Source organism: Pseudoliparis swirei, chromosome 20, assembly GCF_029220125.1.
Source record: "Pseudoliparis swirei isolate HS2019 ecotype Mariana Trench chromosome 20, NWPU_hadal_v1, whole genome shotgun sequence".
NCBI classification, from domain to species: Eukaryota; Metazoa; Chordata; class Actinopteri; order Perciformes; family Liparidae; genus Pseudoliparis; species Pseudoliparis swirei.
This window is the reverse complement of record NC_079407.1, coordinates 5,085,199-5,360,579: the sequence shown is the minus strand read 5'-3', so window position 1 is coordinate 5,360,579 and position 275,381 is coordinate 5,085,199. Positions and strand designations below refer to the sequence as shown.

Genomic DNA, 275,381 nt, shown 5'->3' with positions numbered 1-275,381 from the left:
CAAAATCACACGCACAAACACACCGAATTATTTCAAGATTTAAAGTTTAAGAGAGTGAGAACTTAATTGAACCACATGTCATTAACAGGGCTCTTAAGTTTTGAAGACAGGCAAGAGTGACATATCTATCCAGGATGCTTTATTTTCATTGGTTGCTGGAATAAATCTTACCCAGATACGTTCTTTTCTGATTGGCTATTGTGTAGCCCATTTCTTTTTTCTGATTGGCTGATAAGTGGCACCTCGCAGCAGAACTCCAGGGGAGCGCTTGATTCCTCCACGGTGAGGGCAGCGCGGCCAGCTCATGTTGGCGCGCTGCGGCACATTAAAACATTAAATAGCCGAGTTTTTTCAGCGTGAGAAATACGATGTGTGGCGGGAGTGCGTGAATGTCACTCACAATGCGTGACACTTGAGAACCCTGCATTAACATACCGTAGTCTGCTCGTTGTGTCTGTTTGAAAATCTTCTTCTGTTGCTAACTCCGGGACTCTTTGGGGTAAATAGGATGTCTATGCAGCGAATAGGTTTATAGATGCGCTCCTTAGCGCCATCTATCGTCGGGGAGTTTGAAAAGAAACCAACGCGCCTCGGCCCAAAATCAGAATAAAATGTTCAACAGGCTAAACTGCTTAACATCAGCATGCTAACAATGCTATTCGGGCATGTTAGCACGCTGGTTAGCATTTAGCTCTGTGCAGCTGCACAGAGGAGCTAGCTTGGCTGTAGACTAAAAACTAGACTTATTTATTCTTTTTAAGTTGTTTTTTATAGAAAAGGTTAGATACAATATCTTCCACCCAATTCCTCACAACTACTGACGTACTGTATCTGACTGTTCCACTTGGTTCTTACTTATTTGTTCTATGTTGGTGGAAGCATTTAAGATATTTATGTTTAAGTGTAACATAACTTTTAATTTGTTTAGCGGTATGAAGGGACGCTGGGGGAGAAGACTGCGGTGAAGCTTTTTACTTTTACCTGGCTGGAGGACGGTTTCTCCTTTTTCTTTGTGCCGGTGTTACACCCCTACTGGTTTTCAAACCTACTGCTACTGGTTTCCCTACGCGTGCGTGTGTTGTGTTCTCTTCACATCTGCAGCGGGGCTCTGTCTCGCTCACCAGATTCGTCACACATTCACAAACATATTGCTGGAGATCTTCAAGCCTCCGTTCATATCCATTTCGGCGATTACGATTGTATAAGTGAGCAGTGCATCACAGCCACGTAGGAATAAATACATTTAATAAAAAATAAAAATAAAAAGATCGCCCGACCTGGTTTCGATCTCTGTCACGCAAAATGAGACTGCACTCTAAGCCGCGCAGTCTGTGCGCTGCGCCACCAGATATTAGTTTCAACTCAAGTAATTGATATATTCAACCATTACGTCACATCTTTTGTTTCATGGGAACAGTTTGGCGGAGGGGATCTGAAACAACTGGTTACCTTGTTCGGATATTTACACTTTGAAACATGTTTAGCGATGCTTGTTCGCAACGCAACAGCCACACAATACCGACAACAACTAATTGACTTTCGTGACGAGTATATAATGACGATGGTACTGTGAACAGAGATTAGAAACATTGCGAACACTGAACAACAGGAAGAATGGAATACTAGTAATGTTCTATCCACAAAACAATGATGAACATATTGCTGGAGCTCTTGAAGCCACATGTCACATCTATTTACGATTGTACAAGTGAGCACTACACATCACACATGAAGAAACACATATTTTTGGTTCTGTTCTGTGTTTGGTCTTCCTCATCTCTAGAGGGACACAAGACATCAGGCACGTGCACAGATAGAGCCCTAGTGGTGCTCAAGCACCAGCCCTTTTGCCCGGATGAGAAAAGTGCCCTTTTTGCTGGAGACACTTTTTTTAATTAATCAGTATTTAAGAATAAAAGTTACTCTTTCTGTCATCAAGTCCTCCCAAATGTGTTTTAATATCCGACGGGGCATTTATCTGAGAACTTCGCCCCGACATGCTCCGCGGCGCTCACGAGCTCACGTGCCTCCCCCCCCCCCGCCCCTCCCTCCTCCTCCTCCTCCTCCTCCTCCTCCTCCTCCACTTCCTCCTCCGCGCAGTCCTCCTCGCGCCACCAAACGGCTGCACCTCCTTCTCCTCTGACCCGCAGCACCAGACAAACAGGTCATGACGGTGTTTCTCTCCTTAAGGATGAATTTTCATCTCTCAATCACACGTTACTAACTCTGCTTTCTCCCCGGAAGTCCTTTTGACTTTACGTCTCATGGGGTCATCGGACCCTATGAGACGGCATAGATCCTATCTGCCTGATGGATCGTCTGGGTCGTGGAATTCCTGCTCATGACTACGCCACTGTCCTGTTGAGACTCCGCCCACTCCTCCTCCCCACCGCCATCTGCCTGATGGATCGTGGAGGTCTCCATCGTGGAATATGCCTACTATGAACTATTCATACACTCTGTCATATTCATTGAATGTATTTTAACTCTAAATCTGTCCTTCTGTACACATTACATCTATTGCATCTGTCCATCCTAGGAGAGGGATCCTCCTCTGTTGCTCTCCTCCAGGTTTCTTCCCTTTTTCCCCCTGAAGGGTTATTTGGGAGTTTTTCCTGGTCCGATGTGAGGTTTTGGGGCAGGGATGTCTATGTGTACAGATTGTAAAGCACTCCGAGACAAATTTGTAATTTGTGAAATTGGGCTATACAAATAAACTGAATTGAATTGAATTGAATTGACGGTGTTTTGTGATAAATCAACCACAACATTAGCACTGCTGAAAACATGACGTCACAACTGGTCTGTCATTTCCTAAAAAAATAAACAAACAAAAACTCACGAAATCCGTGATTTCAAAGCCTTGCAGCTGTTTACTGACATTAGTTATGTTTAGAGAATAGAGAGAGGGAGAGAGAGAGAAGAGAGAAGAAAGAGAAGAGAGAGAAGAGAGAGAGAGTGAATTCTTATTTCGTTCTATTTAACAGAGGCTAGTCTAGGATTTGCGTGGCCAGACTGAAAAAAAAATCATAAGGCCTCTGGTATTGTTCAGAGGGATGTCTGTTGATGTCTATCAATATCGCTCATTTTGAAAATGACGTAAGAGGGCAATACTGATCCGTATCTGACCAGGAGGGCAATACGTGGCTGGCATGACGACCCATTAGCCAATCAGAACGCTTGTAGGCCTACTGTTGTTGCTATATAATAATTCATCTTTATTCATAAAGAAAATGTAAGCAAGCGGTCTGATGCTGCCCAGAGGAAATGCAGGTCGAGGAGGTATCGCATCATCAGTGTATTGCTGCTTATGCTTCAACTCTGTCAGAATTCTTTTTGTGGCATTAGGTGCCCTTTTTTTGGTTTGAGCACCTGCCCCCCAAAATGTCTGTGCACATGCCTGCAAGACATTACAATATATATCATCAAGTTAAACGCTGAACACCAAGAGAGCAAACATATCCCCCAAGAAGTGGTTACTACTATGACTGTGGGAGACTGTGGGTCAGTGGATAGCAGGTCCTTCTTTCAATCAGGGGATTGGATTCTCAATCCCCGCCCTAAGTGTCCTTGAGCAAGACACTTAGCCCTGAATTGCTCCCTGTAGCTGCGTCTACAGTGTATGAATGTACATGTTACATGATTGTAAATTGCTTTGGATAAAAGCTTCAGCTACAGGAAACTGTTTTATTCATGTATTTCAGTAGTCCCCAGGATTAAAGGACATGTTCACTTTTTTAAAAAAGTCTGTCCTAAAGCTATAGTCGGGTAACCTTCTTTTTTTTTTTTGACTTGATATTTTATTTTGGTATTTCTACAGAAATACAACCGTCAAAAGTAAGAATGCATAATAATAATAAAACCGAAAAATAGATTAAAATGAAGTAAAAAATTAACCATGCCAATAAGGGCCATAATACAAATGTTAAAACAGGATAATAATAAGTAAAAAAATAAGTAAGAAAATGCAGTACGAAGTAAGAAAATATATAATGTCTTTAACATCCTGTCATTGCAAGCCTGCGCAACATGATTATGTAATCAATAGTTAGGTAACAGCTTCTTATGTGGAACCCGGCGCGTGTCCGCATGCTTCCTGCTGACAGATGAACGTTTCCATACAGATGAGCGAAACCTATTTATCTCCCATTTACCTTCATTGTGATTGTTGGAGATGTGGAATAACTCTTCCCGGTTCATGGCGGGCTGCCAAACTGCCATATTATAGCCGGGGTTATCTGCCAGGAAGGGAGACGAATCAAAAACATTGAGGATTTAAAATCAAATGGTTGGGAGGGGGGGGGGGGCACACAGACACTGAATGAAATTGTTTTCTGAGTCACAGACAGCCTTGTAGATTATTGGAGGTTTTAATCTACATACAAAACACAATTTATTTCACGAGCTTATTTTTTGTCTTCCTTTAGGTTTATGATGCAGTTGAATTGTATTTCTTGGCCAATATGTTTAGGTACACCTTCATCCAACACGAACCAAACACAAACTGCTTTTCCACTCACCCAGTGTCTCGTTATCCAATGCAGATTTGGATATGTGTGTTCTGAAAGTAAAGTTAACAAAGACATATTTGATTCCGTTGCCTCTAATTGGTGTTTCAGGGGACGTGTTCTCGACCTTTAGTTTGACAGGAAACCACAACGAGAAAATACCGATATGGCGCAGAGGTTTCTTTCTCAGTAAGGCCGGGGGAGTAAAGGTGTGGAGGCGACCGGGGGCTCTTCGGTAGGTGGGGTTTTAATCCGTTTAGTCCAACTAGCCCAAAACTATAATCTGCCTTCTGCTTTCCCAACAGGGCGCGGCTTCTCAAAACATATTCACTACCAATCAAACTCAACAGTTCACAGTGTGTAAAGCTTTTTTAATTGGGTTTTAATGAGCTGCCAACCCTTTATTTTAAGACACATTGCATAAACCAGACCAGATTATCTGACGGTAAGAATGAGAAGAAGCTAGAGCTCGTCCGCTCGGCCGGAGGAAGGATTTACAGTACACTCAAAAAAATAAATTGTTGGTGTTGTAAATTATACTTAATTAATTGGTATATATTCTACATTGTATTAATACGATTCACTGATTACTTGACTTTATTAAGTAAAAGTTACAAATTTTAATCATACAATAAATTAACTCTGCGGGAAGAGTAAATGTTACTCCCCAATTTCTCATACTGTTTACATGTTTTATAATGACTGAACATAAACTGAAAAAGGTAAGTACATTTTAATTAATCTAAACATCTATCGCGTTTGAAACAATCGACGCGCGCAATTCGCATTCAAGGCGGCAACGCGACGAGACGAGACGTTGGAGGAGACGTTGGAGGAGACGTTGGAGGAGCTTCATGCCAGAACAAGTAAGTCGTCTCTACGTTTTTGAAAATATATGGTCCTTGTTACGCGTGTGAGAGAGAAAGACGTTTGCGAGCCGCAATATTCCAACAGCTGCCGGCTTTATGTCAGTAACGCTCGGTACATTGTTTGAACATACTGAAATAAGACTGAAACATGCTAGCTATGACAGCGCTGTGTGAGCTAATGTTTGCTGTCTGGTTCTCTGTCGGTTTCATTCAGTGGCGGCTGGTGACATTCTTTTTGTTGGGCGGAGCGGTTTAAATAGCACTCGACAATGAGAAGAAACAAGGCTTTGAGTAGAATATTGTAAAAAACAAAGCTTTATTTCAAGAAAACACCGTGCTCAACTGACTCCTGCTCGGTCGGAAGTGCAACTGAAGCCTCGCCATCGAGACACAACTCATGGAGTAGATGGTGGTGTTCGCCGTACTCTTTCCTTTCTTTTTTTAAATATCTTGAACCCAAAATCAACGGTTGGTTGCGCACGCAGGTCCGCTCCAGGTACACCGCGCTGTTTGGCCCGGCAGGTTTTTGACAAGGCGTTTTTGGTGCGGCTGTACACGCACACGCACGTTTGGCCAGCGCCCGTAAAAGGGGGCGGGGCTTTCTCTCTGATGATGAGTGGCGATATATTATTTGTAGTCACATTTAACTCAAGTGGTTGTTGACAGGGGCTTACTCCTACTCTGTTGCTTCTATGTTCCTCCACACTCCATGCTTCCACAAATGAGTCTTGCTTTCACTGTTTCTGCAGATGTATGCAGTTCATTTTGCATGAAGGGGTTCAGTATTGACAACATATTTATTTATTCACAGAACCAAAGCATTGGGATGAAACGAGAAACTATTATCCGCAGCCTTATCCTGTACCTTGGTGAGAAAGAGGAGGCGTTATTTGAAGACTGCCTGGTAAGTTTTTAAATTTATTTATTCATTTTATTGTATCAAAGTTTGTGTAATGTTTAATTAGCTGTTAGTTAATTAATATGTTGATACCATTGTCTAAATTCTTATTGTATGTTATATACAGGTGGACAGCCGCAGTGATGCATCTCAACACATCGTGAGGATCGTGGTTGTCCGTGGCACCGATGGAGAAGATCCCGTTGACGTATCGATCCTCCTTGAAGGCAAGGAGATGTTGGCGGGATGCGATTTATTAACTAAAAGACTGGTTTTAAGCATCGTACAAGGGTTATTGGCACGGTGACAATTTTCTCTTGTGAATCTTTTGGAGGGGATTCCCCCCATGACCTCAAAGTCTTATATTTAGGTAGATATAATATATGTAATATAAAGCAGGAGGGTTATATCTGAGAGACAATTGGGAGGTCAAAGGTCAGTCTGCAGAGTATGCGTGCATGTGTATATGTGTGTGTGTCTCTGCCTGTGTGTGTGTGTCTCTGCCTGTGTGTGTATGTATGTGTCAGTGTGTGTCTGTGTGTGTGCGTCTGTCATTCTGTGTGCGTATGAGTGTGTGTCTGTGTGTGAGTATGTGTGTGTCTCTGCCTGTGTGTGTGTGTGTACGTATGTGAGTGTCTATGTGTTTCTGTCAGTGTGTGTGTGTGTGTATGCCTTTTATATTGTATTGTTTGAATAAATATAGACGTTTTATACTACTTCCGCTTAACAGATAAATCTGACATTTATTTTGAAAGGTTCAAAGGAAGCGCACTTTGTTTTAGGTTAAAATGCGAACTTTATGGTGTAGATTACGGACAAATGCGCATTTTATAACAAGTTTAATAGTTGATTTGACCCGTATGGGACTAACTCTGTTAAGGTGGTGATGAGGTGGTGATAGTTTACGAGTTTTAATTAATGTATTGTCACCTAAAGAAAGAAAATAAAGGAGAGTCACCAGCAGTAAATCTTCACGACAATTCATATGATCCGTTACAACGCTTATTGAATATAGAATAGAATAGAATATACACTTTTATTAATCCCCAAGGGGAAATTAGTTCTCTGCATTTAACCCATCCTTAGTTATTAAGGAGCAGTGGGCTGCGGTGAGCGCCCGGAAGCAACTGGGGGTTCAGTGCCTTGCTCAAGGACACGACTTGCAACTAATGGGGAGAGCGGGGATCGAACCCACAACCCTGCGGTTGCAGGACGGCCCTCTTACCCCACTGAGCTAAAGCCGCCCCAGAATGCTGTCAGAATACGCAGGCGAAACATATAAAATAATAATAAATAAGACTAGAGGACGCTTTTTCCAATTCATAACAGAATTGTAGAAAAGAGAGATAACAAACGGCAAAGATACGTTGATCAGAGACGTATTTGTAATACGTCAAATACAAACGTAATCTGGAGAGAAATACATTTCAGTCAAACGTAACTGCAAATTGAATTTTAGGTCTGGGGGAATGTAATTTTTGTGATGCAGGGTTGCATAAATGTACACAGACTGTAAATGTTCAGCAGCTGTTTCAACATTCATGTTGGTGTTGTGTCAAGTTCGGCACCTGTTCTGTCACTTGATTGCAGATTAAAACAAATGTTTATATATTTGTATTTTATTTTTCTTTATTATCCTAAGTGTGAATTTCTTGACACTGAATTTTTATTTAAGAAAAACAAGAGTTTTTATCAAATTGAATCTTATTTGCTGACAAAATAAATATTTTGAATTGAATTGTGGCTGTGATTTGTGATGTATATAGATTATGGTTATTTACTCTAAAATTAAGTATGTTATACTTAACACTGTCTAGTAGGATTTACTTAATCCTTCAACAGTAAAAGTTACTTAGTTAGTGTTAGTGCAAATTGTTACAAGGATTTTATTAAGTAAATCCTACAAGTTATTTCTTTGAGTGTATTAACCCCCAGTGAAAATAAACAGGGAGCTTTTCCAGCCATATTATCACTTTATGGTAATGCTCTTTTTGGTTGCAGAGCAGGTTTTCTCTGCTGTTTGCATGAACATCAAACAAAAGAAACAGAAAGATTACAATGTTTTTAGTACAATCTAATCTAATTTTTTCTTCTTGTGAGCTAAAACCAATGTGATGTAGTGTCACTAATGCCAGGTGTGTGTCCCACTTGTCCAGCTCACCTTCTTTGCTTTTTATTTGAGTTGGTGCCCTGCATCTGAGGCATCTCCTGAAAGAAAACAAAGCATTTTAATATTCAGTCAGATGTTATTTAACCATTTTTTGGGCGGGTTAGTAAACAAAAAAAATCTTTCCATCACATTCCACTCGATTTGAGTAATACATTATTTACATTTAATATAAACGCCAGGCCAGAAACAGTTGTCAGGCTTCAACAGCATGCAGCTGTCGACTGGCTCTGTTCATCATTTCATAATCAGCTTTATTTTGTAGTTGCAATCTGCCTGTTGGAAGTCAAAAAGTCCCAATTGCTCTGAAACGTGACCCAATACAATCGGGCCGTGGTTGTGATCACACGGCCCCACCGTCGGTTCACGAAGCCTGAAGACGTGCACGTGCGCCGCCATGTAGCTCACCATAGAAATAGATCTCCCAGAGCCGCGCCACTTTGTGCCGTCGTCCAGCAGGACCGCTGGACTGCAGGATCGGCTTGCAGAGCGGCTGCATGCGCGGCTGGAGGAGCGGCTGGGGATGGGCGGCGGGTGCCGGTCACTGGAGCTCTGCACCGCCTCATACAGGCTGTCCGTGGACCCCTCCTGATGTGGACAGACAGACACACAGACAGCTGTTAGACAGTTGAACTTTGATGTATGAATGGATGTCAGTCATCCTATTGAATTAAGTCTGATTAGCACGTTGGATGAAGCACATAGTGTGCACATATCAAGCATAATGTACACACGTTATGTCAGTGGGAAGGAAATGTCATGTATAGTTTAAAAAACTAAGAAAACCTGACGACATGTACGAGAAAGCAGAGGCAGAGCATCAGAATTAGAGCTATGAGGATTTTATATGACTGGAAAGATAATGCTGCTCCTAAGCTCTTTTAAATTTGCTTGTGGAAGGATTGAAATTCCTCTGCACAGATTTTCAATGTGGATTATAAATGTGCTCCGCTTGCTTGGATTCCTTCTAGGAACGTGTCCTCTTCATCCACCTCGTCTGTGGGATGACATCTCATCTCTTTACTGGGCTAAGGAGCATGTGTAGTGGGAACAAAGGAAAGTGTATGGGTCGCAAGATCAGACTTTTTAGGTTTGAATTATGTTCTTTGTTTTTTGGACTAAATGTAGAGAAACTTTTTTTCTTCCTTTTTTAATTTTTTAATTATTATAAGACAAAAGACAATACATAACACCTAGAGGACGACGAAACAGTGCGGACGACAAAACAGTGGACACAACATCATAAAGTCAGAGTATTACAACAACAACAAAATGTGTGTGCGTGAGATTTTTAAAATTTATTTTTTATTTAAAGAAACGAAATACATAGATGAATGCAGATGTATATGTATGAGCATATGCATGTAGGCCTACGTGGAATTGAATTGGTTTCCAGGCAAGGGGGAAATAAAAAAATTAATGAATTAAGTAACTAATTAATTTACTAATCAATAAGATGAGTGGTGTCATGTTTGTAAAAATATAGTGAATGATGACCAGATGTAGTGGTGTTCTGTTGTGTTGTAAATGATAGACAAGGTGAGTTTTTCCATTGAAATATATTCTGACATTACATATTTCCAGTGCGATATGTGTTATTGTGCAGAAACTTAAGATCTAATACACAAAAATACTCACATTTGCATTGCATTGTATTTGATCTTCTTCATTGCAGATATTGTAATACTGCCTCCCTTTATTGTATTGTTTGTTGAATTGTGTAATCTTCAATATAATCATGTCATTTTATTTCGGTATGTGTTTTATGTTGTGTATTTTAAACAGCATAATTTACACCAAACCACATGCATTCATAAGGAATGGGTTCGTGCAATAGGTCCTCACACAGGTGAGGTGGAATAACAGCAACAGAGAAAACAATCAATGCAATTACAGTTTAAGCCTGCAGCAAGACTTTGGTAATATTACTGAATATATTGTTCATTATTCCCATCATCAGTCCTTTAACCTCTCCTCGTGCCCACGTGTAGCGTGACAGCTGCAGCAGCCTCTTAAGGGATCATATGTGCAGGTGCATGTGCATCTGCTGCAGACACACACTTGTTTGTACCCCAGTCGCTTGAAAAGAGCCATAAAAGCATCAACTAATACATAAACAAAAGCATTTAACATGCCGATATAGTACTACTGCATATCGTCATGGTGAATCTGATGGAAAAATAATGAAGCAGAGGAGCTTAGAGAAGTATTGTTTTTACATTTTGTTTAGATTGTGCAAAAGGAGAAACTCAATATTAGAATGATATATCTACTGATTAAAAAGTATGTGGATTAATGATATGATAAACAAGAATAAAGAGCCAGAAGGTCAATAACGTGTTGCTCATTTAGAGGCTGAAACACAGTTAAAACAACAATAATTCTTCATTGTAGTGGCACTCCGTCTAGTTCTGGTTCTTCTGTACCACACTTTTGAGATCAGTCTTTGAAAGCTATTAATTGAAACGCGAGTGAGACGAGTAGTTCTTCATACAAAATGATGTTGACTAAAAAACGTAGAGTACATGTTCACACGATCAAAAAACGATGTCGCTTCCAACAACTCTGAGCTCAAACACGACTGGCAGTCCAACACGCAGCTGTTATACTGACGTGACGTCATCTGATTGGAAGCTTACATTCTGACAAATTATTCAGCTTTTAAATTCAATACTAAATTATATATGTTAACATAAACATTCTTTCAAATCATAATAAAAAGATTTATCTCCAGTTACCTTTTTTAATCTTTTTAAACTAAATTATTATAACAAATGAAATCATGCATGTGGCTCTTACATTCATATTTCCCCCCACACTAAATTGCTTACACAGGATACTGTTATTTACAGATCTGTAATGCATTGGCTCTCTTCCCCATCAGCCACACACACGCGCACACACACACACACACACACAGCGTGTTAGGTAGACGCATACATTAGAAGTGTGTCTTACCAGCGAAAAGCAGAAAAGGTTCATGTTGGCTGCTGCTGTCATCCGATGGCTGTGCAACAGCGTGCTGAGTGACGGCCAGAGAGACACAACAGCTCAGCGTGAGCCCGGCCCGGGTCGCCTGCTGTCTTCTCAGATTAAAACCACAGTGAAATCCCTCCACTAATCCAATAGATACACCGCCATTACTCTCCCAGCTGTAGAACTCACTGTTGACAACAGGCCCACCAGCAGTGGATCAACAGAGGCAGTCTTTGTTTTGAATCACTGTTTTATAACAGACGCTTTATTCAGCATCCGTGCTCTGTTTTTTAACCTAAACTCGGAGGTGAAATAAATAGTGTACACTGTATTGTACACTGTATTTATGTTATTCTTTACTTCAGTCAAAGTACCAGAAGAATAATGTTAAAATATCCAATAAAAAGCATTTATTATCTTAATATTTCTGAGGTTTTATCAGAAAAATTAATCAAAATGAAGAAAAGAATACTGTGAAAAGGTTTCCTGGAACTATAGCTGTAATTGTTCAATTGCATACAATATTTGAGTTATTGTTTTAACTTTTCTTTTTACTACACTGGTTGTTGGAAGATTGTTTGATGATTAAATTGGGAAGAAAACAGTGTCTGGATGCACAAACGACAACTAAGCATGGATTACAAGTCCAAAGGAAACAACTAATATATTTGTATCAATTTATGTTACTTATCACATGTTTTTTTTATGTCCAGTAAAACCTTAAACTGAAATTGAATCAGTAACTGTGTTTGTAAAACAGAAAACAATTCCCTCTGCTGTAGTAGAATAGACCTGGGAAGTGTCTTAAAATATAAATATTTATGTAAAATACAATACCTCCTCGGTATGGAGTACATTTACCTTCCACCGCTGCCCATAAGAAGTCTAATTAGTCCCCCTTGTCATCATCTTCATGAAAACATCCTATCAGCTGTGTTTGTCGTGGTTCGAGTACATTTCATGGAGGCATCATTTATATCCAGAGGCATGATTTAGTAACTTTTTAGTAAATAAATAGTACAGTAAGAGCTTTGATAAAGTAAATACCTCCTCCGTGCAGTCGTCACTCACACACCCAGCATGGGCGACGCTAACGCTCACATCCTCCGCCAGCCGCCGCTCTTTTTCCTGTGCGGGCAGCAAATGAGTCACATTTTCCCTCATGCTCCAAATGTGGTTTAGTGCAACATACTGGCTCCTTCAGAAGTCAACATTATTCCTCAGAATTATGGAAAGTTGTTACATCTTTGGGTTTTGGGGCGAGTCCCTCAAAGCTGATGACATTTTATATTGCAGCGATTTTATTTTTCATCTCCGTCTCTCAGAGAAATTCCACGTGCAATCTGTGTGTGTTAACCTGTGACACATTAGGTTTGAAGGGTCGCCTTCCAATCATCCACTGAGCTGCTCTAATGTAAAGGAGGAGCAGCTGGACATAATAAAATGTATGACCTATACGAGGGTATGATTTGCTATCAGTGGAATGACCTGTGATGCTGGAAAGTACCTTGAAAGTACCAGCGTGGTCAGTTCATTGTGGTTTTAGGATTGTGTTTATGAGCAGGTGCCAAAGACTTTGTGTTATTTGAACAGAAAAAAACACTTTTAAAAGGCACATCAATCAATGGAATGAGTGAATGCCAGGCGACCCGTGTGCCACGCCATTGTGTATGCCTCGTGGTTGAAGTGTGTTTTATTGTCTGCATTGAAGAGAAATAATTTCCCTGATCTGACATCCCTTAAGCGGGAAGTCACTTGAGGCCTCGATGGACCCAAACGGCGTTTTTTGTTTCCATGCATTTCCCTGAAGTACCGCTCTCGAAGATCTTGTCGTAGTGAGAGGATGTCGTCCTCCTCACCTCGACAGGCGTAGCGTCTGAGCGCGAGCACTTGGAAGAAGACAGTAGCCAGCGTTTAGGAAGTGTGAATACACCATCACTGACATGAGGTACTTTCCTTCCTCTTGACATCTACAGGTGTAACGCATCAGGGATCAAATGAAACGGTCCCATCATACCTAAATATTCTGTACATCTAACAGGATGCTTCAGTAAAAATGATGCAAAGGATTAGAAACAAAACCAAAGTCTGAACACCTGCAGAGCCGCACAGCAGCGCATAGCACGACCTCCATGTTGTCGGATGTTATGTGGACTTCAGGGTGAGATCATATCCCCAGAGGGATGTTTACTTGGTACCTTCTTCCCTGGAGAACATATTGAACAAAGAACATGTTTTACTTGTTTTAATTTTAAGGGGGGAAAACAAAGTCTTTAGAAAAACCAGTGTGTTGTTTTCAAGATCTTGAGTACTCTTCTGTTATGGAGAATAAAACTCTCAATAATTTTTTTCTATTGTTATTACCAGCCCACTGATGTCCCCTTAAACACAATTAAGCGGGGTCGTGTCAAGAGTTCAGCTCAACACAACTTTGTCATTCATACAGTATTTGAACAAGGACTGTTAAAGTCGCGCTGGAGAAAAGCCAAGAAACAAACTGCAGACAAGGTGTCGCCAGAGGTGTAAATATAGAGCGTGCAGGCAGTGGTGGAGGCCTCTGGAGACAGCGGGTCCCAACGCTGTCTTCTACTAAATGACACTCCCACACTGCCAAACTGCACCCTTAATTATGTTGAAAGAAAACATATTTTCTCCAATTGAAATTAAACTAAACCAAAAAATGCTCCAAAACTAGTTTAGTAATAAATAAAAATCATGGTTTGGCTTCAAATGTCTTCAAAACACACACACACAAAAAACAAAAGTACTTTGTTCACCTCATGAGGTCTATATTAAAATCAGATTCACAACATTACAGCACCCCAAATCAAGCAAAAATCAATGTAGTTATTAAAATGGAAGATTGATTTAAGGTAAAACGTTAACGTGAATTTGCGTGTTGTCCTCGTGTGTGAGTGGGTTTTGTCCAGTATATATATATATATATATATACATGTATATATACTGTATACACCTCAGTGATATGTAGCATAAACACAGAGCCACTATGTGAGGCCTATGTGGTCTAAACAATTATTTGAATTGTTTAAATTACATTTTTAAAGTCCAAATAAAGCTTATAATAACTCGTATATGTGTATATTAGAGTCGCCATATCTGTTTCCTCACATGTTTTCAGACCATGTTACTGAAACATGTTCACTTTTTAAATCCCTGAAAGTAGAGCTCATACTAAAGGCAAGTTTGCATCTTAAAACATATACATATTAAGATAAAACCTATTAAACAAAGAGCTGTGTCTCATTTTCATCATATCGGGTTGTACAATATAACCATCATAGGCGTATTACACATAAAGACTACGACGTCAGGTTGGCCTGCTCCGTGGGTCTTTTTCTGTCCTCCACACTGTTGTCTTCAAATGTTGATTTCCTTTTTCTGTGGAAGAGAGACAGATTAGAATTTATTTTTGCAGACAAGCCATGTGTCACGCCAGCATTAATTACTCTAGCCAAACACAGGTTGAGATCTGGTAAAATTCTGCTAAACTACATATAATCCAGTTTATCATGACATAAATGAAATGAGATATAGAGCTAATGGACCATGTTTGTGTTTTTTCTTGTAATACTCCTATTCAGTCCTGTGTGTTTCATTGAGAAAGAAACCTCGACGTCTGTACTAGTCTTGTGCAGCTTTTCGTACTTGGATCCTTCAAACTTCCTTTCCCGGTAGGAGTCGCCCTTCTTAATGAAGTAGAGGAGGACCATGTCGCAGACGAACGCTCCCTGTGAAATGAAGTGTTATTCAGCGAGCTGAAGCGCAGTTCTTTAAAAAAGCATTTTCTTTAACGAAGTATTTTAAATGATACTTACGGCGCCAATCAAAGCCACCCCTGAAGCAACGTTTATGAGCGTCGGGACGATGCTGAACTTCCCGGCCTTTAAATAACAGCAGAAATACCCCCTCAAAAAAAATGTCTTTATAACGAATCACAAAGTCATCCAAAAAAGCTTACAATTAAATCTAACACCTGTCTTTTCTAAAAATATATATATATATTTAAAGGTGATTTAATTATTATGTTTAGACCAATGATAAGCATTAAGAATTATTTCGATAATTAGATATAGAAATACAACCTAATCATGTTTCTTCCCTTAAATAATGACTTAAATTGTGTCCCATCTTAGAGATAAGGCAGATAAGACATTATTTCATGCATTCACCCTTTTTTAAAATGTAATTACCTTCCCGTGCACCATGATGTTAAATCGGATACCGTAGACTTTGAATAGCGATCGATGGATCCCACCAGTGGCATCTTTAAAATACCGAGTGTGTCTGATGCCAGGAAACATGGAAGAGTGAGAAAACTGTTATACACGACACAATTACAATGTTGGGATCATTTCCCTTGTAAATCATGACTTTGTAACGGAGGCCGAGACGACCTCACCTGAAGTTGAACCCTTGTGCGATGGTGTGCTTGGAGACGCTGATGTCCATGCGGTTGAAGCGGTACTGCGGGTTGCAGCTGGAGGCGCCTTTGTCGAGGTCACAGTACCACTCTATCATGATGCCGATGGAGCCGCCCTGCAACACAACAACCAATACTCATCTCATCATATGTGTCTTTGGAAACCATGTGAATCAATCAAAGTCACACTTCTATTGTTTCTGGAAGCAATGGAACAAGTGTCTGTATGGTTTTTAACCACGAGTGACCTTTTAGCTGCAATGATTGAACCTGTATCCTCGTATTGTATTTTATATATTGTTGTTATATTTGTGTTTGTTGTTTTATGGACCCATGAGTCTGGAATAAAGATATATATATATATACATCTTTAAACTGCATTCCTACGGATCCAATGGACACATTTAAACTCACTCAATAATCAGACATGTAAATATAGAACAGAAAAACTAATGTACTTTATCATTTAAATTTTTGCCAATATTCTGCACCGATTATTAGAATGTTTTTTTGTGACATGTCGACTGAATTGGACTATTGGAATATTATATATACTTTTCCTCTCCCAATGACGGCACAGGAGGCTGCTTAACTCGCTTTTAAGTGTTATTTTTTTTCCAGAAAGAAAACCATGAAATATACTTGTTTTGTATTACATTTGCTTGGAAAATAAATGGACAAAATTGACAATATATATATAATATGTTTTATTAATACAAAATGGTAGCCGCTCTGCCTCCTTCACCCTTACCTCATACCCTTACCTCTCCCCCCTTTTTGCTGTTGCACTTTCTTTCTTTTTTTCACTCACAAATGTGGACATGTCCTCGAAGTTGTATCCAGCACGTCTGATGATGTCACCCAGGCGAAATATGGGGCAGTACGGGTGGAGCTCCTCCTCAAATCGACATGTCCTCAAATAGGAGCTGTTCGTTGTTTCCAAAACGTTTGACCTCCGATTAAAGAAACGTGTATATGAGAGTGCACTGCTCCTTGTTTTTAGTGAACCATGCGATTCACGGAGAGATTATGGAGAGTGTTGAGTTGACATACTTTGAAAAGTTGAATTTGGGAAAATGGATGAAATTCTTGATGTAGATGGTGAAGTTTTCAGCATGTGTGAGCAGCGGGCCTCTGAAATGAAGAAATTATCGTTATTTGCCACACATGCTGTACCTTTTCATAGAAAAAAACGTGGTAGTTAGGTAAAACTAGTTAATAAGGGACATTAATCATGAGGGGTTACTAACTCGTGGCTAAGACTAGTGGAAGCGAATCGCATTCACACGTTACCTCTTAAATGAGATGCAATGTAGATACAAGGTCGGGTCAAGTCGCTGAGTATGTGCCTTTTGGTCACGAGTATTTCACAATACTTTCTTAAACTTAACCAAGCAGTTTCCGATGAAGACCAATGTTTATTTTGAATAGACTATATGCATGTGACAAGCGGAAATTGACATGTGTAGCTGCATAAAAAAAGACTTTTTGTTGTATGAGAATACGTTGCGTAGCCTATTCAGAGGCCGCGTTCAGCTCGACAACAGTGTTGCCTGTGAAAGGGCTCGGTATATATATAATGAAAACATTTAATGAATACTGGTCATCCACTTTGGGTACATTTGACTTCTATAACACAAATGTCACTATTAATTATACAATTGATAAAACTATTAAGTCTTGTTTTATTTTAATTTTTAATTTTTATTATCTACTAATGCTCTAATGTGCACCCGCTGCTGTTGCTCATTAATTCTACTATTAATACAAATATTAAGTCTTGTTTAATTTTTATTTTTATTTTTATTTTCTATTAATGTTCTAATGTGCTGTTGCTTATTAATTCTACTATTAATAAAACTATTAATTCTTGTTTTATTTTAATTTTAATTTTTTAATTTTTATTAATGCCCTAATGTGCACCCGCTGCTGTGATCCTGAAATGTCCCCACTGTGGGACTAATAAAGGAATATCTAATCCAATCTAATCTCGTTACTTAACCCTTGTGTTGCCTTAGGGTCATTTTGACCCGAATCAATATTACACCCTCCCCCCGCCTTAGGATTCATTTGACCCCATTCAATGTTTAATGTCGGTGTTCTTTCGGTAGTCAACAAACAAACATAAAGTGCCTCACACTTAAACTTGGAAAACAATATTAATTCTAATAATTTTCTGGAGGTTTTAATTGCTGGCGTCAAATTGAACCCAAAGGGTAAAATATGTTAGTAAATATAAAGGTAACAGGAGGGTGAAACATTGAATCGGGTCAAAATGACCCAAAGGCGGGGGGAGGGTGTAATATTGATTCGGGTCAAAATGACCCTAAGGCAACACAAGGGGTGATTTTTGGTTTGTAGTGTCATTGGTTTGTTCAACTGATTTTTATTTGCATTTCTTCCCATATATTTTAGGTGTGTCATCCTGTACTGAGACCGCATACGCCATCGTTAGGTGGGAATCTTGCAACAAGGGGTTCGCCTTCAGTCTTTCGTTTAACCGTGGAGAGATTGTAAGTGACTGCGTTGCTCCTTACTGTGGCTTGAAGTGTCTTTCAATGGGACACCAGCCGTAGATTTCACAGGTACTCGTTAAGTTGTCGTCTTTTCTCAAGCACCTGCCACTCATAATTCCTTCAGGAGAAAAGAAAACAGCAGAACAAGTCACACAGCTTACCCCATGTGCAAAGACACTGCATTTGGATTCCAAAATGTCATGTCAGGCAGTGCCTTAGACTTGAACAGACAAGGACAGAATACCACTCAGAGCATTCCTTGTATCTTAACCCCTCATGTTTTCTACAATGTGTGTTGCATTCATTGACATTTGTTTGAAAAACAATAGAGAGAGAGAATAAACTGGTTGAACTAAGTCCCCAATCATATTTCAGAATGGCACTGATTCAACTTAATGGCGATAAAAAAAATCGATGGTGTTTCTTTCTTACCGTTACCAGCCGCCACCATCTTCCCCTCTTCACAGTCATCGTCCCCTCGACAGTGACCATTCAGCACTTTACGGCTCTTACGACCACAGACAGGGCAGAAGTTCAAGAAATATATTTAATTCCCAGGTCACAGACAAACGTCTTTTAGCAGCACGCTTAACTCAAGAAGAACATGATGCGATGTAATCTTAAGACCTGTCGGCACACTTTAGAGAAACAAAAAGTTGAGGGATTTTGACTACGCAGGGACTCTGTAATTAGTTCAGGCCGAACTTTATACAAGAGACGGGTTTCATGGCTGTGTTGTGCTTGCAGAGGCTTGCTATATTCTTCTTGGATGATGCAGGAGACTAAGAGAGACTGAGTTTATATACCAGGATCCCTCTGGAAAGCTTAAGATATAGCGTTGAGAAATTATGATTTGCGCCCACACACAATCATGCCTTTGTTGTTAGATTTTAAAGTATTTTGTTATGATTTTAAGTGTTGTGGACAAAGTGCTCTACTGGCTATAGCACAACGCACCGATAATTACCTTCGCATTGAAAATGCCGGAAGGTTATGTTTTGATCGCCGTGTATTTATTTATGTATTTATTTATTTATTTATTTATTTATTTATTTATTTATTACCTTCGCATTGAAAATGCCGGAAGGTTATGTTTTGATCGCCGTGTATTTATTTATTTATTTATTTGTATGCGTGTTATTTGCAAATCTCAAAAAGTATTGAACCGAATCGCATGAAATTTGGTGGGATGATTGTTTATTATCCGGGGACCAGTTGATTAGATTTTGGGATCGATCGGGTCAAAGGTCAAAGGTCAAAGGTCATGAACAGGTCAAAATCTTTCGCAGAACTCAAAAAGTATTGAACCGAATCGCATGAAATTTGGTGGGATCATTGTTTATTATCCGGGGACCAGTTGATTAGATTTTGGGATCGGTCGGGTCAAAGGTCAAAGGTCATGAACAGGTCAAAATGTTCTTGAATCGCCTGAAATTTGGTGGGATGATTGGTTATTATCCGGGGACCATTTGATTAGATTTTGGGATCAATCGGGTCAAAGGTCAAGGTCATGGAAAGGTCAAACTCTTTTTTTACCATAGCACGATACATTTTTGTCCAATTGGCATGCAACTAATGCCAAAATGTTCATAATTCAATGCCCAATCTTGTGATATGCGAAGGTATGCGCTCTACCGAGTGCCCATTCTAGTTCACAATTGTTTAAAGGGGTTTACAGTAAGTGTATTTTTCATCTGGCTATTTTCTTGAAAGATTGCACCGTTTAGTGCACAGGTGTCAAAGATAAGGCCTGCGGGCCGAATGTGGCCCGCCACGTCATTTAATGTGGCCCCTGACGGCTTGAAAGACACATGATCGCCTTTTCTACAGGAAATGTTTAAAAAAAATCCTGTGCATTTATTTTGAAGGTTTCAAATAAAATGGATTTATATTATAAAATTAGAGACATTTTCTTCTAACTTTTTGTTTCTCAAAAGTGTGCCGACAGGCCTTAAGATTACATCGCATGTACAATATTCCTACACTCGAATAAACTTATCAAATGCAAAGAGAGTCATTTAACAATATGTTCAGGAGTAGTTATTATTATTATTATCTTTATTGAAAAGGGACCATGTACAGTTAAAAATATAAATGTCACCATTTGATGCACTTGACCAGATTGTAGCTACAGTGTAAACAGTGTTTCAGTTACACCGGCCCTTTAAGAGCAGCCATGATGCTGATGTGGCCCAAGGTGAAAATGAGTTTAACACCCCTGGTTTAGTAGTTGTTTCTGGGCGCTGATTGGCTCATTGGGACCATTTATCAAGGAAGATATAACACGCTCTGTGGTTGACTGAAATAAATAAAAAAAGACGTTTAATGGGATTAAAGTGTGGAGAAGTGTCCGTTCATGTGTGTTTTTTTCATTTCTGCCCCAACCTAAGTCCACTAGTGTCTTTGAAACACTGCCAGCCTGAAATAGTTTCCAGATGATCAAGCGTCAAACGGGAGACTAAATAAAGTACCTTAACATAAACACGGTTGCCCACGGACAGCTCGAAACTGAGCGTCTTAAACGCAGTGTCGAAACTGCCCATCATGCCCTCCAGCTAATACTCACAGCTGCTAGTACCCTAAAGGAATAGACATAAACCTGTTTGTCTCCAAATTCAGTGGGCGGCCTAAAACACACACACCATATTTGTTTAAAGTTTCATCTTTAATATACAGCTAACTCCAACTTAATCCAGCCTCAGTGACAAGGTGGAAGATCGAGGGGGTCACATTGTCGTTTGTTGCTTCCAACTATATTTTCGCAAGAAATAGATGATCTCAGATTCCTCACAGTTCATGTGTATCTACAAGTTTCTGTTTAGATTGATTTAGATGCTTTCTTTCAGTGGGGAGAATAACAACGATAGCGCACTGTTACTATGCAAAATGTGTTCAATTCCCAACCACGTTGCATAATAAGCTGATCATTCGGCTTTATGTTATAAAAAATGAAAACAACGATCCAAGACGTGTTTTTTTTTGGAAAGAGCCTGTGCTCTGTCTTCTTACCTCAGCACAGTGTCCCAGCTCCTGGTTTGGCGTCTCCAAGAAATTGGTGACGACAAACAGAACAGCTTCACCCTATAGATGTCGAGAGAAAACTGTGAATCGGAATTACCCTGCAAAGATAATTCCGATGTGTCTGGACTGCTGGTCTAGGCACAGATGGCAAATATAAAACCTTGAACCTTGAACCTTGAATTGGTTTACATGGTGACATCATGACGTCATGACCCCGAATACGTACATACTGCACCTGCAATGTTCACAAAACCTGTTTGCTACCCTGTGTTAGGAGTTATAATGTATCCTGCTCTTCCTCCCCCAAACCTGTTTAATGTTTATTCTAATCGGGTGAGGGTTAGAAGAGCGAGGGAAGATGTTGAACATTTCGTTTATTTCGTAATTCAGCCGCAACTTGCGTGTGTGACTTTCACTCAGTTTGCACACAGTGATGCTGAAGGTTGTCACCTGTGGCGGGATGACGTAATCCTCCGGTCCCCACACCAGCAGACCGGACTCAGTGGTGTTCGTCATTGAGGCTCCCTTCAGTTTCGTTATGGTGGAGCTCTGGATGGCCTCGTCCGTCTCCTGGTAGCCTTTCTTGCTCAGGAAAACCCACCTGTGGGTTAGAGGGGAACGTTGTCACGGCTGAAAGTCGTGTTTACGGCATCCTGTTGATGAGCCATTTTTATTGTCTTATTGTTGCTGTTGAAGATTAAGGAACATACAAATCTCAGTGATGTTCAGGAATAGGAAGGGGCCACATGTCAGTTTGTACTTCACAGTATGTTTTATTTTTTAGTGGGATCACTGTGATCATAATATCCTTAAAATTAGCCTATTGATATTATACTTTGGGGTCTAGGACTAAACTGTATCGCATTGGTATAAAATATATTTGATGTCACTTGTGTTCTTATATATAAACACACATGGCTACATAAGTCAAATGTACTTACTACACTGCAAAAATTAAAATCTAAGTAAGATGAAATATCTCAAATTAAGGCAATCTATGCTTGTTTTTTGACTGACAAGATATTTCTTCTTACAAGGCAGTTTTCATGTTGGAGCATTTCACTTGTTTTAAGTGTTTTAGTCCTTAATTATCTTAATAAGGTATTAAAACTTGTTAATGAGATGTTATTACTTGTTTTGAGCAAGTTAATGCTTGAAACAAGAATTGACATAATCATAAGGCTGTTTGGTCAACACTGACAAGTACAGAACTGCTTTGTTAGTCAGACGTTCTTATTTCAAGCTTCCCATCCTTTCCATCTCTTTACAAATTAAAAACAGATAAAAACTAGGGCTGTGAAACAATTAACATTTGTAATCAGGTTAATCACAGGTTTCTGTGGATTAATCATGGTTAATCACATATATACATTTACAGGGCTCTCAAGACAGGCAAGAGCTCCGAGAAGAGTTGTTGACGGGGGTGGGGGGGTGCAAGTGACTTTTTTTCACACGCCGGCATCCGAGCTCTGCGGCGCGCGAGGCGGAGGTCGGAGTCGTTTTAACGCGACACGTAGAGACAGAATGACACGCTGCTGGTTAGAGACGACCAACAACAGACGGATTGGAAGCTCATTCTGCGCATGCGTTAAATGCGTTAAAAAAAAAAAATGTAACCTGTAATTTAATTAACTGAGTTAACGCGTTATTTTTCACAGCACTAATAAAAACTCAATGGAGTTTATTGTTTTGGTGTCAATATTAAAACACAGCGGAGCAATTATGTATTCCTGGACCAAATACAGAACACAATTGTATATAATAAACATATCTGGGGAAAACACTGAGTCATTTGAACTGTTGTGCAATTCTATTCTATCTCCAAGATGGTATTTTACTTGTACGTTGGAATCAAAAGGAAATATGTTTTTCACCAGTCCAAATTCTGACATATTACCATTCAGTACTTTGGCGCCTATACCTTCGATGACATCAGTGAGCAGATCTGTCATAGGTTCCCTCTTCAATAAAAGATAAATGTGAATTCTCAAGATCAGAGAACAAGTTTACTTTTATTTATTCATAAAATGTACATCAACGACAGCACTGTGTCAAATATTTGTAATCAGAAATGATAATGAATAAATTAAAATAAATTCTGACACTAACATCTTTTTAAACACATGCATACACACACACACACACACACACACACTACTCAGCCAACTGACCCGTAACCTCCTAATTGTCTTTCAAATTAACCTCACATATAATATTTACCTAAATATAATACATTGAGGTCATGGGGTGAAATCGCCTCCAAAACCTTCACAAGAGGAAAATCCTTAAAACCAGTCTTTTAGTTAATTTTTCGTACTTTCAAGCAACTTAGAGATGTGGATCCTCTAGAGGGACATCTGAATATGAATACCCTAAAGTTTGGGACTGATAGCTGCAATTTAAGGGCCCCCAAAAAAGGTCCAAATGGTCAAATTGGGCCTTATTCTCTTATATTCGCATATTTTTTGATAAGTGCAAAAATGGTCATAATCTCCTAAATATTAGTCCTGGATATCCAAAATTGAACACAAACACTCAAGACAGGGCCTACAATGAGGTGAAGGGGTGAAATTTCCCCCAAAACACCCACAAAAGTTAATTGGCTGTCTGAAATCCAGGACTTAAAGAGGGTGTGTGGCTTTGTAAATCTGAGACCCTGTTAAGAGTTTGGGCTGATTTTAGCTTCTTTTTTTCTAAACATGTCAGATCTTAGCTTTCTTTTCCAGGTTGTAGCCACTCCCAAATGGGGCCCAACCATGTAGGCTGGCAATATCTAGCACTTAGCATCCCTGCTTGGTAGCGGTTTAAAAAACGAGAAGAAAACAAATGCACTCCTTTGAAGGTTTTCAAGGAAGTCCTCAAATGTTTGTAATATATGAAAAATCTCAATTATGATGTTCTACGAGTCTGTTGGACCAGTGCTCTGAGATGTTGGTGATGTTCTACCAGGCTGTTGGACCAGTGCTCTGAACTTCTCCGTACTCTGCTGGGGGAGCAGCATTGTAACTGGAGAAAACCAACCGACTCACTAAACTGGTGTGGAAGGCCGGCTCCATCATTGGCTGCAAAGAGGACTATCCGGAACAGGTGGAGAGGAGGACATGAAGAAATGTTTGTCCATATTGGAGAACATGGACCGCACCCTCTCCACCACCTACTGCAGGGACAGCGGAGCACGTTCTTCAACAGACTGCTTCAGCTCCGCTTCACAAGGACAGATACAGGAGAACATTCCTTATAGAGGATAACATTCCTGATACAGGAGAACCTTCATGATACAAGAGAACCTTCCAGATACAGGAGAACCTTCCAGTTACAGGAGAACATTCCTGGCAACTATTAGACTTTACAATAAATCACCTCTGGCCAGATCCTCCTCAAATTGAACAACATCAATGAACATTGCACCGCTTTCACTTAATATACACTTAGATACACTGTATTTACTTTCATTTTTATTATTTTTTAAATGTCCTTTATTATTTAAATTCTTAAATGTAATATGTCCTGTCCTGCGATTTTATTTTATTGTATTGTATTCTTCAAATAATCTAGTTACTAGAGAAGAAAACAGCACAGACAGCCAGAGACAGACAAGAGAACAGAGAGAGAGAGAGAGAGAGAGAGAGAGAGAGAGAGAGTTCAAAGGCGAGGCCAGGTGCAGTGATCAGAAAGCAACGATCACAGATTGAACTGTTGAACCCGGTTTCGCGCCACTTCTCCGCAGTTTGAGCTGCGCGCTGCTCTCCGGCTTCAGTGACTCACGAAACGCCACAGAGGGAACGACAGCCTCCTGACATGACAGCTCTTCTTGAGGTAAGAATGCCAACTTAATTTAATTTCAGAGAGTAACGTTGTATTGAACGGGCAACGTTAGTGACACTTTGAGGTTTCTACTCGGCTCTCTGGTGAGGAGTTGAGCTAGCCTCGTGTGAGCTAGCGGGTAGCTACTTTTGAATTCGAGGCATGGTGTTCTACAGTTCTGTGTCGCCTTGCCATCAAGAGTAAGTTAACTTAGCTATCTGATGGTTAAGTGTCTTCACGTTTCTTTAACATCGTCGATGTAATGTAGGTTGTCGGTTTCTGTGTTGAAGGAGCCAACATTAGCTTACTTTACCACATGTTAGCTCAGGCAATGTGTAGCTAACTTTCATATTATAGGGTCATTACTGTGGCAGGTGGGTTAAGACACCTGAGGGGGTCACGTGCTACACACTTCATCTAATAACGACCATTTTATTGAAGTGCTTTGAAACTGGTTCCAAGCAGACATGTATAGACAAGCTCACATATACCGGAGCGGTCAGTCCGGACAGTCACGTGACCAGACACGTTATTGTACAGGTCTGTTCACGTGAGGTGGGGACTGTTCACGTGACCGCTTTAAACTGCGCTGTAGCATATGCTGTCGGGACTGCTGTTAACTTGATGCTGTTGACGTGACTGTTGTTAACATGACGCTTATAACTGCGCTGTGGCGGACATGACGGCTCACAGCTCCTCAGAAGCTCCGTGCACCGTGAGCTGTCCAGTGAGGGGATGGTTTCATGATCAAATCTTCATTTACCGTCCACATTATCAGATGAGGACGTCACCAAAGAGTGTCCTTTGAGTCGATGTTTACATTTATGTACAGATAATTAAGAACATTTAGTTTATCGTAAAATGCTAATTATTTTCTCCTGCCACCTTTCAGACATTGTCATTCAATTTGGATGGAACAACTTCGTGACCTTAATGACACCCAGCAACACGGTGAGATTATAATCCATTTAAATGCAAGAAGCATGACATTTTTTAAGATGTTTTTTCTTTAATTGTGTTAGAGACGCACACAAGCACCACAGGGGAGGATCTGCAGCAAAGGGCCCACCGGAAATCAAACCTTGGCCGCTATGATGACGACAACATGGGGCACTTGAGTGTGAATCTAGCCTTTTCATTTTGATTTACAACCTTGGCATTGAAAAGAGCAAAAGTTGATGCTTGAGATGATTTTGGTTTTACTGAAGAGGATGTACGTCTTCCCCTTGTCCTTTATCTCCTTACTCTTTCTTTTTAGGTGTGACTACGACTACCAGCATGAACCTCAACACCTTCTTTGCTGTTCCACTAGTGTGACCCATGATCGGAAACAAGTTGTCAAGGATAAACGGTGGTAAGTGGTTTTAAGTTCAGTGTGTTAATTTAACAACAGAATAAATTGTTATTGTTGTAACCACTTTGTCATGTTGTAAATGCTATTTAAAGTTATATTATTGTTAATCTTTTCAATTGTCTTTTTTCTGGCTGTAGAGAGAATCATGTCAGCCCACAGACAACCGATTGACCTGTGAGTCTTCAAGCAGTAATGATGACTACGCCTGCCTTAAGTTCCAGTTTCCTGAACATCATGGCATGTCTGCAGGAGATTCGGTCCCCACCTGTCTTCAGTCTGGACCTAATGACTCAGACACCAGTCTTGTCGAGGCTAAATCGAGGTAAGCGGTGATGTAGTTCAGTATAGCAAATGATAGGTGCAAGCACAACTCAAACCTCCCTCAATTGATCATCCTCAATTAATTTTCTTGTGGTTTGAACTGATATTCAATTCAATTCAATTCAGTTTATTTGTATAGCCCAATTTCACAAATTACAAATTTGTCTCGTCATGTGTACAATCTGTACCAAATCCTGCCCCAAAAGGCAACTCGGAAAACTCCCAAATAACCCTTCAGGGGGAAAAGGAAGAAACCTGGAGGAGAGCAACAGAGGAGGATCCCTCTCCTAGGATGGACAGATGCAATAGATGTAATGTGTACAGAAGGACAGATTTAGAGTTAAAATACATTCAATGAATATGACAGAGTGTATGAATAGTTCATAGTAGGCATATTCCACGATGGAGACCTCCACGATCCATCAGGCAGATGGCGGTGGGGAGGAGGAGTGGGCGGAGTCTCAACAGGACAGTGGCGTAGTCATGAGCAGGAATTCCCCGACCCAGACGATCCATCAGGCAGATAGGATCTATGCCGTCTCATAGGGTCCGATGACCGCATGAGACGTAAAGTCAAAAGGACTTCCGGAGAAAGCAGAGTTAGTAACGTGTGATTGAGAGATGAAAATTCATCTTAAGGAGAGAAAAAAAGATGGAAAACGTCGCAGCTATAAGCCTATAGCAGCATATCAAGGGCTGACTGTAAAACCTGATTCAGCCAACCTATAGCTGTTATAAAGGGGCTCTACCAAGGCAAAGGTTAAGTACTCTTAAAAGCGAGGTGACTGTGTCTGCCTCCCGGACTGTGTTGCCTCCCGGACTGAAAAATTGGAAGCTGGTTCCATAAAGAGGAGCTTGATAACTAAAGGCTCTGGCTCCCATTCTACTTTTTAAGACTCTAGGAACTACAAGTAGTCCCGCATTTAGTGAGCGTAGCTCTCTAGTGGGGCAATATGTGCGACAAGCTCCTTAAGATATGATGGAGCATCACCAATCAAGGCTTTGTAGGTTAAGAGAAGAATTTTAAAAGTGATTCTTGATTTTACTGGGAGCCAGTGCAGAGCAGCTAGTGCAGGAGTGATGTGATCTCTTTTCTTAGTTTTAGTGAGAACACGAGCTGCAGCATTCTGGATCAACTGGAGGGACCTAAGAGATTTATTAGAGCAGCCTGCTAATAAGGAGTTACAGTAATCCAGTCTCAAGTAACGAAGCGTGAACCAATTTTCTGCATCTTTTGAGACAAGATGTGCCTGATTTTGAAATATTACGTAGATGAAAGAATGCAGTCCTTGAGATTTGCTTTACGTGGGAGTTAAAGGACAAGTCCCGATCAAAGATAACGCCAAGATTCTTTACAGTGGTGTTGGATGCCAGGGCAATGCCGTCTACAGAATCCACATCACCAGATAATTGATCTCTGAGGTGCTCAGGGCCGATTAAAATTACTTCGGTTTTGTCTGAGTTTAACATCAAGAGTTGCAGGTCATCCATGTTTTATGTCTTTAAGACATGCTTGAATTTTACAGAGTTGGTTGCTCTCCTCTGGTTTTATCGATAAATATAGTTGAGTGTCATCTGCATAACAATGAAAGTTTATGGAGTGTTTCCTGATAATATTGCCCAAAGGAAGCATGTATAAGGTAAATAAAATTGGTCCAAGCACAGAACCTTGTGGAACTCCGTGATTAACGTTAGTGGTTATCGAGGCGTCATCGTTTACAAATACAAACTGAGATCGATCTGATAAATAGGATTTAAACCAAATTAGTGCCGTGCCTGAAATGCCAATCGACTGCTCCAGTCTCTGTAACAGGATGTCATGGTCAATGGTGTCGAATGCAGCACTAAGGTCTAACAAGACCAGGACAGAGAGGAGTCCTTTATCTGCTGCCATTAAGAGGTCATTTGTAATTTTCACCAGTGCCGTCTCGGTGCTGTGGTGTTTTCTAAATCCTGATTGAAATTTCTCAAATAAACTATTATGATGTAGAAAGTCGCACAACTGATTTGCGACCACTTTCTCAAGGATCTTGGAGAGGAAGGGGAGGTTAGAGATCGGTCTGTAGTTAGCCAATACCTCTGGATCCAGAGTGGGCTTCTTCAGGAGAGGTTTAATAACAGCCACCTTGAAGGAGTGGTACGTGGCCTGTTAGCAGAGACACATTGATAATATCTAATAGAGAGCCGCCAATTAAAGGCAAAACGTCTTTAAGCAGCCTCGTCGGGATGGGGTCCAAGAGACAGGTAGACGTGTTCGAAGTAGAAACCGTTGAAAATAATTGGTCACGGTTGATGGGAGAAAAACCCTCCAAATATACACCAGGGCATACAGCGGTTTCCAAGGCCATTCCACTTAAGGACAGATTGGCACTGGTTATGGGCAAGAGATTATTAATCTTGTCCCTAATAGTTAAAATTTAGTTCCACGTATAGCAGAAACATTTAATTAATTCTATGGCATATCGTCATGTGTACTATCTTTCCCAAATCCACCCTAAATAGGTTTGCAACTCTGTCTTTGCACACAGGTGACATGTACTATAAATGTAATGGTAAATGCAGGAGGGCATTGTTTGCAATTGGACTGGGTCTCATTAAAACAATTTATATGTAAGGCGGAGGAAGATATATCAGCTATTGTACACTGAGTATTTCTGTTATACAAATCCACAACAGGCTCGACTGTAATCTAGTTTATCCTTTTTTTGCAATAATAATTGTGTTATTGCTTATAGGGGTACATCAAAAGGTTTTATGTTAGTGTATCTTAAAAAAATACAAACATGTTTTTAAATGATGGAATTAATTGGATGGGCTGTTACCCTGGTTGGAAACCCGAACCACGTGAAACGTGATGATGGTCTTGATTGCCTGAGTGGACTCATCTGTAGGCTGCAAGATTACAGACATGTAACATATTGTAATGATGCCTTTATGCTAAAATATGTCCTTATTCAACATTGAACCTGACTTATTAATATTGTTTAACTATAAAGGTGACTTTATCATTGGAGCTCAGTTTACCAGAAGGCAGTGAATGTGTATCTGTTTCAGCATCATGCTCAAGCACTGCATCAATCTAACTTTGCCTTTGCTTTGTTTTTTTGGCTGCAGAGAGGATCACCTGATGTCAACATACGAGTTTTCAAGAAGAACTTCCTGAACTTTGTGTCCGTGTGAGACTCTACCATGCTGGGTGCCCTCTTCAGTCAAGTCTGGACACAGCGACTCATTGCTCTTAATCAACTCTGGGCAAGTGGCTAATCTTTTGCTTATTCATGGGATATCCTTCATGTCCACATCCTGTTTCTTCAAGATCTCAACAATGCTTTGTGAGTATACAACACATGTGAGTGGATCAGTTCAACCTGTTTTTCACAGAATGTTAGTTTCTTAAGGTTTTCATCAACGATGGTTTGTATCTTGTTTTCCAAAAGGTGTTATTAAGATATTTCCATTTGTAATTTACAATAATCAAATGTTGACTGTAAAATCTATGCCAACCTATTGTTATACACTGTACCATGTTTTTGCAAAGGAATTCTGGTGACTAGTTGCCAGCAACTTCCTTTGAACTTTGTAATAAAATACCGTAACTGTAATAAAGTTTACAGTATAACTGTTGTTTTTACAAAACTTACTGTCATGTCTTGTATGTTCACCGTTAATTGGAACTTTTCAATAAAGTACCATAATATATTATACAGTTGTACTGTGTTTTTCATTGGGTTTACAGAAGAACTACACATTTCTAGTATGATATACATTGTCAAATTACTGATTTTAAGCATATTATGGTATTTTTCTCTGTAAATTTCATGATATTCCAAGAATATTGCATGAGCATTGGATGCTAAATTTAAGGAAACTTTCCTACATATTGAGAAAACAATTCTTAAATTTGTCATTGTATCAAGACAAATGTACTTGTTTTAGTGTAAAATTACTTATTTTAAGATGTATTGCCTAACATATAGCCTTATTGCAAGATGATGGTACTTTCATTTCCAGATTTTAAGCACATTTGCCTACATATTGAGAAAATAATTCTTACATTTTTCATTGTATCAAGATGAATGTACTTGTTTTTAGTGTAACATTACTTATTTTAAGATATATTGCCTAACATATATCCTTATTGCAAGATGATGGTACTTGTATTTTCTGAATTTAAGCACATTTTCCTACATATTAAGAAAATAATTCTTAAATTGTTTCATTGTATCAAGACAAATTTACTTGTTTTTCATCTGGCTACACTAGTTTTAAGATATTTGTGGGTTCTTCAAGGCTAGATACTTTTACTTGTTTTAAGAAATCTTGGCAAGTCAAATTTTCCTGTTCTGTTGGCAGATAATTTCGCTTATTTCAAGTAATATTCCCTCATTTTATTACTTTTTTTTCTTGTTTTTTGAGGCCGAGTTTTTGCAGTGTAGACTATGCTAACTACAGTTTTTTATTTGTTTTTAACTTTGGGTCACAAGTATTAGTGTATTAAAAAAACTATCATTTTCAGTTTGTCTACTGCAGGCCTCACTACTGAATATTTAGCATCAGGAGCCTAAAGGAATAAATAATAAGATAAAAGCATTTGTGCAAACCCAGAGGTCTTTCACACTCACACACACACACACACACACACATACACACACACACGCTCAGACTGGTGGCAAAACTAAACATAAAAAAATGTGTAAACAATAACCAACACTACCTCAGCTTATCATGTGCAATATGTGAAATATTACTATCTATGAAAATGTGCAACACTCTAATCTGTGCAATATCCCCACATAATCTTCCCCCACCTCTCAAATTGTGCAATATCCCCATTTAACTCTCCCCTTTCCCCTCTTTTCTTTTCACTAGCTATAGGAGCAGCCCTCAGGACTAGCCTCGTTATTCACATGTGCCCTCTCCTTGTTATGTTAAGAAACCTGTTTTTAAAACCGTATTTAATACTGTATATACTACCACCTTATTGTGTTTTTACCTCTGTTGACTGAGCACTGCACAATAATTCTAACGTGCCCGGACTGTTGGCTATATGGCAAATAAAAAACCTTGAACCTTGAATAACTAATCATCATCATCAGCCTGTACATATATATGGTATCAAATAATAAATCAAAAAGCAACTATGTAAGTTGCTGCATTCATTCATCGAGGCTATTTAAAATACACCAGCTACACTCAGTGTGATCAGGTCAAAATAATATCCTCACAAGCATGCATTTCTATATTAATAATATACGAATAATAATTAGGCTAAATACCATTTGAAATAAGGCAGGCTTAAAGCACAGCGAGAGCTGCGGCAGTACTTCACACACTTACCCGATGATGTAACCGATGATGGATAACTGAATAAGTCTGTACAGAACTCCAACTTTCTTATTTTTGGCGACAATGAATTTTTTGGTCTTGTAGTCGAATGCGGAGAGTAAGTGTCCTTTTAAGAAGCTCCCCGCCATCCTGCAGCTGCATAGTTATGAAGAGTGGTCCACTTAAACACACACACACACACACACACAAGCACACACAAGCACACATAGCTTCAGTCTAACCTCTCAACAGGCTGCGGGCGGGGGGGGGGGGGGGGGGGAGGAGCTCCCCAATATTTATTTTAAAAGGCACGACGTTTAAGTGGGATGGATTATAATATCAGCACGCCTGATTACAATGATCACGTGTTCGTGGATCTTCTCTCTCTCTCTCTCTCCTTTCAGGCACAAGAACCACAGCATGCAATGGAGAGAACACCAGCACCCTGAATCTATATTATAATCATTAATCATCCCCAATAGTGTGGTCTTTGTTTGTTAAAAATTGCAAATGTAGCGTTTTGACACAATTACATTACTTTTGTTCCTCTTTTTTTCCGCTTTCACTTTTGAATCGGAAGTCTTGGAAACAATAAATATGTCATTCTTGGACCAGATGAATCGACCCATATAAGCCACACCCATAGGTCGTTTTAATTCTATTTTTAATTATTTGTCATTAGTGTTGTTTTGTTGCTGCTTTTCCTACAGAGTTGGACCAATCGTCCCCACATTTGGTTCAGAACATCCTGGACTTTTTGATTTGAGATGCTTCATTACCTTCGCATTGAAAATGCGGAAGGTTATGTTTTGATCGCCGTGTATTTATTTATTTATTTATTTGTATGCGTGTTATTCGCAAAACTCAAAAAGTATTGAACCGAATCGCATGACATTTGGTGGGATGATTGTTTATTATCCGGGGACCAGTTGATTAGATTTTGGGATCGATCGGGTCAAAGGTCATGAACAGGTCAAAATCTTTCGCAGAACTCAAAAAGTATTGAACCGAATCGCATGAAATTTGGTGGGATGATTGTTTATTATCCGGGGACCAGTTGATTAGATTTTGGGATCGATCGGGTCAAAGGTCAAAGGTCATGAACAGATCAAAATCTTTCGCAGAACTCAAAAAGTATTGAACCGAATCGCATGAAATTTGGTGGGATGATTGTTTATTATCCGGGGACCAGTTGATTAGATTTTGGGATCGATCGGGTCAAAGGTCAAGGTCAAAGGTCATGAACAGGTCAAAATGTTCTTGAATCGCATGAAATTTGGTGGGATGATTGGTTATTATCCGGGGACCATTTGATTAGATTTTGGGATCAATCGGGTCAAAGGTCAAGGTCAAGGTCATGGAAAGGTCAAACTCTTTTTTTACCATAGCACGATACATTTTTGTCCAATTGGCATGCAACTAATGCCAAAATGTTCATAATGCAATGCTCAATCTTGTGATATGCGAAGGTATGCACTCTACCGAGTGCCCATTCTAGTTACCTTCGCATTGAAAATGCCGGAAGGTTATGTTTTGATCGCCGTGTATTTATTTATTTATTTGTATGCGTGTTATTCGCAAAACTCAAAAAGTATTGAACCGAATCGCATGAAATTTGGTGGGATGATTGTTTATTATCCGGGGACCAGTTGATTAGATTTTGGGATCGATCGGGTCAAAGGTCAAAGGTCATGAACAGGTCAAAATCTTTCGCAGAACTCAAAAAGTATTGAACCGAATCGCATGAAATTTGGTGGGATGATTGTTTATTATCCGGGGACCAGTTGACTAGATTTTGGGATCGATCGGGTCAAAGGTCAAGGTCATGGAAAGGTCAAAATGTTCTTGAATCGCATGAAATTTGGTGGGATGATTGGTTATTATCCGGGGACCATTTGATTAGATTTTGGGATCAATCGGGTCAAAGGTCAAGGTCAAGGTCATGGAAAGGTCAAACTCTTTTTTTACCATAGCACGATACATTTTTGTCCAATTGGCATGCAACTAATGCCAAAATGTTCATAATTCAATGCCCAATCTTGTGATATGCGAAGGTATGCGCTCTACCGAGTGCCCATTCTAGTTATTCTTGTAATTTATTTACGAAACAAACAAAAAGAACAAACAACATGTTGACACTGCCGCTCATGTGCTGGTAAAAAAACATAGGCCACCCCGGTGCATGCTGGTCCTGAAGCTACCCACATACAGATAACCACAGGTGCCAAGTGTTACCCAATCAGTGAATCAATCTTAAAACTAAACATATTTAAACAACAATCACAATGAACGAAACTAAAACTATCATAAGAAAAAAGCTCTTCTAACATATCAAAGTATAACCTAAATAATAAATGAATAATGAAAATTAAGGCATTAAGGCATCTAATGAGAGGACCTGTGTAAAAGTTGCATCTGTTAAGTTAAAAGATGTATCAGGACAACAACAATGTACACAATAGAGACACATTATCCAACAATGGACATCTTTTTGTAGATTTGGGAAACTTGTCAATTCGCTTTCTTGCCAAGAAGAACACAAGTTGATTTTAATCTTCTTATCTAACTCGTGGCAAGGAAGCAAACGAGCATGTTTTCCCCAAATGTTCAACTGTTCCTTCAAGTCTCACGGTGTGATGTCCCACAGCCGGCGCCAGGGCTGCACCTGAGGAAACAGGCAGAGTGCCAGTAGAGCAAGAGCAGAGAAGTAACAACACACACACACACACACAGAAGTATAAGTGATGCACGAGTTGATGAAGACAAATGGTATTTCTGACACACAACGTGTTTTCCTTTTCCTACAGGAGAGGGTGACGGCCATCTTGTTACCTTCGCATTGAAAATGCGGAAGGTAATGTTTTGATCACCGTGTATTTATTTATTTATTTGTATGCGTGTTATTCACGTAACAAAAAAAGTTGTAAACCGAATCGCATGAAATTTGGTGGGATGATTGGTTATTATCCGGGGACCATTTGATTAGATTTTGGGATTGATCGGGTCAAATGTCAAGGTCATGAAAAGGTCAACATCTTCTTTTTACCATAGCACGGTCAATTTTTATCCAATTGGCATGCAACTAATGCCAACATGTTCATAATTCAATGCCCAATCTTGTGATATGCGAAGGTATGCGCTCTACCGAGTGCCCGTTCTAGTTTATGGTGCATTCACACTGCTATTTCCATGTCACCTATTGAGTCACCTTCTTAAAATATCTAATGTCTCTGTTATCCCAATTGAAACATCACACTTTTCTCAGTCAGTTTTCTAAAAGAAATGTTTTGGGGAATATTAGAAAATGATGACCAAGACCCATCCGGCCCGCAGAGTGACCTCAGCAGAAATGATTGCAATCCAATAGAAGATCTGCCCGATGCAGAGAGGACTCAACCCACTCGAAGCAGGATTTATCCAAACCTGAACCAGTTTGAGAGCGTGGAAAGTCAGAAAACAAAACAGGGATTTCATAGAGGTGCTTAGTATTCAATAAAAATGACTGCATGTATTATTGGTGACTCTTTTATCTCATTCGTCATGGCAAACTGTAGTAACTCAGTCTCACCTCTCCAGAACTCTTCAGCAGATTACGGCAAGCAAGTCTGAGTCGGCATTATTACGGTAAAATACTCAACCTTTATTGCGTCATTTCAGTGCTGTCAACACTTTCACTTTTATGTATTTTATTACACAGTTAACCAAGTGGAAATGAGCAGGCAACCAGCCGCGTCAACTTCCCCAGATAATCACCACGGAGGTATTTCAAATGTATTCAATCTATCTTGTATCATCTGTCAGAATTATTTATCTGAGCTTTTTCTTACATTATTCACTTTCTTTTTGCAGCAGCAGGTTTTGGGAAGAAGAGGAAAGCCAAGAATAGTGAGTGCTGACTTCCTGTGTGGGCAAATTTTAGATGAAAGAAAACTGTGGCTCAACCGCTGTCCTCTACCTCTCCGTTGTTTCCCTGTCAGATGTCGAACTCCAAAACCCAATTTACAACACGAGCACGGACCAGCTCAACCACCTGTAGACAACGAGGAGAGTTCCAGCAGCTATTTTTTTTCAGTTTCAATGTTGATTTATATGCATTGATTATAAATTGGACATTTTAAACTTGATACGTGTCTAAATGTATTTGTTTGCTGTATAAGTACACTGTGTTTCCTGTACATGAAGCCGTCTGTTGTGTTAAATGAGACACATCTGTAAGACTTTGGCTATTAAATGCATTAAATTCTATTCAGTTTATTTAATACAGCCCAATATCACAAATTACAAATTTGACTCAGAGGGCTTTACAATCTGTACACATACGACATCCTTGACCTTTGACCTCTCACATCGGATCAGGAAAAACTCCCAAGAAATAGAAAAAAAACCTTTCACAGGGACAAAATGGAAGAAAGCTTTAGGAGAGCAACAGAGGAGGATCCCTCTCCAGGATGGAGAGAATAAATGTCGTGTATGAACAGCATTACATATATTACATAAACATATTCAATGAATATGACAGAATATATGAATAGTTCGTAGTAGGCATGGTTCACATTCCAGACCTCCACAATCCACGAAACAGAAGGAGGTAGAGGGGAAGCAATACTTTTTCACCATATAAATTGCTTTCATGCCTTTTTGTTTTGTGTTTTTTTTTAACCAAACTACACTCACTTCTGCAGACAGTTTAGAGTCTCAGGTTCACTAAACCGTGGGAGGAAACAGAGAAACACTGATTTAAAACCCAGGGCCCTCGTACTGTGGGGCAACAGATGTGCTGAGACTTCTTCAGTTGCTTTTACTCTCATGGGGAGAGTCGTACCAATTAAGCCTTAACAAGACGCAGCTGCTGCACCTGTGACCGGCTCTCAGTATCCAGATGATGAAGGCACACAGAGCACACTTCCTTTTGCTGACGTGCATTTCCTTGTCGCTGCTACTTCCTAAACGTGAAGCCAACGCTGCTTCAGAACCGATTCAAGCAACGTTTTCCAACTCTACAAATGGTGACATGTCAATTTGCCACGACGGATTCATGTCTGTTTACATACCGAAGGCGCATTTTGCTGATCTTCCTCTCGCCATTTATGTCCAAGGTAAGTCGGACTCCAAAGATGCATGAAGTCGATGGCGAGGCGTCCATTTGAAGTGTTAACAATGCTATTGTTTGTGTCTAAATGTACACGCAGATGAACACAGCGGATATTACCAAGCCATCGCGGTAGCAGAGCAGTGCCACTACTTCCTTGGAGAAACTGACATCTTTTTTATCTTAACAGTTGCTTCCCATGGGTGTTTTGTGAGAAGACGAGTAAGCTGAGTCTCACAAGCTTGTCTTGTCTTAGTTTTTTTAATGCAAATTTTTACAAATGTTTTCATATTCTAATAATTTTTGTTCAATAGAAAAATGTGACAGATCTGACTGTTGTCATCGTGGCACTTGCAGACGGGGGAAGAGTTGAAATCGTCAAGTCGATACTTCTCATCTGTGAAAGGAAAATGAAGGGTAGTATCTCTACGTGGACGAATGAATATCCTGACATTGTGTTTCAGAATGTATTTGTTTTTAATTCTCGATGTGTTTTTCTCTGCAGAGGTGAACACAAATGATAATCCACAAATCGCAACGCATGAATTCTGCAACCAGGAAGGGTTCAACATTATCATCCCTCGGAATGCCACAGTCCCACCTCTGAGCCTGGATGCAGTCTGGATTCCTTCCAGCCAAAACCATAACTGTAACCCCCCAAAAAGATCCAAGGAAACCGTCATATTCAGCTTTCCATTCACTGATTGTGGCACTCAGTCTGTGGTAAATGCAAATAAATGACCCCCCCTCCTCATCTCTCTTCAAATGGTATTATAATAGGTTTTGTTTTGCAGATAGCAGATGGGATTGTAACCTACTGGGTCAACATTGAGGTGAAGCAACAACAGCAGAAAAGCTTTATATTTCGTGATGCGCCTTTCCGGTAAGAAATTTAAAATGTTCCACTTCACTTACTTTGGTAATGTAAGAACATTCATTTTAAATGTCCTTTATTTATGTTGTTCTAGTCGTACTGTGCATTGTAGCTTTGCACTGGCCCAAATGACTCAGCTGAGCATCAAGGTTCAGGAAGAAAAATCTGAGTACCCGTCAATACTGAAGAGTGAGGGACTACTGAGGACTGAAATGAGGTTTGCCAAAGGTCAAGTTGGTCAAGTCTTAGCTTGATTTTGTACTTTTATTGTCCTTGAAACCTATTTTGGTGAATAAAAAAAGTATAGATATATATATATGTCATATATATTTATGACATACATGTAGAAAAGTTAGAAAGTATACTGTCGTTACTTGGAGTATAGTGAAGCCCTGGTAAGTTATTTCTTATGTTCCCCTAATCTTTCAACTACAGACTCCAATTACAAGTCTTTCTATTCCTCTCGAGACCCTCAAACCTTGACTGAGCTCGGCCAGTCTGTGTACGTTGAGGTGTTTGCTCTCAAACATGAGGACGAGGATTTGGTGCTGCTATTGGAGGACTGCTGGGCCACACCGACTGAAAACCCTCAGGACCCACAGAGATGGAACCTGCTCGTCAAAGGGTGAGTTCACATGCAATAAACCAATGTACAGTATTTGACTATTTCGACATCCGAAAGGGTAAATTGACATCTGTGCCTGTACTTCGATCAACCAAAGTTCATCTTTGTATCCACCTCAGATGTCCTTTCAGTGGCGATACCCACAGAACTGTTGTGTTGCCAGTTGCCCCCACAGAACTGAAATATCCCTCTCTTCATAAGCGGTTTGAGGTCAAGCTGTTCTCATTTGTGAAGCCTCCAACACTTAAAAACCTGGTACGACAAAAAAATGAATGTTCTATGCATTTCAGTTTTTAATTTGCCTTTTTAGTGATTTACTTAGTTTTATGGGATCCTGTCCTCCAGGTATATTTCCACTGTGACATAGAAATCTGTAAAGGACCATATTGCCTCCAGTCTTGCAGCAATCGTAAGTGGAACTGCAGCTTATTGACCCTTTTATCAATTAATCTTAGGTTATTGATTTTATATGTGTGTATGTTACGCTGCGAGTGATTTGCTATGTCTTTCAGAAAGTCGTAAATTAAGGCAAATCCCACCGGGGCCAGAACAGGAGATGCTTTACAGTGTAGTTTCTGGTGGACCTCTTCTGTATCTACTGTGAAGATCAAGAAAAACGGACTATTTCAAGTCGTGCTTGGAAGCACAATTTCACTGTTCAGTCAAGATCTGTCCTTGATTTGTAATGAGAATAAATCTATACCTTTACTATCATGACCTTAAGTTCGCAGATGTTTTTGTTTGGAAAGGCTTGCATTATTTATTTAACAATTTTTTGGTAAGTATATTTATTTCATCACTGCACTGCCACGTGCTTATTGTAGGGTTCTGAAAGCTTGTATGTAAGACGATACATTTTCAGATCACTTGAAGAAAAAGGGGGAAAAAAGTGCGGCCAAATTTGATTTGTGTTGGAGGCGCTTCGGTCACGTGCCCACACCTCGACCAATAGAAACGCCGAATGGGTTAGTTTGCGGAAGTCATCGAGCGAGCGTGTCGTCCTCGAAACGAAAGGGAGAATTATGAGAAGTCACTATTTTATGAAGTTCAAACGCCAACAACACCGTGTTCCGCATGATTAACTTGTCAGTTCAGCTCCTCACACGTATCTACTGGTAAAGAGACTAGTTGTCAGTTATGTCCAAGTCTACGAGGTTGGACTCGAAAGAATACGAGTCCAAACAGCTGCCCATCTATCGGCACAAAGACGAACTGGTTCTGGCCGTCAAAGACAGCACTTTTCTGGCTGTCACCGGTGAGACCGGCTGCGGGAAAACCACGCAACTCCCGAAGTACCTTCATCAAGCAGGTACGCGACAACAACTGTCTCAAGTTGGGACGCGGTTGTGGTCACTGCTCTGTTGTGCCGAACCTCGTTCCTCTTGTTTCTGTGCAGGCTTTTGCAAAAATGGCAAAATTGGCATCACGCAACCCCGCCGGGTGGCTGCCATCACGGTGGCCCAGAGGGTCGCCCAGGAGATGCAGTGCACTCTGGGTAGAGAGGTGGGCTACCAAGTACGCTTCGATGACTGCACGTCACAGGTGAGAGGCGAAGACGACGCCATGCCTTGTAGGAAATGCAATGTATTTAGTTGTTGTTGTTGTTGTGAATAACCGTGAAAATGGCGTCTGCGTCTGGGCCAGAGCACCGTGGTGAAGTACATGACGGACGGCTGTCTGCTCAGAGAGATCCTCGCAGATCCGGTGCTCTCTCAGTACAGCGTTGTGATCTTGGATGAAGTCCATGAACGCAGCCTCAACACAGTGAGTGACAATAACATCGACCCAATATCATTGACATGTATCATTGCTGCACCGTATTCATGCATGCACCTTGTTGGCATGTAAAATGTACTAAATTTTTTTAGCCTTTCAATGCACATTGTACATTTGTATTCCCTTTTTTATTTTTGCAGGATATTCTCCTGGGTCTATTGAAGAAAATGTTCTCTGACTCCGCTAAGGCCATCAAGGGCAGATCTTTCCCTCTGAAGGTGGTGGTGATGTCCGCCACCTTGGAAACGGAGAAACTTTCAGCCTTCCTCAGCGGCTGTCCCGTCTTTACTATTCCTGGGAAGACTTTTCCTGTCACCTGCACATTTGGTTTTGCTGTGGGACCCAAAGACATAGAGAGCGCTGGCTATTTAAAAGAGGTACTGAGTTTCAGCTTTGATTCAGGTGTTTTTCTTAACATTCTTGCATTGAAATAAAATGTTTCTTTTATACATTTATTTGACATGTTTTGCTTCACAGGTGGTCAAAGTGGCCCTCGATGTGCACACCAGTGAGATGGCTGGGGATATTCTTGTGTTTTTGACGGGTAAGTTGTCAAGCTCCCCGTACGTCTTCACCCTCTCAATATGCGTCACATTAATCCTCCGTGTTTGACAGGTCAGGCAGAGATTGAGCGTGCGTGTGACATGTTGTATGAAAAAGCTGAGTCCATAGACTACCGTTATGACGTGGAGGACCAAATGGTGGAGGGCCTTCTTATTTTGCCTTTTTATGGATCCATGCCCACAGGTAAATACTATCACACCTTTTTCATTGATACGTGGATTAAAGTTGTAGTTTTTTTCAGATCAAGTAGATATCGTTCTCTGACGATACTGCTAAATAAAACTCATTAAAACCTCTTATTGGTCTGGTCGTAGATCAGCAGAGGCAGATCTTTCAGCCTCCACCTTCAAGAATACGGAAGTGTGTCGTGGCCACCAACATTGCAGCAACGTCTCTCACCATCAATGGCATAAAGTGAGTGAGGCCGGTGGCTATTGGATGATCGATAGGCTGCATTTATCACATTGACGACAATTACGTGCGTTTGTAATTACTCAAACAGTTAACATGAAGCATATTGTCCCCCCTGCCCCTATCAAGGTACATCATAGACAGCGGGTTTGTGAAGCAACTCAACCACAACTCAAGGGTGGGCATGGATATCTTGGAGGTGGTGCCTATTTCAAAGTGAGTTTTTTTTAAGACTTAACATACCATTTTCAAATCAACTATATAATTTTTGGTTTTCCTGCTTGCATTCATTCAATTTTTAAGAAAGCTTGGCTATAGAGAAGTTGGCTGAACTTTCATGGCGGGGTGGTATTTTCTGTGATTAGGAGCGAGGGAGAGCAGAGAGCAGGCCGAGCGGGAAGAACCTCGGCTGGGAAATGCTTTCGAATCTACACCAAGGAATTCTGGGAGAAGAGCATGCCTGACTATACAGTTCCGGAAATCCAGAGGACAAGTCTGACCTCAGTGATACTCACACTCAAGTGCCTGGGTGTTCATGATGTCATCAGGTACACTGGTTGCTTCCTTATAGTTAATCTTTTTCTTTTTACTGCCTTTTTTATCTTCTCTAAGAAATATTTTGTTTCTTTTAAGGTTCCCTTATATGGACTGTCCAGAGGAAAGGTTTATTCTTGAGGCTTTAAAACAGCTCTACCAGTTTGATGCCATCGACAGGTGAGGCGTATATACATGTTGACCTGTGTGCTTCAAAGCACAGGAGTAGTGGGTTTACTTAATGTCCCCTTGTGGATGAATAAAGTATCCATCTATCTTTAAGAACTTCTCTGTGCTGTCTGCAGGAGAGGAAGAGTGACCCGGCTGGGGAAGCTGATGGTGGAGTTCCCGCTTCACCCGGGCCTTACCAGGGCCGTGCTCAAAGCCGCCTCGCTCGGCTGTGAGGACCTGCTGCTCCCCGTCGCCGCCATGCTGTCTGTAGAGAACATTTTCATCCGGCCAGGTCAGCAGTGAAGCTTTAAAGCGGAACAAATCACGTGTTGACCAAACGACGAGGGTGAAAAAGCGTTCGGCTTACAGACAAATGGAAAAGCATTTGTTGTCCATAATGTTTGGGTTATATTAAGGGGAATGTTTAGTAGCAGATGTACTAAAATGAAGCCAATTCAGTTCTGTATTATTTGTTAGCTTGTTTAGTGTGTCAGGAAATGACAGGTGCAGAGAAGTGTAGTGTAAAAGACTGATCTCTTCCTGCCTGCAGGCCACCCTGAGAATCAGAAAGAGGCGGATACCATACACAGGGCGCTAGCGACCGGCAGCTTGAACGACTTTGCCACTCTCCTCTGTGTGTTTCAGTTATGTAAATCCAGGTAACTAACTTGACTGATTAATGCTGTTGGATTCATCCGTATATATATTTGTATCCGTGACCTCATACTGCATGGTGATTTTATTATCACAACCGTCATAAGTGTGAGCCTCTCTCTTGCCTCCTGCAGCGACAGACCCTCAGCGTGGTGTAAGGATCATTGGATCCACTGGAGGGCGCTGAAGTCGGCCTTTAGTGTGGAGACACAGTTGCGAGAGATCCTCCTCCGCCTCCAACAGGTTCAGCACGGCTCATTTTCGTATCCATGCCCTGTTGACAACTGCATATGGCTGTAAACATTACAGCTGCACAATTCTGCCTATTTCTTATTAGATTGGGCTTTTTCCTTTACAATTATTCAAGTACAACATCCAAAATTCTAAATAAACTCCAGTATATTCAGAACTCTGCTGCTCACCCACTCCCGCTCCCGCGATCACATCACCCCTATTCTCCAGACCCTCCAGTGGCTCCCCGTCCCAGAACGTATCCAGTCCAAAATCCTTCTCACTTACAAAGCCCTCCATAACCAGGCCCCCTGCTACCTGACCGATCTGCTTCACCATCACACTCCATCCCGTCGGCTCCGCTCCTCTGATGCCTCCTCTCCATTCCTCACAGGACCAAGCACCGGACATGGGGTCACAGAGCCTTCTCCATTTCTGCCCCCTCCCTCTGGAACTCTCTCCCCAAAATCATCCGTGACTGCACCGAACTTTCACAGTTTAAATCACTAATCAAAACCCACCTGTTCAAAACTGCTTTTAATGTGTGATTGTGTGCTCTGAACGTTCTTATTTGCTTTTATCGTTTGTTTTTAATGCATAGCTTTTAGGAATTTTTTTATTATGTGTTGTAAAGCGTCTTTGAGTATTATGAAAATCGCTATAGAAATTTGATTTATTATTATTGTAAAGGACCTCTTTGCAGATTGCTGTCGTCAGATGTGCAACTGTCATTTATTCATTCATGATTTTAGTTTTGCTGACGCACCGGTGTGATGATTAATTTGAAAGAGACCCTCTGTCCTGCTTTCAGAAAAGAGATTTCCCCGTCGACACATTTGATGGCGATAAGAGTGAACTCTTCAGACGATGTCTGTGCACAGGATACTTCACCAATGTTGCCAGAAGGTATAACCAAACTTAATTTTAAAATATTTGTATATAACTTTCTTGATTTCTATATTCTCTCTTAGTAATACAGCCTGGTTGAGTGAATCATTGTTCAGTTAATTTTCTTTCTCCCACCTCACTTAGGTCTTTTGGAAAGGTGTTTTGCACAATGGATGGCCATGGATCCATGGTTCACATTCATCCATCCTCATCGGTAAATGCATTTTCAAAAAAAAGCTTTCATAATAAAAACAGTTTTTAAAGAAGAAGCATTACATTTGGAACCAAAACGCTCATGCTCCGTCTAACTCTGATCACAATCCCTTGTTGCTCTCCAAGCTGTTCGACCAGGAAGGTAAGCTGAACTGGGTCATCTTCCACGATGTGCTGGTGACCTCGCGGGTGTATGTCAGGACCGCGTGTCCTATTCGATACGAGTGGGTGAAGGACTTACTACCCAAACTACACGAGGTGGACGTCTATGAGCTGAGCAGTGTGGCAAGAGAAGAAGTGACCGACGAGGAGATGATAAAGTGGGAGAACAAGGAAGCAGCCAAAAGACAACCAGGTTTTCAGAGTTAATTAGATTTATATATATATATATGTAATGTTATATACCTCAATAAATGTTGATGGTGCATACTATTACCATATATAAAATGATCCAACATCAGAGAACGCCTATATGACAGGCTGGATTAAAAGGCCATCTGGGCATGAAGCTCATTGTTTTACAAAGTGAAAGAAGTAATATATAACAAACTAATATTTGTTTCTTTTTTCAGAGGTTTCTACTGAGAATGTCGTAAAAAAGCTGGAGAAGCGTAACAACGAGGCCGCTGTCGGCGATGCTCGCGCCCGCTACATGCAGCGAAAGCAACAAAGACAACTAAACAAAGCGTTTTGACCGAAAGCGCTTTGCTTTTCAAGAACGTAGTTAACGAAATGCATCACAAAGAATCGACTGGAAACTACTTCTGCACAATAAATATTTGTTACATTTATAATGAAAATAATGATTGTCTTGCTCTTTTTAATCCCTCCGCTTTACACACGATGAGGTCGCAGTGGTTAGTTTCATTGATATTTTGACAAGTTTTAAATCCAAAGAAAATGTGCTTTAATTCTTAATTGCGACTAGATGATTTTTTAAATTATTTTTTTTAAAGTCACATTTGGGGACATTTCATATGACTTTAAACAAAAGTGTTATAGCACTGCCTCTTTGTGCACCAGCTCCACGCAGTCGGGGTGAGGTTAAGAGTGTCGTACAGGATGTACTTTCAAACCGACTGTTCAGGTGCAGTGGACCCTCTCTGGCCTCTTACGTCACTTCCTTCTGCGCGGGGCTGCTGTACTGTCTGGCTGGGACGGAGGGCTTCGACGCTAAGCAGGCGACTTTAAAAAAACACATTAAATCCACAAGGAGGCGGTTTTTTTTTTCCATCCGTCGAGGATTTGCAAATTATTTGCACTCGTATTCGAAATAGCCATCCATCAAGCCAGAGCTCGGTGGACTTTATTCTCTCGCGGGTTCGCACACGCTTCAGTGAACCACTGCAGCAGCAACGGACCAAAGCACGCTGTTGTTGTGAGGGAAGAAAACAAGCTCTGGACCGCTAAAGCTGTGTGATCATTGACAGAGTTCAATACACACAAGCGTCAAGCGATAACTGGTGGGAGAGACTTCTGCGGCGCACCTTCCGAGCCTCTTTAAGAAACCGAGCAGCCGGGGGAAAGGGTAAGAAATTGGTTTTATTTGTCCCTGAAGTCGAGGTAAGAAAATGGTAAACGGGGAGAGAACGTGCGCAAATGGCTAGCTAACTGACACGCTACCTAGCCGTTAGCTCGGGAGCTATTTTTGCTAGCTGCCTTGTTTGGTCGTAAAGCGGTCGTGGTCAGCGTCCTCGCTGCTGTCGTTCGAGCCGCTCGTCCCCAAACTGTTTGACCTCGTCGGCCGCAGTTTGAAGTGTCGGTCAAACTTATTTAGAGGACACACGACGATCCGTCTCGTGCTTGAAAAGGTAACGTTAACGTTTGTTGACTTTGCGTCAGTTAGATCGGTTAACGTCACTAACGTTAAACTTGAAGGGAAAGAGGATATGCGAACGTCACGTTCTTGTTTACGGCGGACAGCTTGTGGTTGTGCTGGGTAACGTTGCGGTTTTTTTCCCTCCCTTCTAGACATTGATTAACTGCTCTAATCTGACGTTAACTGGGGAGCTATGTTACGTTAAGAATTGCGATTTGTGTTTTCGTGTGTCATTTCCTCAAGTGGGGCCACATTGTGACGTTGAACCAAGCTCCATAACACATTGTTGTGGCTGCTCCTATTTGTGAGATCATTAAAGGTGTAAGTTGCAAAGTGCAAGGAAAAAGCTGTCCTACGCTATTATTACAGTCATCCGTGAAAAAGCAGTCAGTATTCTCCCCTTTCAAATGAGAAGCTATGAATGGTCATAACAAAGTCTGAAGTCGTGGGAATCCTTATCTGTCTTTATCTTTGTAAACATAGCAGTTTAAACAGTCCTCCTGTTCTGGCGACCGTGTGCACTTGTACTATTCAACCCCATCACTTCCACTGAAATACTGGGAGTTTCTGTGGAAATTCTAGTGGGGAAATTCTAGCATAATCTGTTGATTCAGGGTCGACCCTGGATCACCAGGGCCTCCGCAAACATTCAGCAGGAGCTTTGGGCGACTATTAGATTTAACAATACAAGGCTTTGCAGCCAGTTTTCTAATTGTTGGATCATTGGCATATTTGATTTTGGATTTCTACTTGGCATCACTAGAGTAACATGTTGAGATGTGTTATCAGAATCATCAGAATCAGGTTTTATTGGCCAAGTAAGTTTGCACAAACAAAGAATTTGACTTGGTAAAGTGACTCTGTGTGCTTACACAAAATATAAATGACAAAACAAAACAGTGCAGTACAAAACAAACGGTGTAAAACAGTGCAACGGTCTGAAGAAGTTTAAGAAAGTGACTTAAAGTATATACAAGGCGGAATGGCTATATACCGTAGCTGTGAAACAGTAGTGCAAGAAGAAGTGGAGAGTGCGAGAAGTGCAGGGATAAATATATATGCTCCAATGGGTTAGCTGTTCAGTAGTTATGACACTGGAAACACTGGTGCATTTCAGGGGGAGTTGCATGAGATAATGGAGGTATCTGGAGTCTTTTTAATCTAGCTTGTGATCATGAAAGTCATTACGCTAGTCCCATTTTGGATCTCACCGTCATAAGTGTTAGATGGTCCGATATGAGGTGGTGAGCTGACATGCAGATTTCAGCAGTTTTCTTTGTTGTGGCGTTGTGTTTCAAGGCGACAGAGTGCCAGAGAAGGTGAAGAATGTATTCAAGCGCAGTGTGGTGACAACACTCCGATAGGCATCGAGAGCCGGGCAGAGAAAGTTTCCTTTTGTTTGGAGGAATCGCTTTCTACTTTATGTGTTTGCCAACACCTTCCTGGCTGTAGTTTTACTTCCTTTCGGCCACACTACAGATGCTTTTTATTTTGAGGAAAATTAATTGTAAACAGTGTTTTTGTTCACCAGAGGTTTTAAATATTTAACAAAGACTAATAGCGTCCTCCTATTACGTATCCAAGGATCCTAGGATGTTTCTTTTCTCAAAGCCCCTCTCGTATGAATGAACGTTGATGTTTTTGTTTTATCTGTACATGTTAATGCAACAATTCACATTGCGTTGTATTTCGTAGACAGTGTGTTCTGCAGTAACAGTATTTCTTTCTGTTCTTCTCCTTCAGGTATTACAATATCCAGTTTTTTTTGTTGGGCGAGCCACTGTCAGTTTGCACAATATCCTCAAGCCGGCCTGCAGCCCCCGCCCAGCCCAGACGGTCCTCTGCCCCAGCATGAATGAAGTCAGTGTTGTGAAAGAGGGATGGCTCCAAAAGAGAGGTACGGCGGCCTCTGGTGTTTAACGTCAATCATCGGAGTCTACATTAATACGATAGTCTATGTTAACATCTACATTCTGAGTATCAAATACTCCACCTGTAGGCTTGTCTGTCAAGTTAGTTTCCTCATTAATGGAGAACAGCTGTGCTCAGCTTAGTCCCTTACAATGGATTCCCCTTGTTTATAGTCGTGTGTCACATAGAATCCGTATTCAAGCCGAGTACTCAAACACGACAACTCTGTCGGATCAAAATTCTTCGCCTTTCTGTTTTCCAGGGGAATACATTAAAACATGGCGGCCCCGCTACTTCATCTTGAAGAGCGATGGCTCCTTCATCGGCTATAAAGAGAAGCCCGAGGTGTCCAGTGACCACAGCCTCCCACCACTCAACAACTTCTCTGTCGCAGGTCAGTTTTACCCACCTGCCTGGCAATAGCATGTGCCAGATTAAACTTTGAGAAGTTTTGCTTGTACATGTTTTGTTGTCGGCGCCTTCGGTTTATCCAGAGTTGGCTCACGTTCCTTTGCGTTGTAGAATGCCAGCTCATGAAGACGGAGCGCCCAAGACCCAACACATTTGTTATCCGTTGCCTGCAGTGGACCTCTGTTATCGAGCGCACCTTCCATGTCGACGGCAACGAGGAGAGGTAAAACCCATCAATACCAATGGTTTTATGATATTACAAATTACTGGTCTCTTTGGTTGAGAAATACCTTGTTTAGATTAGAGATTAGATTATACTTTATTCATCCCTGTAAGTGCGGCCTCAAGTGTGCTTTAGGCCAGTACATCTGACAAACAGACATCATCTAACAAAGTCTCCACTGAAGCTCCAGACCAATATGATGATAGCAACATCTCTTCCTCCTCCTCCAATTTAACAACAAATATGTTAATGAGAGGGACAGACAGACTTTTTACTTTGCTGAGTTCCTAGTCAATTTTCTTCTGTTGCCTCATGCTCCCCATTATCATTTACAGAATCGTGTTACAGAATAGCCAAACTCCCTATGAAGACATCTGATTGAGTTTGAATTGGATTAAAAATAACATTTAAAGGTTACATTTAGATATGTCAACTTTGGTAAGGATTTGTGGGCTTGCAAAACACTGGTTTAGTGCGACTAGAAGGTAAACATAGATGAAAAGAATATAAATGCCTTTTGAGATAGAGCCAGAATAGTGTGCACACAGTAGAGTCCTAGCCTTCTGTCTCTTATGGAGATTAGATGGGATATGACTAAAGTATTGACAGGGACTCAAGGGAAACATGTTTTACACAAGATAATCTCATCATATATTGTAAGCAAAGAAAGACAGCCGGAGCAACAGAGAGAGCCTTTGATGGGCCATTGTTCCCGAAAGGCAGTGAAATCCATTTTAGTTGGCAAGAGAAGGAAAGACCATGTGGAAATATAATTTAGTGCCAGATTGACCCTGAATATTTACCCCGAACCTAAGCAATCGTCATTGAATGTTTTCATCAGCCCCGCCAACCATCAAATCCCAGCCTCAACCCTCTAACTTGTGTTTTCCAGCTAGACTACCGCTTCATCCTTCAGGACATATTTTTGGCGCAACATATAAAACCATCTGAATACAAAGATTTTACAAAAATATGTCACTGCTAACTACAACTCAGGGAACACGTCTGCCAGTTCAAATGTTTACAGAATAGATTCAGAGTAATGTAGACACGGGTTAGATTTGATAACGGTAATGTGTGTCTCTTCTGGGTCAGGGAGGAATGGATGCAATCGATCCAGACTGTGGCAAACAGCCTGAAGAGTCACCAGCACGAGGAGGAGCCCATGGAGATTAAATTTGGCTCACCGAGCGACATCAGCGGCACGGAGGAGATGGAGATTGCTGTGTCCAAATCCCGCACAAAAGTGGTCAGTATTTGCACAAGCAGTGCCTGGCAGCTGAGTGTTTGTCCAGCTCAGCTCATCTGTATTGAGCAAGTTGTTTAAACTTTAAGCCTCTTTCTCAAAGCGTATTTGGTGAGGCAACCTCAAATTGAGTGGAGGGCAACATTTCTCTTAAGGGAACTTCAATGGGTTTTTACGGACTTGGTTTTCTGCTGGGTCCGTCATGCAGTGTGTATAACATATCGACATACTTTTAAGTGGACCGATGATCGTTTACTGGTTTGTGGTTCTTCAAATTAATTTTGTGTAATCCCTATTGAAATGATTTCCTGCTTGATAGTGTATGTTATATTATTCAAATTGTGATCACCAGTTGCGATAGGCATGCAAATGTTTTTATTTTTTTAACTGATTATTTGGGTTTTATTCCTGTATTTGATAGTTATAGCTCAGAGACGGGACTTGTTGGGAAAGAGAGTAGGGGGATGATATTTATCAAATGATGCGGGAGGGAATTGAACTCGGGACTGGGAGCACTGGCCCCTGTGCGGTGGGCCCCCTCGCCGCTCTGCTATCGGCTCGCTGGTTCACTCGTGTACATTTTCGGGATTATTTCTGTAATTTGAGTTGAACTGTTTATAACTATTTCAGGATGCCATGTCTTACATGCACAAGAGAAGTATACATTTCAAAGACAGGCCATCATATATTTTTATATCAGATAAATGTTTAACTCATCAAAACTCACAAATATTAGTCATGCCTCCTTGTCACGGCTTTACTTTTTCCTTCAGACCATGAGTGATTTTGACTACCTGAAGCTGCTGGGTAAAGGGACATTTGGTAAAGTGATCCTGGTGAAGGAGAAGGCCACAGGGATGTACTACGCCATGAAAATCCTCCGCAAAGAAGTCATCATTGCGAAAGTTAGTGTTCACCGCATCACAATGTTATCTTGTCTCTAAATTGTTTTTGGAACAGGATTATGATGAATTTATTACGTCGTCTTGCTCTCATTGCGTGCTATGTATGTATTCCTCTAGGATGAGGTGGCACACACGGTTACAGAGAGCAGAGTTCTCCAAAACACGCGACATCCCTTTCTAACGGTGAGTTCCTGTTGCCCCGATTGTTGACACATCGAAGGAATCATATAATCAGTCCAATACAGACACTAATATTGTTTTTACTTCTTTGCAGACACTAAAATATGCATTTCAAACGAATGATCGGCTATGCTTTGTGATGGAGTATGCAAATGGTGGAGAAGTAAGTTTTCCCCTCTTTTTCATCCGGCCTATAATTGTGTGGATAGACCTTGACGACCTTTTTGGAAGATGGCTAATTGCAGTAGCAGGGGTGTAAAAAGGAAACCTAACACCTTGTGATGCATCCGTTTAAGGCAGCTCTCGCACCTCACATGTTCGGTCCGGTTAAAATAGACCCCTCGTGCATTTGTCTGGTTAGTGTGAATTATTTGGGCTGGTGTGAAAGCTGTCAGTCGAACCTCGGAGGGGACCGAACAACTGGACCAGGACACAACAACTCATAATTTCAAAAGCTAAATTACTTTTCAAATGTATCTTATGATCGTGTACAGTTCATGAAGTAATCATATAATTGATCTATAAAAGCCATGTATATATATTTATGTGTGTGTGTGTAAATCCATCGGTAGCCATAGTAACGCAAGTGACTCAGCGACTCCTCTTTTTTTTCCATTTGTCACTATAACTTTGGTTTGTTTTACTAATTATGCTTATAATCAGTTATTTCCTCATGAGCTCTTTCTGACATTAAAAATGACCACAAAGAATATGTCACAAAGTTAACATCACAAAGATTTGATCAAATCGAGTATGTTTAAAAGCAGAAGAATTGTTCTGTCCCTTATTCCCGTCTACTCTTTCTTCTTCACTCCTTTTCAGCTCTTCTTTCACTTATCGCGGGACAGAGTGTTCTCAGAAGACCGAGCGAGATTCTACGGCGCAGAAATAGTGTCCGCGCTGGAGTACCTCCACTCACGCAATGTCGTTTACAGGGATTTAAAGGTAAGCTGCTTGCTCTTGACGGCGTTGGTGTATTTTTTTGTAAATAAGCTGGCAGGAAGTTCCTCGACATGCTTTTAACCCTAGATTCTCTCTCCCCGCACAGCTGGAGAACCTCATGCTAGACAAGGACGGCCACATAAAGATCACAGACTTTGGGCTGTGCAAAGAGGGGATCACAGACGGGGCCACCATGAAAACCTTCTGCGGAACTCCAGAGTACCTGGCACCAGAGGTAACCCCATGATGACATCACTATGTTGTGTGACCAGGATTATGTAAATAAGTACTGACACTAAAGGGCTTTTGATAGGTTTGTAGTTTCACGTCGGCAACATTTTGTAGTACCGTATCGATATTGTGATATGAGACTAAATATCGTCTCGGATGTTGGTGTACGTCCTAATACGGGCCCTCTTTTCATTCAGGTGCTAGAAGACAACGACTACGGCCGAGCGGTGGACTGGTGGGGGCTGGGCGTGGTCATGTACGAGATGATGTGCGGTCGGTTGCCCTTCTACAACCAGGACCACGAGCGTCTCTTTGAACTTATTCTCATGGAGGAGATCCGCTTCCCCAAGAACCTGGCGCCCGAAGCCAAGGCCCTGCTGGCCGGCCTGCTCAAAAAGGATCCCAAACAAAGGTGTGTGGTTCGTAGCCGGGCGGCGGCGGCGTTGTTGTTGTTCTCCCTCGCCATGAATAGCCGAGGCCATCGGCATTGTGTTTTCGGGTTGTTCGTCCTTCCATCTCTCAGGACCGCCTTGAAGGAATGTCTCCAAATTTGGCACAAAGGTCACCGACTCAACTGATTAGAATTAAGAGGTTAACGGTCAAGGTTACTGTGACTTCACACAGGAATTAATAACCTACTTATGACAGTTTAACACAAACGGGATACAAGTGTGACGGGATGGCGTTCTGGACCGACGTGGATGTAAACTGAAACTTCTCTGATTGGTGGAGGCACAAAACCGTGAGGCGACTATTCTAGTTGCGCTATATTGAAAATATGAAATCATCCCCAGCTATACTTTTTATAGATATTTTACCAAATTAATAACATCTGTTTGATGCAAGTTTAAAATAGCGACAAATATATTTCTTTAGCTCTTTTTGTAAGTATAAAAGAACATTTCACATTTATCATTTTAAACAGAAAAATGTTCCTCTTGGGACTTTTCACCACGTCTGTAGCACTTGATTGGTGTCAATGAATCTCCCGCTGCGCTCGAGGGCGCAACATATTCGGCTATAAAATGAGTAACCCCATTATTAAGCCGTTGTTCCCCTTTTTTGATTCGTTTTGGTCCAGGCTATTGGCCATAAACAGGGACATAATTGATTGTTGTTTTGGTCGCTCCCCAGTGTTTCTGAGAACAGTCAAAGAGCTGCTAGTATTAGTACATTGAGCACTGCCTGGCTTACAGCACAACACAAGCACTTGTGTTTACACAATTATCTGCCGAAAGAAAAGGAAGCTTCTGAGGATGATGATGATGATGGCAATTTTGTTTTGTTTTCCAGGCTTGGAGGCGGGTCGGACGATGCCAAAGAAGTGATGAGCCACAAGTTCTTCTCCTCCATCAACTGGCAGGATGTTCTTGAAATAAAGGTGAGGTGCTGGGAGGAATACACGTTGCAGTTCGAATAAGATGTCCACAATGTGAACGCACTAATGTCGTTCTCCTCCTCAGCTTATTCCACCCTTCAAGCCCCAGGTGACATCAGAGACGGACACGCGTTACTTCGACGATGAGTTCACGGCACAAACCATAACAATAACTCCCCCTGACAAGTGTAAGTATGACGACTGCCGCCCTCATTGCGCTTTTTTAAAGTTTGTACTTGCAAGAGTTTTGACACGTTCATGTCTGGATGTCTCATGTCTTGTGTTGTTCTCCTTCCCTTTACTCCAGATGACAGTTTAGATCCAGAAGATTCAGATCAGCGCACGCACTTCCCTCAGTTCTCCTACTCTGCCAGCATCCGGGAATGATCACGGAGACTCGTGAGCAAGCAGGCAGGCGAACACACGATCACAATCCCACATACACACTTGCACTGCTGGGCGACGGCAGAAACGGAAACTGGCACAAGACACATTTTCATTCGGTCTTTAACGCACGTACACACGGACGGACACACACACACACGCACGCACATACATATCCTGGCTATTCAGACAAGGCGGGGATCATTGAGTATGAGGTGAATGACTGAGCTCAGCAGGTTTGTGTGGATTGACTGGCAGCTTTGTCTCTGTGCGTCCTCAGGGTTGGCTTCAGGCTTTCCTGCAGGACCTCTGCTGCACCACACTGGGGTCAAAGCCTTGACCCTTTGAAAACCAGGTTATGCCAGCAAGTACCACCTCTTTACCAGCTGTACCCATTCCACACACACACACACACATACATATACACCAACCCATGCGTAGACTGCATATAAATATATATACACGCAAATGTACTTGATAGAATTTTTAAAAGCATAATCAAAATTAGGAAAATAGAAAAGATTTGGGGGGGACAAGATTGTTACATCGATTGTTACGGTTTTAAATGTCACGCCATATTTCTGCATTTGTATGTGATTTTCTTTTTTTTCTTCTTCTTTTTTTGAACAAGTGCTCTTTCTGGAACTTGCTGTTACAAATCAAGTGTGGGACTGTTCCTACAGTAGGGGGATATCGGGGGAGGGTTGCCATTTCTGTGTTTGCACTGCACGTGTGTGTGTGTGTGGATGTGTGTGTGCATGCGCAGATGAGTGCAGGAGGATGTATGAACAACCATTTTGATTCTCAACCATCCATTCGTGTCTGTTTTCATACATGTTTGTAAACTCTGAACTATTGCTGGAATATCGACGAGAGGACACTACGCAACCCCCTCGATGGCCTTTTTCTTTCTTTTTTTTTTAAAGGGAACAAGACAAGGATGTCATTTATGATTGCTGTGACCAGTTGGCGCTCAAGACTCAGTCAGGAATAGAAACTGGGATCTCTTGCATGGCTAACCTTTGCTTTAAGAGCTGCATTAATTAATTTCAAGTGATGCAGCTGTCGGGTTCGTCGAGTCCAGACTGACTTGGCGACCAACTGGCTGCTGGTTGGAGGTGTAGAACGGTTTCATTAAGGCCAGTCCCTACGTGTTAAAGAGAGGAAGGCAAGAGGAGAATAGAGAGACGCTTTTCCACAGACCAATGTCGACGCACACGGCCATTCGCTGTCCTCGATCCAGTAATTCTCACTCTTTGGCTGAAGAGTTAGGCACCAATCTTCTTGTTCATTTTTCTATTTGTATTATCAGTGTAAGTTTTTAAAGATTCTTTTTTTCGTGTGGAAAGTTCCCATATTTAAAAGAATGATGAGTTCAATCGTTTGTTGAGTCTTTTATAATGAGGCCAAAAATTGACTGACTTGGTGGACGTTTAACACTTCAAATGATTCCACAGCTGATGTTTAGGACCTGTTTTTGTTTGTGTTTTCTGTAATGCTGTGTTGACCCACTTCATGTCAGGAGCGACAGTCTGCAGGTTTGCAGTCCAATTAAATGCTGCACGAGCCGGTCGACCAACATTCGACCTGCAAATGAAAACATCAGCGGATGCGTTGTTAAGTTGAAATGAAAATCTGCTTGCCGGGGAGTCATGGCGGCCCGTGACGCCACAGAGAAGCGCTCACGTCGAGCGCTTCCTGCCCCGGCGGCTCTTTGAGCTTCACGAAAGGAACATCAAGATCGTTTTGTTTGTCATCGTTTTGTTTGTTGATTTTTATCCTTTCTTTGTCCATCTATTTCTCAAATTTTCAAAGACACATTGTCTTTTTTTTAAGTATACATTATATAAAAAATTATATATTAAATGGCTTTCTTTTTGATTACTTTCTTCATTTCAAGGGGTTTCCATCGGCTGAATGCTTATCGAGCTGGGATGGTAACTCGGTAATGGGATTTTGAATGGGCTGATCGTTTTGGGTTTGCAGAGCACATGGAAGGGAAGTTTTATTAAGGAAAATGTACATTATTTGATCATTGTTTTTGAAACTAGAAAGAAAATGTATTGAACCGTATGACATTTTTCAGAATCCAGTTTAAAGTTTTGCTCCTTTTTGACAAAGCTCAACTATTGTCCAGATGATGCTCAAACAAACTAGACAAGACACATCCGTTGATACGTACGGTATGATTAAGAATAATTAAATTGATCCTATTCAAAGGTTTTTAGAGAAACCTCGATGCCCATTCTCTGAGATACCCCTCATGTCTCTCATTCATCTGTTTTTTGTTACATTTGTGTGAGTGACAGACTGTGACAGTGAGAAGTTTGAGTGAAAGTTGGAAGGAGGACACAGACAAAGCAGCAGGTGTTTGACTCGTCGTTGGGCAGCAGGTGGCCCCCAGTTCCTGAGGAGGAGGAGGATGTGATCAAATGGCTTTGATTTACAGTTCACAACTCCAGCACCTCTTCTCACGGGCTCAGGCACAGCCGTCACGCCTAGTGTCCTGCTTTGGGAAAAACGGCAGGAATCGTACATCCGAGCCACTGCACTGATGGACTCCACTGTGGACTTGCCTTCATTGCTATCATGGCCATAAGGGGGTGCTGCTGTACTTTTTAAATATTGGTTGTGAAGCCATACTCTGAACCTCGCTGCTGGCCACGCTTTAAGCAATGCTTTCACAGCTGAACATGCAAGTTAATACTCCTGACCTCTCCTGTAGGCAAACACAGGCACAACAAGTGCCTCCTCACTATTGTGTAAATACCACACACACACACAAATTTAAAAAACAGCTTGATGGTGAATGCAGCATTCGTAGAGGGGGAGGACTGCAGCTTTGTAGTATTTTGATTTGCAGCTTTACAACCTTGCTTCTCTGTGTATTTGAATGTGATCAATAGTCACGAATGTCACACCTGATGCAGATGTAACAAGACTTCTTCTTTTTGTTGTTGCTTGTAGCTGTTAGGCTGTGAGGCTCAGAGGGCAAAGAAAAAAAGCAATCTTTATGGGAAGGTCATTGTCCTGGTAGACAGTTCCAGCCCTCCTTTGCAAGACTTTACAATGTAACGGGCGATACCTGCTACACAATTGTAGCTTATAACATTTGCAACTATAATGTGCCAGTAAAACATTTTGCTGAATAAACTGTGCGTCTGTGTTTTATTACAGTGTACACCTGCAGCAGCGCCCCAATATTGAGTAATGCTTAGCATAGCAGTTTTTAATGTAATATGACCAGGGGGAGTTGAAAGATGTCACGTGTTGTGTCATTGTTGTGCAATAATGCCAAAATGTGCAGCCATAGAGCACCTGAGTATGGAGGACTTAAAATGTCTTAAGTATCAATAAATGCATGAATAAATACAAGAATAAATAAATGTATAAATCAATACAAGAATAAATAAAAGTTTAAATACGTGTGGACACATGAATAGAGACAACTAAATGAAGAAATACAGAAATGTAGAAATAGATTTATTTAATGTCCTGTTTAGGTATAAATTATATTGATTTATTCCTTTTTATTTATACATTTATTTATTCTTGTATTTATTTAATCATTTATTGATTTATTCCTGTATTTATACATTTATTTATTCCTATATTTATTCATGCATTTATTTATTTATACTTAAGACATTTTAAGTCCTCCATACCTGAATGGAAACCGTCCCTTTATTTCTAGCTCTGCCATCAAACGGCTCCAGTTACATTGTGTCCCAGCCTTCATTCAGTAGCCTTGACCAATTAGCCAAACCATTGAGGGTATTGCCTGGATCTGTTGTGTGTAAGGAAATTAGAGGGACAAATCTTACATAAGTTCAGCATGATTGTTTTATTGTAATAAAAGCCGTTTAATGTGTACGTTTTACTCCAAAACCCCACATTAAAATAACAACATTTGGTATTTCTCCAAACAGAATCAAACTCCAGTCATTGTGGGAAGGCTTAATGTATGCAAATTGTTATCTTGGTACAATTTTCAAAAAATATATATATTAGCAATTAAATGAATGTATAAATTGTCGGAGGAAACCTGTTTTTTTGGATCAATAGTCCATTTATTTGTATAAAATTATAAACGCACTCTTCACCCAAACACCTGGGTGCAGCCCTGATCATGACACACTATTTGCAGGGGTTATGGATTATATGAGTACAGATTCAATAACATACCAGAGACCATTATTATTACCCCAGAGGTGGAAGTGTGTTTACTGTACACATCTTGCATGTCCAATTTCTGTATATTCTGATTCACACTTTTGGTCATTTAAACGTAAAAAAATAAATAAAACGTGGTTTCAAAAACGTCAACCGGAAGTCCCGATCTGAACCCATTCGTCTTGACGCAGGTGTGTCCACACCCCAATCAGCGTGGCCCACCTGTCGGTCTTCATTAGCGGCTACCTGCGCGGCGTGGCTGCCCTCTCTGCTCCAGGCCTCCGGCGACCCCCGTGGATAAGTAGCTGCTGCGGCCCGGCTCGGGAACTCTGTCTCCGGCTGTGATCATGGCCAGGACCGGTTGCTGCGACTCCAAGACCGGTCTCTGCGAAGCCAAGACCCTGCTGGACTTACACAAGAAGGTGAGCACATCGGGGGGCCCAACGGACCCAAACGTCATCACGATGTCCTAGAAAGATGAACACGAACATAAAAGGCTTTAGGGTAGTGCTGCTCTCGTCTAATGCTTAATATTGGGCAAGATCTTGAGGGAGATGAGTCACGTTCTCATCAATGAACTCTTTTCCAAGAAAACTTTTTTTAAATCAATATGATTTTCTTACCGCTTCCCCACACCAGGGGCGTTTGTAGGATTTAAAGAAGGGGGGGGGGGGGGTTATGACTAGTTATGTTTTTTTGGGGGCGGGGGGGGGGGGGATATCCATTGTTGTAGACAGAATTTCAGGGTCATGGTGATATTTTATGCTCATTTGGACACTTATCAGTGAGATAAAGGTGAACTAGTTCAGTGTCAAATATAGCATTCAATGGAAACAAATATTCTAAAAATATATATTTATGCATAGATGGATATTTATCGCATTTCAAATCTCGCTCAATGGAGACATGTTAACAACTACCGATCTTCTATAGCTACCTGGACTTACAGGTCACTCCGTGCATCATTTACGTTGAGCTAAGCTCATCTGTACTAACTTTTAAAGCCAATAATGTGAAATTATTTGGGCGGGCTGAACATTTTAGGGGGACTGAACCCCCCTCCTGCCCTACACACAGTCCTACTCCATGTTTACGTTTATATTGCATTCCCCTGTCATGACCCCAGGGGTCACAGAGGAGATGGTTAGAGTAGAAGTGTAGGCCCGTTGATGAGTGAACCCTTTAGTTTTGTGGCGTTCCTGTCCTCTGATGACTATCGTTCTGCAATAAGACTTCCTGTCGTCCCTGCAGGCGGACGAGAGGCGAGCCCCGTTGAGAACGTGGTCCAACACCTGTGGGCCCATCGATCGCCGGCAGCCTGTAGAAGTGGAAGAGTCCAAGATGGCCCCCGTCAAAATGGAGCCGGAGCGCAGATGGGTACGTCATCTTCGTACCCATCTGCGCTCCGGTATCCGGCGCACCCGACGCATCCTCCACCGCGATATTGTCTCAAGTGACTGACCGGTCCCTTTGTTGCAAGAGAAGCTGCTAAATGTAATCCTGTTGCGATCACTAAACATATGTGGTTCCAGTGCATCAGAGAAGAGCGTCAAGTCTCTTCTTCCTCTCTCTCGTGGTCGTAAGAGTCCCACTTCCACCTGTGAGTAAGGCGTTGTCTCTTCGCAGGAAAGGAGGTTATCGGCACAAACGAGCGAGGGCATCATCATGGGCTTCCATGACGACTGTTTAACAGGCTCAGCAGGTAATCCATCCCAAAGATTTTCAAAATCACCTCCCGTCTCATCCGAGTGACGGCAGCTGTTAAATAATATCTGTGACTTCATGTGAGTCAATTTTGCTCCGATTGTTACTTTGAATCACGTTAAAGAATCTACTTTCATGTTGCCTTTCCCCTCCCCTGTCCTCCTCCCCCCCCCCCCCCCTCCTGCGGAGCAGATGGTTGCGTGGAGGAGCCGGTGCTCCTTTACCCTCGCGGGCTGCAGTGCCTCCAGAGCCTCCAGGCGCTGGTGCCCAGCTTGCTGCGCCACGAGGTGGAGACGGCACTGGAGAAGCTGGACCTCATATGGGACCGGGGGTACGCTTGGGACGTGTTCTTGGACATGATGGTGAGCGAGCTCGTGTCATTTGAGGGGCAGGTTGGCAACCAACACGAGTCCCAATGAACGGCTTTTTTTTAACTATTTCTCGCGCGCCTCCTGTTTTCCTGTCTTCCCGCCCTGCAGAGGACTCAGACACGAAACCCTTTTCTCAACGCCGACATTCCGCGGCATTTTACCGATTCCACTCGTTCCGTCTTGGTCGACTGGCTCATCCAAGTACATGTAAGTTCCTTGCTGAAGACGGAGGGCTTCCTCTATTCCATTTAAGGTCATATGCGTGTCGCATATTGTGGCAAAAGGATTGCGCTTTTTTCTTCTTCTCGGTTGTCAAAAGCAATACACTAAGTCAGAGGGGAGGAAAAACAAATTATGAGAATGAAGCTATTTTTAAGTACCTCTTCTTTCGGAAAGTTAAGTATTGAGCCACAGCTGGTTCTTAGCTTACCATAAAGATGGGACATGGCGACCCTGGCTCCGTCCCAAAGTGACAAACCTGCACCTCCTGAAGCTCGACGATTTAAAATGTCTGATTTTGTTTAATCCATACACGGAAAGGTAAATTGTGGATTGTTTTTTGGCTGTCGGTCTCTATTTGCCTGGTTTATTATCCTACCAGGAGATGATGCATTTTCAGGAAGAGACCCTCTATCTGGCCATACACCTCCTCAACCGCGCCGTGCGCGAGATCAAGGTCACCACGGTGAACCTGCAGCTCCTCGGCATGGTCTGCCTCTTCCTCGCCGCGAAGAAGGAGGAGTGCCTCCTGCCCGAGGTGAGCTGGCTCGGCCCATCCCCAACTAGAGACGCGGCTACTTGAATAAATGAGTCACAATCAAACATCTTTTGTTGTTGTGCTTCTTCCGTCAGGTGTCTGGCCTCTGCTACTTGATGGACCACACCTACACGAAGCATCAGCTGCTGCGGATGGAGCGCCGGGTCCTCTTGGGGCTCAAGTTCGATCTGTCCTACTGTCCCCCCCTGCTCTTCCTCCTCCTCCTCGCCTCGGTTGCCCGCTGCAGTCCCAAGGTAGATCTTCGTGTTGTCCTCTTGGTCCGGCCGCTTCTCGGCGGGCGGGCGTGACGTGTCACCTGTGCCACCAGGCGGTGTGGATGGCCCGCTATCTGCTGGAGCTGTCTCTCCTGGAGGGCCAGTGCGTGGCGTTTCTGCCCGTGCAGCTGGCGGGCGCGGCCCTCTGCGTGTCCCGCCAAGTCCTGAAGGAGCCCCCGACACCGGGAGGGGCTGCGGCCTGGTGCCTGGCCTCAGCTGTCAACGTCGGCAGGTGGGTATCGATTCATAAGTGGATCCACCGTACCCCCTTTTTTTTATTTTATTTTTGTAACCCTCCTGTTACCTTTGGGGTTAATTTTTTTTCTTCAAAATGTGTTTATTTGATTTTTCTTTTCTTTTTTTCTTCAAGGAAGAACAAGTTACAAATACAGTAAACATAAGAAACATGCTACCAGACAATAATACAATACAAATAATGATTAAAATAAATTATATAAAATGACACTCAATACTGGATGGCACACTCATTGGTACATTTACCTTTGGGGTTAATTTGACCCCATTCGATGTTTAAAGTCTCAAAATATATGATTGACATCACGTTTTTTGCTTCATATTTCACGACTTTTCCTTATTTAAAGAGGAAAACTGGGTAAACATAAAATCAACAGATGTTTTCAATGTCCTGTCCACAACTAGTGCACACCGGTGTTCTTTGGTGTCAATTTGACCCCAGGCTGAAATATCAACATTTTACAGACTTATTTGATAGTTTTTGGATGATATTGAGATCACTATATCAATAACATGCAATTTTTTGAAATATTTAAAAAGCTTTAGGGCCCAAACATAACCAGAGCAAACCACTGATAGTTCACTCATGATGTGGGGGAGGGGCAAACGTGTACAAGTTTACACAGCAGCCTTCTAAACACTTTTTTATTTACAGGTTATTTAGGTAGTCAACAAACACGCATTAAGTACCTGACACCTAAACATGGGAACGAATTGGAATTAGAATAATTTTCTGGAGGTTTAAGTAGCTGGAGTCTAATTTACCTCAAGGGTAAAAGATGTTGGTAGGCTACAAGGTGACAGGAGGGTTAAAGCATTTCCCCGTTTATCCACGTGTGCAAAAATCACACCGGGTGTTTTGAACGCGTCGGCATTCAGCGGATCTGTCGTTGTTGTTGTTTTTTTCAGCGAGACCTCCATGCTGAGGATCATGCACATTCTGGCCAACGCCGCAGCCAAGGCCCACACCCAAGAGACCTGCGCTACTTTTATCAAATTCTCCTCCCCAGAGACCATGAATGTCAGCAGGCACCCGGGTCTCCTGAAAGACGCAGGTGTGCCGGGTCTGTGCACCTGACGGTCCCGACGCCCAGAAACGTAGTTGGTGTGCCAAAAGCTTCAAAATGGAGACGCTGGACCAGGATCGCTTGAGGACTTGACGCCTGTGCGGTCCAGGCCTCTGACCAAGCCCGGATCCGGAGGAGTTCCCATGGACTTGGGGGTGAGGAAGACCTGTGAAAGACGACGATGCCGAACACCCGTTTGACAAAAAGGACTGTATGCACTTTGCTCGAATGTGATTTAGCTAACCCAGTGGCACTCCTGTTTTATGAATCTTATCCTGCAGCCGATTTAGAAAATATTTGAATTGTATCGATGCGTCCTTGTCGTTTTGTGAAGAGGACGCGGGGGCTGTCTAATGAAGTTATTATGAAAGTTTTAATGTAAAAATAAAGTGTCTGCTGCAAAGTTTAAACGTTTCAGTCGACTATTCTGTGCACGAGCTGCAATGTGTGCAGGTCCACGTGACAACGGCGCCCCCTGCCGGCCGCGCGGCTGCATTGGTTTGGCAAGTTCCTGCTCACATGTGCCATCGCACTGACGCAGCTGACCGGCTCCGAGGAGGCGCTTTTTAGAGAATGCAGGACTGCAGCCGCAGCACAGATCAAGAGTATCCCACGCCGTACATGTTGTGTAACTGCGTGTGTGTGTCACCGCGTCAGTTGCATTGGCTTTCAACTGCCGTGTGTGTGTGTGTATATGCAGGTTCGTTGCAGCAAGCAGAAATGTCGCTGTTGGCGACATGTGCGCAAATCTGTAGTCAGTTGCTGTTTTGGATCAAACCCAGCAACATAACTGGAGCCTGCAACTCGAGTTACTGCGTATGTGTTTTTTTATTTATTGTATTTTTCCATCCTGAAACAAATTGTTTCTCGTCACACTATTTTTTAAATCTTTGTCCCAAATGTGACAATAACTAAATTAAAAGATATATAGAAATAAAATATTGCAGTGAGCTTCTTTTTTTTGTTTTGTTTATTGCACAACTGGGTTTTCCCTCACCGCCACAGTCTCGCTGCTACACGTGCGTTCGTCTCTGATTGGCTGTCGTAGTTGTCTCACGGTTCAATCGGCGTTTAGCTCGCGCAGAGGGATCGTTTTTATTGTGTCTGGTGGGAGGTCCGAGCAGCAGGCGTCTGTGGGTTCAACTGAGGTAACGCTGACAATTACGCACACCTCCACCCCCCCCCCCCCATGTTTAATTACGTCATCTGGCGGACACGTTTTATTCGTCTTTTTAGTCATTCGACAGTTCTTTCGACATTTTGTTTCGTCTTGTCCTTTTTGTTTCCCTCTTTTTTATATTTTTTATGTACATTTCGTAGTCGCGTCAAACGGCGACGTCAAGCTATCTATTATTTAGCCGCCGAAATTTCAAAATAAAAGCCGGGAAGCTGCCACTTGGCGATACACGTGCAGGTAAGTGCTGTTTGACGACCTTAACGTGAAAGAGGAAGTTTAATGACTGAATAATATCGGACAATGTGGCATTCTGTATGAAATCACCCTCGTGCTTGTACGCGCGCGTTTTATTTTGAAAACCAACCACATAGAATTCTCCGAGCCCTGAACCAACTTGACAGACAACCTTATGTCATCCCGACTCAACCTCCCGTTTCACTGGAGTCTTATCTCACCGCATAGGTTATTTAACAAAGAAAGGACATTTAATGTGTGTTATTTTCACTCGAACTGACTGACAACATTGTAAACATGACACTGTAAGTTAACGTTAGCGTTTCTCAGCGCGTGCAAGTGAGGAAAACGACCGTTATTGGAGAAACAATAGTCTCTTTTACGTTTTAAGGTAAGTTTTCCAGCGCATATATGGGAGATAGTCAATGTTTTGGCTTTGTAAAGGACGCAATATTGCCAAATCGCTCTACTTCCTATTCTAGCGCTCACTCTTTTATAACTTTCTCGTCTCACATGTGGCTGCCGGCCTGTTATCGACGCATTGTGTCGGTTTTATTTCGACAAAACTACTTTGATCAGCTCCGTATGTGTGTGTGAGAGCTTTTTTTGGTTTTGTGTGTGTGTGTGTGTTAGCGGCCAGTGTGAGAGGAAGTGGACTATCCAAGTTGAATGTTACATAATGGGAGTGGAAGGAGGAGGCGGAGGGGTGCTGCTGCTGTTTCAGCTGAGAGCGAGATGTGCTGCCTTCAGGGACTCGCTGCCGCTGTGATATTTGACGCACGGGGTGGATCGAACACACAAATGACCGAATAAAAAAAGTGTCGCATACTTCCACCATAGCCGACATTTTTCCATGAAAGGGAGACCTGGTGGAGAACAATGAAGTTGCACAGCTGATCATTCCAGAGTCAAACGGATCACTTGTAGTCCCATTTCTTCCACTGGAGAGTTCACGTGTTGATGCTGTTTTAGGTGTTGGTAGAACATGAAGTGCACGAGCGGTGTCTGGTGCTATCCAGGGTAAACTATGGAGAGGTGGTCCAGCCCCCCATGTTCGACCTGTTCTTCTGTATTTGGATGTGTACTTTGATCTTCAGAGACAGTCATCAAAACACAATCAAATTTTTTTCTCTCAAGCAAAACAATTAAAATCCACTGACTGCTTTACGAATTGTAAAGTTGTCTGTAGTGGAAGTCAGAGCTAAAAGACGTGAACAACACACGACCCGTGCATTCCTTTGTCTCCATGGCACGTGGCCACGCGCGAGCACGCACACAAAAGGTGTTCATACACAGGTGTTTATTTCTCAGGAGCTTGAACAGAATGTGTTTGTGTATAATATATATGTGTATATATATATATGAGTGTATATGTATGTGTATATTTATATGTATATATACATTTAAATATGTATATACGTATATATACATATACATATATATATACATATGTATACCTATATATAAATATGTGTATATAAATGTATACGTATATATATATTTATGTATGTAAATATAGATATACATATATTTATATTTACACATGTAGCATTATTAATGAGTATATTAAGGCTATTCTGTGTGGGTATGCATATGATGTCACTATTACGTGCATGAGTTAATGGTGATGTTTTGCATCTAAATAATAATAAAAAAGAAGATAAATCAAAGTTCCAGTCTGGATCTTATCCCAGAATCCAGTGGGTGTTAGTTATGTTACAACCTGGGCAGGTCCCCAGTCCATCACAGTGCCAACACACACCTCTGACTCAAGAGAGCTACATCAATGTTTTTGTTTTTATGCTGCCTGCCAATTTCTGCTATTCAGAGACTTAATGAATATCGTGTTTTCTCTCGTTAGGGTCCGGCATGCCGAAGGAACACCCTTTCTTGGGCGGGCACAGTTCTTGTGCTACAGCCAGCAAGAATGCCAAAAATAAGAGCAACCGTATGACTCTGCTGGCAATGCGCGATACCAAAGACGCGGACCACTGCAGTGGGAGGGCCTCACGCTGCAGCTCCGAAAAGGACTCTGGCTACTCTGGTGAGTAAATATGGGAAATATGTAACCAAAGCAAGAAAATGTGCCAAATTCTATTCCTTGTATTTCCCAATCTTAACCTGTCAGCTCAGTCATAGAAGCTGAACGGGACAAACGGTGCAGTGCATAATAGATACAACATTGTTTATTTGTAATGAAACTATGAAAACAAACACGTTTATTGTGCTGACTTTCAGGTTTATTGAGATTACGGTTACATCCACATCCGATATAGCGTGAAGGAATTTTTATTCTTAAACTCAGTGGATATAAACTGATGGAAGAACGTTAACGTACACACACACATCCTTTTCTGCCGATGTCTGACTCAGGCAGATGATGCAGCAAGTTAAATACTTTACTCAGAGTACAGCATCTCACTCATCAATAATAAAAGGTCATTTGTTGTTGCTTTGATTGGAAATAAGGATATATATATAAGCATGTCTGGTCCCCCTCTCCTCCTTTTTGTAAAAAATACAGTACATGTGTGCATATTTCGTTAGGTGGAATAATAAAGAGTAGTCTCTTTAAACATGGCGTTGTCAGTCAGCGTGTATTTGTTCCCACAGACGGGCAGCAGACGGATGTGGAGGACCAGCGGAGCTACAAAAGCGAGTGCAGAGGCGGCGGGCGGCCAGAAACCGCACAGTCAGGACAAAATAAAGTTCTTCGGCGCTGGGATCCTGGAAAACTGACCCCGATGCCAGCAGACCGCGAGCTCCCGCCCATCTACATCATCAATAACATTGTGATCAACCAGGTAAGACAGGGGTGAGGTCAGGCTGCGCGGTTAGGAACACACACCCTCCCTCTGTAGATAACTGTGTACGCCAGAGCACCTGCACACCAAGATCAGGGCAATCAGGGAGATGAATGGCGTGAATAATAAATGTTAGACACTAGGTTGCAAAGTGAGTGGTGACATTCATATTTAGGGCTCATGGCTTAAGAGGGGACGTTGTAATTGGGCCACACGTGTGACTACGTCTTGGTTACAAAATAAGGTGTTCACAAAGGGTACGGAAATCAGATTAATTGGATTATATTTTACAAAAAAAAGGATAAAACATGTCCCCTGTGTCCGGTAACGATACCACTCAAGTGAAGCAAATGTCTTTCATTTTTGATTTTGTGTGGCTGGAAAAAAAGAGTGCTAACAATGACTGCTGCATTTGAGTTGAGGGCATCTCTCTGGCTCCATGCAGACACACAATTCAAGCATTTTTACTCTATGACTTTAGAGATATTCCTAAATACAAGTCCCATATGTGTACCTTAAAATAGCGCTGATTTGCTTGAGGTGCTATAGAAGAATTGCTCCATAATCCCTGATACTTTTGACTTCAGGACATCTCTGAAAAAAGAAGAAGTAATGTATCAATTTAAATCTATGTCTCGTACTTGCCTCCTTCTTCCTCTCTGCCCCACCAGCCGGAAAGAGATCAGCTGCCCCAGGGAGGCAGGGAGAACGCCCACATGATTCTTTTCCAGCAGCCGAGCCTGCCGCCGGCCGCTCGTCGGCTCCGCAAGCCCTCGTCCTGGAGCTCCGATGTCCCGGGGGAGAACATCAACAGCACTTACCTGCCCATTCTCAACTCCTACCCACGCATAGCGCCGCACCCCAGCAAGAAGCCGCCGGATAAATCGGCATCCAACGATGAATCGCAGAATCTCCGCAAGAGACCGTGCACGGAACGCGAGGCCGAGAACACACCGGTGACCAGGAGTCAACCGGAGCGGCGACGTCACGAGCGACCCAAGGCGGCGGCCTCGACCGCCGGGCCGCCGCGCTCCTCTCCGACCGCGGATCGCCCGTCCGCCTCCGGTCCCGCGGCCGTCCCCCCATCCGGCTCCGCTCTGCACGCCGCCTCTTCCTCCTCCGTCCTCAAAACCAGAGGTCTTCACAGGAACGGCTCCACCGGAACTCGCCAACACCGTTTCCTCAACACGGTGGAAATCCTGCGACAATCGGGTCTGCTGGACATCACGCTGCGGACGCAGGAGCTGCTGCGGCAGAGCAACGCCACCGAGCGGGACATCGCCCAACTGCGGCGGCACACGGAGCTGCTGTGCCAGGCCGTGAGCGACCCCGGCTGCAGCCGGAGCGATAACGCAGCCTGGGAACACGTATACCGAGCGATGGCCGAGTCCGGCAGCTACCCCGACATTAAAACCCCGCAAAATGTTCCAATTCCACGTCATCCAGATCGTGCCGGTCGCCCGGCGCGCGTCGACGCCAGAGGGCCGCGAGGCGCCGAGAGCTCGGGGGCGCCTTCGCCGTCGTCTCGCCGGCTCACGACAATACCCGACTCGGACTCAGGCGGGGATCTCCAGGCACGAGATCAACTGCCAGAGAAAGACACCTTCATGCCTCCTGACAGTTCTACCGATGAGCACAGTCTGCAGGGCCTTTTTTAAAGGGAGCGCGAGTACTCAGGGCTATTTGGGGGATTTTCCATGTGGCTTTAATGGTTCATCCCTGGTTATTTGAACAATGGTTCATACCTATTGTCCATGTTGCAGTACGTGTTTTTTTCTTCTTCTTTTCCTTCCAGGTTTTCTTAACATTCGACATCAGAATGAAGTGTTTGACGTCCGGAAGCTGATTTAATTCTCTCAAGTGCAATCCAGTGTACCACTGCAGGTTTTATAGAACCACTCAAGATGTGTAGAGGGCCTCTGCTTGTGAGCCACTTAAAGGATTATGTGACAATAATGTGCGTTTCCCCCGGGAGGCGGAACAAATTGGCTTACTTACACACAGCTTGCGATACGGTATATAATATTCCGCCTGTTGATTGTTTTCGCTCTCACGCCAGATCAACTTGAATCAGGGAAAAGAGGAATAAATCCAGCTCTTGGTATAGATGAATGTTGCGAAAATGCTTTCTTGTAAGAGAGAGAGGCCTTCAAAGCGATGCAGGGACTTCTATCCAAATACTAGTCAACCAAGCCTTAATCGCTCTTTTTCACTTGATATATTGTTTTGCATTACCACATCGTTGTCATATCGTGTTCATTTTACAAATACAGCACACATCATGTTATAGTAGAATCATTTTTGCATGCGGCCACGTGTTGAGGCTGAGATGGAGAACGCTTTGGGAATTTGAGTGAGTGTGTTTCAGTCTGAAAGTACGTCGCTTAAGGGGTTATCATCATGTGATGAGTTCGTTATTTGTCATCCATATGTCAGATACCACTGCCCAAGCATTTATGAAAATTTTTCCAGTGTATTTTTCATAATTTCAAGGTATTTAAATAAAGCAATATGAAGAATGTATTTCGTCATTGCTTCATATGAGTCTTTTTACCATGTTATTGTAATATGGTTTCTCGAAGGACTTCCTGTGACCTTGAATTGATCCTTTCCAGTTGTTCTATTTATCTCCATGGCGACAGAATAACCTCTTTTCATCTTTTATAAAGACGTGATCGTGTCAAGAACTTATTCATTCGTACGTTGTTGTCAACTTTATTTATGTCGCACCTTTCAAACAAGGCAATACAAAGAGATTAAAACGGAAAGTTGTTGCATGCATACATGTTGATAAAGAGTTCACAGTCATTTCCTGTTGGATATCAACCGGACGTGAGCCAGTGCAGACCTTCCCCTCGGAGGTGCTCCCTCAGCTCAGCTCCTTCTCTCTTTTGGGTCAGTGAGCAGTCGGCGGCCGGTTGGCACAGATGGTGTAAACGCTGAGAAAATTAAGAGACGTATTCACCAATAACTTGAAGCAAATGAGTAAAACGAGACCTACATTGTTTTGAAAGACTCACGATACCGCCTAATAATCATCATCATGAATCCTAAAAATGACAGCTCCTCGTTTTGGACATTTTATAAGAAGCGTGAGTCATTTTTCTGGCCTTTTTTAAGCATTTAGTACACGTGTATGGGGATATACAGACATGCATTTCTCTTTAGCTTATTGACATACTCAATGTGATCATGTGAGGTACACGAAGCAATTTCTCGAATTAATTATCACAATCAATAACACAGGTGTCCCACCTGCCTGAAGTTCCCAGTCCCAGTTGCCAGTTTATACAGCGTCCATCCCGGCACAAGCAGGATGGAGGAAAGGGCCAGGACCCAGCCCAACACGTAGGCCCAGGCCGGGTACACGTACCAGCGGTTAAAGGTCAGAGGCTGATACTTCACGAAAGAACAAACTAAGCAGCCCTGAGAACAAAACGAGGGATTCAGAAGTTATCCTAGGATTCAGAAGTTATCCTGACTTTTTTTCCGTGAAAGAATATCTCGAGCATGAAAAATCCAACGTTGAAAGTTACTCACCAGTAAGACCAGCGGTGTGAGGTAAAGCCAGCAGATTTTAAAGAAGGGGTTGGCGTGCACACCTGTCATGTCCTTAATGATGGCATACAGCCGCTCGGCCCCTTGGAGGGGAGGTGGCATGATCAGTTATTTATTTTCACATAAAAGACCAGTTTACTTTTAGTTAGAGATGCCTTAAGGCGTTAGCCTGAGAAAATAACCACAATGATGACATCAGGGTTTTGATGCATTATACAAATACTTTTACTTTTTTTTTACTAAAGGGACTAAAAGTCATATCTCAGCCTCAGTTGCTTTGATTTAGCTTTTTCCTTTTATGTCTGTCTTTTGCGAGTCTCCTCACATTTATTTAGGTCCTTTATGAAATTAACCCTTTTCAAAAAAACTGTACACCTACCAAATATCCATCCCAGTGCCAGGCTTTCAAACACGCAGAGAAAGAGGACGCTGACTCCATTACAAGCGAAGTAGTCAAACAACTGGAACACGTACATTCCTGCCTGGAGACAGCGACACGTACTTCACATGGTGCTATTATTTTGACTTCATTTCAGAGTCATGAATGTTGTTATAATGATGAAACAAAATCATCACTTAAAAGTTGTTATAATTGGGAATCAATACACTGCTAATACACACAAAGAAATTAAGGTGCTATCTGGAACCGAAAATGGTTCTTCAGAGTGATGCCATAGAAGAACCATGTTTGGTTCTACAAAGAACCTTTCAAACCAGGGTTCTTTAAAGAACCATTTCCTTAAATAGTTCTTCAAATAACCTATAAAGGTGTCTCAAAGAACCTTAAACAATTGTTCTTTAATGCATCATTTCTGGTTCCATAAATAACCTTTCAAACCAGGGTTCTTTAAATAACCATTTTCTTAAGTAATTCTTTAAATAACATATAAAGATATCTCAAAGAACCTTAAAAATGGTTCTCTAAGGCACCGTTTTTGGTTCCACAAAGAACCTTTCAAACCAGAGTTCTTTAAAGAATCATCTCCTTAAGTAATTCTTTAAATAAGATATAAAGATATCTCAAAGAACCTTAAAAAATGATTCCTTAAGGCACCATTTCTGGTTCCATAAATAACCTTTCAAACCAGGGTTCTCTAAAGAACAATTTTCTTAAGTGATTCTTTAAATAACATATAAAGATATCTTAAAGAACCTTACAAAATTGTTCTTTAGTGCATCATTTCTGGTTGCATAGAGAATAACCTTTCAAACCACGCTTCTTTAAAGAACCATTTTCTTAAAGAGTTCTTCAAAGAACCTATGATGGTGCCTCAAAAGAAAAAATGGATCTTCAGTAGGTGATGGTTCTTCGTAGAACCACAAAGCCTTTTAAAGAACCCTTTAAGAACCATTATTTCTCTGTGTGTACATGTACATACATGACTAAATACTGACCTCGGTGACCATGATCAGCTGAGAGAAGAAGCACGTGAGGCAGAAGAGGAGGAGGAAAAGCTCCCGCCGGCCCGGCCTGCGCATCACCGTGGGAAACATATCGATGATGGACGTCATCACGACCTCCATGGCGACGAACTGTCCAGAGAAAGGGCGAGACACAAGAAGTACATTGACGAATGGGAATTCCTGTCTCCTCACATAGAGTTCATCGAGAGTACATCTTACTTGTGTGTCCAGACCCAAGAGGATGAGCATGACGAAGAAGCAGATGGACCACAGTTGGGGCAGAGGCATCATGGCTACAGCCTGAGGGTATGCAATGAAGGCCAAGCCTGGACCTGGAAAACACCAACGCCCGACCCGGCCCCCGTCTATTATCTGCCTTATGTTGTAGAACCAATTTAGCATTGATAATCCTTTGCATCCAGATGGCGATGCAGTGGACATCTCATCAATCAAGTAACGAATAAACAACCTCTCCTCAGTCTCAAGTTACTGGAAATCACAAAGATACACGAGGAAGAGCAGAAAAGTACAACATAGCACTGAAAAAATTCTCTTTAATCTCACCATCATGTACAATTTGAAACATGAATACATTTTATATTCCAATGCCTGATTATACTAATTGTATTGTGAAAGTGTGTGTGTGTAGATACACGTGTACACACCTAGTATGAGATTTAGCAGCACTGAGTCGCTGTGGATGTGCTTGTCATGTCTACTGTTGTCCACAAGATGGCAGCAACAGCTTCCACTTAAATACTCATAAGTCAAAGTCCTGCAGTCAAATTTCTACTTCAGTAAAAGTACTCACGCTGTGGTGAAAGGCCCCTGTTGATTTACACATTATATTTGACGTAGCATATTCGTAATATTGATGAATCAGTATTGTAGCGAAGGACAGGTGCCCTCCCCCCACAGGAAAAGTGGGTGGAACCTAAAAGTTGATAAATTAGAGCACATGTGAGCAGGAAAAGAAGGGAGAACCAACAAACATTTGGGGGAAAACCAACATGGTGGCCAGAGCGAGGAGCGAGAGTGGGTGAAACCGGAAAAGCAAGACTTGAGAAGCAGATGATCCAAGTAGCTGTCAGGAGCCCCTCCAGACCAGATCCTGCTCGGATGCCCGAGAATCTCCTTCCCTACAGAAATGCCCTACAGATAAGTCCTGTACACCCTCCTCTCCAGGCCCGACCTCTCTGTTTCTACCAACAATCCCACACACACACAAACACTCTCTCACGCACACACACACACACACACACACACACACACACACACACACACACACACACACACACCTTCCCCATCTTCTGAACTGGACTCTACAGGACATTTCCACCCTCCTGCCATTGCACACATCCCACTGCCCCACACACTTATTTCATTGTGGTTTTGGAAATGATATGTTATTTAATTAACGTGATAAGAGAAATATTTCAGTTATCTGCAGGCTCCTTTTGAGTCGGGTTTTCCGTTAAAGGACAATGTTTGTTTCTTTTGACCCGAAGAACTATATAAAACTTGAAAGACACTGAATGAACTGTATTCCGGGTTGTGTTTTTTGTGTCCTGCGTGTTTTTTGTAGTGAAGGAACGGGCTAGCCAGCTGGGCCCTTATTGTTGAGTTAGTAAACTTAAAATACTGGGTAAATGAGATCCTACGCTACAGTATATAAGAGCATCCTTTATTAGTAATATAAGATATGCAGCTGAGCTCCCAGTAGACCATAACACTCTTAAAAACCCTTAAACCACTCAAACACTTCATTAGATTCAAACCTGTGCAGTATTAATACCAATACACTGTGGAAATAGCCATATTTATTCTGCCTGTGTGTACATATTATTGTATATTGCATATATTATTTAGCTGCCGTAGACTTTCCTGTTTTATTTATTGTCGTTATATTTGATCCGACTGTCTTGTGTACACTTTGCCCCTTTGCTGCTGTAATCCTGTAAATGTCCCCACTGCGGGACTAATAAAGGAGTATCTTATCTTATAAACCTTTATTAGTCCCACAGTGGGGAAACATACAGGATGTAAAGTGCAAACAAGAGACATAGCAAAAATAAACGAGATCAAAACAAGTATTATTAAAAAAGCAATAAAAAACAGTAAAATCTTTTTTTTTTTTTTACTGAAATATTATATGTACAGATAGAATAACTGCACGGTGTATTTATACTGCACAGGTTTTGAAGTGTTGTGTCGTATACTGGGAGCAGAGCATGGGGTGGGCACTTCGCAGCTGGAGCAAGTTTCAACTACTTTATCCACAGTTAGGTCGTGTAGTCCCGACCTCGGGGTCAGGCCTCTACAAAGGGTCACAGGATACATTTGAGGGTGTGTGAGGTGAAAAACAAAGTTCTCATGCACAAATCTGCCTTTGTTTTCTTTGGGGGGGGGTTGGGTGAAATATTGGATACTTTGCATCTTTCTGAACAACCTCTCCGATGGCTTGCATTACCTGACTCGGCCACTTCTGCGATGGGAACGCCCTGCTCGTGAGCCATGAATCCCAACACGGAGAAGACTGCAAACCCAGCTACTATACTGGTCCCACTGTTCAGCAAACACAGCCACAGACAGTCTCTGCAAAACACAGAAAATAACTCTATGAATTCATAGCATGTAGAGAAATGGAGAAACGTTTTAACTCTCAGTCCGACCTGGAGGAATACTCACTTATAGCAGTTGTTGTTGTAGGGGTTGTAGCTGCCGAGCACAGTTAAGGAGCCCACGCCCAGACTGTATGAGAAGAGGATCTGAGCCCCGGCCTCCATCCAAACCTGTTTCAACAAAGCAACAGTGAGTACATGTGTCCATGAAGTCCACACCGTTACAGTATATAATGCATCTCCCATACCTGAGGGTCTGTGAGTCTTGAGGGGTCAGGCAGAAGATAGTACACTACTCCTTGTAGAGCTCCAGGAAGAGTGAGTCCACGGATCAAAAGAATAACCAACGTGACATATGGGAAGGTAGCAGTGAAATACACCACCTGGGGGGGGGGGGGGGGAAAGACAATCGTTTAAGGCACAGGTGTCAAACAGAAGGCCCGTGGGCCAAATTCGGCCCGCCACGTCATTTAATGTGGTCCCTGACGGCTTGAAAGACATATGATCACCTTTTCTTCAAGAAACTTAAGAAAAATATGCTGTGCTTTTATTTTGAAGGTTTCAAATGAATTGGATTTATGTGATAATACTAGAGAAATGTTATTACGTACAATATTTCGACACTCAAAGAAACAATAATCAAATGCAAAGAGTTATTTTCCGGGGGGTGGCTGTAGCTCAGTGGGGTAAGGGGGTCGTCCTGCAACCCCAAGGTTGTCGGTTCGATCCCGGCTCTCCCCATTAGTTGTTGCAAGTCGAAGTGTCCTTGAGCAAGGCACTGAACCCTCAGTTGCTTCCTGGGCGCATCACTGCAGCCCACTGCTCCTTAATAACTAAGGATGGGTTAAATGCAGAGAACTAATTTCCCCTTGGGGATTAATAAAAGTATATATCATCATCTATCTTATTTTACAATACGTTCGGGAGTAGTTTACACAGAGTTTCAGTACTGGCCCTTTAAGAGGCAGCCGGGGTGCTGATGTGGCCCACGGTGAAAATGAGTTGGACACCCCTGATTTAAGGCATTGAGAGATAAACGGTGTACACTTTTACCACAGCTTTAGTGCTTATTAAAATACCTTTCCTGTGGACCTGACCCCTTTCCAGACGCAGAAGTAGCAGATGATCCAAACTACAATCAGGCACAACATCACATCCCATCGGATGCTGCCTATCTCCTCAATCCCCCCCGAGATAGAGAGCACTCGTCGTCTAGAAGGAACACAAGACGTGTATTATTGAGAATAATAAGACACATTTTTGGCAGATTTAAATCAACCCAGAGGCTCAGTTTGTCTGTCGGTGTGCGTACTGCCAGAACTCTGTGGCAGCGGAGGTGGTGTTGGTCTGATTGGTCCACGCAACGGTTTTATTCTGTGTGGAAAAGTATACGCAGTGATCTGAAAGAATAGAGAGACAAACTCGGACTCGGGATTTAAATATGCTATCCAGTTGCATTATGGGCAATGTAGGATTCAAGGGTTTTAAAACTTGACCCATATTCGGGGTAAAAGTCTGAATATTTCACCTGATTCCATTTGGACCCTTATTTTTAAATTCTGCTTCTCACAAATCTATTTAATTGACAGCAAAGTCCCTGGCGCGTCGATCGTAACATTAATGTTACGTCTCCGTTGTACCTGTGTTCCAGTCGTTGTTGCAGCTGGCCCAGGGGAGCTCTGAGCTGAAGGAGAACACCAAGTAGAACAGGGCCCAGGCCAGAATAAGGGGGTAGGTCACAGAGTTGTACAAGAGGATCAGCTGCCCTCCGTAGCCGATACCTGCGGGGCCACACAAAGAAATCCTGACCCCTCCATTTATCCATTAAGCCGACCCAATGTGTCACCAAAACTGCTCACTAACTGTGAGAGACTACTTTTCCATAACGATAAATGGATTAAAAGACATCTTGATTTCTCCAGAATGAAAGGTCGCTTCATTTAAGATGTCACCCAGGTTAGTAGCTGATATATATTTATATCAATTAATCAATTTTCCTAATTTCTTCATCGATGTGAGCTCCAAATATTTCTTTGTTGTGAATAAAAAATTCCAATCTGTAAGGTCAATATGTTTTGAATATAAATAATAGCAAGAACTACAGTTTGTTTTAAAAAGCACTGCAGAGATTGAACATCTACAGTAAATGATGAACTAGAACATGTTTTTTTCCATTCTTTCTCCCTCTCTATCAAAAGATGAATAAAAAGTGTGCTGTAAAAATCACGTATTTCTAACTCCACACCCTCACATTTTTTTTTTTTTTCAAGACCTGTAAACTTTGATGTGTAGTTCACCTTTAAAATAAAGAAAAGGGTCACAGAGTTCATGCGGTTGCCAGTTTGTCAATGTTTTCCCGGCTGGCATTCATCCACTGAGCCACAGCCAGCCCCCCTCTCCTCTCTGTGTAACCACCCCTCAATTAAACATTAAACTTATATAATACATAAGCCGACAATAAAGCTGCCAGCTATACTCATTGAGCAAAATCAGTCATTCCGAGATTGTTTCCCGTGAATCGTCAATAAAGACCTTCCACCAGTGGGCACAGCTTCCTCCAGGAGGTGATGCCGCCCTCCTGGGTGTACTGGCCTACAGTGGTCTCCAGCAGGAACAGGGGTACGGCGCAGGTCACCACAAACACCAGGTACGGCACCAGGAACGCACCTGAACTTACAAAATATGCAACAATGCAATACATTAAAAGCGGAATCGAGAAATGGAAGTCCGGAGATTTATAATAACGGTGAAACGACTTCTAAGGTTAAAGTTGATTTATTCTTCTGGTCACAGGTAAAATATCGGCACAGCAATTTCAAAAGCAGGGGAGAAGTCCATTCAAGTCGCAGGTTGAAGAGGAAATCTAACAAAACAGAGAAAATATTGTTTTAACATCACCTGACTCCTTTCAGAATCTGCAATCTAATTGGACCTGGCTGGAATGAGGGAGGACAACCGCATCCTCCCTGGCCTAGACGAGACCGACACATACAACGTTTCCATCTGATCTTCAAAGATGATATCAAATTCAAACTATTATGTGTGTGTTGTTTCTCTCCTGGGCCTCTCGCTCCAACGTCATCTCTCCCTCCCCTGGATAACCCCGAGATGAATCAGCCGTCTGACCCAAAACCAAACTCAGTTTTTGTGTCTGAGAGCTCAGGTATGAGAAGCGTAAGAATAAATAATATCAGAACACGTGAAAATATAACATACAACAACACGTACGAGACATTTTAGGGAACAGGCGAACCTCGGAATTTGCATACCCCCTCCATTTTTGTAGCAGAGGTAAGGAAACCTCCACACGTTGCCGAGGCCGACGACGTTCCCCACCACGGCCAGGAGAAACTCCACCTTACTGCCCCAGTGTCCTCTCTCCTCCACTCGCTTGTCTTTTGTGGCACGTTCCTCATTCATCGTTCCCAAGAGCTCAGTCTGAAGCCGAGCGTCCTCTTAACCCACGCGCCGAGTGTCCAGGTCTTCTCCGGCTTTATAGTCACCACTGGGTCTGTGTCGCCGTGCAATGCCCGACTGGTCTGACCAGTTAATCAGTTCTGAATGGAAACGTCAATTATCGGCCAGGTTGAGGTTGATTCCTTGTCGCTGTATGCTTTGTCTTGTTCAGCTCAAATATTTCTCGTGTTCTTTCAGATCTATCAAAATGAAGCGCAGATGGTTGGTTTCTCAATTCAATTCAATTCAGTTTATTTAGTATGAGACGGACACACACTGTAAACAATAATCTCACTGCGATACTTTTATTCCTAAATTTCTTTAAAATTCTTATCTGCATTTTATCACACACCCAGCCTGATACACTGACCACAGGGCTGAGATCTGATATCTAGAAGGTGTCTACGAATATATAATGACTTTCACTTACTCAGGCGATAAGTTACTTCTTTAACGAAAGTCATTATTTTGTCAGTTAAACATTATTATACCTTTATATCCTATAAACTGAATCACAATGTCAATTTATGTTGGCTTTGTCTTGGTGACTAAAGAATGCGGTGAATGCAAAGTCGACCAGAATTATTATTATTTCCTGAAAAGTGATGTCCAAATGATTCACCTCATGGCTGTAATGTATTCTTTGTAATATCAGATGTCCACAACAGCAAATAATTCAAGAGTGGCAGTAATAATACAATGATTAACTCTTTATTCAGCACCTTTTTTTACAAATTACAGTAGCAAGCACCAGTGTTGGGAGTAACGCGTTACAAAGTAACACATTACTGTAATTCCACTACTTTTAGCGGTAACGAGCATGTAACGAAGTATTTTTTTAAATCAATTAACGCAGTTACAATTACTGAAATTGAAATGAGTTCGTTACTCGCGTTACTCTCTTTTGTGAAAAATGAACACTTGCAGACAAGAAGACAAGATAGGCCTACACAGGCCCGGGGTGGGTAATCGGGAGAATCGGGAGAGTTCCCGGTGGGCCGCTTCACTTCTGGGCCGGTCGAGAATTTGTTGACATTTGTCACGTTAGTCCAGATATGGGCAAACTACGGCCCGCGGGCCACATCCGGCCCGTTAGGCTTTTTAATCCGGCCCGCCGAATTTGTCCAAATCGCGAATTTGTTTACTTCCGGTGTGCGTTGGCGCGGAAAGTACTCGTCACACAAAACCCTTCACCATGATTTGTCAATCCGTTTGTCTGTCAACATTTTGCGAAAAAACAACAACCAATGAACACTCAGTAAATCACAAAGGTCCCGCCCACCACACAGGTGAGACTCATTTAGAAACAGCTGCAGTGATTTTGGAGAGCAGCGCGGAGCCTGAAGGGGCTGCAGAGCCACGAGGAGGAACACGCAGCCAGAAGAGAGCCACTTGGACCGGGTAAGAGTCTTTACTAAACGTTACGTGTCACGGTGTCCGTCCCGGTGTCCGTAACGTGCGCGGTGCTGACTAGTCTTGTATTTTACAGAGAGGATTCACCAGCGCCTGCAGCTCAGCCTGCAGCTCCACCTGCCCGGCCAGCAGAGAGGACTCGTAACACGATGACATGATGTTATTATAGTGAAGCCATATTGTAAAAAGTCAATAGTTGTGTTCTGTTTTCTATTTCACAACATGTATACAATGTAGTTTTTTATTTTTTATGGACAATACATATTTATTAAAAAATAAATATATAATGGTCATTTTTTATTTGCACACACCCCATGAAACTTTATCTGCAATATGAAGTCATTTCTCAGTCCCATCTTTATCATTTTGGTGAATGTGTGACAGACCACATAATTTTTACTAAAAAAATGTTAATACAAAATTTGGTTTTCCGCATTTATTTAATTCAATTCAGTTTATTTGTAGAGCCCAATTTCACAAATTACTAATTTGTCTCGGAGTGCTTTACAATCTGTACACGTAGACATCCCTGACCTTTGACCTCACATCGGATCAGGAACAACTCCCAAATAACCCTTCAGGGGGAAAAAGGGAAGAAACCTTCAGGAGAGCAACAGAGGAGGATCCCTCTCCAGGATGGACAGGTGCAATTACATGTATCTAGCATTGTATTCAGATATTTCACTGCTTTTGTGAACCTATGACCTTTGGTAAACCAATTTCAAACACCAAAACAGTTCGTCCACATGAGTAAAGGTGTGTTTTCAGAAGAGATATGAAGAATTTTTTTAAATCAAACTTCAATTGTCAGCTTTAGGGTCATATTTTCTCGAGTAAAGCGCTGTCTGTTTGTGACGGGTTCATACACATGCTGACCAGATGATGCCGCACATCGCCCTGACTTTAAAGACCCCTTTCTAGTTTCTGCTGCAGGCAGGATATTTAATACAGTCTATCTCTCAGGACAATCCGTCCATTATTTTGCAGGGTTTAAAACAATTAGAAATTATTGAGCTTGAGTATTTCGTTGGGTAATTTGTTTTGAATGTTGAAAGTGTTTCCATTGATCTCTTTCCAGTAAATGTTGATTACTTTAACTTTGCACCTTAAATTGAAATGTATAAAAAACAGACGCAATCTCCAGGTTTAATAAATTACATTGCGTGTCCAAATGCTCCTGGCCCGGCCCCTCTGTTACATTTTAGAACCGATTGTGGCCCGCGAGTCAAAAAGTTTGCCCACCCCTGCGTTAGTCCATCTTCTCTTAAAGTGGGCTACACACGTTCCGCATTCTGACACCGCAGCCTCTGCATGGGTTGTACCATGGGAGGAAGTTCACCCCTCCCAAATAATAGAGTTGGTTCAGTCCATTATGGAACCAACCAACTCAATTTGGGAGAGAACTTCCTCGCATGGTACAACCGGTGTCCCATGCGAGGAAGTTCACCCCTCCAAATTAGAGTTGGTTCGATCCTTAGCGGTCTTTTCCAAAATGTTTTCTCAGCTACGGATAGCTGGGCCGGCCCGACTGCAGCGACACGCGTCAGGGAGGATGGACGGGAGGAAGAGGGCAGGAGGGGCTGAAAAAGCCAGGTTGAAAAAAAGAAAGGCATTGGAGGAGGATGCTGCCAAATGTGCCATGCTTACAGATTTATTTTCAAGAGGACAAACACAAGTGGCAACTGGTAAAGAGAGACAAAGGCCTAATGATTAGCAACATAATGTTGTAGCCTTGATTAATATCATTGTAGCGTTGTCAACCTATTCCCAAGCAAAATATTAAATTGAATTAAAATATTAGCCTTTTTATGTCACCCAAAATATGGCGATCCATAGACTTTGCAAATATTATGAAAATATTGATATATAATATTGATATTGATATTGAATAGGCTCTCAGATCAAAAGTTTGAGAAGCTTCTCTTGAGGTACAATAACTGGTTTGAGAGCTAGCAATGTTGTGGCTACTGGTCAGGTGAGAGATGAGACTTGTTAGCCCATTTTAACGTTTGTTGAGAATCTCATCTCTTATCTATATTTAGTAGGGCTGGGCACGTTAACGCGTTAACGCTAATCGTTTAATAACGCTTAATTAACGCTGACAATTATTTTATCGCGCATTAACGCATGTTTTTTTTTTTTTTTTATTTATTTATTTATTTATTTATTTTTTTAATAATAATTTTTTTAGACAAAAGACAATACATAGACATAACACCTAGAGGACTATAAACAATGCAGACGACAAAACAATGGACATAACATCATAAAGTCAGAGTATTTGTGGGGGAAAAAGAATCTCAACAAATGACGGCAGGTGTATGAAAAGGAGAGGACTGCAAAAGCGACAGCTTCACAACGTGTTGCTCTCACTGGGGACGACTGACATCGGGTGACCAGGACGAGCCAAATGCTTTTGAGCTCCAAAACGTCCGGATTTTGCGGATATTTGTTTTCCTGGATTTTCATAAACTATTTACCCTGACAAGTTTTGGAAATGGTATCTCCCTCTTACGTGAGCTCTGACGGTTTACAGGACAGTCATTGGTCGATCGATCTCAGGGTTGCCAGATACACGATAATTATCCTCCAAATACAACCATTTTGAGCATTTTTCACCACAATCTGGCAACACGAGCACCCTCCACTAGTTCATTGTTGTCAGGGCATGCTGTACACTACAACCAGCGTCGGCTCCCATAGCGCACTACGGCCAGCGAGGGTACAAAGTCCTGAGGGGGCAACAAAAAATCCAAAGTTATAATAATTATAGTTATAATAATTATAATGCCGATATTATTTCATAGAAATATGAGGCACCTTTAGGCATGTATACAAAACAGGCAGAACAAGAGAGATGTTTCTCAGCCCCCAGATGTCCTCTTTTCACAAACTCAAATCTGGTCACCCTACTGGACATCACCGCAAACCACAATGACCTCGGAGTTACTGAGCATTATATTGATGAGAAGTGGGCATTCACATGCCATGACTGATGAAAACAGAGGAGACACATGATGCTGAAACATGCTGGACACTTTACTGAAGTTGCACAGCAGTGGAATGTTTCAGATAAAGTCACCACACTGAGCAGATAGAGCACCAGAGATGATCGCTGCTGCGACGACTGCCTCATGTCATGTCCCTGCTTCAGTCTCCAGTGTTCTGTCACAGTGTCTCTGCATACATTTGACAATGTCCTGACAGATTTTATGGCACTTTAGTTCATATGGCAGAACATTTAAAATAAGTGTCAAGTTCTAGGAATTGACAAACTGCACTGAAAGTGTTTTCTGGTGTCTCACTCTAACAGGGACAACACATGTTATGGCACTTTCATTCATATGGCAGAACATTTCAAATAGAAGTGCGCTATACACTACTTTTGAATTATATTTTATTTATAAATGATTAATCGCGATTAATCAGGGAAATCATGCGATTAATCGCGATTAAAAATTTTAATCGTTGCCCAGCCCTAATATTTAGCTTTGCCTTATGAGGCATGTTTGTTAAAACATTTTGTTAACGTTTTGTTAAATCACATATTCAATTATATGCAGCACCTCAAGGCACCTTTGTTTTCTCTTAATTAGTGTTAATACTGTAGGCCAATCACTTATTTCATTGGGCCTAATGTGGTAAAAAAAAACACTGTTAAATGACAGACAGTTATTTTGTATTAAGTTAAGTATTAAAAGGGACTTTTGTACTACTGCTTGATTTGAAGGCCTGTTGCCCTGTTGATTGCAATAAATAGGTCTAAAAAATATGTTTATTGTGTTTGACTGTTCAGTACTGTTAATTACATTAAAAAAGCAGACAAAAGTAACTTAAGTTACTTTCCCTAGTAACTAATTACTTTTGATATACAGTAACTGGTAAAGTAATTAAATTACTTTTAAAAGAAGTAACTGTAACTAATTACTAATTTTCAGTAACTTGCCCAACACTGGCAAGCACACAATAGAAATGAAGACATTCATGTTTCTTTCCATATCAGATGACATTTGTTCTGTATCTGTCTTGTGTGCAGCTGTGTGTGTGTGTGTGTGTGTGTGTGTGCTGCTGGTATCCAATTCAATTCAATTCAGTTTCAATTCAGTTTATTTGTATAGCCCAATTTCACAAATTACAAATTTGTCTCGGAGTGCTTTACAATCTGTACACATAGACATCCCTGCCCCAAAACCTCACATCGGACCAGTAAAAACTCCCAAATAACCCTTCAGGGGGAAAAAAAGGGAAGAAACCTGGAGGAGAGCAACAGAGGAGGATCCCTCTCCTAGGATGGACAGATGCAATAGATGTAATGTGTACAGAAGGACAGATTTAGAGTTAAATACATTCAATGAATATGACAGAGTGTATGAATAGTTCATAGTAGGCATATTCCACGATGGAGACCTCCACGATCCATCAGGCAGATGGCGGTGGGGAGGAGGAGGGCGGAGTCTCAACAGGACAGTGGCGTAGTCATGAGCAGGAATTCCACGACCCAGACGATCCATCAGGCAGATAGGATCTATGCCGTCTCATAGGGTCCGATGACCCCATGAGACGAAAGTCAAAAGGACTTCCGGGAGAAAGCAGAGTTAGTAACGTGTGATTGAGAGATGAAAATTCATCCTTAAGGAGAGAAAAAGAGGAGATAGGTACTCAGTGCATCCTAAACGTCCCCGGCAGCTATAAGCCTATAGCAGCATATCAAGGGGCTGGACCAGGGCAAACCTGATTCAGCCCTAACTATAAGCTCTGTCAAAGAGGAAGGTCTTAAGTCTACTCTAAACGAGGTGACTGTGTCTGCCTCCCGGACTGAAATTGGAAGCTGGTTCCATAAAAGAGGAGCTTGATAACTAAAGGCTCTGGCTCCCATTCTACTTTTTAAGACTCTAGGAACTACAAGTAGTCCCGCATTTAGTGAGCGTAGCTCTCTAGTGGGGCAATATGGTACGACAAGCTCCTTAAGATATGATGGAGCATCACCAATCAAGGCTTTGTAGGTTAAGAGAAGAATTTTAAAAGTGATTCTTGATTTTACTGGGAGCCAGTGCAGAGCAGCTAGTGCAGGAGTGACGTGATCTCTTTTCTTAGTTTTATTGAGAACACGAGCTGCAGCATTCTGGATCAACTGGAGGGACCTAAGAGATTTATTAGAGCAGCCTGCTAATAAGGAGTTGCAGTAATCCAGTCTCAAGTAACGAACGCTGAACCAATTTTTCTGCATCTTTTGAGACAAGATGTGCCTGATTTTGAAATATTACGTAGATGAAAGAATGCAGTCCTTGAGATTTGCTTTACGTGGGAGTTAAAGGACAAGTCGATCAAAGATAACGCCAAGATTCTTTACAGTGGTGTTGGATGCCAGGGCAATGCCGTCTACAGAATCCACATCACCAGATAATTGATCTCTGAGGTGCTCAGGGCCGATTAAAATTACTTGGTTTTGTCTGAGTTAAACACCAAGAAGTTGCAGGCCACCCATGTTTTTATGTCTTTAAGACATGCTTGAATTTTACAGAGTTGGTTGCTCCTCTGGTTTTATCGATAAATATAGTTGAGTGTCATCTGCATAACAATGAAAGTTTATGGAGTGTTTCCTGATAATATTGCCCAAAGGAAGCATGTATAAGGTAAATAAAATTGGTCCAAGCACAGAACCTTGTGGAACTCCGTGATTAACGTTGGTGGTTATCGAGGCGTCATCGTTTACAAATACAAACTGAGATCGATCTGATAAATAGGATTTAAACCAAATTAGTGCCGTGCCTGAAATGCCAATCGACTGCTCCAGTCTCTGTAACAGGATGTCATGGTCAATGGTGTCGAATGCAGCACTAAGGTCTAACAAGACCAGGACAGAGAGGAGTCCTTTATCTGCTGCCATTAAGAGGTCATTTGTAATTTTCACCAGTGCCGTCTCGGTGCTGTGGTGTTTTCTAAATCCTGATTGAAATTTCTCAAATAAACTATTATGATGTAGAAAGTCGCACAACTGATTTGCGACCACTTTCTCAAGGATCTTGGAGAGGAAGGGGAGGTTAGAGATCGGTCTGTAGTTAGCCAATACCTCTGGATCCAGAGTGGGCTTCTTCAGGATCAATTATATCCAGTGATCAACACGTAGATTTCACCTGCAACACATTTGTCTTCCCGTCGACCTTAAAGCAGAAAAGACCGCAGCGACAACGAGAAATACATCCCCGTGAGCGTGATCCGCCCAGCGCCGCTGGTTTCTCTGCTCCCGTCTCTCATCCGCCGCTGCTGGCCAGATGTGAGATGGCAGCGCTTCATGTTTCCAGCCGTGTCCCACACCAGCAGCTCCGCCTGAGCGGAGCAGCAGCTGGACGTGTACTCCGCCCACAGCGGCTGAGATGAACCACCGGGTGCCCATCCAGAAACATTCAGGGGTGGGTCTCCATTCTCTAATCTGGCCTTGTGGTGGTGGTGGTGTTGATGGTGGTGGTGGTGGTGGCCTCCGCTGGTTGCTTTGTCCCTGTGGGTCTGTTGCTGGTCCTCCGCCAGGCTGTCCTCTGCAGGTCGGGGGGGGCTGTGGAATAAAGTCAGGACGCCTTCGCCGCGCTGCAGCTGCAGGGCGGCGAGGCCGGAGCGGCCCCTGTCCGACACGACCAGAGGGACGCTCCAGCTGGACTCGCCGCAAACGAAAGGACACGTGGACGGGGCTCGCGTCGCGGCGCAGGACGGCGGGGACGTGTCACGATCCTGCGAGAGAAAAAGATGACGTGAGAGTCAGACGCAGAACATTCAATGAGCAGAGTCAGATCTTTACGGACACAAACAAACAAACAAACAAACAAACAAGGAAACCTCTGTATGAAGCAAGCGTATCGCTTAATGCTCACCGGAGGGATCACAGTCAAGTAGGCCACGGCGTAATTTGAGTCCGGAGAGTCGAGAGCACGCACAGCGAGTGTCAGGGTGACGGCGGCTCCTGCCCGAGCCGTGGCCGCGGTGAGGAGGTCCACCTGACCGCGGAAAGACCCGTGTTCTGCGACGTGGAACCTGAGGGTCAGAAACTCAAACTTAAAGAACAAACGTTTCCTCCGTAGAGGCCAGAAAAGGACGTGACAAGTCATTCTCTAACATCACATTCTTAGGATCCATAGAGCGAAATGAAATCTTCTCGTTAAACAAATTAGTGTTGAATTTGTCTGCGCCACCTGTGAGGTCCTCTCTTCTGAAGATATCCACGGTCGTCATCGGCGGTCAGGCTGAAGAGTCGGGCCGGGCCGTGGTTCAGGATGTCGAAGGCCACCGTTGTGCTGTGACCAGGCACCAGGCGGGGGACGGACAACACCTGAAGAGAAGGGGACGCATAAACGATGAAACATCAGCACAACAACACACGGTTGATTTCAGGTACGCCGATGTGAAACTGCATGAACCAGAAAAATCCATCACCACGGAAAGTCATATTCTGAGATGTGAGATATTTAAAAATGGAGAACAACACACGGTTTTAGTGCTGCATCGTTTTCCTTTTCTATGAAGCAGCAATGATCGAGTTTTAACCACAACACTGAGAATCAGTATTAATGTAGCAAAATGTTCTCCACTATCTCCTGATGGAAATATATAGCTGCTATTGAAAGTCTCCCTCCCTCCTCCTGGTTCTCAGGCTTGAAGGAAAAACAATCCCATTCCCACGGCCGACCGCCTGGCCTCCTCCCGTGGTCCTGGATTACCACGTTAGACATTAGCTGTTCCCTAAACTGCCCGTTGCATCAGAAAAGGGCTTCACCAAAACGAAGAGCAACTAGAACAGGCACTCGGTAGAGCGCATACCTTCGCATATCACAAGATTGGGCATTGAATTATGAACATGTTCCCAAAATCTAATCAAATGGTCCCCGGATAATAACCAATCATCCCACCAAATTTCATGCGATTCGGTTTAATACTTTTTGAGTTATGCGAATAACACGCATACAAATAAATAAATAAATACACGGCGATCAAAACATAACCTTCCGCCTTTTCAATGCGAAGGTAATCACTACCTGTATCTGAACCCGAGTGGGCTGAACCATCTCTGCGGAAACCCTCTCCAGCTTGTTTCCTCTGCGGTCTCGGCCTGTCAGCCGGACACAGAACGGCCCGCTGGGCACAGAGTCCACCCGTCCCACCAGCTCCTCCACAGAGTAGGAGGATGAAGATGATGAGGAGGAGGAGGAGTTCAGCTGCACCTGCTGGAGGCTTTCCCCGTCTGCTCCCAGCAGCGTCACGTGACTGAACGCCGCCTCCTCGTCTGGAGCCCGGCCCGTCACAGCCAGCACCAGAAAGGCAGGAGCTCCTAAATCATCACATTAGAGGCACGGCGAGGCAGCGGTGATTAAATTGTCGACACATTCCTGCTGGCAAAACTTAATTATATTATAAAAAGGAAAAAATAACTCTCACCTGCTACTGGACTACCCTCCACTCTGGCCAGACCTGGGTGTGTCTCATTGGTTACCGTGGCAAAGTAATACAGGAAATCTACACTGCTGTCACCTGGGGGTGCACATCAACATACACATACCCTTTCTCAGCACAAGGAGGATTTAAATAAGACGAATGAATCGACTGCTCGAGGATTCTCTCGATGCCTGACGTGTTTTTGTTCGTTCTTCTTTTACCTATCACGTGGAACGCGAGGCGTCCGTCGCTCTCGGCTCGCAGCGTCCACTCGCCCGGCTGGACGGGAGGCAGCAGGCGGATGCGGTACAGACCCTCGAAGCGCTGCAGCTCTGCCAGAGGGCCTTGCTGGCTCAACAGAGACTGGCTGTGGTCTAACGGGAAGAGAACAATCAACCAGTGGTATTGTTGTTTATTATGTAATGCAAAGATGATACCTAAGGGCAACGCAGACACTGGACTCTTTTAAGACTGGCCTAAAAACCTTTTTATTCAGAAAGGCATTTATCACTTTTAGTTGACTTGTTTCAAATATTCCTTTTTTATTATAGTTGTAACTATGTACTGGCTCTGGCACTCTGAGATTCTTGGATGAAGAGTGCCTTACAAATGGAATCTATTATTACCTTTGCATTGAAAATGCGGAAAGGTAATGTTTTGATTGCCGTGTATTTATTTATTTATTTGTATGCGTGTTATTCGCTTAAGTCAAAAAGTATTAAACCGAATCGCATGAAATTTGGTGGGATGATTGGTTATTATCCGGGGACCATTTGCTTAGATTTTGGGATCGATCGGGTCAAAAGTCAAGGTCATGAAAAGGTCAACATCTTCTTTTTACCATAGCACGGTCAATTTATATCCAATTGGCATGCAACTAATGCCAAAATGTTCATAACTCAATGCCCAATCTTGTGATATGCGAAGGTATGCACTCTACCGAGTGCCCGTTCGTTATTATTATTATTAGAGAAGAGTGGTGGTATTCTAGGACTTTATGAGCAAGCACAAAGTGACGTTCACAGACGATAGTTCTCAGGATAAAAAGATAGGGCTTGCACTTTACACACACACACACACACATATACACACACACACACCTGACGGGCTGGTGAGGACACACTCGGTCAGGATGCCAGTGACGTGCAGCGTGACGTTTTTCACTGAGCTGTCAACTCTGAAGGAATGGGCGGACATCGACTCTTCGTCACTTTCCACATGGAGGAGGGTCACCTGGGGAGGGAGGAGGACACAGACGGGCTCGGAATCTGAACAGTGGGAGGAAGGCCACAATATTTCTGTAAAACAAAAATGTATCACATGAGAATTTTTAGGTAAAAGGGGTCTTTGGTAGTGTATAAAAATGTTTTTCCAAATCTTGCCGCTTCCCACTTGCTTTTTTGTGTGTTTTTCATCTCATTGTTTTGGATTTAAAGCCCACAACCTTATTGTTTTATCTTTATCTCTCTCTCTTTGCTCTCGTCCACCTTTTTTAAACTGCTGAAAGCTAAAAGCCTCACTATATAAATTGCTCTTCTCACAATTGACATACGTGAGCACGCATTGACAAGAACTTGCAAGCATTGTCTATTTGCAGGAAGGCCACGAGAGAAAAACCTGATTCACTGAGTTTCCTTCTTCGTCTTAGGAACACATCGGATTTGGTTCATCGGAGGAAGTTCCTGCCGTACCTTGTCGACGGCGGTGTTATCCTCCACAATGGCAGAGACACTGCGGATGTCAGAGTTGGTGGTGAATATGGTCAGTCCTCCTGACAGGGAGGACAGGGACGAGTACAGAGAGAAACGATCAGGGGACAAAAGTTCCCTTCTCCTCCTCTTCCTCCTCTTCCTCCCTCTGCTCTCCGATGTATAGTTGGGGTCTTCAGTGAGGAGAAAGGTCACCTGTGGGGAAAATCAGGCCACGTAACATGACAGATGGTTGAGCGGAGAGAATATGTGACGACTTGCTTGTTTCTCTCCACAATAAATGAACAGTATAAGAATCAATACTTAATAACAGGAACACCGTCATCCTAAAATGCTATATACTGTATATGTAATGCCACTTCACTAGTTTGAAGCAGTGTGACCAGTAACTGCCAACTTGGATAAGTTCTTCAATTTCTAAATTAGTTTTACATTCATGAATTTGTCAAATGTGTTTAATCAGATGTAGGATTTAAAGGTGAGAGTCTGAAAATGTCCCCTTGAATTGCAATCTCTTTCAAATGAAGTGCTACCTTGCTCTGTTTCTCCAGTGCCAGGGCCTTTACCACGTCGAACAAGTGGCCGTCTTTCGGGGACGCATCGGTGAATACAAAGATCTCCGACAGGGGTGGACTGTGAATGAGTGCCAGCTTAAAAAACACACACAGCAAGATGGGGAAATTAGCTACTTCACATGTGTCGAGTCGACACACGCGTGTACACACGTCTTAATGTACCTGGATGGCAGAGAAACACATCTCTGGTTCGTCTCCTCCTCCCAGCGCCATCAGGTTCTCCAAGTGCTGCATGAATTGATTTGGGTCGTCGGTCTCGTAGACCGGCCCGATCTCTGCAGAGCACAGGAGAGACACGCGTCAGGGCACCTGTGGCTCAGCGGTCAGCAGGGTCGTCCTTCAGTCGGAGGATCGGCGGTTCGATCCCCGGCTCAGCTATAGCTCGTGTCGACGTGACCTTGGGCAAGACACTTAACCCCAAAATTGCTCCCTAGAGTCTGTGAATGTGTGTGTATGTTAGTTACGGCTGATGCACAGTTGGAACCTTAGCCCCTCCCATCAGTGTATGAATGGGTGAATGATATATTTAAAATTAGCATCCATTAAAAAAATAATTTTAGAATATAAGTGTAAGTTCATAAACAGAATTATATATATTCTATATTAAATCAGACACTGATGACACAGCGCTGTGTATTTAACCAAAAATGGCGAGTTAGGAGGTACTTAGCTGAACAAATATTTAACAGGGGGTACATCACAGGTTGAGACCCACTGTCTTTGTGCATATTTTTTCAGTTTTCCGGTGATCTTTATAAGGCACCAGTTCTTTAACCCTCCTGTTACCTTTCGGGTAAATTTGACCCCATTCAATGTTTAACGTCGGTGTTCTTTGGGGTCAATTTGACCCCAGGCTGTTTTTCACTGTCAAACACAAGAAATATCAACTTTTTTATATATTTAAAGGGCTATTTAGGTAATCAACAAACAAACATAAAGTACCTCACACTTAAACGTGGGAAACGATATAAATTCTAATAATTTTCTGGAGGTTTTAATTGCTGGGGTCAAATTGACCCCGAGGGTAAAATATGTTAGTAAATGTAAAGGTAACAGGAGGGTTAAACCAGATCTTAGTATCACAGGAGCTCTTGCATTATACCTGAACCTAGGCTTAACATGCAAGACGATTAGTGATGCTCTCACCTGGGTCATGGAAGGGCACAAGTAGAAAGGTGCCCGGCTGCCCCGGTCTGTTGGCTCGGCTCTGGATGATGGAGTGGGCCCGGTAGCGAGCGGCAGTGATCTCCTCGAACATGCTGCCCGTCGTGTCGATGACAAACACCAACGCGGGGACCTGCTTCACGCTGAAGAGCCTGTCGGAAGGACGCGTGGAAACAAATCGAGAAATGCGCTCGAGAAGCTGAACTAAACAAGGATGACTTGTGTAACGGTTGTCGAGCACCTACCTGAGGAAGGCTTTCCGGCCCACAGTGTCTCTGATGTCTCTCAGGACACTCACGGTGGCCTCCAGAGCTAAACTTGAGGCCTCCGCGTGGAGATAATGGTGAGGGGAGAAGAGAGGTGAGGTGCTGTCCTTGTTGATGCCCCCTTTGGCTCCCAGGTAGCGGCTCCGGTCCAGAATACCTCCGTGACTACATTTGCCTGAAATGGAAACGGTCCGTCTATCTTAAAGCTTCATCTGGAGTGTCTTTAAAAAGGAACAGCATTCACACACTGTTCCATATGGAGATGCATCCCTTTGCTTTTATCTGGTGGCTGAAGCTTCACTGACATACCGTGAGGTTTTGAAGGGGAAGTGCTGAAGTATCCGGTGGTGAGCAGCTGGGCGTCTCGCTGGGTGTTTGCCATTCTTGGCAGGAGGTTGTCTCGACAGGTGGCACTGAAGCACTCCATACAGGTGGGAGTTTCTTCTGCGGACAGACAGGACGGGGATGGGGACGGGGGGGTTAGTGGATTGTTAATTAGGTCCTGTTAAAGCTCAAATACTTTGCTATTGTCTGTGTATGGGTTTGGGTTGAAGGCTGTATATTTTGTATAATGTTCTCTGTGAGGTTATGGTATGATATGACATGTAAGATGCACATAGAACTTTATATAGTCATGGTAGTCATCATAGTCATCATACATCTTGGATATACTTCAGATTAGTGCTGCAACTGATAATAATCTTCTTCTTTTTTTAAATCAAAGTCTATATTAAATTATTTTCTCAAGATTTTAATATGAGAGATGGTGAACATGACATTTACAAATGGTCACGTCACGTTTGAGTAGGATCCAGAGAACGTGTGCGTGAAAAAACTAATTAACTAAATAGATGCTGATGAATTTTCTGCTCAGATGAATCAGTTTATTGTTGCAGCTCCAACTCAGATTGTTGGGTTTTATTTTGAACTTTTCTCCCATATTTTGTATAATACTGTTTTTATTCTCACCGCCATTTCTCTGCAGTGATGACAATTATCTCAATCTGAAAGTTATGTATCTTTATTTATTTCGGAACGTACTGTTTGTCTAATTTACACAAGAGAATATTGTTACTTTGTTGAACTTGTTAGACCTGCCTCACTTTATCCATTTGTTGTTTTAAGTGTTTTCCGCCCATCAGCTGATCATCCACTTGCCTGCCCACCTACTTTACACTCTCAACATCCATAGTATGTATCACCGTAGTCAGAATTTCTGCTATTTAGTGGCCACAATCAAATCATCACAATATTAATCATACTACACAATCGGGTGTGTGCTAGTGTGCGCACAGATGTGAAGAATTACCGGCGGCCACGGGGACGGCCGGCTCCTCTGGCTGCAGCAGGTGGAGGTAAATGAAGCGATGGCCCATCTCCACCCAGTTACTGTGGCTGTAGAAGTCCTGACGTCACACACATTTGAAAGGGAAAGCATTATTTATGTTTTTTGTCAGCACATTTTAACCATTGCATCATACAAGTTTGAAATAGTGTGGCACAGTATATTCAAAGTAAAATCCTCATTAGGGCTCCATCTTTCTCTGTTAATATACTTCAAAGATGGGGTTGCAAATGGTTTAACCATTTAGGGTCAATTTCTGGAAGAATTTCCATGGGAGGTTAGCTTGGGAATTTTGAACAAATTCAACATAAAAACTACCTATTTTTCTTATTTGGGCAGGAAAAGAAACATGAAATTATTTAAATATTTCCTAAAAATTCCTGTTAATTCCCATGGAAGGTTTCCACCGAGAATAATCATGGTGTTAAGCGTTAAACATCACATAACATTACAAACTGTTTCCCTTCTGCTTTAACAACAACACAAAAACACTATTGTATTTACGAGTGCCTATTGTTCTAAAAATTATAAACATTTTAGGGTGAGGAAGTAATGCAGCTTTTATTATCATTCAAGGTTCCTGTGCTTCCTATTTTGAACAATTAATTTGTTTTATGGCAATTACTATAATCATAGTATTTACTTCTACTGTGGACTCTTTCTTTTTTTTATTCTTCTTTTTTTTTTTTACACTGCTGTGTACCTGCAGGGAGTGAAATAGCTGGCCCAAGCTGTGCCGAGCACTCTGGTACTCTTTGGCTCGTACTGAGAGCAGAGTCTGAGCCCAGAACTGCCGCAACAGCCCCATGGCGCTGTCCACGCGCTCTGAATCAAAGTGGTACACCGGGTCGGACCTGGTGGAGTTCAAGAAGTCCATGGCCGCATTGGACTTCACCACCTCTCCCACAGCTCTCCAGAAGCCTCGGCCCATTCTGGTCTGGAAGAGATTCAGGCAGATATTTAAAAAATATATATATATATATATACAGTATATATGTCTATATATAAATATATGTCTATATATATATTTCTATATATATATATGCAGATATATATATATGTCTATATATACATATATAGATGTATATATATGTCTATATATACATATATAGACATATATATGTTTACATATATACACATATATATATATATAATTTTCATGAAATGTGCTCAAAAAACATAATTAAAACTATTTAGTAGTAATGCAATAAAGCTCTCATGCAATAGTAGATATCAACTCACCTGTTCCTCTGCATTCCCCTGGTATTTTGTGATGCCCATCAGAGTCTCCATGGTGACGTTGAGAATGGCCTGCTCAGTGATGTGCTGGTGTGTGTGCGAGTTCCAAGACAGCGTTAACACTTGTGACCAAAAGTTGGGGAGGAAGCCCATGCTCGGTAAACACAGGAGGAGAAGATAAGCCAGAATCGACACCGGCTTTCCGCTCCCGTCCCAGAATCTTCCTCCGTGCTGCGATGTCATGTCCTAAAGATGAGGTGAGCAAGTCACACCTACCTGCATGAAATGAAATAAATCGGAGGCGTTTGCCATCGCCTTCAAAACAAAATACCCTGAATCAAATTTGATGCCACTGAACAGTGACGCCATACGAGTCACGACAAAACTAAATGTTTTGATATGGCGACTGTCACATGGACGTTTCTCCCCCCCCCCCAAGCACCAAAGGATGAACACACCAGGATGATATTTGGTAATATCATTTATTTAACTGCAGACTGTGCCTCTGTCCCTACTGCTCCTTTATGGGGATACACACACAGATTAGCCTCAGCTGGGGCTGATTAACAATTAACCACCAGCTGAGGCCGATTAGACCTCATCCCGACACCGTTCCCTGAACCACCCACTCTGCAGCTGAGCCTAAACACCCCGCTGCCACAGCAACAAACAACTGCCATTTACAGTTCAGTGGAGTTGTCTGGATAAGTTCAATATTAACTCTCCTTTTAGCTCTCTTTTAGCGTCCCCCAACTTCTCGTTCCATAAATTCTAACTTCTGTTAAATTAGGTCCTTTTAAAGCTCAAATACTATTGTCTGTGTACGGGTTGGGATTGAAGACTGTATATTTTGTATAATGTTCACTATGTGAGGTTATGGTATTATATGACATGTAAGATGACGTACATAGAATGTTATATAGTCATCATAGTCATCATACATTTTGGATATACTTCAGATTAGTACTGTAACTGATAAAAATGATTTTTCTTTTTTTAAATCAAAGAGTATATTAAATTATTTCCCCAACATTTTAATATGAGAGATGGTGAAAATGACATTTACAAATGGTCACGTTTTAGCAGGATCCAGAGAATGAGCTCAAATGCTCTGTGAAGAGAAGCTGCAGGTTTAAGTAATAATCATCTCTGGGTTCATCATTACAAACAACACCTGTCACATGACAGATAGTCCCTCCATCCATCATTCATTGACAAGGGCAGCTTGAATCAATCCTATTTTAGTTTATGAGTAAATGCTTTATTTAAAAGAAATGTAAGTACTTGTGGCCTTCACCATCACCAAATTAGTTCTTTAACGAGATGTGAATGGATGGATATGAAATGACCCGACCCCTATGGTTCACTCGTGTTTTCTACTTATTTGATCATTTTGAAGCCAGTCATCCATGTTGTCCTCGAGTCATCACCCACTCCTTAACTCCCCCCACCCAGAAAAAACCTCCCCACACATTTCTCAGCATTGTCTATACAGAGGCTGCTTTTGTTCTCTGTCATCTTTATTCAGACACTCTGGTTTTGTTCTCCTAGTCTGTGCTTTCACAAAGCACGAGGCCTATAAACAACCCTCTGCTCTGCCAACCTGCATCCAGCAGAGAAGCTGAAATTTATTGGAAAAGACTCTCATCCTCCAGGAGTGATGCATTATCAGTATCAGTACATTGATTATTAATTTACATATATATAATTATATAATTGTATATTGCTGTTATTATATTGTTATTAATATATACTTGTTTTAAGGTACTGTGGTCTGTTTGTTATTTACCATGTGTTTCTATTATTGCACTGTTTATTGTTTTTATTATATTTGTATAGTTCTTGTTTACTATCTTTATTGCTATGCACCTTTCCCAGAGGCCAATTGCTCGTATAATCCACATATTTGGCAATTTAACACTTCGGATTCGGATTCTAATAAAAATAAGGCCGCGTATTATCTTGTACAACTTCCTCCTTTATGCAATAATGTCATCTCTGAAAGTACAGACCATTTTTTAAGTACAGCATTTGTGCAAAATTAGTTTAAATACGGTTTGCATATTCGCAGGCAAGTGCAAACTTTTGCTTAAAGCTGTAGATTTCTCCACAAAATGAAATGATGTGCTCACCTCAGTTCATCATGGCAGACTATTTTTTTTGGTGTTAAGCGTTAAACATCACATAACATTACAAACTGTTTCCCTTCTGCTTTAACAACAACAAAAACACTATTGCTGAAAAAACTTTTGCTTAAAGCTGTAGATTTCTCCACAAAATGAAATGATGTGCTCACCTCAGTTCATCATGGCAGACTATCTTTTTTTTTTGGTTGCTTTTTGAGTTTGTTCAGACACCACAGCACTAAGCCGAGACATCACCGTCCTGTGTGTGCAGAGATACACGCCACACGTGTACGTTCATATGGCAACGTAGACTTCCACCGCAACCTGTCTGCAGATGAAAAAGTGCAAAGAATCCTGTCTGTGGAGCAGAACTGAGTCTTCCCATTTGTCTGTCCCTGGGCTCTTGTCTCTGGTCAGCTCCCTGGTTAGAAAAATAAGGGAAGAAGCACTGTTTAACTGGGATAAGCGACTGGTTGACACTGAGTGGGCTCTGGTGCATTGGGGGGCACGCCATGAGGCAGAAGAAGTGTCGTCAGTCCCCTACAGCCTTGTACCCCCTCCTTACCCCCCATTATAGCACGCTGCATTGATTCACCACAATAGGGCCGCATACATTACTAGGCCAGGGTGTTTCACTTGCGCTTTCCCCCACCCCCCCCCCCCCCACACCTCCCTGCCCTCCACCCATCACTCTCTCTTTTCTTCACAAAACCCCAAAACTGCAAACACTACCATCCCCTTCCCGTCTCCCATAGTTCCCCACGTTTCTAATGGCGATGCAAAGAAGGCCATCGGTTGCTACAGTCAACGCTGCGGGACGGTGCTAAACTTCAGTCGGTTGGATCGACTGTTGTGAACGAGAAGAGTTGAATGATTTAATATATTTTATAATGTTGGGTCAGGGGGTTAATTTCTGGTTGTAGGCCTACCTAATAAAATAAATAAATACAATTAAATATAAACCGTAAAGTGTTTCATCCTGTTTTCGTTGAGAAGAAAGTTTTGATGCACAACGTGTTGTGCGCATGGTATGTTGTGTTGCAACTCCTTTTGCTAATCACAAAAAAGGGTTTTCGTGTTCATTCAGGAAGTGAAAGTAGATCAGTGGGAGTATTGAAACAAAGCTTTATTGACTCGTGGGTACAAAAATGTTAAGACAGTGTACAAAGCATGTCACTCCATGGGTGAGGTACAATCCTGTAGGGCACAGGTGTCAAACACAAATCATTTTATGTGGCCCCTGACAACTTGAAAGACATATCCATCACCTTTTCTTAAAGAAATGTAAGAAACATATCCTGTGCTTTTATTTTGAAGGTTTCAAATTAAATTGATTTATGTTATATAATATTATTAAAGAACATTTCTTATGTACACTATTTATACACTCAAATAAACAATAATCAAATGCAAAGTGGGTTATTTAACACGATGTTGGGGAGAAGTTTATACGTGTATATGTTTCAGTCATAACCCTATGAGGGCGGCCGTAATTACAGTGAAGCCATATAATTTACTGGATGTTATCGAGGTTATCTCATGTTTCCTGTTCACCTGCGGTTCAGGTAACTGAGTTTGTTTGAGTGCTGATACTTCCTGTAACCTGGTTAAGCCTCAGACAGTATCTTTTTATTATTTGGAGAGCACAGCTTCTGATATATACCAAGAGTTACTTACAAGCTAGTTAACATCTATAATCTCTGGGCAGGAAATGAAGAATAGTGTCTTTAAGACAATTCATAGATCCACATCTAACTTGCTACTCGAACATATTCTCATCCAGAAGAGGATACCTTTAAGATCTGACTGATGATGAAGATCATTCACCTTTTCGGACATTTTCTTCTTCAACTTCATTAAAGTTCAGTAAAGTTAGAAAGATATTCACAGATTCGGACTTCCCGGCTCAATAACTCTCTGACGAAACGGAGTTAAAGCACAAAAAACACCTCTCTGTGATCGTAGTGATGTCGACAACAAGCTACAACCTTAATTTTACCAAAAAAAGCCGGTCTCCGAGATCGATAAATAACGTTGGTCTCAATGTGCGATCAGATGTGAGACCTAAGCCCAGGGACTGTCTGCAAAAAGCAATCCAGGAAAAACATATTCCAAAAATATTCAATATATCCACTGAAAGATTGTGAAGGCTGACATAACTTATACCATACGTCAAATGGCCACCCTGTGTTGTACTACAGCTGTTTTTTTAAAAAGAAACTCATCTTAAATAATTATTATGAATTATATTTAATATTTTATGGGGAAAAACTTCAATAGCTTCACTGTTATCAAGTGTTGGATGAAACCATTCATTTCCTACATCAATGGGCTCCACATAGGTGGACTACACCTCTTACTTTGGAGAAATGTGTTTTTTTAAAATTATTATGAATATTTTTTCAGATTTTATGGGAACAAATCTTCAATAGCTTCATTATTATCAAGTGTAGAGTAAAATCATTCTGTATCTACATCAATGGGCTCCACATGAGTGGACTACACCTATGATTTTGAAGAAAAAAGATTTAGAATAATTATTATGAATATTTTGTCATAATTTATGGAAACAATCTTCAATAGCGTCACTGTTATCAAGTGTAGAGTGAAATCATTCAATATCTACATCAATGGGCTCCACATGAATGGACTACACCTCTTACTTTGGAGAAATGTGTTTTTGAATAATTATTATGAATATTTTGTCATAATTTATGGAAACAATTTTCAATAGCTTCACTGTTATCAAGTGTAGAGTGAAATCATTCAATATCTACATCAATGGGCTCCACATCAGTGGACTACACCTTTTATTTTGAAGAAAAAAGATTTGGAATAATTATTATGAATATTTTGTCATAATTTATGGAAACAATCTTCAATAGCTTCACTATTATCAAGTGTAGAGTGAAATCATTCATTTCCTACATCAATGGGCTCCACATCAGTGGACTACACCTGGCAGGCTATACCTCATGAATCATTATACCATGGGTTTAATCTTGTACGGCACGAGAGAGCAAATGGCCAGGTAAGGGTTAAAAAAGGTGAGTAATTATATTATTATTATAAATCTTAACATCAAGTTGTTTTGAAACAATCCATTTGAAAAAGCAGCTTTAGTTTTTTGGTTGTTCCGTTGGAGGAAAAATACATAATGCATACTGGATACATTCTACTTGAGTTTTGCAGCAAAATACAATTATTTTTCCATTTTTACGCATGTTGTCAGGTCACATTTGATGACTATGATGGAGCCATTGGATTCGTCAACATAAGTAATGTGCACTGGAAGCTTGTGGTGAGTATGCAGCTGGTCATGTGGTACAATGTGCCTTTACAGCATTCATGTATGGCTCATTGTTGTGAGTGTATTTTAAGGTTATCAATCTTAAAATTGCTTTCAATATTTATAACAACATACAATCAAGTCAATATAACTAAATCTAATTTAATGTTAAATACAAGTTTTATTACAAGTTAATGTAATTTTTCATAAATTGTCATTAATAAATGAAGAGACAATAAGATTGTATATTTGTATCTAATGTAGCTGCATTGTGTACATGCACATCTGTAGCATGTGGATTGATTTTCAGACTGTTCTTTTAGTTTTAAATGTCTTCATGGTAGTCATCCCTACCTTAATGAAAAATATATATATGATTATTGTCCAATCAAAGCACTTGAATCATCTAACAGGATCCCGTTGGTAGTCCCCACTGCTACTCTAACAATTTGAGTTTTCTTTGATTGAGTATGACCCCATATTGTGGAACTTATTTTCAGACTAATATTCAGTACTTTCAAGTAAAATGTTAAAATATGCCTATTTAGCGTGGTTTGTTTCTTTATTTACTCACAGTTGTGATTATCTTGTGTACAATAAATATACTTCCAATGTTGCTCATTCATTTAGGTTTTACATAAATAAAATGTATTATGTTATTATTGTTGCTGTTGTTGGTACGTTTAAAATATGGCATGCTTTAACACTATATTACTTTTTAAAACAGTATCTCCATGCCCTTTTAAACCGCATATTTGTGGTTGATCCTCTGCAAGGGTTAAATGAAGTTGACGACTCCAGAAAGGCTGGCCAAAGATGTGGGTAATATTAATTAGATTATGGGAAATATATAATGTTATTCACATCTTTAGTAAGGCCATAGAGTAAGTGCAAATGTAAACCAAAATTATTTTCCTTTCATCCTGCAGACAGTATTTCAAAATGCGCCGGAACAGACTTGGAAAGGAGGACTGGGTGAACATCAAGTGGCAGCCGGGCCAGATAACCCACAGCTGCCAGAAAGATGGCAGCAGTTGTGGGATCTTTGTCATGCAGGTTATTTAATGCAACCTTTTGTCTTTCTGATAGATTAAACAATATGCTGTTTTACTATGTAAATTCAGACAAGGTGTGTTGTTTTGCCATTTGACAGATGGCCGAGATGACGGTGATGGAACTTCCAAAGATTCCTCAGCATTTTCGCATCAACTCATCTAAACAATCTATTGAAAAGCTAAGAAGAGACGAGGCTGAAGACATTCTAAAACAATCAGGTTTAAAAAAAAATAGGTAATCAATATTTGTTTGACTTAATACATAATTGACACTAATATACATGTATTACTTTACATACACTGTCACTTTCAAATCACTGCTTGTACCTACACTTACATACTGTCTATTGCACTACCTGCTACTCCCATTTGTCTGTAGTTTAGTTTATTATATGTCACCATATGTGTAGTATATGTTATATGTATATATGTTAGTATTATATGTATAGGTTGGTATATTTAGTAAGGTCATTATATGTTATTACATGTAAATTATGTTCAGAGTACTTGTACAGAGTGTATGTCATGTTATGTTATATTATGTTTGCTATGTTATGCTATGGTAGTTGTTGTGTGGTGCCTTGTCCTAAGAATTTCAGTGCCCAGTCTGACCCTGTGTCATTCTGTGCATCTGACAATAAAAGACTTGTAACTTGTAACTTGTAACTTTATTTCTAGTTTCAAAGGATGAGCTCTGTTCCTTCTGTGGAATTGAGGACCTGCCCAAAACTGATGTTGATGCTGTTTGGGTGAGACTTGTTTTTAGACAATCTGAGTTGTGGATAATCTGTAGATAACCTGGAGTGAGTTTCAAGGAATAACATTAGTAATCAAGTATTGTTAACTTGTATGCAAAACATGTTTCCTAAAGTTTCCATTTTTAAAATATGTTTAATTTATTTATCCCCATGTAGATTCAGTGTGGAACTTGCTCAAGATGGTTTCACACGCAGTGCTTTGGGATGACAGCAGCACAAATACCAAACAACATTGGTATTGTGTGTTGTGTAACTGAACACTTAGGAATATGTATGTCTGACTTTGTCGGATAAACTTGTTGACTTCAAGTTTATCCAGTTAAATGTTGTTCAAGCCGAACCAGTCATGTATACATTGGTATCTGATCGTTCATAAAGATTAAATGGGGGAACTACTTGACTACTATGATGGCTCTTATTATAATGTGTGTGGTACTATTTTTTAATTCAAGACGTATAAAGTACGAAGAATAGGTTACAATTGCACTAATTTGACCAAATCACTGATATTAACAGACTTTAAGTAATGACCACTGGGTTACATGTTTTCTCAGAAGAAGCAATTAGTGAATATAAGATATATTTTTTGTTTGAGTATGTATTACAAATCATGAAAGTGCTCCTTAACCAATATGCTGGTTTCTGGAAAGCAAATAGGACACCGTTTTACATTGTATCGATGCTAAACACATTTCGGTTCAAAATAATCCAAATTGAACAAACAATCTTAAATACACATTGGTTTTTCATAATCAATAGATATCCTGGTGACTGACGAGAAAATGGTGCCACTACACTTTGTCCTAAAAACAAAACAGATGATTAAAAGAGATCTTCTGAAGAAAGTATTGTAGTTTTACCAACACAGGATTGGTGGTTAAATATAATTTTATTTAAAATTATGCAAAAGCACATCATCAATATAGCTGATCTAGTTTAACAAAAGAGAAGCAATTGATGTAGGAAATGTTGACAGCCTACACTTTACTACAGTGGATATATTGAATATTGTCTCCATAAAATATTTTAAATAATTCATAATTATTCATAATCATATTTCTTCAAAATAACAGGTGTAGTACACTCATGTGGAGCCCATTGATGTAGATGTTGAATGAATATACCCTACACTTGATAACAGTGAAGCTATTGAAGATTGTTTCCATAAATAATATCAAAATATTCATAAAAATTATTCAAAATCTTCTTTCTTCAAAGTATGAGGTGTAGTCCACTCATGTGGAGCCCATTGATGTAGATGTTGAATGATTTCACTCTACACTTGATAATAGTGAAGCTATTGAAAATTGTTTCCATAAATTATGACAAAATATTCATAATAATTATTCCAAATCTTTTTTCTTCAAAATAAAAGGTGTAGTCCACTGATGTGGAGCCCATTGATGTAGATATTGAATGATTTCACTCTACACTTGATAATAGTGAAGCTATTGAAAATTGTTTCCATAAATTATGACAAAATATTCATAAAAATTATTCCAAATCTTTTTTCTTCAAAGTACGAGGTGTAGTCCACTCATGTGGAGCCAATTGACGTAGATATTGAATGATTTCACTCTACACTTGATAACAGTGACGCTATTGAAGATTGTTTCCATAAATTATGAAATATAATTCATAATAATTATTTAAGATGAGTTTTTTTTCCAAAATAACAGCTGTAGTACAACACAGGGTGGCCATTTGACATACGGTATCAGTGGTGTCAGCCTAGACAATCTTTCAGTGGAGCTATTGAATATTTTTGGAATATGTTTTTCCTGGATTGCTTTTAGCAGACGGTCCCTGGGCTTAGGTCTCACAGCTGATCGCACATTGAGACCAACGTTATTTATCGATCTCGAAGACCGGCTTTTTTTGGTAAAATGAAGGTTGTAGCTTGTTGTCGACATCACTCCGGTCACAGAGAGGTGTTTTTTGTGTTTTAACTCCGTGTCGTTTGAGAGCTATTGAGCCGGGAAGTCCGAATCTGTGAATATCTTTCTAACTTTACTGAACTCTTCATTAAATTGTACTTAACTTCTTGATAGACTTTACAATCGTAGTATTTTTTTAATCTGCATGCTCCCACAATGTGAATAAGTGCAGGCTGCAGATCAGACTGCGTACGCACGCAGTCTGTTTTGTTGGTTTCTATTGCTCGTTTAGAGACAAACACATCCGTAACCGACTATGGAGGACTCAAAATGACTTATGTATAAATAAATAAATGCATGAATAAATATAGGAATAAATAAATAAATGCATGAATAAATGTATAAATAAATAAATGCATGAATAAATATAGGAATAAATAAATAAATGCATGAATAAATGTATAAATAAAGAAATGCTTAAATAAATGTATAAATAAATGCTTAAATAAATGTATTAATAAATAAATAAATATAGGAATCAATAAATATACGTTATAAATCAACAGGACATCATTAAATAAATATATCTCTACATTTCTGTATTTCTTCATTTATTTATTTCTCTATTTACGTGTCCACAGGTATTTCTTCTTTATTTATGTGTGACATTTACGTGTCCGTATATTCAAATGAGCTGGGCGGTCCGAACCTCTGTCTAAAGCATGATTGGTCACAGGAGTGTGATGCACCTGGTGTGTTGTGCTCTACTACTTCTGCCTGGCACATGAAGCTGAAGTTGGCTCGCTCAGCTAACCGTTAGCAGAAGTTAGCCTAGACAGCTTTTTGACTTCAGCCGTTTATCATTTCAGTACACTGAATACAGACTCGTGTTTTCTTGGAGTCTGGTCTTGTGAGTCTGGTCTTGGGAGTCCGGACTCTCGAGGACGCAGGACGGTCTTTCTGGTCTTGTGACGTCACCACATCAACTGTTCTTGCTCATGAATTTACTCCAATTATTCACTGTCAAATACTTTACAGTGGAGTAGAATGTGTTGCGGTGTTCACTGTTGTTTGGCGTAGGCTACGAATAAACGGTAATAACTACAACGTCACGTAGCTTTCCTGACCCAGGGTCTCTACAATATGAAGTTGTGAATCGTAACCCTCAGTCAAATTGACGTAACGTTATCTTTTAATAAATAATAAACTCTTTGTGCTCTTTAGATCCTCCAAAACCTAATTATATCTCATGTTTAGCCGCTACGGAGACGTCAGAGCCAGCGGAGCATTTCAAAAAGTCCTGCCGAGATCAGGCTTCTCTCGGCGGCCACACAGCGCGCTGAGCGCCCGGAGCTCAGAGGTCCCGCGAGCAGGACCTCAAATCTCCGTCACATATCCTTATTAGGCTGAATCTCGATAAACCGACCACAGATTTGATGCTTAAACTACTAACTTCTCGGCTGAAAACATCCTTAAATTAAATTCCGTGACTCAACAACAGTAGTATTTAGAATGTACAGACAAGAATGCATTATAAACACTGTTGGTCTACAGGTCCAAGTGCTAGGGATCGATTGCTTCTGTCTTGCTCCCCGACTTGACCAATCCTGTTCAACAATGAGGTTCGGACCGCCCAGCTCATTTGAATATACGGACACATAAATGTCACACATAAATAAATGAAGAAATACGTGTGGACACGTAAATAGATAAATAAATAAATGAAGAAATACAGAAATATAGAGATATATTTATTTAATGATGTCCTGTTGAGTTACAACTTATATTTATTCATTCCTGTATTTATTTATGTATTTATACATTTATTCTTGTATTTATTTATTTATTTATACATTTATTTAAGCATTTATTTATTTATTATTGTATTTATTCATGCATTCATTTATTTATTTATTTATACATAAGTCATTTTAAGTCCGTGCGCGTGACTTCATGCGGAGCAGCATTCCTTCCTGAGTATGTTTGGGTGTTGGCAAGTAATGTGGAAACTCCAGCTGCTTGAAGTGGAGGCGTGGCTTAGGTTTGACTGCACAACCCCAACCAGAAGCATATTTCACTACTCTCCGGAAGCGTACTGCAGCAGAGGACACTTATGGTGTGTTCACACCGGACGCGTCAAAATTTTGACGCGCGTCGAGATTACATGTTAAGTCAATGCAAAGCTGCGTCGAAGCTGCGTAGCTGCGTATTTTCCAGCGAGCAGCGCGTCAGACGCGTTTGAAGCAGCACGAACAGAGGGTTTGTCGCGGGGCGAACTCAGCGAACAGCGCGAACAGACGCAGCTCGTTGACGCGCGAGTTCAAATTTCCCAACTTTGGCAGCAAAGACGCGTGAGTCATAGTTGCGTCAGCCAATCAGCGTTGAGCAGCTCCGCTCGTCATCGTCCTGCCGGTCGAAAAAAATGGAGGAAAAGATTATTGTCGCTGTCTGTGGGCACCCCGAACTTTACGATACAACTCTTTATGCTTACCGAAACCGGAGCTATAAAGATAAAGCGTGGAACAAGGTCGGAGAAGCCGTGGGACTACCTGGTACGTTTTGAATGTATGTATTTGCTTTTATTATCGCTATTTGTTGTACTTTACTATCAACCAACCGCCGGCATATGTGTTTCATGGCAGAGGAGATCTGCCGCTGTAGGTGGAAAAGTCTCAGAGACACGTATCAAAGAGAGAAGAGAGAGAGAGCAGCGAGAAGCGCAGTGGGAGTGCAGCTCAGTCCACTAAAAAGTGGAAGTACGCTGCGGTCCTGTCGTTCCTCGACTCATTTATGACTCCGCCCCCGACGCGTCCGACGCGTCTGGTGTGAACACCCTTTTTTCGACGCGCGTCAAGACTGCTGCGTCAGACGCGTAGAGAATTTTTTCGACGCGTCCGGTGTGAACGCACCATTACTTCTGAGGTAAGCAAGTATTATTTTCATGATTGGATTACATATTTGTTATTTTTGACCAATCGTATTATACATCAGGACAACATTTTGCTTTTATACACATTTTTGGTTCCGGTACTCCTGTTGTCTCCTTTTTTGTTTTATGCTAAATGTCCATCGACAGTTATGATCCATTATTTCTGGCAAGAAATACAACAAATAAAAAAATGGGTTAAACTTTTTTTTTTAATGATGAATAGACTAATAATGTATTCAAACTTTAATAAATGAAAAGAGAGTTTCAGGAAATTGGACTGAACATTCATGGTGCAGTGCTTATGAGCATAACAGAGTTTAATGTACCAGTCAGATGTGTGAGCATGAATTGTGACTCCCTCCTCAGTGATTGTGTAAATAATTATTGTTTTTATGTCTGTTTTTTTAAAGGATTTTTTATTATGTTACTGTGTTAACCTCTTTCTCCTTTAGTGAAGGCTGTAACATCTGGCCACAGGGACCAAAGCTGAAATTTAGTCTTAGCTAACATTAACACATTTACCCATGGGTTGATTATTGTGTATACGGTCCCTGTACAAATAAATAAATAAATGAAATGAAATGAAAATGTCCTTTTCCCATTTTAATTTTGGTTCTGATTTTTACAGCTCTAGCTTCCTGAAAGGTGTAACCTGAAAAACAGGCATGATGGTGAGGTGCTGTGGACTGCTCAATGCCAATAAGGAACCAGGTACAGAGCTGTTGAAAACCTGTTATACATCATGAATACATTAGCTTGTGTATGTTTTGTCCAGGTACAGGTTTGTGTGTGAGCCTCATGGCAGGAAGGGGCTTTTACAAACATCTTATAAAATGTAATAAACAAGGTACACATTCATGCAAGAGGTGAATGAGAACATAGCCGTTCGGGGACTTTAATTACATATTACAAACCATTTGCAAAAAAATGGTCACCCCCACAAAACACAAAGTCTTCAAACGGTCTGTGTTCACTGGGTTTCCTTGTGTTTCTCAGTTCCTCTGAAGAGCGTGGAGGTGGAGCTGGAGGTGAGGGACCATGTGGCTACAGTGGTCTCCACTCTGAACTATGAGAACAAGGAGGACAAACCACTAGAGGCGGTGTTTGTCTTCCCTCTGCCCGGAGATGCTGCTGTCTGTCATTTCAGTGCTACGATTGGACAGACGCAGATTGTAGCCGAGGTGAAGGAGAAGCAGGAGGTGAGCTGGACGGCGAAGACTTACTCACAGAGGAGCTTTAGATCACAGTGAATGTTAGATAGATAGATAGATAGATATATACTTTATTAATCCCCAAGGGGAAATTTGTCGTCACAGTCGCAGCACCAATAAACTAAACATACGAGAATAAATATAATAAAATATTAAATATTTTGTTTAAACAGGTATGAAAGATATAGATGTTTTCAAGTAAAATATAAAATACAAAATGAAGTATATATGTATATAAAATGAAACATATATGTATATATATATATATATATATATACACACACACACAAACAAATATAATACAATGACTGTGCAAAGTATACAAAGTAAAATATAAAATACAAATAAAATATATATGTATATATATATACACAACATATATGCATACACAAATATAATAATACAATATGTACATATGTACATACAGAATGTGGCTCACATGTGACCTCTGTGATTCAGGCCCGTGAGGAGTATGACGATGCTCTGAGCTCCGGTCAGCAGGCCTTCCTGTTGGAGGAGAGTGAGCAGAGTCCGGATATATTCTCCCTGAGTGTGGGCAGTCTGCCTCCAGGAGAGAGCGCCTCCATCAGGCTGGAGTACGTCACTGAGCTGGCTGTGCAGGCTGATGAAGGGCTGAGGTTTTGTCTGCCTGCTGTGCTCAACCCTCGCTACCAACCTCAGGGTAGGAAAACCCGCCAACAGCTTCATCAGGAGCCCCGAAGCTTCAACCTCGAGCTCACCTGTTCATACAGAGGGGGCTATTGCATCTACTTGTGACCCTTTACACCTTTTGGGCTTTCTGGTGAAATGCTATCACGTGGACCCCTTAGTGTTGTTTAAGTTTCACGAGAAACTATTATTCAGGCTGGGTATGTCCATCATTCGACTCCCTCGCTGCTGCACAAATGTATTTGACATCTTACATTACATTAGTGGACAGTTTGACAGGAAACAGGAACAGAGAGAAGGTTTGATGTGCAACAAAGGCTACGATGGTGCTGCATATTTTAACATGTTTACCTTGTTAACAGGGAGTGGAGATAGTGAAGGTGGCAACGTTCAGGTGACCCCTGTTCAGGTGACCTCTGTTCCAGCCTCTCTGGTGCCCTACAGTCTGTCTTTCTCCGCCCGAGTGTCCTCTCCTCGTCCCGTCGTTAAAGTAGAGTCCAACTGTCCCCTGGACCCTCTTCAGTACCTCAACACAGAGCAAACCCAGACCACGGTACGGAGAGTTCTCGTGATGATTGTGAGAGGATGCATCACGATGTATACATCATGATAGTTATGAGTGTTTTGTGAACTGCAGGTCAAGATGGCTGCAGGACACAAGTTTGACAGAGATGTTGAACTGCTGATTTATTACAAAGATGCCCACCAGCCCACTGCTGTGGTGGAGGCGGGGCGGGCCTCTTCCGAGCCTGGTGAGTGACCATTAGTGACGTATTGCAAATCAAAAAAGGCCATTACTTTGACACTGATGTAATGAGTTAAATGTAATTATTTTTTAAATAGCTTATTGCAGATTCATTCATGTGATTCTGTCTCTCCTCATGCTTCAGGCTCTCTGATGGGGGATCCAGTGGCGATGCTGAGCCTGTACCCTGAGTTCCCGAAGGCTGTGATGTCTTCAGTCGCTTCATGTGGAGAGTTTGTCTTCTTATTGGATCGATCTAGCAGTATGCAGGGGGCGCGTATGAAGAGTGCCACGGTATTAATAATGTGTTATTTCTACCATATCATTTATATAGTTGTGTCTCTCTCTCACAGTGACCTTCACCATCTTCTCTCCTCCCTTCAGGATACTTTGCTGCTCCTGTTGAAGAGCTTACCGATGGGCTGCCACTTCAACATCCACAGCTTTGGGTCCAGTTATGAACACATCTTCCCGTAAGTCACTCCCTCGGTTTATTATGGCCTGTATTGTCACTTTTTCTATGTGTATGTGACGTGTTCATTGCTCCATGAGTTCACATGTTTGTTTCTGGGGTCAGTGAGAGTGTAGAGTACAACCAGAAGACCATGGAAGAGGCTCTGAAAAATGTTGAGGAGATGAAAGCTAACCTGGGAGGAACCAAGATTCTGGAGCCACTGAAACATATTTACAGCCAGCCCTGCATTCCCAGTCAACCTCGACAAGTAAAACACACACACACACATAGACACACACACATATACAAACACACACGCATACGGTTCATTCTTACCGCACCTTGTTCTTTTGACTTTACCAGTAAAACCAATAGTTGGACTAAAACAGCAAACACACACAGCTTTTATAGAATGGTTTGGATGACTCAACACATGTATATTCATGGATGTGATGTTATGTAACTTAGTGATATGTAAACTCTCCTCCCTAGCTATTTGTCTTTACTGACGGAGAGGTGGGGAACACCAAAGAAGTCATAAATCTGGTGAAGCAGAATTCAGGTTCCCACAGGTGAAAGCAAAAGAAGACGCCCACACAAATGCCAAAATATGCCCATTGTTCAAATGTGTGTGTGACAACCAAACTACTGTACTGTAGGTGTTTCTCTTTTGGGATTGGGGAAGGGGCCAGTTCTGCTCTTATCAACGGGTTGGCCAAGAAAGGAGGAGGTCACGCTCAGTTCATCACAGGGACGGACCGGATGCAACCCAAAGTAAGACTTCTCATTTCATAAAACGTGCAATGAGGACAGATGACAAAGTAATGAATGTAAATTAATATATTTATGATGTTTTTGCTCCTCAGGTGATGCAGTCGCTGCGATTTGCTCTGCAGCCAGCTGTGCAGGACATCTCAGTCAAGTGGGATTTGCCAAAGGGAGTTTCTGTCATTGCTCTCTCTCCACCAATCACAGCCCTCTTCCAGGGTCAAAGGTCACTGGTTTATGCCCAGCTCACTGGACAGGTAGGAGCAGCACTATCTCACAGTGAAATTACTTTCTGTTTTGATGTATTTCAGGTTAATTATTACAAGTGGTTTCTAACTCTGATGCTTTCTCAGAGTTCAGAGGCATCAGAGGGCTGTGTGACGGTGAAGTACAGCCTGGCAGGTCATCCCTCTCAGAACCAGCTTCACTTCAGTCTCAAACCTGCAGAGGACACTGGGTGAAGCAGCACTGTTATGCATTTAGTCCTGTCCTTACAAATGTGGAGGTTCATTTAATTATGTGGATAAATACACTGATGCATCAATGGTCTTCTCAGTGGCTGACACGGAATGTGCAGACAGCTTTAAATGAAATGATTTATTCAAAAAATGAGCGTCACGTAAAAGTGCTTTATATCATTTTTACTCCACTACATAAAACCCTAAAATACATAATTCGTATGTTCGTCATCATTTGGTACATCTCTGTGTTGATGTGTTAACATCTCTCTCCTCTCTGCAGATTAACGGTCCACAGGTTGGCTGCTCGCACTCTGATTCGCTCCCTGGAGATGGAGGAGAGAGAGCGCAGAGGACAGGAAGATGGAGGAGGGAAGAAGAAGGTGGTGGAGCTCAGCGTCCAATCAGGAGTGAGCAGTGCCTTCACTGCCTTCATCGCTGTCAACAAAGGCAACAGTGAAGTTATTCAAGGGCCTCTGGTGCGCAGAAATGTTCCAACACCCAGTGAGTGTTTCCAAGATCAATACAAACTACAGTTACCCTCTACTTACTAGATACTAGCTGACTGTGAAGGATACTGCAGAGAAGCATGGTGATGAACTGCTTTAACATTAAATGATGGATCACGTACAAATCACTGTATTCATTAGTTTAGGAGTTGAGAGCGAGCGTTTGTTTGGTGCTCATTTGTTTCTCCGTAAAAAGTTCAACTTTTGAGCTATTTCTGTTCTCCTTTTTTACTGTTCTGCTTTTTTAATTGTGTCCATCAATTGAACTGTTTTTAATGTGTTGTACCTTGAGTGCCTTGAAAGGCGCCTTATAAAATAAATGTATGATTATTATTATTATTATTTTAACTGCTTGCTGTTAGTCATTGTAATAAGGTCAGATCCAATAGTTTTGTTGATTTTGTTTTAGTTATTGTCTTCTCTCATATCTTGACCGTACACTTTTTTTTTCTTCTCAAAGTGTTGATGTCCTGTGGTATGATGAGGAGCCATTGTGTTCCGATGTCATGTGATGCCCCTGTGATGATGTGTAAGTGAAGATCTCCAAAGCTAAATACAAGTGGAACACACATTTGTGTATTTCTAAATTTGACTAAATATCTGTAAATAAACAAAACACAGTTCTCAGGCAGAATTGATCTGCTTGCTTATTGGTTGATTTAGTGATCAACTGAATGTAAAGTACGAGTGGTTTGGCTCCATTTTGCTTTGGTAGTCATTGACAGAGGAAACATGTGATTGCATCGTGCAGCAAGTTAGGGAAGTTCAAGTGTCATGTTTCAAAAAAATTTTTTATTTAACACTGTACACAGTTCTATTCTTAATAAGAAGGTATTGTTATATAGTCACATTGACACCGTGGGTTTGTGGTTTACGCAGCCAAAAGAAAGCATTGTCCATTCAGCATTCCGTTTAAATGATCATTTACTTAACTAAATAAAACAAACAAAAGAACTCCTCATGCTGCCCCTCTCCTGCGCTGGTAAAAACCCAAAGGCCTACCCAGGTGCATGCTGGTCCTGTACCTGCCTACTCCTACATATAACCACACGTTACCCAATTATTAAACAAGTGAACAACCAACAGACTAAATATATCAACAATACTACTTGTGAATAAAATAACTAGATACTAATATCAAATAAGTAGTTCTGGCAAATAATAATAGTTCAGTAATATACATTTTAATGTTAATTTAATAATAATATTAAGAATTATAATTATAAGGAGATAATGGATAATGATGTATTAGGATTGTGCTCTCTCAACAGCTCGTAAGGAGAAATCTAAGGAAGGCAAAGCCCGAAAGTTTTTCTCTAATAGAAGGAATATGTCAGTTACCTCGATGAAGCAACAGGAGAAGTCTCTGCAGCATGAAGGTGCTGATGAGGATGATGGTGCTGATGGTGCTGATCTCTACCTGCCTCCACAATACCAGTGTCGCTGTTCAATTGTTTCTTTTCTTTGCACTTCACCACTGTTTCTGGTGCAGTGGTTTATACAGTGAGACTCTATGAGTTTTACAGTTTAAGTTCCTTCCTTGTATTTACGGTTGTTACCTTTGTTTAATGTTCCTCATCTCTTCTTCTCTTTCAGCGAAGCTACAGGAGATGACTCTGCAGCATGAAGATTTGGATGATGATGATGGTGCTGATCTCTACCTGCCTCCACAATACCAGTGTCGCTGTTCAATTGTTTCTTTTCTTTGCACTTCACCTCTGTTTCTGGTGCGGTTTATACAGTGAGACTCTATGAGTTTTACAGTTTAAGTTCCTTCCTTGTATTTACGGTTGTTACCTTTGTTTAATGTTCCTCATCTCTTCTTCTCTTTCAGAGATTCGCATTAGACCTACTCCATGCAGCTTGATAAGTAAGTACGGTTATTGAACATACACCTGATGACCACTGTTGGGTTATTACCATGTCATTTGGTACACCCACTCATTCTATGAGTTTTACAGTTTAAGTTCCTTCCTTGTATTTCCGGTTGTTACCTTTGTTTAATGTTCCTCATCTCTTCTTCTCTTTCAGCGATGTACGATGGATCTGTTGACTGCAGCTTGGAAGGTAAGTACGGTTATTGAACATACACCTGATGACCACTGTTGGGTTATTACCATGTCATTTGGTACACCCACTCATTCTATGAGTTTTACAGTTTAAGTTCCTTCCTTGTATTTACGGTTGTTACCTTTGTTTAATGTTCCTCATCTCTTCTTCTCTTTCAGAGATTCCCATTAGACCTACTTCACGCAGCTTGATAAGTAAGTACGGTTATTGAACATACACCTGATGACCACTGTTGGGTTATTACCATGTCATTTGGTACACCCATTCATCTCCATAATGATACATTTGAACACATTTGATTTTCTTATTTAAACACAATGTGTTCATCAGGTCAAACTTTGTATTTATCCAATATTCATACTTCATTAACAAATACTTACTAAAATAATGACATCTGCTTTACTTTGTAAAAAGCTAAAGAGCAGTTGATAACGGTGAAGACATATTCCAAATAAGAAGCAACACTATTATTTGGAGAGAGAAATGGGAGTTGCTGTTTTCTAGTTTTGCATGTCACTTATACTTTCATAATTCATTCATATTCATGTCCTGTAATTTACTGTTATCAGTAACATGGGAAAACCTGGAGGGAAAAAAACTAAAAAGATTGCTCTAGTCTAAATACATACTAGTACAATAAGACACATAGATTATTTGTATCTTGATTTCCTCCACAGAAAAGTCTTTGCCCACTCAGCCACCCAGAGACCCGTTGCTGCAGCTGGTCTCCCTCCAGAAGGCGTCTGGCTGCTGGGTGCTGGATCCAGATCTGGCTGCTGCACTGGGAAAGACCGGCGAGGAGCTGGAAAAGCCCAAGCCTGCATCGGTGGGTTAGAATATAATAACATAGATTCATAAAGGGAATATTTGTATACATTTTAACTTCACTTCAATTTCCTATTGTTATTATGTTGTTAGGAAGTCAGATTTTTCCTTTTGTGCAAAATTGTATTTATTCTTCTTGATTTATTTTTGTATTTTTTGATTTGATGAATTAGGTGAACCAGGAAGTGTGGGCCACCATTCTGGCTCTGGTCTGGCTTCATGGTTTCAAGATGGATGCTCAGGAAGAGTGGGAGCTTCTGGCTATGAAGGCTGTGTCATGGCTGCGAGCTCAGAAAGGTAAACAACATCATATTTATTTGTAATCTGTTGTTTTTACACAGTAGTTGTTAGTGCTGGTTAAAACCCTCTGTTTGTTTGCCTGCATTCCGTCTGCTGATGTCTTGTTTTGTGGTTTTTTCCAGCCTCCTGTGTGACGGAGTGTGTGGATGCAGGAAACGCTCTGTTGGGTTGCACCGTGCAGAAAGACGCCCTGGGGCTCTGAGGGATTCATTAAAGTACACTTCTCCTTCAGGAGTGGTACACAGATGCAGATCACATTTTTTTTCCTTTCTTCTTTAACATGAAACTGAACTCTTTGCATTATTTTCATTTGATCATACACATGGACACTGAATTGTAAAATTATGTTAATACAAATGTATCTACATGACATAAATTGCAACCCTTGTGGTTGAATTAATTGAGTAACATTTTATAGATGGGAAATACGGTGATGATTATAAATAAAAAGATGAAACAAGTGTTATATTATAAACTATTGTAGCAATATTGACACAGCGTCGCTCTCTTAAAAGCCCAACCATGTTCCTCTGCTTTTCTGTTCATATTTTATGCCATGTACTCCACACAGAAATATCCTACGCCGATAACTGCATACATACAAATATATATATTCAATCAGTCTCACATTTTGGTGTCATTAAAATGGTTACACTATCATATTTGATCTGTGCTTTATGTAATGGCATATAATGGACGTGCACTGACTGCACTCCTGTCAATGAGTGTATTCTCCTTTTAGTGGAAGACCTTGTCGTGACGTCACCATATTGTGGTCCAGTGTTGCCAGGTCCGCGGTTTTCCCGCGGAATTGGGCTACTTTTGAAGTGTTGCCGCGGGTTGAATTTTTTGTCCGCTGGTTCGGGTAGACCTATTTTGCATGCAAATTAAATGAATATCTTCAAATAAAAATCCATATTTTAAATGAAATAATTTATTTATACCCAAATCCTACCAAACTGACTCCAGATCAGCACGTACACACATGGACATGGACTTTAAAAGCAGTGTATATGGTTTGGCACGGGCATATTTTGAGTTCTGATATTGGGCTGGGTTTTATTGGCCATTAGGCTTGTTTCGGGCTGGTTTTGATTGGCCATTGGGCTGGTTTTGTCACACAGACCTGGCAACCCTGGTGGTGACCATGGTTTGGGAGCCTCGAGTTCAGCAGTCCGGCCGTCGCCGTCTTGCTTAATGTTGATTATTTGTTTTGCACCCAGAGCTAACGCGACAGGATGAATTCAAGTACAACCTGACGCCGAGTAAGATGCTTTTATTCGATTTAAAATACCATAATGAACTTCTGCAAACTACTCCGGAACCGGACAAAGCCGCGGCAGCCACCTGTCAAGGTGACGGCAGTCACTCCCTGAAGTAGCTAGCTAGGCTAACCTAGCTACAGCTATGAGTTACCCTGCTTCATCGCCAATGTTACTCGAGGGGCCGGAGTTTGCTAAATCCACATAATGCTGTCTAGAAAACTACTTAAAATGTAATTTGTTAGCATACACGTGGGTTAATTAGGTAATATATCAAATGAGAAGTAGAGGCAGACTACTCGGGAGCTACTTAGCTAGTTTAGCCTAGCGTTAGCTAACGTTAAGTGTTTCATTCAATTAACCTACATATCTTTCAAATCATTTGCTTTACTTTTGGTATAAACAAGACCAGTCAGTACATTATGTGCTGCTATTAACCTGCCGTACGGTTCATTCCCTTATATCTCTTCAACACAATTTAGAAGTTCAGAGTTGTTGGCATAAGCTCTCTTTTGTTTCTCTATTCAAGACACCCAGTGCTTAATTGAGCTCCGTTTTATTGTGTGTATCTTTGTATTGTATATATAATATGTGCATGGTTGTCTATGCATGCCTGTGATCGGGCCACAGGGAGGCAGCAAAGGAGCATTACTATCATACAATTGCATTGGTTATGGAAGGAAGGATACCTATGTATCATTTACCATTCATAGATTTGAAAGATTTCCTTGTTTTTCTCGGTCAGTTCCTCTGAAAGCGAAGAGCTGGAGGTGAGGGACCATGTGGCATGTGGGACCTTCTACATTACCTTGTTTTAAGGTCTTTCTAGAGTTGTCATTGGCCCAAATTTACACAGACATTCCATCGGGGGAAACTTTGCTTCATAGTGAATATCATACGAATAAAGGAATATTTTACCAAAATGCCCAACGTGGCTCATTTTTGCTTTTGCAAAGGGGTCACACTAGGGCTGCAACAACGAATCGATAAAATCGATAAAAATCGATTATTAAAATAGTTGGCAACGAATTTCATTATCGATTCGTGGCGCTCAATAAGTCACGGAGTGTAAACAAAGTTGAGTTGAGCGCAGAGCGGCGCAGGAGAAACAAGAGCCGAGCGAGAGGGAGAGCAGAGACGAAACGCTGCGTTGTGAGAGCCAATCAGCGCTGAGCTGCTCCTCTGTTGATGAATCTAATTGGCTGCTGCTGCTCACGTGGCGCTGGATGCGGAAGTCATTCACGTAGTCGGAGACATTCACGGAGCTGAGTGCGCCTACGGGTGACGTTATGACCCCAGACACCAGGGCGCTAGTCTGTGGCATTTCCACAAGAGTATAACGTAGAAAACGTGGTTATTTATTCCGTGGCGGATAGCGGAAAATATTTTTCCACGGAGAAAGGCAACGGAGATAAACCACGCCGCCACTCGTTGTGTGCGCTGCGCGTGCAGACAGCATTTAACGGAGCAGAAGATGTAGAAGATCAAGCTAACCTAACTTCCCAAACGCTGTGGACATCTGAACGCTGATTGGCCGAGACGCGACACATTACATTACATTACATGTCATTTAGCAGACGCTTTTATCCAAAGCGACTTACAATAAGTGCATTTCAACCTAGAGTACAAACTAAGATGTTTTATTGCGAAGAGCACCACTTCACATTTTGTCCGCGTCTCACTGTAATCTCAACGGCAGCGGGCCAGGTGAAAAAAATAATAAATCGGAACGCGTCTCTGATATTGTTCAGGGGGCGGGGCCACATGGGGACCACTGCTCAGGAGAGGAAAGCTGTCAGTCTGTTTGTGACGGTTCATCACCATGGTGACCAGTGAACAGGTTCATCCACATGCTGACAAGTGGGTCTCCAGGACTTTTCCATGACTTTACCAAATGTCCATGATTAAACATTTTGTGAAAACTCTGTCTATACGTGACAAAGTGAGAAGATGTAGTATTTAAACTAACAATGCGAATTCCAAAGCATATCGTATATATACCGTGTAAATTAACATTTAAATAAAACAAATTTGCATTACTTTTCCAAATATTTTGGGATTTTATTTTTTAAATTACTTTTCTAGGCCTGCTAATAGCCATTTAAAAATTCCATGACTTTTCCAGGTTTTCCATGACCGTACGGACCCTGTTTTGAATAAAGGGTTGAAAATTAAAGTTTTTGTTTTTTTATCCGATTAATGGATTAATCGATAAAATAATCAACCGATTAATCGATTATCAAAATAATCGTTAGTTGCAGCCCTAGGTCACACCATCAACATCACCTGCCCCTTTACTTCCTGCGCCGCCACTTTAAACCAAATCCATCTTAGAACTCTGCCTTTTTGTCTTTGAGGGATGCTCAGGATACCCTTTCTATGTTGCTTGAAAACTAAATAAAGTAATTGAAGTTACACTGTTGGGTTATTACCATGTCATGTGGTACACCCATTCATCTCCCTAATGATACATTGTTATACAATTGGTGATTTTCTGATTTAAACACAATGTGTTCATCAGGTCAAACTTTGTATTTGTCCAATACTTAGATTAATGACCAAATACTTACTAAATTAATGACATCAGCTCTACTTTGTTAATACAGCTAAAAAGCAGTTTATGATAAAGGTGAAGACATATTCAGAATAAGAAGCAACACTATTATTTGGAGAGAGAAATGTGAGTTTTTGTTTTCTTGTTTAGCATGTAACATTACTTTCGTAATTCACTCATATTTATTTCCTGTAATTTAATGGTATCTATACATGAGTAACAAATGGGAAAAACTGAAGATCAAAAAACAAACTAAAACGATTGTTCAAATACATACTCGTACAATAAGTCACATAGATTATTTGTATCTTCTCACTTTGATTTCCTCCACAGAAAAGTCTTTGCCCACTCAGAGGCCCGTTGCTGCAGCTGGTCTCCCTCCAGAAGGCGTCTGGCTGCTGGGTGCTGGATCCAGATCTGGCTGCTGCACTGGGAAAGACCGGCGAGGAGGTGGAAAAGCCCAAGCCTGCATTGGTGGGTTAGGATATAATAACATAGATGTCTTGTTTTGTGTGTTTTCTTTCCGCATCCAGTGTGACGGAGTCTGTGGATGCAGGAAACGCTCTGTTGGGTTTCACCGTGCAGAAAGACACACTTGGGTTTCATAAAAGTGGCTTCTCCTTCAGGAATGGTACAAATTTACTCCATACTGCCACTTTTACTTCATAAACAAACAATGCACTTTTACTCTTTTTCACTTTTAGTTCGTTGTTCAAGCCCTTGGAACATCCTTGGAAAATTCAATTTCTGGTTAAAATAATTATTTTCTGATGTGTAGTGCCAGATGTTTGACAAAGTTCATTCATTGAATGAAGAAATAAGAGCCCTTCAGCCTCCTGCGTGAAGTGTGCATAGTCTAAAGGAGCCTTACCCATTATCTGGAGAACCTTGTGATGCTGTACACAAACCAAGTAAACCTATAGTCCCGTCCTATGTACTATATGAACCTTTTACGGATTGAATATTTACAAATAGCATTTTATTGGCTCAACCTTGTCTCTTCATGTCAATAAGACCTGTATGATAAGACCATCTCTAGGTGCTTCACTGCCCCCTAGTGGGTTGTATCGGTATTCTTTCCAGCACGGCATACGGCATTTTCCAAAAGTTTGTGTGGGCCTTTGCGATACATAATTCCAACTGAGCTCTGTCTGAATGTTTTCTATCTGTTTTAAAGTATTTGTGCATTAATATCTTTAAAAAAAAAGTCTTTTAATACATAACTTTGTGATGCCCAGGCGTGAGAATAGTTTTAGATCAAAAGGGATATGTTAACACACGACAGGTAATTTCAGTAAAATATGTTTCTGTATGATATACCTGTAGAAATACTCAGATACTTAAAAGTACTACAGTGTAGAAACACAAGTATTGCAATGTAGGTACTTGTATCACAAGTCAAAGTGCTCTAACTCTAGCTTGTAACCCCCCCCCCCATCATATCATAATGTATTCATAATTAAACTATACTTAATGTAGGGGAGTAAAATGCTTAATATTTTCCTCAGTTACCACCAATGGATACAGAGCCTTACACACACACACACACACATATATTATATATATATATGATATATACACACACACACACACACACACACAACAATAATACAATGCTTCTGCGAGCAATGATGAGATAGATCATAGCATCTATGTCGTCTGAACCCTCTTGCACCAAGTCCTGTTCATACCGTGGGTCGAACACACAGGTTAGCTAACGTACGCCACATGGAGTATTTCTTTCAAAAAGATGGAACCGGCGCTGCGTTTAGTTTGTGTCCAGCGAGCGCTCGAGGACAGAGTCTCTCTCCGCAGTATCACAGCCTGTCACAGCTTGGAAGAGGCAGTGCTCAGTCTGCTGGAGCATGTTCCTGCCAACACAAGGTCAGCGCCACAGAATCTAGGGCAGCAAGTAGCACTCTCAGTTTCACGACAGCATTCTGTAAAATGATTTCATGGATACGTTTGTGCACTTCTGTTGATTTAACAGCTGGTGTGATTAGATCAGGGTGTGCTTCTTAAGGTGTGTGTGTGTAAAACACTTCTTATAATCATGATGGTGTGTCACATCAAGTCATGCATGTAAAAACAAAGAAATTAATATTGTCACGTGTCTGAGAAAATAACCCTGATGATGTCACAGTGATCGTTTGTGAACGAGAGCTTTTAAAAAGGAAAACGAGGAGTTTGAAAGATGTGGGCGGTTACCGCAGGCACTGAAAATAAATATGAGTATTTGGACACTGCCGTCACTATTTTGGCTCATGCTGCTTTCTTTCATTCTTTAAAAAAAATGGTATATGTCTCTAACAAGTACAACTTTTTCTCTTTAATCACTTTACTGGGTACAGACGGTTCTTTCAGCACAAGCATTTACGAAGATGCTGCTTTTGGATAGATAATTAAATTCACTGTTTTTGAAAAGGCTCCTGAGCTTCTTTTTGAGGAAGGTTGGTTTTAATTCCGACAACTATCACAGTAAAGCTGTGACCTGTTTGAGCATAAGGCATGTGCCATCGGCTCCCACCCTGACGAAGGCTCAGACTCGTCGCTCGTTACTGAAGCTCACAGAGACAGATTTAAGCCTTTGGGGGACTTGTGACTTTAGCAGAAACAGCATGCGACAGTGATGCCCGCTGTCAACCCAGGCCCTCTCCCATCTCCATCATATAAATCCTCCTCTTGAATATTCAAGTTATGAATTATTTGGATGCTGGTCGTCCTCAAAGTGCGGTTTCCCGCTCCGTAAAGTTCAATTCATCTGAGCTGCTTTAGGAAGTTTCTGAAGAGGGCGTGTTTCTGACGTCTGCAGACGCCTATAAATAGCAAACGCGTCACTTTTTCTAGTGTTGTCGCGTCTATACTTAACACAGCATGTGTGTGTGTGTACGGTAGCCTGTACAGCCAATCTCATGAGAACCTTTGGCAGATCTCCAACCAGCAGGACCAATTAGAATTGACAAAGGATCCAGAGCAATACACTGCTTGGAGATTAGAGGAAAAGAAGAGACATCTTTAAAACAAACACAGCACATGAAAGTAGGGTATGTTTGTGTGGTTCGGGGCAGTAAGAGTGCCATGTGTCCATGTGTGTTAAAACAACAGGAAACTAGAACGGGCACTCGGTAGAGCGCATACCTTCACATATCACAAGATTGGCTATTGAATTATGAACATTTTGGTATTAGTTGCATGCCATTTGGATAAATTGACCGCGCTATGGTAAAAAGAAGATTTTGACCTTTATGACCTTGAGCTTTGACCCGATCGATCCCACAATGTAATCAAATGGTCCCCGGATAATAACCAATCATCCCACCAAATTTCATGCGATTCGGTTTAATACTTTTTGACTTATGCGAATAGCACGCACGCACGCATACAAATACACGGCGATCAAAACATTACCTTCTGCATTTTCAATGCGAAGGTAACCAGATCAATAACAAATAGTTTAGAGGGGCTTTTCTTCTTCTCAGGCTGCTATTGGAGGAGCTCCGTGGCCTATGAGCCACACATCGATCAAATGCTGCGTGCGATTGATCTGATAGCCTTTGTACTTCAATGGGGAACTACTTCATTGAAAAACGGGCACTCATGATCCCATGGTGTTTGTTGGTGATTGTGTGCGTGAGTGTTTCTCTGGGAGTTGAAATATGTGTCACATATAAAAATCAGTGACCTTTACCGGGAAAACCTTTCAGCACACGTTCACTCCTGTGAGGCGAGAGCAGGGGTTTATCTTCTCATCGCTCCACGGTCACACTGCTCTCCAAAGCCAAAAGAAACCCGTGTGTTTGGTCAAACGTGAGACCAGAATCTGGTTCGGTAAAATCAGGGACATCAAGGTGGTACAGCGCTCTGGCCTTGCCTGTCTAGTTAGCTGTCGACATAAAAGTCTTAAAAAATAGTGCACGTCAGCCGCCAAGTCGTAATTCATAGTTGGAGATTTCAGGACTTTCTGGTAGCGACAACATCTCCCATTTGGTGAAAAAAACAAAAACATTTTGACACTAAAAGCTGATGGCAGTTGCATCTAAATATCGTGTAATATAGCTACACACAGTTTGTTTGTATCTGCTTTCACTTGATAAACAAAAGCACGCGATATCCTTGAGTCACAGCTATCTTTAGCTACATTTAACACGGAAATGACATCTTGGTAATTCATTTAGTTAATATGCACGATAACTATACGAGCAGATAGTGGCCATCTCTCAGTATTTTGTTTTTAGGGCGTTGTGTAGGTTTAATGGTGATTTATTTAGGTATGATATTCACCTTTAAATGAAAGCATTGCAACTTCATTGCAGCTGCTTCCGTTGCTGATTTACTCTCATGTCGAGACCTTTAATTAGATTTTAAAATGTTGTTTTTGTTTCTGTTTGCAGCTCACGATGTGCCTGACCTCCCGACGAGGCCACCGCGACGCTGCTGTCGGCACCAATGACGAGTCGAGAGCTCACCGTGTCCCCGGGTCGCGGTCTTTGAACTTTTCCGTGGCCTCATCCCCTCCCTCTACCTCCTTATTTATAATCCTTTTCTACTGAATAGCTTCTTTGATCTTTTAGACTGCCTTTTCTGTCTTTGGTCAAATAATAAATAATAATCAGGTAATACTCTCTTGGTCTGAAAGGGCTTTAAAGGAGTTAAGGCGTAGCCCTCTCCATGGTAACACCATCTCCCATTCTTACACACAGACGTTTTATTGCTGCCTCTCTTCCAACGCGACGCTTCATCGCTGTACCCTCCCCCTATAGCCGGTGCACTCTCTCTCTCTCCACCTCCCCTCACTCTCTCTCTCTCTCTCTCACTCTCACACACAGCACTCCAGCTCCACTGCTCTGGCAGCTGGTTCTCCGGCTGATGCTGCACCGTCCACTGCCTGAGAGATGTTCACCCCGGCTTGTAAAGGAACTGCAGGGGAGCCGAGGTGAGTCTCTCCCACCCGTTCTGCTGCCGTTTGTTCTGCCGCTGACAACAAACAGCCAACTGGAAGCCAAATGAATGATGGGAAAAGCTTGTGTGTGTGTGTGTGTGTGTGTGTGTGTGTGTGTGTGTGTGTGTGTGTGTGTGTGTGTGTGTGTGTGTGTGTGTGTGTGTGTGTGTGTGTGTGTGTGTGTGTGTGTGTGTGTGTGTGTGTGTGTGTGTGTGTGTGTGTGTGTGTGTGTGTGTGTGTGTGTGTGTGTGTGTGTGTGTGTGTGTGTGTGTGTGTGTGTGTGCTGATTTGTGTGAGAGCTCTCCAGCTGGAGCAGTAGCTGGTTAGGTATAACACTTGTGAGCTGCACACACACACACACACAATTCACACAAGTGAAGTGTGAATCTGTTTCACAGGTTCTTTGTCCTTTCTGTGTTTATTTTTTTTTCAACTTGAGGAAAATATTGCGGTGTATTTATTTGTGTTGTGTGTTGATTGGACATGCGTTTGCATAATGTGTGTGTGTGTGTGTGTGCCAGTGGAAGCTGCAATGTTGTTTTCGTGTGGCTGCAATGCTGCGTCTGGTGCTGCAACTGCTGGTTTCTCCTATGCTGTCTTGTTGTGATCATGCGTGTTGGTGTGCGTCTGCGTGTGTGCATTTGGTTGAGGGGCGGGCGCGGGGCATGCAGTTGGTTGAGGGGGTGGTTATGGAGGGTGGATAAGATTATTGCTTGATTATTTTCATGATCGTGTGTTCACGCCACAGGAGGAAATTCGAGGGAAGCAACAGATATAATAGCATTCTAGGATATGAAACCAATTATATTTCATATTATTTTTCGTAATAGTCTAAGTATGAGAAGAAGAAGAAGAAGAAGAAGAATAAGAAGAATATGTGGCTGACATGTGACAGTGTTCTTAACTGCATGTGAGGATGTGATGTGCATGTGTACTGTGGTCTGTGTGTGTTGTGTGTGTGTGTGTGTGTGTGTGTGTGTGTGTGTGTGTGTGTGTGTGTGTGTGTGTGTGTGTGTGTGTGTGTGTGTGTGTGTGTGTGTGTGTGTGTGTGTGTGTGTGTGTGTGTGTGTGTGTGTGTGTGTGTGTGTGAGCAAAAGCCCCCCTGCGGAAACATGGTCCCTACTGTCTGCAGCACGGAGGGAGATGTTCTTTAATTTCCGAGTTTCTCCAGAGGAAGTGCTGCATGTGTGATTAAAGTAGACATCAGACATCTTAAATGCATGATGAAGGTTTTCAGTCCTTGAAAGCAAAGGAAGGCAAAGATCTCCCAGCATCACCTGGAGAAAAAAAACCTGACGTACTTCAATCACTCCTGCAGAGAAGTATTCTGTCTCTCACAGACTTTAAAGTGAGACGGTCATTTCGAATCTTGCCGACGAGAACAAAATACAATGAGCGTTCACTTCAAATGATTTCCCTTTTCTTTTTTTTGCACATAAAGCAAATGTTGTGCCCGCCTCTAAAGTTAAGAAGCTCCAGAGTCGCCGTTTGTACTCTTTTCTACCACTTTATTCACACGGCACCTTTCAACAACGAGGCTTTATTAAAAGTGCTTTCATAGACATGAAGGCATATACAGAATGGATTTAGAAGCAACAAAACAATATAAAGGACATGCATGAATAGGACTGTTTGAAAAAACGAAAATAAAATACACCATACGAATTAAGATAAAATAGAATGATCCAGAATAATTGTATGCAACTGTGCAATGCACTATATTAATGTATAGACCCAATATGAACGCACAATTTCGACAAATCCCAGTTCTGCAGCGTCAAGTGGATGGTGGCTAATCTGTGCCTCTCAGGTGTGGCGAGTCTGGGATTAGCATGTACACACACGTGCGTGTGCACCTACTGCTTGCGAAGTTGCGACGCTCACACTTTTGCAGAGGCCGCGAAAATGAAAAGGGATTTTTATGACCCTTTTAATGTGAACGTCCTGGTTCCCTAAATCCTTTTCCTCCCTCTGAGTGAATAGTTATCTCGCGCCCACTCTCTGACTCATCTCTCTGCCTCCCATTACGACTTGAGTAGTCCACGTGAGAGCTGATAGAAGTCAAATACCACTCGGCGAAAAAAAGGCGACGCACTCCCTCTGGTCTCCTCTCCTCCTTCCTCCGCTCGTCGTCAGCCATCGTTTTCATTAAACCCCTCGGCCGACACTTCTCACTTCCCGTGTTTCTTCCCTCTCGCACCTCTACGCCCTCCCTCCATCCCTCTGCTCCTCGTGCGGCCGTGAAGTCTCATCCCCGATTGTACCTCCTTCCCCCGCCCCCTCCCCCTCCCTCGTAGATCACCTCTCCGAGCCTTTCTGTTGCTCCTCACCAGCGCAATTGGTTTCCTTTATTCTTTCTGCGCTCATTGTTTCCCAACCAAAATCGGCCTCTCCGTCCACCCACCCGCCTCTTCTTACCTCACCGACTTTGGTGATGAGATCAATGAGAACTTTGATGCGGCGGCACATGAGTCACAGCAGCTGCAGAGGGGAAGTGCTTTAAACTCCCACAGCTTGTGTTTCCACGTGTGTGTGTGTGTTCCCATTAAGCGGGTCGTAAAAACGGCGCGAGGAAATTGCCGTGTTCTCATGAGCGCACCTGATTGAATTGTTTTGGCGTGGGCCGACGTCTGCAGTTGCTCCGGTTGTTGCCTCTGATTGTGTCGGCGGGGTCTCGGGTTCATAGCCCGCCGGAGCTGCAGCGAAGGGAGAGTACACGTGAATTATATGGATGTTTTTTTTTTGTCTGATCAATGTCGTCTGGAAGAGTGAGCAATGGGGGAGAGGAGGGATGAAGGCACCGCAGAGGCCGTGGGCGGAGGATGTGCAGCGCGTGTGCCCGTGTATAGTGTGTGTGTGTGTGTGTGTGTGTGTGTGTGGATTTGTCTGCATGAATGTGCACACGAGCCAAGTGTGTGTGCATGAGTTCAGGCAGCGCTGTAGTTCACGTAGCTATCTGGTCGTCTGTGATTATGTGTACGTGTGTGTGTGTGTGTGTGTGTGGGTGTGGGTGTGAGTGTGTGCGCGCGTGCATGTGCGTGTGTGTGAGATCCGGAAGAGTGGGTGTATGGGTGGGCTTGCTGTCACTTTGACTAAAATCCACCAGCGGAGAGGAAAACTAAAGAGAAAGTGGGAAAATGAAAATAGAATGCATAAAAAAGAAGGAGGTTTATCGAAGAGTGAAAGATGGGAAAAGTGAAGACATAAAAGAGATACAGAAAGAATAATGAGAGCTAGGAACACTCTAGAGAGGATGAATCCCAAAAATATACAGAGTACAAAATAAAATAAAACGTATTTATTGTTGTGCACATTCCGGTCCCCAAGGAAGCCAAACAGCTACCTTCGCATATCACAAGATTGGGCATTGAATTATGAACATTTTGGCATTAGTTGCATGCCAATTGGATATAAATTGACCAACAAAATCTAATCAAATGGTCCCCGGATAATAACCAATCATCCCACTAAATTTCATGCGATTCAAGAAGATTTTGACCTTTTTCATGAACTTGACCTTTGACCCGATCGATCCCAAAATCTAATCAAATGGTCCCCGGATAATAACCAATCATCCCACCAAATTTCATGCAATTCGGTTTAATACTTTTTGAGTTATGCGAATAACACGCATGCATACACGGCGATCAAAACATAACCATCCGCATTTTCAATGCGACGGTAACAATAATCCAATATCATGATTCATAATAATGCAAACTCCAGTTTTTAAAGCCAAGTATTTGAGAATTGTACAACCTCAGTTGTTTACCCTCGTGTTTACTCGCCTGCAGTCTGGTTCATTTCTGTGTTTCTCTGTGAGAATATTTTGAAACAAATGCTCATGCATAAGAGAAATCCCCACACCAAAGCCAGTAACAACAACAATGCTGCACTCTTCCACCAATAAAATCCGGCGAGTGGTTCATCCATAATTCTGCTCCATAAATAGCTCAAGATATCATGTGCTCTCATGTATTCGCAATTTGATTATCTCGCGATCGTCACGATTGGTCGTAAAAGGGATCATGCGACGTCCGCTTGCGTCACAACTTCACATATGATCCATGAATCTGTCACATGACCACTGGTCACTGGTTATCTAATGATCACGAAATACTGATCTCAATTTAAATGTCATGCATCCGGAGTGATCATGTATGATGACTTTGAAATCAAGAGTTTGCAGCTTGAGTCATTTCCCTCATCAGAAAAACAGTTGCGCTTTGTGCGTGTGTGTGTGTGTGTGTGTGTGTGTATAATTGATGGTGATGGATGTGGTTGCGACAGGAGCCATTAAATCAAAGCACCGTTTCTAAATCAGCAGCCCTCCTGAAAAACCTCACATGACTGAGTAACCTATTAGAGACACAGAAGGGAGGGAGGAATGGATAGATGGATGGATGGAGAGAGAAAGGTCTCTCACGTCCATCTGGGCGTATATCACCCTCCTGGGAATCCATCGAATGACTAAATACATTGTTGCATGGCGGGGATCGAGATGGACGAGGGGACGGGCGGCGTGGAAGGAACAAAAGTAATAAAGATGGAACCGTCACGTCTCCGGCGGCGTCTCGCTGCCAATGGGTGACGAGGAGAATGAGATCAGGGAGTGATTTAAAAGAAACAAAAACTGAATCGATGGGGGGGAGACAAACTTGAGATGGAAGAAAAGTAAAAATAGAATTAATGAAGTTTCAAAAATGTTCTGTGAGACCTAAAGTGAGTCATCAGTGCCTCCGTTTCACACACTCTGCATCATCATGCGTCTGCCAGCACACGCTGAGTGCTCATGTTTACCGCTTGCATAAAACATGAATACAAATCTTCTGTTGCAGAATGTTCAAACATCAAGAGGAACTTTTATCATTTCTATAATTTATAATATAAAATGCAATGCTCCAGATGAAACTGTCCCAACAGGAGATATATGGAGCTCCGCCTCTATTCGAGATAACATGCTTCTTACACATCAATTCATCAGTACCAAGAATCCTATAACGTAATTCATAATGACGCCAAACTCCTGTGACAGTTTTTAAAGCCAAGTATTTCTCGGATAGCAGACAGTTTGGGTTTTTATCCGCAACGGTTTTGAGCAGGACATAATCCATGCCCATGTTTCTTGGTGATTCAACATACCCAAAAGGAGTGAAGTCACTGAATTATCCTGCGCAACTAAGAGAAGGATGCGTTTTTGTTGTTGTTTTTTTGTCTTACGAATGGGAAAAAACATGTGTTATTATGATTTGAGTGAACTGAGCCTTGTTGATTTTATAATCTAATACAACGCTACATGGGTGCAATATAACGCAATCTTGTGGAAGAGCGCCGTCGGAAATTCTGCCTCTGCAAAAACCTCAAGCAGAAGTTTGACGTTCTATTTACTCGTCTGGCTGAGAGTTTCACGGCAACATCGACGTCACTCCCTCCAGCTGCAGCCAATTAGCTTAGCTTAGCACAAAGAGCGGGAAACGGCGAACCAGGCATGTCTGCACCCGTTGCATGCAGTCGTGCAGCTGTTTGCAAACAAGTCTGCAGCATCAGCATCTGCACATCATGCTGACGATGAGCGTTCACAACTTGTGTCTGCTGCTCCCCGGTGCTCAGAAAATGTACTGCAGGATAAAAGACTGAGTCGATATACTGAACGTTGAGCGAAAGTTGAATTATCTCTGTCTCTGTCTTTCTCACTTCTCTAAACCACCTACACACACACACACACACACACACACACGCCCCTGTGTTACTGCAAGGGAGCCGCATGTGGTGACCTGGTGACGGCTGTCGGGTGATGTCACCCAACCCACTTACCAACATTTTTAGTGGGAACAGAAAATGTGGTGGCGGTGTGAAAGCAATTTCACATTTTCGAAGGGATGTCGACGTGTTTTTGCAACTTTTTGCAGACTCTGAAAGCGGCGAATATTATCAACTGATATCGGTCTTACATCACCGTTCTATACTCGACACATTACATAAGCAGCCGGGTTCAGTAAATACACGACGGCACACGAGTGACATGAAGCCAGACGAACATGATGGCACATCATCACGGCGAGGAGCAAATTACTGCTGTCGTCAGTGTGTCGCTATAGCAACACAATGCTATATTTAAGCACAATAGATAATCCTTATCCTGTGTATAGAGCATGTGCCTGACACACACCGACTGCATTGTCATAATAGCAAACGTATAGTAAGGGATGTTCCTACGCGTCAGGCTCGATGCTGCCCAGCGAGGACGAACCGTTTCACGCAAACAAGCCTGAGACATTTATAATTGGTGATCAATAAAGCAATCATGAGGTAAATCATGTTATCTAATCTCGGAGTGTCCCGGGGGGCTTTTCTGTTTCACTGATACGGAGGTTACAGGGGCTCAATGTGGCAAAAGATTGAGCACGAAAGAGTCAAATGGAAGCCGCGAAGCATCTGTTCAGCTTTTCATTGTGCTTTAATACAGTTGTCTTACTTATTATTACCTTCGCATTAAAAACGCGGAAGGTTATGTTTTGATCGCTGTGTATTTATTTATTTATTTGTATGTGTGTTACTTGCATAACTCAAAAAGTATTAAACCGAATCACATGATATTTGGTGGGATAATTGGTTATTATCCGGGGACCATTTGATTAGATTTTTGGATCGATCGGGTCAAAGGTCAAGGTCAAGGTCATGAAAAGGTCAAAATCTTCTTTTTACCAATTACTATCCAATTGGCATGCAACTAATGCCAAAATGTTCATAATTCAATGCCCAATCTTGTGACATGCGAAGGTATGCGCTCTACCGAGTGCTCGTTCTAGTTACAACTGTTTTGCATATTGATAATGTGGATTTCATGATGGGTGAGATGACCCATGAGCCCATTGCTTGCCTCTTGTAGTGTCGCAGGACAAGAGATGTTTCAGTGGACAAGATGAGCCTGTTTCATTCCCGTGCGTTTTTGTCCGCGTGAAGAGAATAAACACACGTGAGGTTTTTCCACGTTTTATTAAACGAAAGCTAATTTCTCTTCTATTCTCTTCTTTATCTCTCGATCAGATATTAGGATATTGGGCTACTAAAAAGCCAGACTGACCCGCGGACCACAATTATGCCAGTGGGGCGTTTTAATATGTCCCACCATGATGGACATGTGGACTGACAGCTCTTCCTGTCGTGGTTTCTCTAGTTTTATGTTGTAGTCCCTGCCTCATGTGGCCCGTGTTTGCTTGACTTCCTACCCTTTGTGATTTTGTTCCCTTCCCCAGGTTCTGTGTGTCAGCTGTGTTGCATGAGTCTTGCCAGCTTTGCTCTGGTCCAATTGTTTTCGAGTCGACCACCAGTCATCTTTTGGGGCGTGGCCGCGCGACTTCCTCCTCTTAAAGTTCTTTGTATTCGCTCTTCACACCTGCGCTGCTCTCTGCATCGTGACACATCGCCCCCCGCTCATCAGCCTCAAACAGAGAGTGAGCCCGGGGGCACTGATGACCTTTAAATGGGAACGCTTTGTGACCATGATGATTCTCAACGGGCTTCGGAAGTGCTCCTCTGGTTTCTGTGACTCAGCGACTATTTCCTGTGAAGTGATTGTATAACAAATCACGCTGCTATTCGGAGAATAAAGGACATTCGACTTGAAATGTAAAAAAAGGAACCCTATAATCTCCTGGCTACATTATCAGCTTTATTGATTCTATTGTGTCCCAAGAGCTATTATTTGCCAAATTACACTGCGTGTGCAAATGGCACAAAAATGTCACTTGAATTTTCACCGGTAGTGTATGTGTATATATATATATATATATATATAATTATTTTTATATATATATATACATTTTCTCCAGTTTTTATTGAAATGTACACAGTTTAATTTCTCAATGTACTCTGTACATTAATTGGAGATAATGAATAAATCATGGAACCGTTTCGTTTAAGAAAATGTAATCTACATTTTTGACTCAAAGTATCGCCACCTTTTGCAGATAAACCAGCTAAACTCACTCGTGGCATCCTTTCTCCAATGGAAATCAAAATATTGTTCAGAAACACTGATGCAGAAGTTCCCACATATATGTTGCACTTGTAGAATACTTTAAAATGTTCCCTGAAAAAGGCCTTTTGTATCACTCTAAAATGTACATTATTTCTCAGTTTTTGGTCACCCAAACTTTTTTCTTTAACCTCTGGCAGTTTGCCGCTGACCTTTGTACCATTTCAGGTTTTTCACTGGACTTGAACTGCTTACATTTCAATAAAAACTGGAGGAACGGGGGTGTTCTAAAATAGCGTTTCTATCAGAGGGGTGTTGACCTCTTCGGGAGATCTTTGCGGTCATGGTGCCGGGCTGGTTTCAAGACTGGATCTTCAATCAAGTGGATAACTCTTCAAAATGCCAGTTTTCATTGCATGTCCCGTTGTTTTTCTTCATTTGATGTGTTGACCCAATAATGCACATTTCAACAGATGCAGCTCCTGCATCATTAAATGCGTCTCACCCTTTTGCGTCTTGTACAGTCGGAAGACCTCGTTACCAAGAAAGGTTTCAAGACCTTTATCTTTTAGTTCGGTGCTCTCGTGTAGTGTTTTTTAAAAAAAAGATTCAATTTCACTTGTGCTAAGAAATCCCTTCATGCGTCCTTGGTGTGTGCATTCATTTTAAAGATATTATTAGAGCAAATTCTTAGAGTTTTTTGTTTGTTTTTGCACTCCGTCGTAAAGTATACCATGAGGGTTCTTTCAGCGTGGGAACGTGAATGCTGACAGCGAGACCTGTCAACTCTGCATCGAGGAGGAAGGGCGTCAGGAAGGTCACTCCCTTCACTCTCAACATGGGAGTGTGCGCGCCGCACGCCGACTTCACTGACTTCCTCTAATATTGCACTCTGTGTTTCTAAACCAATCCAGTTTCACTTCAGAAGTTCTTCTCAACACAGAATCCTGCAGTGAGGTTTTATTTATTATGGAGTTTATTTCAGTACTTTTGAAGCTACACACATATTGTGTTACACATCAGACTGTGTCAGGTGTGTGTGTGTGTGTTTGTAATTTCAGTACACGTTGCTTTATCTTTGCCCATTCAGGAAGTTTTTACAGTTCACTGTAAGAAGCCACTCGTTTGCCGGTGGTGGGCATGTGGGAACAGCACAGATGTTGAGCCCGGCTGCGTGATGATTCAAGGGTCAAAAGGCTAGTGTGTGCGTGTGGGCGGGTGGGTGGGTGTGTGATACAAACGCAGAGGGTCGGACAGGAGCTTGTGGCCCCTCCTCACCTCGCTCCTCCCCCTGCTGAAGTGTGTGTGACAGTGCACCTGTATATGTGTCAGATTGAGTGTGTGTGTGTGTGTGTGTGTGTGTTTTACAGTCTGTGAAAGCCAAAGAGCGAGAAGAGTTCGAGGACAGAAGCTGACTGGTCAAGTAGAAAAAGGACAACTGAGGGACGGCGGGTTTTTGCAAAGAAGAAGAGAACAAAGGAGGAAAAACACGAGCGTAGACGGACGAGAGAGAGAGAGAGAGAGAGGGAGGGAGGCTGTGTTAGAGAGAGACACAAAGTGCAAGGAGAGAGAGAGAGAGAGAGACTGTCAGCAGATAGTACACTTCCCAGAGGAGAGAGCCTGAGAGCGAGAGAGACTGCTGAAAAGTTCAGTCTGACAAAATGCTGAGGAGGAGGAGAAGCGTGTCATTCGGTGGATTTGGATGGTATGTTGCTTTTTCATTAGATGCTAATGAGTGTGTGCGTGTCTGTGTGTGTGTGTGTGTGTGTGTGTGCCTGCTGTATGTATGCATGCACATTCTCATTGTCCTGAATATGGTGGTACAGTGAGTGTAAATGGTGCCGATCATGATGCTGAAATGTGTATCCGCTGCATTTTGTGTGAGTGTGTGTGTGTGTTTTGCAGAAATGGCATGTTTTTTTCTAAAAGGGAAGGATGGGTGGAGGGCCGCCGCTACTCCTCTTTGTTACTACACCTCTGACACTTTGTTGTGTGTGTGGTGTGTGTGTGTGTGTGTGAATGCACAGTTTCACTCTGTGCTGTCTCCGTTCAGGGGAGGGGTCACAGTCAACAGGCTGCTTTGTCTGTGGCTGCTGCTTCTGTCCTGTTATGGGACTCTATGGACGCTTCACAGTTTGCCCCCCCCCCCCCCCCCCCTGCTCCATTGGCCCGTTAAGAGTTCCCATGATGCAGCACGGGAGAAGATGCCAGGGAGCCCATTTAGCCCTGGAACACACAGATGGAGTGTTTTTGTCCTCCCATGCTCGTTGTTTGTTTCTTCCCAGCTGGGCTGAGGCAACGCGACCCGCCAGACGGGGATGGAATAACCTGCAACAAAGCTTTATTCGTCATTTTTCATACAAACAAAAAAGAGTCTGATATGCTTCAGGGAAACTGGTGTACATCCCACCAATTTGACAGTCTCTCTCTGTGGAAACAGCTGTGTATTGAGATTCCAAGGGCATGTTTGGGAATTGTAAAATCCAGTGTTTTTGGAGATTTACGGGATGAAAAGTATATCTCGGATGCATCGCTTTGATTCTTCGTTCAATCTGACTCTCTCTTGTCCTCCAACTTAATGGAAGCGCAATACTAAAAAACAGTCTGAGCTCGGCATCCCACTCTAATGTCGTGTGATTTGGTTCACGGCGTATTAAACATTAAATAATTCCCCATTATGGAATACACTGTCCTGCTTCGGGAAACGACCAAGAAGTTTATTTTTGAATTAAAAAAAAAAAATGTGCCTATAACTTATGCCGGGATACTTTTTTATTTCAAAAACTACAAGTGTTGGATTAGAGAAAATTCTGTAAAATAAATATATATATATATATATATATATAAAGGGAAGCTGCACTCAAAATGTGAAATTGTCTTAACTCATAGGCAGAAATGTAGCTTGTGGAATTGTCTTGAAGGCTAAAGGTCGCCCGAAAGTGAGTTTACTCGCTGATCATTCACCATGTTCCAGCATACGGGTCGTGTCGGTCCGCGAGGGGCGGGGCTTAACCCCGTGGCTTGCCTCCGTAAAGACCGTTATCATTTCCTTCATCCACCACGGAATAATGAGCCACTATTTCTGCTTTATACTTGTTGTGGACCTCCCACAAACGTCGGAACATCTAACGCCCTCGTGTTTGGGTTCATAACATTATATCATACACTACCGTTCAAAAGTTTGGGTCCTCACTCTTACATGAGAAAATAACTTCAGCGTCGTTACAATATGAAAGATCAGAGTAAAACAGTGTGTAAGATATCCACCGGGAATGTTTGTGTTTATTGTTTTAATTAACTGTATTTCCGTTGACCGAGGAGCGTCTTTAATAATGCATCATGCAGACTGTTGTATTGACTACAGGAGTTTCCCCAGCCCCACTAATTCACAAGCTCTTGCTTCATATGGACCTTTTATAATCTTTACGTTTGAATATCTAGGTAATAACATGGTCAGTAAAACATAACACGGCTCTCTCTGTGCGTTTTTGCCTCTGTTGATGCTGCCATTAAGCATATTATTATTGATACCATTCATAAACCCTGAGAGAAAACCCAAAATATGTATAAAAACATCCAGGTCAGTGGATGGTACAGTAACAAGTGTGTGCACCGTGTGTGTGTGTGTGTGTGTGTGTTTGTTTGCATGAACTGGATCAGGCACCGTTTTGCGTGGATTAATCTGAATAATACACACACATGCAAACACACATAAGCAAATGAGGTGAGACACCTCAATATATATTTGAATGCGCTCTGTTTCCCTCAAACAAAAGCCCCACACAGATCCGGCTCTATTTTCGTCAGCGAAACAGCGGCTGTGAAGTGAGCGGTTGTTAGTTTGACGTCTTCTGACTCTCTCTGTGTGTTTTTAGTGCACACAGTATGTCGTGAAGCCGGATGAAGGTCCCTGATAAACACGGAGGCTTCTCATAACCGGTCTGGGCAGCTTGGAGTGAACCTTGTTAAATCAAGTGAGCCTCCATAACGTGTGCTCTGTGCTCTGCACCGGTCCACACGATCTGTCCTCAGGCTCCAGTAGGAATTCAACATCGTTTATGGAAATAACACCACCTATATCTGACCTTCTTCATGAAGCCTCACGCCGCAACATTGTAAATATTTGAAAAAGAAATGATGAAAAAATGAAATATTTGAAAAAGAAAAAGCACTTGGAGCAAATAATTTTATACGGCGTTTGAGCAGTTTGTACCGTGATCAATAATATATCTCTCTCTCTCTCTCTCTCTCTCTCCAGGATTGACAAGTCCACTTTGTCCGCACTAAAAGCACGGTAAGTTTCCTTTTTTTAAAATCTAACTTTAGAATATAGTCACAGGTAATATTCTGACCTCGGTTAGCGAGGCAAAAGCCATAACAAATTCCCGGGATGCGCTGGCGTGTGACCGTCCACAAATGAACACTGAGACTGTGGCGTAGGCTCAAAAGCTACTTTCAAAACTCAACAACTGATTCACTCGAGAGTAATGCCTCATCACTTCCTCGTTTCCTCCTCTCTCGCCGTGTGAGGAATGTGGTTCAAATCCTCTTCCTTGCTGCTACAGTCAGTTAAACTCTGCGTTCCTATTGTGGCTCCCAAGTGTTGATGAGGTTTCATGTGGTAGGATAGTTTAAACTATAATACAAGACGTGTTTTAAAACACTTCATTGTTCTGCATCAATTAATGGTGTGAAATGTCTTTTTTTTATGTAACTAAAAAACTAAATTCACTCGGAAAGTGTTCATATATATATATATACAAACTAAATATAATGCACTCTCTCTGGCTTTCTGTTTTGCTTTCAAATATTTATTCTCGCTGAGTAAACACACGTGGAGGCGTGATCCCCCCTCACGCCTCTGCTCTTGTGTGTTTTGATTGGGGAAGTAACCTTTTTAAATGTGCATGTGGTCCCTATTTGTTAATGCATAACCCTAACCCTGGGGTTTAAGATCGTTGCTCGTGTTAAAAAAAAACGTTCTGCACATTGGAGACGTATCTGCTCTCTGCACACATTATCTCTCCAGTCTTCTCATCAGCACCGGCAGATGTGTTATCGATCAGTCAGCTTCAGGCGGTTCATTCCCATGCAGCGAGACAGACAGCGGGCTCTTTGGTGACCTCGTAGCTGGCACAAGGTCACGGCAACAGAAGCACATTTCTCCGCTGATAAAGCAAAACTGTAGATAATGCTTAAATATTGGAAGGGGCCATTCTGACCCCACCGTCCATATGCATATCTCAACCCATGGGTCATGTCATCGCCACAGGGTGTTTAAGAGCTGCAGTTATCTGCACCGTGTTGCCCCCCCCCCCCCCGCTTATGTTGTTGTTGCTTTCCATTGGACAGATGCCATTGTTCTCGCTGGCTGGTCTGTGTTTAGAAGACAATGGGCCATTGTTCAACAGATAATTGTGAGTTTCCTTTACAATTCGTTGCCATAAAAGCAGAAGCAACAGTGAGAGGTTTGTGACGTGCGACTGGATTGAGCGAGTTGTAAAATCCAATACGTTCAAGTGAAAAAGTAGAGAGCTGATGTGAACATCATGCGCTGCGCTGCGAGTCTGCGTCACGTGACGTCCGATGACGATGCGTCGGGAGCTTCTCTCTCAAAACCACCGGCTAAACCCTGCTGATGGAGGTTGCCGTGGTGATGGGAGGTGAAGGGCTTCTTTGTGTGTATTTAGATCGTGTCTCCCTCACTTTGGAGTCCGTTCCGCTGACATTTAACCTCTGAACAGACACGTTGAGAGCGTTTGTGTCGCCCCGTGTTCCTGCTGCCGTCGCCTCAGGTCGTCCACATCGTGGTGACACCTGGCGAAAGTCGACCGGTGACTTTACGTGAGAGGATTTTAGAGCCTGTAGTCAGATGTAATCTTTTTAAATGGACATCAGTCAACATCGGAACAAGATTTGGGTCTTTGAATCCATTTGTTGTCTGAGTGGTATTGACCAATCCCCTGCAGGCTTCGGTTGCATGCAGGTAAACAGACCACGTGCAGAGCAAAAGAGGCCAACCGCATTGCCTTAAAATGCATTCTCAGCTGTTCTCTGAGGATCATTTAGCTTTTTTTAATAGCCTAAAAGTAACGGTCTGATTGTAGTTGTGTCTTAACTCCATTTTCACATCACTAAGAAATACTAGCCGTTGCCCTCAGGGGCTAAATTGTCTTCAGCGAGCCGATGTGATCTCCATGGATGCCGGCCAATCGTCACGAGACTGATAACGGGGTCTTAAAAAGTAACATAAAAGAGGATATTGTCCATCTGTTTCTAGACTTTTCCTGAAATGAGTATCTGTGTCTGCCACAACAACAAAGCACTTCAATCAAGCTTAATTAGACTCAATAATAGGGACAACATTTTACTTAATCAGTCGAGGGAGAGCAACCGGTCCCAGAACAGCATTCTCCCTCCCGTGGCGCTTCAGGTCTCAGCACCCACAGGAACAACAACCAGTCATCCGTGCAGCAGCTGGTTCACCCCCCTCCACCTGTTGCCCCCCTCCCTCTCTTTCCCTCGTCCCCTCTTCAATTTGTAGGATCTCTTCATCTTTACACTCTGTAAATATGGGCAGCCGTCGACTTCAAAGACGTCAAATTCGCCTCGAGAGGTTCCCACAATGTTCGCCAGATACTTATAATACGAGAAACCCATGTGAGAAAAAATAAGATCAGAGGTTGAAAAATAAAAAAGCAGGAGCTATATTTAATGACTCAAATGATGTATACATACAATAACTAATAGTATATGGAGACTATGGACACGTTTCAAACGTATTTTGAGGCTGTAAAAGGTCTGTTATCAACAGTGTTCTCAGATGCACACACACACACACACACACTCACATACACACTCACTCACACATCCATTGTCTCCCTCGGTCCCTGGCCAGGTGTCATTATACCGTCTGCTCTGGAGTGGCTCTGAATATGAATCAGTGAGTCGTGACTCCCGCTTGAGCCGCCGCTCTGCCTAGACACTGAATAGCACCAATTTGTGTGTGTGTGTGTGTGTGTGTTTGATCCAGGTGTTAGATGTAAGAAAACAGTGCGCTGACAAGCACCTTTGAGTTAAAGAAAGCGAGGAACAGAGATTTGCACTGCAGAATTGAAAGTATTAATAGGATAGATGGTTATAGCTGGATTTTTGTTGACAGACGTCTACCTAATTCATCAGAATGGCAGAGATGCTTTATGCTTTAAAAGCAACTATTTGTGTTTCAAAATACCATTTTAAATTAAAAAACATGTCCTGGCCGACCATTCATGTTTGCGGACTTCCTGAAAAAAATCTTTGTTTTAATCACAGCAAAAAGAGAATCACTATTTTTTTCAGCCCAGAGACCAACATGAATATATCGGCGTATGAATACACAGCACAACTACATGAAAAGACATTTATAGTTTGTCTACCAGAAATTATAATGGCTCCCACATAACATCCGAATTGAATCGGGATGCTGGAAAGATCGAGAAGTGAGCTTATCGTCTGTTGTGTGGAAGCTTGACATACAACAGGAGATTTCTAAAATAGTTTTGAACAGAGCGGAAAAGAACAATAAAAACGATGCCATGTCGAGTGACAGCAGGCATGACTCACAGCTTGTCGTGCTTCTATTCTACGGCTATAAGCTTACTCGATTGACTCTGTAGCCGGGAGCTGGACTCCCATGATGAAATTGTAAAAAGAGAGATGTACAGGACTGTCTCAGAAAATTAGAATATTGTGATAAAGTTCTTTATTTTCTGTAATGCAATTAAAAAAACAAAAATGTCATGCATTCTGGATTCATTACAAATCAACTGAAATATTGCAAGCCTTTTATTCTTTTAATATTGCTGATTATGGCTTACAGCTTAAGAAAACTCTAAAATCCTATCTCATAAAATTTGAATATTTCCTCAGACCAAGTAAAAAAAAAAGATTTATAACAGCAAAACAAAATCAAACATTTGAAAATGTGTTTCCAGGTGTTTCGAGTTAATTAGACGATTCAAGTGATTTGTTTAATACCCTACTAGTATACTTTTTCATGATATTCTAATATTTAGAGATAGGATATTTGAGTTTTCTTAAGCTGTAAGCCATAATCAGCAATATTAAAAGAATAAAAGGCTTGCAATATTTCAGTTGATTTGTAATGAATCCAGAATGCATGACATTTTTGTTTTTTTAATTGCATTACAGAAAATAAAGAACTTTATCACAATATTCTAATTTTCTGAGACAGTCCTGTATAGGAGAATAAAGCCGGGGAAAAAGGCCAAGATGGCAAACACATCTCAAAGTTTGTGGCTGCAGGTGTGAAGACTTTTTTTACATTTTTTTAATAATGGTATATTTAATAAGGGACAGTGCACATTGATAAAAACATTTCAGTAAATGTGCCAGTTAGCCAAGAGGCTATTTTTCATCTGTAGTCCCAATGATGCTGATGTTTAAGAACAAACCTAAAAACATAAGATTACAAATACAATCTACAGACAAAGCAAATAAAATAAGGGAGAACAATGTTAAAATGGACAGAATAAAAACATCACGTCAGAGACACAATGTAAAAGCATACAGACTAAGGCTTTACGTTGTTGTCCTCCCCCTTTTCCGTCCCACTTTCTCCCCTCTCCTCCCTCCCCTGTGTCATTACTCCCCAGTGTTCCTCTTCCCCTGCTCGCTACAAAGAGGTGTCCATACACACAGCACCTCATTAATATCCGCATAATCAAACCTGTGTGTGTGTGTCTGTTTGTTTAAACAAACACATGCATCTGTTTATGGGTTTTGTCTTGGAAGAGGTGGTGAGGGTGGATGAATATTACAAGTGGACCAACAGGGATAATAGAGGAGAGACCGGATGAAACACAGAGAGAGAGCGAGAGAGAGAGAGAGAGAGAGAGAGAGAGAGAGAGAGAGAGGCTTCTTATCAGAGCGACGATGCCACGCAAACTGTGGTGAGTAACGGCCGTCTGTCTCCTGTGTATTTTTACACAGTCCGCATACTTATAAATTTGCTTGATGACAGTATTTTTATATGTATTATTTGTTGTTTTAATCTTCTACCACTTCCTGAGTTGTTACACACCTGCAGTTTATCATTTAAGGACCGCTGGCTGAACAAGTTCCTGTTTAAAGGACGGCTCATTCAAGCACACGTGAAAAGGCGTTTCGCGTCTTTAGCTTTTGAGGTGTTGCAGTGCACGTTTGAGTAAAATGCTCAGGTGTTATTTCATTATGTGAATGATTTGCTCTCATAAGAGGTGAAAGTCATGGGGAAAAGCGATCCACCCCAATTCATTTGAGATCAAGGATTGCTTTATTGCTTTATCACAATTCTCCTAAAAGGTGGTGATGTGATGCAGAGCGATCTTTTTGTTATCGTGCGTTGTAACATATTTGAAATGCGCGTGTGTGGAACCTGAGCACTGTTGATGCTACTGTGGACAATTGAGATCTCGAGAAACGCATAAACACAGAGGGAAGGAAACGTGGAGACTGGATTTAGTAAGAATAACTTACTAAAGCCAAATAGAATAAGGCAGCATGCTAAGAGCAGAGCGGGGTGGGATGGTGTTCGCGTTGTGTGTTTTTCTCCAGGATATTTGACGGCTCCAATCATAAAACTGTATTAGCTCTGTGACTTAATTGGCATCGGTCTGAACTCTGAAGGAACCCGTGTGTCTCTGGTTCCCAGTGCAGCCGTGGAAGAGCTGCTGGCGTCCCGCAGAGCGCAAAGTCCTTCTGTCTTGTTTCATTTACACGCTGTCGGGCGGCTTTAGCTCGATTTCCACGACGCAAGTACCAAAACAAATCCCGTAAGTATTTTGTTCTCAGGCTCAAACCACAGATGGCTCGATATTACAATCTGTCCAACTGTCTGTGAGCGCAGAGACGGAGAGCTCGTTCTGCAGCCGGCTGCTTCTAATTTCGACGACGCCGCTCGCCACGAATGATTCCCGTCCTCCTCAAACCCTCCTCGTTGGTCTTCCTCTCTGCTCCCCGGCCACGGCCAGCCTCGGACAGAGCAGCCGCTGGCGCCTGAGAGCGGCACGCGGCGGCTCTCGCCGGGCTGCGGCGTTCTCCTAGATGGAGTCGCAGCCTCCACCGGCTCCTCGCTCGGTGGTGCTGGTCTGTGTGGTGTCATGTAGCACTCGGCTTAAGATCCTTTTTTTGTCTTATTTCCTTACTGTGTCATCTTACATCTGACTTGATGCCATTAATGCATGATACTATGGTCCACCTGAGCTGGATTGCTGTGTGGCTCGACAGGCAGGAGGAGTGACTGGAATGAGGAATAGATTGAACAAGGGGGGGCCCTGGAGGAAATAGACTATATATATATATATACAGGACTGTCTCAGAAAATTAGAATATTGTGATAAAGTTCTTTATTTTCTGTAATGCAATTCAAAAAAAAAAAATCATGCATTCTGGATTCATTACAAATCAACTGAAATATTGCAAGCCTTTTATTCTTTTAATATTGCTGATTATGACTTACAGCTTAAGAAAACTCTAAAATCCTATCTCATAAAATTTTAATATTTCCTCAGACCAAGTAAAAAAAAAGATTTATAACAGCTGAGTGTTTGTCAAGGCTCAGGAAACCCTTGCAGGTGTTTCGAGTTAATTAGACAATTCAAGTGATTTGTTTAATACCCTACTAGTATACTTTTTCATGATATTCTAATATTTAGAGATAGGATATTTGAGTTTTCTTAAGCTGTAAGCCATAATCAGCAATATTAAAAGAATAAAAGGCTTGCAATATTTCAGTTGATTTGTAATGAATCCAGAATGCATGACATTTTTGTTTATTTAATTGCATTACAGAAAATAAAGAACTTCATCACAATATTCTAATTTTCTGAGACAGTCCTGTATATAAAAAGAGTAGAAGAGCCATATAAGAGGAGGTGCATTCTTCCGGCAGACGTCCCCTCCCCTTATCGGTGTCTAGTCATAGGTTTTCGTGGCCAGGTGTGAAATGTTATCTGTCTGCATCACGGAAAAGAGCGAAAGGGCTGCTGCTATTTCTGGAGCCTGGCATTTACTTTTATCTTCTGGCACACCTTTTTAAAATAAATTTTTTATATTGCTGGGGCCTGATGGACAAACACGGGAATAAAATGTCTGCTGCTATCATATTTACTTTAGGTGATGGCTTATTAAAGCTCACGGCTTTGCGCCGTGGAGCAGAAGAAGGAGCGGCGGCGGCGGCGGCAATGATCTGTCACAAGGAGGTCGCATGCGGCTGTAATGAGCTGTCAGCTTTATTGTGTTTTGCTTATTGGAAGCAGTTGTTGATGTAGTGGATTCAATTCAATTCAGTTTATTTGTATAGCCCAATTTCACAAATTACAAATTTGTCTCGGAGTGCTTTACAATCTGTACACATAGACATCCCTGCCCCAAAACCTCACATCGGACCAGGAAAAACTCCCAAATAACCCTTCAGGGGGGAAAAAAAGGGAAGAAACCTGCAGGAGAGCAACAGAGGAGGATCCCTCTCCTAGGATGGACAGATGCAATAGATGTAATGTGTACAGAAGGACAGATTTAGAGTTAAAATACATTCAATGAATATGACAGAGTGTATGAATAGTTCATAGTAGGCATATTCCACGATGGAGACCTCCACGATCCATCAGGCAGATGGCGGTGGGGAGGAGGAGTGGGCGGAGTCTCAACAGGACAGTGGCGTAGTCATGAGCAGGAATTCCACGACCCAGACGATCCATCAGGCAGATAGGATCTATGCCGTCTCATAGGGTCCGATGACCCCATGAGACGAAAGTCAAAAGGACTTCCGGGAGAAAGCAGAGTTAGTAACGTGTGATTGAGAGATGAAAATTCATCCTTAAGGAGAGAAAAAGAGGAGATAGGTACTCAGTGCATCCTAAAACGTCCCCGGCAGCTATAAGCCTATAGCAGCATATCAAGGGGCTGGACCAGGGCAAACCTGATTCAGCCCTAACTATAAGCTCTGTCAAAGAGGAAGGTCTTAAGTCTACTCTTAAACGAGGTGACTGTGTCTGCCTCCCGGACTGAAATTGGAAGCTGGTTCCATAAAAGAGGAGCTTGATAACTAAAGGCTCTGGCTCCCATTCTACTTTTTAAGACTCTAGGAACTACAAGTAGTCCCGCATTTAGTGAGCGTAGCTCTCTAGTGGGGCAATATGGTACGACAAGCTCCTTAAGATATGATGGAGCATCACCAATCAAGGCTTTGTAGGTTAAGAGAAGAATTTTAAAAGTGATTCTTGATTTTACTGGGAGCCAGTGCAGAGCAGCTAGTGCAGGAGTGATGTGATCTCTTTTCTTAGTTTTAGTGAGAACACGAGCTGCAGCATTCTGGATCAACTGGAGGGACCTAAGAGATTTATTAGAGCAGCCTGCTAATAAGGAGTTGCAGTAATCCAGTCTCGAAGTAACGAACGTGAACCAATTTTTCTGCCTCTTCTTGAGACAAGATGTGCCTGATTTTTGAAATATTACGTAGATGAAAGAATGCAGTCCTTGAGATTTGCTTTACGTGGGAGTTAAAGGACAAGTCCCGATCAAAGATAACGCCAAGATTCTTTACAGTGGTGTTGGATGCCAGGGCAATGCCGTCTACAGAATCCACATCACCAGATAATTGATCTCTGAGGTGCTCAGGGCCGATTAAAATTACTTCGGTTTTGTCTGAGTTTAACATCAAGAAGTTGCAGGTCATCCATGTTTTTATGTCTTTAAGACATGCTTGAATTTTACAGAGTTGGTTGCTCTCCTCTGGTTTTATCGATAAATATAGTTGAGTTATCCTATTATAAGCCGAGAGCGGGGGGGGGGGGGGGGAGCACAGGACAGAATTATACTCAGCTTGGGTTGAATGTGGGAACCTGGATTCAATTTAACCACAAAGGCTGGTTGAATTAACAAGGTTTCAGTTCACTATTTTTTAAAAATTTTTAAACAATACAACTGTAACCGTAGGATTGTTTGAGTTTTATTTCCCTCCGCGGCTGAGTGTGAGAAATAGGTAGTGAAACCCAAACCATAAGGTTGCGGTGATATTTGTTGCAGTACGATGGGGGAAGTGGTGGAACTCCACCCGTCCTCGAGAGCTCAGGAGAGGATGTTGCACTTCCTCTAACCCTCCAACACGGCCACAGAGCATCATTCGATAGATGAAATAGTTCAATACTTGATATTTTATATTTCTTTGGCACTTATGTTTAAAATAAATGGAAACGACGACACACTTTAAGATTACAGCTGAGTATAGCACTGCAGCAACATCAGCTTTCAGAACATGCCTAAACAAAAAAGCTTTCAAGTTACCTTTTTTTCTGTGTTAATTGAGTTTAAACATTTTGTTATCATCTACTTCTTGTACTTTTCTCGTGCACAACATACCTGTCCGAATCAGTCCGTGTGTGTCGGACACATTCTCACCTGTTCCCGCTGCGACCACAAGAGGGAGCACACGGCACGTCTCAAATCCCGTGATGAAGGCAGCCGGAAGTGAAGAGAAACGAACACTAGGGGGAGCAATTTCTCTATTTCCATGCGTGCTAAATCAGTGTGGAGCTCTGGGCCACCTGTTAGCTCCACCTGTTGGAGCTGCACTGGGGAACAGCTCGACACCACTGGTCAGCCAATCCACTCAGCATGGACTAGTGGAACTATTGGAAGATATCTTTTTCTCATGGTTTATTTAACTTCTTCTTGTGTCTTGACCGTTTACAAAATGTATTATAATACACATGAAAACAGTGGGGTAAAAGCAAGCTGCATTTTTGCACCACCCACGTCCTCCACCAGTATTTCAAACCCAGGAGGTGTTTTATTTTTTAAGTTGCCACTGCACGACAAGGGCACCGTGGCTTTTCAGCCATATACTGTGTATTGCGGCCTATAGGGAGCCAAGGCTGTTGCCGTGACAACGAGAACTGATGCACACCGAAGGGATGGTGGAATATGGTTCATTACCATGGTGATGGGCTCCGGTTGTCTTGTGGCCATGCCATGGGGGAGAAATACTCTGACTTGCTGGTGGTTGCCTATAGCAACCACGGTGTCTCTCCCCTGTCCCCCCATCCCCCCCTCACCATGAATGGAGAGATTGTGTGTGTTTCATAAGGAACATGTGGGGATGAGACACCTTTAGTACTTTGAGCTCTTTGTAATGACCCGGAACTCTCCACTGTGAGTCTGTCAGAAGGTTTTATTTCATGCATCAACATTATTTTGAAATTAAAGGAACAAGATGCCTTAATAAAGGTGCACGGATATGAAGAGGAGCAACAGCTTCATTAAAGGGCGATCAGGAGGAGGCTGTTGCTGGACGCTCCTGCTTAGAACAAGGTCCAATCTGATGTAACTGGTACTGGGCTCAGGTTTTAAAGAGAAGTGCTTTCTTTTTTTGTTTTGACTTGAGTCAACAATTAGAAATAATTGAATCTCATTTTTCTTCCTTTTTGTTATTTGCTACGCTCCGGCTAAATGAGCTCTCCGTCGTGTGCGTCTCGTGTCCCACCCGAAGCTGTCGATGTTATCTCTTTGTACACATGTGGAGAGATGGAGGCGGCCGCTCGCCAGCAAACAGTTTGTTAATTACACTGAGAGCAGATACATAGCAACAGTAGCATTCGTTTAGAGTCGTGTTTCTGGCCACCTGCCGATCCAATTCAAATATTCACTCTTCCTCGCACTCTGTTCTGATCTCCACCAAACAAACATTTTGCTCGTAAGCGGCTAAATGTTGAGCGGCTCGTCGCTGACGGTGAGCAGGTGGCGTATACGTGCTCTATTGATCGGATAGAGACCGCACTATGAGAGTAGGGGGGGGGGGGGGGGGGGGTTATGAACCAGAACCACAAAGATGGAGGTCGTAAAAGCTAAACAATGATCTGAGAGAAGCTGTAAAACTGCAGTCAGGAGACATTATCTGTGCCTCGGTCATTTGAAGCGTCCTCCTTCACATAAAGTCCATTCATCTTCTGATCAAGAATGCAACCCACTTCAGAGTCAGCCCGGTGGGTCATTCCTCGATCGATGAAACGCATGAAACGCATCCGATCTGATCATATTTCTCCACAGTGTGCAGAAAGATAAAACCGGCAAACAAAGCCAGTTCCCCAAAATGTGTGCCTGTCCCTTTAACGGGGTCGACAGCACCACGGAGCCGACGTCTCCCCATCTGACATGTGGTGTTTGTTGCTTTTATGTCCCCGTGTAGCCTCCGTTTCTTATTCCCCTTTTGGCCTCGTTAAATCTGGAGACTTTATTCACAGCTTGTCTGTTGATCAGCGGCCAAGTAGAAGTGTAAAAAAGCTAACTCCAATAGAACAAGATCTCTACTTTTCACTTTGTGTTGACACCAGTGTCACTGTGCATGTGCGCGAGTGTGTGTGTGTGTGTGTGTGTGTGTGTGTGTGCTCTGCTTGTTAAGAGAGAGTCTTGTTACTCTAAAGTCCCCCAGACAACCAGCTGCCTCTTTGCTTTTGACAAATATTTACTTCTTGCCTTCTGGCTGATGCGACACACACACACACACACACACATGTACACATGCACGCGGACACACAGAGTAGCTGATAAGCGCACCATCTGGCCTGAGTGCTGGCTGTTAAGGGCTCATAAAACAGACCCTCACCTATTTAGAGGCAGAGGGCTCCCTGAGCGGCGAGCTCAGGAGAACGTGTAAACAGGGCGCACAATGGCGCGCTCGGTCCACCCGCCCGTATCTACGGGGGACGCAGGAGCTGAGAGGAGCAGAGGATGTGTCCGTTCTTCTCGGCCCGTGGACGTCTCCATCTCCACCGCCCTCACCGACTCTCTTTGAGGATGAAGATATGCGGAGATTTGATTCTGCAAACTGGCCCTACAGTGTCAGCTGTGGGCTTGTGATGGGAAACGTTCTCTATCCATCGCAGTGGACGAGCGTTCATGTCTGACCAACACTTCAGAGTTCATTAACCCTCCTGTTACCTTAGGGTCAAATTGACCCCATTCAATGTTTAACCCTCCTGTTACCTTCGGGTCAATTTGACCCCATTCAATGTTTGACCCTCCTGTTACCTTTATATTTACTGACATATTTTACCTGTGGGGTCAATTTGACCCCAGCAATTAAAACCACCAGAAAATTATTAGAATTAATATTGTTTTCCAAGTTTAAGTGTGAGGTACTTTATGTTTGTTTGTTGACTACCTAAATAGCCCTTTAAATATATAAAAAAGTTGATATTTCTTATATGTTTGACACAGTGAAAAACAGCCTGGGGTCAAATTGACCCGAAAGAACACCGACATTAAACATTGAATGGGGTCAAATTGACCCTAAGGTAACAGGAGGGTTAAACTCCTCACATAAAAGCTGACATTGCTCAACATATTATTTATAGGATCCTTAAAATAAAGGCGGTCTTAATTGATCCCACTAACAGTTCAGATTTAGCATTTGTTGCGCTGGGTTACCATGAACACACACACTGTGGTTTATTCTGAGTCAATCGCATATACAAAGTCCTGCAGTCCCTATTACTAACAAAGGCACCTCATCGTTATGCGTTATTATTTATCTGTATTAATCCACTTGTGAAAATAGTCCCCAAAGAAATGCACTTTCAAATGTTCAAGATGTAAATCTCCAATAGAGGGCAGGGAAAGGGAATTCAGTTTGGGTTTATAATTCACAAGTAAAAAAATAAAAAAATAAACACCAGTCCTATGGCACACAGAATAATTTACATTTTGATCCATACATTTCAGTTTTCTGCTCGCAGCAAGAGAAAGTGAACATTTCTGATGTTGCCCAGCTGAGAGAGCGATGGCTATTTAGGAGGACGTCGAATTGGGAAATGATTTATTTTAGCAATCTAATATTTAGGGAGCGGAAGTTTTTATTGGCAACTATATCATCAGTTGCTAATGAAAAAAAAAAGTGCAGGATGATAATAAACCGTCATTGAGGAACGCAATAACACCTCATTTATTTTGTCCCGCTGCTTAACAACTGGTCTCGGGGCTTGTTATGTGCGTCTCGTCTCCGTCTCGTTAATCTCCGCTGTGTCAAACGCGCCGTGGCTTGCCAGTGTTGCCGTGGGAAACCAACTCGGGGGGGATGTTGCAGCGATTGCCGCTGCTGCGTTTTTTTATGTACACAAACACTTGACATAAGTTGGCGGCAAATCACAGCCCGGCTCCCTTCGTGTCCCAAAGAAAAGGAGGGCGACGCGGTGGAGAGAGTGCCGAAAAATAAGAAAGAACGAGCGCCGGGACAGAGGGAGCGAGGGAGATTTTGTATGGTTTAGAGGAGAGAGAGAAGAATGAGGAGTGATGGAGGAGAGAAAGGAGACTATAATAGAGCAGGGGACAGGGATCCTTTTGCTGAGATTAGACAAACAGAAAGGTGAGGAGAAAATCAGACCTCTCTTCCTGGCACTGCTGTCCACCCCGCACAGCAGAGATGCTCTTAACACCTCAAAAGAGGAGGATGCTCATGGGAGAGAAACAAGAAGAAGAAGGAGAAGTAGAGGAAGCGAGGAGGGGGTTCTCTCTTGGGAAACAAATAATGAGCCGAAGGGGGGAGAAGGGACAAGGGGTTATGAAGGACAACCCTTTTTTTCTTCTGTCTGCTGCTCCCTTGTAAAGGTTGACCTCGGTGGATAAAAGTGTGAGGAAGAGAGCGAATGCACGCATGTGTGGCTTCTGTGCGACCCCGTGAGGTCATCTTCAAACATCCGCATGAAAGCAGATGGCGGGCGGCGGAGCTGCGGCGCTGTGGCGCTCTCGTCCCATCCTCGCATTCAGAAGCCGTTGCAGAGCTTTCTGTCAAAGCTAACCATGTTTTATTTTCTTCTTCTCTCACCTCCGAATGCATCTTTTTCTTCCGCCCCGGGAAAAAAAAGAGAAACCCGATGCAGATGTGAAAAGCTTCTCTTGTCGGCTCGTGTTTAAAAGACGTCAGAAATCCATTTGCGGCGATTTCCACAATCGGGAACGACGATGGCAAAAAAACGAAGCACCGATATGAGCGCAGAGCAATTTATTTACACGAGAGACAGAAAGAGACAAGTTATGGCCCGATGCCAATTTGCCTACCCATCACAAGCAGAGATAAACAGTCACTCTCGTCCCGTTTCTCTGCTCCAGCTCTCGCCCGTTGATCTCTCACTTGCATTTTCTCTCCGTCTTCTGCTCGTCACCTCGCTTCCTGGCGTCTTTGCTTCTTTGCCCGCGTCTCGTTTCTTCGCTGAATCTCACTTCTTTACTTATTTGCGTACTTGTTTTCCTCTTCTTTTTGTTGTCATCGTTGTTGTGTCTGCTTGCATCAGCCACGTCTCTTTAGATTTCTTCCACCTCTTTTCCAGGAGCTTCCTCTTGCGAGTTAGATAACACTTCAAGAACAGCACATTTCAGTGTTTATACAGTGTGTTTAATCAATACACAAACAACGAAATAATGCTGCTAATTATTGAGTTTCCATGAGGTCAGAGTCAGGTGAGCTCCTCCTGCTGTGACCAGTCTTTGTGCTAAGCTAAGCTAACCGGCCGCTGGCTCCAGCTGCGTATTGACTGTGAATTCATGAGCGGGACGTATTCATCTTCTTAACTCCTGGCCTTTCGTCGTAGGATTCAAAGTTGTAATTCATAAAAAGGTTTTCTACCAATCAGAAAAAGAGACCTCTGCTCCGTGTCAGACGGGCGAGCCTCTCCCTCGCCGCTCCGGCCCCCACGACGCCGAACAGGACGAGCGGTCGAGAGAATAGACGGACAGAAGAATGGGTAGAAATCTCCTCCCTCCTCCTTAACTTCCCTCCATCTCCTCAATCTCAGATAGTTGTTGTTTTTATAGGCCCAGACAGGTGCAGGCTGGTGCTTCACCGCACAGCTGTTACTGATTCACAGTGAGTCACCAAGAAGAGACGGGTTGCTGCATGATGAGGTTTGTGGTCAATTGGGCATTTTTCCTGCAGGCGTGAAATGATTGTCATCGTTTCCTTTCATTCAATTTCCACTATCGCATTTCGACGTGTTGGCTCAACTCCCATTGGCGCATTGGCACTTTCCAGTTGGAGCCCAGGAAGAAAAGCACAACTGAAAACAGAGAGGCGGACATTTGACCTGGGAAACGAATAAAATAAAACGGTTTTAACTTTCGGCAGCAATGTGTTCATGTCGGACTCCATCGCTCGCAGCGCGGAGCTGATGGAGAACATGACGTCGCTTTTTAGAGCCTTTTTAAAATGACATTGAAGCGATGGTAGATGTTGTAACACGTACGTCAACCATGTTGCCCTCTACGTTACTGCACATCGATTCTGTTATGAATGCCACACAGTCACATTTCTGTGACCGTGACCCTTAGGTGGATTAATTGATAATGACTCTGTGACCTCCCAGCTCTGGTTTGTATAAATTCTGCGTTGGCCGCAGTGTTGCATGCCGGCTGTCTGCGTCACGGCCGATCCAGAGCCCAGACACCGACTCTCCTGTGATGGATCATCCATCAGACACCACTTTGTACGCTCTCGGGCCAAGAGAGCAGTTCGTAATGGCTGTCTGGGCTGTCGCGTGTGTGTGTGTGTGTCTGTCTGTCTGTGTGTGTGTGTGTGTGTTCTCTGCTCATCCGTTCTGCTCTGAATCGCATAGAACTGCTCCCTGATCCAATTGGTACTTTTTTGACACACGCACACACACGTACACACACACACACACACTCCCCAAAGACATTTATATCACTATTTCCTATTTAGTTTATCGCTCTTATTTCCCAGGAAAAGTAGCCGGTGTGTGTGTGTGTGTCTCCTCAGCATTGTGTGCGTTTGTGCGTCCGTGTTTACTGCCATCATCACTCAAGGAAGAGCATCCGAGCTCCGGTGAACAGGCGGTCATCAAACACCCTCTGAGGGTCGTGCAGCCGGTCCCGCCTCTCGCCGGTCCGCCGTGACCGAGACGAGCGGCGCTCACAATGCCCTCCGCGTCGCCGCGGACTCGTCCCTCGCGTTCTGTTTGCTCCCGGAAAAACCTCCCGAGCGCAAATGTTTTTTCCCCTGCACACGTGAATTTTCAGCGGGAGAGGAAATCGAAGTGAATTCGCCGTGAATACGAAGGCGGGCCATCCACCCTCAAGACCGGCGATTTTTAATGAGTCGCAAAACACTTGAGGCGCTCGCGCTCAAATGAACGTAATAACGCAGAAATAATATATTAATTACCTCTGATGCCATCTATTTCCCATTGGACTACAACAGCTGTGATCAATCTTCTGCTCTGTTGATAAAAGCTTTTACAGTGATTGCTTACTACGCCAGGCGGCGGATGCATGTTCTCCCCTTTTTTTCAGCAGAAGCATAAAAAGACAATTAAAGGTGACGGCAGCCACCATAGAAACAAAATAAAACAATGTCAGCCCAATTTCAAGGCAAACATTTTGACTGGAAAAGTGTCACTTATAATATACTCAACATTCAGGTCTCCATCCGACTTCACTTCAAACAAAAGCAGCACAAGACAATGCGAGAAATTGCACATTTCCATGAATATGGCATTCATATGTGCTTTATTTATTAATTTGGGGAAGGTTGCAGTCTCCTCAATGCTCCTCACGGGTCTGATGTATTGTCTCGTCATAGGGAGGAAGTGTGTATATATATATGTATACATACATATACATATTCTTCATTTGTACGCTAATTCTGTTTCCATTGCGCTTCATCGCATTTTATTTCATTCAATCAACTTTTCCACCTTAACTTTTCCACCTTAACTCAAAATGTCAGCGCCACTGTAAGACGTGCAGAGTAACGACCTTTTCACGCTCGAGGGTGAACCGATTCGTGAAGCAATCCTTAAAATGCCATGTCGTCCAATGGCGTCTTAAGACCAACGTGGATCTCTTTTGGAAGGTCAGATGAGCTTCACTTCATGAAGACAGTTCATTCTTTGCTGTTTTAGCTTAGAGTTTGATGACTTCATGTTCCTGACTCAGACGTATGAGGCACAGATGTATCTTTAGCTTCAGTACAGAGTGGAACGGCCATCAACAGCTGAGTTTTAATGAGCTCATATTCTATCTGTCACTAAGTCTCTTAAAATCTGACCCTGTGTGTGCATATGCATATGCATATGCATGTGTGTGTGTGTGTGTGTGTGTGTATTGACCGTCACACACCACACACTCTTTCCCTCTCCGTCTTCTCCATCTGTCGCCTCTTGACAAACACATGGTGTCTTGTTTGGCCGACTCAGCAAGGCCCCCTGGCGCAACATGTACAGTCACACACACACACACACACACACACACACACACACACACACACACACACTCCTCCATCTCTCCTGCGTGGTTGTAGGATGCATGTAGAATAACTGGCTGTGAAGGGGTTTACAATAGTTCCGAGACTGAGGCCGACAAGTGCATCTTTTTTTTTTTTTTTGGGGTCACTAGGGCAGTGGGGCAGAGGCAACACAGGGTTGGGGGTTCGATCTCTCTCCCCATTAGTTCCATTAGTGTTGTCGAAGTGGCACTTGACCCCCAGTTGCTTCCGGGCGCTTTTCACGCCTCACTGCTCCTTAATAACTAAGGATGGGTTAAATGCAGAGAACTAATTTCCCCTTGGGGATTAATAAAAGTGTATATTCATTCATTCATTCATCAAGGGACTCAGAACGAATAAGCGATAGAAGGGCAAAAAGACGAGAAATGAATTGGCGATCGCCCGTGGGGTCCACTGGAAGCTGTGAGCAGGTGTCCTGAAATTCTGAAATTCTGCCAGAGTATGAGTATGGAGGAGGAAAAGACACAGAGAGCGGATGAGAAGGCTGCAGGGTAAAGAAAACAGGCATAAACACTGATGATTGTGGTCAGAGAGAAACGGAGAAGCACAGACTGGACACAGGATTGACCGACAGATGAATTCATAGTTTCATCCTCTTCACGTTCAACATGTGACGAGGTGAGACTCGGCACCAGCTCCTGATGAATGCCTTATTTCTACGGCCCATCCCGGGGAGTCAGGTGACATGGGATTGTTTATTAAAGGGGCGACGCAAAGAAAGCACCATCCACTCTTCGAGCCCGCTGTTGTTCCACCCCTTTAAATAAATAATAGATGTTCTTCTTTCCTCTAAATTTAGAAGATTTTGTGAATGTCTTGTGAAAATCTGTGCTTTTTAGAGCTAAATTGATCGTACAGGAGCATGGAGTCGTGGCTAATTTGGATCACATGTTAGTCTCATCCCATCCAACATAATTTATTCTATAGTCGAGATGTGAGAGTGGAACATTTGTAGTTTTCTCCTTCAACTTGTATCTGCTTTGATCCCAAAGAAAAAGAGGCACGATATGAAACCTCGAAGGGCAAAATATTGGATGTTTAACAGCTTTGTCAAGACCTTGATCAATAGCTAACAGACTTTTTGAAAAAAAGAGATCTCCAGCCTTGATTTCATTGTCTGAGAAGTGTTTTTCGTCATATAGTTCAGCTTCGAGGAGGGTGACGGTGTGACATGGAAGCAGAAACACAAGCAAAGGAAACAGGAGCCTGTTTACATATCTAAAAGATAGAGAGTCCTGTTTCTGGTGACATTACACAGGACAATATTCACTCTCTTTTACCTTTATTTTGGTCTCCACCAACTCCTTCGCGAGGATATCTGCTAAATGCTCCACAGTGTTCTCCAGCCGGTCGCTGACTGTCTGCTCCTGCATATGTACCTGTATACCGTGGGCTGTGGTTTTAAAGATAACGCTTAGATGCTGAGAACCCTCAAGAGAGAGAGAGAGAGAGAGGGACAAAGAAGGACTCTGTCAGGTAAACAAAGGGAAACCTTCTTTTTTTTGCGGTGTCGGAATTTTGGCCCCTTTTTGCTCTTTTTTTAAATACATCTTTTATCTTGCATGTGCCTGGAGGAACATTTTTTCCCAGCCAGCCACAACTCGGGTATATTTGTAACAGTCCAAATATCACGTTAAGCAGGCACGTGCACAGACATTTTGGGGGGCAGGTGCTCAAACCAAAAAAAAGGGCACCCGTTGCCAAAAATGTTTTGTGACAGAGTTGAAGCATTAGCAGCATTACACTGATGATGCTGTCCTCGACCTGCATTTCCTCTGGCAGTATCAGACCGCTACCTTACATTTTCTTTATGAATAAAGACGAATTATTGTATAGCAACAACAGTACAAGCGTTCTGATTGGCTAATGGGTCTTCATGCCAGCCACGTATTGCCCTCCTGGTCTGATACGGATCCGTATTGCCCTCTGACGTCATTTTCAAAATGAGCGATATTGATAGACATCAACAGCTAAGAGCAGTGGTCCTCAAACTAAGGCCAGTGGGCCGAATACGGCCCGCCTCCACATTTGGCCCGGACCTCTGAACAATACCAGAGAGGCCTTATGATTTTTTTTTCAGTCTGGCCACGCAAATCCTAGACTAGCCCTGTTAAATAGAACGGATTAAGAATACTCTCTCCCTCTCTTCTCTCTTCTCTCTCCCTCTCTTCTCTCTTCTCTCCCTCTCTCTATTCTCTAAACATAACTAACGTCAGTAAACAGCTGGACGAGGCTTTGAAATCACGGATTTCGTGAGTTTTTGTTTGTTTATTTGTTTAGGAAACGTCGGACCAGTTGTGACGTCATGTCATGTTTTCAGCAGCGCTAATGTTGTGGTTGATTCATCACAAAACAACGTCAGGGGACAAACACCGTCATGATCTGTTTGTCTGGTGCTGCGCGTCAGAGGAGAAGGAGGGGCGCGGCGGGGGGAAGAGGGGGCGGGGGAGGGGCTCGTGAGCGCCGCGGAGCATGTCGGGTCGAAATTCTCACAAGAACTCAAATAAATGCCCCGTCGGATATTAAAACACATTTGGGGGGACTTGATGACAGAGAGAGTAACTTGTATTCTTGAATGCTGATGAATGAAAAAAGTGGGCTCCAGCAAAAAGGGCACTTTTCTCATTCAGGGCAAAAGGGCTGGTGCTTGAGCACCACTAGGGCTCTATCTGTGCACGTGCCTGACGTTAAGTATGACAGCTCTCTATGAAAACAAGGATAAGATACTTAGAAAATGGAGTAAACCTCAGCAGATGGACATTTAAAGAGAGAGCTCCACCTTCCTGGGATGTGTGCAGCAGCTGTAAAAGCTGTAGGTGGTTAAAAAAAAAAAAAAAAGGCCAAGTCAGGCATCTGGGCCCCCGAATGATAAGACAGCCATAAGCAAACCCTAACCCTAACCCTAACCCTTCCAGCAAGACGACATGTATTTGTAAAAAGCACTTTCAATTACCTGAAAGCATGAAAGATAGAGTCTAGTCCTCTGACAGCGAGAGAGCGAGAGAGCGCTTCATACGCGCTTCAGACGGGGAAACAGTGAAATACATTTAAATGACTGAAAAAAAAAAAGGGGGTTTTATATTGCAGCCAATTGCGGCGGTTTTATTGTTCACCACTGAGCTGAACGCATTGCTTCCTCTGTCACTAAATACCACATACTGTGTGCATTGCTTTTATAAAAGCACTTTCCATGCCTCAGTCCTGTAATAACTCACTTCTGTTACTTTGCCTGAGAGGAACAGGCATGCCACAGTAAAGTTATTTTAAAGTAATAATCCACCAGCCTTCTGTGGTTTGTTTGCTGCTCTGTTGCTGATATGGCGCAACAGTGATTCATGAAGCTTTCATGTTTGAAAGCAGCTGTCAACTCGCTCTGGGAAAGTCCTCTGTCACTCTGTTGATGATTTATTTGCAATCGCAGGCAGAGGAAAAGGGTAGTTAGCATGAGAGGCTACGGCTGCCACGGCTGGACGGAGAAATAAGAGCGCCACTTAGACCTCAGAGGCAGAAAAACGACAGAAAACGACAGCTTAATTGGACAGAGGAAGGCAGGTGTACTTTTCCGTCTGGCGCAGTCGGTACGCACGACGAGTGCCAAGTCAATGACGGGTGGAGGATAGACAGACAGAGACTTCTTCCATTTACAGTTTATAGATTGGCAGATGTCTTCATTAAGTGCTCCGAACTATATATATATATTTATATTTATATACAGTATATATTTATATATATATTTATATTTATATATATATTTATATATATATTTATATATTTGTGAATGCGTTGTGTGCAGATTAGCATTTAAAAAAAACTAGACTGCAACTGAAGGAGAGCAAAATGGGTCATGTTCACTATTATATTTACTTAGTGTCTACAAATTCAACAATGTCTGTTTCTGTCTCTCTAAACTTTACGAACTCCACAGCCAATCAGTGGCACTCGGGCCTGTTTTTTCACCTATTGATGATATAACTGAAAATATCCTGTCCATAAAAGTTGTTTAATAAAACCCAGACGCTACTCGTCAAGAGGATACATTCTTGTTGCTTTTGGTGTTGAACACTCTTCTATGTAAAGTGCAGTGTATATATAATGATAAGGCATTCTACGCTGCCGCTTGACTTCTAATTTTAGCCTAAAGAGCAAACACAAGAGGCCACTGCTCACCTGCCTACACACACACACACACACACACACACTAGAGTGGGAAATGATACTGAATGAGACAGAAAGAGGAACCGTCAATGATTAAATACATGAGTGTTGAGCGTTTTATGAATTTATGTTTCTTGTGAACACCGTTATAAATCACTTCACACAGCCTTCACGTTGGGTCTCCGTGTGCACTGGAGCGGAGCTTGTGAATTCCTGTGTGCATATATATATCTATATATATATATATATCTATATCTATATATATCTGTATGCATAAATGTGTGTCACTGTATTAGTTCCCTGGATTTAAACACTGATTGGGGGAAAGGGTCAGCGCGTTCTATACGAGTGAGAAGAGTACACATAAAAAAGAAGGTATGTTCCAGAGTGTCAGATAGGTGTGGATGAGAGGATTAGACTCTAAATTGATGCATGTAATGAGTTATAGATTAGTGATTATCTAATTCCGATATGATTAGATAACATATTATGTCCCGATAACCAAGCTTAGATTACTTTCCTCCAAAATACAAAATGATTATTGTTATTCTGTTATTTAAAAATGTTCGGTTAAAACCCTCGCCTCCTGCGTAGACAGTACAATTCAGAATGGATTCATCCTTTTCTCCAGAAGTTCTACTCTATGTGCAGGTTTCTCTTTTAAAAACCAATCAGACTTTGAAAAAAAGAAATGCATTTCTTTTGTAATCTCTCTTGGTTGACTTTGTAACACTGCTGATTGGAGGACGGGAGAGGTAGAGCGAGAGGGGAGGACAGTGAAGGAGGGGAACGTTAGGAGGACGAAAAGCTGCAATATAAATGGAAGATGAAGAGAACGCCTCGGCGTGGCTGGAAGAAAATGGAAGAGCCGAGTCTTTATCCCGATAATTGGGAAACAAAATGAAGATTTGGAAGGAAAAAAACCAATCATTTCAGTTATGGAGAAGCTACTGAACCAAACAATATCCGACTGTCTCCCTCTCATCGCTATGATAGAAGAGCAGTTTAATTGAATTACAGTGACGTCACCATTGACAACCGAGAGAGGAATTTCTTTCACCGGCTTGTGCTGATGTGACAAAGAGAGCCTCGGTACACGAGGACAAAAACCTCGTTAGATCCGATATTCAATGGAAGACAAAGGAACAAAAACACTGTACTTTATGTTTCAAAAGCAATCAATCTAGGGACTGTATAATTTTTTTTTTTAAAGGCCCTTAAAGAGAGCGTCGCGAAACACAACCGCATCAAATCGCGATGTCTGAAATAACAGAAAACTAAAGCGTTTATTTGTTTTCTTAATCTAAGTATATACCCCACATTTAAATACACACGCCATGCAGCTTGTGTATGCTCAATGTGAGACGTTCTCATTCCCAAACCATGAGGTAAGGAGAGACGACATTTACCTGTGTTTACTTTCACGGCTCATCATTTGATTTATATGACATGACATTTCAGAGCTAATCTCTTATTTAGGGTATGTTTGCCATTTCCACTTCAACCGTGGTTGTTCCTTGACACTGAAAACACACCCCTCCACGGGCCATAGCAGTCGCTGCATGGTGGAGGAACACATCTGCAGAAACTCCCACACACACACACACATTCAGACACACATGATATGGACAACTATAAAGGGAATTCACATTATGACTAGATTTTCTACGTTATAGATAGAAAGAACATGGAGGATGGGGAAAAGGGGATTGGATTAGATTGGAGTGGAAAGGAAGGGACAAGTGAGTGTTAAAAGGATGGAGTAGTTACTTAGCAGCAGTTGTGACGGTCATTTTCTTTAGCGGGCTAGAAGTTGGGTCAAGCATTTGGTGTGTGTGTGTGTGTGTGTGTGTGCGCGTACAAACAACTGTCCTTGTGCAGAAAAGGTCTGCCACGTTGTATTTTTATGATGGGTATTTCAGAGTTGCATGTAATGTGATGTGTCTGTGTGTGTGTGTGTGTGTGTGTGTGTGTATTTGTGTGCCTTGGAATATAATTAGCTGTGCAGAGAGGTGATGTTGGTAGACTGGCATCTGTTTGTTTGGGAGACACTTGAGAAGCTGTGAAGTGACAGGAAAGGCTGCTTGGCACCATTGAGTGTGTGTGTGTGTGTTTGTGTGTCTCGGTGTGTGTGTGTGTGCAATCAGGAGAAACAGAAGGCCCTTTCACACAACGTGTTCAAGGTGGGAATGTTGCGGCATTATTACACCCTTCCGTGTAAAAAGTACGGGCACAAACCGGGGGGAGAGGAAGAGAGCCTTCAGATGAAAAGAGCGTTTAACGTTCGCTCCCCGCTCACCACGGCGTGGCATGTTGCAGAGAGCAGATATTCAGTGTGGCCGTGTGTCACATATCGCTTCTCTCATTGGTCGCACTTTGAAAGTGAACTTTAGTGTGGCAGCCACGTTTAAAGTTGACCACACGCAGATGCTGTTGTGTCACAGGACACGCCTCTTTTTTGCCTCCACGAGGCCGGGATGCTTTTTTTGGGGCGGCGTTATGCGGGCGTCGTTGGGTTCAGTGTAAAACTCAACTCAATAACACAAAAAGAGAGAACATCTTCTTTTTTCCCGCCATAAAAAACAATTCAGATTTTGTATATGTATATTTAATAAGCTGATTTTGATGTTTTTAAACTCAATCTCCCAAAATATGAGCGCGATCTGGAGAAGGCTTTATAGCAGTAGGTTGACGTTGAAGCTGGGAAAGAGTTATCTTGAATGTTCGTTTGAATAAATAAAATGTGAAAAATCCAAATAATTGAAAGAGGGTGTCTGTTCGGCTTCTTGTCAAACCTATCCGACGGTTGCATCGGGGACTCATGACCTCAGTGAACAGTGTTTCAAATAAAAAAAATTAAACGGATGATTCAAGGAATGAGGACCCGCCTTTGTCAAATAGGTTCACGTATGTAAATCCCTCCACACACACACACACACACACACACACTCAGTTCGAGTGCCTCCGCCCACTGGCACACTGTGGTGAACTTCACCCCATCTCACCTGCATGTTTATTCAAACTCAGAAGAGCACTCGCACACCTTAGTGTGTCGAACGGGAACAATCTCACACCTGAGCGAGTGTGTGAGCGAGTGGGAGAGCGAGGGGACGGGGCTTGAAAGAGAGCGAGCGGTGGGTTCTTTGTGTGTGAAGGTGAATGGATACCGGTGTCTCGTTCCTCCCCTTGATGACGCAGGATAGGGCCCCAGTGAAAAGGCAGAGTCACCGCACGTGTGTGTGTGTGTGTGTGTGTGTGTGTGTGTGTGTGTGTGTGTGTGTGTGTGTGTGTGTGTGTGTGTGTGTGTGTGTGTGTGTGTGTGTGTGTGTGAGTGAGAGTGTGTTGTTGCGAGTGTATATTTGTTTTACAGCTGATCTCTCGGGGACATTTGATGGTCCAGTTGAGTTTGTTTGTTTGCCTCCACGTGGGAGTTTGGACAATCCTCCGGGTGGTTTAGAGCGAGGGAGCCATGACCGCCGATCGCTTAAATCAAAAATCCTAAATTGAAGTTTTTAAAAGCAAAATGTCCAAAAGATATATACAGTATATATATATATATATATACACTACCGTTCAAAAGTTTGGGGTCACCTTGACAATTTCGTGTCTTCCATGAAAACTCACACTTTTATTTATCAAATGAATTGAACATTTCATCGAACATATCGTCAAGACATTGACAAGGTTAGAAATAGTGATTAATATTTGAAGTATTAATTTTGTTCTTCAAACTTCAAGCTCAAAGGAAGGCCAGTTGTATAGCTTATATCACCAGCATAACTGTTTTCAGCTGTGCTAACATAATTGCACAAGGGTTTTCTAATCAGATATTAGTCTTCTAAGGCGATTAGCAAACACAATGTACCATTAGAACACTGGAGTGATAGTTGATGGAAATGGGCCTCTATACACCTCTGGAGATATTTCAATAGAAACCAGACGTTTCCACCTAGAATAGTCATTTACCACATTAACAATGTAGAGAGTGTATTTTTGATTAATGTTATCTTTATTGAAAAAACAGTGCTTTTCTTTAAAAAATAAAGACATTTCTAAGTGACCCCAAACTTTTGAACGGTAGTGTATATATATATAATCTACCGAGGGATTTAGTCGGGTGGGTGTCAAGGCAAACATCCTTGGGGGCTCCGACGGGCCGTTCCTCAGGCAGCCGTCCGGTTGCTATGGCGCTGATCACACACAGGAAGAGAGCAATGATGGGGCCTTCCATAGTATTGTTGTTTTGTTGCCGCCGTTTCTCCGGCTTCATCTATTCCCTGGCTGCCGTTTGAAGCATCTCAGCTACCGAGATGTCTTTGTTTCTTGTCTCGGGTGATGCATTTCACTAATTGACCTCTGGCAGAGAGTCTGAGGCACTCCATCTCAGGCATGCGACAAAATGATCCCCTCTCGCTGTCGTCGCCGCCCGTCACCCAGACGAGCTGCACCAGATGTGCGACGTGATTCACCGCGCTCGTGTTCTTCTGCCGCATCAGGCCCTCACGTCGCCGGCATCGCTTTATGTCGGTGTCCTTGTCCGTCTTCAGAGTTTTATCCCCGCCGCCACGGGAGAGACTCTCGTAATTCACATGGCGGTTTTTTTTCTTCTTCCTTCTCCACTCGACGTGAACGTTTGTTTTGCGACGGGAATATTTCACGCTCCGCGACAGTGCCAGAACCTTTTCAAACACGGAGTCATTATATAAATAGGGGAATCAATAGCGTAAAGCTGTTTATTGAGACAAGCCAGAGATGCATGACTCTGTCAATAGTGCACGAAGTTGATCTGGGTTATGGTAATACTGTAACGAGATGGAAATCCGTATTTACTTTCACAGGAAATAAGGGTGCGTTCAAGACGTCTCGATACCGATACCTGCGCTTTGGGTATCAGCCAATACCCCCAACGTATAATTATTGAGCTGTGTGCCTCACTGTGGAAGTGACTGGTCCTTCTCTACGTGTACGGCAACAACAGGCTTGACTCAAACATTGCTTTCTTTACTTAGAGAAAACAAAACGGGTCAAATAGACACATATATTGAATATAAATGTACTTTTGTATTTATTAAAATAATGACATCCGATCTGTTTCCAATACTAATGCCTTGACGTTAAGGAAATACTGTTATTAACTTTATTGTTGCCAGTTAAAGGAGACGAGACTCTCATGTCAGGCAGTTTAACCCTCCTGTTACCTTCGGGTCAATTTGACCCCATTCAATGTTTAACCCTCCTGTTACCTTTATTTTTACTGACATATTTTACCCTCGGGGTCAATTTTACCCCGAGGGTAAAACCTCCAGAAAATTATTAGAATTAATATTGTTTCCGAAGTTTAAGTGTGAGGTACTTTATGTTTGTTTGTTGACTACCTAAATAGCCCTTTAAATATATAAAAAAGTTGATATTTCTTATATGTTTGACACAGTGAAAAACAGCCTGGGGTCAAATTGTCCCCAAAGAACACCGACATTAAACATTGAATGGGGTCAAATTGACCCTAAAGGGAACAGGAGGGTTAAAATGCAGCCAGAATGCGGTTAGCTGAGCATAAAGACGGGAAAACAAAACACCCAAAACCTTTTTGTTTAATCGTAATATCAATTAATATTCAATAGTACAGACACAAGAGTGGCAATTAGCGTATTTATCAGAATGTCAAACTATTCGGGAAAAGAAGAACAGGTGGCCCAAGATTAAGATCAGCATATTCCTGGAAGATGTCTACTTTATCTCTGATAACGGATCTGTAACCGAGGAGTAAACTGGAGACGGTATATTGGAGAAAATATGTGGCACCATGCAATAATGGCAGGCGGCAAACCAGAAATGCGGCGTGAAAAGAAGAAAAAAAACTGTGTGATGTATTTCCCAGTGTGTCTGTGCACAAGAGACCATGTCAAATTGGTTAAAATTATAATTTTTCCATGTGGTGTCATTTAATCTCCTCGCATTTTGTGAGGTTACAATTCAATTCCAATGTCCTTGGCAACCGCACAGCAGGCAATCGACTGATAAGCTTGTTTAAATTGAGATTTCACACAGTGGGATTGAGTGTGTTAGGGAGAGAGAGGGAGGGAGAGAGAGAGAGAGAGAGAGAGAAAGATGTGTACATGCATGTGTCGAGAAATAAAATCAAGCATGGATAGAACCAGGTCGGGGAGATTAAAATACGATTATTAACACGGTAGAACCAAGGGCAGGGAGAGATGGAGGGAGGCATACAGTAGAAGAGGAGGAGGAAGAGGAGGGTCTTGTACTTTCCAGCCTATCAGCCGGAGGAAGGCGGAGTCTAGCATCAGGAAGGAGGGAGCAGAGCAGCAGCAGAAACAGAGGAGAGAAAAAAAGTCAGCATGTAAGAGAAGCAGGGAGAGGTGGGACGTTCGAGGTCGGCAGACAGAGAGATGCAGTGCCTCGGTGAGCGCGTCTGCGCGGCTGTCAGTCCTCTTCATCCTCCTCGCCGGGGACCATGATGTGTGATGGAGCTGCGGAGCACCGATTTACTGCAGACGCAGCGCATGCAGAGAGAAGTTCACCTTGAGCCGGAGTCCAACAGTGCCACTCTGGACCTCTGGGATTACGAGAAGTGCTCGCCGATCGTCCCGAGACCGAGACGAACGCAGGTTTAATCGGACCGAGAGGGGCTACAGGATCTTTAACTTTGGGATTATTGATCCAGACCTGCGCCACAAGGTCTGCCGGAGAGGCTCTGAACCCGACGGTGCAGGGCCAGATAGCAAACTTGACAGCTGCCTCCGAACCAGACGAGGCACACCGCACCAAGACTGTGACCCCCCCACCCCACCGCTCACACTGGAGCCCCGCAAACCCCCCCCCACCAAGCAGGTCCCGCAGCCCAGGGACCCCGGAGCCGGCCTGACCTTGGACCGCCTGTCACCGGAGCCCCCCGTGGCACCGGCAGAGACGTCCAGCACGTCTCAGACCGGAAGGCGGTTCCACAACAAAAAGGCCGGCATCCGGGCCGCCGTGATCCTGATCGGACTCCTGCACAAGTCTCGCAACAAAGCCAAAGAGAAGGAGAAGGAGAGGGAGAGGGAGCGAGAGAGAGAGGAAAACGAAGAGTGGGTGAAGTTTGTCCCGTATCGAAGATTAATGGCTTAGGGAGCAGCCGAGAGTCTGCCGTTTTAATGTGCACAACTTTATTTGCTTGTCACGTCTGGGTTATCTTCAGGAGCTCGGGGCTCTTTGTGCTCTTTTCAGTTCAATGAATTTCCATGTGCGGTTTTATAATAGGAGCCGCGACTCTTTTCTTTTCTCAAAACGTTATTAGAGCGCGCGTGTCTCGTGCGTCTCTCGGTCAGTGGAAGCGACGGATGGGGAGGAGAGATGTAACGGTGTTGAGGATTGTAGGTGAATAGAGGTTTGTTTGTGAGTGCTTCTGAAGAGCAAACAAGAGGGCCTGAGCGGACAGAAGCAGAGCGGGGCGCATGGGAGAAAAAAGTGTTCAAAAGAGAGAGATCAAAGGAAAAGGTGCAGAGCAAATATCCACTGCTCTATTTGTGTCTTTCTATGTGTGGTTCTGAAATATTTTTCTTTTGCTCTCCACACAAGCCTCAATGGACACTTGTTGATAGCATCTAATGTTCGGTACTGGAGCACCAGGGCAGTGGAGAGAAGAAAGCGGGACACGAGCAGACTTTGAAATGAATTCCTAGAAAGCATGAAAAAGAAGTGTCTTGTCAATCTCTCGAGGACTTCTTGAGAGCCAGGTTTCTATCGTGAGAGGAAGGCCTGATGGTGCCTTCAGGGAGCCCGTTGATGCCGTGCTCCTTCAGAAAGGGCTACTTCAAAAGCACCTGTGAGGGGATTGTCACCACACGCCGTGTTGTGTGTGTGTGTGTGTGTGTGTGTGTAGATCGTCTTACTGCTAATTCTACCTCAGGGCTGCAGGTCAATATGACCCCTGGGAAAATCCCACCTGGTAACAAACGGTGTGTGAGGTTCGCTTCCCTCCGCTAAGCCGCCCCCGGGGGCGGAGCTGTTGTGGCCGAGGTCACATGATCAGCAGCGCACGGACAATTCAATTGGAATCAGAGCCGAGTTTCACTTTTTAGTGTTATTGTGGTGTAGGATGCATACAGCGTGGTCTGGGCTAGGCGTGTGTGTGTGTGTGTGTGTGATTATCTGATATGCGGCACTGAATGCACTTTGCTGCTCTGTTCTAATAGCCGGGACCAAAATAGGCTACATTAAAATAGAGTGTAACTCACTTTGCAAATGCTGATAAGTTTCTATGACCTCCGGGTGTTTGTGTGTGTGTGTGTGTGTGTGTGTGTGTGTGTGTGTGTGTGTGTGTGTGCGTGCGTGTGTTTTATTTAGTTTCCGATAGTGTAAAATGAACCCCTGGCGGCGAGGCTGGATTAGCTGCCACACCAATCGGGCAACTGGCCCAGACCTCCTGGGGCCCTGCAGGTTCGTTGTGCGGCAGCTGGTTCCTGGTGATGTGATTATGTTGTCCACTGAAATGATAGAAACCCGTCGTATGACCTCATCCTGACGTCTTAGGAATCAATACCTCGATTATTTTCAGTTCATGATACGCTGACATTGTGTATATTGTGCCTTCAATTGAACGAATCGATGAATTTCCAGCGTTCAATAAGTGGTTGGGTTCCCACAGGCTGACGGCTGCGTGGTACACACACACACACACACACACTCAGTGATAGTGAGGAAAAGGGCGGTCAGTCGGGGGTCCAGACAAGCTGTATGTACCCCGAGGTATTTCACGTCCTCGAAGCGGGCTTACTCGAACAATGAGTGCAAGGAGAAGTGAATGACCGACAACATAATGACAGGGAACACTTTGTGTCGACTTGTTTGTGGGTCTTTGGAGCAGAGCATTTGTGAAAATGTCATTTTCATTCTTTGTCCACGTTTTTTTCCCCGCTCTCCCATAAATAGGGCAACGTACACACAACATCCAAACCTACGGGAATGCAATCTTGCTCCTTGCCCGGTTCTTCTGTGTATTCCTCTCGTAGTCTCTGTGCAGATAGAGCCCCAACGTACATGCGCCCTCCATTAAGTTGAACCGCATGAGGTCCGCTGCTCGTATCTGAATGTTTATATTACCCTGCATGCATTGATGTCCTCCATAGAACATTTATCTCCAGCCGCAGACTGGTTTTTCTTCTTTTTTTTCATGTATGTGCGTGTGTGTGTGTGTGTGATGTGTGTCGCGATGTATGAGTTGTGTTTCGACAGTTCTTATAACAACAGGGGCCCAAGAGGTTATGGTTGCATGTCCCTCTTGGTTTGTGTGTTGTGCGGTGCAGGTGGTGGTAAGCGAGAGGCGAGAGAATGAGTGTGCGGGGGGAGTGTGCATGTGCGTGTATGTGTGTGTGTTGTGTGTGTGTAAGAGGAGACGGATTAATTTATGATGCCGGTGTGTTTTTGAGACCTAATCTATACTCCCAGCATCGGGCTTTCTGTTCTCACACTGTGTTGCCCCCTCCCTCCCTCCCTCCTCCCTCCCCGTCCCCGTTAAGATTAAAGGCTTTAAAACGTATCATCTAACAAGATTAAATGTATTTTGAGTAGGAATATACTCCTTTTAACCCTCCTGTTACCTTTAGGGTCAATTTGACCCCATTCAATGTTTAATGTCGGTGTTCTTTGGGGTCAATTTGACCACAGGCTGTTTTTCACTGTGTCAAACATATAAGAAATATCAACTTTTTTATATATTTAAAGGGCTATTTAGGTAGTCAACAAACAAACATAAAGTACCTCACACTTAAACTTGGAAAACAATATTAATTCTAATGATTTTCTGGAGGTTTTAATTGCTGGGGTCAAATTGACCCCGAGGGTAAAATATGTCAGTAAATATAAAGGTAACAGGAGGGTTAAATGGTCAAACGTACATATAGCCTGACCTTGAGACTAAATATGCTTTTTTTCCCCACAGGTAAATCATTTTTTATCTTTCAGCTGTTAAAGACTCAAGGAAACCCTTCTTAAGGGAAATACCTCTGAATATTTCCCCAAAATGTTGCACTATTTCTTCATCGACAGACATAATAATGCACGCACATTGACCCCCCCCCCCCCCCCACACCGCAAACATATTGAAATGGACAACATTTCACTCACTGTCAGAATTCAGTGCAATAAAAGCTCCATCATCGAAAAATCCCTCCCAGCAGCGCTGCACCTGCAGCTGCTCCTTCACCAACAGGTCTCCGTGACCGCTAACAGCCTCCCTTTAAATCAAATCCCGATTCCGATCCATACAAGGTCTTCCTCACCTTCTATATATTTATTATTTATAAGAACACCTGTCAAAGTAATGATGAGACCGGACACATAATAAAATGTTCCGAGGATTGGGTTGTTCAGTCGGATCACCGGCCTGTGGAGGAGCAGGAGGAGTCTGGGTAATGGCTCGGCAGGTCTCTCATCCTGCTTAATGTAGCAACAACTAAGGACATGGGTATTGATTTTCGAAAGTCGTCCCGCGCTAATACAAAGGGAGAGGAAATCGAGCGGGCGGATCGCGACAAATATTTGGACGCCAAAGTTTGTTTCAAAATCAATCGAGGTTTCTCAAAATGGGAAGCCGGATATGTTCCTCAGGAAAACAAACTCTCCAGAAATGCTTTTCTGCCTTGATGTTTATGCTTCATCTTTCTTTTTTCTCTCTCTGTTGTCTGACATCTTTGCAGATGGAGACAGCTTCCGTGTTATACAGAGAGTTTGAGCTCTCGCCTCCAGCTCACGGCTAGAAAAGGAAAACGACTGAATGTCTGAATTGAGTGGAGGGCGATTGATATTCTGAACATGACAAACTGAATGCACATTAATAGCTGGCCCCTTTCCTCAACTTAGATATTGCATTTTCCACATTTGTACTTTATGCAAACTGAAATTGCATCGTCGTAGTTTTCTCATCTCTCGCCGTTGCTTTAATAATTTGTTATGGTTCCACGGTTTTGTGTGATTTTCCCGGTTGTCTGATTTGCATTGTTTCGCTGTTTTAAACCCTGCATGCATATTTCCCTTTGGAGTAGATAGATTGATTTTATTTGACAGTTATGCAAGTATCTCAGCAGTAGCGGTCCCTGAAGAGAAAAATCTCATCAAACACTTGTCAGTGGTCTATTAAATATCTCTTTGAGGGTCCTTAATAAGGAGAAGGAGTTGAGGAGCTTCTGCAGGGCGTGACGACAGGGGCCGTTTTCACGAGCATGATGAAAACACTCCCCGAGAGCTCCTCACTTTGCCCGATTCTACCGAGGCGCCGCGGCTTACGGTTCATTTGGTAAACGTGTTCAACTGAGCGGGGAGTTGTGGTTGACCCCATTGCTATGGTGTATTATTTTAAACTGGTGTGATTGGTTGATGGTTACCCTCGCATTGAAAATGCGGAAGGTAATGTTTTGATCGCCGTGTATTTGTATGCGTGCGTGCGTGCGTGTTATTCGCATAAGTCAAAAAGTATTAAACCGAATCGCATGAAATTTGGTGGGATGATTGGTTATTATCCGGGGACCATTTGATTCGATTTTGGGATCTATCGGGTCCAAGGTCAAGGTCAAGGTCATGAAAGGTCACATTATTCTTTTTACCATAGCACGGTCAATTTGTATCCAATTGGCATGCAACTAATGCCAACATGTTCATAATTCAATGCCCAATCTTGTGATATCAGAAGGTATGCGCTCTACCGAGGGCCCATTCTAGTTTTCTTATGTCTTTATGTCATTTATCAATACTATTTTAACGTAACGGGCATCTCCGTTGGCTAAATCATCAGTTTCTGTGATTGCTGGTCTAACAGCGGCGCTGGTCGTCATGTGAATCTACAAACCAGTGAACATTTTCCCGGTTGTCAAATATCATAGTGTCGTGGCCACATCATCATTGCTGTGGTTGTATGGTTATCGCATTTGTGTGGGATCGACCACGAGCATTCTCCCCGCAGCATCGTTCAGCGTTTTGAGACATTTCATTTGATTTATTTCTCCCTCTTTCTCTCTCCGCCATGTTCTCCTCTGCTCAAGAAACACTTGCGCTTCCTGTTCAGTTGTTGTTTTTGTACCGTAAGAGCTCTCTCAAGGGCCGGAATGCTTTGTGAATAGCGTGTATCTTTACAAGGATCTAGTCCCAACTGTTCAGGGACATTGTTTTACATATTAGAACATGCCACAATAAAAAAAAGCGACTCTTTGTAATCTCAATGTCTCATGGATACATTTCCTCAGAAATTCAAATTCATTTGAATAGCAGAGTAGACCTTTCAAACACGCGCACTAATGGTGAAGCTCCTGTCCGGTAAATCGACCCCACTCAGGATGAGAGCCATCCAGTTGGGCTCATGGAGTCGTTGTTCGTGTGTCCTGCAGCAGCCACGTGGTTATGGAAATTGTTGGTGCTGACCAACTGAGAACATAAATTACGCCAGCAGCTGGTGGCAGCTAAAACTCCATTCCTCCGACACACAGTCATCTGTGACCACGCAGCCAGCTGGGCAGCCGCGTGGGAAGAGGGAAGTGACCCACACCCATGCACTCGATTCCAAGAATCTCCGCGGTTTCCACTTCTGTTGTGTGACTGCACACGTTGGTCCAATCTGATTTATTAACAAACGGGCAATGTCAAGACTGGCTCACGTGACGAGCGGACGAACAGCCGGCGGCCCCGGGGCTGTTGGTGACCGCCGGCTTCTGTTGCTGCCGCTGTTAAACTTTATGCTCTTACTCATGGTCGTTTTTTGAAAGAATCGTCTTTGGTTTTTTATTTATAATCTGCAAAATAACAACTGATTCCAATCGTCGTTGCAAACGAGATTTGGTATAAAACGCGGTCTGACGAGTTTTCTTAAAAAGTGTTTTGAATATCTATACTTTGCTGCGTACGTGATATTGTAGCGGAGGCTAAAGCCGGATGTCATATGGACATAATCAAACAGTAGTGTTCTTTAAATGCATTGAAGAGCTAGTTAGCCCTACAAAATAAGTGTCTGATCATACATTTTAGTGGCCATTTGTCGTTCGAAATCAAACAAAAACATAAATCAAACCGCCACTGATGCACCGTGGGTTTTGGTGTTGACGCATGCAAAAGGAAGTACTGTCCATTTCCACCTGTTAGTATTCTAAGAATTTATTTCTTAAACCAACAGAAAAAGAACAAACAAAATGTTGACACTTCCCTGTGCTGTGGTAAAAAAACATTGGCCACCCTGGTGCATGCTGGTCCTGTGCCTATACCCACCTCTACATATAACCACAGGTGCCCAGTGTTACCCAATCAGTGAACCTACAACTAAATATATTAAACTAAACTACAACTATCATAAGAAACAACTAACATATTTAAAATATAACCTAAATAAGCAATAAACGATCAATATTACTTTACAATAAAACCTAAATACAAAAGACAAATTAAATAGCTCCAACATACATGTTTCATCATTTAGTTTCTGATGCAACCCCATGCGGCTGCTTAGCTGCTGCATACTCCAACAAGCACGTCGGTGGTTAGACACTGACCCAAACTGTATTTTCACTTTTAAAATAACGGCAATAAAAAAGAGACTCTTAGGATGCGGACTGACCCACGTGCTTCACAAACGTAATGCCATCTCTATAATGTGCTCGGCTGGCGGTGTGGGAGTGTGAACTTCCCACAATCCAATGAAAACAGATTAATTTCATAACGTGAAGCGACCCGCAATATGATTCACGAATGACGAGCTCCCCCGATGCTGCGAGGTAACAGGGATAGCCAGGCATGCGAATGCGTGCCGCTGAAGTTGGCACACTTTATACTGGTGTGTTTTTCTTTTTTTTAAAGATAAAAAAGACATTTTAAGTGAAAAGTATCGCCCTCGTTACAGCCCCACGCTCACTCCTTCCACGCTTGACGGACCTGTTGTGTCTCGTTACCGTTGCTCAGCAGTGGCTGTTTATGCAGAGGGGTTTCGCCTCCCGGTGGATCTCACGCTCACATTGATTATTTTGAAATGTTTTCCTTCAGATGTAAGATTTCTGAAAATCTTCTCCCCGAGTGAAAACCTCTTCAGGCAGAGCTGCCGGTTTTCAAAGGGCAGCATTTCCTGTTGCTTTTCTTCTCCACGTCCCGAACAACACACAGTATTTTACGAGTGTTTTTGATTCACTGAGTCACTCGTATTTCCATTCCCCCGTCTCCCCCTCCCTGGTGTTCCTCTCTACCCTCAATTACCTCCGAGTTTAAACTCTCTTTTGTTCCTCTTGTGAGTTTCACTCCTTTTGTGATTGGCAGTTGTGGGGGGGGGGGGGGGGGGGGCTCTAAAACAGTGTTTCTCACACACACACACAAACATGTGTGTGTGACAGTCAGCCTTGTCTTTGGGTGTAATGGATGAGATTGTATTGTCTCTAACTTGTATCCAGAGACCCACCCAAGACAGCCCTATTTATCCATCTATGCACAGTGCTATTTTAGGATGAGTTTCATTTATTCTCCCTCTCTCTCTCTCTCTCTCTCTCTCTCTCTCTACCTTGCTCTGCTGTCTTCTCTCTTTCCGCAATCTGCCTGACATTCATTCATGGAGCGCCTCACCCTCTCCGTCTTCATATCTCCCTCCCTATTTCCTTTCACGACCTTTCTTGCTCGTGCGTTTATCCGTGGTGGAGACGGTTGAGAAGCGAGCGGTATTCAATGTCATGCGAGGGACACTCAACTGGGTTTTTTCCCCCCCTCCGACTCAAGCCAGTGAGACGGTGAGATCGGGCAGTGATAAAAGAGGAACCGGCTCCCAGAAAAATAATACGATTAGATATGATTTACGGCTCATCCTGTGATATGATAGAGCAGCGATGCCAGGCAGCAATGTGTATCACATGCGATACTTTTCCAAATGACCCCCAAAAAAACCATTTTGTTTATTTATAATTAAATAACTCGCTCTTCGGGCGAAGAGAAGATGCACAGTCATTGTTTGACAGACATCAAAAGTGGCAGATTTATGAGCATTCGCAAAATAGACAAACAAGGAAGGAGCGAGAGGTGCGTCTTCCCATGGATCACGTTTGAATGACATCCATTGAAAACAAAGTCATAGAAAAGAGAATATACATGACACCTCTTCCCATGTCGAAGACCAACAACATAGTGAGGTGTTTTTCTACATTTTGTTCATGAAATGTAGATTATTACATAATTCAGGTGTTCACTGGGTCCATCTTTATGCAGCTACTAATGCATTACAGTCACCTGCTAGTGCATCGACTATCATCCTTCAGGAGCTACCCAAAGAAACGGGTATATAAACAGCAACATTAAACAGCCCGTGGCCTTTATCTGTGTCTCCCTGCCGGTGGGAAGTGCGTACAGGTAAATGTCTATCAAAGGTCTCCTGGCACCATTTGTGCAGCGAGGCACAAAACAACACTGACATTTCAAAGGTAAGACAAAAAAGCTGCGGTACGTAAGCTTTCCCCAGCTCGGAGGTGTTTTCTCTTTTGCGTATACAAATGTGAATCCGGCCTCAAAGATGCGGAGAAGAAGAAGTCAGTCAATCGGCTGCGGTATGTTACAGTGAACCATCAGAGTATCACCCAGGGTAACACACTCACTGCAGTATAATTAACCCTGTTTCTTTGGGAGGAACCTAATGACACACACACACACACACACACTCGTGTGTTTCCGAGGGTGGGAATGTGAGTGTGCGCCTGGAGAGCTTCACTGGTGTCGGTTTCGTCCACCGCTTGGATTAATTCCAGGAATAATTGAGCAGTTAGAAGAGAGAAGTGTCATGTCTGAACTGTATTGACCGGGCCGATTGGGGCACTGACGTCCTCACGGGGGGGGGGCAAGAAGTATATTCCTGTGTTTAAAATGTATTTTCAAAGATCAATAGAGCGACTAGTCACAACTCAATGGAGTGGCACCACAGATCTGGGGTAGAACGAATCATTGCCTGAGAAGAAAACCCGTCTGCAGATCTGATCAACCGAGACTGGAACCGAGAACCTTTTGGAAATAAAAACTAAACACCATCTGGTTGTGAGTCAGTGGCCACAACAGTGTGGAGATGCGTGTGTGCCAAAGTGATGCTTTGTAGAATATAAATGGTGTTTGTTTTTTTAACTGAAACAAAGTGCACACACGCACACACACACACACACACACACACTCTGAAGCACAAACACAGAATCCATTGCCCTTCTTCTACTCTATCAGCAGGGCAGCGGCATTAAAAGGTGATCTGCTTCCTCTTCTTGCTGCTCATCACCTCTGTATTTAAAGGACTTTATGTAATCCGAGAAACATGCCCCCCCCCCCCCCCCACACACACACACACACACGCCAGCATTTTCCTCTTCCTGTTGGTTGATAATGAGTGTGTCAGGGTGTCTCGCTGGACAGTCGCATCTCCTGTCTGCTGTCATCTTTGTATCTATTCATATCACAGCAGGCGAGAGGGAGGGCGAGGCTCGGCGTTCCCACAGGAAACAGCCGGCAACTTGGAGAGCAGTTGCCTCCTAATTATTGCTCCCCTGACCTCTGCGCATTTCTGCACATATCCGAGATGCCTGTGCTCCCCTGTTGGGCAGCTGACCGGCTCACACATCCATCTCTTGTACCTCTATATGCGGAGCGGACTTTGTAACCAGGAGAGGCGTAGAGATAGAACGACGCACAGGAAGACGGAAAGGAAAGACGCGAGACAAAGGGATTTACTCCGCTGCCTAGCGATCATTAAGAGATGGGATGTTCTTTCCGATGTAACAGATTATCTAAAGTTATAGTTTTGCTTTAAAAAATCCCTAAAAGCAGACGACGGCTTTTATCCAAAATGTACTGCCGCACTTCTCTCTAATACACTGTCAATGTTTTACTCTTTAATAAACCGTAAATTAGGACTTTTAGGCTGTGTATTCTTTTAGATACTGGTACCTAATCATTTGTATTCAATGTGCGCTGGTGTGGTGGGTAAAAGTCCAAACAATAGACGTCGTAAATAAGAAACGAGATCAAAACAAGTGTAAATAAGCAATAAAAACTAATAAAAAAAACGGGAAAGAATCCACAATAACTGAAACAGTATAACTAATTGCACAGTGTATTTATGGCAGCAGCAGGAAGGAAGGACATGCGGTTCCTCGTCTTCACTCAGCGGGGGTGAAGCCACCGGTGGCTGAAGGAGCTGCCAGAGTGCGTTGTCCGTCAGGGACGATATAGCTTCTTTACTGGTGACCTGTCCAGGGTCAACCCTGCCTTCAGCTGGGATTGGCTCACGCGACCCTAAATAGGATAAGTGCTTTGGAAATGGCGGTCCAACATTGATCCGAGAGGGTGGAACTAAGTACAAAGAAACACTGGATAAAACATTGTTAGGCTAGCAACAAAGGTTACAATGAACTCTTGTGTGTTCCAAGGCGAAAATATGAACATCACCCAGACCAGACATTGCAGAGGTCGCGACCGGTCAATCACAAGGTAGCAACGCATTCATGCATACCTGCTGTTGTGTCTATGTCAGCGATTCCCAAAGTGTGGGCCGGGGCCCACTGGTGGGCCGCGAAGGTACTGCAGGTGGGCCGCGAGAGGTAATTTACAATAAATAAATAAAATGTTTTTAATTTTCAATTTTGAAAAGTTTGAAATTAATATAAAAATATGTATTTGTTTGCTTCGTATCTGCTGTGTGTGTGTGTGTGTGTGTGTGTGTGTGTGTGTGTGTGTGTGTGTGTGTGTGTGTGTGTGTGTGTGTGTGTGTGTGTGTGTGTGTGTGTGTGTGTGTAGGTGTGTGTGGGTGTGTCACTCTCCACAAACCTATTTGTAACACTTGTATATATTGTGCAGGGAAGTAGGGAGTTTGACGACATTTTCTTTCTTTTTGTCATCTGTTTTTGTTAGGGAGTTAGGGAAGAACGGTGGATATTGATTTTATTTTTTGTTTGCTTAGGTTAGTTAGTTTCCTTTTAAAAGTAAGAGGTGTTTTGTTTTTTGTATTTTGGCCTTGTCAGCTCCTGAAGCTGTTCTCCCAGAACCAAATAAATACAACAACAAAAAACCGCAAAGTTGGATAGTGGTCTCGCTCTTTCCTGTTGCGTCTAAGACCTGGTCGTAACATTAGGGTTGCAAATTTCTGTATTTTACTTAAAACGATTGATAATTGATAAGATACAAAACGTACATCTTTTTCTTAGTTTAAGTATTATTTGAACAATTCTAGCGGCACATTAGTTCTGTGAAACATTAATTGATGACGCACAAACAATTTAAACGAACAGATTAATAAAACAATAAGGCTCTCGCTCGAAACGGCTGCTCTTGTCCGCCTGTCGTTATTCAACAAAAGGCGCCGCCAAACAAAACAATGTCAAATGGGGCGCCCTCTTGTAGTATTAAAGTAAATATATATGAGCTCCGGAGAAAATGGAATACAAAACATACATTGTCGGTGAATACATTTCTAATCGGTTAAATTCTGAAGGTCATTTAATCATCCCAAGTTTATGTTTTGATCAGAGTTGTGATTAAAGGCTTGGGTGGGCCGCAGAAGATTTTCAGATTTCAAATTGGGCCGCGGCATTCTTGAGTTTGGGAACCGCTGGTCTATGTATTACTTTAAATGGGAAAAATTTTCAGTTCTGGATAGTGAAACTAATACTAAAGTGTCTTATAGTTGCTTTTTTTCGCATTCAGGAAATGAAGGTCCCATTTAGAGTCAAAGACAGTAAAGCGGGGTATCTTTGAAGGAGCGGCTACCTTGTGATGGACGGGTTGCTGCCAAGGCGTTGTCCAGTTTGGAAATGTGTCCCTGTTTTCAACGACATCCATTTCTAATGTACAGTCTTTAAAGGTGGCCAAAGGGTCATGTTCACATCCTTAAGATCAGAGTCATGGAAATGTCATTATTTCTTGAGGTGTTTGGTCTTAAAACATTGTCCCGATGATTTTTAAAAAAGTTTAGCGATCCCCAAAGGTTAGGACAAAGCGTCCTCAGGAGAGCATACATGTCTGGACCCAAGCCATCCATTTGTTCTCTTGTTTATGGTTTTAAATATAAACTAAAGAGCCAATCAACAGCCTTCCTTAATCCCACTCGTATCTTCTGTCCGACGTAACTTAATTAACGTGGGTTAAATAAAGAAACAGACGTCACCTTCCCCCCGCGCCTCCTGTAGCATCATACCCTTCAACAGATTATCAGAGCTGTAACTGTCACGTCAAATATGTAACGTTGCGGAGGATCTCGCTGTGCGGCGTCTTTTTTCTTCTTCCATTAACGGTCGACTACAATATACGTGCTCTCCATCTCCACACAACCCTCGCCGTTCTCCTTCTCCTCTGTCTCCAATTACTGTTGTATTAACTCCATTAGAGAAACCATCAGTTGTGTAATTGACCAATTGGCATGAGGATCAGGGTCCTTATCGAGTTTCGGAAAAATAAATATTAAACCCGACTGGAAACCAGAGTGCGCACTAAGTCCCCCCAGGGAGAGGATTCGTATCCCGAGAACCGCCGGCCCCCCTCTTGTGTCTTTTTTTCATCCCCTCTGCGCCCACAGTCACTCTGATTTCCTGTTTTCATCTCCCTATCTCCTCTTCCTGAGATGAGTCAGTCATGTGGGGACATGTGGAGGTATTGTTCCCTCCTCCTCCCCCCCCCCCCCTCTTTTTTTCTCCTCTCTCTTTGTACTCATGCACTCGTTCCCTCTCTGCATCCCGGCCTGCGTCTGATGTCCTAATCTCATCTCAAGGGTGTGATCAATACATGAAATAACGGAGATGTATTACCATGTCTCTTTATCCGTGTCTGTCTCTCTCTCTCTCACACACACACACACATACACATCACTGGCATCATTAGATAAACATGATGACTGTGTAGATGTAATTACTGTTGAATCAACGATAATTAGCTGCCGCCAAATGCACGCAGGATTACAGACGCGCGGGAGGAAGGTACATCTTGTACCAGTTTGGATGTAAATGTGGGGCACGATCTGCCCTATTTTTGCCTCGCAGATTTACAACCACTTAATCTCAGCTCGAGGTGTCGGAGGCTCGAGTGAGGTTGCACTTCATTCATTCACTCGGGGAGATGTATCCAACAACAGCAGTTTCCCTGAAATCCTTTGAAGAGCACGTTTATTGTTGTGGACGAATGCATTTTTCTTGCGAGGTGACTTCCCCGTTCCTGGCAGAGCGCCGGTAGCCAGGAAAGGGTCACACGAACACACACAGCTGCGTGTTCCCCGCAGCCAAGTATTTACTGTAATTGTGTGGCAACCGACGCACTTTGTATCGCTGAGAAGCGTCGGCCGCGCGCTGTTTGTATCGGTTCAGAGCGCGGGGTCTGGATGCAATTTGACCTCGTGATTTCATTTCCCAGCACGAGTGCTTTTTTTCCAAGATGCCAACATTGAATGTGTCAACAGAACAGAACTGATGAAAAAACATTTATATACCTTTAAAATTATTTTAAAATATAATATTATTCCATATGCTGCACTAAATATTTATATATATACATATTTAGTGCAGCAGATGGAATAATATTATATTTTGAAATAATAATAAAAAATATATATATATTTATTTGTAGATATATATATATAATATATATATATATTTATTTATATATATATATATATATATATATTTAAGAAAATACTTTTAACCCATTTACCAAGTGACAACTCTTTTTCCAAATCCAATCAAAGACGGTGGCCTAGAACGACGTAAAGCAACGAAAACATACAAGAGTTCTCTTTTTGTCGGAAAATATGAGACAATATGAAGTAACATCAATCAAGAGAACTATTACCGGTAAAACATCTGCATTTTGGTTCACATGCCATTTCTGGCCACCACCTTTGTTTAGAACGATAATACATGAGAGACTCCTGAAAGCTTGGTGTGCTGCACTCCCATCCGTCACACCCTTACTTTCTACCTTTTTACACACAGCACGAGACACGCTACTTCCTACGTCGGCTGTCGATATCGGCATTGGACGTCGAGGGGTGACTGTGTGTCACGGTCTGTCTTTCAATCAGAGGATCAGCGGTTCAATCCCCAGCTGTGCTCGCCCTAGTCGATGTGTCCTTGAGCGAGATACTTAACCCCGAATGTCTCCCCGTAGCTGTGTCTACGGTGTGTTAATGTAAGTCGCTTTGGGTAAAAGCGTCAGCTCAGTGAAATGTAATGTAATGTCAAAACATATTGCCTCAGGATACTGAGTCATTGGATGATGCAATGACCTGCACGACTGACCCTCTTTCCTCTGTTCTCTCTCGTGACTCACTTTCTCCGTGACCTGCTCTTCCTAAATTGTTTCTTTGCTTCATCCCTGCTGCTGTCCCAGTATAGGAGTTTACTCCCTCCCTCCCTTCCTGGGTGTGCGTCTGTAGCCGTGACGTCGCTGTCGTTTCATCCCTACGGAGACGGTGCAGGCTGCAAAGACAGCAGCTCCTCGTCTTTCCCTCTTTCTGATAATAGCATATGTCAGTGTGCAGGTGTGACTGAGTGTGCGATACGGAAAGAAAGGTGTCCTCCAGTACCGGGGCCGCTGCATAGAGACACACACCAGGGATCCTCAGGAGCGTTTCCTTTTCACAAGTCAGCGGGGGAATGTCCTGCTTGCCCCAGGCTGAAGAGAACAATGTCCAGCAAAAACATGTGGTTTTTTTTCAACCCTCCTGTTCTGTCTCGGCTTGTGATGCTCGCTCACACACTGTCCACCTTGTACGAGCACACATTAAACAGAGGGGGACACAGTGGTGCATTGTGTGGAAGCAGAACCTGTGGAAAAAGAGATGGTCTTTCTCTGTTTTCCTTAGGTCTGAAGAGGAATCAGGCCTCTAGCGTGCCTTGTTTGGGCCTCTTCGAGCCTCAGGTAGATACTATATATAAGAAGCTATGACACTCGACTCCAAAGACCGTTTAATTCCACGTAGCATCGGCGTAGAAACTGCGGTTTTTTACCTCCTCTCATCTTTGTGTATCACTGTGAATGTGTTTGTACTCAAACTACTCGAAAGGTCTCCATCATAGAATGGAGAGCTAATGAAAGGAATTAAGAGGCCTATACATTTCACATTAGTTAAAATGCGTCTTTTCATTCCCTCCACTAAAGTTAAAGTGATACAGCTTTTGATTTGCTATTACTTTACTACTTTACTGCAATGCGTTGTGTCCATTAGGCCGTATGATATAAAACCTGATATAGGCTCCTGTTGGTCAGTTTTATAATAGGAATTTAACTATATAAATGAAGTTAAAAGGCTTGCACATGATGTGGTTATGGGGTTAGATATCGGCTTTATACGACTACCACTTCCCATCCAACATGTTTTTCAGGTTGCTAGAGAACATGTGGTCTTAAGTGCTTTCTGCAGAAGAGCTGGAGAGGGTTTAGCACAGCTGTGCTCTCTTGTCCCTCTTCATTTCTTTGTAATCCCTCGTGATGCTGATCGTGCGCGAGAGGTGTCCATCACCCCCGCGAGTATCACCTCGGAAAATGGTCCGATCATAAACCGCTGGGTTTCATCCAAATATGCCAGGTTTCTGTGGTGGAGCCAATCTTCTGGCTGTATCCCAGTGACAACTCAACCTTTCACATCTGGGATCATTAATGTGCACTCATGCTTCTGAGTTCACTACACAGGGGGGGGGGGGGGGGACACAGGAGAGGAGATAAGGCTTCAAGCACCAAAGGACTTCTCCTCGTCTCCTCGACAGCCTCCAGAGAGCAAATGAAAAGAGCCGAGAGCCACCTGACACTCTGCCCTCTATTTCCAACAGGCTCACTTTAAAACCCTAAATTATTGCTATAATAAAAGTTATTCTTCATGAAACAGGCTGGATAATGTGGCACTGGTGCGCTTCTTAACGATGTCCCGTGATGCAATGTACTTTTTGGTTTTGTTTGAAAGAGTTACAAGACAGGAATTGTCAGCAGGATAACTTATTTTTTTTGTATTTAGTCTCTACAGAGGAATTATATTTACAAAATGTTCCTTCATTTTCTGCATGTATCTAAGTTACTCAAAAGGAAGACACATGTGTGACACATGGCAAATGAAAAATGTTGAAAAATGCCTTTTGCCATTATTCGCTCATGGCGAGTGATCAACAAGCCATGAATAAGATATGTAAGAGTCGTAAATCTGAGGGGAAATAACGTTCTCCACACTTAAAGGGAGGGACAGTTCATCAGCCGGCCTCCTCCTCAAATTACAGTCAAAGTGTTTTTGACATTAAAAGGAGTGCCGGGTGACCTTCTGTAAAATCTGGAACATTTCAATAAACATAAATCAATCTTGCTTACTCTTCCTTTTGACCTCCTCTCTCCAGGAAACAGGAGCTGCTGAACATTTCCAACGTCCCCCTGGGAGAATGCCCCCCCTCACCGCCCCGCACTGCACCGCCCAACATGAAGGTAGGAAGCACACGCATCAATGTGCACGCATAATGTCGGGACATACACTGCCGTTCAAAAGTTTGGGGTCACTTAGAAATGTCTTTATTTTTCAAAGAAAAGCACAGTTTTTTCAATAAAGATAACATTAATCAAAAATACACTCTATACATTGTTAATGTGGTAAATGACTATTCTAGGTGGAAACGTCTGGTTTCTCATGAAATATCTCCATAGGTGTATAGAGGCCCATTTCCATCAACTATCACTCCAGTGTTCTAATGGTACATTGTGTTTGCTAATCGCCTTAGAAGACTAATATCTGATTAGAAAACCCTTGTGCAATTATGTTAGCACAGCTGAAAACAGTTATGCTGGTGATATAAACTATACAACTGGCCTTCCTTTGAGCTTGAAGTTTGAAGAACAAAATTAATACTTCAAATATTAATCATTATTCCTAACCTTGTCAATGTCTTGACTATATTTTCGATTCAATTTTCAATTCATTTGATAAATAAAAGTGAGTTTTCATGGAAGACACGAAATTGTCTGGATGACCCCAAACTTTTGAACGGTAGTGTACATGCGCACACACACACACACACACACACACATTTTTAGATATTGATTTACAGACATGTTATGCTCTTTAGACCTTCAGGCCCATTAGACAATCTATTGATCGTAATCATCCTCATTGAGAAATCCTTTTAGTAAGCAAAGCTGTTCAGTGACGATGACAAACTGCAGCGTCAAGACACTTTAATGTTGACATGACACATCACTGCACGAGAAGTAACATCCTCAGTGTTACGATCTTGTAATCCTGGTTCTGTAAGTACGGGCAGAGCCCTCTGCTCCTAAAGACGGTGTCGGATAACTTAGCATTGGTGTGTGCTACCTTGTATACTGTACGTTGGGGTGTGCACATATTCGGGTTGATGCATCTTGATTGGCCAGCGAGGCTGACGAAAATATTCTGTTGGTTAATCCGTGCTTGTGAATGGAGGGCAGCACGACCCAATGGGTAAGGTGGCACCATGCATGGTAGCTCCTCCCATCAGGGTGTGAATGGGTGTGAATGTTAATTAGTCCTAATAGGTCAGGTGGCACCTTGCATGGTAGCTCCTCCCATCAGGGTGTGAATGGGTGTGAATGTTAATTAGTCCTAATAGTCAGGTGGCACCTTGCATGGTAGCTCCTCCCATCAGGGTGTGAATGGGTGAATGATGTCATATAGTGTTAAAGTGCTTTGAGAAAAACTCCATTTACCATTTACAATAGCGTGACTTTCGTTCATGACCGATTACAGCAGTTGGAGGAAGTTGGAAGCTTTATTCTCAGTTGCTATCTTGGCCCCAAAATGTGAAGTTCTATTCAAACGATGTCATCAAATGAAACTTTGGCCGAAGCTGCGACTCTGCAAATTGAAGAAAGGAAAAAAAATATTCGAGCGAAACCAAACTGAACACGAATACAAATGAAATCCATCAGACTGTAGAGGATCCTCTCTCATTCATGTAACATGATAGTGCTGCGTATTTACACAGAGCTTCTTTTTTTTAATCCACGTGAGAATGTCAGGTGTTGATGGATTTTGGATATTCATTACTCGCACTGCATTGAACTCGTTCCCGCGGCTGAAACATTAAAAACAAAAACATAACCTCCAGCGTGATAAAAGAGAGGCGACGTGTTGCAGGACGTCAGATTACCAGCGTGATGTTCGTGACACTTGCTGCAGCGGGTCACCTTGAACTAACCCTTCGTTATTGAATCTGCGAACGCAGAGGGAGAGAGCACAGAAAGGACAGGCCGGCGGTCAGACAGAATGATTAAGAAATAAAGTGGTCAGGCCTAGACAGGAATACACAACTTCATATATATATACACTACCGTTCAAAAGTTTGGGGTCATCCAGACAATTTCGTGTCTTCCATGAAAACTCACTTTTATTTATCAAATGAATTGAAAATTGAATATAAAATATAGTCAAGACATTGACAAGGTTAGAAATAGTGATTAATATTTGAAGTATTAATTTTGTTCTTCAAACTTCAAGCTCAAAGGAAGGCCAGTTGTATAGCTTATATCACCAGCATAACTGTTTTCAGCTGTGCTAACAGAATTGCACAAGGGTTTTCTAATCCGATATTAGTCTTCTCAGGCGATTAGCAAACACAATGTACCATTAGAACACTGGAGTGATAGTTGATGGAAATGAGCCTCTATACACCTCTGGAGATATTTCATTAGAAACCAGACACTTCCACCTAGAATAGTCATTTACCACATTAACAATGGATAGTGTGTATTTTTCATTAATGTTATCTTTATTGAAAAAACAGTGCTTTTCTTTGAAAAATAAAGACATTTCTAAGTGACCCCAAACTTTTGAACGGTAGTGTATGAAAGAAAATATAACTGCAATGCAACGGTCTCTCGACATGTGGCTGTTATCAATCGACAACTCAATTTTGCCGTGAGCTGGAGTGAGTCAAATATGCATCATCAGGACTGGGAAAGGAGTTATGACGTTTATAATTTCCTGGAATCACAGTGCACATCAAATGCATCACGAGACCGTTTCACTTTGAGCTGCTTTGTTTGTTTAACAAACCGTCCGTGATGTGCAGCCAAACTCGGCCAAACTCGGCACTTTATTTTACTCAGCACTTTACTTTATTTCCCCCCTGTATATTTGGTATTAGTATTCGTATTTAGTTGTTAGTATTTTGTTTTGTGTTTTATATATATTTTCATCGATGCTCTGATGTGCACCGCTGCTGTGATTTTTGAAATGTCCCCACTGTGGGACAAATAAAGGAATATCATATCATATCATAACCTTTAAAGCCTGGTGTGCAACATGAGAGAAACCAGCAACAGTCAGCTATATTTAACTGAAGAACACATGCCAGTGTCGCCAACTATTTATTCCAATGAAAGCAGCACATAACCCCAAAGGTCGAACTACCCTAATGATTTATTATCAGTCCTGCACCGCCACATTTATTGTATTTTCTTATTATATTTGTCCGTGCATTGGATGTATTGATTGCTGACATAGTTTAAACAAATAATTTAAAAAAATTAAAAATCGAAAAATACATTTACGCATTGCTTCCGTTACTACACGACAATCGCTTTCTGAAAAACATCCGTCCTTTCTCCTCAGATTGGTAAACACATGTTAATAGGTTTAATCATGCCATCTAAATTATTATCCAAGCTTTCTACTCCTCTGTCGTGCATTTTATTAGCTGGATAATGCACGACTCATAAATTAAAAAAAATATTACAATCTGATTGCACGGACTGCATGTGGTTGCCACGCAGCTTAGTTATTGACATTGCTGCTTTGAAATCCGGTGGCCATGAACATGACTCTCCTGGGGAGACACACGGACTGCAGCGTGGTGCTGGAGCTGCATTGTGCGCTGCAATTATGTTTTTTCGTCTTTCCTTTACTCTTTTTACTCTTTTCAGTGGTTAAAACGTAATGAGTAAACATATACAGTAGTAGACGGGGATAAATTAGGCTCAGGGAATAAATGGGTGAAAGGAAAGTCCTCAGAGATGTAGTAATCACACTCTAATTACACATACTGTAATATAAGTGTGTGTGTGTTGTATTGACACATGGGCACTGGAATAACCTGCTCTGTGTACACATTAGACTCAGTTTACAGCGTGACTTGACTTTCCTGTTTCAGCTTTAGGCGTTAAACAGGCACGTACACATTTAAGGCGAGTGAGAGAGGAACATGTTTATAAATGCAGAAGAGGGATGAGGAAGGCCGAGTCACGACGCATGCGAGGGCCGAGATGACTTAGCAGCTCATGCTGAGGTAAGTCGACCGACCGAGGAACAATTTCACGCGTTATCCGATCAAAGTGTGCGTTTAGTGTTGAAGTATCAATTTTCCATTTAATTCAAGAAGCAACGTACTCGGCATTGAACAATTATCTCTGTGAACGTTGTCTTCCTTTTTAGCACTTAGCGGCTCAGCGGAGGCCCGCTGATTGCCGTGTAAACACGACATCACGGCTACTGTCTCGACAGCTTAGTTAGAGAGAAGCTGGCAGGGGAACGACTGCATCTCTGGAACTGTGACTGTTTTTAACGCCGTATTTATAGCCGATTCACACCCACATGTGGAGTGTTTCGCAACAGTATTCCGTAACCTAGACCGGGCCCAAACAGGATTGGCTGATGTATGAAATGCAGATGTCAGCCGGTGTTCCCGGTACCCGACAGAGCTGTGCTATAAAGATGCTACGAGTTGTTTTTTTGGTCCTACTCGGAGCATCCCTTCATCCACCCGATCCCCCTTTCTGACCCAGAGAAGGAGTTGTGTTGTCGGCAGGAGAGCAGAGCCTGTGGATGGAGGACACGTCTGACTTTGAGGTGCAGCAACAACAAAAAATCGACACGGCTGTTTCTAACAGAACTGAACTGCACTCGACTGGAAACAACACGTGGCCGTTGCGGATGTAATGAGAGCGTGACACCTGTGGCTCTCATGAGGGTCAGAGGAACTCACACCGCCTCCGACCGCCTTGCAAATGTAAGATTGTCCCCATTATATTCTTTTCACTCTTTCACTTAGTGTTTTGATGAAGTTAAAATCGGCAACGTCCCTTCAATCCTAATGAGACGAGGAGGCCGCCGCCCCCGTCTGACTTATCGCCGTTGCCGTCAGTGACCGTGTTTACATGCATTCGAATAACTGGCTTAGTCGGACTGAAATCGAATGATCCGTTTCATGTAAACACCTTTGTTCGACTATGTGCGGTCCGACTACGATCCGATTAACACCCCTGGACAACTCGATCCGATCCGGTTGATAATTCGACTATCGCGGCATGTAACGGTGAATTGGATTAGGAACTGGACTTTGCGTTTTTGCGCATGCTTGAGATCCCTCCGCCCTCCTCCCCCCTCCCTCCCATGTCGTGACCCGGAAGTCGAAAGAGACGATAAGTTGTCACTGCCGAGAGAAAACAAACAAACAACGCCAATAGCGCCATTTGCATTCGCTGTACTCCTATTAACATCATGCAAGAATAGTAGAGGGATGTAGCTTCGCCTTGCTCTCTGTTCGCCATCTTTCTCGAAATGTTGATGTTGTTGTTGTTGGTTGTTATTGGTAGTGGTGAAGAGGTCAAGCGGAAATGGCTGTATCACCACGAGTTGTAATGAAAACAGCGCCGCCTATCGTATCGGATATGACATGCTTTCGGCCAATGATTCGAATTACTCACTGCCATGTTTATGGGGATAATAGCAGATCCCCCAAAAGATAGCATAGTCCGACTAAAGCAAGATTCGAATTATACCATCATGTAAACGCACTGAGTGTGCAAATGATCGTGTCCATGTCTTTGCATGAATGTGTGTGAATACTAGCAGGCGACAAGTTTGTCACTCGGTCGGGCAGCCAAACTAATCTGCCCGGAGTCCGTGAGGGACCGCGCGGGTTGCCGCGGGAGATCAGAAATGCAGATGTTTTGTGTCGCCGGGCTGGATGGAGCACACAAAGAGATGGGAAGGAGGAGAAAGAACGAGAGGAATCCGAATCATAACCAGGACGGAATGGAAAGACGACGGAGCGTGAGGGGAGAGGAGAGATTTGCATCATGAGACAAAAGAGACGGAACAAAGTGCCAGGACAAAGCAGACACGTGGGCTCCCGTTTGAGATCGACGGCGTCGCAGAGAGGACCGACGCTTCTCTCGTGTCCTCGTTCTTTTTTTTGTCTCCCGGCTCCAGGGAACGGAGACGATGATTGAACACGCTGTGAGCCGCGCCGCAGGATCCCACGCCCTCTTTTCAAACCCGCCGCGGTCGACGCCGTGCGAGGACACGCCGCTCGCGTCTTCGACTCGCCTCGAGGGGAAGAGAAGCCGCGGGCCGCAGAAGGAAGCCTTTTAGCGATACGCCTTCCTTTCCTCTCGGCCACCCTCGCGTGATCCCAGCAGACCGGCAGGCAGACACGACTCACGACGACGTGTGCCGTCGAACAGATGTAGACACGTGCTGATTGTTGGTCTGGCTGTCTGAGGTCCAGCTCAGCTCTGTATCAGCGTGCAGGAGCTTTAAGAATAAGAATATACACTTTTATTAATCCCCAAGGGGAAATTAGTTCTCTGCATTTAACCCATCCTTAGTTATTAAGGAGCAGTGGGCTGCGGTGAAGCGCCCGGGAAGCAACTGGGGGTTCAGTGCCTTGCTCAAGGACACTTCGACTTGCAACTAATGGGGAGAGCGGGGATCGAACCCACAACCCTGCGGTTGCAGGACGGCCCTCTTACCCCACTGAGCTAAAGCTAAAACTAGTTAATATTAACTGCTCTGCAAGCTCTGTGTGTGTTTGTGTGTGTGTGTGTTGTGTGTGCGGAATGATCAGTGTAGATTACCAGTGGAGAGAATATCATTAGAATTTATTACAGTCCTCTAAACGGCTGTAAAACACTTTTCCAGACTTCCCCGGTGAAGCAGCGACAGGTTATTGGCACGGCGTTTATTTCCTGGTTGCTCTTGTTTTTTCGTATTTCATGAAGACGACCGAGCGTGCGGCACCTCGACTTCACAAGCGTGATCATGCATGTCAGTGCGTGGCATTGGCTGTCGAAGTCATTTGAAGTCGGTGATAGTTGATATTTTTATCAATGAAAGGTGGGTCTTCTTTTCTTTCTTTTCATTGGTTGCGTCGTGGTTCAACAGCAGGGTTCTTCGTGGGAGCAGTTTAAAGAAACACACACACGTAGATTATTTTTTGGTGTGTGTGTGTGTGTGTGTGTGGGCCATTATCACCGCCGCAGTGTGCTGCGATGTGTCGAGGTGGACGCCCCGGGGACAGAGGCGTGTGAATGCACCTAACTTTCTGAGGAAGTGGTTGCTTATCAGTGTGTGCGCATGTGTGTGTGTGTGTGAGAGGCTGGAAGTCTCCGTCCTGCCCCGCCCACTTAACACGACTAAGTACATAGACTGTGATGGGGAATCAGCCGGCCAGCGGGATCTGCTGCAGATGTAGGACTTTTACATTCAGACATGTCGGCATTGCTTTGAGCATCAAAACACTGGTTTGCAGTGTGAATTGGAGTCAACTTAAGGGCAACAACTCTCGCTTTTGGAGCGGCTAAATGTGTGTTTGGTGTCAGAAGATGTCGGCGGTGCTCTGGAAGTCAAGGTTAAGCACTGGGATATGTGTTTGACGTGTTTTGTAATCCTCCTCTCTTTCAGTCCGCAGAGTTCTTCGATATGCTGGAGAGGATGCAGGTATGCAATTCTTATTAAATTCTTCCCCGTGAATCCAGTTTCCTTCCTCTCATCTGGACCTTCTTTCACCGCTTCTCGTTCTTTCTCTGTCCCTCTCTTTGACTAAAAGTTGCACGTCTGTTTGGGCCGACGGGAGGTTTTTTGTTCTGGGTGAAACTAAAACAGAACATGAACCCACTGTGAGATCGTTGTCCACAGACTTCAGATTGAACATATACAAGGATGTGACAGACATTGACGTCTCCATCAGTGTGGGTCAGCCCGCTGGGTCCAGTCTGTTGCTCAGATTGGATCATGGGCATGCTGGGGGCAGAGAATGATAGCACTAGAACTGTTTTTCTCCTTCTCTGTCTGGAATTCATTCAATGTATCGATTTTATATAAAGTATTTCTCTCTCTGTATGACACTTCTTTGTGCACTCTTTTTGAGGCCCGTAAGGACATAAGCTTTAAGTGGTCTGTGGACAGATGGGGAAATAATGAGGAGGAGGAGGAGGAGAAAGATGTGAGGAGAAATGAAGGGCAGAGAAGAAGGAACAAGTGTCCGAAGGAAGATACAAAGAGAAATACTTTTTGCAGGTCTATACTGCGGAAATAATGATTTATGTTTTGCAATGAGATTTGAAAAATGTGTGAATTAGGCGGTCGTGCCAGGTCTAGTCCCTGGAAACGTTCAACAGTTGAGAATATAATCACCCTCAGTGGTATGCAGCTTACACATACAGCCAGGGTCAGAAATACAAAACTGCCCCCAAGAAATATAATGTTGCCCCTGACGTCACTAGGAGAGGGGCAAAAAATGCCCCCAGAATTTCCTCTAATAATTTAATGAACTTGGCAAAAACATCGTAGCCTATGTGACCCGGTCCACTTGCTATAAGTTTTGAGTGCCATTTGATGACAATTGCTTCTGTACTGTAAGCCTGAATAAGTATATTTATTATTTTTAAACAAAGGTTAAATACTATTTCACAAGTTTCAAAAAGTGCCCCCAATTTATTTTCAAATGCCCCTGGATTTCAGTCAGTGGGGGCAAAAATCGCCCCCTAAAAAATATGTAAATGTCCTCCGCTGCATACAACTATGAAGGGGCAAGTCACTCAAAGTAATCAATTACTTGTGTGCAGCAGTTCCTTACCCGCAGCAAACGACCCAAAAACTAAATAGTGACCAAAACCAACACTGTATTGATCATAAAAACAAAACCTTGTAGTCTGCCTAACCTTTTTTTGATTTATTTTTTTTACTTTTGAATGAGTAAATAGGCTTGAATGACACGGACAGGAGAGGCGGAGCTAACACGTTCTTGGGATCTGTCTGCAAAATGTGAGAACGAGGCCCCGACGAGGGATGTGTACTGGCGAGAATCTGGCAATACAACACGTGTCATGGACACAGGGGTCACGGTTCTATATATATGGCAATATATTGCATTTTCTAAAATATAATTTTCGGAAAAATTTGTACACCATGTGTATACAAAATTAATTCGAAAAAGAGACGGCAGGATCTATCTGCTTCATCAACGCACAACACCAAATTAATTACAGTCAGCCACAAGTTTTCTTTTAGAATCGATCTTATATTCTCATATCTATATTCTTATCTTCCTACTCCCCGATCAACTGTGAATCATGGTTTCTCTGACACTGAAGGAGACACAGAGACAGAAGCTGCTTTGGGAAATACTGAAGTACAGGCTGGCTGAAGACATCAGTCGAGTTATTTGGAAAATGTGACAGTCAGTCAATGCAGCCCGATGATCAACGATGCTCACATGCAGTACACACACACACACACACACACACAGAGAGAGACACTGTGCACCATCGACCTGCTCTCTTGAGCTCTGACTCAGCTCAGCTCTCAAAGTGTGCTTCAGCACTGCCGTCTGGATGGTGCTGATGAAGGTCACCTTTCTGATGCCCATCTCTTCCCTTTCTCCTCCTTTCTTCTTCATCGTCTAACTTCGGCTCTCTCCGCCTCGGCCTCCTCCTTCCTTCCTCCCTTGTCTCTCTCTCTTCACCTTTGACTGAACATTAAAGCCTCTCCAGAGCGTCTTTGTGATCAGTCATGTATTGTTGACAATGACTCCCCCGTGAGTGTAACAGCTGCTCCATCAATATGCACTCAGACAGACACACGCCCACTACAGACCAGGCTGAGAAGTGTGTGTGTGTGTGTGTGTGTGTGTGTGTGTGTGTGTGTGTTTGTCCTCACTTGTACTGTTCTAATGTATTCTGGGTTTGATTGGTGGCACTAGAAGTGATGGTCGTGGTGTGAATGTGCAGCACTCTGAATCCCTCCACTTGCTCAGTCATGGAGACAAGATGTTCCACTGGGCCTGTTTCATAATTGGCCAATTTACTTTGTGTCTACTAGATTGGCTTTTATATCTGCATATATATATATATATATTATATATATATACACTATACAAAACACTGCAGCATCGGCCTGCGAAAAGGGAGGAAAAAGGGACTCTAGAGTCTAGACTAGAGGCTACATTCAGAGAAATAGGATGACGAAGCGTCTGTATTACCTATGTCTGTGTGTGTGTGTCTGTGTGTGTGTGTGTGTGTGTGTGTGTGTGTGTGTGTGTGTCTGTGTGTGTGTGATCACGCAGGAAAAGGAAAGTGAATAATGATGTATGACTCATTCAGTTGTCATCTGAGCAACAGAGACAGAGGGATGTGCGATGTTCCGACACAGTTTTTTTTTTTAAAGGCCCGCTAAACAAAAGAAAACTTGCTTTCTTTTTTATATATATATTTTTTATTATTTTATTTTTTTTACCTTTGTGCTTTTCCGTCCTCATGCTGCGCACGGACACTAATTAGGTCCCGAAAGCTGAAGAGCCCAAAAGAAGGAAGGTGTGACCAGACACCACACGCACACACACACACACACACACACACACACACACTTGAACACTTCTTTGTGTTGGTATGTCTCTGCATGTTTCTCTTCATCACTGCTTCATCATGATTTGCTCCGTGGTTTCTCTTGTCTCATCTGTCAGCCTACGAAAGATTCTGACCCCCCCCCCCCCCCCAGTCCCTCCACACCTTTTAATGGCACAAAATCAATAGCCTCCTGATCTGATTGACTAGAAAGTTGAATTAACTCCAACTGTCAATTGATCCTCGATGGCCGGCTGTCCGCGGCACTGTTCCCTCAGTGGTGCAGGCGGGCCTCAGCAGTATTTAGAGGTCGTACACCGGAGCCGCGCTACGCTCGCCGACTGCCAAACGACCACGGGCTTCGTAGTGGCTCTTCAACCCCCCCCCCAGGGGCCGCCGAATCAAAGCGGCTCCGACATCATCAAGGGGTGACGCGACCTCATCAATGCTTGCTGATGACTGTGCATTTCAGGCTGTTGCATCATCACCTGCGAGTCTATTTTGGCGTAATAAGTTGCGTTACCTCTCTGTTGCAGTGTTTGTGACCGCGCTCGTAAAACCGTATATATCATTGTGCTGAAAGTCAGCGAAGTTAAATTTAGACTCGTTAACGGTGTGTGTGTGTGTGTGTTTGTGTGTGTGTCCTCTACTCGACAGGATGACTACATCCCCTACCCACGGATAGAAGATGTGAGTCATTTCTCACTCTCATAACACACATTTACACCCCGCTCATGTAGAGCCACTAGCTGGGAGTGTTTCCGACAATACATAATATATTTAAAGAACTACTTTTGCATTTATATTTATGCTAAAACAAGCTTATATTACACAAGTGCAATTCTGGAGAACATTTTGAACTCCAGAACTATTATATTTTGCCTTTTATGTGTGTGTGTGTGTGTGTTGCTTTCACGCCTCACTGCCTTCCTCCTGCTCTTCTGTGCAAGGTCCTGGAGAAAGGTGGTCCATACCCCCAAGTGATCCTGCCACAGTTCGGGGGTTACTGGATCGAAGACGTGGAAGCACCGGCCGGGACCCCCTCTTCCTCCGAGTCCAGTTTCTGTGAGGAGGAGGAGGAGGAGGAGGGGGGGGAGGGAGGAGAGGGCATCAGCCCCGGTGGGGGGCACAGCTACCGCCTGGAGTGTAACAGCACAGCCCGCGCCTACCGCAAGCACTTCCTAGGCAAGGTGAGCGTGTGTGTGTGTGGTAATGTCAGCGTCGCCGAGTGTCTTTAGCGGAGGAAGACTCTCTCTTTCTCACGACCTCTTTTTCTACATTCCCACATCCAGGAACACATGAACTATTACTGCACCGGCAGCAGCATAGGCCACCTCATCATGTCTCTGAAACACGAGGAGGCCGAGGGACAGGAGTTCCTACGCATCATGCTCAGGTATGCTGGGTATCTGCTTTGTCAGCATTTTTTTTTTCTTGTCTCCTAGACTAATGACAATAACAGGATTAGGAGTCCACCCCCATTCTCAAGACTCTACAGTGAGCTGTGACCTTACATTAAATGTCTTTTAGCTGATGCTTGTATCCAAAGCGACCTACAATATGTTCATCAACCACGAGCACAAACTCAGAACAAGAATCTAGAAAGTAACATTTCTTCAAGAAATCAAACTACCAAAATACCATAATTAATACCGTAAGTAATTGCCAATCAAGTGCCACTGAAGTGATAATCTGTTTTTATTCAATGTATAGTGGGAAGAGATGTTTTTAGTTTCCGGTGGAAGACGTAGAGACTTCCTGCTGTCAGCTAAATGCTGACGTCATTATCCTCACACGCTCACAATGACAAGGCTAACGTGCTGACAGGAAGCAGGTTTAATGTTTACCATGTTAACCTAGTTTTGCTGTGATATGTGGTCAAAAACCAAAGGATTGCAATCCATGCAATAGTTGTAGAAACATCACAATCAAAGCCCCAAATGTCAGTATATCGTAATGGCACTTGAGTAAAAGTAGGAGGAATCCTCTTAAGAGGAATTCTTAGGAGGATTCATCCTCCGGGGACCACGACCAACATCCATGACAATCTAACAAACCAACCGAGAGAGCAACACAGCCTCTCTCTCTCTCCCTGAAAGAGAGGTTCCCTCCTTCTTTGTCTTTTGTTGCAGCTTTTCTTTCGTCACGATTACCTCTGCGGCGCCCTGTAAGAAAACCGCTCCGCTGCCATTATCACAGTCGGTGACATTTTCATTCAGAGAAAGACAATGTAGTGACGCCCTGTTGTCGATTAGCAATTGTGTGCGCCGCGGGGGGGGATGAGTAATCTCCTCTTTGATAGTTGACGGTGACAACGGCAACAATATCGCCACTATCACTACATTTGGTATCCACCAGTCCATCACTAGCTGCTATCTTTTTTACTCTATCTCTTTCTCTTTTAGACTAAACTCATCATGATCATGACAAATATCACCTAATAGCCTATAAACATGGATTAACCAAAACTAAGAAATCTCTCTGATGGAATGAATATCTGACCAGTCTGACCAGCAGAGCTCCTCTTCCTCTTCTGTTGCAGGTCGAGGATCAAAACGGTCCACGACAGGATCTCTTTGGCGGGCATCAACCAGCTGCCCAGTGTGCCGCAGATTGCCAAGGTAGGACGGAGTTTAAAAGTGCACACGGTTTGAACAAAGGCCTTTTACCAGGGCAACATCTCAACACAAGTGCAGGATTTGATACGTGGATGAGGGAGCTTGAAGGAGATGACATCATTTTCAGCCATCTTACTGATATCAATCAATCAGCATTAAATACGTACTCAACGGCATTGGAGGTTTTTATTTTTTTATTGAACTTTTCCAACACATAAAAAAAAATGCACATGTATTATAGCAAATCAACAGAGTAAAAACAATCAGAATATGTAGATACGTAGTTTATTACAAGTAAAATCAGATCGACTAATAAAGAAAGTTCACAATAAAATCAATAGGAATATTCACTTCCTGCTTCATAAAGACCACAAAAAAAGGAAACCAAACGACATAAAAAGTTCCCGTGGTAGTTCTTATTCCTCGCAGTGATTCAAAAGAGGCGACCATAAAGCCTGCCAGTGCAAGTCCTAAAAACACACCGCTGTGAAGATTGTGACAATAGTTTCATCAAACGTTCACAGTTCTTATCATCCCTGAGGCCCATGTTGCACGTGATGATAAACGTGTATGTCGAGCAAATTATTTTTAACATATTTTTCTTCTTAAGCTTGTGCACAGCTCAAAAATAACAATTCCCTTCTGTATCCAGTGTTGCCAGATTGGACCGATCGGTCTACTTCTGTTTAACTCGGTCTCGTTAGATGAACATCGATAATGAGATTTGTCATTTTCTTCTCTCAGCTTCTGTGTGACGACGCCACAGGGCTGAAGTTCAACCCCGGCCTCTACCCCCGGGTGAGTTGTTCCTCAGCTCCTCTACTCCTGTTATCCATTTATTCATTCAAGGTGACACGAGTTTCCTTCTCTTGCCTGCTTCTGCGGAGCGACAAGGGCGCACTTCACTGTTGAGAATGCTAATGCTGCGGCGTCTCTCGCCGGCCTCCGCGGCAACACGCCCTCTTAACCAGAACAATAGCCCACAACTTATCACATGTTACCCTCCCAACATCTGCCCAGCTCAGGAAGTATATTATTCAAAAGCAACAACTTCCTAAAAATGGACATTACGGATCTGTTTCTCCTCCGGTGAGCCAGGCGGGAGGAGTGTGATGGAGCATGCTTTCAGCCTGTGCCTCAGGAGAGGGAGAAAAAAAAGAGAAAACTAAAACCATCTGTGTCTCAGTCTGCAAGAGGCAAACGTCGAGTTTGGCGCCTTCGCTGAGGGCCGTGACAGTTTGTCGCAACACGGAGCCCAATAAACCTGCCCCGGAGACACGGCGGAACTACCACAGCAAGAAGAAAGTGTGTCACAAAGTAAGTAAGTAGAACATTGTGTTTTTTGTGTACGCACAGGGATCCCAGCTGATGGTGGCTTACGACGAACACGAGGTGAACAACACCTTCAAATTCGGAGTCATCTACCAGAAGTTTGGACAGGTGAGAAGTCATCGATGTACTCCATTTCTAACTCACACACGCCATTAGATCTCCTCCCCCTGATTCATGTCTCGTATCTTCTGTCTCTCCGTGTTTCTTTTTTTCTCGTTATTCCATCGCGCGCGATCGTGTCTTGTCCTCTCAGACATCGGAGGAAGAGCTGTTTGGGAACAACGAGGAGACGCCGGCATTCAAGGAGTTCATCGGCATCCTGGGCGACAATATTGAACTTCAGGACTTTAAAGGGTAAGAGTTGGAGAAAGAGGAAAGAAACAGAGTCAAGTGCAATAAACCTGGGATTTAGTAACATCGAAACAAGAAAGGTCAACGAGGATCCAAAGAACCATGCCGTGATAGTGAATTGCAAAGTATCAGGTTGTTGTTGCTTGTAACCTTGGAGTAATTCGTAGCGGGCAAATGGGATAAACTGCTTATGGAAACAGATCTGAGAGGAGAAAGTGCCATATGGATGTGTAATAAGAGCTTAGTACACTGACTTATTGTCTTGCAGGCTTTTGTTTGGATATTGTGTTCCTGTTTCCGCTAGCGAGGCTTTGAATTGTAGCGGACACGTTCACAGCAAACCGCACACCGTGTGTGGTCGGCCTCACGTTAGGAGAGGAAATGTGATGAAACTGACATTTTAAAAATGCTCAGAAACATAATCTGTCTTACTGCTGAAGGCCGCACGGGGAGGGTGACGCATGTTGCTCTGGTCATGTGGCAGGTTCCGCGGCGGGCTGGACGTCTCCCACGGACAGACCGGGTCTGAATCCGTCTACACTGTATTCCGACGGAGGGAGATTATGTTCCACTTGTCCACCAAGCTTCCCTTCACCGAAGGAGACGTCCAGCAGGTACACGGCTTTGATACCCCCCCCCCCCCACGGCTCAATGGATTCAACCGCAAAGCAAGGGTTCGTACGGTCATGGAAAACCTGGAAAAGTCATGGAATTTTAAAATGGTAATTTCCAGGCCTGGAAAAGTCATGGAAATCACAAAAGTTTTGGAAAAGTCATGGAAATTTGTTATATTCACACGTTCATTTACGTCGAGTTTAAAATAATTCATATGTTTTTAAAAGGAAGACTCAAATTATAAGCCGCCATACGCCAAGTCCAAACAGATGGATTTGCACATAAAGGATAATGATTAAAAGAATAAACATTTATATAAGTGTTTCTAAGAATAAAAATGTATAGTAATGTTTATTCTTTTAATCAAACTAGTGTCTCTCATTCATTTGTTTCATTTAACCCTCCTGTTACCGTAGGGTCAATTTGACCCCATTCAATGTTTAATGTCGGTGTTCTTTCGGGTCAATTTGACCCCAGGCTGTTTTTCACTGTGTCAAACATATAAGAAATATCAACTTTTTTATATATTTAAAGGGCTATTTAGGTAGTCAACAAACAAACATAAAGTACCTCACACTTAAACTTGGAAAACAATATTAATTCTAATAATTTTCTGGAGGTTTTAATTGCTGGGGTCAAATTGACCCCGAGGGTAAAATATGTCAGTAAATATAAAGGGAACAGGAGGGTTAAACATTGAATGGGGTCAAATTGACCCTAAGGCAACAGGAGGGTTAAGGTATATTGTATGCTTTGTAATTCTCATTGTTTGAATACTACATTTTCAAAAAGTTTTCATGTACACACCGAGATTTCAGTTTGGTCGTGGAAATTTGCTTTAAAGTCATGGAAAAGTCCTGGAATTCGATTAGTCAACATGTGTACGAACCCTGCTTTGGCCTCAACAAAGATCAACATTAAACATAAAGTGGATTGTCGACCTATAATCACGTGAACGTCTCCCCCTCTTCTTTAGCTCCAGAGGAAAAGGCACATAGGGAATGACATCGTGGCCGCAGTCTTCCAGGAAGAGGCCACTCCGTTTGTTCCGGACATGATCGCCTCCAATTTCCTGCACGCCTACCTGCTGGTGCAGGTGGAGAACCCGTGCACGGAGCACACGACATACAAGGTACAAGGCGGGCCCGCGTGGTAAAAATATAGCGTGTGAGCTGTAAATTAGTAGTTCCAGCAAGCTGCGAGGAGTGTCCGCTGGTCTAAACCGGAGTACACAATGAATCCATCATTCTCACGCGACGAAAAGAGCGTTCTCAAGATTTGGCCGCGGTTCAAAAGCCGAGCCCGCCTGAAAGACGCGTTAACGACGTGACGCTATTGTTTGTCTGAATGTCGACAGGTGTCCGTCACGGCGAGGGAGGACGTGCCTCCTTTCGGACCCCCTCTCCCGAACCCGGCTGTCTTTCGGAAGGTGAGAGAAAGAGGGGAAGTGTCATCGACTTGAGTCATAGATTTTAATCGCCTCTCTTCTGCTCGACTTTTTTAAGTGAGCGCCAATTAACTTCGACTTAAACACACCTTGGATTTTCACATTTGAAGAGGCGAATGCCAATACGTGACTCCTGCACTATGACGCTGCCCTACAGACACGTAATATGATATTTAGATGCTAAAACCTTAACTCAGGTAGGATTTTGTATGCTGACATTTTCCATTTTCCTTTTTTTTGGGCTACTCTTACTTCAGTAAGGGATCTGAGTCCTACTTCCCCGCTCAGTATTTGGAATTGTCTTATTTTAATCAAGTCAAACAGCAGATCGTTGTTTGTTTGTTTGTATTTTATTCAGTCAATCAAATCAAATACAATACAATATTATCCTATATAATATACAAAATAGAAAGACTGAAAAGGTATAGGTAGAAGCAAAAAATGCTTATAAATTCCTATCCTAAATTGAAATCAAAATAAATCAGAAAATTAATATAAAATAAAGAAGAAAATAAAACAACAATAAACAAAATAAAAAACAAAATATATTTATATATACTACCACATACATCTTCTATATTAATACGTTTTTAATTACATTTATAACTCTCAAGAATTGTTTTATAAATAATTCCCTTGAAAACCAAAAAGGAGTTCACCATTCTTACATCCATTTCAACATTATTCCATAATTGGACTCATCAATTGTCACAAAGGGCAAACTGCATTTTAGAAACAATCTGGCTTCAAGACTCAGTCGAAGATTCACCAACAGCTGAAGCCAAAGAGGATTCAATAAGTGAGGTTGATCCTCCTCATCAGACTCATTGGACGGCAACTGTGCCCGTTCTCTACCGTCGGCTCATCGTCTAACTCTACCCCTCCCTCTCTCGCTCCAGGGTCCTGAGTTTCGAGACTTCCTGCTGACAAAGCTGATCAATGCTGAAAACGCCTGCTACAAATCCGACAAATTCGCCAAACTAGAGGTGACACACGTCCGCACGACCACACTCGAATGCCACAGCACGCCGTCGGTCGCAACTCAGCATCGACCGCAAATCATCATCAACCCCGATGGTCTCCTACATGAGTTCTGTGTGTGTGTGTGTGTGTGTGTGTGTGTGTGTGAATGTATTCCAGGGGCGAACTCGTGCTGCGCTGCTGGACAACCTCCACGACGAGCTGCACCGACAGAGCCAGGCGACGCTGGGTCTGGGCCAGCCGGGGGAGGAGGACAAGCTGGAGAACGGAGGACACGGGGGTCTGCTGGAGTCCTTCAAGGTGAACATTAACCCGGACACGAGTCTACGCGAGCACTCAGCCATGTGACATTTATTTAATCACCGTCATTACAGCCCAGGAGTCTGAGGTCTTCTCGCTGTAGGTCAAATAAATGTCACCGCGGTGTGTAAGATGACTTAAGGGGCTCAACCATCAGTGACCTTGTTAAGGCTGCTTCTTTTCCTCTGTGCTTTTGACCTTTGACCTTACACTACCGTTCAAAAGTTTGGGATCACTTAGAAATGTCTTTATTTTTAAAAGAAAAGCACTGTTTTTTCAATAAAGATAACATTAAATTAATCAAAAATACACTCTATACATTGTTAATGTGGTAAATTAATATTCAAGGTGGAAGTGTCTGGTTTCTAATGAAATATCTCCATAGGTGTATATAGGCCCATTTCCATCAACTATCACTCCAGTGTTCTAATGGTACATTGTGTTTGCTAATCGCCTTAGAAGACTAATATCTGATTAGAAAACCCTTGTGCAATTATGCTAGCACAGCTGAAAACAGTTATGCTGGTGATATAAGCTATACAACTGGCCTTCCTTTGAGCTTGAAGTTTGAAGAACAAAATTAATACTTCAAATATTAATCATTATTTCTAACCTTGTCAATGTCTTGACTATATTTTATATTCAATTTTCAATTCATTTGATAAATAAAAGTGTGAGTTTTCATGGAAGACACGAAATTGTCTGGATGACCCCAAACTTTTGAACGGTAGTGTGTGTGTGTGTGTGTGTGTGTGTGTGTGTGTGTGTGTGTGTGTGTGTGTGTGTGTGTGTGTGTGTGTGTGTGTGTGTGTGTGTGTGTGTGTGTGTGTGTGTGTGTGTGTGTGTGTGTGTGTGTGTGTGTGTGTGTGTGTGTGTGTGTGTGTGTGTGTGTGTGGGGGTGTGTGTGTGTGTGGGTGTGGGTGTGGGTCGGTTTGTGCACCAAAGGCTTAGATTTGCATATGGACGGTACGGACATGACCAATATTTTCACACACACACACACACACACACAAAGTGGTGTTTTCATGACCTTTGGGGACAATACATTGACTCACATTAATTTCCTGGAGACTACCAGCCCTAATTGACCCTAACCTTGAGATAAATTCATCTGAAAGCAAGTCTGTCATGATGTACATGATGGGGTGGAGCGTGTTGTCCCCATACGGAAGGTGAGTCCCCCACACAGTGACACAGTCCCCACAACATGGTAAATCACGTTGTGTCATAAAGTCTGAACCGGACGCCATAGGAGAGCATAAAAACGTAGAAAACGTAGTATTATGACTTCTTTGTCATTAAGGTACGACTTTCGTATCGTAATACTACCTTTTTCTCAAATGATGCAACTTCCCAGATGTGTGAGACGTGTGTAAATGTGCAGACTGTGTTCAAAGAGGAGCAAGACGAGGAACTCATGCCTCCATGTGTTGACGTTAAATGAGAAAAGCGGATCCCCAAGAGGATATTTTAATGCAAGCTGGAATGCATGAGAGCTTTACTTTATTATTTTCCATTGTATATTTATGCTTGGTCACCTGCCGCCTTGAGTTTGTAAAAGACAAAAAATCATCAGAATACAGGAACGGGAGTGTTTGACCCGCAAAAAAAAACCCGAACCTGTGTGCGTGTGTGTGTGTGTGTGCGTGCATGTGAAAATTAATGCAAACACTTTGTTATCTCTCAATCACTGTCTCTTCACACTCTTTTATCCACATTTAAAGGCTAATTGATGTCAATATGACCATTAAAACTTGTATATCCATTTTTTTGCCCCTGTGTGTGTGTGTGCGTGCATTATGAATGTGTGGCTAATGTGATAATGTGGTTCTCGACTCTTCACAGGCCTTATGGACAGCTACTTTGCACTTTCTGCAGTCAGTCCCAGGGGGCGCTGTCCTCGTGGCTGCCCTGGCAGTCACTGTGTGTTACCTGTCGGCATTACTGTACATTTAACAGAGGAACTAATAAACATTGTTTCATATGTTGTTGTTTGTGTTTATGCTTTCAAAGAAAATAAGCTCTTCATGTTTGCATTCAGCAATTTGGTTCAATTTTATTTGTATTAATTTATGCCAAATGTAAAAGAAAACAACATCTAAATAGTTTTTAATTCTGTATTTATTTATTTTAATTGTACTTCCTGGAATTTATCATGAACTCCAAAAAAGAATACCCATGCATACAAAAGAATAATAAGGATTAGAACAAAATGTGATCTTTCATCAACTCCAACCTATAGGGCTTCATTCTTTGAGAACTGCGCCCCCTGGTGGCGACACTGTGCAACAGCATCGATGACGCCACATTCAAATGAACGCTGCATTTAAGCTGATGAAACAGACGTTTGTTCTGCACCTTTATTTTATATTCCCTCTCACGTTCACTCACTGGTTTCTCCTTTACCCGTCGACCTCCTTCCCTTTTTCCTCTGTGCACGTTGGTCTTCCTCTCTTCCTCATCCACTCATTCTCCTCCTCCTCCAGAGGGCCATGCGTGTCAGGAGCCACTCCATGGAGACCATGGTGGGGTCTCAACGTCACAGGAGCCCCGGCGTAGGAGGCGGGGTCCCGGCCAGCGTGAGCGGAGGAGGGCTGCCGCAGAGCACCAGCGAATGCACAAAGAGCACCTTCACTGTGAGTAAGAGGAAGATGGCAGCTCACTCTGAATGGAAAGAGTCATCAATCAAGGATTTATTAAACCTTGTGTTGTCCTTTTAGAGAGTACAATATGTCATATAAGGGACAGTTATTTCATTTAAATGAGTAAAAGAGTGTTTTTGTTTTTTTGTGATAAGGAGCAGCCTAATTCTATCATCTGTGACCTTCAGCCTCCCGTGTTGTCCGCCAAGTCTCCTCTGAAGAGCCCAGTGAAGCGGCGCTCAGGCCTCTTCCCCCGCCTCCACTCCAGCACAGAATCCCCGTCGGACAAACACGCGCGCAGGTTTGGTGTTTCAGGACTCACCGTCTTTATTTTATTTTGTATTACCTTCGCATTGAAAATGCGGAAGGTTATGTTTTGAGCGCCGTGTATTTATTTATTTATTTGTATGCGTGTTACTCGCATGACTCAAAAAGTATTAAACCGAATCGCATGAAATTTGGTGGGATGATTGGTTATTATCCGGGGACCATTTGTTTAGATATTGGGATCGATCGGGTCAAAGGTCAAGGTCATGAAAAGGTCACAATCTTCTTTGAATCGCATAAAATTTGGTGGGATGATTGGTTATTATCCGGGGACCATTTGATTAGATATTGGGATCGATCGGGTCAAAGGTCAAGGTCATGAAAAGGTCAAAATCTTCTTTTTACCATAGCACGGTCAATTTTTATCCAATTGGTATGCAACTAATGCCAAAATGTGGCTGCGGCGAAGGTATGCGCTCTACTGAGTGCCCGTTCTAGTTTTAAATGTATTTAACCAGGAAATGCTTCATTGAGATTTAAAAAATCTCCTTTACAAGAATGTCCTGGCCAAGACGGCAGCAGTAGCACATTACACACAGTTTCAGACAATACAACATAAAACAGTGATAGACAATATTTTTAAAAAGAAAGATAATTTTTTTTAGATCACAACGTGAATAAAAACATAACTAAGACTCTGAAGAGCGAAGTGAACGCTGCTGCATTTCCTGTTTCGGGGGTCGTGGTCCTGTTGCTCTCGTGGCGCAGGAAGTCCAGCCGCTTGTCGAGCGACGCCATTTACATGTTTCCTTTCGTCTGCAGCGACCAAAAGCCTGCCGAGTTCTGCCCGCTGTCCCAAGAGGTGAGGTCAGAGACGTCGTCCAATCCCAGCTCGCCTGAGATCTGCACCAACAAAGAGAGGTATGATTAACGTCTGCTTACGGAGATCTTCTAAACCAGTGGTCCCCAAACTAAGGCCCGCGGGCCGAATGCGGCCCGCCTTCACATTTGGCCCGGCCCGAAGAACAATACCAGAGACACATTATGATTTTTTTTTCAGTCTGGCCACGCAAATCCTAGGCTAGCCAGTTTCAAATAGAAAGTATGAAGATCCCGGAAAGGGTTATTAATATTTGGTTATGTGTGGCTTTCTGGAAAACAATAAATGTTTACATTTAGGCACCCCTGCGATCATCACAATTTTTCTGTTACAAACTGACAACGGCCCCCATCAGAGAAGGGAAAAGGTATGTGGCCCTCACTCTAGATTCTGCGGAGGGATATATCGAGATATCTTCTCCGCTGTTAATCTTCTCTCCGCCCCTTTCCTCAAAAGGCCGTTCGTCAAGCTGAAAGAGTGCGGCGGCGGCAGGCCGAACATCTCGCGCTCGTCCTCCAGCACCAGCAGCTTCAGCAGCACCACGGGGGAAACCGAAGCTCTGGAAGAGCTGGAGACGGTGAGCGTCGACACCCCACGGGCGGTTTTTTGAAACGCAGCGAGAGAAAGAAGAGAAAAGAGAGAAAAGGGAAAATTGAGCGTTTGAGTTGAAAGTGGAGGGAGCAGATGTGGAGACGCGGTCCTGAAAGGGGGGTAATGTGCCCAACTACTTCTGGGAAAGGACTCAAAGAAGTCTTTTCTTCCTGCCAAGAAATAGTCCAGCCCACATCCCCCTGTAAAAACTGCCAGCTTTCACCTTTTTTTTTTTACGCTTGAAATCTTCAACAAACACATGTATTGGTGAGCTTTACAGGCGCTGCTCTCCACCAGCAGCTCAGGGGTGGCTCCCAGAACACCATCTAGTGGGCTGCGGTGGTATGGAGTGGAGGGGAATTTTTACTTTACTTTACTTCCTTAACCCTCCTGTTACCTTTAGGGTCAATTTGACCCCATTCAATGTTTAACGTCGGTGTTCTTTGGGGTCAATTTGACCCCAGGCTGTTTTTCACTGTGTCAAACATATAAGAAATATCAACTTTTTTATATATTTAAAGGGCTATTTAGGTAGTCGACAAACAAACATAAAGTACCTCACACTTAAACTTGGGAAACAATATTAATTCTAATAATTTTCTGGAGGTTTTAATTGCTGGGGTCAAATTGACCCCGAGGGTAAAATATGTTAGTAAATGTGAAGGTAACAGGAGGGTCAAGTAAAGAAAGAAAATCAACGTGAGACGCATCATCATGAGGTCGGGACACACATTGTCCAGACGTGGAGGTGACACAGAGTGGATCCGGCTTTTGAAACCGAGATGGTGAGCATCTCTGCGGCAGTAAGAGCTCCATTTCCTCTAGTGAGGAAATGTGACCCCGTGTATCATCAATTTGGGGGAAGGCTGAGGGTATCAGCCGTAGACTGCGGTATCAGCAAATGTATTTTGGTCATTCCAGCTGACGTCGGCAAAACACACGTAAAAAAAAAAAAGAAAGCCCAATTAATGTTCTTCTCCTTTCTTGTCATGTTTTGACAATCAGAGGTTGAGAAGTGATCTGGAGGTCCAGTGGGGACTTGTCTTTATGCTAAGCTACGCTAACCGGCCAGTGGCTGTAGCAAATAGCCGAACCGCTGTAAAGCTCGAAACCTCTTCCCTTCCCCTCGGAGCTCCTCCGTTTCCTTCCTCCTCCATCTCTTCCTCCACGCTCAATGTCTTTGTGCTCTCTCTGTCCCCCAGGCCAGCCATCTCTCCATTACATGCTCATCCACCTTTAGTCCTTCCCTCAGTGTCGACAGCCAGGGATCAGGTACCCCCGTCATCATGTGCCGCAGTCCGACAGGTAAACCTGCTCTTTGACCACATCACAGCCCCCGCTTTTTAAAGAGCGGCATCCAGGAGATGACAGATCCTCTAATGAGCGTTTCCTTCCCGTCTAATCCTCCGTGCCCTTCTTCCACATCCTGCAGATGTGAAAAGTAAGACGTCCCCGAGGTCGAACTTGAAGTTCCGCTTTGACAAAATGAGCCACTCGTCCACAACTGTAAGTGTCGCAATGCCTGTCTGGGGAGCATATATTTAAAGAATAGTGCTGAACACATCAAACAGTAAAAAACATAACCCCAAAAAAAAAACTGAAATAACAACTGAATTGAGAGCGGCAGGCTGGAAGCCATAAGAAAAATCCCCCTTCTGTGTTTTTGATCCCCTCCCTGTCCGTCTGACGCACATCTCATTATCTCCAGATCCCTGTGTAATGCCACTAACGGGCCAGCTGCTGTTGCGTAATAGGCCCAGTGACCTCTAACTGACCTCTGTGTTCACTTTGACTCTCTTTCAGTCCGAGTAGCTTCGAGGGATGGAAACATCAGACTGGCACAACAAAGGGACCGCAAAAAAAAAAATCAACAACAACAACCAAGCCAAGGAGGATCTGATCAGATGACCAACTGCACAACACAATATAAACTAACTGACCATACTGTGAGTGTATAGTGAGGAGAAGCCGCCGCCATGTTGGCTTTCCTTTTAACCCACGTAGGAACTAGTCGACGCTTCGCCGATGTGACGAGCCGCTGCCTCTCGGTCGTTAATCGCCCCGGTCACATGACCAGCCCCCCGCGCGGCTGTGACACTGTGAGCCGGACGCCGCCTCGGCTTTTCTTTTTCTCCAGCATCTCGCGACCCAGAAGAACGGTAACACGCCACGATGTCCGAACCGAGAGAGGAAAACTCTTTCAGAATCGTCAGAGATCAGGATGTTCCCCCCTTCTTTGCCTTTTCCCCCCTTGAATGGTACGTCTGGCAACGGTTCCTCTTTTGCCTGAAGTAACGACGCGGACGCCCACACACACACACACACACACGTGCGCGGCGACATGGCGTGGACTCACAGTAGCGGCGTTTCTGGAGGCGACCGCGCGGGGAGTCTCAACTCTCCACCGGCTTGTTTCTTTGGGTATAAGAAAGGGAAACAAAGGCCGACGCATTTCTAGGGAACACCTTTTTGTCTTCCGAGATGCTCGCGTCACCTCGCTCGCTGCTGCTCTGTGTCGACCGCTCTACACACACCACGTCGCGCGAACGTGGTCGATACCGACGGCGGTGTTTAGGGAGGGTCACTTCATTCCCCTGGAGTCCAGATGAGCTCACGGGGGCCACAGTAGGAGACACTGCCAACACATTTTGCCATAAGCTTATTTTAGCCAAAGCTGCGCCTTACAATCTTCTCAAAAGCCCTTTTCACCCCCGACGCTCCCGCTACCCTTCTCTCTCTCTTTATCTGTCTCCCTCACTGTGTGAGAGGACAAGAATCTCGTGGATCTGGTTGCAGCACAGCTGCGGGTCGGCCGATCCACGACGTCATTTGCTGAAAATAGACGTTGCACTGACATTTCTCCTTTTCCGAAACCTCCCATCGACCGCTTGCTCGCTCGGTGTATCCGTCGATGTCCGGTGGAACTTTTACACGGGGGAACGTCTCCCTGGGGGGTTTCAGTTCCCCCGCCATGCGAGCTGATGAAGACTTGAAGAAAGAAAAGGAAAAGATGCTATAGGTTAAACAAACCTTTGAACCACACTTTGGCAAAAACCACTTTGAATGTGAACCTTTTTTTTTTTTTTTGTTGACGCTTGTTTACTTGTTATTACAAAGTCTCTTAGAAGTCAATCGCAAAAGCCAGCTGCTTACAGTGACAAGCACAACGGGACCAACAGGTCTCAACTACACCGTAAACGTTCGCCCGGAGCTCCACGAGCTGCAGGGAGCAGGGCAAAAGTGGGAGTGGGAGAATCAAGGAGAAGAAGAAGAAGAAGAAGAAGAAAAAGAGAAGCATTCCTGGATGGCTTGACGGTGTGGGAAGTTCTGTCATCGTGACACTGGTATCCCAGAGGGAGGGGGGGTGGGGGGTCACACAAACAGGGGAAGTCCGGGTGCCATTTAGTTTGTAGCAGGTACGATGTCGCCTCAACGCCCTGCAGCCTTTTCCTCTGTTAATATGCTTAATTTATTTTAAAAAACAAAAGATGACTTATTTTGCGTCGATGTCCTGTGAAAGAAATGTAACTGCAGAGTATGCTAATTAATACGGTAATTAAAAAAAAACAAAAAAAGATTCAAGGAATATATATAAATTTAAAAAAGATGTCTAAACATGTATATGTATATTTGGTTATGTAACGTGCCATTGAGAATTTATTCTAAAAATAAAAATGTTGTATTTTGTGTCATTTACGTGGCATCTCATTTTTCACACGTGAAGCGCAATACGGGGGGGGGGGGTCATACTTTATTTAGTGTGATGCACATGAACACACTGATGGATATTATAGACACAATAATAGTTTAAAAAATACTTTTAATCAGACGGACGACACTTACTGCTCGTTTGCAGTTACATTTTCAAAAAGAGACACTAAAAGTGTTTCTATGAGTGAAATGTTGCCACAAGAGGAATCTTTTTCCTCTGGATGCTGCATCATCACCTCATCATCTGCTCCCCTTGCTGCACAGGAGCCATCCTCTTAAAACAGAGACTAACAGTCTCTCTCCCTCGACGTCCACCCACCTCAGTCTTCTGTGCGGACTTGGGGACGGCTGTGACGTGCACAAAAAAACAAAAAAATACAGTGAATAGAGCAGTTTAAACAATGCTACGATAAGTTGAACAAAAAAATCAATATTACAAGAGACTAATAATACAATATACCTGGTATATATACACGTTTCTGAGGTCTGGGGCATCGAGGCGGGGGGCCGTGGGGCCGGCTGGGGTTGGTCTCTGCAGACAGCCGAGTACACGGACAGTGTCCTGGGAAGTGGCCGGGGCTTGACCTCTGAACTCAGACAACGAGCCAATCCCAGAATGATGGGAAGACAAAGGGAAACACCGGCACACACCAACACCCTGTGCAGTCCACTCCTGTGAGGAGAGACGGCTGGAGACACAAATAACAATTTGAAGCATCTTCCGTTTGAAGTGTCCCCGTTCTGATATGAATGATCGTGATAATACACACACGTGTCCCTATACCTGCAGTGACGTTGACGTACTTCAAATGTCCCTGATCGGTGTCACCGTGAGCCCATTTCACTCTGCATCCATAGAGGCCTTCGTCTAATTTGCCGACGCTCAGGAAATGCAAAGTCAGTCGAGTTTGATTGGCTGACAGCGTGACATCGGTCACACGCTGCCTCGCGATGAACTTTTCCTCCGTGGAATTTCTCCGCGTCCAGTTCCCCGTCCAGGCGTCTCCACAGTGCTGCACCACGCAGGTCAGAGACAGGCCGCGTCCTGCAGGTACATAGAGGGTCTCACGTTCTCCCAGAACCCCCTGGGTGCACTCTTCAGCCTGGAGACCTGAGGAAGGGAAGTCGGTCTGCCTCAGCACGGTGCAACAACACACTGTTTGTGCTTTGATATGCAGTATTTCAATGAATCCTTTTCATTTCACCCTCCTGTTACCTTTCGGGTCAATTTGACCCCATTCAATGTTTAATGTCGGTGTTCTTTGGGGTCAATTTGACCCCAGGCTGTTTTTCACTGTGTCAAACATATAAGAAATATCAACTTTTTTATATATTTAAAGGGCTATTTAGGTAGTCAACAAACATACATAAAGTACCTCACACTTAAACTTGGGAAACAATATTAATTATAATAATTTTCTGGAGGTTTTAATTGCTGGGGTCAAATTGACCCCGAGGGTAAAATATGTTAGTAAATGTAAAGGTAACAGGAGGGTGAAACCATCGCGAGACCGATGAAGAGAATTATGCAAGTCATCGTTCTACTTAAATAGAATATACACACAAAAGATTGCCTCGTTTAGATCATTTGATCGACAGACATGCATCTAAACATTTGGGGTTGTTTTCTGACTTCAGAATCAGACTCCTCCACATGCACGAACAAATATTGTTCCACTTAAATCAAGGTTTTAATGTCACATTCGAGTGGCTATAGTGAAACATTTCACAAACAAAATGCATTTACAATACACTTGAACGTTGTATTTGCAAAGATGATACGTGTGAGTTGTTGCGAGCCTGTCCAAAAATGGACTCATCAAATAATCAACAATAAGTTATAGCTACTTTTTAAATTATTTTATTAAAGATCTTACACACCTAGTTACCTTCACGAAAGCCACTGCAACCGAGTTGAATTTAAAAAGGCAAGAATAGAAAAGTTCTCCAAATGTAACTCAATTTACATTCATAATATCTTGAATTAGACTTCAGATTTATAGGAAATAAAAACTTCTCACTGACCGGTGTGAAGGAGGCAGAGACAGCAGATTGCTCTGAGGAGACGGCGACGCATGTCTGACTGTCACGGTGTCGGTCAGCCGTCATCACGAGGGGGTTTCCCTCCTGCACAGATTAAGTCGTTGCGTGGCCTCCTTTAAATTGTTGTGGTCAGTCGCCGAGGGTCCATCGGCTCCTACTTTCTCCCACTTTCTTTCTACTCTCGATGTCTGCTGCTGCTGCTTTTGTCCAGATGGAGGTAAAGGAAGGAAGTGAACCACTAATACCCCCCCCCCCTCCTCCCTCCCCTCCACACACTAAAATACAGGAAGTCAATTACCTCATGAATGGGAATATAACGTTTCCAACAGGAAAGGGGCCACAAGGCTCTGCCACATAGAAAGAGAAACACTGAGCAGTATCAAAAATGACTCACTTCTCTTGTAAAAGCATGATTATAAAATGCTTATAAGATTGATTCGTGGTGCCTGGCCACAAAGGGCACACAAGCTCAAACATGTATGGCTCTCTTGTTTCCCATATGTGACCCGGTGATATATACACACCGCACAATACCCAGAGTAAACTGGAGCCAGAGACTTCTGGACCAGAAATGCAGGTTTTATTGATGAGTAAACTATAGTTTCATACATAAAAGTGCACAAAAACAACATAAATCATGCCCAGTCAGGGAGGTCAGTGTGGAGTTAAATACAAACTGTAAATAATCACAATAAACAAAATAAAATGTACCTGTTGCAATGTACATGCACATACATATTTCATAAGAAGATGAGTGGAAAACATTTAAATTAAAACATGCATCAGGAGTAGATTGACCTCTATATTGGTGAAACACAGACTCCTCCCCCAGTTGGAAAACACGCAAGTGAGTTTTCTGGAGTCGTAAAGGCAATTCCTCCTGCACGTGAATGTCCCTCAGCAAACACGAGGGCTGATAAACACAATTATGATTTAGTACAATGAACTTAACAGATGATATCATATTTCTACAATCATGCTTTAATACCCACAAAAAGAAAGGAGAGCTTCCCAAACGAGTCGCCCACCTCAGCTGCTCTCGGGTGTTTGACTAGCCAGAAAGAAAAGGCCCAGGTGAGCTGCCCATCCCCTTTTTAGAAGCTCTGCACCTTTTTCATGGGTCCTTAATCGAATTTGCTTTGTCAGTCTTGGATATTGGTTTAAAATGCAACAACAGCTGCATGCTGTATCTGACAGATTTAATATTATAAACATCTACAGCATGACTTCCTTTTAATTGAGCAATCAGATCAAATAGTTGAGGGTTCGCGGAGGTTTACCACTGTTACAACATTAGTGTTGGCTTTCTACACACCATGTGCATGCCCTGCAACAAACGGAAAACTGGGTTTCCAGCAGAAAGTTAACTTTCAAAATAAAAGCTGATCGTCACTTTCATGAGAAAAAACAACACATTATTTATTAACAATTGTTATAATTCCTCGGGTTCTTGTGTGAAATCAAGAGATCACCTCTCATGTCCTTCAAGTGCAAATTGGATGGAGTTTTTGTTTTATTTTTGTAAACATTGACCGGAAGTTTAATACGCAATTATGCTGTCATGTTTGACTTTGGACGCGCTCGTTTAAAGTTGCTCCGTGCCCCAACACTCACGTGACACGTGGACTAACCATATAGCCATGAGCATAACAGAGTAAAAACAGATGTGCCCTCTTGATAATAATATAAAAATATAAGTAATATATAATAGCTGGATGGTTATGTTTTTGATACACTGCATTCATTTGATGATATTAGAGTATTAGTTCAATAAGTAAGATATAGAGCCTGAAAATGTTCACCAAACTGGATTAAGACATGTTTCAATGTGTCCACATGGATCACCACGTGTCTCTTTGTGAAATCAATAACATCTATGACTTTTACACAACAATCTATGACGTTTACACAACACAGCACAAACAATGAATGTAGTGAATATGTTGTGATCTGTAAAAAAAAAAAGCAACAAATGGAGCCTATATTGTTATATTGAATCTTGGAAAACACACCTAAAAAATTGATTGATTCATAAATTAATGTTTTAAGTATTTTTGTTAAAAGTAAAAAGGCCCTCGACTGAAATGGGTTATGTGTTTGAAGCAAGGTGTATTAACCTAAATAATCTGTCCGCTCTTCTTTAATCTGAAAAACTAAAAAATGACTCACTTGCAAAAAGTAAATGCGTGGTAAATTAAAATAAACAAATATGTGCTTTCTATTTGTAAAGTGGAATGTGTTGCTTATTATTTTCTTCCATGTGTTAGTGACACTGTGTGTCCAATGAGTCCAATATTATCTTAACGTAGCCCGTCGCAATATTCATTACGTTACATTTGGGCTTTTCTTGTGCTGCAACGCCTCGTTCCACCCACAAGACTCCGCCCACCCGCCACGTCAGAAGGCACGCCGGGCCGCGTGTGCACCAAACGAGCGCACCCTGGAATCACACCGACGGACTTTCGGCGAATGAGATAAACAAAGAGCCGGCGGAGACTTTCCAGGGAAACAGACAACGCTCCTCAAGCTCCACGGAAACATGGAAACGGGTAGGTCGAAGTGCTCCTTTCTCTCCCGTTTCGGTCGCGAGGGTTCGCGTCCCTTGCAGCGCGAGCGCAGTCTCGTATTTGACAGCTAACGTTTGGAGGATGACAGCTGAGTGAGCTAACAGGGGAGGGGGGGCTGGCTAGGCTAGCTCGGCTAGCTCCTCATCGCGTTAGCCTCGCCAGCCTGCGAGCATGACTGTGCGCTCGTTTTACTCGTTGTCGGTTGGTCCGCTCGCGACGATGCGCTGTCACCGGGCCACCGACATCCGAACCGGAGAGGCGGGGCCGTTCACGCGCCACGACTCGTTCGTTTAGAGCCGGTGTTTCCGTTTAAAAGGAGCCCCCCCCCCCCCCCGGAAACGTTAGCGCGTGGTTAGCGAGCTATTGAATAACGGGGCGATAGAAACACCAGAAACTGTCAAAAGAAAAGTCTTTAAAGTGGGAACGGGCTTCGATTTAGTTTGTTTTTAGCGTGTGGAGGAATTATTTTAATGTATTTAATTATAAGTTCACGGGGGAAGAGTTTCACCTGTATTGCGCCACTCGTGAAATGTGCCATATATAAATAAAGCTTTCAGGCTTTTTTAGTTAGATTGTTTCGATCTCAACCAGGTTTCACTTCTACTCTTGTGTTGGGAGGCAAAGGTGTCGGCCTTCCTTCTAATCCACACTAACAGGTAACGATCGTTAACCTGTTAGTGTGGATTAGAAAACGAGTTTAATAGTCAGATCGACTTCATTCCAACTGCAGTGATACCTGTACAACGTGCTGGGCTCCTCTCCTACTCTAATGGTTGAATAACAGCCAGATCACCCAACCAGCGATTAAATTCACCCAGAGGCTCTTTGGTATGCTTTTATTCAACACACACACACACACACACGCATATTGACTTAGTGCAAAATGCTGTTGGCTAGTACTTTCTTAAAGACTCGTCTCACTCGTATCCCCCTTCGTTATCTATCCATCAATATAATCATCTAAACTCATTAGTGTCAAAACATTCAACTGTTGCGCCACAAGAAAAAAAGAAAACAACAGTGTTGTGTTGACAGCGGACTCGAAATATTCCCCTCCTCAGGCTTATTTTCAGATGACATGGACGTGAAGGTTAACAACGTTTGACGCCGTCCTAATCTGCGGCGGTCAGTCCATTTGAGTCGATGGAGAATAACAGAATACAGTTGAGAGAGAGAGAGAGAGATAGAGAGAGGGGTCGAACTCCAGGCAGCATGCATGACTAGGCAATGTCCACTCTCGATGTGTAATTGCTCTGCGCTGTTAGTTGAGGGAATTACTGCACATCAGTGTGTGTGTGTGTGTGTGTGCAGGCTTCCACCACCCAATAGGACTAAACAAGCTTTCCGGTTTGTTCCTCTCACAGATGGAGCCAGATGAGCGATATCAGCGAACTTTGATCAGCCCGTATCTCCCGAAAGGTCCACTTATTAGAAAGCATTCTTGATAACCTCCTTTCTTGTGCGTTTGCCTGATGTATGTCCGTCGTTCTCTATCAGAGCTCTCATCGTGATTGTGCTCAGTCTACCTATGAGAAGTCATGCACCAGGCGGTTATTTTATTCAATACATGATGTTCTGTTAGTTAATGACTATCGATCTAGTAATTTTCCAGGCATAATTGTGACATCTGAGTGCTCATAAATCAGATGTGGAGAAGGAAGTGTGTGTGTGCCTAAAGTGCACAGATGAGTCGTGGGAATTGGAGCAGTTGGAAATTCCTCCTCAGAGTTACAGTCTGGCTGCGAAAGTCTTCCTGGACCCAGTTTTATTTCAGCTCGTCTTCACCGCCGTCATAATTATTTCCCGTTTTAATTCTGCTCTTCTCTCTGTTTTTATTCTTCTGCCTCAGGTCTGAGTCAGGAGAAGGTATCCTCCTTCCTGAAGCGGCTGCGGGCCGAGCCACGCTACCTGTTGGCCCAGAATGTGTCGACCTGCATCGACCCGCTGGAGGTTTGTCTGCACCGGCAGACCGTCCAGGATACTGTGCACATCTTCCAGCACACGCTCCCCACAGAGGGCAAGCCCGTCACCAACCAGAAAAACTCAGGTTGGGACACAATGCAGCGTGTTCACATTCAATTTTATAAGCGTACCATTTCCAAGGTTGGAAAAAGCATCTGTATGTGGCTTTGAGTGGACGTGCCCTTACAATATCTTTAAAATACAGTTCTTGAAAGCAATTGTCCATCACAAACGATGAATATGCGCGCGAAAGTTATACCGTTTTTAACAGAGTTGGCTCTGTATTTGCAAGACGTTGGAGGTTCCCTTATATTTGCAAGTTGCGACCTGGATCGTCAATTTCTCAGTAAAAGCAGAAATGTATTTCCCGTTTGTTGTTGTTATCTGAAGCTCACGCTAAAATCTATACAGCTGACAAGACATGACACGTTTTACGTCTGATGTTTTCTGGCTGAAATCTTGTTTTGCTGCGTTGACTCTGGTCACATTGACTCGTGTTGACAGAATATAGTATTGACTACAGAACTTTATCTGGAGCAAATTTCACCAAGAAAAGTCAGGAATGCACTTTGAGCATCCCGAAGAGACACTCCATGCCGACCAGGTGACATAGCAGACCGTAGTTACTTTTTACACTGAAGTCATCCTCTCATTCCGCCATCGTTTTTCAATGTGTAGAGTAAATCTAAAGCACTGAGACGTGAGCATTTCTTTAGACTAGTCCATTCTTCTTTTACGTCGACACGGCAAGCTTTTGACCCTCAAAAATGATTCCACAGTGGTCATGCACTAATTATTAAGCCGTCATTTAAATATCTTTGTCGGGGCACAGCCCTATTGTTCAGTGTAGGAATCTAATGAACAGGTGACTCTAGCCTCTCAGGTAGAATTGCTGATATACCTGTATATACACCTGCATGCTACTCAGTCACTTATTTCTGTCATTCATAGGGAGATGTTGGATCTTCTCGTGCCTCAACGTCATGCGCCTTCCCTTCATGACGAAACATAACATCGAGGAGTTTGAGTTTAGTCAGTCCTATCTTTTTTTCTGGGACAAGGTAAGACGTAGAACCACACATCCGTTCTCTGCTCCTCTTCATGAGCTGACAGATATTAGATCTTTTTCTGCTGTTGATTTATTGAATAATTCTCTAATATTTTTTCTTTTTGCATTCACTTAGTATTCACTGTAGCAAACCGTTGCAAATTGTGTGTGTGTGTGTTGGTTCAGTGTTATTATGCAGCATTCTACGACTAATGCATTCAAATAAACCCCCTTTTGTGTGTCGTGGTCAGTGCTCTTTCAGGACTGACGTCACAGTGACGCCTCGCTAAATGTTTGTGTTGCTCTAGTCTCTTTGTCTTTACGACCGAGATATTCAGACCGTTGTTTGTTCCTCCGTGAATAATACACCGTTCTCAAACGCCGGCTGTAGGGACTAACACTGACCGTAATATTAGGAATCAGTGAATATGTAGCTTGAAGAATATGCTGCCCCCCCTACCAGCCAGTAGCTTATTGGATGTGTTACCATACCCTTTTATCACCTATAGTGGATTTTTGTATAAAAATGCACAATTTGGGTGCTGAGGAAATGCATAATGATATTGTTATATTTAAATACTTGCTTTGATTAAAATAAATCTTGGCATGAGTATTTTCATTATGTATTATAAGATGCTTACTGCTCGTGTTAGGAAGTCAAACGGATCATGATGCCCTCTCTTAATATCTATTTTATACTGCTGTATGGTGCTCGACTGTTTCTTTCTGTCTTGGAAGTTTAATTGTGTCATTCGTCGAGTCTCAAGTGCTTTAGTTTTTTGTTTGAGTCTACACTTCTGCGTAACCTCTATCACCGTGACATTATTAGACGGTACAGCCCCTCACTGTCCCGGTTGCGTTTGTTCTTCCGTCCGCAGGTCGAGCGTTGCTACTACTTCCTGCAGGCCTGTGTGGAGACGGCGCTGAGGAAGGAGCCGGTGGACGGACGCCTGGTCCAGTTCCTGCTCTCCAATCCAACCAATGACGGGGGACAGTGGGACATGCTGGTCAACCTCATTGGTTAGTTCTCACTGTGCTGGCTGGGTGTAATTGGGATCAGCTGTGGAGGGGTGTGGGGGAGTGGCTCGGAGAACAGGTGCTGGGAATACGCCTAATTGGCCTCAGCTGCAGGGGATCAGCTGATCGGTGTCTCTACGCTATATGAGGTGGCATAAGGGCACGATCACGCCAGATGCGACTTTTAAAAGCGCAGCCGCACCAAAAAACGCCCACCATCTATTCCGTGAATTGTGTCTCGATGACGAGCGCTTTCAGTCGCACTTCCGACCGAGCGGGAGTCACCTGGAGTCGTGTTTCGATTTAGAATTATAAAGCTCTTCGTAATTAAATACCGGAAATATGAGCGTCTCGTCGGGGAAACGGGAAGGAAAGCCCGCCTCCTGCTTGATCCGATTGGCCGAGTGTGACATTGGTGAGCTGTGCGCCTCCGCGCCTCACGCTTAAAGTTGAGAATATTTTAACTTTTAAGCGCGCCTGGAAAAACGCGCGGCATTTAAAAAGCGGGTCTGAAAGGCGCGTCGTACCATAGGGAATCAATGGTTTTGAGAGGCGTGTCTGGTGTGATCGAGCCCTTAGGATGGAGACACGAGAGGGGAGGCAAAGTCCGCAGCAGAGTAAAGTATATTACCGACTATAAACTCGGTGTGCTCGTCTTTGGAGCTTGGGGGGCGGGGAGAAACCTACAGGTGACGGCTCACTCACCATGACGCCTAATTACATTCACGAGAAGTTCACGTTGAATGATTGACTTGTGTGTGCGGAAACTGACGGGTACAAGTGATCTGTGCAATTGCTAAAACATTTGGTAATGATGTGATGAACTGTACTTCCTCCACATATGTGAATCCCCTGACAGAAGGAAACCACTGGAGGGACGTCAGAGCCGTCTGACTGACGAGTATCGTTTTGTTTTGTACCGTCCTGCTTTCAGAAAAGTACGGCGTGATTCCAAAGAAGTGCTTTCCGGAGTCCCACAGCTCGGAGGCCTCCCGCCGAATGAACGACATCCTGAATCACAAGGTGTGTCGAAACGCTTTCCTTTTGGTCAAACCGATCCCGCGTTCGCCGAGTCGGTGCTGATGTTTTGGTCTCGCTGTGTGTTCCAGCTGAGAGAATACTGCCTGAGACTGAGGAACATGGTGGCCAGTGATGCGACTAAAGATGAGCTGTCTGACGCGATGGACACCATGATCGAGGAGGTGAGACTGACGAGGGCGCGCGCAAATGTGGTAGTATATATGGAACGCGGCGGATCTTCTACCGCAGGAAGTGTCCAAAGTATTCAAAACCCTATCGAGGAACTCGGGGAACATATTCTGTGTTTGACTGGAGGAACTTGGACCTAAAATGTATTTCCTCCTAAAATAGTTTCAGGTGACACAAATAGTTTGTGTCTTTCCAAGTGGACAGGAACTGTGAGGGCCAACAGACCTGTGGCTGCGACAGCTGTGCACAGCTTCATTCACAAAATACAAAAGCACTGATTCACATGATACAGACATTTCTAAATACTCAGTATGATGTGTTCCAGTATGACATTATTATTATTTTTTAAACGTGGTATATACAGACTGTTTGGCTGCATTGCAATAATACATTGCTCCATTGTGACCAGGAGAGGGCGCTGTTAACTGACTGCAGCATCATGTCGCCAGTTGGAAGGGATACCTATAAAAAAAATAAACATCTGCATGCTGATCCCAAGTGTTTCGCCCTGAACCTGTGGAAATGTAATATAGCAGGTTGAAGACTCATGAGCCGTCCTCTGTTTCCTTATCAATTACTTTTTCCAGTGTTAAACATCACAGCGCTATGATTTGTGGGTAATTCCCTCAGGCAGAACTCTGTCGAAGAGGAGACTTGCAGGAAGTGTGCATGATGCTCAGAGTGACGGGGTTTGATTTAGAGTGACAGGGTTGCGCCAAAACTGACCCTTAATTTGAAGAGATGCATTCGATAGTCATGCAGCGACGCTTTGTTTAATGTTCACGTTTGATGGGGTCCAAATCAGAGGGACGCGTTTAAGAAGCTTTAACAATCAATTATTCACACAATGTCCCTTTTGTAATGCCGACATCAGCAGGATGTAATACTGGACTGACTTAATTAAACACACCGGTGCATTAATATTCCAGCTGTCTGCTGTTTATGATTTTTAATACCCTTGTGTGTGGGTGTGTGTTCGTTCGTTCGAGAGATCGATCCTTCCTTTCTGGACTACAGAGTGTGTAAAAGTTGAAGGTTGTGATCTTGTTTATAAAAAACAGAGTATCGGAGTATCTGACGCGGTCCAGTGAAGAAAAATTCATCCCCTAAAAAAGAAAATGGTGCACAACTCTGTCACACCGTAACTTGTGTGTGTGTGCAGTAAAATGCGGTCATGTGTCTACTATAGTGTGTTTTTGTGGCTTGTGACCGGTTACACTGTGTCGGTGTGTGTGCATAATACGCTTGTTTACGCTTCCCTTGTGTGTGTGTGTGTGTGGCCAGTCAGTCAATCAGCCTCCCATTGAGCTGATTGCACCCTGTATTGTCAGCTGTGCGGTTGCATTGTGCGGCCGGCTGGTTGCTTGTTTAAACAGTCGTCTGTATCTCGCAGCGCCTCTGAATGCCCAGCCATGACTACACACACACACACACACACACACACACCGGTTGAGCAACAGTAAAGACTGCTCACACTGCTGGAGGGGAGCGGAGGGTTGTCGGTGTGTTTGTTTGTCCACCTGGAGGTGGTTTGTTTTGCGAAACACCGCCCTAGTCACGGCCGGTGGCGATGGAGGATGCGGTCATGTCAGAAGAACGGCCGACGTAAAAAGGACCAAAGATGGGGACCAAACACAAGGCCCGCGGGCCAAATCCGGCCCGCCGCATCATTTTATGTGGCCCCTGACGGCTTGAAAGTGTTGTGATCCCCTTTTCTTAAAGAAATTGGAAAAGCATTTCCCGTGCTTTTATTTTGAAGGTTTCAAATTAAACGGATTCATGTTGTAATATTAGAGACATTTTCTTTTGTACAATATTTCTACACTCGAATAATCAAATGCAAAGAGAGTTTATGAAGTGTTTCCGGCCCTTTAAGAGGGCGGCCATGATGCTGATGTGGCCCACGGTGAAAATGAGGTTGACACCCTGTAAACGATTGAAATTTAGATTTAAACTCTTCGTACTGAGGTGGGTGTCCAATTCTAATATCTGAAATGAAATCACATATTTATTTGTTCAAATCTCAATTTTTTTTAATCGTGACTCGAATACAAATTCAGTTTTCCTTTTAGATGTTTTTGTTTTCCGGTTAGATCCAAGCAGATCAATTACATATGCACCATATGTGAGTTTTCTGTATTTTAAAATTGGCAAGAAATATATTGTTATCAACATTTACGGCATGGCCAATATCTCATGTGCATATAAGTGGATGATTCACTTGTTATGAGTCAACATTCATCACAGTTGCACCAAATTAAGCAAATGTCACTTGTACTGCGGGGAAGTGTGTGTTAAAATAATTAGTAAATCAGGAAACCTAAATAATGTATTGAGTCCTGCTGACACTAAGGTTCTTTAAAAGAAATGAATCGAGGTTGTTCTGGAATGTCTTTATTCTTTATTGACACTGAGCTGGCGTGACGAGAGCACCGCCGGGGAACCGACCGCAGGCGTGTCCTCGCTCTGTAAATCAGGGCGGATGTAATAAACTTGAGGTGACTGACAATTACCGAGGCCGTCGGTGATTAATTTGTTGGCATCTCGGCGTGTCACAGCCCGTCTGTTTGTTCTGCCGGAGCGTGTTCAGGAGCGGTTCGTTCATATTAGGTTCACAAACAATTTCTCAGGTACGTCGATGGCCCACGTTCGTGTGTCTTGCTCGACGCGTTCACCTGGATTCGCACCTTTTCCGCGTGCACGTGTGTTTCTTTGCGCCCCGTCGGTCCTCCTTTGCTGCGTGCGCCGGTGACGCTGTCCACCCCGCCTGCGTCGAGGCCCTGATTGGCTGCTGGTCTTCATCACGCCACTCCCGTGACAGGCAGCCGGGGGTCCACGTCTCTGCTTCCACTTACCGAGCCCAGGGTGCGCTTGATTTTAAACGGATCCGGTTTGCGTGTCCGGTGTCTAACCGCTCTGGTTAACGCCGGGTCGGGCACGTCGCACGTCACATTTATCGAGAACACCTCTGCAGCAGCGACTCGACGCATTTCGGCGACCTTGAGTGCCTTGAAAGGCGCCTTATAAATAAAATGTTTATTATTATTATTATTTCAATTCAATTCAGTTTATTTCACAAATTACAAATTCTCCCAAATAACCCTTCAGGGGGAAGAAACCTGGAGGAGAGCAACAGAGGAGGATCCCTCTCCTAGGATGGACAGATGCAATAGATGTAATGTGTACAGAAGGACAGATTTAGAGTTAAATACATTCAATGAATATGACAGAGTGTATGAATAGTTCATTCCATCAGGCAGATGGCGGTGGGGAGGAGGGCGAGTCTCAACAGGACAGTGGTCCATCAGGCAGATGATTGAGAGATGAAAATTCATCCTTAAGGAGAGAAAACAGCTATAAGCCTATAGCAGCATATCAAGGGCTGGACCAGGGCAAACCTGATTCAGCCCTAACTATAAGCTCTGTCAAGAGGAAGGTCTTAAGTCTACTGAGGTGACTGTGTCTGCCTCCCGGACTGAAATTGGAAGCTGGTTCCATAACTTGATAACTAAAGGCTCTGGCTCCCATTCTACTTTTAAGACTCTAGGAACTACAAGTAGTCCCGTAGTTTAGGTAGCTAGCTCTAGTGGGGCAATATGTCGACAAGCTCCTTAAGATATGATGGAGCATCACCAATCAAGGCTTTGTAGGTTAAGAGAAGAATTTTAAAAGTGATTCTTGATTTAGCCAGTGCAGAGCAGCTAGTGCAGGAGTGATGTGATCTCTTTCTTAGTTTTAGTGAGAACACGAGCTGCAGCATTCTGGATCAACTGGAGGGACCTAAGAGATTTATTAGAGCAGCCTGCTAATAAGGAGTTGCAGTAATCCAGTCTCAAGTAACGCGTGAACCAATTTTTCTGCATCTTTTTGAGACAAGATGTGCCTGATTTTTGAAATATTACGTAGATGAAAGAATGCAGTCCTTGAGATTTGCTTTACGTGGGAGTTAAAGGACAAGTCCCGATCAAAGATAACGCCAAGATTCTTTACAGTGGTGTTGGATGCCAGGGCAATGCCGTCTACAGAATCCACATCACCAGATAATTCGAGATGCACCTCTACAAACGACGGACGACCGTGTCCATACGCCGCATTATTGAATCAGAGAGGATTAGTTTAAGTTTCAAAGTCGGCCTTTCTCTTTCATGCCGTGTCTGCTGTGTTTCCATGCTCCTCTGCTCTCACTCACACAGACAAGTAGGCGACACCCACACACACACACACACACTCTCGAATATCGGGAGGTCCACTGTCCATGCACGTGCATTCACCAGTACACACACAGATGGTATCGCTCACAACACAACTGCAGCCCTTCCGCGCTCCATTGCGTCATGGAATCAGAAACACCATGTGTGACTCTTCTTGGCTCTGGAAGAGAGTGATTCTCAAGACCGGTCAAATGAACGAGACGGCCGTCAAATCGCAGAGGAGCCTTCAGCTCAAAAGTCAGCGCCGCCGGCTATCGACTCGGTTGGGTTGTTGTTCGATGCGTGGGGGGGGGGGGGGTCGGTCCCTGCAGATTTGGCATCGTTAGGGGGGGGGGCTGCAACCACGAGCCGCGCCTATCGAGAGACGTCCAACCGCATTTGTTGAATTTTCTGTGCACCATTGTTAGAACTCAATACTGACCACATGTGTTTTATGTTTACAAAACACGGACGTTTAATCAAAACCTCGCTCATTCGTATCCAAACTGTTTGCATGGTGTCATTTGCTTACACTCACAAGTCCAGCTTCTCCAGACGGTGGTTATACGTGGAACCCAGGGGAGCATCGAGGTGCATAGTTTTCTTAAATTTGTCTTGAACCGGTTCAGATTATTTTGGACTAAAAGCAGTTTGGCTGCGTCTATTCCACCGCAACATGTATCTCATTAAACATGCATTGCGCAACTTTAATTTGTAGATTTGTATGTTTTTGAGGTACTAAATACAGTTTTTTTTTTTTTATCCACTTTATTTCAAAGAGTGATCTGGGCTGCAGCACTTTCCACTCCCACAAAAGGTGCCAAAAAGAAGAACATTGCCATTACAAAATGAACAGTTTAGCTGGAGTAACTCGATTCATCACTTTGGTGTTCATTCGGTTCTCAATTTACAAGGTCCACATTTTATAGCATCATATTTGTGTCACACAAGCGAAGACTTGGTGGAACCATCGCTGACTTCAGCGCCGCTCTCCACAAAGTCGATGCCGTCGGCAGGCGCCGCGTATCGCCCGGGAGAGAGGGGGAAGGCGAAAGTCTCGTAAACACGGATGCCTTGCTCAAGGTTACCGCGGCACACGTCCCGCCCCGTCGGACTCTCGCGCTCGACTCCAGGCGATGCGTTTTGTTTGAGGTCGCGTGAGCAACGAGCGGAGAGAGGGCTGCCAGCCGGTCAACACTGGGGCGCAGATGCTATCGAACTGCAGTCGGGGGCCCAATGGTGTGCGAGGCGGTCGGCACGGTGTTTACAGCGAGGCACGCAGACTGGAATTGAAACTGAGCCTCAGCTGGAGTCGCACGAGTCGAGGGGGGAAAGCCGCCCGTTAACCGACGCTCGCAGTCCGAATGTCATGTTGCGTAAACGAGACCTTTTTGAAGCGGCGGTCCAAAACGCCAGTCGAGGTTACGAGGGAGGCGGAGGTCACATGAGGTCACATGGCGGTCGACGTGAGATCTCAAACTGCTCAAATCGTTTAGTCAATTCTCTGCAACCGCGATGCTTTTACTCCTTGACTGTTTTTATCAGGATTGTTCTTCACACTGCCGGCGCTTCATGGAAGTTTTTGGGTGCGAATTAAGTTATTCAGTCATTTCAAAATGTGATGTTAATGTAGTTCTTTATAATATATATGTGAGAGGTGTTACATTAGGCGGCGTCGGAAATACCCGAGGGCAAAGGGCAAAACTGACCCTAAGATCACAAGGAGAGGGGCAGAAAAATGCCCCCATAATTTCAATAATTTAATCGCGTTTTTGTTCTTCGTTGTGTGTGTCCTATCTGTGTTGCCTCTTGGTAGATGCACACAAAAAAAGCAATAAATATATATATTTTTTATTAGAAAAAAACAAAAGAAATAAGTTAGAATTGTTAATAGTTGTTTAAAAATGTAGTAATAAACAACCATAAAGAAATAAGCATACAATTGAGTATGATCGTCTGATTTATGTTTTCTGTTTGTAAAAAAATCAATCTCGAAAACACTTTGAATCTGTAACTACTGCCTAATTGTTGTCTTATTGACATTTTTATGACAATTTGTCTTTACTGTAAGTCTGAATAAGTATATTTATTATTTTTGAACAAAAGTTTCACAAAGTGGCCCCAATTTCTATTTCAATGCCCTGGGGGCAAAAAAATGCCCCCGAAAAAATATGTAAATGTCCTCCCCTGACATTAGGATTAGTGCGAGATCCTTTAAGTCGGTTATCCTTTTTTATTTTACTTTTTACCTCATCGGGGACGTGAGGCTGAGCTGGCATTAGGAGGGCGCCTACAGTACTTCTCGGGGCATCCGAAAGACGAATGGTCAAATGAGTCGGCGGCGTCTTGTTGAGGTGCATCTGGGCAAACACAGCCCAGACGAGGGGATGGACGCCGTGGCACGTCGTCTTGCCCACAGGGCAGTCTAAACAAAGTCGTTGAATTAGGAGGAACGCGGCTCGGGGTGGATGAGGCGGTGACCAGATGCCTTTGTTGACTCTGTGCATGTGTGTATTTTTGTGTGCGTCTGTACTTTGGACTTTACGCACTTCTGTGATGACGAGGGTGAGATTGTTTGTTTGTGTAAGCCGAGGCCTGAATTTATGCATTTCTGTGTGTTTTGTCTCCGAGCGAGAAATGTGTCCGAGTCCGTTCGGGGCGAGGATAGTGGGCTCAGTGTCTCGCAACCAGAGAGCAAGAATGTCATCTTTATGGAGGGGTATTTAATATGTTTTGACTAAGCGTGGAGAAACTGCTGCCACGGCTGCTATTTCTCCAGGCCGAGCCAAAAATAATCCCCTCCGTCGGCTCCATACAGGGCTCGTACGGTCATGGAAAACCTGGAAAGGTCATGGAATTTTAAAATGGTCATTTCCAGGCCTGGAAAAGTCATGGAAAAAACTTAAATCATAAAAGTTTTGGAAAAGTCATGGACATTTGTTATAATCACGTGTTTATTTACGGCGAGTTTGAAATAATTAATGTTTTTTAAAGGAAGACGCTCAAATTATACGCCGGCGTACGCTCTCAATACGCAACATTTTCTAAATTGTTCATGTTTATACTGAGATTTCTGTTGGGTCATGGAAATTTGGTTTACAGTCCTGGAAATCCATTGGTCAAAATGTGTAAGAACCCTGTCCGTCGTCGGCGACACACACGTGTAATTCGGCTGGAAATCAGTAGAAGTCAATCAAAACGGTGTGTTTAGAATCTATTGGAAATGTGTCTTTAGCGACGCCCACAGTGTGTGTGTGACAAGGCTCAGCCTGGTATCTCCCACCAACAATGGACTGCGTACCATCCTAATTTCTCAGCCCCCCCCCCCCCCTCTTTTTTTATGAATTGTATCTGATAGGAAAAGCAACTGCCGGGTCCCGGGAGGGAAGAGCAGAGGATGGGAGACGAGAGGGGAAAAGCAAGAAGGGGGAAATTCCATAGATAACTATATCTGAGGTTAGAAGGGCCAGATTGACAGACGGCCCAGTCCAAACAACCCGATTTAGCCCACAGGAACTCAGTCTGAACTCCATCTGGAATACACACATGGTTGGGGGGGGGGGGGGGGAGCACTGCAGAGAGGAAAATGTAAGGGAAGTAGATAAAGGCCCAAGGACTGATGTCTGCAAGGACAGATTTTCAGTGCACATTAAGAATATGAGCTGGAAATTAAAGGTACACACATCTCCCAACAATCTTTCTATAGGCAATACATAGTTTTATATAATGATTAACAGTGTGTGAATCCTAAAGGAATACGTTACCCACAAAACGAGCATGTTTAACAGCGTAGCTCGCGTGGCGTGTCGATGTTAACGCAACTTGTGGTCACGCTGTGTGGAAGTGTTCTGTTGGGAGTATACGACACATGCATATTTGAAGGGCATGATGCTTGATGCCGTGCAGGTGTTCCGGGTGGTCAGCGTTTGCCTCGGCAGTCCTCCGGAGACCATCTGCTGGGAGTACCGGGACAAGGAGAAGGCCTTCCATCGCATGGGACCCCTCACCCCACAGGAGTTCTACCTGGAGCACGTCAAACCTCTGTACGACATTCACGACAAAGTAAGCGACCCCACGCGCCGCCTCCGCCGGGCCGCGCGGCCGTTTCTGACCCCGCGCGACGCCTCTCTCCGATCCGCAGATCTGCCTGGTGAACGACCCCCGACCCCAGAACCCTTACGCCAAGCTGTACAGCGTCGAGTTCCTCGGGAACATGGTCGGCGGGCGCCCCACGCAGTACAACAACCAGGCCATCCAGCTGCTTAAAAAGGCCGCGGCCGATTCCATCAAGGACGGAGAGGTAGGCCGCCGAGTCCGTCTCGAGCGGGTCGGTACGCGAGAACTTCTCAAAACGTGCTCTGCTCCTCCCAGGCGGTGTGGTTCGGTTGCGACGTCGGGAAACACTTCCACGGCAAGCTGGGCATTAACGACATGAACGTGTGAGTATGACGCGTCGCGTGAACGATGTTGGGGTCCGGTCTGTATTTCGTGTTGTCTGCACACGGTCCATTGGTGTATAGACGGGGGGGGGGGGGGGAGGGGTCAGCCGTCCTTCCAGACGCATTCGGCGGAGATCTGCACTCTACCGGCTGCACCTTTTTGAAGTTCTAAGAGTCATTTGACTCGAGTCTTCTGCTCATCTGTCCCAGTTATCAGAAGCGGTGCATTCAGCGTGACTCACGTGGCTTTGGTTTCATCACTTGTTTGCACGGCCGAGGAATGCAGTAAAACTCTTACGCCTCAGGAGAGCGACGGGGGAACGCGGCAACGTCCCACACAGCCAATATTCACAGTTTTTCCTCCGCGATCGCGTGTATTTAGTGACGGAATTATATTAAAAGTAGATTTCTCCCGGTAATTGTCTCCGTCGTGTTGGTCAGTCGTTGAGCTGCAGGCTTCACGTGACTGGAGCGAGGTGTGTGTGTGTGTGTGTGTGTGTGTGTGTTCACAGGTTCAACCATGAGCTTGTGTTTGGCATTTCAGTGAAGAACCTCTCTAAAGCAGAGCGACTGATATTCGGAGACTCTCTCATGACCCACGCGATGATCCTCACTGCTGTCACGGACAAGGTACACACACACACACACACACACACACACTCAGTTTATTGCGTCGAAGCCTCGCTGCGTTTTCGCTGCTCTTAATCGGCTGCAATTTTTCATGTTAATGTCCATGATGTAAGTCACCGCAGCTGTTGGGACACTTTCTCTCCTCCTGCGTCTCACTCTCGTCTCTCTCTCTCTCTCCCAGACTCCGGATGAGAAGGAAGGATTTGAGAAGTGGAGGGTGGAGAACTCCTGGGGGGACGACCGTGGGAACAAAGGTACACGGTGTTACACAATTCTTACTTTCAGTCCTTTTTTTTTCCGGATGCATTTCTTGTCTCCGTCTTTAACGCGTCACGAACGTCGAGCTGATTCGTTGCGTCGAGTCATCTGGATCTGGTCCCATACTCGTGCCCCCCCCCCCTCCTCTCTCTCTCTCTCACACGGCAGTATCTTGTGATACATCCTCTTCTTCCTGTTTGTGTCTGTTGCATTAGGAACAGGATTAGAGTGAGAGCCCCCCCCCCCCCCCCCAGCAGCTAATCCGCCGGGTCAGAACGCAGCGCGGCGGAAATTCCTCCCAAATATTTAGTTCCGATGGACTCGTCGTGGCTCGGGGACATTGCGGCTGCTCACGGGGCTCGTCGGCGTGAACTCTAATGGATTGATTCTGCCGAGTCACGTCTCTGTTTGGTATTTGTTTGTGTGACCCGGCCTTCAGACTTTAGAGTCTGTGATGCAACGCTGACATAATAAGATTTTTAAAAAAAATGTTTTACTGGAAACTTTAGAACCGGATTCTTCTCTCTTCTCTTTTTTTTTCTCGTGTGTGGCTGTAACCGAGTTGTTTTTGAAAACCCCGATTTTAAAAAGGAATTCGACGAACTTCTGTCCGCCGCCGGTGAGTCGCCGCGTCGCAATCGAGGGGAAAAACCCGACGACGCTAAAGCGAGTCCGGTTCTGGTTCCGTCTTCGCGCGGCCTCCCGACACGGCGGGGGCGTCCGCATCGCCGGCCCGCACTTTACTGGCGGCCGCCGCTGTTATTCCCCCTCCGTCCTTTCATCTCTCGCTTCTCATCTTCCTCTTGACCCCTCTGCCTCTCTTCTCCATCCGCGGCCTCCACATTCCGCCGCAAATTATAGGAGGGAATTTCAGGTCGGTCACGCGTCGTCTGGCAACACACACATACAGTGCAGCATATACACACACACACAGAGACGGAGACACACACACACACACACACACACACACACAGAGACGGAGACACACACACACACCTCACGATATTTGCTCGAACCCACAAACCGTCGTGACCGTTGGGGAAAAACTTGTGAAAACCCCCCTTGTTTTTCACGCATATGTTATTCCATAAACACCGGCGGATCTGGAGGGCCGGGACCCCGCAGCCGAATTAATCACGTTGTCGAGAACAAGAGTTCGGGACGCGGTGTTCACTCGGTTTGTTCGACCAAAAGAGGAGGAGGAGGCGGGGGGGAAGGAAGAGGAAAGAAGAGGAAAGCATTCGGGCGAAAGAAGAGAGCTCGAATGAATCTCGCGACGTCGCGCAGGTAGAATCCGTTTTGAAATTTAGGAAGAACAAGTCGGCGTGGAGGTGATTTTGGAAAATATGACGAGAGGAGACATTGGAGGAGTCGTCGTCTTCTCTTTTGTTCGTTCCTTCACTCCGATTGTCTGCGTACGCGACTCCATTGTTGCGTAAACGCGAGGAGACGACGTCGACGGAAGGATTTCCCCTTTTCGCGGCCGATCCTCGGGAAGCGAGGCTTCGTGAGCTTTCCCGTATGCTTCTAATCCGCCGGCGTCGTTGTTTTGGCACCCGAACCACGGTCGCACATCGGTGCCCTCACCTCGTTTTAAAGGACCCGCCTTTTCTGCGGTCCGTCCGCAGCTCTGCGGGCGCACCGTTGTTCCCCTTCTATTCTTATCTCTTTGTGGAAGCTCACATCAACAGACACACGGGCACCACAGTAGGAACCAGGCACCGTGCCATTTAAGATTTGCGGACTCAGAAGAACACACACACACACACATACACACACACATTGTTTTGAACTGCGGCGCGTTCTTGAGGTCACCGTGACGTCTTTGATGAGTCCACTTGACGGTAGGACGGACGCTCTCCTTTACTCGACTCGCCGAGGAGAGGAGCGTCGAAGGAGAATAACCTGAAGTTGTTTGCATTCCCTCTCGGCTCCGGTTGCCAGGTCTCGGCCAGCGTTCCCGTACGCGTCCGATCGGGACCGGATCAGAGCCGCTGCGGTTCCCACGAAAGTATTTTGTTATCTAAGTAGACGTCTTTCATTTACATGAATCGGTTCAACATGAGGTTAAAAAAAAAGAAAGGGTTGAGGCCATTCCAACACGTCTTCTTTCAAGGTCGGCCTTGTTCGACCACACACACACACACACACACACACTCTGAGGGGGACGGAGACAGACATTGTTTAGTTTTATCAGGGTGGGCGAGCAGAGGTGATAGCAGAAGTGTTGAATGCCGACCGCACCGCAGGGCGGGGGAGCGTGAACCGCGAGGGTCCTCCACCCTTCTGCCCCGGTGTAACAATGGAGTCGCTGATGCTGGAACTCCCAGTGAAGGCGGAGACACAATAATCTGCTTGATTAGTGACATGATGTGTCTCTCTGAAACAATGTGTTGTGATTAAGGCTCCAACAGATTGACTATATATATATATATATATATTTTCTTTTGTAGGTTGCCGGGAAGATTCATATTTTCTTCATGTAACATATTAAAATGAGATCTGGCACATGCAGTCATGTAGGACCGTGATGCATTACGTACTTCTGTGAACAAATTCAGATGTTTTTATACATTTGTTGATGTGTATTGTTTTAAATTATCCCTTTATGGGTTGATTAAGCCTCGTACGCGTCTGATTTTCAGATGTGTCGCATTAGTGCAGTCACTTCCACTCATGAAGCGCATTTAAGATTGTGACCAAAACAGCTTGACCTGACTGATTGATATCCAGGTTTTTTACTTTTTTTTTTGACTGCCATCTTTCTCTGTGAAAAGCAATCTGATCAGTTGTCCTCCCCGTGTCCGTCTCTGCAGGTTACCTGATCATGACGGACGACTGGTTCTCCGAATATGTGTACGAGGTGGTGGTAGACAAGAAGTACCTCACGGAGGATGTCCTGGCAGTGATGAAAGAGGAGCCCGTTGTACTTCCTGCCTGGGACCCCATGGGAGCCCTGGCATAACTACAGGAATCCAGGTTTTAGCCCCCAACCTCTGGTCTATTTGACTCCGCCCTATTCATTGGCTGCTTTTACCACTCCAGTACTTCCCTCCCCCCCCCCCCTCCCGCACCTCCTTCCAAAACAGCCTGATCTTATAGACAATGTAATAAATGATTTTGTTTTCTTTTTTACTGGACTGCCCGTGTCTTTTGTCTGCCTTTTTCTTTTATTTCTTCCAAACATTTGAGGTTTACTTTTTTTGTAAAACTCAATTTTGTTCTTTTTTGTTCTCGCCGGTATAATACGGCTCTCCATCTGGGCTGAGCGTTTTAAAAGGTGGGTTTATTGCATCGTAAACACTTCTCATTCTGAGACGGGGCGACGCCATAAACGAGCAGAAGATTTAATAGAACCATCTGAGTCGTGGGTCCGTCATGTACTCGCAAAGACTGAAAGGCAGGAAGCGCTGCTGTGCACTTCCACTTCCACGCCTGCGGAGTCCACAGTTTTAACAATATTTTTATATTAGATTAAAGTTGTTTTCTCTTTCCCCTCTTAGACACAAGCAAAACACTAGTGATTTACCGTTCTTGTAATAACACTTGGAGAATTTCCAAAACACCCTATCTTACCATAACTTCCTCTCTACAACACAATTTAAACCAGAAATCAGAATCAGAAACAGGTTTATTGCCAAGAATGTTTTCACAAACGAGGAATTTTCTTTGGCGGAAGGTGCAAGATTCGCGCACCAAGACACCGAGGCGCGCGAGGTGTTTTTTCTTCTTTCTTTTCTTTCCCCTCCATATCTTCTGCCTGTATCTGTACGGGTCATACTTCAACAATACTCGCTCGTGTCTACAGAGAACGGCTTCATCGGCGTCTCTTCCTGCTTTATAACACTCCTGTCAAAGTACGGATGACCTCTGACCTCCCAGCGGTTGGTCCGTCAGCCCAGTTCTCTCCGTTCACCCTCTGCAGCGTTGTTGTTGTTGTTCAGAGCGCGTTCAGCATCGCTGGCAAGAGGCCTTATTTTATTGCAATTTCCTGTCACGTTGCACTGTACCGGAGACAAATTGGCATTACGGTAATCCTTAAAAACATGCAATACAGCCTCAAGTAATAACTCCTACATCCTCCTACTCATCAACCTGCATTTTTTTCCTCTTAGTTTATCAACTTCTCCGTCCCGGCATTCCTTTTCCCTTCATCCGCAGCTGGCCTCGTGTTTAAAATAAATAAATAATGTTATACCATCTTCTACTTTCTCCCATAATTCCCACATCCATCCTGTGGCCCGATACTGGTTTGAGCCGGAGTTCGACGGGTTCAAAAGACATTTAGTGAATGATGTTGACGGCAGAAACGGTTTTGAACCCTGTGCTTGTTACAGAAGCTAAAACAGGCGGCGTTCTAAGATTTAAGGGTTAATTGATGGCATTCCCTCGACTTTCTTGCCAAGAAGTCCTCCCTCGGAGGAATGGTATTTTTTTTTATCTGGGTTTGATTTGAGTGCGCTGTAAATCATAGCTGGAAAATCCCGGGTTTTGTAATATGATGAAGAGGAAACGGGAGTTACTTTGTAATTATCGTATTTCACCTTTTGTAAAGTTATACCACCGAGAGTGATCCCTGTTGCCATGGGGAAAAAAACTGCAGTCATGTTTTACCTAAACAAATGTTTAAATGTTAGATAAAAGAAGTGTGTGTGTGTGTGCACACACACACAGTGTGTACACCAGTGGGGCTAAATACACAACAGGTAAAACAACATTGCAAAGATGAATCCTATCTGCTGTGAGATTAATACGGAGAGCTAATTCATCCCATGTGGCGGTGATCGGCCAGCCTGCTCTTCCAGAAGTGGAATTCATCACCTCAGCTCACCAGGTGGGAACCTCCAGAAGAAACTACGAAATATGTTCTGGGCCTCAAGGTCAAACTTTGTGGAACAGTATGTTCTTGTTGATACAAAAATATGTACATATTTTAAGGTTGAATAATTCCTTGTGACTCTTTGTCTCTCCTGCAAATCTTTGAGTAGACTAAGAGTCTTAAAACGTCTCGTATGGAAAAGTAACATCGAGTTTTTCTTTTTTGTGAAGCAATTTCTTCCCATGTGTTTTTTCCCTCGAGCTGTTTGTTAGTGGTGTAACTTAATTACAATATAATTATTTATTATGTAATTTACTCAAGTGTCATGATCGTACTAAATTGTACGTTACGGTACTTATGAGCTATTATAACAGACTGGTTATGTGTCAAATGTGTGCGTAATAAAAATGTAATAATGTGTGTGTGTGTATATGTATATATATAATTAAATAAGTCACGTTAAATCTGCGGTCCCCAACAACCAGTCGTACCGCACAGAAAGAGTGGGAAAAAATATCTGATTGATTATCAAGTTTTGAAAGATGTTTTATTTTGAAAAATGACCGGATACACGTGATATGTTACCGCAAAAATGAACAAGCTAGCAAAACATTTGTCAAAAACAGACGTCTTTGGAACGGGGTAAATACCTAAATGAGGGGATAGAAGAACAGCAGACGACTTTCAAGAAAAAGAAAGCATTTCAAAGACGATATAAAATTTAAAATACGGGTTCACCGCGACAGGTGATTCTCGCACGCGCCGAGCCCGCGCTGCATAAAATGGCGATAATTCAGTGTCATGGTGAGTTGTATTTTGAATGTATTTTTATTTTGTCATATGTATCGTACATGAACTTTACTGATTTCAGTTGTTTTACAATTCAAAGGAAAACATTTAATTAATTATTGTATTTATTTTAACAATTTCAAACGAACATTTCACTAAGGTTAATGTTAAGCATTTAGCAATACAAAAGCTAATTGGCTCACATGTTGCCAGGTTAACTCATGCATTCATAATTAAATTAAATAAATACTATCTGTAAGATATCTGTCAGCAATACTCTGTGTTTGGCCTTCAGCTGCAAGAACAGTGCCTGTGGAGGATGGATGGATGAACTGAGTTTCTGTTGTCAGAATAAAACCTCCTTAGTCACCCGTATACTCAGTTAATCACTTAAATTACATGTTGAAATGTAGTATAGTAAAATAAATATCTATACAACTGATTCTCTAGCCCTGTGGTCTAAGACTACACTTTGGAATTTAAACCGCAGCAACAAAAAAAGCTCTCCGGCCAGATAATATATTCGACATCTGAGCATAGAAAAAGTGTAACATTATAAAAGCATTTTCCATTAAATTTGTTGGACAGCGAATATTCATAGTCCACCTCTTCTCATCCCACCTGCTCTCTGTGTTGTGGTCCAAACATAAAGTAATGCTTCATTCGGAGAAACAATGGAGTCAAGGACATGTTATCTCGTACATATCTTATGCCCATCTGAATATTTGTTAAAGTGGATCTAGATACAGGTTATTCGTGAATGTAGGAAACATTAAACACTATTTTCAGTAACGGTGACAATGAAAATATGGCTTTCAATGTTTATGTCAAAAAAGTAGCAGGACACTGCAGGGAATTGAACCCCATCCCAGTGAACCAGGAGTACCATTACCAGTGTCTTTTGCTTTTTGAGGCTACATCGGAGGTAAAGTGTGTGTTTTTTGTGTGTGTGTGTTTGTGTGTCAAAAATTTCAGGGACTGCATTTTTTCAGCAGTTTGAATATTTTAGTTTGGTCATGGAAATTTGGTTTAATCCGTTGGTCAAACTGTGTAAGAACCCTGCTGGGAGTGCATCACGTGTTACTGCAAATTTAAAGTGAGCTTTTCCACGTGCCCGCATTTCACAATAAAAGCGTTTGATGCAAAGCTCGATGCAGACTTTTATTATGAAAATAACCAGTGCTTGTCATGGTTTTGGTCATGTTTTTTTTGTTTTGTATTACAGATTGGTGACCGTGGCGTGAACACAGATTTAATCTTAATCTGTCCTTGTATTCTTGAAGGTGGAGTCTGTAATTGGTCTGAAACGGTGCGTTCACATCACGGTCCTCGCACATTTCATCTCTCGGAGGCGTCGTGTGACGGCAAAGCGCTCGCCGGGATGTGTTTTCAGGTATGGGACCCACAACAAAGCAATATTTTGAACTTCTGACCCCGCCCACTTCGGCTTATGTGACGTATAAATGACGTCAGAAGCCTTCCTGGACTGTTCATCACACACCTGGGCTCGTTAGTCCCCCTTTTAAATTGTTATTCCCCCTTCTCTCTCTCACACTCACACACACTTCATAATGTAAATATGACACTTTACCTGTTTGTTTTTCTTCTTCTACATTTGGTAAAAAGAAATGTACGTATCAGTATTCAACTCTCCGGCCCTCTTGTAAACATGCATCAAGGAGTCTTGGATTAGGGGCAGGAATCCTTTCCTGAAGCTCAGCATATGTGTGTGTGTGTGTGTGTGTGTTTGGGTGAGAGCTTGTGTGGGTGCATGCATACTTGAGTGTGTGTGTGTGTGTGGTTGCGTCTTAAGCCAGGCGGAGCAGCATTCGGCCTGCTGTAAGCCCAGGCATGTGTGATTTGTGTGATTGGGTTTAGAACGCGTTGATGGCCGACGTGTCGGACGCCGGACCGCCAGACGCTCCACGGTTCACGCACGCCGTCGGGCTAAAAATATCACGGTAAGACCACACACCGCCCGTCTGTTTCTGTTGACATCATTATATCACCAGCGGGTTCATTGTTCCAATCGGTTCTCGGGATGATGTGTATTAATGTAGTGTGTGTGTGAGCCGTGGACGAGGCGAGAGCGGTTTTATTTTGGCGAGTTGTAATTGATTTTCTTAGATTTTTGTTGTTTACGTTATTCATCCTCATCTGTGTTATTATTAACTCCTCGATTTATGATAGTTTTCCTATTTTGGGGAATCGAACTGCCACCTGCCGGATTTGGGGATTGGCTTATCGGGGATGTTTTTTGATCCGTTTAATTTGGAATGTGTGTTCGAAGATGCACAGGAGCCTCAATCCAAATTGTTATTTTTACACAGTGACCAAATATAAATGTGACTAAATCAGTCCTTGTATTAAATGTCTTTCTCTCTCACACTCGAGTCAGAGTTGAGTGTGGTTGTAACTTTTCCAAGGCTATTTTTACATTATCTGGAAGGGTTTGAAACCCTTCCAGAAAATATGAAAACGGGAGCCGACCATGTGAACGAGTCGGCTCCCTCTGTCCAGTCGCGGGTACAGAATGTGGGCGCAGAGCCAAGTCTTTTTTTCCAGAAATCCCCAAATAATTAAGCCATAACCCACAGATGATGACTGACACTCTTTGAATGAAACCACCGTATTGATTTTATTTATTTTTTCCTTCCTCTAAAATCTATCGAGGAAAGGAAAACCTATCCTATTAGCTCTATTGGGGATATTTACATTATACATAATGTTTAACCCCATTAATAGTTTTTTAAATAATGTAAGCAGTTTCATACCATGTCATCCGGGTTATTTTTTTTTTCTTCATGTATATATATTTATTTCGATTTTACAAATTAACAAGACAGGACTTTAAAGATACAATACAAAGGGAAAGGAGAAATAAAAAGGTGAAGAACAACAAAAAACAGACCAAAAAATAGATAAAAAATAATTATAAAAACCACAGCAAATAACACATTCACACATCACCAGTCTGACATAAGTACATCTTTAAGGTTCCATCATCGAGTCAGCATCGGTACCAGTGTTTTTAATCTGGCACAGCAAAGTCCAGCCCGGAGGGGTCCACCACGTCTAAAACTTTATTATATTTAGACAAATCCCTTGACATTGTCATGGAAGGTGTGGGTCAACTTTTCCAGAGGGAGAACTTCCAAAATCCCCTCGTACCAATCATCCGTAGAAGATCTTTCGTCTCGCTTTTTAAGAACCGCGATGTCTCTGTAATTCTTATTCCTCAGTACAATGTGTGAAGGGTTTGAACACCGGGGGAGAAGAGTCTTCGTCGGGCTTGTGGGTGATGTGTTCGGCTCAGTGTGTTTGGCAAATTTGTAGCTAAAAATTGTTGCTCAAAATAAAAACCATTGCTCTAAAAAAATAAAACCTGGGCTCTCAAAGCTACACATTTTCATTTGGGCCTAGTGGGCGGGGCATACGCTCCAGTTTTTTTGTTTTTTGAGAGCAAAGATTGTTAATTTGCAGCAACAACTTGTCGTTTCATAACCAAAACTAACAATTAATTTACTTACAAACGAGAAAATTGCCCTCAAAACATCTATTTTTGTTTGCGTAATAAAGACGCACATCTACCTTCACAGAGTCTGACTTTATTGATAATGCACAATATGATATACGGTGATTAAATAACAAGTATTTACATTTTTGGTGTATGTTTCAATCGGATTACAATTGTAAAGATGAAAACAGGAAAAATAAATAAATAAAAATAACAAAGGCAAAATAACAAATTATAATAATAATGAATAATTAAACACCCACGGACCCACCCCACACATGGCCTTCATATTCTTTCACAGTTTGCGTTGTACAATATTGTGAAACTAAAGTTAAGTATTTAGGTTTAGTTACAGTTAGTCAGACAGATAAGGACAGAGGGCCAGATACATACAGGACTGTCTCAGAAAATTAGAATATTGTGATGAAGTTCTTTATTTTCTGTAATGCAATTTAAAAAAACAAATGTCATGCATTCTGGATTCATTACAAATCAACTGAAATATTGCAAGCCTTTTATTCTTTTAATATTGCTGATTATGGCTTACAGCTTAAGAAAACTCAAATATCCTATCTCTAAATATTAGAATATCATGAAAAAGTATACTAGTAGGGTATTAAACAAATCACTTGAATTGTCTAATTAACTCGAAACACCTGCAAGGGTTTCCTGAGCCTTGACAAACACTCAGCTGTTATAAATCTTTTTATTTACTTGGTCTGAGGAAATATTAAAATTTTATGAGATAGGATTTTAGAGTTTTCTTAAGCTGTAAGCCATAATCAGCAATATTAAAAGAATAAAAGGCTTGCAATATTTCAGTTGATTTGTAATGAATCCAGAATGCATGACATTTTTGTTTTTTTAATTGCATTACAGAAAATAAAGAACTTTATCACAATATTCTAATTTTCTGAGACAGTCCTGTACATACAAATAAAAATATGTTTTTTCTTGTTAAAGTTGTCATTACAGCCTCTAAGTGCATATTTAATTGTCTCAAGACTCAAGAAAAATGAGGAAATATTATCCTGCAATGGAGGGGAATTACTTTTGTAAAATTAAGATGTGAGACGACTCAAAGCGACGGTTTATGAGAGTTTATGAGAATTTATGAGCGTCTATGAATCCGTAAGGTCGATGAACCACAGCGAGTCCTCGGCAAAACAACACAAGTTCAAATATGAAAGTGCTTTACTTGTATGATGACATGTGTTTGAGCCCCTTTATTGGCTATGACAACCACATGGTGATGATGATGATGATGATGATGATGATGAGTGGGTATTTTTGGTGTATCAGAGTGGTCTCGGGTGCACGCCGGGGCCGATGTCACGGCAGAGGCAGCGCGGCCATAACTTGATGATACCCACGTTGACGTTTCCCAACGTCTCGTGCAACCGCCGCTCAGCGATTGTAAGTAAATCTCTCCTGTGTGTTGCATGTTTACTTATCAGGCTGCCCCCCCCCCCCCCCCCTCAATCTGGGACGAGTCACAGCCCAAAGTGCTTTCCTTTTCTCCCGGGAGTAGTTTCCTCTCACAGCACCACAAGTTCCACGGACTAGTTAAGTGTTGTTTGTGCAGATGTGGCGGCAGCGGAGAGGCTGTCGGGCCAGCAACCCGACGCGCTGAGCCCCCCCCCCCCCCCCATGTCTGGCTGCACTGTTTATTTTTTAATTAGCCGGGGCTTGAGTTGGCATGGTGCCAACTGGGCATGGGAACCGTAGCGCACACTCGGAGAGCAGCGGAGAGAATGAGGACTTTATGAATCAGGACTCAATCATTATTTTGTACGGCTGGTTTCCCTCTGCCTGTCTCTCTGCCTGTCTGTCTCTCTGCCTGTCTCTCTGCCTGTCTCTCTGCCTCTCTGCCTGTCTGTCTCTCTGCCTGTCTCTCTGTCTGTCTGTCTCTCTGTCTGTCTATCTCTCTGTGCTCATTCTGTGTGTTTACATCTCGAAGAGTAGAAAACAAGTGTCAATGAAAGGTGTGTTTGTGTGTCCGAATCGTAGTATGTGTATGTGTGTGTGTTTCAAGTTTCAAGTTTCAAGTTTCAAGTTTTTATTGTCACATCCCCTTTTATACAAGTATAATCGGTTCGTGAAATTCTTATTGCAAAACACCCGACAGCAGTAGCAGACTAAAAAAAGAATAAGAATGAGAATAAACTATACAATATCCACACACACAAAAGAAGAAAGTATTAACAATATATATATAAAACAGTGTAATAGAATATACATCATGACAATATATATATATAAAACAATGTAATAAAATATACGCTTTTTTGAGACTATATATATATATATATGTATATACATACAATATATATATACAATATATATATATATAAACAATGTAATAAAATATACACCATGGCCATAGATATTCACAGAATATGTTCTGGTGTAGTGTGTGTGACTGAAGAAGCTGTGTGTGTGTGTGTGTGTGTGTGTGTGTCCGAATCGTAGTGTGTTCCCAAACCATTGAGGTTCTGAGCGAGGAGGACGAGTCCGTTTCCATCCCCAGAAGACGAGATGCCTCGTTCTCGTGATTTCATCTGTTCAACTCTTCCCAGGGAGATAACGTGTGTTTTCTGAATCTGGTGTTTGGCTCAAAGAAGCTTCGGCGGAGCTGTTTGTTGACAAAGTGGCTTAAACTCCAGCTCTCCAGTCGAAGGACCGACTGCTTCTAAGAGCCAACTCATAAAATCAGAGATAATTTGCGATCCTTTTACCAGGTTTGTTATTCCATAATAATTTTCATATTCAGTAAAGAGTGTAGATATTTGTATTACATGTTATGATTTATGTGTGGAACATATTTGTACAGCAACCGGCAGACAGATATATATATATATATATTTATATGTGTATATATATATATAAAAGTGTATATATATATTTATGTGTATATATATATATAAGTGTATATATATATTTATGTGTATATATATATATAAGTGTATATATATGTGTGTATATATACATATATATTTATTTATGTATATATATATGTGTATATATATATACATACATATGTATGTATATGTGTGTGTGTATATATTTATATATATATATGTGTGTGTGTATATATATATATTAGGGCTGTGAAATGATTAAAATTTTTAATCGGGTTAATCACAGGTTTTTGTGGATTAATCATGATTAATCACATATTACCGATATTCTCGGTATATTTTGTGAGAACATAGAGATTTATGACAAAAGACGGATATATACATTTATACATTTATACCACCATTTATACAATGGTGCTGCAACTCAGCAGTTATTTAGCAGTTTTCTTCCATATGGAATATTAATACATCTTCATCCTAAACAGAATGTTTAACCCTCCTGTTACCTTTCGGGTCAATTTGACCCCATTCAATGTTTAATGTCGGTGTTCTTTGGGGTCAATTTGACCCCAGGCTGTTTTTCACTGTGTCAAACATATAAGAAATATCAACTTTTTTTATTTATTTAAAGGGCTATTTAGGTAGTCAACAAACAAACATAAAGTACCTCACACTTAAACTTGGGAAGCAATATTAATTCTAATAATTTTCTGGAGGTTTTAATTGCTGGGGTCAAATTGACCCCAAGTGTAAAATATGTTAGTAAATGTAAAGGTAACAGGAGGGTTAAACAGAAATTTTTTCTCTTGTTTGTCCACCATTAACTCCACCATGATACAATCTAAAGGCCTCTAGTCTTCCTCTAGCAGCTGCTGAGGCAAACTGACTGTGTGGGTTTTCTTCATGAACTGGGCCGTGATGAAAGGGACGGCGGGGACACCGCTGCAAAGCTGAAACCTTTTTTTTTGCTCGGTCCCGATGCGCGCGCACGGAGCTCTGTGGCGCGAGACGGAGATCGATAAGTGTTAACGCAACGCGAAGAGACAGAAATGACATGCTGCTGTGGAGATACGATCAACAACAGACGTTTAGTTTAATAAAAGAACAAAGACGTGCTCTAGAGAACATGTCAGGGGCGGGCCAATCTTTTAATGTCATGCGATCTACCGACACTACGCGCGATCGACTGGCAGGTCGCGATCGACGTGTTGAGACCCTGATCTACAGGAAGTAAAAGTCGTAACAAGGTTTCCGGAGGTGAACCTGCGGAAGGATCATTACCGATGAACAGACCGTCTGCATGAGAGCGGACAGAGTTCAGATTGAAGTGGTGTATTGGAAGCTCATTTTGCAAGTGACTTTTTTTTCGTCCCGACGACCAACAACAGACGGATTGGAAGCTCATTCTGCGCATGCGTTAAATGGGTTTAAAAAAATAACTAGTTAAACCTGTAATTGAATTAACTGAGTTAACGCGTTATTTTTCACAGCACTAATATATATATATCTATATATAAAATAAATAAACAGGCAGCAGCGCTAAAGCCCGTCCAGTATTTAAGCCAATATTAGCTCATCAAAGATGTGTGTCATCAACATTTACGCTGACACACATCTTTGATGAGCTAATATTGGCTTAAATACTGACACACATCTTTGATGAGCCAGTATTTAAGCCAATATTAGCTCATCAAAGATGTGTGTCAGCGTAAATGTTTGCCGGTCGTCCACGAGGAATTCCAGTACAGAAATGCAAAACACAGTCGGAGGTAAACGGTGCCGTGCGGCCACAGATGTGTGTGTCACCACTGAATTTATGTTTGAGATGCCTTGAAGACTGAATCTAAAAAACATATTTGTTGTTCCCTTGGACCTCGATAAACTGAAGTTGAATCGAGTTTCTCTGATACAAAGTCATCAAAAAAGTAATCCCGATTCACAGAAATCGTGTCTGTGTGTTACGATTTTTACTAGTTTGTTTATCGGATTTAATGTAAAGCAAGAAACAAGGAAACAACTCGTGTTTCCCTTCCATTCTCATCACCGGGAAGCTCAGAAGGTCTAAGAAATACTTCACACCGCCACAAAAACAATTACAATGTGTTTGTACCGGTGGCAGAGACATCATTAATTAAATGATTACCGGTACAAACAAAAAGACAACATTTTTCGGGACTTTTTGGACTTTGACGTTAGTTTCCTCTTTCGTGACTCCGGCACTATTCTGGAAACCCCCTGAGAGTTGCCAAAGCAGCTCTGATAACTTTATATTTACTCAACCTCGCTCCAGATAGGTCACTCAAGCTTTCTGAGTTGTTTTACAACAATAGGATGTGAGTTTAATTACTCTTCATTTCAGAAATGACAATTTAGGATCGCTCTAACTCAACCACGCCATTGCAGATTTATAGTTTATGCAATATGGGCATGCGTGAGAAAGTGTTTGCATGAGAGAGAGAGAGAGAGAAACTTCCTTTCAAGTTTTTTTATATGTGTGCTATAAAGCATTTTTTGTATCTGCAGAGAGTTCTCTGCCTGTATTTGTCTCGGTTCTCCTTGTTTTGCTGTTCAGGACAAATTTGGGCGTCAGCCTTTGGGAAGTGGGTGTGAAGCCCCCCCTTCCCCCCGCCAATCCAGCACGCAGGTGAGGTCGGGCCTTGATCAAAAGTTAGCGACCTCTTTCTCGGTGTCATGGGGGTATAAATAGGTCCGTGTGTCCATTTGACTGAGGTTGAGCCACAAACAAACACACAGACACACACAGACACACCCACACACGCCGAGCCGAAAGGTCTGCGCCTCGGCTGCCTTTCCCAGATGTGTGCGATGCAGCACCTCCCCGCAGGGCGGCGTGGCCGTGTTCATCTGCGCTTTAGGTGGTGAAACGATAAAGAAATGACGGTTTAATTCTTTAATTTCACTTACTCCCTCTCTTTCCTTCATTATCTAGCTCCCTCGACCGCCTCTCTCTACCTCTATCTCTCACTCATTGAGTTGGGGATGAGGGCGCAACTTTGGATGGTAACATACCGTTTTTTTAAACTTCATATATCTTGACAAACTTGTGTTTCTGTTTTAAATTGCCAATTTATAGCAGTTGGAATTAGCAACACTCGACTTAACCCTCCTGTTACCTTTCAATGTTTAATGTTGGTGTTCTTTGGGGTCAATTTGACCCCAGGCTGTTTTTCACTGTGTCAAACATATAAGAAATATCAACTTTTTTATATATTTAAAGGGCTATTTAGGTAGTCGACAAACAAACATAAAGTACCTCACACTTAAACTTGGGAAACAATATTAATTCTAATAATTTTCTGGAGGTTTTAATTGCTGGGGTCAAATTGACCCCGAGGGTAAAATATGTTAGTAAATGTGAAGGTAACAGGAGGGTTAAACAAGCCTGAATGGCAGCAGTAACCATGGGGATCCAGATGTTGGCGCCATGCTGTCCGACCCGGGAGCCGCCCAGCGCCACCAGCACCAAGATCCATTCAGTGTGTGTGTGTGTGTCGCTCAGTGGAAAGAAACCTTCAGCTTTTAAAACACAGTCGTCAGCTCGTAAATTAATCAAAAGATTCTCCGAAGAATTCAGTTGTTTTGCCTTTTTTTATTTTTTATTATTCAGCAAAATACATTTTAAATCTACATTTGAAAGCATGAACTGCTGATGTGGAGCAGGACTCCAGAATTAAGAATTATGGGCAGCTAGTCAAATAATTAACAGTCTAACCACAACAGGTGTGCACGGTGACACCGGCAAGGAGCTGAAACAACAAATATACGGGGGAGAGAAGGACCAAAGATTGAAGGATGAGAGGAATGCTTGATGAGGGGAAAAAAGGGAAAGTGTGTGCGTGGGTCTGTGTGTGTGTGTGTGTGTGTGTGTGTGTTACAGGCTGTGGAGAGCAGCACCCTGACACAGAGCCCCTCATTGGCACACAGCTCCTAATAAGTATGACTTCCCCTTTATTTTTGCAGTGTGTTACAGTAAATACAGTTCATTCTAATTAATGCTGTTGTTGTTGTTGTTGTTTGTATCAAACCAAGCTTCAAAGCGTGCGTGTCTGCGCTCGCACAAGGTTTCTCCAGTATCTTCCGTCTGAGCGCATGCATCCAGCTCTGCATACGTCTGAGCGTCTCTGAACACGTGTGTGTGTGTGTGTGTGTGTGTGTGTGTGGTTGCAAGTTGGAGAGAGAGAGGGACAACAAGGGAGGGAGAGGGAGCGAGGGAGAGAAATGAGAGAGGTTTGAGAGCTCGACGAGCAAACACCGTGTCCTGATGTGCTCGCGCACGCTGCTCCTCCGGCAAGTTTCCTCAGCGCCACAGGATTCTTTAAGTTGTTGGTAGAAGTTTGTTTCTCTTTGAGCCGCCACAGGTTTCCGCGCGTCGTCCTCTAGGTAATGTATGGGATGCATTCAAGTTTGGGTAATAAAACAACACTATTTGGTGTGTATTTAATACCTCCAAGCGACTGATGATTTGTCTTAAGTTTAAATAGAGACGCGTGTCCAGTTTTCGTTCGGCTTGTGTTATAACGCGTATTTTCCTCTTTCACTTCATCTTTGCAAAAAAAATCTCTATGTCATCGTCTTACTCTGCCTTTTTTTCTTCCTTTTTAATAATTAAATTCGTCTTCGTGGAACGCCCAAATATTTTGTGTTTTATTTTGAAACTAAAAGATTTTGATATTAAGTGACTGTGAAGGTTTTTGTTGAGTTAGTTTTTGAATATATATGTAGAAAAAATACAAAATGTGTTTTTTTTAATTCATGTCTGTTTCTTCTTTTCTGTGTTTTTTTTGTACGTGTGTATGCCCACGCAGGTCAGGTTTAGTATTAGCGCGGAGTCATTTGCCTTTGTTTGTCTTTCTCGACTTTCTATTGTGCGGCGGCTAATGCAGATAACCCAGAGCGGAGCGGAGTGGAGAAGATAACATTTCTCAGTGACATCGCTTTTTTCTGCCGTTCTGAAAGCGAATGAACTTTTTTTTTCTCTTTTTAATTCTCTTTTAAGACGCTGCCCCTCGAGTAGAAAACGATCACATTTCCGTCGGGTTTAAGCTCCTCCGGCATCTCAAACGGGTCTTCTTTTTTTTGTGTGCCTCGTCTCGAGGTTTTAAGTTGGAAGTGAAGTCGTCGTGTTGCGATGGAGAACTTCATCAGGAAATAAACGTGTGGTTTTGTATGAGAACAATGTTGAAGGTTTCTTCCAGGTAGCCGGCGGGCTCCGGCTCGTTCCTAATCCAGATCCAGGCGTTCTCTGTAAATTGAGTCTCCTACAATCTGGCATTCGCTACTAATTGAGCCGACACTGTAAACAATCTAATCCACTTTTTGACTCGTTTCTCATGTGATCTCATTTTGGACCGTGTGCATTTTTTACAGTTGTGCTTACTTAGTCGAACAAGTTGTACCGAGCGTTAACGATTATTTGTTTAAAGCGCAAACTCGGCGAAAAGTACATATTTAACAGAGAATACCACTCGAGGCGCTGGACACAAACACACGAGTGCAATTCGACAAAAGCTCGAGGTTTCAATTGCATTCGACACATCAAGTGGAAAAAATTTCGATTTTTATGGTGAATATAATGAGTTTAATGCGCTGCGGTCGTCTTACAACCTTTACGTGAAATGATGTCGTTCAAAACACTGAATAGAAACTAGAGTTGAAATAAAATCTGAGTGTAATTGAACACGAACACATTGAATACAAGATATATGACCTGTTGTTTGTTCAGTGCACCACACACACACACACACTTTATTAATAACTTTCACACATATTTGACTGATGAGGTTCTTTTGCTTTTCAATCGTTTATGTTGCTTTTTAGTACCGATCAAACATGGTCTGTCCATCCTCCACTTGAGTTTTTTTCTGTCTGGTTTAATAATACAGCTTTGATCAGATAAATATCCAAAATGATACCTGAGGAGAAGCAGAGGGAAATCATTGTGTCAGGTCTCTCTTTCTTTCTTTTTTTAGGATTTCATAGGATGTAAGTTTTTACCCACGGAAACTTTTTGCCTTTTTTTATTTTAAATTTACCCTTAAAAAGGAGGAAAAAAAGACACGCCCTGAAACTGTATTCTATGACTTATTTCTTATTTCAGTGTCAGAAATCCGATGCTTTGACTTATTTAATATACATGATCCCATCAAAAGGTCCCCCGTGAGTAATCTGCGGGTGTTCCCTCTGTGTTGCAGTGCGCTCCGTCGTCTGAGAGGAGGAGCCGTTTGTGGAGAAGAGACGAGATTCTTAACTTTCGGGCTTCCTGTCCAGACCCCTTCCTCTTCTCGTCTCCTCTGTCCTAACCGCCTGCTCCTATCCCTTCTCGCTCAACACACACATTTCAGTCCACTCCCACTTCTCTATTCTATTCTTTTCTATATTTATTTCTGCTCTCCGGCCCCCCCCCCCCGTCTCTTTCACCTGTCCGCCCAGGACGCCTCTTGTGAGCGCTGCGTTCCCTCTCCTAACCCCTCTGTTCCCCTGATGGGCGCCACGTCAGGCAGCAGAGCCACATTCCCCGCGTCGCCACTGGGAGCGTCTCTCCACCCCTAAGCGCCTCGACCGCCACGCCGCCGACCCCAATGGAGACAAAAGATATGATGCTGACGAGCATGTTGACGGTGGACAACGGGGAGAATGAGGGGGAGAAGCGGGGAGGAGGAGAGGAGGAGGAGGAGGAGGGACGCAGCAGGAAAGCGGCCGACCGATGCTGGCCGATGGCGTCGCCAAGAGCCCGGCTGCTGGCGCCGAGCAGCGGGCGTCCAACGGCTTCACCGCGCCCGCCCCTCAAAGCCCCCGGGAGGGACAGGGGGCCGCGGCGTGCTCCGAAGGCGCGGCGGCGTCCGGCCCCGGGTCCTCGGCGCCGCCGCCGGGAGGCCTCCGGACTCTGGTGGTCCAACAAACCAGCTTGGAGAAGCCCAGAGAGACCTGGAGCAAGAAGATGGACTTCTTGCTCTCTGTGATCGGCTACGCCGTGGATCTGGGGAACGTCTGGCGCTTCCCGTACATCTGCTACCAAAACGGAGGAGGTGAGGGCGCCGAGGGCCGTTAGTAAAAGGGGAGACATTTAACCGTTGTGTTGCCTTCGGGTCATTTTGACCCGATTCAATATTTAACCCTCCTGTCGCCTTCGGGTCAATTTGACCCGATTCAATGTTTAATGTCGGTGTTCTTTCGGGATTCAACAAACAAACATAAAGTACCTCACACTTAAACTTGGAAAACAATATTAATTCTAATAATTTTCTGGAGATTTTAATAGCTGGGGTCATATTGACCTCAAGGGTAAAATATGTTAGTAAATATAAAGGTAACAGGAGGGTGAAACATTGAATCGGGTCATATTGACCCGAAGGCGACAGGAGGGTGAAACATTGAATCGGGTCAAATTGACCCGAAGGCAACACAAGGGTTAAAATAGAAGGAAGAGGAGAGGCTTATTTTTTCATCGGCGTACACTGTACATTTAATAGTCACAAGAATAATTCACAACATGTATCGTCAGGTTATCGCCCTCTCACTTGTTCCATCATCAACGAAGGAGGTGGAGTCGACCTGCTGAGAAGGAATGCTGCAGTTACCATATTTGTTTATTTAACCCTCCTGTTACCTTCACATTTACTAACATATTTTACCCTCGGGGTCAATTTGACCCCAGCAATTAAAACCTCCAGAAAATTATTAGAATTAATATTGTTTTCCAAGTTTAAGTGTGAGGTACTTTGTTTGTTTGTTCACTACCTAAATAGCCCTTTAAATATATAAAAAAGTTGATATTTCTTATATGTTTGACACAGTGAAAAACAGCCTGGGGTCAAATTGACCCCAAAGAACACCGACATTAAACATTGAATGGGGTCAAATTGACCCTAAAGGTAACAGGAGGGTTAAACAACTTCATTTAGCTTTAATCTAACTTACAAAAAGATAAACAAGTATTTTCTAAAGATCTGTGTCATCTGTTTGGGCATAAATAAGCCAAAAAGAAACACAAGTTCAATCATTTACAGTTAATAAAAAACTGAATCATATATTGAAATTGACTTCATTAGTTTAAAAACACTTTTAGTGAAAAGTCTTTTATATACTTCCACATAGAGTTCAGTTTCAGTTTACTGAGACGTGCAAAGTGTTGAGAAATATAAATCAAATTCGGATTCACAGAACTCCGTACGGTGAACTTTTTGATGGTTTATTTTTATTGGATTAAATCCAAAGTGTCAGCAACGAGAAAGCGCCGCGTGTTTTCCTTTCGTCCTCCCCGCCGCCCGGAGAAAACGCCGGGAGGAAGCTGTCAAAGTCGTATCCGGCGCTGCGGGTCGAGCCCAAAACTCTGTGGCTGCAAATACTTACAGAAATAAGCGTAGTCGCATGACTTCTTCACGCATCACGTGGTTATGACACATGATGGGTCAAAAATGAAGTGCGGTACCAATAGAACGTCACCAATTTTTCAACAGAAATATGTTTTGTTCAAAATCGAAGAATCGGGTGTGTTTAAGGACGGGGACTTTCACCCAGGAGACCGTTGTTCGTGTCCCGTGTGAAACCAAAAGTCGGTTTATTTTATTCGCCACAGCCGCTAACTGGAGGCCCGCCTCCCGAAGCTGCCACGGGCCACGCTGCCGGTGAAGTCGTCTCCTCGTGGCGGGGAGACAAGAAAATGAAAATACATTTTCACTTTGGATTTAATCCAATAAAGAATGAAGAAGAAAAAACGTTCAGAGACCAGAGTTCTGTGAATCTGCTCTCGATTGCTTTTCCTCAACGACCGGATGCGTTTCTCGTTCAACTGAAATTGAATTGCCGGACCCACGTTTGACCTGTGAGCGCTGCGCGTGGAAGTAAAAATGAACTAATATAATTTCACTCCATTTCCTAACATTCAGTTTTGAGTTGAGGGTTCAAAACTAACAAGTTACATTTTAAATTATGCTATTCAGTGGAGTCAATTCATTTAAAATCACGTGATTCAAATGCAGTTGTTTTTAAAAGCAATGGATCAAATTGGGCAACACAAACTGGGTTTCTAGTGACCCATAATTCTGCGAGTAGGTCGGCCTGTGGTCTGCTACTACACAGTCTGCACTTAGCAGAAAACAGGGCCTCCCTTTTTACTTTTATTGAATTTGCAATAATAAAATCTTTGCAATTTCCTGTGTTCTGTGTGTGTGTGACTCCTGGAGCGAGGTAGAGATGGGGACTGGGGGACACTTGATAGAGGCAACCGTATTAATTGTGTTTTTTTTATGAGAACACCTCCAGTCTCTTTCTCCTTGCTTAATAACCTGTCTCCCAGGCAGCTGCTCAATCAACCCTTATCTGTGCCTTGGTGTCACACACACACATGCACGTACAACTAGTTTATATCATCGGATAGACGGAAAGAAAAGAGAAACGCGGAGAGAGATTATCTAGCGCCGCACGGGTGGGTTGCAGAGTTCAGAGATCTGGCTGCCGTCCCGCTGCTTCTCGGTGTTTGGCCTTCCACTTCTCCGTCCTCCCTCCATCCATCACTTCATTCTTCTCCTGACCGAGCAGCCAAACATCGCAGTCGTCCTCCTTTGTCATCGCAGAATTTGAGCAAAATGACCCCGTCGCTACGGGTTTCCACGTATTTAACGGCAAGCAGTCGCTGTTGTTCCTGAACGGACCTGGGTTGTGTGAATGACGAGGTGCTTCCAACATTTAATGAGTTTTACGGAGTTCTTTTGAATGTTAAAACGAGTCGCATTTCTCAGGAGTGCGATTGACTTTTTTACTGTTCGTCCATAACTTATTCTCACTCTCGCTTTCCCCCCCCCCCGCTGTTTTCATCCTACTCCACATCAATCCTCACATTTGTAACCCCTGGATCTCCCCCCCCCCTCCCCCGCCCAGGTGCCTTTCTGCTGCCCTACCTGTTGATGGCCGTGTTCGGGGGCGTCCCTCTGTTCTACATGGAGCTGGCTCTCGGCCAGTTCCACCGCAGCGGCTGCATCTCCATCTGGAAACACATCTGCCCCATCTTCAAAGGTAACGGAGTGGGCGGAGGAGGAGGAGGAAGAGGAAGAGGAGGAGTGGGAGAGAAAACAGAGCAGATGGAGAAATGAGTTAATAACTTGGATTAAATGGATGGGAAGCGGGCTTGCTAACAGGGAAATTGGCAGGGTGAGAACAAAGCGCAGATAAAGGAGCGTGGCGGCCCGTCGGCGTGAGAGACGGCGCCGCTGACCTCCCGGTCCGCCTCGGTCCGTCCGACGAGATACACCGACTCTCTGTTATGGAAATTGTCACATTTCCATGCCAAATGCCAGATGCTGGGAAATGTGATAGTATGTTTGTTGTTGTTGTCGTTGTCGTTGGGGAAACGTCACTCGCGTCTCCCGCGGCGACTCGACTCGACCTCACCACCGACGTCTCCTCAAGTCGTGACCACCAGCTGCGCGAAATTGTTTATCGCGTTTCTTCGCGCTTTTCGTGTCTCCTTTCCTTCTGCTCGCAGGGATCGGCTTCGCCATCTGCATCATCGCCCTCTACATCGCCTTCTACTACAACACCATCATGGCGTGGGCCCTGTACTACCTGCTGGCGTCCTTTCGGCCCACGCTGCCCTGGACCACCTGCAGCAACAGCTGGAACACGGTCAACTGCAACCTCTACATGTCCACCGACCACAACGTGTCGTGGTCCAACTCCTCCACCTCCCCCGCCGAGGAGTTCTATACGTAAGTGCATGTAAGTCGGTGTGTAGAGGAAGGGAGGACGACTTCCAAGGGAGCGATTACAGGGTCGGTTCTGGTGTTTTAGATTCATCAAAGTCCCTTTTTTTTTGGGGTTTAGTTTTTTGCTAAATTCACTGCGAAGACGTAGCAGCGAGAAGCGGTGATGTCATCGGAGACGGTGAGGAAGACCAGTGACGGACGACGCGAAGAGCAGGACGCATCGTCACAGTGGACGAAAAGATGCACACGTGCAATTAAAGAATTTGGTTCAGTCAGGAAAGACGACGGACGCGAGCTGAATGCAGAAGATCGATTAGATTTCTGTGAATGGAGTCGATCGGAGCGCCTGTTGGTGAACGACCCTCTTGCTAAAAGCTTCTTTGGATGCTTTACAAATGTGCATAAAAGATGCATTAAGTATATTCATAACTAGTTTTATCCGGGAGCTGAAGAGCACAAATGGATCGGTATACATGTGCAGATGAGCAGGAGTCCGTCGAGTCACTTAGCTCATATGCTTGGCTGTATGTGAGTTATTTAAAGAAATGTTGCGCGAATTCATTTTATATTTAATACTTGGTATCATTAGTGTTGTGAAACAGACGTTTTTCAAAGACACATTGTCTTTTTTGAAGTATTCATTATATAAATATTATTTATATTATATCTATTTTTCTGCAGAACAATGTGTGCGACGAGAGAGCAGAATACTTTAAATTCACTGTAAAGAAATATGAACTGGCTCTTAAGTTAAAGAGGCAGGTGGAGGACGAGAGACAGAGAGAGAGAGAGACAGAGACACAGAGAGAGAGAGAGAGAGAGACACAGACAGAGAGAGAGAGACACAGAGAGACACAGAGAGAGAGAGAGACACAGACAGAGAGAGAGAGAGACACAGTGAGAGAGAGAGACAGAGAGAGAGAGGGATGAGATGCTCGTGAGACAACATTTTTCGATTCTCCCCCAGATAAAAAGATTCTATTTTCTTAAAGAGGGAAAAAACACTTTCTGACATGACATTTTTAAACTGATTATTTATATCATTCCAAGCCTTCCAATCTTTTTTTCTGCTTCCCCAGTATAACGAACCCGAGTGAAGTCGGGTGTTTATTCCCGACTGCTCCGACACCGCGCCGGCTCGGTGCGATCGGCCGCTCGCGCGAACGTGTCTGTGTGTCCGCTGAGACGGATCCGGGGTTTATCCTGAGTTGACTTTTCCTAATGCAGGTTTTAGAGAACAAATTCCTCAGTCTGGCGCCAGAATTTCCTGTTTTCAACATAAATCACGTCCCTGTTTTATCGTTCGTGCTCTGTGTGCTTAACCTGTGACCAGATGTTAACCTCTCATTTATTTCAGCCTCCTTCTTCTCCATTTTTCTTCTTTTTTCTTTGCCCTGTAATGTTTTTCCTCTCTCTGGCTTGTGTCAACTTCTCTCGAGTCCTTCAGGGCTCGCTCGCATCCCTTTGGTCTGAACTTTCACTCTACTGCTCGTTGAATCCGTACCATTCATACGTCTACATTATATCTGCCGGGGCTCTATTGTTCTCCTATTGTTCTCACCCTTCAATGTTTCCCTTCCCGTGACCTCTCCATACATTTCTCGCTGATTTTTTTTTCTCTCTATCCCATTTCCTTTCCTCCCTGTTCTATCCTTTTTGTCTCCTTCCAAACATCCTTTCCACCCACCCTATCTCTGTATTCTCACATTGTTTTATCCTCTCTGCCCCTTCTTCTTATTCTTCTTCACATTCTCCTCGTATCTTCTTCCTTTCCCTACTCTCTTCCCCCTTTTTTTTCTTGATTTTATTGACTCCCTACTTCATATCCTGCCGACACCTCTAATGCCTTCTCGCCCTCTTTGCACCCTCTTCAACCTCATATCTCCACCCCCCTCCCCCTCTCTCCAGTCGCCAGGTGTTGCAAGTCCACCTCTCCCCAGGTCTGCACCAGCTGGGCTCTGTCAGCTGGCAGCTGGCCCTCTGCCTGCTCTTCATCTTCATCATCGTCTACTTCAGCATCTGGAAAGGAGTCAAGACGTCTGGAAAGGTAACCAAAGGGGCGCCTGAGTGGCTAATGGGGTGTCAGTTAGAGTCGATGGATGGATGGATGGAGCCAAGGAGGCCGAGAGAAACACACGACTGTTCATCCGTTGACTCTCGGCATCGTTCGTCACCACGGATCACCGGGTTTCAGCACCAAGAGTCTATCGACAGAGAAGTGAGCGGGTTTTTTTTGTCCTCTTCTGGGCATCAGGTCGTGTGGGTGACCGCTACCTTTCCCTACCTGGTCCTCCTGGTGTTGCTCGTCCGCGGGGCCACTCTGCCGGGGGCCTGGAGGGGCGTGGTCTTCTACCTCAAGCCCGACTGGCAGAAGCTGCTGAGCACGACGGTGAGTCTAGCCGGGCTGTCTCCCGTTTAAAAAAAAAAATCTGGATCTTTGCACAAACTCCTAACCGGACCTCGTCCTCTCAGGTGTGGATCGATGCAGCCGCTCAGATCTTCTTCTCGCTGGGCCCGGGGTTCGGCGTGCTCCTGGCCTTCGCCAGCTACAACCCGTTTCACAACAACTGCTACAAGTGAGAACCTTTCTCGAACGCACGGTACTCTTGGTGTGTGTTTCACACGTGGTATGAAACCTACCTTTTTGCTTTTCCACCTTCCCAAAACTCCAGTTCTGCAACAACAACAACAAATTTGAGACTCTAGTAACATTCATCTATCAGTCTTATTTTAATAATTAAGTCTAAATACACATTAACTAACTCCTATCTTCCTCAACCGGTCCTTTCTCCGTCTCAGAGATGCTTTGATCACCAGCTCAGTGAACTGCCTGACCAGCTTGCTGTCTGGCTTTGTCATCTTCACCGTGCTGGGCTACATGGCGGAGATGCGGAACCAGGATGTGGCGACTGTGGCGAAGGATGCTGGTAGAAAAACAACGCACCAACACGATCCCCAAAACATCATTCTTTGCACACGTTTTTTCTTTGCACAACCCAATGCATCCTATTTATCAGAATTTGACATGGGACACGCGGCTACAGATCCATATTTGTTGAGCCTGCCCCTCTCTCTCCTCCCCAGGTCCCAGTCTGCTGTTCATCATTTATGCCGAAGCCATCGCCAACATGCCTGCTGCTACTTTCTTTTCCATCATCTTCTTCCTCATGATCATTATGTTGGGTCTGGATAGCACGGTTAGTTTGTCGATTACTCATTCCGCGTTGACTCTTCGGTTGCCCCGGGGATCATCTCAACCCCCCCCCCCCCCCCACCAGAAACCGCTTTTCACATCGGCCTCGTCAATGAGGCAAACATCTCGTTGCTCTCGTTCTCTCCGCAGAGGGATTATTTTGTCCTCGCCGTTTCATTTCCAATAACAGTCAGCGGAGAAAAAAACACCGTGAAAGGACTTTCATATCGCTGTTGTGTGGCGATCTTGTCTCCGTCAGCCCGTGTTTATCGCCTCTGAGGCAGCCAGCTGGAGAGGCAGCTATCGCGTCCTGATAATCGGGCTGGAATCGGCATCGGGGTTGCTATGCGACCCTCGGTCTCACCGCCGAGGATATTACTACAACGCGTGTCGCCGCGTCGGGACTCACGGTGAATCGGCCGAACTATTGTGTCCTCCTTTTCCGTTTGTCATCGCGCCAAGGAGAGGACACACGAGGCGTCTGGGGATCGACCAAAGAGAGTCGCGTGGACGAGATCCAACGGCCGATGAGCAAACACGCGGCATTTAGATTCTCAAAGCTCGCGTGCGGCTGAAGTTTTTCTTTCTCAGTTCCCTTCATCGATCTGATGGGCTCCTCTCCTCCTCCTCCTCTGTCGCTCGTTGTTCCCCTCTCTCCAGTTCGCAGGGTTGGAGGGGGTGATCACGGCCGTGCTGGACGAGTTCCCTCACGTCCTGGTGAAGAGGCGAGAGTGGTTCGTCTTGGGCCTGGTGTGCGTCTGCTTCCTCGGCTCTCTCTCCACGCTCACATATGTGAGTGAACGACCACGTCGGAACAAAACGCTGTCTTGTCACGACGTCATCACATAGAGTCAATTTGCACATCTGTCCTTCATCTCACCCGAGATGTGTTGCGATGTCTGCCGCTAATGTGAAACATTAATTCAACACTTCGTGAAAAGTCTCTTGAATGTTACCGCCGTATTTGAAGTAACGTGATGGATAACGCAGTTAACGATTAGCACCAATCGGATGAGAGCAGTGATCTGTGAATGAACCTTAAACAAAGTTCTCTAGTTGTCTGAGTAGGTGAAGCCGCTTGAATCCGAGTAAATTAACATTCCTCTCTCTCTCTCTCTCTCTCTCTCTCTCTCTCTCTCTCTCTCTCTCAGGGCGGAGCGTTTGTGGTGAAGCTGTTTGAGGAGTACGCCACGGGCTCCGCCGTCATCACCGTGGTGCTGCTGGAGGTCGTCGCCGTGTCCTGGTTCTACGGCGAGTTTTGAGTGACGTCGATGGCGATGGCGACCTTTACTGGGAATGTGGGCCTGTGTAATGAGTGTGTGTGTGTGTGTGTGTGTGTGTGTTGCAGGTACCAACCGTTTCTGTAACGACATCCACCTCATGCTCGGCTTCTACCCGGGGTACTTCTGGAGGATCTGCTGGGTGGCCATCTGCCCCTGCTTCCTGCTGGTGGGGCCCGTGAACTCGGTTGACGCATCCCGATCTCTGTTCTCTCTGACCGCTGCTCTTGTTTCCCCCCCCCCCCCTGTGTGCAGTTCATCATCATCAGTTTTCTGGCCTTCCCACCAGAGGTCAAGTTGTTCAACTACCAGTACCCGCCATGGACCACCGCCCTGGGCTACTGCATCGGGGTGTCTTCGTTCATCTGCGTGCCCGTTTATATGGTCTACCACTTGCTCCGCGCCAAGGGAACGTTTAAAGAGGTACAGCCTTTCCTTTCCTCTCCGGGAGATCGGGAGCGATGTGCGCACCAATCGAGCAGGTCGCCACCATCGTTGTCTAAATGCGGTAGACTGGAACCATAGAGGTCAAGTGTGTCTTCTCTAGAGTTTCCCCTCGTCCTCCCCGCTTCCTCCCTCGGCCCATATCCCTGCTCCGTGTATCCACGACTGGATATCGGGATCAAAGGAGCACGGAGGACGAGCTACGAGCCAAAGATTAAAGCGAAGCCAGAGCCAGGAACAAAGCCATGACGACTTCCAGGCCCCGAAGAGGCCGGTGTCCTCCACGGCCGTGTCGAATCTGAGCGTCTGCGTGACACGCCCGGCGTAGCCTCATCAGCGTCATAAAAAAAAATCCGTACATCCAGTATTTTAGACATCGGCATATTATATGTTGCGTAACATGTTCAGGTGTGTAACTGCTCCCTGTGGTTTATTCTGAGCGTGACAACTTATTCAATAAACAGGGTTCGTACGGTCATGGAAAACCTGGGAAAGTCATGGAATTTTTAAATGGTCATTTCCAGGCCTGGAAAAGTCATGGAAAAAAAGTAAATCATAAAAGTTTTGGAAAAGCCATGGAAATTTGTTATAATCACATGTTCATTTACGCCGAGTTTGAAATAATTAATATGTCTTTTAACCCTCCTGTTACCTTCGGGTCAATTTGACCCCATTCAATGTTTAACCCTCCTGTTACCTTCGGGTCAATTTGACCCCATTCAATGTTTAACCCTCCTGTTACCTTTATATTTACTGACATATTTTACCCTTGGGGTCAATTTGACCCCAGCAAATTAAAACCTCCAGAAAATTATTAGAATTAATATTGTTTTCCAAGTTTAAGTGTGAGGTACTTTGTTTGTTTGTTGACTACCTAAATAGCCCTTTAAATATATAAAAAAGTTGATATTTCTTATATGTTTGACACAGTGAAAAACAGCCTGGGGTCAAATTGACCCCAAAGAACACCGACATTAAACATTGAATGGGGTCAAATTGACCCTAAAGGTAACAGGAGGGTTAAAGAAAGACGCTTAAAATATAAGCCGGCCTACGCTCTCAATACGCACAATGTTCTAAATTGTTCATGTTTATACCGAGATTTCAGTTTAGTCATGGAAATTTGGTTAAAAGTCATGGAAAAGTCATGGAAAAGTCATGGAAATCCACTGGTCAAAATGTGTAAGAACCCTGGATAAATACAGATAGTCCATGATATGTATTCGTAAGTCGTGTTGTTATCGTGTTGTTATCGTGGCGTACGGCGGTGGGAGGATATCAAAGAGGCTGGTAGACGGACATCTTTGGCTGCGGTCCAATATTGACGCTGCCGCCCCCGGGGCGCACAATGACACTGATACACACTGTCAACACGCGAGCCTCGTGCCTTTGTGCACGCGAGTGTGAAGGAAGACGGACGTCAGCGTTGCTCGTGAAGCCGAGCGAGGTTTGAAATGACCCGAGTGTTTGGGGCTGTGCGTTTCATCGTCTGTAACGCCGGTCGACTCTCCCGTGAACTCCCTCTGGAGGCGCTTTCTATTCTCTTGTTGTCGATCAACGCACAGAGGATCTGCAAATGTTTCTATCGTTGTATCATAGTTTGAATGAAAATGCCAAATATTCCCCGATTGCAGCTTCTAGAATGTTAATAGGAGCTTGTTGCTAATGCCTGGTTCGGCCTGACTGCCCATCCTCAGGTTGGGTGGGACAAAAGAAGACCATTGACGATGTCAATTTAAGCTCTGGGAACCGATATTTTCTGCAATTTAATTTTATAATTATCATTTTACAATTTAGCTGTCCAAGTGAATAACGGTCCTATGGACACAATATTCCAAACTGTGAGGAGTCGGTCGTCATTCTCGAGATAAAACAGTCAATAAAATGTTTGTTTTTTTAATCTCTTGAGCGTGCAGTCAGAAGGAGCACGACAAAATATGAGGCTGATGGGTGCATGAGGACAGGCAACATGCACACACACACGACCAGAAACATAATCCCATAATGCGTACTGTACAAATGTGGTACATCGATCTCATATTTTATGTCTTCAAAATGATTACGGCTCCTGTATTTAAGACACGCGACGAAGACTCAGCCAATCAAAACCTGAGCGGCACAAGGATATGAGAACCTGCGTTATGGTTGATTCCACTTTTAATATTCTCTCTCTCTCTCTCTCTCTCTCTCTCTCTCTCTCTCCCTCGCTCTCCCGTCACAGCGTCTGTTAAAGAGCATCACACCGGAGCCCAGCGGTGAGCAGCACCGAGACTTCATCGTCACATACTCGGTCTGACCGAACTCTGGACCAACAGGAGGAGGCGTCGCGGAGCGCCCCCTCCTGGACGAACTGCGACACACACCCACAGGACACGGGGCTACCTTTCACCGTCTTTGCCTCACTTGTTTTTTTCTTTTTTTTCTTCCCGCCGTCTCACACTCGAAGGTCCAGAGCCAGTGAGGGAGTCGTGCGGAGCCAGGCGGCAGTCGTTCAGTTAGTTTAGTCGAGTTCCTCAGGCTGGCTCAGCTCTCCGGGGGTCAAAACCCGGAGCTCACCGCTTCAGTGTCGTCAGATTCAGTTCATTTTGTACAGCCCATTGTCACAAATTACAAATCGGCCTCCGAGGGCTTTACAATCCGTACACATACGACAACCCTGACCTTTGACCTCACATCAGATCAGGGAAAAACTCCCTCTTTCTCTCTCTCTCTCTCTGTCGACTTAAATCCTTTTGCGAGAGACCATTCTTCAGCTTATACCCTTGAAACGGAATGTTTGGAACCATATTTGCGTATGACCCGGTCCATGTTCACGTGGGCGATAACCTGGAGGCGCTGCGCGCTGAGGTGGGTCCAGAGAAGGCCCCGTCGTGACACGTGCTCCCCTCGCTGGCGCTCCGGCCGCGTCTCCATATGACGCCGTTGCGTTGTGCGCTCTGATGACATGTAGCACTATTCAGGTATCTGTGACTGAAGCCAAATATATGATATGTGCTCATATTTCTCAAGGCGTTCCCGTATTTTCAGCCGTCGACTTCTCTACACTGTGAAGCACTGTCTGTTATGACTGTGTGTGTCTGAAAAAAAATAGATCACAGAAGGAAACCAACCCAGTGTATTCATCCTATTACCGCAATATAAAATGTGTATTTATTTTTCGTCGTGTATCGCCGTTGTCATTTCGACGTCTCGCACTTCAGCGCGACGCGAGCCGACGGCGTGCCGACGGACCGCGTTGCATCACGAGCGACATCGTGCACCCTGTTGTCATTCTGCGTACCTGTCGGTCATAGAAAACCAAATATGGATCAGAGCTAATAACATTATCAATGGCGTAGTCTGAAAAATCTGCGTTACTGCTCTTTACTTTCTACCAAAAAGTAGTGCGTGTGTGTGTGTGTGTGTGCGTGTGTGTGGGTGTGTTTCTGAGGATTCTGTAGGAGCAGGAGTTAAAATATGGCGAGTACTGTACATCTACATGTGTATTTACTAGTCTGGTATCGGTGTAATCTATCCTGTGAATACCTGTCTCCTTGTTCTTGTGTGGGCTTGAGTGTGTGTGTGTGCACCTTGATTAGTGTGTTGGTGCACGTATGTGTGGTTGAGCAAAAACGATTCAAGGTTATGTGTGTGTGTGTGTATGTACTTGTGTCAGTAATGTGATCTATTGTCTCGTTAACTGCCAAAATACGTTCTGAAGGAAGTGAACTCCCTCTTGCCTCTCTAGTACCTCTTGAGCTGATGTGAGATATATATGTATGTCAATAAAAGACTATATGAGAAATACACCTGTATAGAATACAAATATAGAAATATATGGGAAATAACGGATAATAAAGATATATGGAAATACATTTCTTCTGTTATCGATTCGTTTCTCAGTCTTGAAATGAAGATGTTTTATTTTCTTGACATATTTATGTTCTCTACAAACACACACTTAGATAATGAACATAACAAAATACGTGTCAAATACGTCACAATATGAAATATGTTTATTGTAAACTTTTACATACATCCTAAAGTGAAAGGGAATGCAGTTTGGATGAAAGGAGTTTCATCAGTGGGCAGATAAACACTTAAAGTTTAACCATATGAAAAGCAACAAAACCCTTTACCTACGCATAAACAATATACTAATAACAAACTAAACTAAAACATTTCGCAGACAGTGCACACAAAACGTGTTTTTAAGGATTCCTCAAATGCATTCTCCAAAGAACGTGATGTCTGTTATGTATTTGCAAAAGACTTCAAGAGCAAATACATTCATTTCTTTCATTTATTCTTTGTCTTTTATAAAAAACAATCTGATATAGTTATCTTCATAATTGAAATTTCGAATTTGCCCCAGAGGGCGTTACAATCTGTACACTTACGACATCCCTGACCTTTGACCTCTCACAACGGATCAGGAAAAACTCCCAAAAAATACTTTCACGGAGGAAAAAAGTGAAGAAGCCTTCGGGAGAGCAACAGAGGAGGATCCCTCTCCAGGATGGACAGAATAGATGTCATGTGACCAGAAGGAATTATTACACAGTTATAACACATTCAATGAGGATGACAGAGTGTATGAATAGTTGGTAGTCGGCATGGACCACGATCCAGACCTCCGTGATCCATCAGGCAGATGGAGGTAGAGAGGAGGAGTGGGCGGGGCATCAGCAGGGCCATGACATCAGACCCAGCCAGGTGCAAAGGACCCTATGAGACGTGAAGTCACAAGGACTCCGGGGAGGAAGCAGAGTTAATAATGTGTGATGGAGAGATGAAAATTCATCCATAAGGAGAGAGAGAAGAGGAGAGAGGTGCTCAGTGTATCCTAAACGTCCTCCAGCAGCCGATCAGCCTATAGCAGCGTCTCTAGAGGCGGGACCAGGTGAACCTGATTCAGCTCTATAACTATAAGACTATAAAGAGGAAAGTCTTGAGTCTACATGAGGGGACTGTGTCGGCCTCCAGCACTGAAGGTGGAAGCTGGTTCCATAAAAGAGGAAGTGATGTCATAAGAGTTGGCAACACTAGGCTGTTTAAAAAAAAATGTAATAAAAAAAATTGGTCCGGTAATCTTTGAATGCGTTACCTTTCCAGGCTTTCATGTGTTGTTGTTGTTGTTGTTGTGATATGGTTGAAGCAACCCTTTTAATCTCTCCCTTCTTTACTCTTTGCTCTGCCACCAGACAGAAACTGCCCCACAGTGCTTTGTGACGCCGGGGCTCAACCCGTGGTTCAACCCGTGGTCCAAACCGTGGCCCCTCATGAGGCCACCGCGTCAGGGTCAGGTTCTGATCCCGGTGCTCTGGCAGAGGGGGCCCTGCGGGGCCCCTGTGAGGGTCCTCTGGGTGTCCCTGTTGCTGGCACCGTGTTTATCGACTCAGACGTCCTGAGGGACGACATCGGGAACCTGTGTGCTCGTCTTCATCAGGAGCTGAACCGCCTGTTGAGGACTATCGTTGTTTTGTCTCTCTCTGTCAGCCAGAGTGTGTGTGTGTGTGTGTGTGTGTGTGTGTGTGTGTGTGTGTGTGTGTGCACAACACAATAGTTTCATGTCACCACTGATTAATCCTACGACTGACAACTGTTATCATCAACTTCAGTCTTGTGGTCATGCACACACACACACACACACAGACATACACACACACACAAACACACACATATACACACAAACATACACACGCATACACAAACAAACACGCACACAAACATGAACACACATATGAACACATGTACACAGCCACGCACACACAAACTAACATGCACGCACAGGCAAACACACGCATGAACACACACACACACACACACACACACACACACAAACGAGAGAAGGAGGTAAAAGGAGCTGTCGAGCTTTCTCAGATGTCTGAGCTGCTGGAGCGAGTGACTCGAGTTCATCCTATAAATTGTATAGTTCCCATCAGCGGTTCTATCTGTCAGGTTCGAAATACATGTGTGTGTGTGTGTGTGTGTGTGTGTGTGTGTGTGTGTGTGTGTGTGTGTGTGTGTGTGTGTGTGTGTGTGTGTGTGTGTGTGTGTGTGTGTGTGTGTGTGTGTGTGTGTGTGTGTGTGTGTTTGTGTGTGTGTGTGTGCTTTATTATGGCAATTTCCTCTTGGCTCCCTTCCCCTGACTGACGGACACATCCTGTGTTCTCTGCCTCGCCGTATCGCTGCGGATCTATATTAAACAGTGCGGCGGCGTATCCCTCCGCCCCGGCCCTATACCTGCCATCTCGGCATCGGCCACGTCCGCCCGCCTCTCTCACTATCGGGTGTCTATCAAGGCCCGCAGCCCATTTCATCTCTTATTTTATTCCTTGCTCCCGTATCTCTCTCTGAGTTCTCTCATATTCATGTGGGCGAGCCAACTGAGTAAATGTATTCATAGTTTATACTCTCTTTCTCAAATGGCGGCTCATCCTTCTTCATGGCCGTCTCGCTCATCACAAGCGGCTCACTTCTCTCTCTCTTTCAACTCTCGTTCTGTCAGTTCTCGATATGACTGTCTTCTTTTCTTTCTCTCTGACAGAGAGATCCTGGCATTTACCTCTCTAACTGTCCTCCTCCCCCTGTCTCTCCACCCCCCCTGCTGATCCCCTGATAGACCTCGAGCTGCCTCTGAAGAACAGGAAATGAAACTCTCTCTTTTCCCTCCGGTCTGCCGCTCCCAACCTTTATCACGCAGGAACCTCCAGAGGCGTTCTCTCTCTCTCTCTCTCTCTCTCCATCTCCCCCCCCCCCCTCTCTCTACCTCCCTCTCTCACATCTCTCTCTCTCTCCCTCCATCTCCCCCTCTCTCTCCCTCCATATCCCCCTATCCCCTGCCCCTCTCTCTCTTTCTCTCTCTACCTCCATCTCTCCCTCTCTCTCTTCCTCCATATCTCCCTCTCTCTCTCTCTATTTGCCTCCATCTCCCTCTCCCTTTCTCTCTCTCTTTCTCCATATCTCCCCTCTCCCCTCTCTCTCTCCCTCCATATCCCCATCTCCCCCCTCTCTCTCCCTCCATCTCCCCCTCTCTCTCCTCCATATCCCCATCTCCCCCCTCTCTCTCTCCCTCCATCTCTCCCCCCCTCTCTCCCTCCATATCCCCATCTCCCCCTCTCTCTCCCTCCATATCCCCCTATCCCCTGCCCCTCTCTCTCTTTCTCTCTCTACCTCCATCTCTCCCTCTCTCTCTCTTCCTCCATATCTCCCCTCTCTCTCTCTCTATTTTCCTCCATCTCCCCTCTCCCCTTTCTCTCTCTCTCATTTCTGCATTGCTTGCTTCACATGCCTTCTTCCTCTCTCACTCCATCTCCCCCCTCTCTCTCCCTCCATATCCCCATCTCCCCCCTCTCTCTCTCCCTCCATATCCCCCTATCCCCTGCCCCCTCTCTCTATCTCTCTCTTCTGCATTGCTTGCTTCACCTGCTGTCTTCCTCCATCTACCTGTTGCCAAGATACCCCGAGAGGTCCTTGATCTCTCGTCTCCTCGTTCCAGGCGAGGAGAGGAGACGACGAGGAGAAGAAGAGGAGGGTGAACAGACGTGTGGGAGTAACTCTCACACGCGTGTGCTCCGTCCTGAGAGGAGTTCACACGGCGACTGAGCGCCACGCGGCCGGAAAGCTCAAGAACACACGAAGAACGTCCTGAGTGACGGATTCATCCCTCTGGTTCCTGAGGGCTGCAGAGCTCATCTGTCGGCCTGCGGCGGAGCAGTGAGGAGGAGGAGGGGACACGGGGGGGGGGGGGTGTGTGTGTGTGTGTGTGTGTGTGTTGAACATGGGAACGTTACTGTGGAGACTGCTCTGTGCAGACATTTTGACTTTTCAAACACAGGTGTAGCTAAATTATAAACTTCCTGTTTTACAATGCCAGTCATATGTGTTGCACGTGCTGACTCACTGGTATATGACTCACTGGTATAGGACTCACTGGTATAGGACTCACTGGTATAGGACTCACTGGTATAGGACTTACTGGTATAGGACTTACTGGTATAGGACTCACTGGTATAGGACTCACTGGTATAGGACTCACTGGTATAGGACTCACTGGTATAGGACTTACTGGTATGACTCACTGGTATAGGACTCACTGGTATAGGACTCACTGGTATGACTCACTGGTATAGGACTCACTGGTATGACTCACTGGTATAGGACTCACTGGTATAGGACTCACTGGTATAGGACTCACTGGTATAGGACTTACTGGTATGACTCACTGGTATAGGACTCACTGGTATGACTCACTGGTATAGGACTCACTGGTATGACTCACTGGTATAGGACTCACTGGTATAGGACTCACTGGTATATGACTCACTGGTATAGGACTCACTGGTATAGGACTCACTGGTATAGGACTCACTGGTATAGGACTTACTGGTATGACTCACTGGTATAGGACTCACTGGTATAGGACTCACTGGTATGACTCACTGGTATAGGACTCACTGGTATGACTCACTGGTATAGGACTCACTGGTATAGGACTCACTGGTATAGGACTCACTGGTATAGGACTTACTGGTATGACTCACTGGTATAGGACTCACTGGTATAGGACTCACTGGTATGACTCACTGGTATAGGACTCACTGGTATGACTCACTGGTATAGGACTCACTGGTATAGGACTCACTGGTATAGGACTCACTGGTATAGGACTTACTGGTATGACTCACTGGTATAGGACTCACTGGTATGACTCACTGGTATAGGACTCACTGGTATGACTCACTGGTATAGGACTCACTGGTATAGGACTCACTGGTATAGGACTCACTGGTATAGGACTCACTGGTATAGGACTCACTGGTATAGGACTCACTGGTATAGGACTCACTGGTATGACTCACTGGTATAGGACTTACTGGTATAGGACTCACTGGTATAGGACTCACTGGTATAGGACTCACTGGTATGACTCACTGGTATAGGACTCACTGGTATAGGACTCACTGGTATAGGACTCACTGGTATAGGACTTACTGGTATGACTCACTGGTATAGGACTCACTGGTATGACTCACTGGTATAGGACTCACTGGTATGACTCACTGGTATAGGACTCACTGGTATAGGACTCACTGGTATGACTCACTGGTATAGGACTCACTGGTATAGGACTCACTGGTATAGGACTCACTGGTATGACTCACTGGTATAGGACTCACTGGTATGACTCACTGGTATAGGACTCACTGGTATGACTCACTGGTATAGGACTCACTGGTATAGGACTCACTGGTATGACTCACTGGTATAGGACTCACTGGTATAGGACTCACTGGTATGACTCACTGGTATAGGACTCACTGGTATAGGACTCACTGGTATAGGACTCACTGGTATAGGACTCACTGGTATAGGACTCACTGGTATGACTCACTAGTATAGGACTCACTGGTATAGGACTCAGTGATATAGGACTCACTGGTATGACTCACTAGTATAGGACTCACTGGTATAGGACTCACTGGTATAGGACTCACTGGTATGACTCACTGGTATAGGACTCACTGGTATAGGACTCACTGGTATGACTCACTGGTATAGGACTCACTGGTATAGGACTCACTGGTATGACTCACTGGTATAGGACTCACTGATATAGGACTCACTGGTATAGGACTCACTGGTATAGGACTCACTGGTATGACTCACTGGTATAGGACTCACTGGTATGACTCACTGGTATAGGACTCACTGGTATGACTCACTGGTATAGGACTCACTGGTATAGGACTCACTGGTATGACTCACTGGTATAGGACTCACTGGTATAGGACTCACTGGTATGACTCACTGGTATAGGACTCACTGGTATGACTCACTGGTATTGGACTCACTGGTATAGGACTCACTGGTATGACTCACTGGTATAGGACTCACTGGTATATGACTCACTGGTATAGGACTCACTGGTATAGGACTCACTGGTATGACTCACTGGTATATGACTCACTGGTATAGGACTCACAGGTATGACTCACTGGTATAGGACTCACTGGTATGACTCACTGGTATAGGACTCACTGGTACAGGACTCACTGGTATGACTCACTGGTATAGGACTCACTGGTATAGGACTCACTGGTATAGGACTCACTGGTATGACTCACTGGTATATGACTCACTGGTATAGGACTCACTGGTATGACTCACTGGTATAGGACTCACTGGTATAGGACTCACTGGTATAGGACTCACTGGTATGACTCACTGGTATAGGACTCACTGGTATAGGACTCACTAGTATGACTCACTGGTATAGGACTCACTGGTATAGGACTCACTGGTATGACTCACTGGTATGACTCACTGGTATAGGACTCACTGGTATAGGACTTACTGGTATAGGACTTACTGGTATAGGACTCACTGGTATAGGACTTACTGGTATAGGACTTACTGGTATGACTTGGTAAGACTTACTGGTAAGACTTAAGATTTACTGGTATGATTTACTGGTATGACCTACAGGTATAACTGACTGGTAAGACTTACTGGTAAGACTTAAGACTTACTGGTCCTACAGGTAAAAACAGAGCATTGTTTATATCTTTGGAGCTGTCTGTGCTTTCTCTGGCGATGATAATTGTCCCTGCTCCCCTCTTTAGGTTGGGGTTATACTGGGAGCCCCTGCTGGGAAAATGTAACCCCCTGATAATACTTTTTAATAATACTTTCAGAACGTCGTTTTACAAAATGCTAATAATTAAAGGTTGTTCGTTAACGTGACACAGTGTTCATGTAGAAGACTTAAGCTTCGACCCCGGAGATTTCAGATAGGCCTAACTTTAAAGAAAGTCGAACTCCTCATAATGACCAGTGGTCGCTTCCTTCATTTGCCATGAGAAGTGTTTTAACGGTCCTCAGCTGGTCTGTCACGTGGTCATACCGCCCCCTGCTGGCTTCAAGGAGCATCAGCATCAGAACGGCTTGTTTTGATGGAAGCTGACCACCGGGGGAACTGGAGCTCCACAGAGAGAGAGAGAGGTGTGTGTGTGTGTGTGTGTGTGTGTGTGTGCGTGTGGGTGTGTGTGTGAGAGTGTGCATGTGTGTGTTGTGTGTGTATGTGTGGAACACCTGTGTTACACCTGTGTTACACGTGTGTTCCAGAGGTGTAACACACGAGTTCCACATGTTTAACACAGGTGTAACAAAGGTGTATAACACGTGTAACACACACGTGTTCCACATGTGTAACACACACGTGTAACACAGGTGTAACACAGGTGTTTAACAGGTGTATAACACGTGTAACACACACGTGTTAAACACGTGTTCCACACGTGTAACACACACATGTTCCACAGCTGTAACACATGTGTTACACAAGTGTAACCAAGGTGTGGATATTGTATAGTTTATTCTCATTCTTATCCTTTTTTTAGTCTGCTACTGCTGTCGGGTGTTTTGCACATAAGAATTTCACAAACCGATTATACTTGTATAAAAGGGGATGTGACAATAAAAACTTGAAACTTGAAACTTGTAACACACATGTAACACACACACATGTTCCACACGTGTTCCACAACTGTAACGCACGTGTTCCACATGTGCAACACACACATGTTCCACACACGTGTAACACATGTGCAACACACACGTAACACACATGTTCCACACACGTGTAACACATGTGTTCCACAGGTGTAACACAGGTGTAACCGAAACAACCGATGTGAGGTCAAAGGTCAGGGATGTTGCATGAGTACAAATTTGTAATTTGTGATATTGGGCTGTACAAAATGAAATGAATTGAAATTGAAACTGAACCGCTCTTAGTCTGGACTCTCCCCCGAGACCTGTTGACCTTGGGAGCCCCTAGCAGGGGCCCCGGACCACACAGCTCCCAGGATCACTAAGCCTCTCGAACTCCTCCACCGCGTTAAGGTGGCGATTCACAGAGAAGATCCTAATTTATAATCTAATTTAATCTAATTTGAATTTGAATTTTTTAAATGTATTTTTAAGTTTTGAGAAGATCCTAATTCATAATCTAATTTAATCTAATTTAATTTGAATTTGAATTTTTTAATGTAATTTTAAATTTTGAGAAGATCCTAATTTATAATCTAATTTAATCTAATTTGAATTTGAATTCTTTTAATGTAATTTAAATTTTGAGAAGATCCTAATTTATAATCTAATTTAATCTCATTTGAATTTGAATTCTTTTAATGTAATTTAAGTTTTGAGAAGATCCTAATTTATAATCTAATTTAATCTAATTTGAATTTGAATTATTTTAATGTAATTTACGTTTTGAGAAGATCCTAATTCATAATCTAATTTAATCTAATTTGAATTTGAATTATTTTAATGTAATTTAAATTTTGAGAAGATCCTAATTTATAATCTAATTTAATCTAATTTGAATTTGAATTTTTTAAATGTAATTTTAAGTGTTGAGAAGATCCTAATTTATAATCTAATTTAATCTAATTTGAATTTGAATTATTTTAATGTAATTTTAAGTGTTGAGAAGATCCTAATTTATAATCTAATTTAATCTCATTTGAATTTGAATTTGAATTCTTTTAATGTAATTTAAATTTTGAGAAGATCCTAATTCATAATCTAATTTAATCTAATTTGAATTTGAATTCTTTTAATGTAATTTAAGTTTTGAGAAGATCCTAATTCATAATCTAATTTAATCTAATTTGAATTTGAATTCTTTTAATGTCATTTAAGTTTTGAGAAGATCCTAATTTATAATCTAATTTAATCTCATTTGAATTTGAATTATTTTAATGTAATTTAAATTTTGAGAAGATCCTAATTCATAATCTAATTTAATCTAATTTGAATTTGAATTATTTTAATGTAATTTACGTTTTGAGAAGATCCTAATTTATAATCTAATTTAATCTAATTTGAATTCTTTTGATGTAATTTAAATTTTGAGAAGATCCTAATTTATAATCTAATTTAATCTAATTTGAATTTGAATTCTTTTAATGTAATTTAAGTTTTGAGAAGATCCTAATTCATAATCTAATTTAATCTAATTTGAATTTGAATTCTTTTAATGTAATTTACGTTTTGAGAAGATCCTAATTCATAATCTAATTTAATCTAATTTGAATTTGAATTCTTTTAATGTAATTTAAGTTTTGAGAAGATCCTAATTTATAATCTAATTTAATCTAATTTGAATTTGAATTCTTTTAATGTAATTTACGTTTTGAGAAGATCCTAATTTATAATCTAATTTAATCTAATTTAATTTAAATTTGAATTCTTTTAATGTAATTTTAAATTTTGAGAAGATCCTAATTTATAATCTAATTTAATCTAATTTGAATTTGAATTTGAATTCTTTTAATGTAATTTAAGTTTTGAGAAGATCCTAATTTATAATCTAATTTAATCTAATTTGAATTTGAATTTTTAATGTAATTTTAAATTTTGAGAAGATCCTAATTTATAATCTAATTTAATCTAATTTGAATTTTGTGAATGTAATTTTAAGTTTTGAGAAGATCCTAATTTATAATCTAATTTAATCTAATTTGAATTAGAATTTGAATTCTTTTAATGTAATTTAAAGTTTTGAGAAGATCCTAATTTATAATCTAATTTAATCTAATTTGAATTTGAATTCTTTTAATGTAATTTAAGTTTTGAGAAGATCCTAATTTATAATCTAATTTAATCTAATTTGAATTTTGTGAATGTAATTTTAAGTTTTGAGAAGATCCTAATTTATAATCTAATTTAATCTAATTTGAATTTGAATTATTTTAATGTAATTTAAATTTTGAGAAGATCCTAATTTATAATCTAATTTAATCTAATTTGAATTTGAATTTGAATTCTTTTAATGTAATTTAAGTTTTGAGAAGATCCTAGAAATAATCTAATTTAATCATTTGAATTTTGTGCATGTAATTCCACAAGATCCTGTGTTATAATCTAATTTAATCTAATTTGAATTTGAATTTGAATTTTTTTAATGTAATTTTAAATTTTGAGAACCGGATCAACCGGAGAAAAAACCCAACACAAGCATGGGATGTGCAAACTCCACACCTGTGTTGTACTGGTTTGATCTAATCTAATTTGAATTTGAATTTGTTAAATTTAATTTTAAGTTTTGAGAACCGGATCAACCGGAGAAAAAACCCAACACAAGCATGGGATGTGCAAACTCCACACCTGTGTTGTACTGGTTTGATCTAATCTAATTTGAATTTGAATTTGTTAAATTTAATTTTAAGTTTTGAGAACCGGATCAAACGGAGAAAAACCCAACACAAGCATGGGATGTGCAAACTCCACACCTGTGTTGTACTGGTTTGATCTAATCTAATTTGAATTTGAATTTGTTAAATTTAATTTTAAGTTTTGAGAACCGGATCAACGGAGAAAAACCCAACACAAGCATGGGATGTGCAAACTCCACACCTGTGTTGTACTGGTTTGATCTAATCTAATTTGAATTTGAATTTGTTAAATTTAATTTTAAGTTTTGAGAACCGGATCAACCGGAGAAAAAACCCAACACAAGCATGGGATGTGCAAACTCCACACCTGTGTTGTACTGGTTTGATCTAATCTAATTTGAATTTGAATTTGTTAAATTTAATTTTAAGTTTTGAGAACCGGATCAACCGGAGAAAAACCCAACACAAGCATGGGATGTGCAAACTCCACACCTGTGTTGTACTGGTTTGATCTAATCTAATTTGAATTTGAATTTGTTAAATTTAATTTTAAGTTTTGAGAACCGGATCAACCGGAGAAAAAACCCAACACAAGCATGGGATGTGCAAACTCCACACCTGTGTTGTACTGGTTTGATCTAATCTAATTTGAATTTGAATTCAGGGGGAACAGGTGTCGGCCTTTGCGTTTGATGTTGGGACAACCCAAGCAACCGGAGAAAAAACCCAACTGAAGCATGGGACGTGTAATCTATACACGGGGCTCCAGGGTCGGCCATGCCGACGGGGAAATGTGATGTTGGGGCAACCGGATCAACCGGAGAAAAAACCAAACTGAAGCATGGGACGTGTAATCTATACACGGGGCTCCAGGCTCGGCCATGCCGACGGGTCACGGGGAACAGGAACGGGGAAATGTGATGTTGGGACAACCGGATCAACCGGAGAAAAAACCAAACTGAAGCATGGGACGTGTAATCTATACACCTTACAAGTCGTGGCTGGGACTTTTTCTCTAGCGTGTTTCTTGTCCTCCGGCTCGCCTGAAAAACCGAAGGAATCTTTTCCGCAAGGAGAGTTTTTCGGGCCTTTGGACCACTTTTGTCTCTTCCAGGGTGCATTTCATTGTGTTGATTGCCTGGAGGAGATCGTGCCTTTCTTCTTGCCTTTGGAGCTGTTGGCGGTTGTTTTCAGCCAAAGACTCGGTCAGTGCAGCCTGCAGCTGATCGTTTGTCTCTCTTTGCTGAGCCAGGTGCATTGCTACGTCTTCCTGGCTCTTCTTTCGCAACTGAATTGTCTGGACCAGGTTCATGATGGTCTCCCTGTTGCCCTCCTTTTGCACCTGAAGGGCCTCCTCCAAATGCTTTAATTTGTGGCCTGTCTCGGATTCAGTGACCTTTACTAAAGATAGTTGAAACTCTAGTTTATTGAGCTCTTTAACTAGCTTGAGCCCAGACACCCTCTGAAGAGTCTCATTTAGTTTGGCCTTCTTTTCTAAAACCTCCACTTGGATTCGTAGAATCGCATTGTCTTTCCTCAAGAGCAGCTGGTGGGTGCTATCTTCTACTTTCTCCTCAAGGTCCTTCATGGGTTCTGGTACCTGCAATTGGACCTGCTCAGGTGCAGCAGCCTCCTTCTCTTCCGGCCATTTAGCTACCAGTTGTTGGGGCATGATGCAGCGTGGCAGTATTCTCCTCGGCGATGTTGTCGGCAAAGGAGCATCTTTAGGTTTCCTGGGCTCAGCTTTCTTCTGGGTAGCCAGTCTACCTGCTTGTTCACCCTCAGGAGCTCTCTGAGCCACTTGTTGTGGGCGCTCTCCGACTTTGACTGGGGAGAATTGACTTCTGCAGGCACTGTTCCCTTAGATCTGTTGGGTTATTTCTCTTTTCAGGAGAATTGAAATCTGGAGGCAGAGAAATCCACTTCTTCCTGCGATCATTGGAAATCGTGTTTTCACTGAGCTTTTCAAAGTTTTTGAACCAAGAATCCTTCTGGAGAGCCTCATTCGGTTTGGCCTTGTTTTCTAAAACCTTCACTTGAATTCTTGGAAAAGGATTATCTCTCCCGAAGACCATCGCTTGAAGGTCCTTCATGGGTTCTGGTACCTTCAATTGAACCTGCTTAGGTGCAGCAGCCTCCTTCTCTTGAAGGTCCTTCATGGGTTCTGGGACCTCCAATTGAACCTGCTCAGGTGCAGCAGCCTCCTTCTCTTCAAGGTCATTGGTGGGTTCTGGGACCTCCAATAAAACCTGCTCAGGTGCAGCAGCCTCCTGCTCTTCAAGGTCATTGGTGGGTTCTGGGACCTCCAATTGAACCTGCTCAGGTGCAGCAGCCTCCTTGTCTTCAATGCCATGTGTGGGTTCTGGGATCTCCAATAAAACCTGTTCAGGTGCACGCCCCTTCTCTTCAAGGTCATGGTGGGTTCTGGGACCTACAATAAAACCTGTTCAGGTGCAGCTGCCTCCTGCTCTTCAAGGTCATTGGTGCGTTCTGGACCTCCAATTGAACCTGCTCAGGTGCAGCAGCCTCCTTGTCTTCAATGTCATGTGGGTTCTGGGACCTCCAATAAAACCTGTTCAGGTGCAGCAGCCTCCTGCTCTTCAAGGTCATTGGTGGGTTCTGGGACCTCCAATTGAACCTGCTCAGGTGCAGCAGCCTCCTTGTCTTCAATGTCATGTGTGGGTTCTGGGACCTCCAATAAAACCTGTTCAGGTGCAGCAGCCTCCTTCTCTTCAAGGTCATTGGTGGGTTCTGGGTCCTCCAATAAAACCTGTTCAGGTGCAGCAGCCTCCTGCTCTTCAAGGTCATTGGTGGGTTCTGGGACCTCCAATTGAACCTGCTCAGGTGCAGCAGCCTCCTTGTCTTCAATGCCATGTGTGGGTTCTGGGACCTCCAATAAAACCTGTTCAGGTGCAGCAGCCTCCTTCTCTTCAAGGTCATTGGTGGGTTCTGGGACCTCCAATAAAACCTGTTCAGGTGCAGCTGCCTCCTGCTCTTCAAGGTCATTGGTGGGTTCTGGGACCTCCAATTGAACCTGCTCAGGTGCAGCAGCCTCCTTGTCTTCAATGTCATGTGTGGGTTCTGGGACCTCCAATAAAACCTGTTCAGGTGCAGCAGCCTCCTGCTCTTCAAGGTCATTGGTGGGTTCTGGGACCTCCAATTGAACCTGCTCAGGTGCAGCAGCCTCCTTGTCTTCAATGTCATGTGTGGGTTCTGGGACCTCCAATAAAACCTGTTCAGGTGCAGCAGCCTCCTTCTCTTCAAGGTCATTGGTGGGTTCTGGGTCCTCCAATAAAACCTGTTCAGGTGCAGCAGCCTCCTGCTCTTCAAGGTCATTGGTGGGTTCTGGGACCTCCAATTGAACCTGCTCAGGTGCAGCAGCCTCCTTGTCTTCAATGTCATGTGTGGGTTCTGGGACCTCCAATAAAACCTGTTCAGGTGCAGCAGCCTCCTTCTCTTCAAGGTCATTGGTGGGTTCTGGGACCTCCAATTGAACCTGCTCAGGTGCAGTAGCCTCCTTCTCTTCAAGGTCATTGGTGGGTTCTGGGACCTCCAATAAAACCTGTTCAGGTGCAGCAGCCTCCTGCTCTTCAAGGTCATTGGTGGGTTCTGGGACCTCCAATTGAACCTGCTCAGATGCAGCAGCCTCCTCTTCCAGTCGTTTAAGTTTTGCTGCCTCTTTTCGTTGTTTTCGGTTGAGTGGCAGTATTTCCGGTATTATCGGCAAAGGAGCCTCTTGAGGTTTAGTATCCTCAGCTCGAACCTGCTCAGGTGCAGCAGCCTCTTTCTTTTCAAGGTCCTTAATGGGTTCTGGGACCTCCAATTGAACCTGCTCAGGTGCAGCAGCCTTCTTGTCTTCAATGTCATGTGTGGGTTCTGGGACCTCCAATAAAACCTGTTCAGGTGCAGCAGCCTCCTTCTCTTCAAGGTTATTGGTGGGTTCTGGGTCCTCCAATAAAACCTGTTCAGGTGCAGCAGCCTCCTGCTCTTCAAGGTCATTGGTGGGTTCTGGGACCTCCAATTGAACCTGCTCAGGTGCAGCAGCCTCCTTGTCTTCAATGTCATGTGTGGGTTCTGGGACCTCCAATAAAACCTGTTCAGGTGCAGCAGCCTCCTTCTCTTCAAGGTCATTGGTGGGTTCTGGGACCTCCAATAAAACCTGTTCAGGTGCAGCAGCCTCCTGCTCTTCAAGGTCATTGGTGGGTTCTGGGACCTCCAATTGAACCTGCTCAGGTGCAGCAGCCTCCTTCTCTTCAAGGTCATTGGTGGGTTCTGGGACCTCCAATAAAACCTGTTCAGGTGCAGCAGCCTCCTGCTCTTCAAGGTCATTGGTGGGTTCTGGGACCTCCAATTGAACCTGCTCAGATGCAGCAGCCTCCTCTTCCAGTCGTTTAAGTTTTGCTGCCTCTTTTCGTTGTTTTCGGTTGAGTGGCAGTATTTCCGGTATTATCGGCAAAGGAGCCTCTTGAGGTTTAGTATCCTCAGCTCGAACCTGCTCAGGTGCAGCAGCCTCTTTCTTTTCAAGGTCCTTAATGGGTTCTGGGACCTCCAATTGAACCTGTTCAGGTGCAGCAGCCTCCTTTTCTTCAAGGTCATTGGTGGGGTTTGAGACCTCCAATTGAACCTGCTCAGGTGCAGCAGCCTCCTGCTCTTCAAGGTCATTGGTGGGTTCTGGGACCTCCAATTGAACCTGCTCAGATGCAGCAGCCTCCTGCTCTTCAAGGTCATTGGTGGGTTCTGGGACCTCCAATTGAACCTGCTCAGATGCAGCAGCCTCCTGCTCTTCAAGGTCATTGGTGGATTCTAGGATCTCGACTTGAATCTGCCCAGCAGCCTCCACTTCCAGCCATTCAAGTTGAGCTGCCTCCTGTCTTCGTTGTTTTCCTTTTGGTGGCAGTACTTCTTCAGGTTTAGTGGCCTCATCTCTCTGCTTGCCATGTCTACTGGTTTGTTTACCCTCAGGAGTTTTATTGTTGCACTTCTTCTTTGCCAGTTTCTGGTCTTTCTTGCTCTTCAATTGAACCTGCTCAGGTGCAGCAGCCTCCTGCTCTTCAAGGTCATTGGTGGGTTCTGGGACCTCCACTTGAATCTGCCCAGCAGCCTCCACTTCCAGCCATTCAAGTTCAGCTGCCTTCTGTCTTCGTTGTTTTCCTTTTGGTGGCAGTACTTCTTCAGGTTTAGTAGCCTCATCACTCTGCTTGCCATGTCTACTGGTTTGTTTACCCTCAGGAGTTTTATTGTTGCACTTCTTCTTTGCCAGTTTCTGGTCTTTCTTGCTCTTCAATTGAACCTGCTCAGGTGCAGCATCCTCCTGCTCTTCAATGTCAATCGTGGGTTCTGAGACCTCCAATTGAACCTGCACAGATGCAAAATCCTTCTTTTCTTTACGGTAATGCGTGGGTTCATTGACCTGCAATTGAACCTGCTTAGATGCAGCAGCCTTCTTCTCTGCAAGGTAATGCATGGGGTCTTTGATCTTCAATTGAACCTGCTCAGATGCAAAATCCTTCTTTTCTTTACGGTAATGCGTGGGTTTATTGACCTGCAATTTAACCTGCTTAGATGCAGCAGCCTCCTCTTCCAGCCGTAAAAGGTTAGCTACCTCCTCTCTTCGTTGTTTTCGGTTGAGTGGAAGTATTTCCGGTATTATCGGCAAAGGAGCTTCTTCATGTTTAGTGGCCTCAGCTCTTGGCTTGCCATGTCTACTGGCTTGTTTACCATCGGGAGTTTTATTGTTGCACTTCTTCTTGCAAGGAGTGGTGATCTTGCTCTCCGAGTCAGTGACGGCGTTCTCTTCTTCTCTTCTCATCTTCTTTGCCAGTTTCTGGTCTTGCTTGATGTTGAAGTTACTCATTTTATAACTCTTTGTGTTCTCAGTGTGCATGTGTCAGAACAACGTGCTCTCTGTGAAGCAAGAAATCCGGAAAGTACGGTTCACAAAAGACACCCCCTAATATAGTTTCAGAGATCAAGGTCACTTGAAAGGAGTGACGTCAATCGTTCTGACGTCAGCCGTCTCACGCGCGCTGTCTCTCTCTCGCTCTTTCTCTCTCGCGCGCGCTGTCTCTCTCTTGCTCTTTCTCTCTCGCGCTCTCGCTCTTTTTCTCTCGCGCTCTCTGTAATATGCACGTTATGTTTCACAGTCAAATCGTGAACACGACAGAAAGTTGTGGAACCCCTTTGATAGTTGTACATGTGCACCCTTAATCTGAACTCTATCATCACACTTCGTTCTTCTGTTTACATTGTTTTCTTCAGCCTGCATACAGCGCCTGCCTTTGACACGCCCCCTCTTAAAGAGACAGCGCTCTCTTCCAAGGAACAACGAGCACTGTCCTCCCGTGACAGTTAGTATGTGCACAACACAGGAATTACCTTAAACACAAATTATAAGAAATGGACACCGTTGAATTACATTAGTAAGATATATGAAATAACATGTCAGGGTGCTAAACCCTCCCCCACGAAAATAATACAATATCCAACATTAGTTTAACGACCAAATAACCCTTTTAAACCTCAAGAGATGAGGACTGCCTAGTAAACAGTTACACAATCGTACATATGTCAAAAGCTACACATAACTACTTATTTAAGCAACTATTTATTTTCTTGTGGTTGTATTGTCTTCATAGGTACTTTCGTAGGCCTTCCAAGTCCATTGAATCCTTGTTACATTGTAACACCATCTGTTTTTTGCAAATAACTTTGTGTTTTTTCAGTTTTCAAAAATTGATTTTTCCATTATTGTGACTTACTGCAACTGTATTACTTGACAGGTATCATTAAAACAAATATGAATACTCAAATTAGAATTTGCTGTTTTTTTGGATGAACTCAAACACTTTAATTTCCATTTCCTACTTTCTCAGGTGAGCGGAACTAGATTTCCCTAACTCATTACAGGTAAGGATACATCTTGGTTGGCGTGTCCTTGTAGAACATCTGAGTCTCTCAGGTTCATAGTCGTCCTCTGAAGAAACTGTATCCTCTTCATCGACTTGGTGTTCTGGTTCTGGTATTTCCTCAGAATCTGAGTGTTTACTCATCTCCTGCTCCTGAAGCACTCACTACTCTCTTTGACCTCTGTCCTGGGCAGTGTCCTCTTCCTCTTGTGGCTGGCTCCTTTCGTTCTGAGTGGTTCTTTCAGCCCGAGTTTCTACTCTGGACAGTCATCTGGTTGTGGACTTGAAGACTGGGGCTTGAGGGTTAAGGTGAGTCTTTTCACGATGTCCAGCCACCCACTGAGTATATTCTTCCTCGCTTGAACTCTCAGAGTCTCCATGGTAAGTCTGAGCGTTTACTCTTGGTTTTGGCCTGTTGTCCTTTTCTCTCATCTGGTCTTCATTTCTTAGTTTATGATATTTGGTTCAATATCCATCAGTAAGGTAAGGCCAAGGTAACCGAAGATTTCTGTGGAGGGTTCTCACTCTACATACATGTTTTTTAAATATATTTTTAATACGCAGTATGCAATTCTCTCTAATGTTTTCTCATCTTCAAAATTGATCCAGGCGACCAAACAACTCCAATACGTTGATTTAAAAAAAGGATTTATTTTATTAGAAAGTCATTTTATAGTCCTTCAAAAATATGTATTACGTGTGTGTGTGTGTGTGTGTGTGTACTTATTGTGGATTTAAAGATAGCAGGGATGTACACACCCACTTCTTTTCCACACACACACACACACACACACACACACACACAAACAAGCTGGCCTGTGATACAATCTCTTTTGGATAGCAGAGTTTTAATTACAAGGAGGATTGTCTCTGGTCCCGCTGGTTCTGTGGTGACACTAAAATCCCTGGAGTATACTCATCTCCTATAATCCTAATCTTGTTTGTTCCTACACACTCCGCTCTCTCCGTCTCTCTCAGGCTGTTGTGTTTACCTGTTGCCTTTTCTATTAGTATCTCTTCAGCTGCTCTTTTGTCATCCACCTTCTTCTCATACATGTGGTTTGGACATTGTGTTATACATACCTCCACTTTATTAGAGCCACGATATAACCCAGATCATTTAGAATACATTGGGAATGATCCATATGCAGAGCTGCTTTCCCACACACACATACAGGCAAAGTATATGTGGGTGCACTTTCTCTATCTTTATTTTCATTCACTTCAGTCATTCATCTTCCATCCGTTTTCCCTCTCCATGCTCTTCAAGTGTAACGTCACTGCTTCTTCTCTTCTTATCTAGTCCCTCCTTATCAGTTTGTTTGTCTCACTCTCTTTTTTTATTTTGCCTTTCCTGTTTTTTTTAACACAAGCTTATTGGATAATCAATACAAAGGTAAGGTGGAGGAATGATGGAGGATGGGGAGGAATGCTGAGAAGGACGGGCAGAGGAGAAGGAGGAGGCGATGACCCAGATAATGCAATGAAGTGAATCAAAATGAGCCTCCTCTCCTCATACAGACCTCCGCTTCACACCCAGCCGCACCTTATGCATTCCCTGCAGCGGTCACAACATCATTTGCTCCTACAATAAAAAATGGTGTTCATGGTACTTCAAGTTTGCCAGGGCTCCTTGAGATATGGGTTGCATTAAGGCGCTCTATATCTCCACCCATCTTGCACCTCTTTTCCTCCTCTGGAGTCTCTTCTGACGTTCACCATCACCACCCCCCCATCCCCACCCGAACAGACACCTCCATCTGCTTCCACACCCCTACCCCCACACCTCATCTCCCAGGAGAGGTGGGGAACAGAAAAAAACATGGGAGCAAGGAGATGTAAGGTCAGGTCTTCTCCTGCGAGGAACAGAGAGACACACACAAAT

General features: G+C 43.1%; 12 protein-coding genes and 2 long non-coding RNA genes across 35 annotated transcripts; 10 read left to right on the top strand and 4 right to left on the bottom strand.

The window, feature by feature from the left end:
* Positions 1–13,648: 13,648 nt before the first annotated feature.
* LOC130211173 (P2X purinoceptor 5-like) lies at positions 13,649–32,349 on the bottom strand. Its single transcript, XM_056441858.1, has 12 exons — positions 32,213–32,349; positions 21,847–21,997; positions 21,385–21,456; positions 18,808–18,883; positions 18,397–18,493; positions 16,913–16,993; positions 16,671–16,812; positions 15,839–15,975; positions 15,630–15,723; positions 15,255–15,320; positions 15,085–15,167; positions 13,649–14,817 (listed from the first exon to the last, which is right to left on the bottom strand). The coding sequence occupies exons 1-12, from the start codon at positions 32,347–32,349 to the stop codon at positions 14,739–14,741; spliced, it is 1,215 nt and encodes a 404-aa protein (XP_056297833.1). The 3' UTR covers positions 13,649–14,738.
* LOC130211176 (uncharacterized) lies at positions 25,067–30,577 on the top strand. The gene is made up of 5 exons (XR_008834945.1): positions 25,067–25,212; positions 26,093–26,151; positions 26,223–26,554; positions 26,692–26,876; positions 29,990–30,577. It is a non-coding gene; the product is annotated as an uncharacterized LOC130211176 (long non-coding RNA).
* Positions 32,350–39,792: 7,443 nt separating the features above from the next.
* dhx40 (DEAH (Asp-Glu-Ala-His) box polypeptide 40) lies at positions 39,793–45,033 on the top strand. 3 transcript variants are annotated; one of them, XM_056440883.1, is made up of 17 exons: positions 39,793–40,097; positions 40,185–40,330; positions 40,433–40,552; positions 40,705–40,941; positions 41,042–41,108; positions 41,180–41,311; positions 41,443–41,542; positions 41,669–41,755; positions 41,905–42,087; positions 42,173–42,253; positions 42,379–42,536; positions 42,795–42,903; positions 43,033–43,141; positions 43,941–44,035; positions 44,162–44,231; positions 44,357–44,585; positions 44,803–45,033. In XM_056440883.1, the coding sequence occupies exons 1-17, from the start codon at positions 39,926–39,928 to the stop codon at positions 44,922–44,924; spliced, it is 2,217 nt and encodes a 738-aa protein (XP_056296858.1). In that variant the 5' UTR covers positions 39,793–39,925; the 3' UTR covers positions 44,925–45,033. The 3 variants fall into 3 exon arrangements, with proteins under 3 accessions (XP_056296858.1, XP_056296860.1, XP_056296859.1); XM_056440885.1 differs by lacking the exons at positions 44,162–44,231; positions 44,357–44,585; positions 44,803–45,033 and having other exon boundaries at positions 43,524–44,029; XM_056440884.1 differs by lacking the exons at positions 43,941–44,035; positions 44,162–44,231; positions 44,357–44,585; positions 44,803–45,033 and adding an exon at positions 43,266–43,614 and having other exon boundaries at positions 43,033–43,161.
* A 303-nt stretch (positions 45,034–45,336) lies between these two features.
* akt2 (v-akt murine thymoma viral oncogene homolog 2) lies at positions 45,337–57,013 on the top strand. 4 transcript variants are annotated; one of them, XM_056440859.1, is made up of 15 exons: positions 45,337–45,758; positions 47,793–47,946; positions 48,223–48,354; positions 48,483–48,594; positions 49,690–49,843; positions 50,614–50,745; positions 50,863–50,928; positions 51,020–51,088; positions 51,748–51,870; positions 51,974–52,102; positions 52,296–52,510; positions 53,392–53,479; positions 53,562–53,664; positions 53,784–53,875; positions 54,141–57,013. In XM_056440859.1, the coding sequence occupies exons 2-14, from the start codon at positions 47,901–47,903 to the stop codon at positions 53,861–53,863; spliced, it is 1,449 nt and encodes a 482-aa protein (XP_056296834.1). In that variant the 5' UTR covers positions 45,337–45,758; positions 47,793–47,900; the 3' UTR covers positions 53,864–53,875; positions 54,141–57,013. The 4 variants fall into 4 exon arrangements, with proteins under 4 accessions (XP_056296834.1, XP_056296833.1, XP_056296832.1 ...); XM_056440858.1 differs by having other exon boundaries at positions 53,784–53,887; XM_056440857.1 differs by having other exon boundaries at positions 45,338–45,758; positions 53,784–57,013.
* Positions 57,014–59,680: 2,667 nt separating this feature from the next.
* Positions 59,681–63,390, top strand: ccnp (cyclin P). The gene is made up of 7 exons (XM_056440861.1): positions 59,681–59,735; positions 59,930–60,099; positions 60,217–60,315; positions 60,710–60,865; positions 60,961–61,119; positions 61,194–61,372; positions 62,305–63,390. Exons 1-7 carry the CDS (start codon positions 59,699–59,701, stop codon positions 62,471–62,473), a joined length of 969 nt encoding a protein of 322 aa, XP_056296836.1. The 5' UTR covers positions 59,681–59,698; the 3' UTR covers positions 62,474–63,390.
* A 198-nt stretch (positions 63,391–63,588) lies between these two features.
* Positions 63,589–69,200, top strand: si:ch211-132b12.7 (uncharacterized protein LOC564531 homolog). Of its 3 annotated transcripts, none has more exons than XM_056440999.1 (4): positions 63,589–63,610; positions 65,735–65,917; positions 66,487–66,677; positions 67,349–69,200. In XM_056440999.1, exons 2-4 carry the CDS (start codon positions 65,743–65,745, stop codon positions 68,333–68,335), a joined length of 1,353 nt encoding a protein of 450 aa, XP_056296974.1. In that variant the 5' UTR covers positions 63,589–63,610; positions 65,735–65,742; the 3' UTR covers positions 68,336–69,200. The 3 variants fall into 3 exon arrangements, with proteins under 3 accessions (XP_056296974.1, XP_056296973.1, XP_056296972.1); XM_056440998.1 differs by lacking the exon at positions 63,589–63,610 and adding an exon at positions 63,677–63,876; XM_056440997.1 differs by lacking the exon at positions 63,589–63,610 and adding an exon at positions 63,912–64,264.
* A 299-nt stretch (positions 69,201–69,499) lies between these two features.
* On the bottom strand, positions 69,500–83,640 carry LOC130210716 (sodium- and chloride-dependent GABA transporter 2-like). Its single transcript, XM_056441200.1, has 15 exons — positions 83,628–83,640; positions 77,530–77,655; positions 76,793–76,927; positions 75,901–76,041; positions 75,573–75,660; positions 75,340–75,472; positions 74,509–74,643; positions 74,328–74,431; positions 74,110–74,234; positions 71,859–71,971; positions 71,631–71,768; positions 70,615–70,717; positions 70,218–70,318; positions 69,933–70,103; positions 69,500–69,616 (listed from the first exon to the last, which is right to left on the bottom strand). Exons 1-15 carry the CDS (start codon positions 83,638–83,640, stop codon positions 69,500–69,502), a joined length of 1,743 nt encoding a protein of 580 aa, XP_056297175.1.
* Positions 83,641–85,291: 1,651 nt separating this feature from the next.
* vwa7 (von Willebrand factor A domain containing 7) lies at positions 85,292–94,088 on the bottom strand. The gene is made up of 16 exons (XM_056441199.1): positions 93,849–94,088; positions 93,310–93,543; positions 92,571–92,667; positions 91,571–91,705; positions 91,241–91,436; positions 90,978–91,147; positions 89,994–90,106; positions 89,790–89,906; positions 89,239–89,451; positions 88,648–88,780; positions 87,769–87,921; positions 87,551–87,643; positions 87,151–87,443; positions 86,311–86,447; positions 85,993–86,152; positions 85,292–85,852 (listed from the first exon to the last, which is right to left on the bottom strand). Exons 1-16 carry the CDS (start codon positions 94,086–94,088, stop codon positions 85,292–85,294), a joined length of 3,045 nt encoding a protein of 1,014 aa, XP_056297174.1.
* Positions 94,089–99,684: 5,596 nt separating this feature from the next.
* Positions 99,685–101,479, top strand: LOC130210975 (uncharacterized). Its single transcript, XR_008834898.1, has 5 exons — positions 99,685–100,078; positions 100,190–100,316; positions 100,414–100,550; positions 100,994–101,064; positions 101,230–101,479. It is a non-coding gene; the product is annotated as an uncharacterized LOC130210975 (long non-coding RNA).
* A 3,870-nt stretch (positions 101,480–105,349) lies between these two features.
* LOC130210319 (von Willebrand factor A domain-containing protein 5A-like) lies at positions 105,350–122,260 on the top strand. 6 transcript variants are annotated; one of them, XM_056440424.1, is made up of 24 exons: positions 105,350–105,502; positions 105,593–105,872; positions 106,508–106,590; positions 106,876–107,078; positions 107,550–107,772; positions 108,122–108,312; positions 108,397–108,511; positions 108,650–108,798; positions 108,889–108,977; positions 109,082–109,226; positions 109,451–109,530; positions 109,618–109,732; positions 109,825–109,983; positions 110,080–110,183; positions 110,468–110,688; positions 111,154–111,222; positions 111,953–112,099; positions 112,290–112,340; positions 112,528–112,563; positions 112,725–112,760; positions 112,922–112,957; positions 113,441–113,589; positions 113,762–113,885; positions 114,011–114,140. In XM_056440424.1, exons 3-24 carry the CDS (start codon positions 106,545–106,547, stop codon positions 114,088–114,090), a joined length of 2,568 nt encoding a protein of 855 aa, XP_056296399.1. In that variant the 5' UTR covers positions 105,350–105,502; positions 105,593–105,872; positions 106,508–106,544; the 3' UTR covers positions 114,091–114,140. The 6 variants fall into 6 exon arrangements, with proteins under 6 accessions (XP_056296399.1, XP_056296398.1, XP_056296402.1 ...); XM_056440423.1 differs by having other exon boundaries at positions 105,350–105,515; XM_056440425.1 differs by lacking the exon at positions 105,350–105,502 and having other exon boundaries at positions 105,557–105,872; positions 111,965–112,099.
* Positions 122,261–122,549: 289 nt separating this feature from the next.
* Positions 122,550–205,417, top strand: rap1gap2a (RAP1 GTPase activating protein 2a). Of its 9 annotated transcripts, none has more exons than XM_056440430.1 (23): positions 122,550–122,637; positions 134,880–134,915; positions 179,447–179,531; positions 186,763–186,798; positions 190,359–190,391; positions 190,652–190,891; positions 190,994–191,097; positions 192,244–192,322; positions 193,064–193,117; positions 193,676–193,759; positions 193,905–194,005; positions 194,487–194,616; positions 195,594–195,749; positions 195,975–196,046; positions 196,964–197,050; positions 197,205–197,345; positions 199,832–199,981; positions 200,143–200,288; positions 201,077–201,175; positions 201,591–201,711; positions 202,928–203,030; positions 203,158–203,231; positions 203,529–205,417. In XM_056440430.1, exons 1-23 carry the CDS (start codon positions 122,597–122,599, stop codon positions 203,535–203,537), a joined length of 2,181 nt encoding a protein of 726 aa, XP_056296405.1. In that variant the 5' UTR covers positions 122,550–122,596; the 3' UTR covers positions 203,538–205,417. The 9 variants fall into 9 exon arrangements, with proteins under 9 accessions (XP_056296405.1, XP_056296408.1, XP_056296413.1 ...); XM_056440431.1 differs by lacking the exon at positions 122,550–122,637 and adding an exon at positions 132,270–132,326 and having other exon boundaries at positions 200,149–200,288; XM_056440429.1 differs by lacking the exon at positions 122,550–122,637 and adding an exon at positions 132,270–132,326.
* si:dkey-52l18.4 (uncharacterized protein LOC560708 homolog) lies at positions 201,080–207,664 on the bottom strand. Its single transcript, XM_056440439.1, has 5 exons — positions 207,462–207,664; positions 206,221–206,547; positions 205,897–206,125; positions 205,756–205,784; positions 201,080–201,157 (listed from the first exon to the last, which is right to left on the bottom strand). The coding sequence occupies exons 1-4, from the start codon at positions 207,511–207,513 to the stop codon at positions 205,757–205,759; spliced, it is 636 nt and encodes a 211-aa protein (XP_056296414.1). The 5' UTR covers positions 207,514–207,664; the 3' UTR covers positions 201,080–201,157; position 205,756.
* Positions 207,665–209,859: 2,195 nt separating this feature from the next.
* Positions 209,860–227,934, top strand: blmh (bleomycin hydrolase). 2 transcript variants are annotated; one of them, XM_056441224.1, is made up of 13 exons: positions 209,860–210,028; positions 211,411–211,465; positions 211,896–212,093; positions 212,960–213,069; positions 213,935–214,076; positions 215,008–215,096; positions 215,183–215,275; positions 223,379–223,534; positions 223,614–223,772; positions 223,844–223,911; positions 224,424–224,541; positions 224,723–224,795; positions 227,616–227,934. In XM_056441224.1, exons 2-13 carry the CDS (start codon positions 211,411–211,413, stop codon positions 227,762–227,764), a joined length of 1,410 nt encoding a protein of 469 aa, XP_056297199.1. In that variant the 5' UTR covers positions 209,860–210,028; the 3' UTR covers positions 227,765–227,934. The 2 variants fall into 2 exon arrangements, with proteins under 2 accessions (XP_056297199.1, XP_056297200.1); XM_056441225.1 differs by lacking the exon at positions 211,411–211,465 and having other exon boundaries at positions 209,881–210,028.
* Positions 227,935–241,042: 13,108 nt separating this feature from the next.
* Positions 241,043–256,277, top strand: slc6a4a (solute carrier family 6 member 4a). The gene is given in 15 exon segments (XM_056441345.1): positions 241,043–241,186; positions 242,998–243,480; positions 243,483–243,831; positions 246,683–246,817; positions 247,287–247,509; positions 249,415–249,553; positions 249,761–249,895; positions 249,979–250,082; positions 250,306–250,433; positions 250,591–250,703; positions 251,360–251,491; positions 251,851–251,950; positions 252,048–252,148; positions 252,235–252,402; positions 254,645–256,277. Coding segments are annotated over 14 exon segments (1,998 nt in total). The 5' UTR covers positions 241,043–241,186; positions 242,998–243,384; the 3' UTR covers positions 254,720–256,277.
* The last annotated feature ends 19,104 nt before the right edge of the window (positions 256,278–275,381 follow it).

Coding starts and splice junctions, on each gene's coding strand:
- blmh (XM_056441224.1), top strand. CDS start 211,411: ATGGAGCCAGATGAGCGATATCAGCGAACTTTGATCAGCCCGTATCTC. Junction 223,535..223,613: donor TGTACGACATTCACGACAAA/GTAAGCGACCCC, acceptor TCCGATCCGCAG/ATCTGCCTGGTGAACGACCC. Junction 224,796..227,615: donor GGACGACCGTGGGAACAAAG/GTACACGGTGTT, acceptor CCGTCTCTGCAG/GTTACCTGATCATGACGGAC.
- ccnp (XM_056440861.1), top strand. CDS start 59,699: ATGGGCTTCCATGACGACTGTTTAACAGGCTCAGCAG. Junction 59,736..59,929: donor CTGTTTAACAGGCTCAGCAG/GTAATCCATCCC, acceptor CCTGCGGAGCAG/ATGGTTGCGTGGAGGAGCCG. Junction 61,373..62,304: donor TCAGCTGTCAACGTCGGCAG/GTGGGTATCGAT, acceptor TGTTTTTTTCAG/CGAGACCTCCATGCTGAGGA.
- LOC130211173 (XM_056441858.1), bottom strand. CDS start 32,349: ATGGCGGGGAGCTTCTTAAAAGGACACTTACTCTCCGCATTCGACTAC. Junction 18,494..18,807: donor GATGGTGGCGGCTGGTAACG/GTAAGAAAGAAA, acceptor TTTCTCCTGAAG/GAATTATGAGTGGCAGGTGC. Junction 15,724..15,838: donor GCACAAGGGTTCAACTTCAG/GTGAGGTCGTCT, acceptor TCCTGGCATCAG/ACACACTCGGTATTTTAAAG.
- LOC130210716 (XM_056441200.1), bottom strand. Junction 70,718..71,630: donor AGCTGATCATGGTCACCGAG/GTCAGTATTTAG, acceptor CGCTGTCTCCAG/GCAGGAATGTACGTGTTCCA. Junction 70,104..70,217: donor TCACACCGCTGGTCTTACTG/GTGAGTAACTTT, acceptor TTTTGTTCTCAG/GGCTGCTTAGTTTGTTCTTT.
- akt2 (XM_056440859.1), top strand. CDS start 47,901: ATGAATGAAGTCAGTGTTGTGAAAGAGGGATGGCTCCAAAAGAGAG. Junction 49,844..50,613: donor CCAAATCCCGCACAAAAGTG/GTCAGTATTTGC, acceptor TTTTTCCTTCAG/ACCATGAGTGATTTTGACTA. Junction 53,665..53,783: donor AATAACTCCCCCTGACAAGT/GTAAGTATGACG, acceptor CCTTTACTCCAG/ATGACAGTTTAGATCCAGAA.
- dhx40 (XM_056440883.1), top strand. CDS start 39,926: ATGTCCAAGTCTACGAGGTTGGACTCGAAAGAATACGAGTCCAAACAG. Junction 40,553..40,704: donor ATGAACGCAGCCTCAACACA/GTGAGTGACAAT, acceptor TTATTTTTGCAG/GATATTCTCCTGGGTCTATT. Junction 42,088..42,172: donor GGTGTTCATGATGTCATCAG/GTACACTGGTTG, acceptor GTTTCTTTTAAG/GTTCCCTTATATGGACTGTC.
- si:dkey-52l18.4 (XM_056440439.1), bottom strand. CDS start 207,513: ATGCGTCGCCGTCTCCTCAGAGCAATCTGCTGTCTCTGCCTCCTTCAC. Junction 206,548..207,461: donor TCTCTGCCTCCTTCACACCG/GTCAGTGAGAAG, acceptor TCCCTTCCTCAG/GTCTCCAGGCTGAAGAGTGC. Junction 206,126..206,220: donor GTACGTCAACGTCACTGCAG/GTATAGGGACAC, acceptor TTGTGTCTCCAG/CCGTCTCTCCTCACAGGAGT.
- LOC130210319 (XM_056440424.1), top strand. CDS start 106,545: ATGATGGTGAGGTGCTGTGGACTGCTCAATGCCAATAAGGAACCAG. Junction 107,773..108,121: donor CCCTCGCTACCAACCTCAGG/GTAGGAAAACCC, acceptor CCTTGTTAACAG/GGAGTGGAGATAGTGAAGGT. Junction 109,227..109,450: donor TTCCCAGTCAACCTCGACAA/GTAAAACACACA, acceptor TCTCCTCCCTAG/CTATTTGTCTTTACTGACGG.
- vwa7 (XM_056441199.1), bottom strand. CDS start 94,088: ATGACATCGCAGCACGGAGGAAGATTCTGGGACGGGAGCGGAAAGCCG. Junction 87,444..87,550: donor GGAGGGTAGTCCAGTAGCAG/GTGAGAGTTATT, acceptor GTGATGATTTAG/GAGCTCCTGCCTTTCTGGTG. Junction 86,153..86,310: donor CAGAAGAGAGGACCTCACAG/GTGGCGCAGACA, acceptor TCTGACCCTCAG/GTTCCACGTCGCAGAACACG.
- rap1gap2a (XM_056440429.1), top strand. CDS start 132,283: ATGCTGAGGAGGAGGAGAAGCGTGTCATTCGGTGGATTTGGATG. Junction 193,760..193,904: donor TCTACCAGAAGTTTGGACAG/GTGAGAAGTCAT, acceptor TTGTCCTCTCAG/ACATCGGAGGAAGAGCTGTT. Junction 194,617..195,593: donor CCGAAGGAGACGTCCAGCAG/GTACACGGCTTT, acceptor CCTCTTCTTTAG/CTCCAGAGGAAAAGGCACAT.
- si:ch211-132b12.7 (XM_056440999.1), top strand. CDS start 65,743: ATGCCGAAGGAACACCCTTTCTTGGGCGGGCACAGTTCTTGTGCTACA. Junction 65,918..66,486: donor AAAGGACTCTGGCTACTCTG/GTGAGTAAATAT, acceptor TTGTTCCCACAG/ACGGGCAGCAGACGGATGTG. Junction 66,678..67,348: donor ATAACATTGTGATCAACCAG/GTAAGACAGGGG, acceptor CTGCCCCACCAG/CCGGAAAGAGATCAGCTGCC.